Source organism: Chamaea fasciata, unplaced genomic scaffold, assembly GCF_029207755.1.
Source record: "Chamaea fasciata isolate MVZ Bird 193981 ecotype frontalis unplaced genomic scaffold, bChaFas1.0.hap1 SCAF_44, whole genome shotgun sequence".
Taxonomy (NCBI): Eukaryota; Metazoa; Chordata; class Aves; order Passeriformes; family Sylviidae; genus Chamaea; species Chamaea fasciata.
In genome coordinates, this window is record NW_027094129.1 from 335,438 (window position 1) to 620,588 (window position 285,151).

The 285,151-nt window shown below is 50.8% G+C and overlaps 1 protein-coding gene and 1 pseudogene across 1 annotated transcript; both read right to left on the reverse strand.

The window, feature by feature from the left end:
• Window positions 1-3,236: 3,236 nt before the first annotated feature.
• On the reverse strand, window positions 3,237-9,548 carry LOC136303951 (zinc finger protein 418-like). Its single transcript, XM_066207636.1, has 2 exons — window positions 9,348-9,548; window positions 3,237-5,114 (listed from the first exon to the last, which is right to left on the reverse strand). The coding sequence occupies exons 1-2, from the start codon at window positions 9,511-9,513 to the stop codon at window positions 3,526-3,528; spliced, it is 1,755 nt and encodes a 584-aa protein (XP_066063733.1). The 5' UTR covers window positions 9,514-9,548; the 3' UTR covers window positions 3,237-3,525.
• A 19,821-nt stretch (window positions 9,549-29,369) lies between these two features.
• On the reverse strand, window positions 29,370-200,496 carry LOC136303935 (zinc finger protein 345-like; annotated as a pseudogene).
• Between the last annotated feature and the right edge of the window lie 84,655 nt (window positions 200,497-285,151).

The following is a 285,151-nucleotide window of genomic DNA, read 5'->3' on the forward strand; positions in this document are numbered from 1 at the left end:
TTTTTCCCCGGTGAGTTCCCAGCCCATGCCAGTCTCCATCACACTGTTGCCTTCCTTGGTGCCCCTCAGCATGAGGAAGACTGAGTCCCAGGCTTAGGGACTGGCACTGGCTGAAGAGTAGCAATGTCTCAGAGGCCCAGAGACATTTTAGTGTCATTCAGAGCTGCTCTCCAGCCCTCAGCTCTCCTCACTGCTGAGTTCCCACTCCCTTTTTGTCGTCCTTCCAGCAGGATGACCAAGGGGCTCTTGGATGTCTCTGTATCCATGCACAGAAGGCTCTGTCTGCGCCAGGGTTTCCATAATGTCTTTGTACCCATGGGTATGGAATGAACACAGAGAGGGAAAGTGTCAGGCACGGTGCTTGTGCACTCCTTCCTTTCTATACAAGACACATCCATGCACACCCCACATACAGATGTATTAAAAGGATAGGGATGGATAGAGATTTTCCACAGAGCTCTAACTTTGGCTCACTTGTAAGCCGGAAGCCAGGGGATTTTTTCCCAGCTTTGTGTGAGTAGGTGTCTAAGAGCTGAGGAGAGCAGCATTTAGAAGCAGTTTCAGGATTTCTAGGCAGGAAATGGAGCTGACAACCATCAGTGTAACTCGCTGTATTCATCGGGATGGGCTGCTGGTTCTTTAGGAATATGGCACAATGGAGAGACAAGACTTGGAACAATCCCAGCTCTCTGTGGATTTGTGCAAAGGGAGAGCAGCAGGAAAACTTTGTGTCTGCTTTGGGGGACACAAGGTCCACGGAGCTGGGGTGGCAGAGGGAAACGCGGGCTGGTGGCAGGTGAAGTCCTGTTTCATGACATCCCAGAGTGGCACAGGACAAAGCTAAAAGCACCCACCACCCCACTGATGAAATCCTTGGGCTGCTACACATAGTATAGGAAAAACTGCTGTCACACAATCCAATGGGATTTAAAACTTTCATTTGCAACACTTTTGCTCCAAGTTTCAAACTGCCAAATTTTTACACTCAAGATGCAGTCGTACACAATCCATCTTTCAATTTCCTATTGCTTTAAGTTTAAATTTACTTCATATTAGAAAATAATTCCAAAATCTGCAAAAGAATGCAGCTGATGAATCCTTGCCACGAGCACATTTACAAAGCAACTGAGTTCTCATTTCAAAACATCACTTACACCTTTTTAATCCACACTTATGGAAGACTTTTAACTACACGGTTTTTGGGCAGTTTTTATCTTTTGTAATTTTTCCGGTTTTCTCTTTTCTTTTTTTTTTTTCTTTCTTTTTTTTTTTTTTTTTTTTTAACAGAAAACACATCCTAAAGAATGTGTTTCCTTTGTTCCCTGTTCCTGTATGGAGCAGCTCCCTTCCCGCTGGCCCTGCAGGGCTGAGGCTTTTCCCCGTTGCTGGGCACAGACTGATGGAGCAGCACTGCTGAACACGGGGACACACAGAGGGAGCAGAAGCAGCTGCCTGTGTCCACCTGCAGCTCCAACGCCCAAATTGGTTCCCCCCTGTCCCAGCTGTTGGGGGGTCACACTTTTATTGGGGTCCCTCATCTATTCAGTCCCCACCCTCCCCGGGCTGCTGGGAGTCCCAAGAACCCAAAAAGCTCCCCCCTCTTCTGTCTCCCCACTTACGGGTACTGGGACTGACTGGGCTCATACTGGGACTGACCGGTGTTATAAATGCATATTATAAACTTGGCTTTTTGCAAGATGTGTTCTATATGGTTAAGAATATTGTGTAATGATATAAGTTTTTTTAGTTCTGCTATTAGTAAAGAAAATTAGGCATAGAGGTACTAGATGATATAGTATGCTTAAACTGTCTGTTTGGTCGGGATAACATCTAGTGAACATGTAAAGGAGACTCTGCTATTGAGATACCAACTATCAGCATCTACCATCTGAAGAAAGTATGGACCAAGGCCCAAGCTGGAGGTGATAATGAAGACACAGCCAAGAAACACGCATGCCCTAAAACAGCGGACCCAAGGAGGGACCATGCAAAACAGTTCCCGGAATATGGAAACTAGTTTATGGAAAAATATGAACATTCAACAGGTTGATACAATGGAAATGGTATTTAAAGAATGACTCTGATACAGCAGAGTGTGGACTTGGCTAAATGCCAAGCCAACCGGCCAAACGTAGTTAGCTTTTTTTTTTATCTCCTAACTGACTCATTTTCTATTAAACCTGTTTCTGAAAATTTACATAGAAAGTGAACCTTGTTTTTCACAGACTGGGCTCATACTGGGACTGACCGGGCTCATACTGGGAGCAGCCACTGCCGGCACCGGGACACCCCAAAAACACCTCCCGGGGAGCCCCCGATGATCCCCCCGAGGGGCATCTGCTGCTCGGCTTTGGATCCCCGCGAGCTCCAAACATCCCCCCAACAAACCCCAAACCCAGGGACCCCCCGGGATATTTGGGGCGAGCTCCCCCTCCCCGGCCCCTGCGGGATGGGGGCGATGATCCCGGCGGTGCCGCCAGTTCAGGGAGCGCTGGAGCCGCCGCTCCCTCCGCTCGTCTTCTCCTCCCGCTCCTGCCGCCGCTGCGCCTCTTCCTCCCTCCCTCCTCCTCCTCCCCCGGGCCCGGGCCCGGCCTGGGAGGGCGGGGCCAAGGAAAGGGCGGGAACTGGGACGGGAAAGGGGCGGGGTCAAGGGAACGCGCGGTCCTAAAACCGCCCGGTTTCGCCTAAAATCGCCAATTGTGCCGAAAATCCACCGTAAATCCACCAGGTTTAGCTTCAAATCATCCAAATGGGCCAAAAATCTCCGGGAACGGGACCAAGACCGAGACAAGATCAGCACCGGAACCTGCAGCAACACCAAGGCTGAGACCGTCACCGCAACTGAGACCGGCCCCGCACAGGCACCGGCACTGGGACCGACATCGAGACCGAGACCAAAACCGGCACCAGAACTGGTACCGGGACCAAGACTGAGACCACGACCGACACTGCGACCGGCACCGGGAGCGCTTCGGAACCGGCCCCGGGAAGGCTCCAGGACCGCGGCCAGAACCGAGACCGGCAGCGCTCCGGGACAGACCGAGACCGGCACCGGAACCAGCACCGACACTGGCGCTGATCCGAGACCGAGACTGAGACCGAGCCCGAAACCGGGACGGGGATCGGACCCGGAATCGCCGCGATCGCTCCGGGGAGTTTCGGCCGCGCCTCCGGGCGGGACTGGGCGGGACCGAGCTGGGAGACTCGGAGCTTCCCAAGGCTGAAAATGACTCCTTTAGTTTTTCGAATGTGTCTCCCTTAGTATTTTACACAGACCAATCTGATTGGTGACAAAAAGACAAACCTCATCAATCACACTAGTCAGACCAGAGGGACATCAAGAAGAAGTCTCTCCTAGGAAAAGGAATGAAAAACAATGCTACAGTTTTTAGAAAAACACTCCTCTTGGTTACAGAAAATTCCCCGAGAAAAGAATTTCACAAAACCAAAAGATCTCAGGCACGAAAGCAGGGCTACAATCTCTCTTGGCTTTTGCAGTACAAAGAGAGGGAGAAGAGAAAATAATTAAGGTCTAATCAAAAGGATAATCGGCAAGGTGACTTCCCAACACGAAACACAGGGAATGTGGGTCACCGGGGCTCTGCCCAATGTGGCTCCTCCAGTGGGGGCTGGAGCTGGAGCAGAGCTCGAAGCTCTTTCTGCACCGGGGGCACTGGCAGGGCTTTCCTGATGGTGCCTTGGTTGGTATTGGGTCAAGGCTGAGCTTTGTGAGAAGCTCTTCCCACACTGGGGACACTCTTGGGGCCTCTCCCCAGTGTGGATGCGCCGGTGGATGATGAGGTTGGGGTTGTGCCTGAAGCCCTTCCCACAGTCAGGGCAGCGGAAGGGCCTCTCCTCTGTGTGTGTCTGCTGGTGTTCAAGGAGCTTGCTGCTGACCCGAAACCCCTTTCCACACTGGCAACACTTGTAGGGCCTCTCCCCAGTGTGGATTTTTAGGTGCAAGCTCAGGCTGGCTCTGTGGCTGAAGCCCTTCCCACATTCCCCACACTTGTACGGCCTTTCCCCAGTGTGGATGTTCTGGTGCTGGATCAGGTTGATTTTCTGGCTGAAGCTCTTCCCACATTCCCCACACTCGTAGGGCCGTTCCCCGGTGTGGGTCCTTTGGTGGAGGATCAGGTGGGAGCTCCGCCTGAAGCTCATCCCACATTCCCCACACTTGCAGGGCCTTTTCCCAGTGTGGATTCTATGGTGAAAGATCAGCCTGGACCTCAGACTGAAGCTCTTCCCACATTCCCCACACTCATAGGGTCTCTCTCCGGTGTGGATGCTTTGGTGGCTGATCAGACTTGAACTCTGGATGAAACTCTTCCCACATTCCCTACACTCATAGGGCCTCTCCCCAGTGTGGATCTTTTGGTGTAGCCTCAGGTTGGCTCTCTGCCTGAAGCCCTTCCCACATTCCCCACACGTGTACGGCCTTTCCCCAGTGTGGATGTTCTGATGCTCAATCAGGGTGGCTCTCTCTGTGAAGCTCTTCCCACATTCCCCACACTGGTAGGGTCGTTCCCCTGTGTGGAACATCTGGTGGCGGAGTAGGCTGGACCTCTGGCTGAAGCTCATCCCACATTCCCCACACTCGTAGGGCTTCTCCCCAGTGTGGATCCTTTGGTGGAAGTTCAGGTTGGCTCTGCCCCTGAAGCCCTTCCCACACTCCCCACACTTGTACGGCCTTTCCCCAGTGTGGATGTTCTGGTGCTGGATCAGGTTGATTCTCTGGCTGAAGCTCTTCCCACATTCCCCACGCTTGTAGGGCCGTTCACCTGTGTGAATGCTTTGGTGGCAGATCAGGCTGTTGGCCTGGCTGAAGCTCTTCCCACACTCGGAGCACTTGTGGGGCTTCTCCCCATCACGAAGCTGCTCATGGACCACCAGCTCTGAGCTCTGGCTCCATCTCCGGCCGCCTTCCCAGCCCGGCCTGGCTCTTTCCTCCTCACATCCTCGCCAGCTGCGTTTGCAGCCCCTCCTCCTCAGGGACCTCCGGCCCTTTTCCTCTCCGTTGCATTCCTGCCCCGTGGAGCCGCTCAAAACGGCCTCTGCCACGAGCTTCTGCCGCGGGGATTTGTTCTCCCTGCTCTCCATGCTCGGCTCCTTGTCTGGGGGAGGAAGGACAAGGGCAGGATGGGATTTGCCTCCGTGTCACAGGGAAGGGGAAGGAGATCCGCCGTCTGCTCGGTGCCTGCCCTCCCCGGGCTGCGGCGAGTCCCAGGAACCCTTAAAGCTCCCCCCTCTTCTGTCTCCCCACCTACGGATACTGGGAGTGACCGGGCTCATACTGGGACTGACTAGGCTCATACTGGGAGCAGACACTGCCGGCACCGGGACCCCGAACCGCTTTCCCGCCCATCCCGCCCCTCCAGCCCCAGCGGGGTCCCGGCAATTCCAGGGGCTCTGCCGACACCGGGACACCCCAAAAACCCCAAACCCAGGGACCCCCGGGATATTTGGGGCGAGGTCCCCCTCCCCGGCCCCCTGCGGGATGGGGGCGATGATCCCGGCGGTGCCGCCAGTTCAGGGAGCGCTGGAGCCGCCGCTCCCTCCGCTCGTCTTCTCCTCCCGCTCCTGCCGCCGCTGCGCCTCTTCCTCCCTCCCTCCTCCTCCTCCCCCGGGCCCGGGCCCGGCCTGGGAGGGCGGGGCCAAGGAAAGGGCGGGAACTGGGCGGGGAAAGGGGCGGGGTCAGGGACAGGGCGGGAATCGTGAGGGGAAAGAGTCGGGGCGAAGGCGACGCGCCGTCCTAAAACCGCTCGGGTTCGCTTAAAATCACCAAAATGCGCCTAAATTTCTCCAAAAGGGCCTAAAATCCACCCTCACACGGATCAGGTTTGGCCTCAAATCACCCTAAGAGGCCTGCAATCCCCACAAAGTGGCCTAAAATCACCCAAAGGGCACTAAAAGCCACCCTATAGCCACAGGGTTCGGTCTAAAATCAGCCCGTTGGGGATAAAATCATCTAAAGGGGTCTAAAACCAACCAATGTCGTCTAAAATTGCCCAGACTGGTTTAAATCCACACAAAATGGCAAAAAATCCCCTTAAAACTCCTAAAAAGGGCGTAAAATCAACCCTGAAAAGCCCTGGTTTGGCTTAAAATCAATGAAATGTACCTAAAGCCCACCCTAAAACCCACCAGATTTGGCCTAAAATCATCCAAAGGGGCCGAAAATCCACCCTAAACCTGCCCAGTTTGGCCTAAAATTACCCAAACCCGCCTAAAATCTCCGGGCCTGGGACCGAGAGCGGGACCGAGAGCGGCAGCGGAACCAGCCCCGAGACTGGCACCGCCCAGGGACGGGGACTGAGAACGAGATTGGCGCCGGGAGCGCTCCGGGACCAAGAGCGGCACCGGGACCGGCACCGGGACCGGCACCGCCCGGAGACCGGGACTGAGACCGGCAAAAAATGGCTCCAACGGCACCAAAAACGCCCCTGAAGAGACCAAAAATGCCCGAAAAGTGACAGAACATGGCCACAAAATGGCCCCCAAATGACCCCAAACTGACTAGAAACGCCACTGAAATTACAAAATACGGCTGAAAATGACCCAAAGCGTGACCAAAAATGACCCAAGAGTGACAGAAAATTGCCCAAAATGCCGCAGGATGGGGGAGCGCCCGGAGACACAGAATTCCCAAAAAATAAAAAAAATAAATCCCCCCAAAACTGCATACAAAAGGAAAACTATAGAAAAAAACAAACTGAAAAAAGCCTCAAAATAGCTCAAAAATGAAAAAAACCCAGAAAATGCCTGCAAAAATTCCAGTAATATTCCCAAAATTTCCCAGACTACCCAGAATTTCCCAAATCCCCAAAAAAGTCCAAAAATTTCCCTAAACACCAACAAAAATCACCCAGAAGATAAAAGAAAAAAACCAAAAAATCCAAATCCTAAAAATGTCCAGAAATATTTTAAAAACCCCCCAAACTCCCCAAAAATTCTCCAAAATTATCTAAAAATCCCCCAACTCCTCAGATTTCTCAAAATTCCCAACATATTCCCCAAAGCCCGCAAACAGCAACAGAAAACACTCTAAAAATGCAAAAACACCACCCCAAAAGTCCTAAAAATACCTCAAAAATCCCCTCAAAATACACAAGACGTCCCCCAAAATGAAAAAAAATCCCTCCAAAATTCCCAAAAATCCCACGACCCCCTAGAACTGCCAAAATCCTTGAAAATTCACAGAAATTCCTACACTTGCTCTCAATGAAGTTGTGCAGCAGGCAGGACTTGCCCGTGCCGTGCTGCCACTCACCGAGAACTTGAAGAGGATATCTAGGAAAAAGAATTCCCCAAATTCCCAAGTTAGGACCCAAAATTACCCAAAATTCCCACGCTTGGACAGGAAATTCCACAAGTTCCTACGTTTAGACCCAAAATTCCCCAAAATTCCTAACAGAGGCCCCAAAATTCAAAAAAAAAAATCCCAATAGAGCACCCAAAATTGCCCAGTTTGGACCCCAAATTTCCAAGAATTAGCTGTACAGAGCCAAAAATTCAAAAAATTTCCTTTATGGGCCCCAAAACTCCACTATGGAGATGCCAAGACTCCCCCAGACCCCCTTACATCCCATGCAGAGAACCCCAGATCCCCTATAGGGGCCCCCAGGCGCCCCCGGACCCTCTATCGAGCCCCTACATATCCCCTCAGACCCCCCTGGGGACCTCCAGACCCCCCCAGACCCCCCAAATCCCCCACAGGGACCCACAGACACCCCCAGACCTCTCCGGACCCGCTACAGGCTCCCGCTGACCCCTAGAGATCCCCTACAGACCCCCCAACCCACCAAAACGCCACAGAGACCCCCCAAATCCCCCACAGACACCCAGACCCCATTTAGGGACGCCCGGAGCCCCTTTACGGACCCCGCTGGACCCTCTACAGAGCCCCAGACCCCGATAGAGCCCCGAGACCCGCCCAGCCCCCTTTAGGGATCCCCAGACCGCCCCAAAGCCCCTACAGACCGCCCCAAATCTCCTGCAGATCCCCCACCAAATCCTCTAAGGAGACTTCCAGGTCCTCTCAGACCCCTATAGATCCCCTATGGATCCCTTATAGACCCCCATTCCCCCACCGCAGGTCTCGGACACGCCGGAGCCGGCTCGGGGGACCGGGAATAACGATGGCGGCGCCCGGGAGAGCCACCTCTGGGTCGTCTGCGCATGCGCTGGACGGAACGCGCCAGCAGATGGGCGGGGCCCAAGGGGAAAAGGGGCGTGGCCAATGAAGAGCGGGGAACGAATGGAACGAGGCGGGGTCAGAGACAGGGCGGGAACTGGGAGGGGAAAGGGGCGGGGTCCAGGAAACGGCGGGAATTCTGAGGGGGAATGGGCGGGGTCAAGGGAACGCGCGGTCCTAAAAGGGCCCGGTTTGGCTTAAAATCACCCAAAAGACCCTAAAATCTCCGGCACCGAGACCGAGACCAGCACCAGAAACGGCACCAGCACCAAGACCGAGACCGAATCCGGAACCGAGACCGGCACCGCTCCAGGACCGGCACTGTGGGACCGACACCGAAACCGGCACCAGAACTGGTACCGGAACCGAGACTGAGACCGACACCGACACTGGGACCGGCGCCGGGAGCGCTTCGGAACCGGCACCGGCACCAGGACTGCTCCAGGACTGCGGCCAGAACCCAGACGGGGAGCGCTCCGGGATCGAGACCGAGACCGGCACCGGAACCAGCACCGAGACTGGCACCGCTCCGGGACCAAGACTGGGATTGGCACTGGGAGCACTCCGGGACCAAAAACGGCACCGGCACCGCTCCGACACCGAGACTGAGACCAGGACTGAAAGTGGAACCGGCACTGGCACCGAGACTGGCACCGCTCCGGGGTCGAGATCGGCACCGCGACCGGAATCAGCACCGGGAGCGCTCCGGGACCGAGACTGAGACCGAGGCCGAAACAGGGACCGGGATCGGACCCGGAATCGCTCCGGGATCGGCTCCAGGATCGCTCCGGGACCGCCGCGTTCGTTCTGGGGAGTTTTGGCCGCGCCCCCGGGCGGGACTGGGAGGGACGGGGAGGTTGCCCTGGGCCGGGCGGGACCGCCTCGGTTCGCATCGTTCCGAGGCGGCCACCCCGGTCCAGATGATCCCAGTCTCTATGGTTCTGATCCAGATGGTCCAGCCTGTGAAATCCCAGTCCATGTGATCCCAGTCCATGTGATCAAGAACTCTCCAAGTTTGATTTACTATCAAACCACATCCCACCCACCCAGCCCCACACAATCCCGATCCCAACATCCGCCCACAAAAATATCCCCAAACCAACTGTTCCATTTAGAGTTGTAACCCGTTCATTCTTATCCCATCCCCACTCACGTGGACCACCATGATACCCTGAGGTTGCCAGGTTCAGGTGACGACTTCTGGGATGTGATTCTTGAGTACTGGGATATCTAACAGTGGCTTCAGACCACGGCCACTCAGCTGGCTCCTGGCCATGGGAGTGTGGCAGGATACAGAGAAGTATTAATAATGTTAACATGGTTATTTTGTTTTCATGTCACTTGAAGTGTCCCCTCGGAGTTCTCCTGCAATAGCAAAACACAGAAAAATCTGCCACCTAAGGGCAGAACATTAAAACGATGGAATTATCCAGCGGGTATTTATCCGATGTTCTTTTCCTAAGGCATCAGATGCTATCCACGCAACTTTATTCAGAGAAGTTTTCAACACAAGTGGTACTTCTCCCACCGTAGGGAGGTCTACCAAAACAGGGTGTCCCGGGTCATGAACTGGATTTTCGGGATCATTTGGTCCTCTTTGTGAGGAGATTAAGCTCAGAGGATTTGGGCAAAAAGCAGTAATTTTGGGGCACCCATTTACCCCCCATCTTTCATTTTCACTTTGCACAGCTTTATGCAACCGGCCATCCCAGCCTCCCTCTTGTGGTTTCAGAAGTCGTTTTAAAAGACCGTTAGTCCTTTCTACAATTCCGTTAGCTTGAGGGTAATAGGGAGTGTGAAAAGACCATTTTATCCCTTCACCTTTTGCCCATTCCTGTACTACTTTAGCAGTAAAGTGTGACCCATTATCAGATTGAATTTCCTGTGGTTTTGGGAAAGTCCCGAACCATATCTGCAATGCTTTAACAGTGTTTTCCCCTGTAGCCCTTTTAAATGCCTCGGCTTGAACTAATCCAGATGTAAACTCAACCCCCACTAACACAAAATGTTTACCTCCTGATTGCTTAAAGGGACCCATGTAATCTACCTGCCATTCATCCCATAAGCCTTTACCTGTCCTCAAGTGTAGTGGGTCATCCTCTAAAGGATGTCTTTCTAGCCGTTTGCGACGCTGCTCACAGGCTGAAATGCAGGTGTTACACATTTCTCTGGTAACGGGCCAAGCCCGGGCATGAGCTTCCTTGTATAAATCTTTTGTACCTGTGTGTTGTCGTTTTACATGCAGCCATTCTAATAAGTGCTCCCAATCTTCAGTGATTTCATCCTTTTTCAGAGGACTTAATTTTGCTAATTCATCAGCTCTGTTATTCCATTCTCCTGCTGGATTATCATCTGTCTGGTGAGAGGCTACCCACCCTACAGCAAAATTCCCTTGACTTGCAATTTGTAAAATTTCTTGCCACTTTTCTTTCTGCCACACTGGAATTCTGTTAACTTCCCAATCATTCTGTTGCCAGAAAGGCAGCCATTCAGTGCAGCCCTTATATACAGCATAGGAGTCAGTGTAAATACAGACAAGAGAGGTGTTTTGTGCCTCCCTCTGGAAAACACTCCAAACAGCTCTAAGTTCCCCAATTTGGGCACTGCCTTCCCCTTCTGTAATGATCCGCTCTGCAGAAGAAGTGTGCAAAGCTACAGCTCTGTATTTCCACACTTTTCCTTCACGCTTAGCTGAGGCCTCAGTAAACCATGAATGTGCTGTTTGCTCAGGGGAGAAGGGAGGGGCTATTTTAAGAACTGAGGCAGGTTTGTCTTGGCTGCTATTCAGATTCTCTGTGTCTTGTATTGGTAAATTTTTCACAGCGCCTTCAGTAATTGAAAAGATGTTATTATAATGCTCTATTTGTGCATACCATTTCCTTACTGAGGCTCGTTGTGCTACCCCTTCAGGAGGTGGAGTCCCTGTGATCACTATTTTAATGACTTTAAAGGGACCTCTCAACACAATTGGTTGTTTTCTTGTGATTTTTTTACTTCTATGAGAGCTTGGGTAACAACAAATAAGCCTTTCTCCCAAGTTGTATATCTTTTTTCAGCATCTTTAAAGCCACGGGAGTAGAAGCTAACGGGTCTGATTGGGCCTTCAGGACCCCTTTGCCATATATGTACTGACAATCCTGAGGTAGCAAATCCCCATTCTACCTGAAAAGGATCTGCTAGGTGGATAGGGCCTAGGGCCTGATGAGCTGTGGCTTCAAAAATCAACAATTGTAATGCTTCTTCCTGAGAAGGGCTCCAGTCCCATTTTACTCCCTTTCTCAACAAATCATCAAGAGGTCTGGCAATAATTGAAAAATCTGGAATGTGTTTTCTCCAAAATACCAACAGTCCTAGAGCTTGTTGGAGTTCTTTTCTAGATTCGGGCATCTTGATTTGATCTGAAGAAGTTAGGGTGTCTGGTGGGATGCATGTCATACCTCCTTTCCACCAGATGCCTCAAAATTTCACTTCTTGAGAAGGTTTTTGTATTTTTCTGAGGGGATCTGCAAACCAAGGCTTTCTAAGTGGGAAATTATTTTCTGTTGAACATCCTCCACTACTTCTTTTTCTTCCCCTCCCACTAAAATATCATCTATGGATTGGTAAACAGCTACAGTGTCAGGTTTAGATAGTTCTTCTAATTCTTGGGCTAAAGCATGGTGGGCTAAAGTGGGGGAGTGTCGCTACCCTTGGGGTAGACGTGTGAAGGTATATTGCTGTCCCTCCCATGTAAAGGCAAAACGGTCCCTATCTTCTTGTTGTATGGGTATCATGAAAAACATGTCTTTAACATCTATTGTTGCCATAATAGAGTGAGCTTTTTCCTGAATTGATATTATTAATTCAGCTGTATTTGGGACCGCTGCTGTAAGAGGGTCTGTGTTGGCATTAAGCCGTCTGTAATCAACTGTCAGTCTCCACTTTCCATTGGGTTTTTTAACTGGCCAGATTGGTGAGTTAAAAGGGCTGTGAGTGTTAACAATTACTCCTTGATCTTTCAATTCCTGAATGACTGGCTTGATGCCATCTTTAGCACCAGAGGGTAAAGGATATTGTTTCACAGAAGGGATTTTGCTGAACGGTAGGGAAGGAGCTGTTTGTAGCAGCCTGATGTTAAGGCTGGGAGCTCCGAAAGACCAGAGAAAGCCTTCTGAGTCTTCCCATTGTCTCCCAGCAAGTATATCCATCCCTAACAAACTGTCAGGAATGTTTCCGATGACCATTTGGACAGCTATTGGGTTGTCTTCTCCGGGCAGTGTGAGTTTTACTAGAGCCATACTCATAGACTCTGTAGTTCCTAGGGCATTTAAAACACAACATCGTTTTTTGCTGGGAACAAGCCCACACTTTTGGGCGTGTGTGATTTTCAATGCACTGATTTGGGCCCCTGTGTCCACAACAAAAGTTATTAATATTTGTTTGGGGCCAACTATTGCTGTAATCAATATGTCCCCTGTTCTCAGGTCCTTTGTGAGCTTCCTCAAAAACATCCAGTCTCCGTTTCTTCGGTCACTATCAAGAAACGGAGTTTCTAGTTTAAAGGAGGTTGGTGTGTTTCACTTCCCTGAAGCAGGGAGAGAGCATGCTGTGTCTCATTGCTTAAAACCTGTGTTGGGGAATGTTGTGGCTGGTTGCCCAAGGCCTGTGGAAGAGGAGGTGCACTGGGTTGTTGGTTGGATGATTCCCACACAATAGGTTTGGGACAGGGCCAATTGGAAATTATTTTAGCCAATTTATCATACGGCAATTTATCCATCACTTCTCGTGGAACTCCCCTTTTCAGCCCTAGCAACCACAGCTGCTGCCGGCTGGAAATTTGTTTTCCCTTTTCTGGTTTTTCATTAGGAGAAGCAATGTGCCTGACTCCTCTGGGTTTTTCTGGTTTGTCCTCTGAGTACTTCACTGGTCCATATTTTCTACTGTAATTTACTAACTCCTCTGCTACCTCACTCCATGTCCAAAGTTTATAACTGCTGTTAGATTGTGTGCTAGGAGTTGTGAAAGGTGAGGAGTCAGTGGAACCAGTTTGATCTCTTGTATGTCCGAGAAATCTTTCAAGTCTATCTACCGGAGCGATAGATGCTATTGTTTTTTGAAGAAGAATTGCTGTTGGTTTAAGAGACTCTGGCAGACCTCGAATTAAAGGGGTCATAATCTCAGGTTTGACAGGCTGTTGCATTGGCGACTCACAGCCAGAGATTAATTTTCTTTCCTGTATCATTTGCAAGCATGCAGCTTTGTGTATGTTTTCTAGGAGTTGGTCTGAGGTACCGACTATTGCCAGAGGTCGCCCGTCTCTAGGGGGTCAAAAAATGACCCAAAAATTCGCTCCAAAAATCAGGATTTCAGAGCCCCAAAATTCCAAAATATGACCCCAAAATTCTGATTGAAAAATGGGATTTTTGAAGCCCCAAAATTACCCAAATTCACTCCAAAATTCCCACCCAAAATCCCCTAAAATTCCCACTAAAATTGAGATTTTTGGAGGCCCCAAATCCCCAAAAATGACACCAAAATTCCCACTAAAAATTGGAATTTTTAGGAGCCCAAAAATCCCCAAAATTCACCCAAAAATTGGAATTTTTGAAGTCCCAAAACCCCCAAAATTCACCCCAAAATTCCCACTAAAAATTTGGATTTTTAAAGCCCCCAAATCCCCCAAATTCACCCAAAATTCCGACTGAAAATTAGGACTTTTGAAGCCCAAAAATCCCCAAAATTCTCCCCAAAAATCCCAAAAAAACCCCAAACCCCCTCCCAGTACAAACCAGTACAAACCAGTAAATAAAAAACCCCAAACCAGTATAAACCAGTACAAACCAGTACAAACCAGTACAAACCAGTCACCCCAAATCCCTTCCCAGTTCATCTCACTTCATCCCAGTGACCCCTAAACCCCCTCCCAGTACAAACCAGTAAGGAAAACCCCCAAACCAGTACAAACCAGTATAACCCAGTACAAACCAGTACAAACCAGTATAAACCAGTAACTCCCAGTATCCCCCAGCGATGGGCCCTGGCCCTGAGCCACTCCCTGGAGGCTGCCGAGCATCGAGAGATCCCAGTTCAAACCAGTACGGACAGGTGAGGGCACTGGGACAGGGACTGGGGGGCACTGGTTTATACTGGGATGGACTAGGATTGGGTTTGGCGTCACTGGTTTATACTGGGATGGCCTGGGAGTGGGTTTGGGGTCACTGGTTTATACTGGGATGGACTGGGAGTGAGTTTGGGGGTCAATGGTTTATACTGGGATGGACTGGGAGTGGGTTTGGGGTCACTGGTTTATACTGGGATGAACTGGGAGTGGGTTTGGGGGTCACTGGTTTATACTGGGATGGACTGGGAGTGGGTTTGGCGTCACTGGTTTATACTGGGATGGACTGGGAGTGGGTTTGGGGTCACTGGTTTATACTGGGATGGACTGGGAGTAGGTTTGGGGTCACTGGTTTATACTGGGATGAACTGGGAGTGGGTTTGGGGTTACTGGTTTATACTGGTTTAAACTGGTTTCGGGGTTTCTGGGCATGGTGTAACCTTTGCCCCTCCCCCCACAGGTGAACCGGCCACGCCCCTCGTCAGGCCACGCCCCCTTCCCTTATATGGAGCGACAAGGGCGGGACAAACTGGGCGGGGCCTGGGGGTTACTGGGTTGTACTGGGAGGGAGTGGGAGGGGCCAACACGGCTCTGACCCTGCCCACCTCGCCGATATGCAAATTTATGTAAATGAGAGCACAAATAAACGCGAATGACGTCACTGACCACGGGGACTGGGAGTTACTGGTTTGTACTGGGAGGGGCCTGGGCGTGGCTCAGACCCCGCCCACCTCACTGACGCGCCAGCCTTATGTAAATTTATGCAAATGTGAGGCGAAATAAATGCGGGTGACGTCATTTGTACGCCGAGGAGCAAAGCGGCGCCGGGGGAATGATGGGATAAACCGAGGCACAGAGCACCGCAGGGCATGACGGGATACACCGAGGCGCAAAGCGCCGCAGGGCATGACGGGATACACCGAGGCGCAAAGCGGCGCCGGGGGAATGATGGGATACACCGAGGTGTAATTCGGCGCGTGGCATGACGGGATACACCGAGGCGCAAAGCGCCTCAGGGCATGACGGGATACATCGAGGCGCAAAGCGGCGCGGGGTATGACGGGATACATCGAGGCGCAAAGCGCCGCCGCAGGGCATGACGGGATACACCGAGGCGCAAAGCGGCCCCGCGGGGCGTGACGGGATACACCGAGGCGCAAAGCGACACGCCAGGGCATGACGGGATACACCGAGGCGCAAAGCATTGCCGCAGGGCATGACGGGATACACCGAGGCGTAATTCGGCGCGGGGCATGATGGGATACACCGAGGCGCAAAGCGGCGCCGCGGGGCACGACGGGATACACCGAGGCGCAAAGTGGCATCACGGGGAATGATGGGGTACACTGAGGCGCAAAGTGCCTCAGGGCGTGACGGGATACACCGAGGCGCAACGCAGCGCGGGGCGCGATGGGATACACCGAGGCGCAGATCAGCGCCGCGGGGCACGACGGGATACACCGAGGCCCCAAATGACCCCAAAATTGTCCCGAATTTCCCCCCCAAAAAATCCGCCCCAAATTTCCCCAAAAATCCCCAAAATTCCCCTCAAATTTCCCAAAATCTAAAAAAAATCCCAAAATTTCCTCAAAAGTCCCAAAATATCCCCAAATTTTACCAAAATCCCCCCAAAAATTCCCAAAATTTCTTCAAAAATCCCCCAAATTCTTCAAAATTCCCGCAAAAAAGATCCCCCAAAATTGTCCCCAAATCCCCCCAAAATCGACCAAAATTCTCCCGAATTTCCCCCCAAAAACAGCCCACAAAAGTTCCCAAAATTTCCTCAAAAATTCCCCAAATTTTACCAAAATCAAAAAAAATTCCCAAAATTTTGTCAAAAATCCCCCCAAATTCCCCAAAATTCTCAAAATTTTTTCAAAAATTATCCAAATTCTCCCAAATTTCACCAAAATCTAAAAAAAATCCCAAAATTTCTGCAAAAATCACAAAAATCCCCCCAAATTTCCAAAATTTCCCTCCCAAATCACCCAAAATTTCCCCCGATATGACCCAAAATGGTCCAAAAATTCCCAGGATTCCACCATTCCTTCTCCAAATTCCTCCGAATCCCCCGAATTTCCCCCTAAAATTCCCAAATTTTCCCAAAATTCCCCCAAATAACCCTGAAATTTCCAGAAAAAACCCCAAATTTCCCACCAAAAAAATCCCAAATTTTTTCCCAAATTCCTCCCAAAATCCCCCAAAATTTCCCCCCAAATCCCCTGAATTTTCCCAAAATCCCCAAAATTCCCCCAATTTTTTCCAAATTACCCAAAATTTCCCCCAAATTCTCCCAAATTTCCCAAAAAATTCCCCCAAATTTACCCCAAAATGACCCCAAATCCTCAAAATTCTCCCAAAATTCCTTCAAAACTCCCCAAAATTCCCCCAAATTTTCCCAAAATCCAGCAAATTCTCTCCCCACAGAGCGCCCACTGGTGGCCCTCGAGGTTGGAAAGTTTTGGGGGAAGAAACCCGAAATTTGGGGTGAAAATTTGAGAATTTGGGGGAAATTTGGGATTTTTGGGGTCGTTTTTGGGGGAATTCGGGGGGGGAAATGCAGGATTTGGGAAATCTGGGAGAATTTTGGGGAAATTTTGGGAGATTTGGGGTGAAAATTGGGAATTTGGGGATTTTGGGGGGAATTTTTAGGGGATTTTTCCGGAAAATCGGGAAAATTTTGGGATTTTTTGATGGTTTGGGGTCGTTTTTAGGGGGATTTTTGGGGAAAATTTGGGGGAAAAGCCCCAAAATTTGGGAAAATTGGGAAAAAAATTGGGAACATTTGGGGGGATTTGAAAGATTTGGGAATTTTTGTGGAAAATTTTGGGGAATTTTGGGGGAATTTTTTGAGGATTCTGTGGGAAACTTTCGGAATATTAAAAAAAATTGGGAAAAATTGAGAAAAATTGGGAAAAAATTGGGAAAAATCGGGAAAAATTGGGAAAAAAATTGGGAAAAATGGGGAAAAATTGGGAAATTTTGGGAATTCTGGGGGAAAATTTTGGAAATTTTTTCGAGGAAAAAAATTGGAATTTTTGGGGGGGGGAAATTTGGTGTTTTTGGGAAATTTGGGGATTTTTGTGGGAATTTTGAGGGATCCCCCCTCTGCCCCATAGATCCCGAATCCCAAACCCCGCCCCACAGATCCCATCCCCGCCCCACAGATGGCTCCTGCCCCACAGATTGTCCCGCCCCCGTCTCTGTCCCACAGGAGCCGCTGGAGCCGCCCCACAGGATCCGGCGCCCCCCGAGTGACCTCCTGAGCAACCCCTGCCACGGTGAGCCCCACGGCTGAGCCCTGACCCACGGATCTGTGACCCACGGCTGAGCCCTGACCCACAGAGCCCTGACCCACAGATCTGTGACCCACGGCTGAGCCCTGACCCACAGAGCCCTGACCGACGGATCTGTGACCCACGGCTGAGCCCTGACCCACAGAGCCCTGACCCACAGAGCCCTGACCCACGGATCTGTGACCCACGGCTGAGCCCTGACCCACAGAGCCCTGACCCACGGATCCCTGACCCACGGATCTGTGACCCACGGCTGAGCCCTGACCCACGGATCTGTGACCCACGGCTGAGCCCTGACCCACAGAGCCCGGACCCACAGAGCCCTGCCCCACAGATCCCTGCCTTGCCAGGGGCCGGGGCTCAGGCCTTGGCCTTTTGGATTCATGGAACACATCCAGGTTTGCTCAGCACCAGAGACACCTTTGCCTTGTCTGTCCCCACCTGTCATCAGTGCCTGCAGTGATGGAACCTGGGGACACTTTCTCCATTGGGTCTCTCTGTGTGTCCCATTAAAACTGCAAAAAACTTCAGTGTTTTAATTTACCTTTGAGCTCTTGAGAAGTTTTTGGAACACTCTTTCAGGGACAGAGTTGAATGGAAACACCAAATCCACGGGAGGGTCATTCAAGCCCTTGTGCTGTTTCTGTGCTGCTGAGCTGGGCCGGGCTCCTGGCACAGAGGCAGCTCCTGGCAACAAAGGAAACTTTTAGAAAGACATTTCTCCTGAGGAGAAATCCTCCTTCAGATGGGTCACCTGTATTATTTGAAATGTAGACTCAGAGTGAAAGTTTACAGTGGCATAACAACCTTTTCTGTTCCTTTCTCATTAATTGTTAACCCTCTCCTTTTTGTTTGTTATGGTTAATTTTGCTTTTAACAGTAGAGAACATCATTCTTACATGGAATATTAGGTTTTGCACTTAGGCTAATTGATATCTACGCCTGTAGAACCCATACCTATGGAATATTAAGTTTTAAATACAATACGTATGTTTCATGAGCAGAAAACCACGTTGAACTAAACAAGTGCCCCCCAGCCCCTCCAGGATCCCCAACTGTTCCCTCAGCGCCCATTCGCCCGCCCCCAAAGCGTCCCCGGATCCCTTGAACGCTCCGACCCCACAGATTCCCCTTAGAGCGACTTCAGGGAATTCATCTCCAATCATCCCCCCTGGCCTCGGAGCCCCTCGGAACACGGTTCTGCGCCTAAAAACTCCTGCCCCGCCCCGCGCCCTAGAGAGCTCGGTTACAGCTCCCCAAGCTCCCCGCAAGTGCTCCCGAGCCGTACACGTTCCCCCCGAGGACCTCAAATCGCGGCTCGGACACAAAAGTGTCCCCAAAGCGCCTTCCCGGAGCCCCAGACGCCCCGTTCGAGCCACTTCCGGGACTACAGCTCCCAGCATGCTCCGCGGCGCACTCGGAGCGCTACTCCAGCCGTGACTCCATCTCCCATCATGCCCCGCGCCCCGCCGACAGCCATTGGAGCTGCGCCTCCACCTCCCGTGATGCTCCGCGGCGCCGTTCAACCCTGTTCTACCCGCGCCTACAACTCCCATCATCCCCCGCGCCCCAGAGAGTCCCCTCAGAGCCCCCCAGGTGCCCGCCCGGACCCCGAAGGGCCCCGGATTCCCCTCCCTGACCTCCAAGTGCCCCCCTGGACCCCGAATTGTCCGACAGAATCCCTAAGTGCCCCTCCAAGTGTCCACCCGCTTCCCAAATGTGTCCTCCAGACCCTCAAGTTCTCTCCAAATTCCCTGCCCCAAATGTCCCCCAGAAATGTCTCCATGAACCCCAAAGTTGCCCCTTTTACCCTGTCTGAGAAAATGCTAAAGAAGATGACAAAAGGACTAAAAATAGAGAAAATCAGCATGAAGAAGAAGAAATCAATCGCCAGTAGTGGTCAAGCAATTCATGAAGGGAAGTGTGTTACTTAGAACCAATGACCAATAACTTTCTTCGTTGCTAAAAATATATTGATTTTTTAATGTCAATATAAAAATTAGCTAATAAAATATAGAAAAATGTTATTATAAAACTGAAAAATAAATTTCTAATTTTATTATTTACATAAGTTTGTTTTTATTAAAAAATGCTGAATTTTCTTTTATGTTTTGGGAGCGCAGTCCAAGGTGGGTGATGTCACACGTGGTGAGGTTGGGTGAGAAGCAGGTTGTCCAAACAGGGTCAGCCTGCAAGGGGCTCATTCTTCGCTGTGCTCAGAACTCCTAAGGAGACATTCAGCACCAAGATCACCTAAAGAACGCTTCAGTCAACTCTTCAATGAAATGAAAAATAAAAAAAATACTCCTGCAATTAAAAAACCAAAAATCACGAGGTGCGCTTTGACATCTTCCTCCTTAAGAGAATTCCGAACTGATTCCAAGCAGCTGCACAAGCCATGGAGACTTGAAGACAACTGAAGGAAGACAAAGAGCTCCGCAGGGATTTCGGTGGTTTTTTATCCGGTGGATTTGGGGCTGAGTCCAGGAGCCCCGAGGAACAGACCCCTGAGGAACACCACTGGTGACCGGCTGCCAGCTGGATGCAGCGCCATTCCCCACCACCCTCTGCCTTTGCCTCCCCAGCAAAGAGTGCTCCTGTCCAAGCCGTGGGCCGCCAGCTTTTCCAGGAGTGTGCTGTGGGAGACAGTGTCAAAGGCCTTGCTGAAGTCCCAACAGACAACATCCAAACCCTCTCCCACATCCACCACGCAGGTCACCTGTTCATAGAAGAGGCAGGTTGGTCAAACAACACCTGCCCCTCCTAAACCCGTGCTGGCTGGCTCTGATCCCCGGGCCGTCCTGTAGGTGCTGCATGATGACACTCAATATAAACTGCTCCGTGACCTTACCGGGTACTGAGGTCAGGCTAACTGGCCTCTAATTACCAGTTCCTCCTTCCCACCCTTTGTGTGAATGGCTGTCACACTGGCCAGTTTCCGGTCCTCCGGATCCTCACCAGTGAGCCAGGACTGTTGGTAAATGATGGAGAGCGGCTTCACAAGCTCATCTGCCAGCTCCCTCATCACCCTGTGGTGGATCCCACTTGGGCCCACAGATCTGTGAACATCCATTTGGCTCAGCAGTTCTCTGGCTGCCTCCTCCTGGATAACAGGGGCACCATTCTATTCCCTGACACCATCTACCAGCCCAGGAGGGCAGCTGTCCTGAGGACAAGCCATATTCCCACTAAAGACTGAGGCAAAGAAGGCGTTAAGCACTTCTGCCATCGCCTCATCTGCACTTCCTAAGTTCCCTCCCACATCCAGCAGAGAACAAAGGTCGGTTTTCAGCCTTCCTTTTGCCGTTAATATATTTGTAAAACCATTTTTTATTTTCCTTCACAAACTTGCTGCCGTTGGTAGGACATTTAGTGACAGAAGCTGCAGCTGGTTCTCCAGGAAGGGTTCTTGGAAAGAGCAGACAGGACTGTGGAGAAGATTCTGGGACAGCTGAAACAGCTTTTAAAAAATGAAACAAAAATGGAAAGAACCAATCCAAGATGGTTTTCTCTATTTATTTCTATGCTCCCCTTTTCCATTTTGCACTACTTCTCCATCCCATTAACTACAAATGGATCTCACCTCTAAGATCCATGACTTGGCAAGTTTTGGACGCTGTGAAATACCATGAGCTACACACAATTTGCCTACCCCCGTTTCTCTTGGAAAGCAATGCTGGAGACGCAAGTGCAGTGCTTGGGCCAGGTACGAATTCTGCATTCAAGGAATGTTCTCTGACAGTGTGTGACCCTCAGCAGGGACAATGCACAGCAGCAGCCAAGGGGATTGCTCTGCCACAGTGCAGGAGTCAAGGCTCTGGGTCTTGGCTCAACGGGGCAAAGTTCCCGTGTTTGGAAGGCTCAGGGGCTGCCCCCGGGGCGTGCGGGGCTCGGCGTGGCGCTGAGCGGGCAACGGACAAACGGCCCCGGGGAAAAACGGCCCCGGGGCTTCAGTTGCAGCGGCAGCAGCGGCAGCAGCGGCAGCAGCGGCAGCAGCGGCAGCAGCGGCAGCAGCGGCAGCAGCGGCAGCAGCGGCAGCAGCAAAAAAAAAAAGCTCCTCTTGCGACTCCCTCCTGCTTCTCCTCTCCCTCTCCTGCAGTCCCACACCCGCTCCCAGTCTCCCTGTCCCGGTGTCCCCCTCCTCTCCCAGTGTCCCTCTCCCCTGCAGGGCCGGGCCATGCCCCCGGCCCGCCCCCGGCCCCGGGCGGGGCTGCCCCGTCCCCGCCCCCGGGCCTCCCACCGCGCTCTCGCCTCCGCCCGCCTCTGGCTGTCCTGGCGATGGCGGTGCTGGGCGGGGATCGGTGCCTGGGCCAGGGACAGTATCGCCGCGCTTTGCCTCCGCCTGTTCCGAGCCCGGCCCCGGCCCCTCCCGGGCCCCGCTAAGGACACACGCGGCGCGGCCGCTCCCGCCGCCTGCGCTGCGCCTTCCCCGGCCCGAGCTCCGCCGCTGGCCAGCGCGGCCGCCGGCCCCGAGCCGCCAGTGTCGCCTTCCCAGGAGCGAACGCCTGGGGATGCCCGGCCTGGGGTGGTTGAGGGGCGCTCAGGGGCCGTTCCTGGCCCCAGGCCGAGCGCTGACAGCCGCGTCTCTCCGGCAGGGAAGGCGCAGCGGGGCCTCCAGGAGCAGTACCGGCTGGGTTCGCTGCTGGGGCGCGGCGGCTTCGGAACTGTCTTCGCGGCGACGCGGCTTTCGGATGGCGCCCCGGTGAGCGGCGGGCGCAGGAGGAGGGGGTGCAGGAGGAGGAGGAGAAGGGCGGAGGAGGAGGAAGAGGATGGGGCTGGGCAGGGCGGGCGGTGAGCTCAGCCCGCTGCTCCCCTTGCCTTGCAGGTGGCCATCAAAAGGGTGCCACGGAACCGCGTCCGGCACTCGGGAGAGCTGGTGAGTGAGCGGGGGCCAGCGGGAGAAGCCGGGGCGTGCCGGGCGGGGACGAGCCGAGGCCCGGCAGGGTGGAATCCGCCAGGACGCCTCGAGGGAGAGCGGGCGTGCGGCCACTGGAGGGTGCAGAACATCCCGGGCAGGGTGAGCGCTTCCCCACCCCTGGCAGGGCCTCAGCCCCACTGACGGCATCGTGGTCCTCCCACAGCCCAACGGCACCAGCGCACCGCTGGAGATCGTGCTGCTGGACAGGGTCTCCACTGGCTTCCCTGGTGTGGTCCAGCTGCTGGAGTGGGTGGAGTTCTCCAATGACATCGTGATGGTGCTGGAGCGCCCGGAGCGGTGTCAGGACCTCCAGCATTTCATTCGGGCACGGAGGTTCCTGTCCGAGGAGGTGGCGCGGGAGCTGTTCCGCCAGGTCCTGGAAGCCGTGCGGCACTGCACCAGCTGCGGGGTCCTGCACAGGGACATCAAACCCCAGAACATCTTGGTTGACCTGGCTACCGGGCAGGCCAAATTGATTGACTTTGGCTGTGGCACCTACTTGCAAAAGACAGCATACACTCAATTTGCAGGTGAGCCCACGCAGGACTGTGCTCCCGGTCCCAACATCTCATGGACCAGCCTGGGTGTGGCAGCAGGGACTCTCCCTTTTGCTGCCAGACATGGCACTGAGTCTTCAGCCAAGTGGCTTTTGAGCAGGGGTGTGTGGGGGGCCAGCTTCCAGCCCTGCTGGCAGCCTTTGCCAGCCACTCTGCCCAGGACTGGCGCTGGGGTTGGGGCAGGCAGCTCGACAAAAACACCTGTGGGTGAGAGTAGCAGAGAAGCGGGGGCTAGAAGCAGTGCAGCAGCCAGTTTGGTGTGCAGGCAAGAATGGGCTTGGGCTGCTCTGCCTGCCTTATTTGCCCTGGCTTCATAATGTTTTTGGGGCAATGCAGGCAGGGAGGATGAGGGCATGGTTTTTCCCCGGCGCTGGGTGGGTTTTTCCTTTGGATGTCATGGCCAGGCCTTGCCACGGCTTCCGCTGCCCCCTTCCGACACTAGTAGCTTTTTTTCCAACCCTGAGTTTGTAAACAAGTCACTGGTGCTGGTGAGAGAGCAGCAGGTCACCCCACGTGCCACTGGTGCAGCCCCCGCATGCCCAGGGATGCTGGGGCCAGGCTCTGGGAGCAGCAGCATCCCCCTGATGAACTCCATCTGTATTCCATAGGAACACCATCCTACAGCCCCCCGGAATGGACCCACTGTGGCTGGTACTATGGCGAGCCAGCTACCATCTGGTCCCTGGGCATCCTGCTGCACCAGATGGTCTGTGGAAGACACCCTTTCAGGAGGGGTCAGAAGATCAGCTGGGACCATCAGCTCTCCCTGCCACGACGGCTCTCTCAAGGTGGATGCTCATCTCTGGGCACGGGGGGAATACCAGTGCTGGGAAACAGCAGTTGGCTTGTGAGCATCCTGCTTTGGCAGCTGCTGAGGAGGTGGCACATGTCCTGCTCTCCTTATCTCCTCCAAAACAGGGAATTGGTGGGAAGGTTTGGGCCCAGCTCTGAGCACATGCAGCATGGCCTGGGCATGGAAATAGTGGGACAGGAGCTTTCTCCAGCTGACTGGTGGCTTCTGGTTTCTCTCCCCAGATTGCCAAGATCTGATCAGGTGGTGTTTATCAGTGCACTCCTTGGACAGGCCCTCATTAGAAGACCTGTTCTGTGATCCTTGGATGCAGGATACTCATCTGCCATAGAAGAAGGGAGAGAGCCACAGGCACACTTTGATGCAGGGCCCTGGTAAGTTCCAGCTGCACACATGCCTTGGCGATCAGAAGCAGAGCAAGCCAGACTTTTTGTCCTGCCTGTGTCACTGCGCAGGGCTCATGGGATGGGCACAGGCAGCCCTCGTGCTGGAGCCGAGCTGCTCTGCCCAGCACTGGTGGCTGCCATCCAGGCTGGTTTTGCTTGTCCTGGTTCACTGACAGCTGGGGCCCTGGGCAGAGCCCTGAGAGCCTGGTCTCACCCCCAGGGAACGAGAAGGAGCCCCTGGAGAAGCTGGACAAGGTGGGGCTGCTGCTGCTGGAGACAGCGAGGACAGCATCAAGGATGAAAACCTCTTCTGGGACCTGGCCACCACAAAGCTGAAGATGACTGACTTCGATTCTGGCACCTTCTTCAAAGCCAGGCTCCACAGCCAATTTGCAGATGAGTCCACGCACAGGGGGATGCTCCCAGATTTGGGCATTGCACGGCCTGTCCAGGAACCACAGGTTCCTCCCTTTGCTGGGGCAGGTCCAACTGATTGTTCAGTGGGCTGCCAAGCTGCTTTTTGGCAGGGCTGGGGGCACAGGCTGGGGTGGTTACGAAATGGGAGTTGGCTCCTGGCCCTGCCAACAGCCCCCACCACCCACCGTGCCCTGGGCTGGGGCTGGGGCAGCCAGCCCGGCACAAACAAACCCCCAAGGTGGGAGCAGAGGTGGGACTCCAGAGCCTGTCCATGGGCTGCTTTGCCTTGCAGGCAAGGAAGGGCTTGGGCTGCTCCACTGCCCTTGTTTGCTTTGGGATCACCATTATTTTGGGGGGCAGTGCAGGGGGGAAGAGTGAAAGCATGGGCTTCCCTCACTGGTGGGTGGGTTTTTCCCAAGCATGTCGGAATTGGCCCTTCCTCAAGCCCCTGACAGAGATCACATCTTTTACCTTTTCCCTTGTTTCCCCTTTTTGTCTGTTAATTTGTTGTTTGTTTTTCTAAAGGAAGTGTTCTAGGTGGTGTCCAGTTTGGATTGTGAAGTGCTTGGGACCATCTGTGGCGTGGATGGGCCGCGCCCTTGGAGAAGGCTGAGGACGTGGTTTGGGAGCAGCTTTTCTTCCAGCGGCGGATGGCGTGAGGTGGGTCCCCGTCTTCTTGGCACGGGTGGGGTAAGAGCTTTTGGGAGATGGCAGCCAGCACAGGAGCATCTTGCTCTGCGCAGCTGCTGAGGGCTGGATGCGCCGTGGCTGGCTGCAGGCTGGGCACACGTCCTGCCAGCAATGATGGGCAGCTTTGGGCCCAGCCCTGAGCACGGCCAGCGTGGCCTGGGCACCGCGGGCGGCTGGGACAAGGGCACAGGAGCCTTCAGCTGACGGGCGGTTTCTGGTTTCTGTCCTTGCAGTCGGGCTCTGCGGGTGCTGAGGCTGCTCTGGGCTCTGCCAGGGCTCTGCTGGGCTCAGCACCGGGCCGGAATCAGCCAAAGAAGAAACGGTGTGCCCTGCAGCAGAGACTTGCCTTGAGCATTTTGGCAATGCGGCTCAAGTTTGCAGAGTGTACATCTCCAAGAGAAAACATGATACCGCCCAAAAAATAAACTTCTTCAATACCTTCTGAAATGAAATCAATCTGGGATGGCCCCAAATGACATTTTTAAGCTTGCTCAAGCTGTAGCTCAGCTCTTCTCTGAACAGTTCTGTCCTCCACCTGCCTTTTCCTTCACAATGCTCTCTATTTTTCCCCAATGAGTTCCCAGCCCATGCCAGTCTCCATCACACTGTTGCCTTCCTTGGTGCCCCTCAGCATGAGGAAGACTGAGTCCCAGGCTTAGGGACTGTCGCTGGCTGAAGAGTAGCAATGTCTCAGAGGCCCAGAGACATTTTAGTGTCATTCAGAGCTGCTCTCCAGCCCTCAGCTCTCCTCACTGCTGAGTTCCCACTCCCTTTTTGTCGTCCTTCCAGCAGGATGACCAAGGGGCTCTTGGATGTCTCTGTATCCATGCACAGAAGGCTCTGTCTGCGCCAGGGTTTCCATAATGTCTTTGTACCCATGGGTATGGAATGAACACAGAGAGGGAAAGTGTCAGGCACGGTGCTTGTGCACTCCTTCCTTTCTATACAAGACACATCCATGCACACCTCACATACAGATGTATTAAAAGGATAGGGATGGATAGAGATTTTCCACAGAGCTCTAACTTTGGCTCACTTGTAAGCCGGAAGCCAGGGGATTTTTTCCCAGCTTTGTGTGAGTAGGTGTCTAAGAGCTGAGGAGAGCAGCATTTAGAAGCAGTTTCAGGATTTCTAGGCAGGAAATGGAGCTGACAACCATCAGTGTAACTCGCTGTATTCATCGGGATGGGCTGCTGGTTCTTTAGGAATGTGGCACAATGGAGAGACAAAACTTGGAACAATCCCAGCTCTCTGTGGATTTGTGCAAAGGGAGAGCAGCAGGAAAACTTTGTGTCTGCTTTGGGGGACACAAGGTCCACGGAGCTGGGGTGGCAGAGGGAAACGCGGGCTGGTGGCAGGTGAAGTCCTGTTTCATGACATCCCAGAGTGGCACAGGACAAAGCTAAAAGCACCCACCACCCCACTGATGAAATCCTTGGGCTGCTACACATAGTATAGGAAAAACTGCTGTCACACAATCCATTGGGATTTAAAACTTTCATTTGCAACACTTTTGCTCCAAGTTTCAAACTGCCAAAGTTTTACACTCAAGATGCAGTCGTGCACAATCCGTCTTTCAATTTCCTATTGCTTTAAGTTTAAATTTACTTCATATTAGGAAATAATTCCAACATCTGCAAAAGAATGCAGCTGATGAATCCTTGCCACGAGCACATTTACAAAGCAACTGAGTTCTCATTTCAAAACATCACTTACATCTTTTTAATCCACAGTTATGGAAGACTTTTAACTACACGGTTTTGGGGCAGTTTTTATCTTTTGTATTTTTTCCGGTTTTCTCTTTTCTCTTTTTTTTTTCTTTTTTTTTTTTTTTAACAGAAAACACATCCTAAAGAATGTGTTTCCTTTGTTTCCTGTTCCTGTATGGAGCAGCTCCCTTCCCGCTGGCCCTGCAGGGCTGAGGCTTTTCCCCGTTGCTGGGCACAGACTGATGGAGCAGCACTGCTGAACACGGGGACACACAGAGGGAGCAGAAGCAGCTGCCTGTGTCCACGTGCAGCTCCAAGGCCCAAATTGGTTCCCCCCTGTCCCAGCTGTTGGGGGGTCACACTTTTATTGGGGTCCCTCATCTATTCAGTCCCCACCCTCCCCGGGCTGCTGGGAGTCCCAGGAACCCAAAAAGCTCCCCCCTCTTCTGTCTCCCCACTTACGGGTACTGGGACTGACTGGGCTCATACTGGGACTGACCGGTGTTATAAATGCATATTATAAACTTGGCTTTTTGCAAGATGTGTTCTATATGGTTAAGAATATTGTGTAATGATGTAAGTTTTTTTAGTTCTGCTATTAGTAAAGAAAATTAGGCATAGAGGTACTAGATGATATAGTATGCTTAAACTGTCTGTTTGGTCGGGATAACATCTAGTGAACATGTAAAGGAGACTCTGCTATTGAGATACCAACTATCAGCATCTACCATCTGAAGAAAGTATGGACCAAGGCCCAAGCTGGAGGTGATAATGAAGACACAGCCAAGAAACACGCATGCCCTAAAACGGCGGACCCAAGGAGGGACCATGCAAAACAGTTCCCGGAATATGGAAACTAGTTTATGGAAAAATATGAACATTCAACAGGTTGATACAATGGAAATGGTATTTAAAGAATGACTCTGATACAGCAGAATGTGGACTTGGCTAAATGCCAAGCCAACCGGCCAAACGTACTTAGCTTTTTTTTTATCTCCTAACTGACTCATTTTCTATTAAACCTGTTTCTGAAAATTTACATAGAAAGTGAACATTGTTTTTCACAGACTGGGCTCATACTGGGACTGACCGGGCTCATACTGGGAGCAGCCACTGCTGGCACCGGGACCCCCCAAAAACACCTCCCGGGGAGCGCCCGATGATCCCCCCGAGGGGCATCTGCTGCTCGGCTTTGGAGCCCCGCGAGCTCCAAACATCCCCCCAACAAACCCCAAACCCAGGGACCCCCCGGGATATTTGGGGCGAGCTCCCCCTCCCCGGCCCCCTGCGGGATGGGGGGCGATGATCCCGGCGGTGCCGCCAGTTCAGGGAGCGCTGGAGCCGCCGCTCCCTCCGCTCGTCTTCTCCTCCCGCTCCTGCCGCCGCTGCGCCTCTTCCTCCCTCCCTCCTCCTCCTCCCCCGGGCCCGGGCCCGGCCTGGGAGGGCGGGGCCAAGGAAAGGGCGGGAACTGGGACGGGAAAGGGGCGGGGTCAAGGGAACGCGCGGTCCTAAAACTGCCCGGTTTCGCCTAAAATCGCCAATTGTGCCGAAAATCCACCGTAAATCCACCAGGTTTAGCTTCAAATCATCCAAATGGGCCAAAAATCTCCGGGAACGGGACCAAGACCGAGACAAGATCAGCACCGGAACCCGCAGCAACACCAAGGCTGAGAACGTCACCGCAACTGAGACCGGCCCCGCACAGGCACCGGCACTGGGACCGACATCGAGACCGAGACCAAAACCGGCACCAGAACTGGTACCGGGACCAACCAAGACTGAGACCACGACCGACAGTGCGACCGGCACCGGGAGCGCTTCGGAACCGGCACCGGGAAGGCTCCAGGACCGCGGCCAGAACCGAGACCGGCAGCGCTCCGGGACAGACCGAGACCGGCACCGGAACCAGCACCGACACTGGCGCTGATCCGAGACCGAGACTGAGACCGAGCCCGAAACCGGGACGGGGATCGGACCCGGAATCGCTCCGGGACCGCCGCGCTCGCTCCGGGGAGTTTTGGCCGCGCCTCCGGGCGGGACTGGGCGGGACCGAGCTGGGAGACTCGGAGCTTCCCAAGGCTGAAAATGACTCCTTTAGTTTTTCGAATGTGTCTCCCTTAGTATTTTACACAGACCAATCTGATTGGTGACAAAAAGACAAACCTCATCAATCACACTGGTCAGACCAGAGGGACATCAAGAAGAAGTCTCTCCTAGGAAAAGGAATGAAAAACAATGCTACAGTTTTTAGAAAAACACTCCTCTTGTTTACAGAAAATTCCCTGAGAAAAGAATTTCACAAAACCAAAAGATCTCAGGCACGAAAGCAGGGCTACAATCTCTCTTGGCTTTTGCAGTACAAAGAGAGGGAGAAGAGAAAATAATTAAGGTCTAATCAAAAGGATAATCGGCAAGGTGACTTCCCAACACGGAACACAGGGAATGTGGGTCACCGGGGCTCTGCCCAATGTGGCTCCTCCAGTGGGGGCTGGAGCTGGAGCAGAGCTCGAAGCTCTTTCTGCACCGGGGGCACTGGCAGGGCTTTCCTGATGCTGCCTTGGTTGGTGTTGGGTCAAGGCTGAGCTCTGTGAGAAGCTCTTCCCACACTGGGGACACTCTTGGGGCCTCTCCCCAGTGTGGATGCGCCGGTGGATGATGAGGTTGGGGTTGTGCCTGAAGCCCTTCCCGCAGTCAGGGCAGCGGAAGGGCCTCTCCTCTGTGTGTGTCTGCTGGTGTTCAAGGAGCTTGCTGCTGACCCGAAACCCCTTTCCACACTGGCAACACTTGTAGGGCCTCTCCCCAGTGTGGATTTTTAGGTGCAAGCTCAGGCTGGCTCTGTGGCTGAAGCCCTTCCCACATTCCCCACACTTGTACGGCCTTTCCCCAGTGTGGATGTTCTGGTGCTGGATCAGGTTGATTTTCTGGCTGAAGCTCTTCCCACATTCCCCACACTCGTAGGGCCGTTCCCCGGTGTGGGTCCTTTGGTGGAGGATCAGGTGGGAGCTCCGCCTGAAGCTCATCCCACATTCCCCACACTTGTAGGGCCTTTTCCCAGTGTGGATTCTATGGTGAAAGATCAGCCTGGACCTCAGACTGAAGCTCTTCCCACATTCCCCACACTCATAGGGTCTCTCTCCGGTGTGGATGCTTTGGTGGCTGATCAGACTTGAACTCTGGATGAAACTCTTCCCACATTCCCTACACTCATAGGGCCTCTCCCCAGTGTGGATCTTTTGGTGTAGCCTCAGGTTGGCTCTCTGCCTGAAGCCCTTCCCACATTACCCACACGTGTACGGCCTTTCCCCAGTGTGGATGTTCTGATGCTCAATCAGGGTGGCTCTCTCTGTGAAGCTCTTCCCACATTCCCCACACTGGTAGGGTCGTTCCCCTGTGTGGAACATCTGGTGGCGGAGTAGGCTGGACCTCTGGCTGAAGCTCATCCCACATTCCCCACACTCGTAGGGCTTCTCCCCAGTGTGGATCCTTTGGTGGAAGTTCAGGTTGGCTCTGTACCTGAAGCCCTTCCCACACTCCCCACACTTGTAGGGCCTTTCCCCAGTGTGGATGTTCTGGTGCTGGATCAGGTTGATTCTCTGGCTGAAGCTCTTCCCACATTCCCCACACTCGTAGGGCCGTTCACCTGTGTGAATCCTTTGGTGGCAGATCAGGCTGTTGGCCTGGCTGAAGCTCTTCCCACACTCGGAGCACTTGTGGGGCTTCTCCCCATCACGAAGCTGCTCATGGACCACCAGCTCTGAGCTCTGGCTCCATCTCCGGCCGCCTTCCCAGCCCAGCCTGGCTCTTTCCTCCTCACATCCTCGCCAGCTGCGTTTGCAGCCCCTCCTCCTCAGGGACCTCCGGCCCTTTTCCTCTCCGTTGCATTCCTGCGCTGTGGAGCCGCTCAAAACGGCCTCTACCACGAGCTTCTGCCGCGGGGATTTGTTCTCCCTGCTCTCCATGCTCGGCTCCTTGTCTGGGGGAGGAAGGACAAGGACAGGATGGGATTTGCCTCCGTGTCACAGGGAAGGGGAAGGAGATCCCCCGTCTGCTCGGTGCCTGCCCTCCCTGGGCTGCGGAGAGTCCCAGGAACCCTTAAAGCTCCCCCCTCTTCTGTCTCCCACCTACGGATACTGGGAGTGACTGGGCTTACAATGGGAGCAGCCACTTCCAGCACCGCGACTCCCGAACCCCCTTCCCGGCCATCCCGCCCCTCCAGCCCCTAACGGGGTCCCGGCAATCCCAGGGGTCCCCCCCCTCTCAGGGTCCCCGCTTTGCGGTTCTGGGCTCTCCTCTCTCTGGGCTCCCGCTCAGGGAAGCGGCGGCTCTCCCGGGCTCCCCAAACCCGGTGTTCCCCCGCCACCGCCGGGGCTCTGCCGACACCGGGACACCCCAAAAACACCTCCCGGGGAGCGCCCGATGTCCCCCCGAGGGGCATCTGCTGCTCGGCTTTGGAGCCCCGCGAGCTCCAAACATCCCCCCAACAAACCCCAAACCCAGGGACCCCCCGGGATATTTGGGGCGAGCTCCCCCTCCCCGCCCCCTGCGGGATGGGGGCGATGATCCCGGCGGTGCCGCCAGTTCAGGGAGCGCTGGAGCCGCCGCTCCCTCCGCTCGTCTTCTCCTCCCGCTTCTGACGCCGCTGCGCCTCTTCCTCCCTCCCTCCTCCTCCTCCCCCGGGCCCGGGCCCCGCCTGGGAGGGCGGGGCCAAGGAAAGGGCGGGAACTGGGACGGGAAAGGGGCGGGGTCAGGGACAGGGCGGGAATCGTGAGGGGAAAGAGTCGGGGCGAAGGCGACGCGCGGTCCTAAAACCGCCCGGGTTCGCTTAAAATCACCAAAATGCACCTAAATTTCTCCAAAAGGGCCTAAAATCCACCCTAACACGGATCAGGTTTGGCCTCAAATCACCCTAAGAGGCCTGCAATCCCCACAAAGTGGCCTAAAATCACCCAAAGGGCACTAAAAGCCACCCTATAGCCACAGGGTTCGGTCTAAAATCAGCCCGTTGGGGATAAAATCATCTAAAGGGGTCTAAAACCAACCAATGTCGTCTAAAATTGCCCAGACTGGTTTAAATCCACACAAAATGGCAAAAAATCCCCTTAAAACTCCTAAAAAGGGCGTAAAATCAACCCTGAAAAGACCTGGTTTGGCTTAAAATCAATGAAATGTACCTAAAGCCCACCCGAAAACCCACCAGATTTGGCCTAAAATCATCCAAAGGGGCCGAAAATCCACCCTAAACCTGCCCAGTTTGGCCTAAAATTACCCAAACCCGCCTAAAATCTCCGGGCCTGGGACCGAGAGCGGGACCGAGAGCGGCAGCGGAACCAGCCCCGAGACTGGCAGCGCCCAGGGACGGGGACTGAGAACGAGATTGGCGCCGGGAGCGCTCCGGGACCAAGAGCGGCACCGGGACCGGCACCGGGACCGGCACCGCCCGGAGACCGGGACTGAGACCGGCAAAAAATGGCTCCAACGGCACCAAAAACGCCCCTGAAGAGACCAAAAATGCCCGAAAAGTGACAGAACATGGCCACAAAATGGCCCCCAAATGACCCCAAACTGACTAGAAATGCCACCGAAATTACAAAATACGGCTGAAAATGACCCAAAGCGTGACCAAAAATGACCCAAGAGTGACAGAAAATTGCCCAAAATGCCGCAGGATGGGGGAGCGCCCGGAGACACAGAATTCCCAAAAAATTAAAAAAAAAAATCCCCCCAAAATTGCATACAAAAGGAAAACTATAGAAAAAAAACAAACTGAAAAAAGCCTCAAAATAGCTCAAAAAAGAAAAAAAACCAGAAAATGCCTGCAAAAATTCCAGTAATATTCCCAAAATTTCCCAGACTACCCAGAATTTCCCAAATTCCAAAAAAAGTCTAAAAATTTCCCTAAACACCAACAAAAAACACCCAGAAAATAAAATAAATAAAAAAAACCCAACAAAATACCCAAACCCTTAAAATGTCCAGAAATATTTTAAAAACCCCCCAAACTCCCCCAAAATTCTCCAAAATTATCTAAAAATCCCCCAACTCCTCAGATTTCTCAAAATTCCCAACATATTCCCCAAAGCCCGCAAACAGCAACAGAAAACACTCTAAAAATGCAAAAACACCACCCCAAAAGTCCTAAAAATACCTCAAAAATCCCCTCAAAATACACAAGACGTCCCCCAAAATGAAAAAAAATCCCTCCAAAATTCCCAAAAATCCCACGACCCCCTAGAACTGCCAAAATCCTTGAAAATTCCCAGAAATTCCTACACTTGCTCTCAATGAAGTTGTGCAGCAGGCAGGACTTGCCCGTGCCGTGCTGCCACTCACCGAGAACTTGAAGAGGATATCTAGGAAAAAGAATTCCCCAAATTCCCAAGTTAGGACCCAAAATTACCCAAAATTCCCACGCTTGGACAGGAAATTCCACAAGTTCCTACGTTTGGACCCAAAATTCCTCCAAAATTCCCCAAAATTCCTAACAGAGGCCCCAAAATTCAAAAAAAAAAATCCCAATAGAGCACCCAAAATTGCCCAGTTTGGACCCCAAATTTCCAAGAATTAGCTGTACAGAGCCAAAAATTCACAAAAATTTCCTTTATGGGCCCCAAAACTCCACTACAGAGATGCCAAGACTCCCCCAGACCCCCTCACATCCCATGCAGAGAACCCCAGATCCCCTATAGGGTCCCCCAGGCGCCCCCGGACCCTCTATCGAGCCCCTACATATCCCCTCAGACCCCCCTGGGGACCTCCAGACCCCCCCAGACCCCCCAAATCCCCCACAGGGACCCACAGACACCCCCAGACCTCTCCGGACCCGCTACAGGCTCCCGCTGACCCCTAGAGATCCCCTACAGACCCCCCAACCCCCCCAAAACGCCACAGAGACCCCCCAAATCCCCCACAGACACCCAGACCCCATTTAGGGACGCCCGGAGCCCCTTTACGGACCCCGCTGGACCCTCTACAGAGCCCCAGACCCCGATAGAGCCCCGAGACCCGCCCAGCCCCCTTTAGGGATCCCCAGACCGCCCCAAAGCCCCTACAGACCGCCCCAAATCTCCTGCAGATCCCCCACCAAATCCTCTAAGGAGACTTCCAGGTCCTCTCAGACCCCTATAGATCCCCTATGGATCCCCTATAGATCCCCTATAGATCCCCTATAGATCCCCCATTCCCCCACCGCAGGTCTCGGACACGCCGGAGCCGGCTCGGGGGACCGGGAACAACGATGGCGGCGCCCGGGAGAGCCACCTCTGGGTCGTCTGCGCATGCGCTGGACGGAACGCGCCAGCAGATGGGCGGGGCCCAAGGGAAAAGAGGCGTGGCCAATGAAAGGGCGGGGAACGAATGGAACGAGGCGGGGTCAGAGACAGGGCGGGAACTGGGAGGGGAAAGGGGCGGGGTCCAGGAAACGGCGGGAATTCTGAGGGGGAATGGGCGGGGTCAAGGGAACGCGCGGTCCTAAAAGGGCCCGGTTTGGTTTAAAATCACCCAAAAGACCCTAAAATCTCCGGCACCGAGACCGAGACCAGCACCAGAAACGGCACCAGCACCAAGACCGAGACCGAATCCGGAACCGAGACCGGCACCGCTCCAGGACCGGCACTGTGGGACCGACACCGAAACCGGCACCAGAACTGGTACCGGAACCGAGACTGAGACCGACACCGACACTGGGACCGGCGCCGGGAGCGCTTCGGAACCGGCACCGGCACCAGGACTTCTCCAGGACTGCGGCCAGAACCCAGACCGGGAGTGCTCCGGGATCGAGACCGAGACCGGCACCGGAACCAGCACCGAGACTGGCACCGCTCCGGGCCCAAGACTGGGATTGGCACTGGGAGCACTCCGGGACCAAAAACGGCACCGGCACCGCTCCGACACCGAGACTGAGACCAGGACTGAAACTGGAACCGGCACTGGCACCGAGACTGGCACCGCTCCGGGATCGAGATCGGCACCGCGACCGGAATCAGCACCGGGAGCGCTCCGGGACCGAGACTGAGACCGAGGCCGAAACAGGGACCGGGATCGGACCCGGAATCGCTCCGGGATCGGCTCCAGGGTCGCTCCGGGACCGCCGCGTTCGCTGCGGGGAGTTTTGGCCGCGCCCCCGGGCGGGACTGGGAGGGACGGGGAGGTTGCCCTGGGCCGGGCGGGACCGCCTCGGTTCGCATCGTTCCGAGGCGGCCACCCCGGTCCAGATGATCCCAGTCTCTATGGTTCTGATCCAGATGGTCCAGGCTGTGAAATCCCAGTCCATGTGATCCCAGTCCATGTGATCAAGAACTCTCCAAGTCTGATTTACTATCAAACCACATCCCACCCACCCAGCCCCACACAATCCCGATCCCAACATCCGCCCACAAAAATATCCCCAAACCAACTGTTCCATTTAGAGTTGTAACCCGTTCATTCTTATCCCATCCCCACTCACGTGGACCACCATGATACCCTGAGGTTGCCAGGTTCAGGTGACGACTTCTGGGATGTGATTCTTGAGTACTGGTATATCTAACAGTGGCTTCAGACCACGGCCACTCAGCTGGCTCCTGGCCATGGGAGTGTGGCAGGATACAGAGAAGTATTAATAATGTTAACATGGTTATTTTGTTTTCATGTCACTTGAAGTGTCCCCTCGGAGTTCTCCTGCAATAGCAAAACACAGAAAAATCTGCCACCTAAGGGCAGAACATTAAAACGATGGAATTATCCAGCGGGTATTTATCCGATGTTCTTTTCCTAAGGCATCAGATGCTATCCACGAAACATTATTCAGAGAAGTTTTCAACACAAGTGGTACTTCTCCCACCATAGGGAGGTCTACCAAAACAAGGTGTCCCGGGTCATGAACTGGATTTTTGGGATCATTTGGTCCTCTTTGTGAGGAGATTAAGCTCAGAGGATTTGGGCAAAAAGCAGTAATTTTGGGGCACCCATTTACCCCCCATCTTTCATTTTCACTTTGCACAGCTTTATGCAACCGGCCATCCCAGCCTCCCTCTTGTGGTTTCAGAAGTTGTTTTAAAAGACCGTTAGTCCTTTCTACAATTCCGTTAGCTTGAGGGTAATAGGGAGTGTGAAAAGTCCATTTTATCCCTTCACCTTTTGCCCATTCCTGTACTACTTTAGCAGTAAAGTGTGACCCATTATCAGATTGAATTTCCTGTGGTTTTGGGAAAGTCCCGAACCATATCTGCAATGCTTTAACAGTGTTTCCCCCTGTAGCCCTTTTAAATGCCTCGGCTTGAACTGATCCAGATGTAATCTCAACCCCCACTAACACAAAATGTTTACCTCCTGATTACTTAAAGGGACCCATGTAATCTACCTGCCATGCATCCCATAAGCCTTTACCTGTCCTCAAGTGTAGTGGGTCATCCTCTAAAGGATGTCTTTCTAGCCGTTTGCGACACTGCTCACGGGCTGAAATGCAGGTGTTACACATTTCTCTGGTAACGGGCCAAGCCCGGGCATGAGCTTCCTTGGATAAATCTTTTGTACCTGTGTGTTGTCGTTTTACATGCAGCCATTCTAATAAGTGCTCCCAATCTTCAGTGATTTCATCCTTTTTCAGAGGACTTAATTTTGCTAATTCATCAGCTCTGTTATTCCATTCTCCTGCTGGATTATCATCTGTCTGGTGAGAGGCTACCCACCCTACAGCAAAATTCCCTTGACTTGCAATTTGTAAAATTTCTTGCCACTTTTCTTTCTGCCACACTGGAATTCTGTTAACTTCCCAATCATTCTGTTGCCAGAAAGGCAGCCATTCAGTGCAGCCCTTATATACAGCATAGGAGTCAGTGTAAATACAGACAAGAGAGGTGTTTTGTGCCTCCCTCTGGAAAACACTCCAAACAGCTCTAAGTTCCCCAATTTGGGCACTGCCTTCCCCTTCTGTAATGATCCGCTCTCCAGAAGAAGTGTGCAAAGCTACAGCTCTGTATTTCCACACTTTTCCTTCACGCTTAGCTGAGGCCTCAGTAAACCATGAATGTGCTGTTTGCTCAGGGGAGAAGGGAGGGGCTATTTTAAGAACTGAGGCAGGTTTGTCTTGGCTGCTGTTCAGATTCTCTGTGTCTTGTATTGGTAAATTTTTCACAGCGCCTTCAGTAATTGAAAAGATGTTATTATAATGCTCTATTTGTGCATACCATTTCCTTACTGAGGCTCGTTGTGCTACCCCTTCAGGAGGTGGAGTCCCTGTGATCACTATTTTAATGACTCTAAAGGGACCTCTCAACACAATTGGTTGTTTTCTTGTGATCTTTTCTACTTCTATGAGAGCTTGGGTAACAACAAATAAGCCTTTCTCCCAAGTTGTATATCTTTTTTCAGCATCTTTCAAGCCACGGGAGTAGAAGCTAACAGGTCTGATTGGGCCTTCAGGACCCCTTTGCCATATATGTACTGACAATCCTGAGGTAACAAATCCCCATTCTACCTGAAAAGGATCTGCTGGGTGGATAGGGCCTAGGGCCTGATGAGCTGTGGCTTCAAAAATCAACAATTGTAATGCTTCTTCCTGAGAAGGGCTCCAGTCCCATTTTACTCCCTTTCTCAACAAATCATCAAGAGGTCTGGCAATAATTGAAAAATCTGGAATGTGTTTTCTCCAAAATACCAATAGTCCTAGAGCTTGTTGGAGTTCTTTTCTAGGTTCAGGCATCTTGATTTGATCTAAAGAAGTTAGGGTGTCTGGTGGGATGCATGTCATACCTCCTTTCCACCAGATGCCTCAAAATTTCACTTCTTGAGAAGGTTTTTGTATTTTTCTGAGGGGATCTGCAAACCAAGGCTTTCTAAGTGGGAAATTATTTTCTGTTGAACATCCTCCACTACTTCTTTTTCTTCCCCTCCCACTAAAATATCATCTATGGATTGGTAAACAGCTACAGTGTCAGGTTTAGATAGTTCTTCTAATTCTTGGGCTAAAGCATGGTGGGCTAAAGTGGGGGAGTGTCGCTACCCTTGGGGTAGACGTGTGAAGGTATATTGCTGTCCCTCCCATGTAAAGGCAAAACGGTCCATATCTTCTTGTTGTATGGGTATCATGAAAAACATGTCTTTAACATCTATTGTTGCCGTAATAGAGTGAGCTTTTCTCCTGAATTGATATTATTAATTCAGCTGTATTTGGGACCGCTGCTGTAAGAGGGTCTCTGTTGGCATTAAGCCGTCTGTAATCAACTGTCAGTCTCCACTTTCCATTGGGTTTTTTAACTGGCCAGATTGGTGAGTTAAAAGGGCTGTGAGTGTTAACAATTACTCCTTGATCTTTCAATTCCTGAATGACTGGCTTGATGCCATCTTTAGCACCAGAGGGTAAAGGATATTGTTTCACAGAAGTGATTTTGCTGAACGGTAGGGAAGGAGCTGTTTGTAGCAGCCTGATGTTAAGGCTGGGAGCTCCGAAAGACCAGAGAAAGCCTTCTGAGTCTTCCCATTGTCTCCCAGCAAGTATATCCATCCCTAACAAACTGTCAGGAATGTTTCCGATGACCATTTGGACAGCTATTGGGTTGTCTTCTCCGGGCAGTGTGAGTTTTACTAGAGCGATACTCATAGACTCTGTAGTTCCTAGGGCATTTAAAACACAACATCGTTTTTTGCTGGGAACAAGCCCACACTTTTGGGCGTGTGTGATTTTCAATGCACTGATTTGGGCCCCTGTGTCCACAACAAAAGTTATTAATATTTGTTTGGGGCCAACTATTGCTGTAATCAATATGTCCCCTGTTCTCGGGTCCTTTGTGAGCTTCCTCAAAAACATCCAGTCTCCGTTTCTTCGCTCACTATCGAGAAACGGAGTTTCTAGTTTAAAGGAGGTTGGTGTGTTTCACTTCCCTGAAGCGGGGAGAGAGCATGCTGTGTCTCATTGCTTAAAACCTGTGTTGGGGAATGTTGTGGCTGGTTGCCCAAGGCTTGTGGAAGAGGAGGTGCACTGGGTTGTTGGTTGGATGATTCCCACACAATAGGTTTGGGACAGGGCCAATTGGAAATTATTTTAGCCAATTTATCATACGGCAATTTATCCATTACTTCTCGTGGAACTCCCCTTTTCAGCCCTAGCAACCACAGCTGCTGCCGGCTGGAAATTTGTTTTCCCTTTTCTGGTTTTTCATTAGGAGAAGCAATGTGCCTGACTCCTCTGGGTTTTTCTGGTTTGTCCTCTGAGTACTTCACTGGTCCATATTTTCTACTGTAATTTACTAACTCCTCTGCTACCTCACTCCATGTCCAAAGTTTATAACTGCTGTTAGATTGTGTGCTAGGAGTTGTAAAAGGTGAGGAGTCAGTGGAGTCAGTGGAACCAGTTTGATCTCTTGTGTGTCCGAGAAATCTTTCAAGTCTATCTACCGAGGAGATAGATGCTATTGTTTTTTGAAGAAAAATTGCTGTTGGTTTAAGAGACTCTGGCAAACCTCGAATGAGGGGGGTCATAATCTCAGGTTTGACAGGCTGTTGCATTGGTGACTCACAGCCAGAGATTAATTTTCTTTCCTGTATCATTTGCAAGCATGCAGCTTTGTGTATGTTTTCTAGGAGTTGGTCTGAGGTGCCGACTATTGCCAGAGGGTCGCCCGTCTCTAGGGGGTTTAACCCCCCTGCCCAGTGAGCTGCACACTGTGTCAGGGAGCATGGAGCATGTGTGTTTCCTGTTGTTAGGAAAACTCCATGTCCCCAGTAGCCACTTGCTTCCTGTTCACTTAATTTAATTTGGTCGCCCCCTGTGAGGGAAACTCTGAAGACATACTCTGTCTCTGATTCACTAGGGAGGCGGGAGTATTCTTTCTTTAATTTAGCTAATTCAGTGGCTGTGTATGGTATTTCTTTGGTGGTTATGTGGGGATCATGATCCTCTTCATTTATATAATTATATTCTGTTTTAATGAGAGGTCTCAAGTTGGAATAACAGTGCTCCCCACAATTTTGCATGTGTACTAATTCTTTCTGAGGGTATATTTGTTTCATTTTGTATGTCTCCTTTCCTTCTATTTCTGTGGGTAAATCTGCAGATTTTAAATTTTTGCTTCGCTCTTCTGCAAGAGAAATCTGCAGCAAATAATTCTGATTTCTTTCCTGTTCTAATTGTTTTTGCAAAGCTTCCACCAAATTCTGCAGGGATTCTATGACTGCTTTTTCTTCACTCACCCGTTCAAAACGGGTTTCTATGGCTGCCGAAAGACAGGCCCCCAAAACTGAGCAAAGAATGGTTTTATTTCTGCCCAGTTTGTATCTAGCATCATGTTGCAAAGAATATATTCTATCTACAATGTTTTCAAAGTTAAACCAATTATTCTGTGCCCACCTTTCTCCGTCTGGAGAAGGTCTAGCACCATGTTTGCCTAGCAAAGCATAAAATGCATTCTTATCTTTTTCACTCATTTTGTGCAGGGACCAAAACCACTCTCAGGGGGTACGCTTCAAGTTACACCAAAGGCACAGCTAAAACTGTGTTTCCCTTTGCTTCCCTGGAATGGGCGAGGAGACCAAAACTGCCTGGGAGGTTCACCTTAGTTCCAAAGAGTTGTCTCCTCAACGACACCAAGCAGCCCAAAACACACAAAAACTAACTACAGTCCCATCTTTTGCACAATGAGATCCTTTTGTGAAATCCTGATGACAGGGAGTGCTATACGCCTGGGTGTGTACAGTGTGCGGGAATTTTCCCTCGCCCCCCTTGCTTTCTAACAGCGCTCACCCAAGTGGCGTGCTAGGTGCGGCTGAGACGAGGGTCCTTCCCCTGTTACAAACTATACAAAACCCGCAACCCCTCTGTCCATCAAGATCCTGACCGTGACGCCCATTTCATGTCAGGGTCCACAAATATATGCAGGGAACCTGATGGTTTGTTTTAGGGATCTCAGAGCGCAAAAGACACAGCAGGGAACAACTCAGTTTACTCCATCAAAAATGCACCTTTATTTAGTGCCAACAAATGCCATAGTGGGGAGAGAAATAAAAAATAGTAAGAAAGAGAGAGAAAGAGGGGAAGGGGATTATAGCTACAAACGTGGAGGGTCGAGTCTTCGACGCCTAACGATGCCTATAGACGCGATCTTCTCCAGTGGGGTGATCACAAAAGTGAGCGGGGGTCTCCAGAGGTTCTATAGGTTGGTCAAGGCGGGAAGCAAAGCAAGGGGCACAGAGCCAAAGCAGGAACCAGCTGTGTAAAGGCTGAGTGCTCAGGAACAAGCTGCAAACCGTACCTCCAGTACAGACAGCCCAGTTTGGACAGGCAGCCCTGGCTCAGTCCGCTGTGACCAGTTCCATTGTTCTTGCACTCCGCTCTCATGGAGATGCATACCAGTCCTCCGAGACTTGGCAAGCGTTCCACCTCAGCCAGGCCAGGGGCTGCTTTCAGAGCCTGGGGTCTCAGTCCTCAATCATTGGAGACAGTCGTGAGGCATATCACATCCTTGGACAGACTCTGACAGCTTCCTGTCATGGGCAGAGTGGGAGCTTCAGGCAAAAGCTTCATTTCTTCACTGGAGAAACTCCTGCTGAGTCATGAGGTGGAGAAATGACACCCAACAGACACCATGGATCCTCAAACCCCTCCAGGATGCCTGACTTTTCAAATTCCATCTAAGAGAGGAGACTGGGAGTGGCTGGATCCAATCCTAGTCCCAGATTTTGTCAAAGGTTTACGTATAAAAGACTGGACAGGTGGAATTGAACTGCAATGCAATTTGTCCCCCAGGATTATTGATTCAATACCAGATATATTTCCATAAATGCAGCTATGACTGATTCTGATCAGGATTAGACAGAAAGATTTATTTACACAACAGAGCAAATAGAAAAAAGAGAGTTATTTACTCCACAGTATAGGAGCTGTAACAATTATATAGAATATAGTGCTCTAGGAAGCAATTTTGAAGTAAACAGGGCCTTGTTGGACTTGTTTGAGCCCATTCCAGGCAGAGCCTCCTGCTCCATGAGGAACTGCCTTTCCTGTGCCATGACCAGGGCAGGTCCCCCTGCAGGAAAGGCCCCAGGCCAAGCCAACACAACGAAGGGCTCGGGCACAAGTGCAGAGTGCCGTGCTGGGAGCTGTGCCAGGGAGAGCCTGAGGCACCAAAGGCACCTTGGCAGCAGCAGCTGCTTCCAGGCCATGGCCAGAAGCCTCCCTTGGCAGCCCGGCCTGCTGGCCCCCACTGCACAGCTGCTGCTTCAGGGCTCATTTCTGCCCGGGCTCTGCCCCAGCCCGCAGAGTGACACCTCAGCCCTGACTCTGGCACAGCCGCTGTGCCTGAGCCCTGCAAAGCCTCAAGGTCACCTGCGCCTCCCTGGCTCTGGCAGCCCCTGGGGCAGGGGGGGAAAGGCCAGAGAAGGGGCTGGCTTTGGCTGCTGGATGTGGGCTCCAGCAGAGACAAGGAGGAGTCAAGGGAGTGGATGGAGTCCAGCCAGCAGCCCCTTCTCCCCATGCAATCCTGGAATGGTTGGGATGGGAAGAGCTCTGCAGTGCTCATCTCATCCAAACGCCTGCGATGAGCAGGGACATCTTTCACCAGATCAGGTTGTTCAGAGCCCTGTCCCAGCTGGACCTGAATGTTTCCAGGAAGGGGGCATTGACCAGCTCTCTGGGAAAGCCTGTCCTGGTGGATCACCAGCCTCATGCTCAAAAATTTCTTCCTTATCTCTCCGCATCTGAACCTCCCGTCCTTCAGTTTAAAAACAGCACCCTTTGTCCTATTGGGACAGGCCCTCCTAAAACCTTTGTCCACCATTGCATTCCCAATGAGCCAGGTTTCCGTGGCAATTGCCGGGACAGGTGACCCAGGTGTGCTGTCCCAGTGAGGGCTGCCATGGAACCAGTGCCCAGCACTGCCCCTTTCTGCCTGGCTGAGCTGCCTTTGGCCCTGGCAGCGGCGTTTGCTGCTGGTTCCGCGGCGCCTGAGCAGCCGGCGCGGCACAGGGCAGGTGGCCGTGGCACAGCCCCCAGCAAGGGATCCCCTCTGGCTCTGGCCACTGACACCAGCCCTGGGCAAGGGGCCCAGGCACTGGGCTCAGGCCAGTGTCCATGGCCACAGCCCCTTGCCATGGCCCCGGGCAGCTTGGGATGATGATCCAGCCTCACTCCTGGCCCAGGCCTGGGCTGCAGCGCCCTTCCCCACAGCCTGTGTGCACAGAAGCACTTCCAGGGCTCTCTGCATTTCCCTTGCCCTCACTCTTGCCTCACTCACACACCTCCCAACAACCCACCTGGAGCTTTGACTTGCAAGGAGTTCAAAGCTTGTCTGTCCTTGAGGAGTTGGTCTAATTCTGCCTCCAGCCGACTCTAAATTTTTGTTTATCGTACATCTTCGTTGGTGTCTAAAACATTCCTTGCATGGTTCTGCCTTGGGGAAGGGGAACCTCCTTGGTGACACCTTGGGCTTGCCACAAATTGAGGAGATTGTTTGGAACTTAGGAGGTTTTGATTGCTAAGAAAGGAAGAAAACCTCTCTTTGTCTGAGTGAACCCAGTTCTCTGAGCAAAGCAGCTCCCAGGTGAGTGAGGAGAGGCAGGATGGGGTTAGGGAATGTGGAGCATGGTTGTCCAAAGTGGATCAGACCTCAAGGCACAGCTCCTCTGACCAGGCCAGACTTCCTTAGGAGAGACCCTGGATCAGTATCAGTCACTTGAATGCTGCAATGACCTCTGCTCTCAAGAGAAAAATACCCCCTTTGAAAAGAAGAGTGTTGATTCCTTCGACGCTCTTTGAACTATTTCTCCATAACTCTAGGAAAAAAAGACTTCCTAAGGAACTGCACCAGGCCAGAAGGAAATAAAGGCACAGCCGTGGTTTGTCAGGACTTGCTTTCTCCTAATAAGCCCAGTGATGCATTTAGTGCTGAGCCCTGGAACCTCAGGGCCTGAGAAGAGATTGCACAAACCTTTCCAGGAGTCAAAGTCAGAGGAAAAACCCAAAGTGTCTGGAAGCATTAAAGGGTCACCCTGAGGTCCATCCCCAACACAGGTTCCTCATGGAGTCCTTGGAGGAGAGAATTGGAGGCCAGGATTGCACCAAAACCTCTCAGAGACTCAGTGTGGGAAGGAAAAACCCAAAGTACCTTAAACACCCTGAGTATCTCAAAGCATTAATGAGCCCCACTGAGTGTCAATGCACAGCTCTCAAGGGACTCCTTAAAGCAGATAATTGGGGCCATGATTGCACAAACCTCTCAGAGACTCAGTGGCAAAAAGAAGTGCTTAAATGACCCCGATTACCTTGAAGCATGAATGAGCTCCACCGAGTGTTGTTACTGAGTAAAAATCTCAAGGGACTGATTAGAGCAAATAAATGGAGGCCACGAGTGCACAAACCTCTCAGACTCAGTGCCAAAAAAAAGTCCTTGAATAAACCTTGAGTAGCCGGAATTACTGATGAGCCCCACTGAGTGCTTTTACTGATTGAGAATCTCAAAGGACTTGTTAAAGTAGATAATTTGGGCAACAATGGCACAAACCTTTCACAAAGTCAGTTTTAAAAGGGAAGCATCAAGTACCTTTAAAAACCTGAAGTGCTTTGAAGCATTAATGAGTGCACTGAGTGTCATTACTGACAAAGCCTCTCAAGGGACTAATTAAAGCAGATAACTGGAGGCCGTGATTGCACAAACCTCTCTGAGACTCCAAGGCAAAAGCAAAGCCCTAAGTCCTTTGAAAAGCCTGCAGTCCCTGGGAGCATTAAGGAGCCCCCAGGGCCATTCCTGACCAAGGCTCCCCAGGGACTCCTTCCAGCACATCCTTGAGGCCACTGGGATGGGAGGGGGATGCCGAGGGCAGGACAAGGGGCTGACAGTGCCCAGCCTTGCCGGGGCTGTGCCAGGAGGCCCCAGGGCCTCAGGACAAGGTGACTCACGGCCCTTGGTGGCACAGAGGCTGCTGTGGCCCAGGGCACCAAGACTTGGCTTCTCTTTGTCCCCACGTGTCATCACTGCCTGCAGTTCTCTGCTCTGGCTGGGGCCTGGGGACACTTTCTCTGTCGTGTCCCTCAGCGGGACCCAGTAAAACTTCAAGAAACTTGGGAGCTGGATTCTGACTTTGAATTCTTGAGAGGTTTCTCCAGCTCCCTCTCAGGGACTGATGTTCAGGGCCTCAGCACAAGCCTGGAGAGGGTCACTCAAGCCCTTGTGCCGTGTCTGTGCGGCTGAGCTGGGCCGGGCTCCTGGCACAGAGGCAGCTCCTGGCAAGGGCAGCGCTGCAGAGAGACAGCTCTGCCCAGGAGCAGCTCCTGTGCCCAGCCCAGCAGGGCTGGGGCACTGCCTGCAGCCACCCCGGGCACAGCACACAGGCACAGAGGGCTTCAACTCAGCCTGGGCTGGCAGCACGGAGCAGAGCTCACTGAGGGCTCACTGGGGGACAAATCCTCGCAGCGTTAGGAAGAGTCACTCGCAGGCTGGGGGAAGAGAAGCTGCAGCTCCTGCAGGGATCTCCTGAAGCTGGCACATCCCACAGCTTTAAGGCCCTTCCAGGAGGACTCTCAGCGTGGCTGCAGAGCAGGCATGTGGCCCCAGGGCAGGGCTGGGTGTCCCTGCTGCAGCACCCGAGGCACAGCACAGGGCAGCTCCCTGTTGCCGGGCTCTGCTGCAGGGCTGAGCAGCCGGGGCTGCAGCCAGGGGTGCCCAGGGCTGTCGAGCAGAGCAGGGTCCTGCAGCCCAGGGCGCTGCGCTGGGCCAGGGACTCTGCTGCCTGCCAGGGACAGCTCTCAGCTGGCCCGGGGAGCTGCTGCCAGCGCTGGGGAGAAGCTGTGGGGGGAAGGAGCCACCCTGAGCAGGGCAGGTGCTGCTGCTGAGAGGGGCTGTGTGGGGCAGGGCTGCGCCCAGCTCCAGACCAGCCTGGGCACAGCTCCGGAGGACACTTGCCAAAGGAAGCTAAGCCTGGTATTGCTGCAAAGACCAGGAGCTTTCCTGAGAGTGTTTTCAATTTCCTGCTTGGAGAAGGATGGGAAAGTTGGGGTGATGACAAAAACATTTTTGCTTTTGATGCATTTTTCATTTATTCGTACCTCTGTCAACTACTATTATGTAGTTATAAAACTATTATCTTTAATCAACTCTATTCAACTACTATGACTCTATTCAACTACTTTTATATACTTGTATTACTATAATCTTTCATTAACTCTACAACATTTCCTACCCTTTATCTTAGATTTTAGAACAATAAGCTTCAAAATATATTCCTGAAATACTGCCCAGTCTTATTGTCAGGAAGTGGACCTACAAGATGAACATTTTGTTTTTAAACCAGAGTGTGAGCAGTCAGAAAAAAAAGTGGCACAAAGAAGCCCTTGGACCTACTCCAATGGGTTGACCCAGGGGTTTGTAGCTGTGGATACTGAATTTCCTATTCGATGTTTCTGTTAAATATCCTAATTAATCAACCTCTAATCAATTGTTGAAATCAGGGGCTGGGTGTTCCTCATTCCCACTGAGACACCTGGAAGTTTCCAAGAAAGGTCTGGTTTTTACTTTACTGTTGTAACGCTGTTGCAAGGGTTTTTTTTCTCTTCTGATTATAGGCAAAAGAGGATGAGTGAAGCAGCACAGGAATTGTAATCACAGAACCACAGAACATTCTGAGTTGAAAGGGACACCTAGGATCATCAGAGTCATGTTTAATCATTTACAGAGACTCCTGATTTGTAACTTTGGGTGGTCAGTCTCTCTGCTGGGAGCCTCCTAAAGGGCCTTCAGCCACTCCTCAGCCCTCAGCAGCAGCAGCAGCAGCAGCATCCCCTTTGCAGGGCCCAGCAGGGCTCTCCTGAGCTGCCCTTGCCCAGCTGCAGACAGACCCTGCCCCAGGCCGGGCCCTGCAGACAGGCAGGTTTCTGTAGGGCTGGGCCCAGGGCGCAGAGGGTGGCATGGGCTCTGTGAGCACTGGCAGGGACAAGGCTCCTCTCAGGAGGGAAATGTCCAGGCCCAGGGAGAGGCTCAGGGAAGGAGAGGGGGCTGAACAGAGCAGTGCTGGGGGCAGGAGGGCACTGTGGGTGTGTGGGAGGTGCTGTGCACAGCTGGGCACGGGAACACTGTCCTGAGTGCCTGGCTGTGTCTGCCCTGCCCTCCCAGGCACAGCCCCACAACATCTTCTCTTGGTTCTGCCCTCCCCTGATACTGTCACTGTCATCTGGTGCTCTCAGGGAGGCTCTGGCATTTGCAGCAGCTGAGCCAGGCACTGCCCTTGGGATTCTTGCCAGGCAGCTGTGTCCATGGGAATGGGGTGTCCGAGCTTCCCTGTGAGCTGTGTGGCTGTGGGCAAAGCAGTCCATGGGAAAGGGGAATGAGCTGAGCCCCCTCCCTGAGATCCCATCGTGGGCACACCCGGGGATCTCCTTGCTGCGTCCTTCCAAGCTCTGAGCTGCCCTCCTGCCTGCAGATCTGTGCCAGAGCCTCTGGCAGTTCCCTGAATGTGCCACGGGGAAGTGCAGAGATGCCACAGCTGAGGAAATGCTGTTGGGTTTGCCAAGGGAGCTGTGAGTGTCCTTGGCAGAAGGGGGTGCTGAGGACCTTGCCCAGAGACCTTTGGAGAGGGTGAGACATTCAGGGATCCCTCTGCTCTGGGCAAGGTCTGGTGCAGCAGAAATGCTGGGGATTTCTGACCTCAGTATACCAGGAATGATGTGTGGGCAGGAAAATAATGCCTATAATTCCTTCCTGTTCTCCATGCCCTTTAGAAGTGGGAGTGAAGATGGCAACAAGCCTTTCTGCATTAGGAGTGATTCCACTGACAAATCCTGAATATCCAGGCTTGTCCCTCTGCCACATGGCCAAAAACCCAGGGCAGCGGGGCAGGGACGGCTCCTGGAGAGCCCCCATGCACAGGCCTGGCTGCTCCTGGCACACTCAGACAGCACAACTGGAGCTCAGGCAGGGACCTGGGTGAAGGTTTTCCCGGAGCAGGAACAAGGGTGCGTGAATCACAGTGGGACAGTCCACAGGGAATGACCCATGTTTGGCTCAAAGCAGCCAGCCCTGACTTGTCACTGTCCTTTATCCATGAACATGTCCCCATATGCAGCCACAGCAAATGTCCAACAGCAGCTCCATCAGCCGCTTCCCTCCTGCTGGCATTGGCAGACACGCAGCAGCTGCAGCTCCTGCACTTCTGCCTCTTCCTGGGCATCTCCCTGGCTGCCCTCCTGGGCCACGGCCTTGTCATCAGTGCCATAGCTTGCGGCCACCACCTGCACAGCCCCATGTTCTTCTTCCTGCTCAACCTGGCCCTCAGCGGCCTGCACCACTGTCCCCAAAGCCATGCACAATTCCCTCTGGGACACCAGGACCATCTCCTACACGGGAGGTGCTGCACGGCTCTTTTTCTTTCTGTTCTTCATGTCAGCAGAGTATTTGCTCCTGACCATCATGTGCTATGACCGCTCTGTGTCCATCTGCAGACCCCTGCACTACGGGACCCTCCTGGGCAGCAGAGCTTGTGCCCACATGGCAGCAGCTGCCGGGGCCAGTGCCTTTCTCAATGCTCTCATGCACACGGCCAATACATTTTCCCTGCCCCTGTGCCATGGCAATGCGCTGGGCCAGTTCTTCCACGAGGTTCACCAGATCCTCAAGCTCTCCTAGTCCAACTACTGCTTCAGGGAGTTTGGGTTCATTGGTTTTCCCATCTCTTTAGGATTGCGTTGTTTTGTGTTCATTGTTTTCTCCTATGTGCAGATCATCAGGGCTGTGCTGAGGATCCCCTCTGAGCAGGGATGACGTCACAAAGCCTTTTCCACCTGCCGCCATCACCTGGCCGTGGTCTCCCTGTTCCTCAGCACTGTCATGTTTGCTCACCTGAAGCCCCCCTCCATCTCCTCCCCATCCCCGGATCTGGCCCTGTCAGTTCTGTACTCGCTGGTGCCTCCAGCCATGAACCCCCTCATCTACAGCCTGAGGAAGCAGGAGCTCGAGGCTGCAATGTGGAAGACTGATGGCTGGATGGTTTCACAAACATTAAACTGCTGGCCAGTTTCTCAAAATCACTTGTCATAAAAGTCATTTTTGATACCTCTTGTTGCTTTACTTTGGAGGTTCTTTTCCTTTGTTTTACTTTTGTAATATTGTCCACAAAGCAGTGTCACTGTTTGTGCCATTTCTCATTTTGTTTCTCTCCACCTTCCCTGTGGCCACAGACTGTGTCAATGAGGGGCTGCACTCCTGGTGGCTTTAAAGGAACCCAAGGATCTGGCAGGCAAGTTTTCTGCAGAGATCCCCCTTTGGTTCTCTTCTCTGGATGAGAGCTGGGGGCAGATCAGTGCTGGCACAGCAGCTGTGCCCAGGAGCAGCAGCCCTTGGTGTTGGCAGCGCTGCTCCCGTGGCCCTGCCCCGCTGCCCTCCTGGCCCTGGTGTTGCTGTAGGGCCGGAGTGCTCTCGGCGCCGGGCACAGGGCTGGGGCTGGCAGTGCCGGGGCTGCAGCAGGGACAGGCCATGGGCTCCGCTGGGGCAGCGCTGACGCCTCAGGGCAGGGCCTCGCTGCTCCAGGCTCCTTGCCCAGGCTCTCTCCAGAACACGCCCAGGCCCAATGCTGTGCACGGAAAAGCCCCGTGAGCAGCCCCAGGGTGGCCGTGGGCAGGCTGGGGGCAAACAGCCCGGCTGGGGCTCTGCAGGGTCCCTGGGGGAGACAGGAAGGAGCAGCAGAGCAGGGGCTGATCCATCCCCACTGTGCTGGACACCCCCGGGCAGCGTCCCAGAGCGTCCTCATGCACCTGCCAACAACATCCCCCCTCTCCAGCCCTGGCCTCTCTCCCAGCTCACACGGGGGCCGCATCCTTGCAGGCACAGACACGGCAGCTCTGGCTCAGGAGCCCCTGTTTGCAGTGCCCAGAGCAGGCCTGAGCACCCCCATGGTGTTGGTGTGGGGAGATGAACCTGAGGGAGCACAAATGCCATCAGCCCCTGGGGCCAGGAAGGGCTGGGGGACAGGAGAGAAAACCACTCAGTTCTGTCGTGGCCTCTGAAGTCAGCCAGAAAGTTTGTTCCCATCAGCTGGGAGTTTCCTGTGCCACTGCAGATGTTGTTGCTCAGAGCCAAGCGCTGCCTGGCAGCCACCCCCAAATTGCCCTGAGCATTTCCTTTGCTTCACCCTGGCTTTCTTTTCCTGGTACAAATTTCTCCCTATTGCCCATCCCTGCTCTCTCCCCAGCAAACAGCCCATCCCTGGTTGCCCTTTCCTCTCTGGGCCCACTCCCCATTTCACTTCCTGAGTTGGCATCATGGGAACATCCCTTGGGGTGCAGGATCATCCTCCAAGTGCTTCAGGAATTGTCTGCAGGCTCCTGCAGTGCCTTGTGCTGCTCCCTTGCCAGAGGCACCACAGGCCAGGGGGGCACGTGTGGGCTGGTGTGTCTGGCTGTGGGGCTCCCTGTTCTGGGCCATGAGGAGGAGCTGCAGAGGCTCTGCAGGACTGACAGGATGGGCTCTGGGGCTGTGAGGAGAAGCTGAGGGACCTGGGCTGCTGCACCTTCTGGAGAGGAGGCCCAGGCCTCATCCTGCAACTGCTGCAAGGCTGGTTTCAGAGAATCACGGAATCAGCAAGGTTGGAAAAGACCTTGGACATCATCAAGTCCAACCTGTGCCCTGACACCACCTTGTCTCCCCTGAGCCTCGTCTTCTCCAGGATGAACAGCCCCAGACCCCTCAGCTGCTCCTCACAGGACTTGTGCTCCAGACCCCTCAGCACCCTTGTTGCCCTTCTCTGGACACGCTCCAGCCCCTCCATGTCCTTCCTAAATTGGGGGGCCCAGAACTGGGCGCAGCACTCGAGGTGCTGCCCAACCAGTGCCGAGCACAGGGGAAGAATCACTGCCCTGGTCCTGCTGGCCACACCATTCCTGATCCGTAGGAGTGCCAGGGGCTGGGTGAGGGAAATGGTGGGGAGGGGGTGGGACAAAGTCGGATTGATTGTGAGCCATGAAGGGTCTTGATTTTTCATATCTATTCAGACTGCATTAGAATGTGTTGGGGGTCAATATCATTTGGCCATTGCTGATATCAGTCTACAAACAGGATCATGAAACAGGTCAAAACAGTTCTCTCTGCCTTGTTTTCTATACATTATATTCACTTTGAATACACTTCTGAAATCTCTATAATTGACCACAGAAGAATTGAAAGCTTAAAATATTTCCAGGGGCTTTTCTTGTTTGAGCGTTTTGAACAAATATTGATGAGCCTTTCTCACTGAATTCCTGAACTGAAGAGCTCAAGAAAGAAGAGGCCCCTGCAGTAGTAAAATTCATCATCAGCCTGCAAGGGGCTGAAGATCCATCCTCATCAGAGCAGGAATGAACAGAAATGGGCACAGCTTTCTGGCTGCCCCAGCTTGGGGATGGGCCCTGGGCCTGGAGCAGGAGCAGCTCTGCAGGGCCCCAAGGCTGGCGCTGTTGTGCTGGCCTGGGCAGATGGGATGGCAGCAGGGGCTGCAGAGCTCTCAGGACCTCAGGGACAGGGGAGCAGGGCACACAGGAAGCCTCTTCTGCCTTGGCCCAGCACCTTCCCCATGGCTGGGGCTGAGTCCTCTCTGAGCTGCAGCTGCTGCTGTGCCCTTGCGAGGGGCTGAGGCCGTGGGGGCCCTGCCCAGAGCCGCCTGCCCTGAGCAGAGCTGTGGGGCCAGAGGTGGCTGGGCTGTGCTGGGGAGAGACCCCTGGTGCTGCAGAGAGCTCAGGGCAGCTGGCAGAGCTTGCAGGGAGCTGGGCTGGGCTGAGAGAGCCTGACCCAGAAACCATCAGTGTCCATCTCAGCCTGTGGGAGCGTGCAGGGGCAGGACTGAGGCCAGCCCTTGTGGGGCAGGGCCAGCGCCTGTGGAAGGCATTGAAAACAGGCAAGTGCCCCACAGAGGAGGCTGCTCTGTGCCCTTGGTGGCACGGACAGAGCAGGGAGGGGGCCAGGACATTTGTCACCCATGCCAGCCTCTGTCCCCAGGCATTGCCAGCCCCGGCTGCTCAGCCCAGGTTTGCGGGGCAGTTTGGCTCTGGCCCAGCTCCATCCTCCCGTGGGGCTCAGGGCCTGTTCCTGGCCATGGCCAGCCCTGCCCGGCCTCTCTGCTGGCCCAGAGCCCGGCAGAGCCTGGGGCAGGGCTGTCTGTGCGGGCCCACAGGGGCCACGGGCTGTGCAGGAGCTGGCAGAGGCTGCCCAGCAGGGAGGCCATGGGGCACAGAGCCCCAAGGCTGCTGTGGGCACCACGGCACAGGGGCCGTTCCCCCCCGCAGTGCTCCTGTCCCGCGCGGGGGCTGTGGCACCGTGGCTGGCCCAGGGCGGCACAAAGGGGCCACGCGGCCGCTGCCGGGGCTGACAGCAAGGCCAGGCACACGCGAGGAATTGCTGGGCATCGCCTGCGCTGGGCAGGGCTGACTGTGCCAAAGGCACAGCTCAGCTGCCCTTGGTGGCTGCAGGAAAAGTCCAGAGCCCAAAGAGCCTCCATGGCTGTGCTGGAGACCAGGGCTTGGGGAGGGAAAGGCAGGGCTGCTGCGGGATGGGCAGGGGATTGAATTCCAGCACTCATCCTGTTCTCTGATGATCCTGGCACCATGCTGGTCCCTGTTTCAGCCTGGAGCAGAGCAGATGTTTATGGGACAGGAGCCCTCTGGGGCTCTCCGGGACATGCACCTTGCAAGGTGCGCTGCTCCCCCTACAGCTGTTCTCTGAGAGATGCCAATCCCAGCTCGGCACCTCAGGGCACAAGTGGCACCGCCTGTTCATGCACACACAGCTGATGTCTGCCTGGAAAGGGGCACAGGTTTTCGTACTTGTGCATTTCATAATATACAAGCATATTTTTATTATCTGGGTCGTTTGAGTAGTTGAGGAAATGGCAAAGTTTTCCCACCAGAAATTTCCTGGATCTACTATATTCTTCTACTGATGGCATAACAAGAAATACTGCTCTTCTCTAGTTGTGTCAAAAAGATTCCGTTTATTATTTTCTTCACCTATTCCTTCTGGTGTTTCTAGCTCTCCTGTTTAAATTGCCATGACTAAGGACATTTCTTTACTAGACCAGCTGGATCTATGTCCTTCCCGAGTCTCCCTGATTTCCTCCTCCAGACACTCTCTGGTCATTCAAGTGCCTCTCAACTGACTGGTTTCATGCTTTGATCTTCAGGGAGTTGCCCAATCTCTCTGAAGTTCACAGAAGTATCGTATCAGTCAACATCTTAAGTGTGTTTGTATCTATCACAGAATTTCCTTTTCGTATGTCTTTGTCGAAAACTCTTCCTGCATGGAAAGCCCTTGGGGATGGTGGACATGTCAGATGCTGCTGGGACATCACAGAGAGCTGAGGGAAGAGCTGGGATGCTTATTAAACTGTGTGGTGTTCAACTTCTGTTTGTTGGCAAGAAACCTTTCTGTGCCTCCGAGTCTCACCAGTCCCGGAGCCCCAAAGGACACAAACCTGGTGAGTTGTGGTTCCCACTCCGGTGGCACTTGCACCTTGGCTCTGCACAGGAGAGCTCTTCATCCACTTGTTCTCTTTTCCTTCCTCTAGGCATGGAGGGAGCTCCTGTCTTCAGCGTGTGCAAAAAACAAATCTGGCCAGAATCGGGGCAGGGAGGTTTTGGGGAGACCTTGGGATCTGTGCTGGGCACAGGAGGTCTTTTCCATTGGTCTGAGAGTGTCTGCTGTGGAAAGTGGATGTTAATACCCAGCAGAGAAATGACTTTTGCATTTTACGCAGCTGTGCCTTCCCCTGGGTTTGTGTGCTGACAAGAAATGAACATCCCTCTGTGTCTCAGGCAGCTCCTCCAAGGAAAGCAGGTGGGAATTGGAGCCAAGGAGCTGAAAGCTGCAGGTGCAGCCTGGGGTGGAAGGAGCTCAGATTTGCACAAGGCTGCTCTGAGTCCCAGGGCTTGGATGGGGGAAATGGTGGGGTGGGGGTAGGGACAGAGTCTGATTGATTGTCAGTCAGGAAGGGCCTTGATTTTCATAGCTATTCAAAGTGAATTAGAAGGTACTTGTGATTTATTAAAAAAATATGAATATCGAGCTAATACTGATATCCAACTGAGGGGGACAAAAACTTTCTAACAGTTTAAAGTTAGAAAGTGTATGTCTGTTGCAGCACCGGGCGGCATGCGGGGTGGCTCCCAAATACACACCGCAATTTACAGACAATCACAGAGTCCTTTTATTTACAAAGATGTTGAATACCCAAAACACAAATGCTTATTCAGAGCCTCCCCCCCCCCCCCCCCCATCCCATTCTCCGCTTAGTATGGTAACTAGCCAAAAAACAATTAAGCATGCTAGTTTGGCCTTTGAAATGGGTCGGTGCTCCTTTTCAAGGGGAGGGGGGCTTAAAATAAGAAAGTAAGATGAGTCGTCCTTGCTCTGAACTTTCTACCTTTTCAATGCAAATGTGACAAATGAGCTCTGGTAGGACTCCCATTTCTCCAGGTGCATGACTTTCAATGGGTTTCTGAATAGGGAGTTTCTGTAATCGTCTTGTGCTCCTAAATCTATTTATCAGGTTCTCTGTTCTTCATTACAAACCCAGCTAAGCAGAACATAAAGTTGACAAGCAATCAGTTATTGAGGCCTGGGAAAGTTAATTCAAATCTGGTTTCCCTTAACTAACCACAAACTTTTAATTTTTAGCAAACTTTAATTAATTCCTACAAAGCTTATCGCTAACTAAAATCTTAACCTCTCTAAAATCCTTAATTCTTTAAAGTCTATGTCTCACTTGGATTCAATGCCAATTGGAGATTGCACATATCAGTGTATTAATAGGGAATAAAACCTCTAAACAGGACCATAAAAATCTTTTCTCAGTGTCCTTTAAAATATTATACATTCACTTGGAGGACAGTTCTAAAATCTGTCCAATTAACCAGAAAAATTTGAAAACTTAAATCAAATTATTCCCAGAGGCTTGGCCTGTTAACGTGTTCTGAATGTTGATGGAGCCCTGGGCCACTGAATTCCTGAACTGAAGAGCTGAAGGCTGAACAAGCCTCTGGAGAAGTCCAACCCAGCAGCAGCCTCCAAGTGTCTGAGGGAGGGTGTCACAGCTCCCACTGAGGCCACCCCTGCCCAGAGACCGTGGGGGAATGGGCAGACAAGGAGAGCGTCCCTGGGGCTGGGCAAGCAGAACTCAGAGGCACCAGCGGGTCCAGGTGGGAAACGGAGTGTGGGATGTGGCTGTGAAAGCCCTGCCTGGGCTGTGCCAAGCAGGACAGAGAAGCCCTGAGCCCCAACCCCCAAACAACTCTCTCCGTGAGACATTGCAAAGGAATTACAATTGTTTGTGTACTCTGAGTTGGAAACAATGGAGAAGTACCAACAAGAGATTCTCAGAAGCTTAAAACAACAAAACAGCCTTTACTGGCAATTTTAGAAAATCAGAGAAACTTGAGCAAAAGCTTTACTATGACATTCAGTCAACAAAAAAACACTGCTCAAAGCGTTAACTTGGCCCATTCAACTTCACAAACTGGAAGCCTGCTCAATTTTAAGTTAAGCAAAATTTGCAAGAAGAGGGAATTAGAAGAGGAAGACACAGAAAGAGAAAGACAAAATATAGAGAGATAGAGAGAGAGATAGAGAGAAGAACACACCCTGCTACCAGCTCCTGGATTCCAGCAGTGTTCAGACAGAAATTCCAAGAGGAGCTAGGGTCAACGTGTGTGCTTGCCTTGTGGTCAGCCTAAAATACCCCTTGGTCTTCCTGGGCCCCTCCCCCAGATGGGACTTTGGGTCATCTGGTCACTCAGGAGCTGGGCTGGGGGCTGCAGAGGTGGGTGTGGAGCATTGCCTTTGGTGTGCCAGGGATTGGCAGACACTGCTGGGCTGGGATAGAGGCTCTGGGGGATTTGGGTTACAGGGTCAAGTCAATGCTTTGAGAAGTGCTGGGGTTCAGGGCAGGGTAAGGCTGCCTCTGCCCCTTCCTCCCCCTCGCACGAAATGTTTCCAGCCAACAATCTCCTCCAGTCTCTCACAAGAGGCAATGTTGGAGGTGGAATCCCAGTTCTGGCCATGGGCACCTGGACAAGAAGGACAGTTCTTTTCCGTAGGAAAGAAAGTACAGAGCCCCAGGGTTTGGAAGGCAGGTGAGAGACTCACTAGGCCAAGGTCACCCAGACTTGTCATTAATGGCAGATTTTGTCTGGGAGCAGGCTTTGGATAGAGGGAAGTTTTGGAGGTGGAATCCCAATCTCAGCCATGGGCACCTGGAGAAGCAGGACAGGGTTTTTTTCCCATTGGAAGGAAAGCACAAAGCCTTCCCTAGAGTTTTGGGGACAGATGGGAAGTGACCCTTGTGAAACCACTGCCAGCCAGACTTGTCCTGACAATATTCCCATGGGAACTATCCCTGGATATAAGGAAGTTTAGCAGTGAAATCTGAATTCTGGCCGTGGCTGGTGCATTTGCCAGCATTGCCATGGGTTAGCACAGGAGGGGGAGATTTCCCCTTCGAGAGAAGCTCGTATTTCAGTTTTTGCATTCAGGCAGCTCCAGATCCCTCAGCTTTGATTGCACGGCAGCTGGAAATGCAAGCGCAGGAGCTCTCTTTGGGCCCAGCCACAGCAGGTGACAGCAAGGACAGGGCCCTGGCAGTGTGACATGTGCAGAGAGCGCCTTCAGCAAACGCTGGGGGCTGGAACTCTGTGCAGAAAAGGCCCCGGGGGGTCTCTGCACCCAGGCTAAAGGAACAAAGTTCCATTTCTGGCCTGGCTGGGGAGCACCACAATGGTGCCTTTTCAGGGCAAGCTTCCATTGCCGGCTGTTCTCTGAGCCCCAGAGGGGATTCCGGGGGGCCAAGGGGCTGAGAGAGGGACTGTGCAGGAGCCGGGAACAGTGAGAGAGCCCAGGCTCTGGATTTGTGTTTATTTTAGAACTTCCCGTGTGTCTAAAACATTCCTTGCATGGTTCTGCCTTGGGAAAGGGGAACTTCCTTGGTGGCACCTTGGGCTTGGCACACACCTGAGGATGTTATAAATGATCAGAGCCAATTTCCAAAATCAAAGATTTATTTAACAAATTTGAAAAGCAATTTCGGGAAACGCCACGATAAATCAGGACAACATCGATCGAATGTTGGGTGGACAACCCGGGAGCAGCAAAGGGTGCTTCTCCGGAGTACTGCCCACAAATTCGGGGTCTCAGGGGAGGTGTTTTAGACCATTTTTCTACCCTGAGGCGAAAACAAGACGGTAACAAAGAACCCGAAGAACACGACATCATGTACATAACATAATCATTGAAATGTCTGGTGTCCGCAAGGGATATCTGAAAGAGTTTCCTGAGAAATTGAGAAGACGTCTGAATGAAAAGTCTCCGAATCTTCTGTCAGAAGGTTTCTGCCCAGATTGGTATCGGATCTCCTGATGAGCTGTGAAGATGTGGCCAGCCCATGCTTAATGGGCCGTTTCCCGGTTACCTCTCTGGCAGATGTCGAGGTAACACCTTTGGACTGTGAAAAGACTGTGGTATGCGAAGAGATGCCCTGGAACTCTTTCCAGGAATTCAGGGGTTTTTTACATTCCACTGCAAAGTTTTAATACACACAATTTTAATCCACGAATTTAATACTATGTATCTATTACAAGGAGATTGTCTGTTTTCCATGGGGAAGCTCAGGGGTTTTAGATTGCTAAAATAAAAGAAAGGAAATCCCTCGTTGCCTGAGTGCACCCAGTTCTCCGAGCAAAGCAGGTCCCACGTGAGCGAGGAGAGGCAGGATGGAGTTGGGGAATGTGGAGCAAGGTTGTGTCCACTGGGTCAGAGCTCAAGGCACAGCTTCTCTGAGCAGGCCAGACCTGCCTGCTTAGGAGAGTCCCTGGGTCAATATGAGTCACTGAATGCTGCAATCACCTCTGCTCTCAAGAGAAAAATACACCCTTGAAAATAGGAATGTGCGTTTATTAGAAGCCCTTTGAAATATTTCTCCGTAACTCTAGGAAAAAAGATCTCCCAGTGAATTGCAACAGACCACGGGGAAATCAAGGGAGAGCTGAGAGATGAATTTCAAAGGAGGTAAGGATTTGAGAAAAGTTAGTGTTTTAGCTAAAGATAAGCTTTGCCAGAATTAGTTAAAGTAGGTAGATAGATAAGCTGTGCTGGAAAGAATTAGAAGTTAATGGTTAGATGAAAGGATTGCGATCAAGGATAACGATCCTGGATCTAAATAACTAATTGCTTGTCATTTTTGTGTTTGTTTAGCTGTGTTTATAATGAGAAACAGAAGAAACTGATAAATAGATTTAGGAACACAGACAATTGTAAATCCTCGAGCATCCTAAAACCCATTCAACAGTCACGGAGAAAGGAAACAGGAGTTTGACCAGTTATCATTTATCTTGATATCCATTGAAAAGGTTGAAAGTTTACAATGAGGAAGACTCCACTTACTTCCTTTTTTTACGCCCCCTCCCCATATAAAGGACCACTGACCCAATTCAAAGAACAAACTACACATGCTTAATAGGTTTTTAGCTAATTATAATATGAAGCAGAGAATGGGAGGTTTTAGTGCTATAAATATGTATTAGTATTTTGGATACTAAATAAATATATATTAGTATTAGTATAATATGTATTAGTATTAGTGCTGTAAATATGTATTAGTATTTGAATTTGTAACTTGGCAGTGCATTTTAGGGAGTGATCGCACACAACTGCCTGGCGTTGCATTGAGCATACACTTTCTAACTCTAAACTGTTAGAGAGTCTTCTGTCTGTCACAGTTGGGTATCGATAGTAGATCAATATCCATATTTTAGTAAGTCAGCAGTGGCACAGGAAACTCCCAGCTGATGGGAACAAACTTTCTGGCTGACTACAGGGGCCTCAACAAAGTTGAGTGATTTCCCTCCTGTCCCCCAGCCCTTCCTGGCCCCAGGGGCTGATGGCATTTGTGCTCCCTCAGGTTCATCTCCCCACACCAACACCATGGGGGTGCTCAGGCCTGCTCTGGGCACTGCAAACAGGGGCTCCTGAGCCAGAGCTGCCGTGTCTGTGCCTGCAAGGATGCGGCCCCCGTGTGAGCTGGGAGAGAGGCCAGGGCTGCAGAGGGGGGATGTTGTTGGCAGGTGCATGAGGACGCTCTGGGACGCTGCCCGGGGGTGTCCAGCACAGTGGGGATGGATCAGCCCCTGCTCTGCTGCTCCTTCCCGTCTCCCCCAGGGACCCTGCAGAGCCCCAGCCGTGCTGTTTGCCCCCAGCCTGCCCACGGCCACCCTGGGGCTGCTCACGGGGCTTTTCCGTGCACAGCATTGGGCCTGGGCGTGTTCTGGAGAGAGCCTGGGCAAGGAGCCTGGAGCAGCGAGGCCCTGCCCTGAGGCGTCAGCGCTGCCCCAGCGGAGCCCATGGCCTGTCCCTGCTGCAGCCCCGGCACTGCCAGCCCCAGCCCTGTGCCCGGCGCCGAGAGCACTCCGGCCCTACAGCAACCCCAGGGCCAGGAGGGCAGCGGGGCAGGGCCACGGGAGCAGCGCTGCCAACACCAAGGGCTGCTGCTCCTGGGCACAGCTGCTGTGCCAGCACTGATCTGCCCCCAGCTCTCATCCAGAGAAGAGAACCAAAGGGGGATCTCTGCAGAAAACTTGCCTGCCAGATCCTTGGGTTCCTTTAAAGCCACCAGGAGTGCAGCCCCTCATTGACACAGTCTGTGGCCACAGGGAAGGTGGAGAGAAACAAAATGAGAAATGGCACAAACAGTGACACTGCTTTGTAGACAATATTACAAAAGTAAAACAAAGGAAAAGAACCTCCAAAGTAAAGCAACAAGAGGTATCAAAAATGACTTTTATGACAAGTGATTTTGAGAAACTGGCCAGCAGTTTAATGTTTGTGAAACCATCCAGCCATCAGTCTTCCACACTGCAGCCTCGAGCTCCTGCTTCCTCAGGCTGCAGATGAGGGGGTTCACGGCTGGAGGCACCAGCGAGAACAGAACTGACAGGGCCAGATCCGGGGATGGGGAGGAGATTGGGGGGGGCTTCAGGTGAGCAAACATGGCAGTGCTGAGGAACAGGGAGACCACGGCCAGGTGAGGGAGGCAGGTGGAGAAGGCTTTGTGCCGTCCCTGCTCAGAGGGGATCCTCAGCACAGCCCTGATGATCTGCACATAGGAGAAAGGACACAAACCTGGTGAGTTGTGGTTCCCACTCCGGTGGCACTTGCACCTTGGCTCTGCACAGGAGAGCTCTTCATCCACTTGTTCTCTTTTCCTTCCTCTAGGCATGGAGGGAGCTCCTGTCTTCAGCGTGTGCAAAAAACAAATCTGGCCAGAATCGGGGCAGGGAGGCTTTGGGGAGACCTTGGGATCTGTGCTGGGCACAGGAGGTCTTTTCCATTGGTCTGAGAGTGTCTGCTGTGGAAAGTGGATGTTAATACCCAGCAGAGAAATGACTTTTGCATTTTACGCAGCTGTGCCTTCCCCTGGGTTTGTGTGCTGACAAGAAATGAACATCCCTCTGTGTCTCAGGCAGCTCCTCCAAGGAAAGCAGGTGGGAATTGGAGCCAAGGAGCTGAAAGCTGCAGGTGCAGCCTGGGGTGGAAGGAGCTCAGATTTGCACAAGGCTGCTCTGAGTCCCAGGGCTTGGATGGGGGAAATGGTGGGGTGGGGGTAGGGACAGAGTCTGATTGATTGTCAGTCAGGAAGGGCCTTGATTTTCATAGCTATTCAAAGTGAATTAGAAGGTACTTGTGATTTATTAAAAAAATATGAATATCGAGCTAATACTGATATCCAACTGAGGGGGACAAAAACTTTCTAACAGTTTAAAGTTAGAGAGTGTATGTCTGTTGCAGCACCGGGCGGCATGCGGGGTGGCTCCCAAATACACACCGCAATTTACAGACAATCACAGAGTCCTTTTATTTACAAAGATGTTGAATACCCAAAACACAAATGCGTATTCAGAGCCCCCCCCCCCCCCATCCCATTCTCCGCTTAGTATGGTAACTAGCAAAAAAACAATTAAGCATGCTAGTTTGGCCTTTGAAATGGGTCGGTGCTCCTTTTCAAGGGGAGGGGGGCTTAAAATAAGAAAGTAAGATGAGTCGTCCTTGCTCTGAACTTTCTACCTTTTCAATGCAAATGTGACAAATGAGCTCTGGTAGGACTCCCATTTCTCCAGGTGCATGACTTTCAATGGGTTTCTGAATAGGGAGTTTCTGTAATCATCTTGTGCTCCTAAATCTAGTTATCAGGTTCTCTGTTCTTCATTACAAACCCAGCTAAGCAAAACATAAAGTTGACAAGCAATCAGTTATTGAGGCCTGGGAAAGTTAATTCAAATCTGGTTTCCCTTAACTAACCACAAACTTTTAATTTTTAGCAAACTTTAATTAATTCCTACAAAGCTTATCTCTAACTAAAATCTTAACCTCTCTAAAATCCTTAATTCTTTAAAGTCTATGTCTCACTGATTCAATGCCAATTGGAGATTGCACATATCAGTGTATTAATAGGGAATAAAACCTCTAAACAGGACCATAAAAATCTTTTCTCAGTGTCCTTTAAAATATTATACATTCACTTGGAGGACAGTTCTAAAATCTGTCCAATTAACCAGAAAAATTTGAAAACTTAAATCAAATTATTCCCAGAGGCTTGGCCTGTTAACGTGTTCTGAATGTTGATGGAGCCCTGGGCCACTGAATTCCTGAACTGAAGAGCTGAAGGCTGAACAAGCCTCTGGAGAAGTCCAACCCAGCAGCAGCCTCCAAGTGTCTGAGGGAGGGTGTCACAGCTCCCACTGAGGCCACCCCTGCCCAGAGACCGTGGGGGAATGGGCAGACAAGGAGAGCGTCCCTGGGGCTGGGCAAGCAGAACTCAGAGGCACCAGCGGGTCCAGGTGGGAAACGGAGTGTGGGATGTGGCTGTGAAAGCCCTGCCTGGGCTGTGCCAAGCAGGACAGAGAAGCCCTGAGCCCCAACCCCCAAACAACTCTCTCCGTGAGACATTGCAAAGGAATTACAATTGTTTGTGTACTCTGAGTTGGAAACAATGGAGAAGTACCGACAAGAGATTCTCAGAAGCTTAAAACAACAAAACAGCCTTTACTGGCAACTTTAGAAAATCAGAGAAACTTGAGCAAAAGCTTTACTATGACATTCAGTCAACAAAAAAACACTGCTCAAAGCGTTAACTTGGCCCATTCAGCTTCACAAACTGGAAGCCTGCTCAATTTTAAGTTAAGCAAAATTTGCAAGAAGAGGGAATTAGAAGAGGAAGACACAGAAAGAGAGAAAGACAAAATATAGAGAGATAGAGAGAGAGATAGAGAGAAGAACACACACTGCTACCAGCTCCTGGATTCCAGCAGTGTTCAGACAGAAATTCCAAGAGGAGCTAGGGTCAACGTGTGTGCTTGCCTTGTGGTCAGCCTAAAATACCCCTTGGTCTTCCTGGGCCCCTCCCCCAGATGGGACTTTGGGTCATCTGGTCACTCAGGAGCTGGGCTGGGGGCTGCAGAGGTGGGTGTGGAGCATTGCCTTTGGTGTGCCAGGGATTGGCAGACACTGCTGGGCTGGGATAGAGGCTCTGGGGGATTTGGGTTACAGGGTCAAGTCAATGCTTTGAGAAGTGCTGGGGTTCAGGGCAGGGTAAGGCTGCCTCTGCCCCTTCCTCCCCCTCACACGAAATGTTTCCAGCCAACAATCTCCTCCAGTCTCTCACAAGAGGCAATGTTGGAGGTGGAATCCCAATTCTGGCCGTGGGCACCTGGACAAGAAGGACAGTTCTTTTCCGTAGGAAGGAAAGTACAGAGCCCCAGGGTTTGGAAGGCAGGTGAGAGACTCACCAGGCCAAGGTCACCCAGACTTGTCATTAATGGCAGATTTTGTCTGGGAGCAGGCTTTGGATAGAGGGAATTTTTGGAGGTGGAATCCCAATCTCAGCCATGGGCACTTGGAGAAGCAGGACAGGGGTTTTTTTTCCCATTGGAAGGAAAGCACAAAGCCTTCCCTAGAGTTTTGGGGACAGATGGGAAGTGACCCTTGTGAAACCACTGCCAGCCAGACTTGTCCTGACAATATTCCCATGGGAACTATCCCTGGATATAAGGAAGTTTAGCAGTGAAATCTGAATTCTGGCCGTGGCTGGTGCATTTGCCAGCATTGCCATGGGTTAGCACAGGAGGGGGAGATTTCCCCTTCGAGAGAAGCTCGTATTTCAGATTTTGCATTCAGGCAGCTCCAGATCCCTCAGCTTTGGTTGCACGGCAGCTGGAAATGCAAGCGCAGGAGCTCTCTTTGGGCCCAGCCACAGCAGGTGACAGCAAGGACAGGGCCCTGGCAGTGTGACATGTGCAGAGAGCGCCTTCAGCAAACGCTGGGGGCTGGAACTCTGTGCAGAAAAGGCCCCGGGGGGTCTCTGCACCCAGGCTAAAGGAACAAAGTTCCATTTCTGGCCTGGCTGGGGAGCACCACAATGGTGCCTTTTCAGGGCAAGGTTCCATTGCCGGCTGTTCTCTGAGCCCCAGAGGGGATTCCGGGGCGCCAAGGGGCTGAGAGAGGGACTGTGCAGGAGCCGGGAACAGTGAGAGAGCCCAGGCTCTGGATTTGTGTTTATTTTAGAACTTCCCGTGTGTCTAAAACATTCCTTGCATGGTTCTGCCTTGGGAAAGGGGAACTTCCTTGGTGGCACCTTGGGCTTGGCACACACCTGAGGATGTTATAAATGATCAGAGCCAATTTCCAAAATCAAAGATTTATTTAACAAATTTGAAAAGCAATTTCGGGAAACGCCACGATAAATCAGGACAACATCGATCGAATGTTGGGTGGACAACCCGGGAGCAGCAAAGGGTGCTTCTCCGGAGTAGTGCCCACAAATTCGGGGTCTCAGGGGAGGTGTTTTAGACCATTTTTCTACCCTGAGGCGAAAACAAGACGGTAACAAAGAACCCGAAGAACATGACATCATGTACATAACATAATCATTGAAATGTCTGGTGTCCGCAAGGGATATCTGAAAGAGTTTCCTGAGAAATTGAGAAGACGTCTGAATGAAAAGTCTCCGAATCTTCTGTCAGAAGGTTTCTGCCCAGATTGGTATCGGATCTCCTGATGAGCTGTGAAGATGTGGCCAGCCCATGCTTAATGGGCCGTTTCCCGGTTACCTCTCTGGCAGATGTCGAGGTAACACCTTTGGACTGTGAAAAGACTGTGGTATGCGAAGAGATGCCCTGGAACTCTTTCCAGGAATTCAGGGGTTTTTTACATTCCACTGCAAAGTTTTAATACACACAATTTTAATCCACGAATTTAATACTATGTATCTATTACAAGGAGATTGTCTGTTTTCCATGGGGAAGCTCAGGGGTTTTAGATTGCTAAAATAAAAGAAAGGAAATCCCTCGTTGCCTGAGTGCACCCAGTTCTCCGAGCAAAGCAGGTCCCACGTGAGCGAGGAGAGGCAGGATGGAGTTGGGGAATGTGGAGCAAGGTTGTGTCCACTGGGTCAGAGCTCAAGGCACAGCTTCTCTGAGCAGGCCAGACCTGCCTGCTTAGGAGAGTCCCTGGGTCAATATGAGTCACTGAATGCTGCAATCACCTCTGCTCTCAAGAGAAAAATACACTCTTGAAAATAGGAATGTGCGTTTATTAGAAGCCCTTTGAAATATTTCTCCGTAACTCTAGGAAAAAAGATCTCCCAGTGAATTGCAACAGACCACGGGGAAATCAAGGGAGAGCTGAGAGATGAATTTCAAAGGAGGTAAGGATTTGAGAAAAGTTAGTGTTTTAGCTAAAGATAAGCTTTGCCAGAATTAGTTAAAGTAGGTAGATAGATAAGCTGTGCTGGAAAGAATTAGAAGTTAATGGTTAGATGAAAGGATTCCGATCAAGGATAACGATCCTGGATCTAAATAACTAATTGCTTGTCATTTTTGTGTTTGTTTAGCTGTGTTTATAATGAGAAACAGAAGAAACTGATAAATAGATTTAGGAACACAGACAATTGTAAATCCTCGAGCATCCTAAAACCCATTCAACAGTCACGGAGAAAGGAAACAGGAGTTTGACCAGTTATCATTTATCTTGATATCCATTGAAAAGGTTGAAAGTTCACAATGAGGAAGACTCCACTTACTTCCTTTTTTTACGCCCCCTCCCCATATAAAGGACCACTGACCCAATTCAAAGAACAAACTACACACGCTTAATAGCTTTTTAGCTAATTATAATATGAAGCAGAGAATGGGAGGTTTTAGTGCTATAAATATGTATTAGTATTTTGGATATTCAACACTTTTGAAAAGAAAGAGATTTTGTAACTTGGCAGTGCATTTTAGGGAGTGATCGCACACAACTGCCTGGCGTTGCATTAAACATATACTTTCTAACTCTAAACTGTTAGAGAGTCTTCTGTCTGTCACAGTTGGGTATCGATAGTAGATCAATATCCATATTTTAATAAGTCAGCAGTGGCACAGGAAACTCCCAGCTGATGGGAACAAACTTTCTGGCTGACTTCAGAGGCCTCAACAAAGTTGAGTGGTTTCCCTCCTGTCCCCCAGCCCTTCCTGGCCCCAGGGGCTGATGGCATTTGTGCTCCCTCAGGTTCATCTCCCCACACCAACACCATGGGGGTGCTCAGGCCTGCTCTGGGCACTGCAAACAGGGGCTCCTGAGCCAGAGCTGCCGTGTCTGTGCCTGCAAGGATGCGGCCCCCGTGTGAGCTGGGAGAGAGGCCAGGGCTGCAGAGGGGGGATGTTGTTGGCAGGTGCATGAGGACGCTCTGGGACGCTGCCCGGGGGTGTCCAGCACAGTGGGGATGGATCAGCCCCTGCTCTGCTGCTCCTTCCCGTCTCCCCCAGGGACCCTGCAGAGCCCCAGCCGGGCTGTTTGCCCCCAGCCTGCCCACGGCCACCCTGGGGCTGCTCACGGGGCTTTTCCGTGCACAGCATTGGGCCTGGGCGTGTTCTGGAGAGAGCCTGGGCAAGGAGCCTGGAGCAGCGAGGCCCTGCCCTGAGGCGTCAGCGCTGCCCCAGCGGAGCCCATGGCCTGTCCCTGCTGCAGCCCCGGCACTGCCAGCCCCAGCCCTGTGCCCGGCGCCGAGAGCACTCCGGCCCTACAGCAACACCAGGGCCAGGAGGGCAGCGGGGCAGGGCCACGGGAGCAGCGCTGCCAACACCAAGGGCTGCTGCTCCTGGGCACAGCTGCTGTGCCAGCACTGATCTGCCCCCAGCTCTCATCCAGAGAAGAGAACCAAAGGGGGATCTCTGCAGAAAACTTGCCTGCCAGATCCTTGGGTTCCTTTAAAGCCACCAGGAGTGCAGCCCCTCATTGACACAGTCTGTGGCCACAGGGAAGGTGGAGACAAACAAAATGAGAAATGGCACAAACAGTGACACTGCTTTGTGGACAATATTACAAAAGTAAAACAAAGGAAAAGAACCTCCAAAGTAAAGCAACAAGAGGTATCAAAAATGACTTTTATGACAAGTGATTTTGAGAAACTGGCCAGCAGTTTAATGTTTGTGAAACCATCCAGCCATCAGTCTTCCACACTGCAGCCTCGAGCTCCTGCTTCCTCAGGCTGTAGATGAGGGGGTTCACGGCTGGAGGCACCAGCGAGAACAGAACTGACAGGGCCAGATCCAGGGATGGGGAGGAGATTGGGGGGGCTTCAGATAGGCAAACATGGCAGTGCTGAGGAACAGGGAGACCACGGCCAGGTGATGGCGGCAGGTGGAGAAGGCTTTGTGCCGTCCCTGCTCAGAGGGGATCCTCAGCACAGCCCTGATGATCTGCACATAGGAGAAAGGACACAAACCTGGTGAGTTGTGGTTCCCACTCCGGTGGCACTTGCACCTTGGCTCTGCACAGGAGAGCTCTTCATCCACTTGTTCTCTTTTCCTTCCTCTAGGCATGGAGGGAGCTCCTGTCTTCAGCGTGTGCAAAAAACAAATCTGGCCAGAATCGGGGCAGGGAGGCTTTGGGGAGACCTTGGGATCTGTGCTGGACACAGGAGGTCTTTTCCATTGGTCTGAGAGTGTCTGCTGTGGAAAGTGGATGTTAATACCCAGCAGAGAAATGACTTTTGCATTTTACGCAGCTGTGCCTTCCCCTGGGTTTGTGTGCTGACAAGAAATGAACATCCCTCTGTGTCTCAGGCAGCTCCTCCAAGGAAAGCAGGTGGGAATTGGAGCCAAGGAGCTGAAAGCTGCAGGTGCAGCCTGGGGTGGAAGGAGCTCAGATTTGCACAAGGCTGCTCTGAGTCCCAGGGCTTGGATGGGGGAAATGGTGGGGTGGGGGTAGGGACAGAGTCTGATTGATTGTCAGTCAGGAAGGGCCTTGATTTTCATAGCTATTCAAAGTGAATTAGAAGGTACTTGTGATTTATTAAAAAAATATGAATATCGAGCTAATACTGATATCCAACTGAGGGGGACAAAAACTTTCTAACAGTTTAAAGTTAGAAAGTGTATGTCTGTTGCAGCACCGGGCGGCATGCGGGGTGACTCCCAAATACACACCGCAATTTACAGACAATCACAGAGTCCTTTTATTTACAAAGATGTTGAATACCCAAAACACAAATGCGTACTCAGAGCCCCCCCCCCCCCCCCCCCCATCCCATTCTCCGCTTAGTATGGTAACTAGCCAAAAAACAATTAAGCATGCTAGTTTGGCCTTGGAAATGGGTCGGTGCTCCTTTTCAAGGGGAGGGGGCCTTAAAATAAGAAAGTAAGATGAGTCGTCCTTGCTCTGAACTTTCTACCTTTTCAATGCAAATGTGACAAATGAGCTCTGGTAGGACTCCCATTTCTCCAGGTGCATGACTTTCAATGGGTTTCTGAATAGGGAGTTTCTGTAATCGTCTTGTGCTCCTAAATCTATTTATCAGGTTCTCTGTTCTTCATTACAAACCCAGCTAAGCAAAACATAAAGTTGACAAGCAACCAGTTATTGAGGCCTGGGAAAGTTAATTCAAATCTGGTTTCCCTTAACTAACCACAAACTTTTAATTTTTAGCAAACTTTAATTAATTCCTACAAAGCTTATCTCTAACTAAAATCTTAACCTCTCTAAAATCCTTAATTCTTTAAAGTCTATGTCTCACTTGGATTCAATGCCAATTGGAGATTGCACATATCAGTGTATTAATAGGGAATAAAACCTCTAAACAGGACCATAAAAATCTTTTCTCAGTGTCCTTTAAAATATTATACATTCACTTGGAGGACAGTTCTAAAATCTGTCCAATTAACCAGAAAAATTTGAAAACTTAAATCAAATTATTCCCCGAGGCTTGGCCTGTTAACGTGTTCTGAATGTTGATGGAGCCCTGGGCCACTGAATTCCTGAACTGAAGAGCTGAAGGCTGAACAAGCCTCTGGAGAAGTCCAACCCAGCAGCAGCCTCCAAGTGTCTGAGGGAGGGTGTCACAGCTCCCACTGAGGCCACCCCTGCCCAGAGACCGTGGGGGAATGGGCAGACAAGGAGAGCGTCCCTGGGGCTGGGCAAGCAGAACTCAGAGGCACCAGCGGGTCCAGGTGGGAAACGGAGTGTGGGATGTGGCTGTGAAAGCCCTGCCTGGGCTGTGCCAAGCAGGACAGAGAAGCCCTGAGCCCCAACCCCCAAACAACTCTCTCCGTGAGACATTGCAAAGGAATTACAATTGTTTGTGTACTCTGAGTTGGAAACAATGGAGAAGTACCAACAAGAGATTCTCAGAAGCTTAAAACAACAAAACAGCCTTTACTGGCAACTTTAGAAAATCAGAGAAACTTGAGCAAAAGCTTTACTATGACATTCAGTCAACAAAAAAACACTGCTCAAAGCGTTAACTTGGCCCATTCAACTTCACAAACTGGAAGCCTGCTCAATTTTAAGTTAAGCAAAATTTGCAAGAAGAGGGAATTAGAAGAGGAAGACACAGAAAGAGAGAAAGACAAATAAAATATAGAGAGAGAGATAGAGAGAAGAACACACACTGCTACCAGCTCCTGGATTCCAGCAGTGTTCAGACAGAAATTCCAAGAGGAGCTAGGGTCAACGTGTGTGCTTGCCTTGTGGTCAGCCTAAAATACCCCTTGGTCTTCCTGGGCCCCTCCCCCAGATGGGACTTTGGGTCATCTGGTCACTCAGGAGCTGGGCTGGGGGCTGCAGAGGTGGGTGTGGAGCATTGCCTTTGGTGTGCCAGGGATTGGCAGACACTGCTGGGCTGGGATAGAGGCTCTGGGGGATTTGGGTTACAGGGTCAAGTCAATGCTTTGAGAAGTGCTGGGGTTCAGGGCAGGGTAAGGCTGCCTCTGCCCCTTCCTCCCCCTCGCACGAAATGTTTCCAGCCAACAATCTCCTCCAGTCTCTCACAAGAGGCAATGTTGGAGGTGGAATCCCAATTCTGGCCGTGGGCACCTGGACAAGAAGGACAGTTCTTTTCCGTAGGAAGGAAAGTACCGAGCCCCAGGGTTTCGAAGGCAGGTGAGAGACTCACTAGGCCAAGGTCACCCAGACTTGTCATTAATGGCAGATTTTGTCTGGGAGCAGGCTTTGGATAGAGGGAAGTTTTGGAGGTGGAATCCCAATCTCAGCCATGGGCACCTGGAGAAGCAGGACAGGGTTTTTTTCCCATTGGAAGGAAAGCACAAAGCCTTCCCTAGAGTTTTGGGGACAGATGGGAAGTGACCCTTGTGAAACCACTGCCAGCCAGACTTGTCCTGACAATATTCCCATGGGAACTATCCCTGGATATAAGGAAGTTTAGCAGTGAAATCTGAATTCTGGCCGTGGCTGGTGCATTTGCCAGCATTGCCATGGGTTAGCACAGGAGGGGGAGATTTCCCCTTCGAGAGAAGCTCGTATTTCAGTTTTTGCATTCAGGCAGCTCCAGATCCCTCAGCTTTGGTTGCACGGCAGCTGGAAATGCAAGCGCAGGAGCTCTCTTTGGGCCCAGCCACAGCAGGTGACAGCAAGGACAGGGCCCTGGCAGTGTGACATGTGCAGAGAGCGCCTTCAGCAAACGCTGGGGGCTGGAACTCTGTGCAGAAAAGGCCCCGGGGGTCTCTGCACCCAGGCTAAAGGAACAAAGTTCCATTTCTGGCCTGGCTGGGGAGCACCACAATGGTGCCTTTTCAGGGCAAGCTTCCATTGCCGGCTGTTCTCTGAGCCCCAGAGGGGATTCCGGGGGGCCAAGGGGCTGAGAGAGGGACTGTGCAGGAGCCGGGAACAGTGAGAGAGTCCAGGCTCTGGATTTGTGTTTATTTTAGAACTTCCTGTGCGTCTAAAACATTCCTTGCATGGTTCTGCCTTGGGAAAGGGGAACTTCCTTGGTGGCACCTTGGGCTTGGCACACACCTGAGGATGTTATAAATGATCAGAGCCAATTTCCAAAATCAAAGATTTATTTAACAAATTTGAAAAGCAATTTCGGGAAACGCCACGATAAATCAGGACAACATCGATCGAATGTTGGGTGGACAACCCGGGAGCAGCAAAGGGTGCTTCTCCGGAGTACTGCCCACAAATTCGGGGTCTCAGGGGAGGTGTTTTATACCATTTTTCTACCGTGAGGCGAAAACAAGACGGTAACAAAGAACCCGAAGAACATGACATCATGTACATAACATAATCATTGAAATGTCTGGTGTCCGCAAGGGATATCTGAAAGAGTTTCCTGAGAAATTGAGAAGACGTCTGAATGAAAAGTCTCCGAATCTTCTGTCAGAAGGTTTCTGCCCAGATTGGTATCGGATCTCCTGATGAGCTGTGAAGATGTGGTCAGCCCATGCTTAATGGGCCGTTTCCCGGTTACCTCTCTGGCAGATGTCGAGGTAACACCTTTGGACTGTGAAAAGACTGTGGTATGCAAAGAGATGCCCTGGAACTCTTTCCAGGAATTCAGGGGTTTTTTACATTCCACTGCAAAGTTTTAATACACACAATTTTAATCCACGAATTTAATACTATGTATCTATTACAAGGAGATTGTCTGTTTTCCATGGGGAAGCTCAGGGGTTTTGGATTGCTAAAATAAAAGAAAGGAAACCCCTCGTTGCCTGAGTGCACCCAGTTCTCCGAGCAAAGCAGGTCCCAGGTGAGCGAGGAGAGGCAGGATGGAGTTGGGGAATGTGGAGCAAGGTTGTCCACTGGGTCAGAGCTCAAGGCACAGCTTCTCTGAGCAGGCCAGACCTGCCTGCTTAGGAGAGTCCCTGGGTCAATATGAGTCACTGAATGCTGCAATCACCTCTGCTCTCAAGAGAAAAATACACCCTTGAAAATAGGAATGTGCGTTTATTAGAAGCCCTTTGAAATATTTCTCCGTAACTCTAGGAAAAAAGATCTCCCAATGAATTGCAACAGACCACGGGGAAATCAAGGGAGAGCTGAGAGATGAATTTCAAAGGAGGTAAGGATTTGAGAAAAGTTCATGTTTTAGCTAAAGATAAGCTTTGCCAGAATTAGTTCAAGTAGGTAGATAGATAAGCTGTACTGGAAAGAATTAGAAGTTAATGGTTGGATGAAAGGATTCCGATCAAGGATAACGATCCGGGATCTAAATAACTAATTGCTTGTCATTTTTGTGTTTGTTTAGCTGTGTTTATAATGAGAAACAGAAGAAACTGATAAATAGATTTAGGAACACAGACAATTGTAAATCCTCGAGCATCCTAAAACCCATTCAACAGTCACGGAGAAAGGAAACAGGAGTTTGACCAGTTATCATTTATCTTGATATCCATTGAAAAGGTTGAAAGTTTCCAATGAGGAAGACTCCACTTACTTCCTTTTTTTACGCCCCCTCCCCATATAAAGGACCACTGACCCAATTCAAAGAACAAACTACACACGCTTAATAGCTTTTTAGCTAATTATAATATGAAGCAGAGAATGGGAGGTTTTAGTGCTATAAATATGTATTAGTATTTTGGATATTCAACACTTTTGAAAAGAAAGAGATTTTGTAACTTGGCAGTGCATTTTAGGGAGTGATCGCACACAACTGCCTGGCGTTGCATTAAACATATACTTTCTAACTCTAAACTGTTAGAGAGTCTTCTGTCTGTCACAGTTGGGTATCGATAGTAGATCAATATCCATATTTTAATAAGTCAGCAGTGGCACAGGAAACTCCCAGCTGATGGGAACAAACTTTCTGGCTGACTTCAGAGGCCTCAACAAAGTTGAGTGGTTTTCTCTCCTGTCCCCCAGCCCTTCCTGGCCCCAGGGGCTGATGGCATTTGTGCTCCCTCAGGTTCATCTCCCCACACCAACACCATGGGGGTGCTCAGGCCTGCTCTGGGCACTGCAAACAGGGGCTCCTGAGCCAGAGCTGCCGTGTCTGTGCCTGCAAGGATGTGGCCCCCGTGTGAGCTGGGAGAGAGGCCAGGGCTGCAGAGGGGGGATGTTGTTGGCAGGTGCATGAGGACGCTCTGGGACGCTGCCCGGGGGTGTCCAGCACAGTGGGGATGGATCAGCCCCTGCTCTGCTGCTCCTTCCCGTCTCCCCCAGGGACCCTGCAGAGCCCCAGCCGTGCTGTTTGCCCCCAGCCTGCCCACGGCCACCCTGGGGCTGCTCACGGGGCTTTTCCGTGCACAGCATTGGGCCTGGGCGTGTTCTGGAGAGAGCCTGGGCAAGGAGCCTGGAGCAGCGAGGCCCTGCCCTGAGGCGTCAGCGCTGCCCCAGCGGAGCCCATGGCCTGTCCCTGCTGCAGCCCCGGCACTGCCAGCCCCAGCCCTGTGCCCGGCGCCGAGAGCACTCCGGCCCTACAGCAACACCAGGGCCAGGAGGGCAGCGGGGCAGGGCCACGGGAGCAGCGCTGCCAACACCAAGGGCTGCTGCTCCTGGGCACAGCTGCTGTGCCAGCACTGATCTGCCCCCAGCTCTCATCCAGAGAAGAGAACCAAAGGGGGATCTCTGCAGAAAACTTGCCTGCCAGATCCTTGGGTTCCTTTAAAGCCACCAGGAGTGCAGCCCCTCATTGATACAGTCTGTGGCCACAGGGAAGGTGGAGAGAAACAAGATGAGGAATGGCACAAACAGTGACACGGCTTTGTGGACAATATTACAAAAGTAAAACAAAGGAAAAGAACCTCCAAAGTAAAGCAACAAGAGGTATCAAAAATGACTTTTATGACAAGTGATTTTGAGAAACTGGCCAGAAGTTTAATGTTTGTGAAACCATCCAGCCATCAGTCTTCCACACTGCAGCCTCGAGCTCCTGCTTCCTCAGGCTGTAGATGAGGGGGTTCACGGCTGGAGGCACCAGCGAGAACAGAACTGACAGGGCCAGATCCGGGGATGGGGAGGAGATGGAGGGGGGCTTCAGGTGAGCAAACATGACGGTGCTGAGGAACAGGGAGACCACGGCCAGGTGATGGCGGCAGGTGGAAAAGGCTTTGTGACGTCATCCCTGTTTAGACGGGATCCTCAGCACGGCCCTGAAGATCTGCACAGAGGAGAAAACAATGAAAACAAAACAACCAAATACCAAAGAGGCACTAACAGCCAAACGTTCTTTTCTTACCTGGCGGGTTGGAGGCTGGGGGCTGCTGCTCCCTGGGGAGCTGCTGGAAGCTGCAGGGCTGGATCCTGAGCGCCTCCCGGTCGATCGGGGGCAGCTGCCCATCGTAGAGCTCCAGGAAGCGGCTGGGGGCCCCCTCCTGTCCGTGCAGCCACAGCCGCTCCCCGTGGAAGCCGAGGAAGTGGCAGGGCGGGATCTGCAGCACCTCCCGCGGGGCGGGCAGTGGCCGCTGCCCATAGAGCTCCTGGAAGCGGCTCGGCCCCTCCCGCCGGGCCGGCCCCGGCCGCTCCCTGTGCAGCAGGTGGAAGCCGCAGGGCGGGCGCCAGGCGAGCGGCGGCCATTCCCTGGGCGGCTGCTGGAAGCGGCCGGGCCGGGGACAGCGCAGCTCCCGGCCGTCCGGCAGCACCCGCTCCCTGTGCAGCAGAAGGAAGCCGCGGGGCGGGCGCCCGGGCGGCAGCGGCGGCCGCTCCCTGGGCAGCGGCTTGAAGCCGCAGGGCGGGCGCCTGCGCCCCTCCCGCCCCGCTGCCGGCCACTGCCTGTTGGCCGCGCTCCGGCGCCTGATGCGGAGCAGGAGGTCGGGGCGGTCGCGGCGAAACCAGGGGTTCGTGTAGTGGAGCCAGGCGCCGGCATCGCCCGGCGCGGCTGCGCCAACCCAGCCCGGCCCCTTGCGGAAGCCGTAGCGGTTGAGCTGGCGCAGGAAGCTGCGAAACTGCGTGGCCCGGAAGGTGTGCGGGGCCGGCCCCTGGGAGCCGCCCGGGCCGAGCAGCTCCCGCTCCAAGAGGGAGCGGTCGATGAGCAGCCCCCGCGCCTGGCTGTCCCAGCGCACGGAGCGGGCGCGGGGGCTGTTTGCCAGGCGCCACAGCTTGGCGGGGAAGGTGCCGGCGCTGAGCCCGGCGGGCAGCGGCAGCTCCGGCATGGCGTCCATCGCCGACTGTGGCCACAACGACCGGAGACCAACGGCCGCGGCTCGGCTCGGCTCGGCTCGGCTCGGCTCGGCTCGGCTCGGCACGGTTCGGCTCGGCTCGGCTCGGTTCGGCTCGGCTCGGCTCGGTTCGGCTCAGTTCGGCTCGGCTCGGCTCGGCTCGGCTCGGCTCGGCTCGGCTCGATTCGGCTCGGCTCGGTTCGGCTCGGCTCGGCTCGGCTCGGTTCGGCTCGGTTCGGCTCGGCTCGGCTCGGCTCGGCTCGGCTCGGCTCGGTTCAGCTCTGTTCGGCTCAGTTCAGCTCGGCACGGGAAGCCCCTGGGCAGGGTGGGCTCTGGGAGCTGTGGTGGACTCTGTCCCCACGCTGCATCCTGTGCCTGGGTCACTGTCGGTGACGGAGGAAAAGGCCATTGCTTTGTCTTGGCTGGGGAAAGGATGAAAAGGGGACATTAGAAAGCATTCTTTTGGCCACCTTTTCAGCAGACTAACTGTTTTTTTCTCACCATCTCTGCCTGTTTTTTGCAGAGTTGGAACATTTCTTATGATTCGCTGTCAGCAACAGCAGCAGGAAGGGGCAGTGATTTTGTCAGCATTGTCATCAAAACGCTAGTGCTGCCCCATGGATGGATGTTGCTTTATGCAAGGGATGAAAGGCCTTCACTTGTAGGGAGCTCACGCCGCTGTCTTCCCAAATGACGTTGCCATTTTCTTTCCTCAGGAATCGCTTCTTCTGTTTTTCCCCCCATCTGGGGAGATTTCCAATGCAAACGCCTCCTGCAGCCAGCTCTTGCCAATGCAGACTGACCAAGGAGATCTTGCAGTGGACAGAGACTCCCTCGAGCTGGTGTGGAGAGGTGAGGGGGGAAGGTTTGTCCTTTAGTCTTGAAGTCTTGTTGGGGAGCTGATTGTGCTTGGGGGCACTGACAAAAATGATGTGTCCTGAAAAACCACAGAGACTTTGGGGTTGTCATGTTGGGGCAGAAATTTCTGTCTGAGAACTTTTTGAAAAGTTTCAATTAACCTTTTTTTTTTTTTTTTTTTTTCTTTTTCCCTGCAGAGATCCTTTTCCATACCTTTTGGGGAACTTCCCTCTGCTGGTCTCCCAGGTCAGGCCATTTTCCAAGGTTCCTTCCCAAAGTGAGGAGTAGCCCATGGCCTCCACTCTCCACTGGAACCAAAGGAAGCACAGAGCTTGCTGTTGTGGGAGAAGAGCTTCTCTTTCCTTTCCCTTTGGGGCAGGTTGGTATGTTCTCATTTGATAAAGGGAGGTTTAAACTCTGGAGGTGTTGCATTTCAAACTGCTCCAGCCTCGAGCTCTGGTGTGGGTATCCTTGGACAAAAGGCCTCCCTGTGTGAGCTCCCAGTGGGCTGGTTCAGTAAGGAAGTTGATATTTCAGGCTTGTGACTGCTGAAAGCAGTTGGTGTCTGGAGGTGTCCGGAGCTGAGAGCGACTACTTTTCTCGCCTGGCTGCAGAAAAGGTAGTTGGAAAGTGGGGATTGCACTTGCAGAGATGGCCATCAGGGGTGTTTTCCAAGAAATGGGCTGGCAGAGAGGCAGGTCTTGTGCTCAACTGGCTGTGTGTTTGTTTTGGTGGTGGGGAGGTGTTGTAATGAATCAGCCGAGACTCCATATCCTTCATGCAGATAAAGCCAATTCTTTATTCACATCGCTTCTTTTGTCCAGTTTTCAGGGGCCTCATGCACCACACCCGTTGGCAGGTAGTTTCCTTACTGCCTCATTTATTGGTCAGAAGATCATTTGTGTGTATATGCTAAGTTTCAGGTTGTTTCCATTTTTCCTTGGTGGGTTCTGATGGAACAGAGCTAATATTTATGCAGATGCACTAGTTTTTGTCCCTAAGAATAGGCTGTTGTGTGAACAAACTTCTCTTTCTCTAAACAGTTTTCAACTGGGAGCTTGCAGGCTATTGCTAGCTGCTTAGCTAAAGTAGCATGGCCTCATCCATATTCCATAAGACCTTTCTTTAATAACATTTTTTACCTGTCTGCAACAGGGAGAGTCACAGACACAGACACAGACACCAGCTGAAGCAACAGTGTCATTTACTATCATGCAGAAGTGCAAAGACAAATCAGAAAAGAAGAAGGTAAGCAATGCACCTCATCACTGGTACAAAAGGTTGCCTCTAGTGGTTAAGAAAGATACATCAGCAGACACCCTTTTTACTTTATCCTTCATCCAGATCCACTCATCAGGTGGGGAAAGCTGTCCCAGCAAAGCTCGGGAAAGTCACTGCGAGGAACTAGGAAATCCTACACTGCCTCCCCCTTTCTTGGCCACCAGGCTTCTGACTGCAATGTGAGAGTAGCCCAGCTTTGACAGTGGTGAACGAGCAATCTGACAGACCTTCTGGGGCAGGAGATCTGATTTCCTTCTCCTCTTGGTTTTCTCCCTGAGCCTGTCCAGGGCTCAAGGAGGAAGCAAGGCCAGATGTGGCCTTGTCTGGTTTCTTCATGCTGAAAGGTAAAGACGTGTTTCACCAATGAATGAATGCATAGATCCTATTGATAGTAACACTTGGTTAAGGAGCAGATCCATTGAAAGTTTGGTTGGAAGGGTCATCCAGAGGGCAGATTTAGCTCAGGGCCTGTTGTTCAGGCCTTAGTCCTTCAGTATTTTGTGGTGCAAATCAATGCCCTGGAAAGCTGGAAACAAATGAGTCCCTCTTGAGCACGTTTCAGAGCGGGAGCAGGATTAGCCCTGCAAGGCTGGGCTAGGGCCAAGAGCAGAGGGCCAGCAGGCTGCATTTGCCCAGAGGCAGCCGTCCAGACCAAGAAGGCCACTGGTGCCCAGGGCCTGAGGTGCCCGAGGCTGCCTCCCCGCTGTGCAGCTCTGCAGAGCCCGTGGAGCGCAGGGTCCCGGGCAGCCAGGGCGGCCTGGCTGCCTTGGAGCACGAGGGGTGTCCCAGAATGCTGCGGCCCTTTGCTTTTTAACTGTTGCTCAGAGTCTTGTCATTAGTCCACACTGTCTGACATGTTCTCCTTTCCTCTGGCATATTGAAGAGAGCTTTTGGAGAAAAGTGGCTGATGTAGCTTCTGCTGGTGCTGGTGCTTTTGTCTGCAGGTCAGGGCAGGTGGTTTGAACCAAGGACGGAGTCCGCAGTTAACACTGCAGTTTTGCCAAGCCAAGAAAACCATTCACAACTGGGTGACCGATGCTGAGCCGCTTTGTTAGTTTTTGGAAAGTTATCACCTTAAAAAACCCAACAAATGTTCCTACATGAGGGTACCAGCAGTGTACTAAAGATCCCAACTTTTTCCACCTCTTTTCTGTGTCTTTGGTGTTTCTAAGTTCCCCATTCCCCAGCAGGAATGAAAGCATGGATGATAATGTGAGTGATTTGAGAGCTGTGTGTTGTGCCCTGCCACATCAGCGTTGATGACAGGCTGGACATGGACAGGTGTGTCGAGTTCAATTCATCCCAGTTCTGTGCCAACAGCAGCCCCAAGATGCCGAGAAGAACAAGGACGGTGGGTGGGTGTGCACGCACAGCCCTGTGGGCTGGCTGCTGTGTGGGCAGAAGGTTCTCAACAGCAGTACATCTTCACTCCCCCAAGTGGGAAGAATATATCAGATCTATGTGAAATGAAAATATTTATGAAACTGCACTCAATGGTACATATTTATAAGTATCATAGATACAATTTATCAAATATAATGCTGCATATTCTATATTTTGATATGCCATAATCAATAGAATCTATCAAATATAGAGTTGATCTTTCCCTAAGCTATTGCCTGTGGGTCCTAGAGGCCATCTCCTAGTGTTACTACATTTGTGCCTTCTGGTACTAGTTCTTACAGCAGCAACTCCCCTGGGAGTTCCTCCAGGGAACTTCACACCAAGGGCTTCCATCACTGTCGTGGCTGTGGGAACTTGTTGCTTGCCATTTCTCCCCCAGAATCCTTGTGGATTCTGGAGCATGTCAGCACAGGTGTCCATGGCCCTTCCTTCATCCCCAGCCTGCAGCACTCACAGCCCTGCGGCCTCCCCCTTGCTGCAGCTCATTTGCAAAGTGCTGCCAAAGGCAGCGGAGCTGGCTCAGGATCCCTGTTGGCTCCTGGGCTCCAGGATGACCTTCAGAGGGACACTTGGAGCACTTCCTGAAGAGCTGCCCATGGCATGGCGGGTGGATTTGTCCTCCCTGGGTGCCTCTGGTTGGAGCTGGATGCTCCGTGGAATCCCGGAGTTTTCTCAGCGGCCTTTGGAGCGAGTTCTCAGCCAAGGTGTGGCTCTGCTGCCATCCCAAATCTGCACCTGCCTTGGCCAGCCTGAGTGCAAGTGGGGCATGTGCTGGGCATGGATGGAGATTTCCATGGCCAAAATCCTCCAGTATATAAAACTGCTCATTGCTCTGGACAGCACAAATCACAAAACACCCATCGCAGTTGACAATTGTATTTTCTTGCTGATTCCTACAGCTGTGCTGCTGATCGACAAATACACCAGAATTGATTTCACATGAAAAATGTCATTTATTGCAAAATGCTTCACCGGCGCTGACACTATACAACTATATATCTCAATTTAAGTTAAAAAAGGGATTTTTTAAATTTTTACAACAATGCTATGTAAAAATATAGAAATATCCACTTCAGTTAAGAAAACTTAATTTATTGCCAACATCTACAACAAGTCACTAGACACAAAGATCAATTAGGTGTTTAGCAACTTAATTTATTACATATTACTGCAAGCCTAAAGCCCATCTAGGAATAGAAAAATATCAGTATTTCTATCTAAACAGTCGTCTACAAAGATCTCAATCGATACAATGACACAACTATACATCTCCATACATGTTTAAATAGAAAGATACACCCAGATACACCCACCTCAAAATACAGAAGTCAATACACAGATGTAAATAGAAAACTGGATATATTTACTTCTAGGAATACCAATATACCTATTTAAAGAGCCATATAACTCCAACTGCATGAATAGAAATACCTACACAACTGTATTCATAGGAAATAAAATTAAAACACACATAGAACAGCATACTTACATATACATATACTTACATCCATATATACATATGTTATTACAAAGATGTATGCATATATACAGACACATATATATGTAGCATACATTTATAAATATACCAAGATACATACAGAAATATTCCTATACAAATAGTAACTTGCATATATAAATATCCATGTAATTATTCCTCTCTATGCTACAGTCCATATATCTTTAAACAGAAATCTAAGCAGAGGGATTCCCGCCGCCCCATCTTCAAAGCCTTTCACTCTGTTCTTGCTTCCTCCCCTGCAGAGCAGCACCCCTGGACAAGGACAGCAGATGGCACTGGCTCAGGGGACAGTGCCTGGGGCCACCGGCAGCTCCCAGCGCTCCAGGGACAGCCGGGGCTGGAACTGCTGCTCCGCCCGGCCCGGCCGCCAGCTCGGACCCAGCACAGCAACAGGGGACACAGGGGGCACAGGGGGAGAAACAAGAGCTGAAACAGGCAGCTGAGCGGGGGAAAAGGTAAAAATGCAGCCTAGACCAACACAAACATCACTCTATCCATCTCTATCAATTCACAGACCGTCACGGGGCTTTGCTTTGTGATGTCAGGGCACGGTTGCCACGTGGTCATGGTGACATCGCAAGGTTGCCTTGGTGCCCGGAAGGCCTCAGGGGTGTCAGAGCAGCTCTTGGGCTTGCTCGGTGCAGGAACTTGGTCCTGTGCTTGAGGCTTTTGTCAGTGGGCAGCTGCTGACTGACAGGAGACTCCTTTTAGCTAGCGTTAGAGCGCACTCTGCAAACTTGCACAGCAGTTGCCACAATGATTGGGCAACTCGCCGCTGCAGTTTTCACTGTTTATGGAGTTGCCTATTCCTGCTATTTCCTAACTCACCTGGCAGGTAAGTAGAGGTTTTCCCTGGGTGTCACCTAACCTGGTTTTTGTGTCTTCCTGCTCTTTCTTAGTGACTGAGTTGATTTGGAAACAGAAAGGCCATTGGGATGCCGCTTGGGTAAAGGTGCTGTCAACACGTTCAGCTCAAAAGGGGGTGTGTGTAGCCAGGGCCGTGCGGGCAGCATTTGCAAGGGAGCCTGCAGGGGTTGCGTTCCCTCCGTGGGAGAGTCTGTGGCAACAGAGTTTGCCAATTCCTCCATTGCTGGGTCAAGCAGGACAACTTTGAAAATGTAGACTGGGAGGCCTTCTTGGAAAGTCTTCTAAAAATGCTCTGGTTGTCTCCAGTTTTCTCAAAGCATCTGCTTGATTTTCCCTTGCCCACTGCAGGTCACCTGAGCCGGGTATTCAGAGGTGCTGATCCCAAGGTGAGTAAGGAAAGAACATTTGATGTTCTTGGCGTTTAAGAATTGTGCAGCAAGCTGTGAGCTTGGCCTGTGGCAGTAGAGTGTAGAGGGCCAGCTGAGTAGGCTGCAAGAAAATCCATTTCCATGTCTACAGCAGCAAGAGCAGAGGCATCACTGCCTATTTCCTAATTTTCCATTCCAGAGCTTTAAAAGAACTAAAAGAGAAGTTTTGCCAGAGAATGTGCTTCCTGATAGTAGTCAGGGGGGAATATGTAATTTGGAGCAATTTGCAGTGTCCAGTTGAGTCAGCCCATTAGAATTTCGTCAGAGTGACTTAGAATCCCCTTGCTCTCCAAGTTGATGATTTGTGCCCTGCATGTAGCTGACAGCATCTTGCTAAGGGCTTGCATTTGAAATGGGATCTGGGGCTAATCTCTGCCAGCCACTTTTCTTTCTGACACAAACTCCTTTGTTGTCTCAGATCTCCACAGGCTCTTCTGTTGAACCTGCAGGAGCAGCAGTGTCACCTGAAGGCACCTGTGCTGGCCAAGCTGTGCAGTGGAACCCGGGCAGTTCGTTCATCTCCAGCACTGACACGGCTTCTGCTCAGCAACAGGCGATGGAGGATGATGAGGGTGAGTCCCTGAAGCTCCTGAGTATGTCTTGTGTCTTTCTTCTCTGAGGGACAGTGTATGGTGTGCACGTGCCAGCACAGCTGGACCCAATGATCCTCCTCCCTTTGGTGTCCCAGGAGCATTTAGGGCTCCCCACAGGAGAGGCTGTGCTCCAAGGCAGCAAGAGAGTGCTCTGGGTGTTCCCGCTGCCTCTGAGGGCAGCTTGGACGTGCCTGGGGTTTGCCTGAGCTTCCCCAGCTGCTAAAGGCAGAAGCAGGGGTTGTCCTTGCATCAGCGGAAGGCTGTGAGCTAGCAAATGATCTGGGCAAGTCCTGTGTGCTAGTGGCCAAACTGGACAGAATAGTCAGCTTCCTAAATTCTCCTTAGACTCCTGACTTCTCATCCGCCATCCGAGCAAAAAAAACCTTCACGGAAATTGATTGGTTTTGGCATTTTGTCTTCTGGTTGTGGTTTTAGTTTAGGTTTTTTTACGGATTTTTTTTGGGTAGAGGTTTTTTCTCCATCTTGAAGGAGCTCTTCTGCCCCATGTGTCTTAGTGACGTCATTTTGATGACTGTTCTTATTTACCACTACTACATCTGCAGGGTTTTTAATGAGAATATTATATATTTGTCAGTGAGGACTCTTTGGAAAGAACATCAGGTGACAGCAGAAACAGAGAGCAAGAGCTGGTTTTTTTGTGCCCCCAATGAAAAAAAACAGATCTTTTTATTACAATCTGTATTTCATATCCTAGTTTTGTTCCTAGAAAGATACATCCAAGAGACATAGGCCTGGGACATGATCAGATAAAAGTGCACTGTAGGCATTTCTCAGGAGTGAGCCTTCAGCCTCTCTGCTGTATATTCCTCAGATCCATGACACTTTTTCCTACCTGATTCCCAGTCATTCCCATGACTGTTAGAATGCTACCCACTGGCCCAAGCCCTGCTCAGATCAGTCTCTAGGAAAACACATCAAGCCCTTTGTGATTCTACAGCACAAGTCATTGAAGCTGCTTCTTGCCCAGAGCAGCTGCCGGTCCTGTGCCCTCAGATGAGACCTGGTGGGGCTGAGAAGAGAGCCCAGCTGACTCTCTGCCTCCCATCACCTGTTGGCACAAAAGGGCACTGACGTGCACCTGGGTGTGTCTGCTCTCCAAGCCAATCCTGCCGTGTCCTCAGTGGGGGCAGCAGCTTGGAAGGGGCTGGGTGTGGCCGTGCCTTCTTGCCATTGCTTGTCAGTGCTGGTGCCTGGGCTTTGGCAGCTTTGTGGCGGTGGCTGCCCTGGCCCTGAGGGCTGGTGTGAGCGCCGAGGCTGGAGCCTTCCTTAGCTGGGAGAGTGCCGCTGCCGGCCGGCCGCTGCAGCGCGGAGCTGCCCCGAGGCAGCAGCCCCTGCTCTGGGCCGGCTCCTGCACGGCCTGGGCTGGGCTCACAGAGGGTCAGCATCTCCTCTGGGCAGCTGTCCGTGTCCCGCCGGCACCTGAGGAGCACTGCTGTCCCTGCTGCCCTTGCCCGCTGCGGGAAGGTGGGCACGTGTGCGGGGCTGAGAGGGCGAGTGCAATGGCAGGGACTGATCCCTGCTGTCAGGGGGAGGAGAAGCAGTGTGGTTCTTCACGTGGGCCACGGGCAAGGGCGTCTTCCAGCTCAGCCTGCTCATCAAGGGTGAGGGTCCTGCTGCTGAAGGCCCCTTGGGATTGGTTAGAGCATGAGCTGCTTGGGTTTACAAAGGGAAAGGCATTCCTTTGGGAAACTGCTGCAAGGTGGGGAAGAGGCCCTCCTCTCCTGGGAATGCATCTCCCTGTGCTTTGTTTGCTGTCAAGAGATCTCTTCAAAGGACTGTAGAAATCAGTGCTGGCCTGCTTGTACTGCAGAGCTGCCTGTCTTGTTGCAATTCTTGCAGTTGTTGTTGTTACGCAGCTGGCCACAAAGGACTCAGAAGGCCAGACTGTACAGCCCCAGCAGGGCTGCCTTTTGTATCTCCTGGATAGTGGGATCTCTGCTTTCAAGTGAGCATCTTGCATTTTGTTTCCCTCAGGGCAAATGGCGAGCATGGAAAATCCCCGAAGGAAATACATTGAAGAGGAAATTGTTGGCAGAGGGTGAGTCCAACCACAGTTACTTGTACACAATCATGGGGCAACGATCTGCTGCTGGAATATCTGTCAAGGGTGAAGTCAGGCAAGCTGCAAACATATTCAGACACTGGGGTTAGTCTGCCCCATCTCTCAGTACCGGCCAGAATTTGGAAGTGTGGTCAGAAGGAATTGTCAGACACTTGGATTTCATTGCCAGAAACAGCAACCACCCCTTTTCGTAGCAGGCAGATAACTGTTTGAAGGAACATTTCTTCCCAAGAGTTTGCTGAAGGAAATAGTGTGATCAGGATAAAAACTGCCCAGTTTAGAAACTGAAATCCAAGACGAAAGTATCACCTGGCCTTTTGAGCTGAGGCACTAAAGCCCAGTGCTTCAGAAACAGGCCCAGTGCCCATGCACTGGAGAGGAAAATGCATCATCTGCCTTCTGGCAGAGCCCTCCTGCATGCTGCAGGTTGGAGGCATTTCCAGCAGACATCTCCTGTCTGGGCTGGCTTTCACTCCAACGTCTAAATGGCTTCTCCTTGCTTTGCTGCTGTTTTGTTTCTAGGGCTTTTGGAGAGGTTTGCAGAGCGATCGACACTGCCACAGGAGGACAGGTAAATGTCAAGAGCCCCTGCAGATTCTGCTGCTCTCCAGGGCTTTCCTCTCTCGTGTCAGCTGTGGCTGCAGCTGTGGCTAGAGCTGTGCTGCAAAGGCACAAGAAGCACAGACTGGTGCCAGCCTGCCAGCTGCATTTGGGACAGTCTTTGTCCTGCTCAGCTGCCAGAAGGAAGGCAAGGGGGGCAGCGGTTCCTTTCAGAGAAGGACGCTCTCCCTGGCTCTCAATTGCTCCAACAAAGGGGCATCTCACTGCTCTCTGGGGCTACGGCTTCAGAGTCCTGAATTCTCATTTCTGGCTGCCAGCAAATTCATCGGAATGTTCCTGGCAGTTCCTTAGCCACCTGCAGTTCTGCACTTGGGAACTGCACGTAGGGAGAGATCTGCAAGGCATCCCTAAAAGCCCCAAGCCCTGCCTAGGTCCCGAGATGTATCCACAGAGTACCAAGGCATGCATTTCTTCCTCTGAAGTACGGACAGAGAAACAGAGAGTGTGCTCAGAGCTTTGGGGGGTGAGAGTTGACACACCATTTTTAACAAGTGGACAAGGCAAAATGTGGTCAGTGGCCACGTGTCCTGGAACTGGCCCCCAAAGGAGCAGAGAAATGAGCTGTAGGAATGTCAGTTCCTAATTACTCCTTTGTCTAATCACAAGGCACTTTGGCAGAGCTCACCTGTGTCATTGCAAAATCACTCGCTCCATGTGTGTTGTGGTCTCATTCCACCAGCTTCTAAAGTTACTGATTTTCTGTGTCATTCTAGGTGGCCATCAAGAAAATCAGTCTTCAAGGACTGAACAGGAATCAACAAGCGCTTAATGAAATCATGGTCATGAAGAAGAATAAGAGTCCCCACGTTGTGGATTATTTAGACAGGTGAGTGGTCATGGTCTCTTCCCGTGAAGGTTTGTTTCCATAGTAGAAGCATGCGAGGTTAAAACCCCACTTTGGACACTGGCAGAAAATAGAGCTGTTAATAATCAGTTAATTATTATTTCTCTACTCATCTCCAATGGATGGGAAGAGAGTGTATTTTGCCTGCATGTGTCTTCCCTGGCTTTCAAACACTGAGTTGGAACACTGGCCAAAAACCTGAATCAACCCTCCCATACTAAGTCAATACCTTGTAAGCTCACTGCCTCCATGTTGTCTCAGGATTGATTTTTTCAAGTTTCTTCAATGCTGATGAAGCATGCTAGAGAGGATTTCCCTTGGATTGTTGCCCCTCTTTTCCAGGGCTGGCCATGCCAGGAACACTAGGTGCTCCTTTCCAGAAATACCATGCAGGACAGGTTTTTCATCTTGGCTGATACTAAACTGTACTTTTTGCTTGCTGGCCATCTAAAATATCTCCTTTCTCACAGATGTGCTGTTCTCCTTGAGACTGCACAGACTGCAAACAATGCACAGCCTGGAGGGCATGTCTATTCCTTGAATTCTGTCCTTGTCACAAAGGGACCCGGAAACAAGAATCAAGCAAAGAAACCAATGTATGCATGTTCATCTGCATGGCCTTGTTCCCTTCTTTCAGCTACCTTGTGCTCGACGAACTCTGGCTGGTGATGGAGTACATGGATGGAGGCTCTCTGGATGATGTCATCGCTGAGGTTCGCATATGTGAACACCACGTTGCAACCATCAGTCGAGAGGTGAGGAATCCCATCTGTGCGTCCCAGGGCTTGGGCAGGATTGTCTGGGAAAGGGGCTCAGGACAGGAGCGATTCCGTGAGCCAGGCTTTGTTTCTGTGTGGCTGATATGCTCTGGGCAAGCAAGAGCATCTCAAGTGAACTGCCTGCCAGTGCCCCTGCACTCACTGGACTCTGTTCTTGTCCTCTTCTCTCCTGCTGTTGCACTTTCACTCTGGCTCTTGTATTTGCTCTTCTCCATCTTGCCTCTCTAAACTTTGGCCTGTCTGCGCTGCATTCCTTGCCTGTAAAAGCAAAGGTGGGGGTGGCACTGTTTGAAAGGAGCAGCAAAGAAGAGAGACTCATTTCTCTGAGTCCTCAGCTGGAAAGGTTAGCAGTGCAGCCAGAATGCTCTGTACTTCTGAGCACATCCAGTGCAGCAGCAGTCATCCTGGCTGGTTTGCAGGGCAGAGTCTACACCAGCAGTTGCTGTTGCTCTTTGGCAAGCTGATATGCCTTTCTTTAGAAAGGTGCTGCCCTGCCTGTGTTGTAGCAGCGAGCTCTTGCCCTCAATGGCACTGTCTTCTGCCATTACTCCCCATTCCCCTGCAGAGGGAATCTTGGAGAGCTCTTTCCTTTCTTGTGTGATGAAATCACATCACTGATTTTTGCCCTCCTGTTTCTGGTTTCTCTCTCAGTGCCTGCAAGGACTGCATTTTCTCCATTCCAACCACGTGATACACCGAGATGTGAAGAGCCTCAACATCCTCCTCAAAACGGATGGCTCTGTCAAGCTGGGTCAGTATTTTCTTGGTCAGGTGCAGCATTCCAGGGATATGTGGGCTGTGGGGCTGCTTTTGAGTGAGTGCCAGCCCCCCCAAAACGGTGCTGGTGGCAGTGCAGGGAGCCTGTTGTGAGCTGACCACGCGGTGGCAACGTGCACAGACCTATGGCAAGGATCGAGCCGTCCACAGTGGCATTGCTCTGTGTGTGTCCCTTCCAGAGGGAGGGGGCTACAAGTCTAAAGCTTCAGGGGAACAAAAGACACTGCTGGAGGCCGTGTAAAAAATGTGGGGATTTTTGAAGCAGCCAATGCCATATTTCCTTGGCTAAAGTCCTGAGGAAACAGAGCAGGGAGAGTTGTCCAGGAGATTCAGCAGCACATTCTCCAACTTCAACTGGGCAATTCTTTTCCTTGCTTTCCTAATTGCACAGGATTCAAATCAAAACCTTCTTTTGCTCTCTCCCCAGCTGATTTTGGCCTCTCTGCTCAACTCACCCCTGAGCAGAGTAGACGGAGATCGGTGACCGGGACTGCTTGGTGGATGGCGCCTGAAATTGCAAAAGCTGAGTCCTATGGCCCCAAAGCAGACATCTGGTCTTTTGGAATTGTGGGCATTGAAATGGTGGAAGGAGAACCTCCTTACGGGAATAAAGGTCCTCTCTCGGTAAGGTGTAAATACTCTCTGATCCCGCTGTCTTTCTCCCCCATCCCACGTTCTGTGTGCCATTGGACAAAATGCCATTGCCATCTGCTGGAACTACTTCCACCACGGTCCCTTTCTGAAAATGTCCCTGCAGCACATCAGCATCTGCTGGGGTTTTGGTTGCATCCATGGGGGAACTCAAGCCTTAGCCCAGGCAGACAATCTCCCTTCTCAGGCAACACTGGGCTTTGGCTTAGAAGTCATTCCAGCTCTTTTGGCCGTGTAGATGGCCCTACTAACAGGAAACAAGCATCTTAGAGCTGCTGTTATCTTTCCTGAAATGAAGGAAAGTAACCCAAACCCAACAAAGTTTCTAAAGCAGTGGTTTGGAGAGAAGTGTACCCCCATTCTTCTCACAGGGAAACTTGCCTTAACTGAGGGATTTCCTTTCTTTACTTTTAATTACCATTGTTTTCAAGAACCAAGGAAAAAGCTTGATGACTTTTATAGCAGCTGTGCTTAAGGGACCAACAAGTGCTGCAGAGATGCTTTTCATGTCATACTCCTTGGAAATACTAGAGTGAGTTAGTAGAGCAAAGTCCCTCTTCCAACTAGCCTGTCAAGCTGGTCAGGTGAATCCTCAGAGAAGCAAAGGTGCTTTTGCTGATGTAGTTTCCACTAAGGAGGTCAGTCAATGAAATCAGCTGCCAGGGCAAGATCTGCTGGATGCTGGAAAAGCTGTGACTGCATCAGGCTTTGGGTTTTTTGTTGGTCCAGGAAAGTCATCTCTGCCTCTGTGCCACGGCAGAAACTGCCACTGCAGAGTGCAGCTGAAACAATGGGATCTGGGAGAGCAGTTCCAGATGTGAAAGAAGCAGCTGAGAGACTCGTCTTTCCTTTTTCTCCAGGCTCGATTCCTGATAGCCACCAAAGGGATCCCAAAGCTGCAGCAGCCCAAGCTTCTCTCCCCTTTGCTGCGTGACTTCCTGAGCTGCTGCCTGCAGAGAGACGAGGAGCGGCGCTGGTCTGCCAAGGAGCTGCTGCAGGTAAAATGCCAAGGGGCTGCGGGGGAAACAGTGTCCCAGGGACGGGCTCCTCCTGCACTGAAGTGCCAGGCATCAGATGAGCCTCGTCCTCCTCGCCTCCACTCTTGGTGCTGTTCAAATGAGAACAGCCAGGAATCCTAGACTGGGCTGGGCTGGCAGGGACCTGTAAGGGTCATCTGGTCCAAGTGCCCTGCAATGAGCAGGGGCGTCTTTCAAGAGATCAGGATGCTCAGACCTGAAATATTTCCAGGCCTGGGGCATTTAGCAGCTCTTGCAGTAAGCTGTGCCACTGTTGTCCCACTGTTGCTCCTTAGACCTACTCTGACTCAATCCCCTTTTCACTGAAAAAAAGATTACCCTGCCTTTGGGGCTCTTAGCTTGGAAAGTAATGGTTCATTCTTGGCTTTTTTGTTTTCCTTTGTGCAGCATCCATTTGTAACATCGGCCAAGCCTACATCCAGCCTGGTGCCACTCATCCTTACCTTTAAGAGGTGGAAGGAGTTGACAGGAATGGACCAGTCACTTAAAAACTTTTTCTTCCATCACCAGCATTGTAGTAGATTGTAGAGTAGGATTTTAGCCTAGGATTGTAGGGTAGTATTTTGGCCTAGGATTGTAAATAAAGTTTCTGAAACCTCAAGTCATTTTGAAGATTCTCCTCCTTCTGAGCCTGTGAGAATGCTCAACATTTCCTTCTGAACTGTCCATTTTTGCTTAGAGGTGGAAAGTGACATTGATGCCTTCTTTGGTACGGTTTGAAGGGGAAGTAGGCTCTTCTTTCGTCATGCTCTCCGGACCGCAGTGCCTTTGGAATATGGCCCAGGGGCTGGGTTTTACCCAGCTGTGGCACTTGTGTTTGAGGCAGAAAGGGCAGTGGCATTTGCAGGCAGAACCAAAGGACGAGTGGGGCAGCCCAAATACCCTGTGCAGATGCAGGCCTTGAGCTCTGACTCGAGAGCATTTGGGTTGCTGCCACTTGCATTTGTATCCCTAAGTGCAATCTCTTTGTCTGGGGGAGAGTTTTGCCCAAGTGAGACAGCAGAAAGATCAGGGAGGCTCCTGGGAAAGGTGCAGAGCTGGTGCAGAGCTGTCAGCGGCTGCAGGGTGAGCCCAGGCCCCGCCTTGCCCAGGCTGGAGCCCCAGCAGAGCCCTGGCAGAGCCCGGAGCAGCCTGAGCCTGGGCAGAGGCAGCTGCAAGGAGGCCCTTGGAGCTGCAAGAGGCAGCAGCCCAGCCCTGGGTGCCTCTTGGGGGCCCCGGGCGAATCCTGCGCTCTCAGAGCCCAGCTGGCAGCCGGCTGCTCCCGAGGGGAAGCGTGGCCGTGCTGGGCACAGCACAGACCGGTGGCATCGGCCGTCCGGAGTGTGCACAGGAGCAGAGAAAGGCAAACCACAGCCGAGGGCTGCAGGCCTGGCTGAGGATTGCCACCCTTGTGCCGGCTGCCCTCTAACTCCTGGCCAAGGTGAGCAGTGTGTGCAGCGCTCTGGGCACAGGGGAGGGAGCCGGGCTGCTCCGCAGGCTCCGGCACAGGGCAGCCTCCTTCAGGCACGGCGCTTCTGCCGGGGGAAGCGAGGCCAGCGGCAGGCAGGGACAGCTTGTCAGGTCACATCTGCAGGAGCCGGGGCCTCACACGGCTCTGGGAGGAAGCGCCTGCAGTGCTGGAGTTGTGCACTGAGCCAGAGCAAAGGGGTGAAATGCGGAGTGTTCTGCAGAAATATTCCGGGGCGCCAGGCCAGCCTGCTTTGAGCTCTCTGGCACACAGCAAGCACTGTGCAATGCAGCCCTGAGCTGCTGGGAGAGGGGTGTTAGAAAGGAGCCAACTCTTAGATGAAATTAAATGGGGAAAAAGTCCTCAAAGCCAAAGAGAACTGTTTCTGAGGAAGGATTCACCTGAGCTGGGTGTGTATCTCCCTCTCCCAAGAGCCAAACACACACACAACACACACACAGAAAATGCTGCTTTTTATTGCCTTTCCCAGCCCAGGGCGAACCGTGTCCCCTTTCCCTTTGGCGGGGAAATAGGAAACTCTTATTCTGTCCCCACCGCCTCCTTTTCTGTCCCCTCCCCTCTTACCCTACTTCCCTTTTGGTCTGGTCTTCACGCTGGCCCCTCTCCCAGCTCACAGCAACACCCAACAAATCAACTAGAACAAATCCAAACCCTAAATAACAACACCTAGAACCAACAACTTTCCTTCTTTCTTCTAATAACCCTTCAGCTGAAGCAAAATATTACCTCCTATCTCACTGAGGGAATCGGGTATGAGCCTGAGGCTTGTGCTTGAGCAGTGAACAGATTTGGGAGTAGAAAGGTTTCAGTCAGCAATTTGTGTTTTTCTTTCTGAATTGCTGAAGGAAAGATACAATGTGGCTTCAGTCAGCAAAAACTATTTCAAGGTGCATTGAGGACATGCTTGTGAGCAATTCCCAGAGAAAGAAAGTGTTGAGAAAATGTTGAACTGCAACAAATCGTGGATTCCCTTCCCATTAACAGTGTTGAACCCTCTATTCCCCCAGTGCAGTGATTGATGTGTGGAAGTGGCTACCTTAGCCTTGAGAATAGAGTAGTCTTCCTAAGAATGTAGCTGGAATGAATTCAAGGGGAAAAGAGTGGTTGTAGGAGGCTCTTGGGCATCAGAGGAGAATTGCAGGAATGGGATGTTCCCCAAATGACCACCAGAGACTCTCAAGAGAGCCCTACTCTCCTGTCAGTAACTTCTGAGAAGCGATTTAAATATGTCAACTAATTTGAGGGAATGTTTAACCTGTGAGTTTCAGCAAAGTAATGAGTAGGTCTTATTTCCATGCTTACAAATGAGTAGGTGGGATTTCTGGCTGAGCACGTGTTAGGAAAGTGATTCCCCACGCACCCAGCACTGAAATAAAGTCATGCCTCCTTTCTCACACCGAGCTGGCACCAGGGATCGGAGCCCTTCTTGGTAACTTTGATTTTAGTCGCCTCTATTGAAAGGTGAAAATGAAACCTTTTCCAGCTGTTCCCCTCGGGTTTACATTTCTGGGGGCCAAAGCTCTGTGCTGCAGGTGGCCCGGGTGTGTGCAGAGCAAGGCAGCCTCCACAAAGCCCTTGGTTTCCCCACAAGTCGTCATGATTTGTTGCCAGGTGTGCCCAGCTGTGGCAGGAGAAAGAGCCCGCAGTGCAGTGGGCGCCGTGCCCTGCCCAGCCAGGGCTCTCTGGCACAGAGGAGCAGCAGCAGCACCTTTCAACCCACTCCTGCCCTGGCCTCACCTGGGACACAGAAGCCTCTGGAAATCAGCACCACCTGGCCCCTTCCCAGCCTGGAGCAGCTCCTGCTGGTGGGCACATCCTGCACTTCTGCTGCTTCCGAACAGGAATCAAGGCACAGGGGGAGACGGACATACAGAGAAGCCCTGGGCTAGTGCAATAAATGGGCAAATGCATGGGGGAATGTGTTAGGAATCATTTCAGCTGTCATGCCAATACTGCCTTCGCTCCTTTTCTCCCTTCACGTTTCCTGTTCTTTTCCCTCTCACATTTCCACTCCTTCCCCCTCTCGAGTCTCACAGTTTTCCTGTCATGTTTGCCGCCCAAGTTTTACTTCTTTTCCCCACCCATTTCAGCTCCCTTTCCTCACACTTTGCCTCTCGCACTTCCCCAGCTTCCCGCTTTTTCCTGCTTTTTTGTTCTCTCACGATTCTCACAATTTCCCCCTCACTTATCCTGCCCTTTTCTCCCCTCATGCTTTTCTCCTTTCCTCAGTCATTTTTCTCCAAGTTGTCTCCTCATGTTTCTCACTTTTGCCCTCGTGTTTCCCAGGCTTTCCCTCTCCCATTTCTCCCACTTTTCCCCTCATGTTTATCATTCTTTCCCCCTCATGTTCCTAATACTTTTCCTCTAGCATTTTGTGCCCTTTTTTCACTCCTGTTTTCTGTCACTTTTCCCATCCAACTTTCCACGCTTTTTTTCCCCCTAATGTTTTCTGCCTTTTTCTGCCCTCTGGTTTCTCCCTCTTTTCCCCTCAGGATTCTCACAATGTTCCCCTCACATTTGCTGCCTGTTTCTCTCTCTCTGCCAGTAATTTTCTCACTCTTTTCCCCTCACATTTCCCTCCATTTTTTCCTCTATGTTTTTCAGCCTTCCTTGATCATGTTTCTTAGAATTTTCCCGTCATATGTCCTGCCTTTTCCTCCTCTCACCTTCCTCTCCTATTTTCACTCACGTCTTCACCATTTTCCCCTCAGTTTTCTCAGCCTTTCCCACTCAGGTTTCCTTCCCTTTTCCTCCCTCACACTTCCCTCCTTTTTCCACTCCCATTTCTCACACTTGTCACCTCATGTTTTCTGCCTTTTTTCCCCTCACATTTCTTAACCCACTGCTTCCTGTCAGTGACTCTTCCTCTTCAGTAGTGGATGAGCTTCTTTTCTTCTTTCCTGCAATCCCCTCCTCCAAAGAATGGGTGCCAGAGCAGCGCTCCAAGAAGCCCCTGCCCGTGTGTCTGCTGAACAGAATGGCTGTGCTCGACTTGAACAATCTCGTGAAGAACAACCTAAACTGCAGTGGACTTTCAATTCCCTCTATTCTTCATAGTGTTCTAAAGAAATGGGTACCCTGAGGGATACACGTCGCAGGTGAGCAGCCGCTGCACCATCCGCCTCAAGCAGATCCCATCTCCGTTTTCATCATCTCACAGTGACTGTGACTCCTGCCTGGACGAAACCACTTGTGATGCTGCTTGATGCTAATTGAAGTCCACGTGGACATTCCCAGCACTTTTTCCTGCACTTTCTGCCCACCAAGCAGAAATGGAGCTTTTTAGAAGCTTCTTACAGTGACACCTGAAAGAGCAGTGCTGCCGTCAGCACGTTCCCAGCCTTTCTTCCCTGGGAATATTTCTTTCCCAGAGCCAGCCTCACACCCTGTGTGCCCCGTAGGAAAAGTGCTTTCCCTACAAAGCTGAAGGGATTTTCAGGGAGTCCCACCCAGCAGAAAATGCCTGAGAGGGGCTGTGGATGGTGTCCAGCAGCTCCTCGTGGCCCAGCAACCTTCCCGAAACACCGAGCGCTTCCAGGAAACGGGAAAGAAACACACATCCCATGGGCCTGGGAAGAGGGCCTGGCTGAATCTCTGCTCCTCACACACATCTTCAGGGGAAGGAGAAAAATAAACGGGCTCCAAACAGGATAAATGGCTCCCTGCGGGGCTTGGCTGGGGGTTTATCCTACAGCCACAGCATCCCAGTCCCAATGGATGCAGGGCCTGGCTCAATCCCAGTTTGGGGCTGGAAGAAAAGCACCAACAATCAGCTTTGCTGAGGCAGCAGCCTGTGGTGGAGCTGTGAGAAAACCTTGGTGCTGTTGCAATGTTTTCCTCGTTGCTTTTGTGCGCTCTGCAAACAGATTTGGCAAGCAGGCATTGTTACCCTGGGATCCTTCTCCAGGATTTATTGGGGGTGTTTAATACCTGCCACAACCACCCTGCATTTCCCTGAGCTGGCACTAAATGCTGGCCCTGAAGTGACAATTTATGGTTGGGTCTGTTGTCTCAGGATAAACCACAAAGCCAATAATGGTTGTAAAAGTGCCGCTCCCAAAGCGTCCCACTCCCAAAGAGTCCCGTTCCCAAACTGTCCCAAAATGTCCTATTCCCAGTGTCCCATTCCCAGTGTCCCATTCCCACAGTATCCCATTCCTAGTGTCCCATTCCCAAAGAGTCCCATTCCCAGTGTCCCATTCTCAAAGAGTCCCATTCCCAAAGAGTCTCATTCCCACAGTGTCCCCACTCCCAAAATGTCCCAATGTGTCCCATTCCCAGTGTTCCACTCCCAAAGTGTCCCACTCCCAGTGTCCCACTCCCAGTGTCCCATTCCCAGTGTTCCACTCCCAGTGTCCCACTCCCAAAGTATCCCATTCCCAAAGTGTCCCACTCCCAGTGTCCCATTCCCAGTGTCCCCTTCCCAGTGTCCCACTCCCAGGGCCTGGGGAAGCTCCTGCTGGTTGTTCCCATCACCTCCCAGCTGAGGGACAAGGAAGAAAACCCAGGGATAAAATGTCTGCAACTCCTGTTCTGATAACAGCTGGGAAGGTGCTTTAGCCCCCAGGCACTGCTGCCTCCAATCCAGGTTATCTTTGGGTTGGAATCATGGAATTTGGGATGGAAGGACCTTCAAGCCCCACCCTGCCACGGGCAGGGACACCTCCCACTGTCCCAGGGGCTCCAACCTGGCCTTGGACACTCCCAGGGATCCAGGGGCAGCCACAGCTGCTCTGGGAATTCCAGCCCAGCCCTCCCCACCCTCCCAGGGAGGAATTCCTTCCCAAGATCCCATCTAAATCGCTCCTCCCGTAGTTTAAAGCCATTCCCCCTTGTCCTGGTGCTCCAGGTCCTTGTCCAAGGTCCCTCTGCAGCTCTTTCAGGCTCCCTTGTGGTCTTGGAAGGCCCCAATGAAATCTCCCCAGGTCTTTCTCTTCTCCAGGCTGGACAGCCCCAACCCCCGGTCTGAGCAAAGTCTCCTGCCGCCAGCTGCAGAAAAATGCAAAAATATCCAACAACTTCTCCAATTCTGCATTTTTAGTTAATGAAACAGATTGATGAGGGAAAACCCAAATTGCTTTATCAGCAAGGCTGAGCTGAACCAGCCCCTCCTAAACTCCTGCCCCTTCCTTGCTTTGGAAACACAGCAAATGGAAAAATGGAAACAGATGGAAACACAGCAAAAACAAAAGAAGGAAGGATTAATTTGGTTTGATTTTTGGTATTGACCTTCTACCCCCTCACATTTCTTTTAGCACACATCCCATTTCTGTTGCCTTCTCCAGCTCACTGAAACCTTCTGTGACTGCAGTGATGGCCCCTCCTGAGCCAGGCTTCTCCTGCCCTGGGGCAGAATTGTTTTCTGTTCTGTCCATGATGAGCAATGAGATCATTGCTGCCAAAAAAACCTGGGTGAGTTCAGCCCAGGTGCTGTGACTCTTCCCCTGGCACTGCCAGGCGTTTCCTCTCCCAGCCACATGAAATATTAACATCCCTCCCCTCCCTTTTCAGAGTCTTGTGAAGAAATGGCAATTTATCCCTAAATCCAATTTACTCTGCTGCCCCTCAAACCCTGCAACCACCACAACAAACATGGAAAGCTGATCATTAGACTTCAGAAGGCTGGGAAAAGGAATTGATTACAAAGAAATCTCTGACCTTTGGAGCTGTTCAGATCAGTGTAACTCCCCCAGCAGCACCTTCTGAATGCACCAGGAAGGTGGATCTCGGATGTCTCCTTGTGCCACTGGAATACAGGAGTTTTCCAGGTTGATAACAATTCCCTCAAGGAAGAGGCTCGTGGATCCCGAGGCTGGAGCAGAGCCAGAGGATTTGCCAGGGGAAGGAAAAGGGCTCAGTGGTGATGGGAGCGTTTCCCATGATTGTGCTGTAAATACCCTCAGCACTCACTCCCCTCCCATTGTTCTCCTCTGGAATCAAGGGCAGGCAGGATCAGGGGAAGAAAGGAAAGTAAAATGTCAACACAGGTTGGAGCTTTCTGCAGGGAAACTCTGCAATGGCTAACACACACAAAAAGGGGAAAGTTCTCCCTTAAATACTCAAATTAAAAATCCTTCCAGAGGGAAAGGTGGGTGATATCAGGGATTCAGGCAGAACATCACTTCAATCATGGGTTACACTATATATATATAGATGTATTTATTTATAATTTATGTAGATGTGGCACTGTGGTGTTGGTAAACACATCACCAATCTAAAGAGATCTATGCTTAATAAATAATTATAGCAGCAGGCTCTTAAGTGGCAACAAATTATTTCATCTGGGATAATTTCATTCATTTCATCCATACAAATAATTCAGCATATTCTAGAACCTGGAAGAATAAAATTCCACAATTCTGAAGGGATTTTTTTTTGGAAAAAAACCCAAATTACCTAACCCATCCTGGACATGCTTTTATATCCTAAGCCAAACCCAAATATTATAACCCAAATCCCTCCCTGGGAGGTTGGTGAGGGCTAGGATGGAATTCCCAGAGCAGCTGTGGCTGCCCCTGAATTCCTGGAAGTGTCCCAGGCCAGGCTGGAGCAGCCTGGGACAGTGGGAGGTGTCCCTGCCCATGGCAGGGCTTGGGAATGAGAGATTTAAGGTCCCTTCCAACCCATCCAGTGTGGAATTCCATGGTTCTGTGAACATTTGAAGGTACCGAATCCTCATTTGCCTCCACCCACCATGCCACCGACGCCACATAGAGCAAATAGACTGCCCTCATCACACAGCGCGCCCGTATTAAAAACCCAGATCGCCCACACATTTTAAAAATAATTACAAACGGACCAGAAAAGAAAAAAAACCAACTTTAGTCTCACAAACAAAGAAAAGCAAGAACAAGTGACACAAGCTAAAAAAGCTCCTCTGTACAACCAACTGCCGGCAAAAAAACCACGGTATGCCCTTTTAACTGACGGTTCCCGTTGCATTGTAAAAATGAACCGCAAGTAGAAAGCAGCCGTATAAAACCCCACACAACAAGTTGCAAAAGCCACTGAAAGGAAAAAAAAAATCAAGTCAGCATGCTAAACTCAAAGCTGTCCAATTAACCCTTGACATTGCTAAAAACAAAGAGTAGCCAAAGCTCTACCTCTACACTAATTCGTAAATAGTAGCCAATGCTCCGTAGAGTTGGCTAAAAAAGTAGAAAAAGGCCAACTAGCAACGTAAAAAAAAACAATCTAGGCTGCTGATGAAAAAAAAACCATTGCCACTCGTGTAAAAAAATTACCTGTAAAAATCTGCCACGTAAATCCCCATGTTCCCAAGAATCGAGCTAATAAAAAACACCAAAATAATAAGCAAGTCAATCAAGCTGCCAAAATAAAAGTATCAAAAATAAATTTAAATTAGCAAGACAGAAAAAAGTTGTTCCTAGCTCAATAAGCCCATAATGCCTCAAATCATCCAAGCAAAAATGCCACCTCCAAGTGAGCCCAAAACCAAGAAGTAAATTTAACCATAGACAGCATTTCTCAAGTTATCCATAACTATAAAACACGTGCTGCAATCAAGCAAGCCAAGCAAGTAAAGCCCTTAGAGTATAGAAAGCAGTAGTCCAAATATAAATATAAAAAAACCTAACTAATTAACTACATCACCCTTCCCCAAACCCACCAGGGCAGGCGCTATGTACTAACCATAGTAAAAGCCATCACTAAATAGTTAAAAACCTACCCTGTGCCTCATGCTACTGTCCAAAACACCATCCTGAGCCTAAAAAAACAAGTCCTGTGAAAACACCGCACCCCTGAAAAAATCAAATCAAACAATAAAACCCATTTCAAAAATTGTCTTATAAGCACCTAAGCTAAAAAACACAGCATTAAGTAAGCATGCCATATTCCTTATCATGCACCAGCAGTCGAAAAAATTAAACAGTGCAATAACCTGCTTAAAGCTACCTTAAAAGCACTAAGTAAAAAAAACTTTCAAAACCTAAAGTATTAATTTAGCAAAAGCCACATAGCTAGTAAACACTCAAAGTTCCACCAACCGAGCAAATCCTGCCCAATCTAAGCCCGTGCAAACAACAACAAAAAATAAAGTTCCAATAGTACACATGAAAAGTATACTGAAAAAACCTGTTTAAATTAATCCTGCCTCCAGCAAAAACAATCCCATCCGTGAAATTGTCTTCACTCAGAAACCAAGTTGCACCTGGTAAATAATGCAAAAAAATAAAAAAAAACCCAATGCATATCTTAAAAAAACCTTGTCTTAAAGTAAACTACCCATGACAATGTGACTGTATCCATATTTGCATGTATATATATATAAATATATATATATATTCTAACAGTTTAAACTCAATATAATATGTTAGTATAAAAAAAAAATTCAAAGTAGATAATGTTGGGAGTTAGGTTTGTTCCTTCTTTCTCTAAAGAATTTTTTCCCCATAAGTTACCAAAGAGACCAAATGTTAAACACTTCAAAATACTTAGCTGAAACAAAAACAGAAACAAAGTAACAAAAAACCCCCACGCAAGTAAAAAACAAAGCTTAAAGCAGCTAGAAGCTGTCCTTTTTTTTTTTTTTCCCCCCCTCCGGACCTTCAAAAAAAAAAAAAGAAAAAAACCGGCTAAACTGTTGCTAACTGGAAAAGTTTCACTGTAGCCAAAAAAAATCCAGTCCTCAAAAATCTACTCTGGCCAGTTCAGCCGGAATCCGGAGCCTTCTCTGCCACCCGCAGGAGTTAAGCCAGCCCTGCCCCGCCTTCGGCTTCTTCAGCGCTGCTCCTCTTGCTGCAGAGTGACCCTGCAGCCCCGCGCTGCCGGGACACCCTGCCATCCCAGCTACCAGCCCGAAACTTTCCCCTCTTTCAGCTTGCTGCTCTAAAAATCCTGCAAGAACACCAAAACCAAACTGCCCTAAGTTTTGTAAAACAAAGCCCTCAAAGTTCTTAATACTGTTTTTCTTTTGTTATTAATACTGTAGTTATTTGAAGGGGGTTTGTTTGTTTACTTTGTAATACATACTAATAAAAAACTGCTATTCCTATTTCCCAAATCTTTGCCTAAAAACCTCTAATTGTAAATTTATAATTTAGCAAAAAAAAAGTTTACACTCTCCATTCCAAAAAACCCTCCAACTTTTACCTAGCAAATACCTGTCTTCCCAAACCAAAACAAGTTGCCATGCTCATCCATAAGGATAAAGTGGCTAATCCAGCCTTTGCCAACTCAGCTGAGTGGAAGGGGGAAGAGGAGGAGAGGATCAGCAGTGACCCAAAAAGAGAAGTCAAAGAAGAATTGGTCATTTTGGATTGAGCAGCCTTTTGGAGATCTTAGCTGCCCAAGGGTTTGCCTGCACTGAGCTGGCTTTGAAGTGAAAGTCTGACTTTGGTTGAAGACAATTATCAGCTGAGAGAAGGGAGGCCGTGCCAGCTTCTGCGGCAGGCCCCGTGCCCTTCCCGCTGCGGCTGCGTCGGCAGCCCTGGGGGCTCCTTCTGCCGCCCTGAGCCCGCAGAGCAGGGCAGCGGTTGCCGATGGCTCGAGCCATCAAATCATTCAAGGTCCTGTTGGGCTCTCTTAGACACTTGGGCCGAGGGATTCCTTCCGACCTGGGCCACTTTGGGTGGAGCGGGGGCAGGGCCGGGGCAGGTGGCAGGGTGTGCATGGGCCCTTTGTGACACGGTGCAGCAGCGTGGTCACCGTGGCAGGGAACAGCACAGGGTGTCCGAGGAGCCTTTGTGACACGCGGTGACATAGGTGCTGGCAACAACGCAGCCACGCCACAGTGCTCGGAGCACGCCACGGGACAGGACGCGCCGGAGAGGTGCTGTGAGGAGTTCCCACACAGCCCGCTCGTTTGTGCCCGACCCGGAGCCTTTCCGAAGCGCTGCTCCTGCAGCTGACCTCGCGGCCAGACTGCGGGACTTGGTGACTCGGAGCTTTCCCGAGGCATCTCCCAACCCTGCGGTCGGTGCCCTCGCGGCCAGACCACAGGATCTGGTGACCTGAAGCACCACAAGGAGTCTCCTGTCATTGTGGCAGGAGCCCTCAAGACCAGTGTGCAGGACTTGCTGTCCTGCAGCCTTCCTGAGGCTTCTTTGTCGCAGGTGCCTTCAAGGCACAACTGCACGACTTGTTGCCTCAGGGTTTTCCCTGGTTTCCTCAGCGACATCTGTCTGAAGGTGCCCTCGAGGCCAGACGCTGACATGGCGGGCAGATTTCGTGACCTCTTCACAGTTTGCTGGAGGAGAAGAAATACGAGCCCTGGAGATGCTCCAGCACAACCCCCTCAAGAGCTGGAGCAGTTCCAGCCACAGCAGGATGGTGAGTGGCAGAGCCGGGCCACAAGGCCGATGACTGCGGACAGCTTGGCCCCATCCCATCCCCGTTCCCATTCCGCCCACTGACAGGATGGAAGAGGGGCCGAGGCTGCCCCTGCAGCAGCTGTGCTCCATCCCCTGGGGCATCCCGGGGCTGTCCCTGCCTGGGGAGAGCAGGGCTGGCTTCTCTGGCCTCTCCTGCAAGCCCTCAGCTCTGGCTGCGCTCGCTCTTTGCCAGATGCAACCATGGAGCAGACACAGGAGAAGAAGCCCACCCGTGGCCGCTTCCGCAGATCACTGAAGGTACGTGCAGCCATCCCCGCCTGGGCTGGGCCTGCTGTCACTGCTCGGCCGAGCTCCGCGCTTGGAGCACTCCATGGAACGCGTCTCTCTTCCCTGTCCTTTGCTCTCCTGCAGATGTTCCGGAGGCTCGTGCCCGTTCGCCTTAGGATGACCAGAACCCGTGCAACAGCTGAGCCTGACCGCAGGCTGACTGAGCTCCAGGCAGAGCCCAGTGTCAGCCCAGATTTGGCTCAGCGCTTGGATGCTGCAATCAGTGACGCAGCAAATACGGACATGGCAGTGACTGAGTCCGTGGCCTTCAGAAACACCAACACAAAAGAGACCCTGAGTCTTGGAGGCCAGGAGAGTGTGGCGGGAGGGGAAGCACTTCTTGGGGAAAGCTGCTCCCTTGGACAGAGCTCCAGGTCTTCCCCATGTCTCCTCCAGGTGCCAGCCATGGTGAAGGACCTTCACCAGAGACTGGCAACCTGTGTCACTTTGGATGCCAGGATGCGCTTGGACTTTCTGAGGCTGGCTGAAGAGCAACCTGCTGACGTTGTGCTGACCCTCCTGCGCTGTGCCCCAACGTGTGACAGGTATGGGGCCCACCTGCCTTGAGAGCTCAGGGCTCAGCAGCCTTTAGGGCCCATTGCCCTGCAGAGCCTGTCCAATGGGCTCTGCCAGACAGGCGGAGCGGTCCAGGACCCTTGGGCCCCTCTGTTCCACCAGCCTGCTGCCATGCTCCCTCCCTGCCCCTCAGGGCACCAGGGCTCTGTCACCTGGGCCTCCACAGCTGCACAGGGCATGCTACTGTGACTGAGACGGCCCTGACACAGAGCTCCAATCCCACAGAGCTGCTGCAAGCATGTGGAGAGCCATAGGCTCGTCGGCTGTGACAGCGGAGAAGGTGCTGCCAGCACTCATCCGCGTGATGGAGGATTGGCCTCTGCATACAACGACCACCTCCGATGGCGATGACGAGGACGTTTTTGCCCTGGCGGTGAGCTTCTGGAACCGGCCTCTGCTCGCTCCCCGGTCACCTCTCCATCAGCTCTCCGTCCTCTCCCTGCCTCAGGCACTGGCTTAGGGCAGGCTCAGGGGGCTCCAGGCCCGTCGCTCCCCCTGCGTCTCCCCTCGGGCCCTGCCACACGGACATCTTAGCACTGAGCTCTGTCTCGGGCTGCTTCTTTTGCAGGCAACTCTGGGGCTGTGGCTGACTGTCCAGGTGCCCAAATGCCACAGGGCAGTGCTCCTTCATTCAGCCCGTCTGTTTGTTGCTCTCCTCTTCCACATTGTCATCACCACACAAGAGATGCCAGTGGAAGTTGCTAACTTCTGGAGAGCGTGCCAGGAGGAACACGGCCTTCCCAGCAACCCCAACAGGTGCCAGTCCTCCTGTCTTTTCAATGTCCTTGTGGCCGGCGCCAGCGCTCGCCGTGTGACCTGGGTTTTGCTCTGCACACAGGTTTGCAGTGCAGGCCATGAAGGCTCTGTTCAGCCAAATGTGGTGGAACACAGAGATGATGGCTATGGAGCGCAAGCGTGGCTGGGACACGCTGCTCTGTGCTGACACCCAGCACTATGCCGTGGGTCTGCTGGCCAGGTGAGAACCCCTTCTCTCCCACATTTGTCCCCTGTGCCCCACACAGTCCTTGTGCTCATGGCCTCGAGGGCCTCGTCACCGAGGGACGGCCAAGCCAACTGGAAAAGGCTGGCAGAGGAGGGTGCCCAGAAGGGGCCGCCTCCCAAAGCGCCCACATCCCCCTCCAGGGATACTGGGGAAAGACCGGACCTGTGAGTTAGACCTCCTGGGAGAAGACTGTCCCCCCCACCTCAGGCTCTTGCTGCCTTTTTCCCCCTGACAGGGAGATGCGCCGTCACTTGGGCCACACCTGTTCCCGCATTGGCTTCTACCTACTCCAGCCACTAAGCAGGGAGGAGCCACGCTGGGATCTGCCCTCCCTGGCATTCCTGGTGGAGGTGAGCCAGCGCTGCCTCGCTCAGCTGCCTCTCAGCCCTCTGCCCTCTCGTAGCTGCAGCTGCCTGGGCCGGTGCCCGAGCCCTGTGCTGCTGCTGCTGCTGCTGCCTGGGCCCAGCCCTGTGCGCTTCTGGGCTCCTGCTGTTCGGGTCACCTGTCACTGCCCTGTGCCTTTCAGGTCATCGAGTACCTGGACCTGAGGGAATGCGCAGGCCGTGTCCTGGAGGAGATGTCAAGGCACCTGCGGGGCACGTGCAGGCAGAGACGTCACCTGGCGCTCAAAGGCCTTGTGCTGCTCAGCGAGGAGCCCTCGATGGTGAGAAGGGGGCAGCGGCTGAAGCTGCGCTGGGGAAAGCAGCCCCTTGGGCTGGCTGGGCTTCAGGAGCTGAGGCAGCTGCTCCCAGCTCTCCTGCCTCCTGCTCCAGCTGCTCGAGTGCTTCGGGACAGGCCTTTGGCCTCTGGGCCCAGCAGCGGCAGGGTGGGCTAGCAGAGCCAGGGCGGTGTTGGCGCTGCAGCTGTTGGTGGCTTCCCAGCACAGCCTTGTGTTCCATACAGGCCGGAGGTGTACGCAGCCTGCTTCCAAGCCTCCTGGAGCGGCTTGGTGATGCCGACGGAGAGGTGGTCGCCATGTCCCTCTCTGCGCTCACCAATGTGTGCCAGCGGAAAGACTCCGTGATCGGCAGGACCACTGCCCTGAAGCTAGCCGACCTCCTCCTGTGGCTCTTTGGAAATGTAAGGCTCTGCGTGCCACGGGCATTAGCTGCTGCCCAGAAACTTTGTGCCCTGGGGATTTTTAGGCTTTTGCCCGGCTGGGCTGGGGAAATTGGTGCTGAGGCCTCTTCTCCTTCCTTTCCTTCAGGACAACAGCCAGGTGCAGCTGCTCTCCATTCAGCTTTTCCAAAAGGTGATGGGTTTGGTAGCGGATGAGGGCAAAGAGCCACTGAACACAGTTGTGAGCCAGAGCCTGCTCCCACTCTACTTGCACTGCCACGAGGTGAACGAGCGCGTGGCCAAGGTGAGGTGTTGTGTGATGCCGGTGCATCCCTGACAGGGGGCTCGGCTGCCTCCTGCCCAGGCACCTCTCCCGGCTCGCAGCCTCCTGCTGGCCCTGGCGCAGGGACGCAGGGCCCGTGCCCTGGGCTGGGCTGCGCTGCCAGCTCCCGTCTCTGCTGCTCCCCAGGCCTCTCGGGAAACGCTGCATTGTGCGGCCGGCTTCCTGAAGAGGAGCGACCTCGAGCACGTGCTGAAGACGGAGAAGCTGTTCAAGTTCGCCGAGTGCGTGGTAAGGACGGCCTCTGGAGAAGCCCCCTGACGGCGGGGCTCGGTGTGCGGGGCTGGCAGCCGTGGCCCCTGCCCAGCGCCGCACGCAGGGGCTCCGGCCTGCGCCCCACACGCCGCTCCCTTCCGTGGGGCCGCGCGGGCTCTTCTCCAGGCTCCTGTGCCCCGAGTCGGGCGCCGACGGAGCGCCGGCCCAGCGGGGCCGCGGGGCAGGGCGGCACCGCGGCTCCCCGGGCAGCACCCGGCCCTCCGCCCCCTCCGGAGCCCGGCGCCCGCTGGCCGGGCCTCGGGGCTGTGCGGGCAGCGCAGGCCGGGGCTGGGCGCCGGGAGCGCCCGGCCGAGGGGCTGAGCCCGCGCCAACCCTTCCCTCCCTCCTGCCGTTCTCTCCAGCTGGCAGACGACAGGAGCCGAGCGGCCGAACACCTGCGCCTGGCCCTGCCCTACCTGGAGCACCCACAGGAGCCCCTGCGAGAGGCGGCCATCAAGCTCATCGGTGAGCCACGAGCCCGGGCTCCCTCCCAGCCCCAGCCCCAGCCCCAGCCCCCGTCCCGGCAGCGGCATCCGCGCCCGGCGCCGTGGAGCCGCGCCTGCCCTCGGGGCTGCTGCCGCCCTCTGCGGCCGTGCCCTGGGGCGGCAGGATGCGGCAAGGGCCCGGGCCGAGCCCTGCCGGGGCAGGAGGCCGTGTGGCCACAGGGCTGGCAGCGCCGCTGGCAGGGCGCCGTGCCGCTGGGGCCCTGACAGGCTCTGTGTTCCCAGGGATCGCCGGGGTGCGCCTGAGGAGGCAGAAGGAAGAGCTCCAGGCCCTCAGCGAGGGTGAGTGAGGGCAGCGGGCTCTCAGCGGGGCTGCCGGGGGGAGCCGCAATGCTCGCGCAGGGGGCTGCAATCGCTGTCCTGCCTGCGGAGGGCCTGGCTCCCTGTGCGGACAAGGGCTGGCGTGCGCAGAACACGGAGAGATTTCGGGGACGCGGGCGGGGCGATTCGTGTTTAGCACCTTGCGGCGAATCCCGTTGGCCTCTCTCTCCTCTCTTGTGGCGGCCACGGCAGGAGCTGGCTCGGATGGCCCTTGGCAGGAGGGTCTCCTTGGACTCCCGCACATCCGGGCTCTGACCGGGGCTCTGTGCCTGTCTCTTCCAGCTCTTCAGGCCCTGAGAGACGACAGCCCCTCTCGGATAAGCCTCTTTGTCCAGCTGATGTTCGAGGAGCGAGTTGCAGAATTGCAGTCATCTGCTAGCTCAGAAGAACCGGTGGCCTTAGAAGACCTTCAGGGGCCACAGAAGATGAGACCGCCTGGAGACGGGGGAGCCGGAGCTCCAGGCACAGCTGATGATTGACGCAGCTGATGCCTGTGGGAAGCTCCCGTGCCTTCAACCCTCTCCCTGCCTTGCTACACCGTCCGTCCCTTTTCCCTCCACCCTTCCTCCCTTTTGACAGCTCCATGTCTTCACCCCTCAGACCATGCCCCTCCCCTTTTTTCCCTCCCAGCTCATCCCTTTGCTTTGCCTTCCATTAATAAACATTCAAAGAGAAGCTGATTGAAGGCACTGAGGTGCTTTTCCCAAAGACTGGACTCGGTTCCATGGGATCACAGACTGGTTTGGGCTGGAAGGACCTTCAAAATCACCTTCCACCACACCAGGGTGCTCCAAACCCCAATGTCCAGCCCGGCCTTGGACACTGCCAGGGATGGACACCCCAGGATGGACACCTCGTGCCAGGACCAAGGCTGGTGCACATCAGGCACCCAAACAAGCCCCAGCAGTTGCAGCCTCGGTGGTTTTAATCCCAACCATCCAACATTCCCGAGCCGGCAGCGTGGCAGTGCTGACCTCTAGTGAGAGGTCCCTGGAAAAGGGAGGATTTCTTGGGATAAAGTTCCCTTCCCAAAGCCTCCGAAGGCAACACCAGAACCCTCAACAACCAAAAAGCACGGGTGACAGTGTCCAACGAAAGGTTTTCTTTAAAAAACACCCCAAATTCACAAGGAAAGCGTCCAATCAAAGCCTCAGAGCTGGTCCCGAGGAGCCCAGAAAGGACCAGGACAGCTCAGGGGGACAGGGAGCTCCCAAACTGCTCCTTTGGGTCCCCTCATTGTCCTCCAGAATCCAGAACTTTCACCCAAAATGTCCCTCGGGAAGATGAGAATTTTCCAGGCACGTCAAAGAAATCTCCACTGCACAAAAATCTCTTTTAAAACCAAGCTTTAAGACTGGGAGTTCTGCTTAGATTGAAACGATGAAATTCAGGATATTCTACATCAAATGCAGCTTTTTGATTCTAACGGACTCCTCTCCCTGCAGCCAAACAAACGTCAAAGGCTCCTGAGCTTTTTGTGGCACACCAGGATTCCCTGGAGCCATCCCAGGAACATTTCCTGGAGTATCCCAGGAATGTTCCCCATTCCTGGGGCTCCACAAACCTCCTGCCCCTTTACAGCAAGCTCAGCTCGGGTCAGAGATAATTGATCCAATTACCTCCAGGAGGAATGAAAGCAAAGCAAAGCGCACTCTGCAGGAGCCCTGGGAAGTCCCTGTTCAGCAAGGAGCTTCCCACTGAAATGATGGGAAAATGATGAGTTCCAGCATAGAATTCAAGGCTTTTCCCTCTGGAAGCAAAATCCAGTCCTTGCATTAACTCTTTTTATTGGTTTTAGTCACTAAGTCTTAAGAAATAAATCGGTTTTCACATTGTTCAGGCTTGGAGAGGTTAGTGCTTTTCCTGAGCTGGGATAAATTCCTGAGGCTGGGCACTTTTTGTACTTCTGGAACTGGAGATTCCTCTGCAATATTCCCTGGGGAGCTTCTCCTCACCTTTTCCTCCCTCAGAAAAACGAAGCAGAGCAAGGAAGGTGTCCAAGAAGGAGAGGCTGGAGAAGCCCCACCTCCCTCCAGGCTCATCCCAGCACTTTCCTGATGGAATTTTCCCATTTCACAGCCAGAGAGCAACCCCTGGCCCCTGACTCAGCTACTCACGGAGTAATTCGAGCCAAGAGGCTGGAGCAGGTACTCAGAGGTTCCACCAGAGCCACAATCCCCCATCAGGATCCTCTGGATTGTCCAGGAAGGAGGAGTTTTTAGGCAATATTGGAAATCTAGGATCTAGGCTTGCAGCAAAGCACGGAGCATCTGCTGGCGCTGGGCTCTGCGTCCCAGGAAATTCAGTGGATTCCTGCTTCTCCACAGGGCCAAGCTGCTATTTCAACACACTTCTGTGGGCCAGGATTGAGAAACAGGAGGAGTAATGAGCTGGGAGCTGCAAAAAAATAAAGTTCAAGACATTCCTCAGCTTCTGAAATGGGCTAACCTTCGAATCCTTTCTCTTCATTAGATTTTTCATTACTGGGAGGTTTCTTCCTGAGAACAAATCCCAGGGATTTCACTCAGAGGTGGAGTTGCTGGCTGGTAAAAACCGCCAAATCCTTTAAATAAACCCCTCAGCATTCTGGTTTTTAATCAGTGATACCTGAGTTCCAAGTTTGGACAGGTATTTATTCCTTAAACTAAAGGCATCAGCTTTTGGCAGCAATTTGGCCAAATCATCGTCCTTCTGTCTCCTGAGCCTCTCCTGCTCTTCTGCGCTGCAAAAGAAAAGCGGCAAAAGATGGTTTGCCCTGAGGGAAAAGCCTGCCAAAGCAGGGATCTGCTGTTATTTGAGTGTTAGTTCCTATTTTAATGTTGTTGTTGTTGTTTGAACACCTAGGAAACGCTTTGGGGCAGCAGGTGAACGACCCTGAGAGGTGCAGGGCTCAGTAACTCAGTGTAAAGAAAGAGAGAGGCTGATTTCTGCAGGTTCCTTTTATTTCACTCCAAGATTTCAGTAGAAAGAGAAACCTTTTGGTTTTTCCCCAGATTACAAGGTGCTCCTTTTAGGATTTTTTCAGATGTATCTCAGGAGGAAAGAGCATTTACCTCTCTCACCTGTGGAAGCAGCCTGGGTTTGTGCACACTGCCAGAAAGAGTCAAACATGCCCACAGGCTTTAGTGCGTGTTGCTTAAACACATGCTCTGGACATTTTCCTACTGGCAGCAGAAAGGATGATGGAGACAGTTACATCAATTGAACTGAACTCTAGAATTCCATATCTAGTTTTTTAGTTCCTTTTTTTATGCATTTGCAAACCATCATCTTACCTTCTGCCCCTTCTCTTACTGTTATTGGATATTGTCTTGTTGGATGTAATGTTTTAGGGTAGCTCAAAATAGATTTTAACAGCTTGAGATTTCCTGACACCTTAATTATAGAGGTTGTAAGTCAGTCCGTATTTTTTTCTGACAGATGCCTCATTTTTATACCTCAAGCTTAGTGTATTAAAGTCTCTACTGTTTCAGAACCCACAGTTATCATGGATACAAAGAACAGTTTAAAATGCATCATTTAGTAATAGATACAAAGCTGAGGGGCAAATGGGCATCATGTACCCTTTGTGAGAAGCCAACTCTAAAAGCTGTACAGACACATTGCCACTCACATCTCAGGGAAGGGATAGATTTTTTCATTTAGGTCAGCAGGAAATGGAAATTTTCTGGCAGTTTGAAACTTATCACCAACTCCTGAAGTTTTGTGCAAAATCCCAGTGTGTAACATCTGGGTATTTTGCAAAGTCACCTGGCTGCAAACCTCAGCCTCCAACAAATGAAGTGCAGCTCAGCTGTGAGGATTTTTCTGTAACATCTTTAGAACATAAGAGGTAATTAAAAACCAGTTCTGTTGCCTAGTGTTACAAAATTGATTACAACTACATGCAGTAACTGCTTTAGACTTGGGAGTTATTTTTAAAAGAAAAAAAGTCCACCACATAAAACATTGCCCAAAAAATCCCCTTGCAAGGTAGTTTTAATGAATCTTTCATGGTTCAATGAGCTATTGTATTAGGTCATTCTCCTGATGAAGCAATGCTCCAATCTCATTACATTTAGTCAGAAAGAAATAAGCTGCTAGTGTTATTGGATTTCTTATAATTAGTTAAAAAGCAATTTTTTAGAATTTCCTTTCATAGGGTTGGGGGAGGAGGGAAGTTGAGACAAGTAATATTGTGCTGCATATAAGTAAAATATAGTGCTCCACACACAATAACCATTCCCAGCTGAGATGTGCTTTAAGGTTTGGGTAAGTCAGCCTCTTTCTCCTGTATCCTTCCTTCCCGCTCCTGTCATCTCTGCTTTTCCAAACAGCAAACCTGAGAACGAGCTCAAAAGGCTGAAAGTCCAAAGGAAAAACACCAGGCAGTCCCCATAGCTGGTGGTAATTAATAGAAAGTGAATCAGTTGCTTTGTATAGCAGATAAAGGAAAAGCCCAGCCAGAATAACCTGCCTCATCACCACATTGTGTTCCCAAAAGAAATTAATTCTGTGAGCTGTGGGAGTTTGAAACAAACATGTGAGGGCTAAAAAGACCCAATGCCATCATCCCAGCGTGGAGAGGAAGATTGAAAGGTGCTTTCAGGAGAACGGCTGCAGTCTCTGGGTAGCGACAATGTTTTCCCCCCTGTGGCCTTTATGAAAAAAGAGTAGAATAAATAGTGCCACATGTCTGCACAGCTGGAACATCTGTGACTGGTTGGCACAAATTTACAATCCTACCTGACCGCCTGAATCTGACTGTAATTGACAGACACGGCCGTAATGGCAACATCCTATCGATCTTCCCTGGGACCAGAGCACCTCAGGCTTGAACGACTAAATTGTGGAAAAAGAGCACGAGATCCCTCAAACATTCACAGAGAAAAAAAGCATTCTCACATTTTAGAACGTACGTCTGATTTTTCATACGAGCCCAAAGGCAGCCTGCACAAGTTGATGTAAAGGCATCTGATGAAGGTTGCTAAATACACAGAAGCTCATTAAGTGCCTGCTTCAAAAGAGCTGGAGCCTGGAAAAACTTTTCAAAATACCAAGTATGCTTATCCGGCATCTGGGTAGAAATCTGCTGTCAACACAGCTAGAAATGGGCTCATTGAACTCCATGGAGTTCTCCTAAATCCTTGTTTAACATGAGATACAACGGATGTGATTGCGAGTCCTTGTATGTAGGTGATAAAGCAGCCCATCCACAACAAAATAAATGCTATTTTATAAAACTACAGCTTCTTATTCAACATGCTGAAGGCACCTAAAAGTTTTGCAGTGCAGCATGAACTATATTACCCCAAGTAAACAGCATGAAAACACAACTGGTGCGAGCAAAAACCCTCTCAGGTTTTCAATACCTCCACTCTCCTCCCCACATTCAAGTTTCCTCTAGATTCAAGATTATTCTAGTATAAATTCCTAAAGACATGATTCCATCTTTATACTAGTTGGCATTTTTATTTATTCCCACTAAAATGTGTGTTGCAGAAAAATATTTTCCAATACAAAACTCCAAAACATTTCACAGACATACTTCAGAAAAGAAGAAAATCATAGGTTTGCTAAGGAATTCACAGGCCTGCCGTGCATAACTACCAACCTCTTTCAGCTGTGATCAAGACACCTTCTGTAGTTATAAATCTTAAAACTTAAGTCTTATTTACTGGATAGAAGCTTGGGGTTTTTTGTTTTAGTTTTTTGGGGGCTTGGTGGGGGTTTTTTTGCTTGGTTAGTTTTTGAGGTTTTTTGTTGGTTTTGGTTTTGGTTTGGTTGGTTTTTGTTTTGATTATGTTGGTTTTATAAGAAAGAAAAAGCATGCTGTGATAAGACTGTGAGATTTTTTTTTTCCTGGGTTTATTTCTTGCTTTGGGAAGCACTGGCTTTTTAACAATATTTGCAAAAGAGGTTGAGGGATACACTGAAACACACTCTAAAATACTACAGAGATAAACAGGGATCCACCATCCCTGTGCCCTGGATTCCTATCCCTCATTCCCACTCCTGGAAATGCTTTTGATAACAATAAAACATGTTGAACTCTTTTTTGTACTCGCTGACACCACTGCTAAATCCCAATAAGATATAAAAGATTTGCAGCTTGCTTGGATTTACATCCAAAAGAAACAAAAGGCACAAGACTGGGAAAGGGTGAAAAGTCCTCCACAAAAGCAGTCATGCTTTGCAATGTCCAAATGAAGGAAGACACACAAATATTTTCAGGAAGACCGAATGTAGAATGGAAACACTTGGAGACGGGCAAAAATAAAAGAAAAGTGAGCAACCTGAAACTCCTGGCATGCCCAGAGACCTCCTGACACCACGCCAGCCTTAAAACAGAGCTACTGCTGCTCACAGAATAACCATTCTAGGGAAGCTATTTTGAATTATTTCACACAATTTCAGTTCCCAAAGGGGCTATATAGCACTATTGGTAGTCATCTGTACTACAGTCATTGATCTTAACTTTAATTATTATTAATGCAAAAATATTTATGAACCAAAGCTATTCCCTTCCATTTCTCTGTCCCTTTCAAACTGCTAAGAGCTGGATAACTAAGCGAAGGAGTGCCCTCTGGGAAGTCAGCGGTGATTGCCTCATCCTCAAATGGGAAATTGGAAATTCAGAGTAGGGCAAGAAGCTTAACTCCAGCTATTGAACAGCTGCCATAAAAGAAAGAGTTAAGTAGACAAGGGCACTTGTGTGGAGAAGAGGCAGCTGAAGAAAAGGTAAAAACCAGACAGCTGTGAATGCAGGCACTGGACAGAAAGCAATTATTCTTTTTTAGAAGAATATGGAAACATCAAACTAAACCAGCAGAATGAAGACCAGGATTCCTCGCAATGTGCAATGGGGACACTTTTGGACAATCCTATGTCCCAAGTGCTCAGTTAGGGACTCTTCCAGAGCCAAAAGACTAGACTGGAAATCTCCTTAACTGGATTTAGCACACACCTGCAGCTTCATTGTGTTCAGAGGAACACTCACCGTAAAGGTAAAATCCCCAGGAAGCCACACACAGCACACTGTGGAACAAGCAATTTCCTCTTAACCCATTTTAGTTCCTTTGCCAAGACCCAAAACCAGAAGAATGCCAGCAAAGTGGATTTTTCCCCTGATATACCTAATCTTTCTATCAATTAAATGTATTCCCAAATGCTTTAATGGACGGGTTTTAATTATTACTTCTACCACTTAAGAAACAGTCTCAATAATTTCCTTAAAAATCGCTGAAGCAAGGCACCGTTCAAATGAAGGATACAATTAAATGGGGCTATTGATAAAAATTTTCTCCATATTCAGAATTTTCTCTGTGGTTTACATGCATTAGCAAAAGCAGTATCAACTGTTCCCTGCCAGAGTAGTTGAGCATCTTCCTGCTACTAATTCAGCACACATATTTCAGTCATTACCCAGGAAATGCAGTGATTAGGCAGCTTTCCAGTAAACAGTCCTTAAAACAGTTCATAAAAATGCCATTTAGAAAAAGGCTGGTTTCCTGCTCGACAATTTGATAAGATGTTGCAATTACTGCTTAGGGATATGTTTCAAGTCCACCAAGTGAGGTAAATTCCATTTCCACACACGCTATCATAGCGTTTGCAGGTTAAAATGCCATAAAGTAGTTCTTATGTACTCAGAAGATGGAATTAATTTGGGTGCTGCTCTTTTAGAAACACACGCTTAGAAAATCCTAAAAACTTGCAATGAAAAAAGTGAAAATACCCATAAAACAGGCCACAAAAGGCAGATTCTCAAGTAGAAATCTAGTGGCATTGTCTGAATCCAAACTTGCCCAGATCAAAAACTGTTCCTAGTAATGGAGAGAAAACAGCATCACAATCTATATATTCTTTTGACATCCCACCTGAGGTAAGACCCCTAGTTCAAAGGTCCCAGAATAACCAGAAACAGTCAGTTTTACAGGTTACAAGGAAATCAAAGAAATACTCAAATTTTGGCACAGTAATTCCTAAACTTAGAGCATCAGTTTGTTATCCATAAATGGAAAGCATTTAGCTTGTTTTAACAACTTCCTGAAAAAAACAAGATTCAATTGCAACATTTATTATCTAAAAGCGTTCTGGTCAAAATAAAAATGAAACTCAAAATTATGAACCCTTTTTATGAAAATAGCTGATACTTATTAAGCAATAAACTCTTGCTCTCTCCTGTTCTTATTTCCTCAAAAAAGCAACATAAACTAAAAGAATGTAATCTCATGTGTTCAGGCTCCATATATGTTGTTTTGAGAAAAGGCTTTATAACAGCTTCATTGAAGGCTCTTTAAGAAACTAAATCTTTCTAGTTCAATAGAGTGACAAGGTGTATATGAGGGCATCAAATGAAAAGGAAAATGAGCTGTCACAATAAAGTACTACTGAAAGCCTCAGCACAAACTGCATGACAAGCTAAAAGAAAAAGAATTATTTTGTTCCTTTTGCTTTAACCAAAGTCCTAACACTTTGGACCTGCAAACAGCTGCCATTTTAGAGCCAATCTGTATTTTAAGTGGATGCAACTAGCCCTAGCAAACGTAGCAAAAAGTGAAATGTTCTCAAATTGGTCTTAGCATGTGCACTAATCCATCCACACCACATCAGACGTATCTTGTAGTTGATAATATTTTACATGCTTACAATAATTACTGTAATTCAGAACCTTGACACCCATTTTCCTAAGATAAATCAACGTAAGAAAAATTATTCAACCTCCCTTTTCTTCTAAGGGTAAATGCAAAGCAGTTTGAAGCTCACTGTAGGTTGAAATTTTAATCCAAGGGCTGATGGTCTGCAATATGATTACAGTCCTTCCAATGTCAAAAGTTAACAGAGGAGTGGAGTCTATTTCAAATGACTGGCTCTAAACATCTCATAATTACATTAGATAAATTACACTTCACGCATATTTACAACAAGGTTTTGCATTATTAGGCACCGGTCTGAAATACTTGGCAGCTTCGCAGTGAAACACTATTCCTGTTGATGCATTTGGATGAGGTCCTTACCCTTCTACCATCACAGTCAGGGATCTGCCACTGGCATAAAATTCCAGATGGATAATGCCAGCAATCCTAACTACTTCACAAAACAAACAGGTAAGGAGGGAAATAGATTAATATGCTGTTCTTATCCCCTTTCAACTGACAGAAGTTTTGCATGCCTAAAAAAAACAATCCGGTTTTTCCATGACATCATTCGGCTTGAATACTAATGCTTTTCCTTAATGCAACTACATGTACATGGATGTACAACTTCTCTTCACACAGAAGCAATGCCCAACTTTACATGTTTTTCTTTACTCTGTTTCCCCTGATTATAATTCTAAGATCGTTTCTGATTTTTACGCCATTTCCCTGTCTTAATTCTTCAGTGTTGTTAAATGAAGTGCCCCTCTCCATTCTGTGAAGATAGAGTGATTTACAGCAGCTGAGAATCAGGGGATTGTCCAGTAATTACAGCTTTTCTCAGTAAAGTAGTAGTATTGGATTCATTAACAGTGTTTGGATTCATTAACAATTAAAGTTTATTTCACTCAACAACAAGTACAAAGCTGGGTCAAGCTCCCTTGTTAGGCTTTGACACTTCCTTCAGGAAGACTACAATTCAACCCAGGGTTTCATTTTCTGTTTGGCTGCTTGTAAAATAGAAGGCATCTTGAAAATGATACTTCCATTTAGGGCTCTTACTGTGGACCTTACAGGCACTGTAAATGTGGAGTGGCTTTGTCTTAAACAGCCTAATCCTGCCCATTCCACAGAACAGACATTTGGAGTACAACGACGATGGGAGCATGAAAACGCAGCATTAACAACTTCTTCATTGCAAAGACTAAGCACAATCCAAGTCTGGCTATTTCCTTGGTAAGACCATAAGAAATGAGGCAGGGAAAGTGAATGTTTTGGGCTTGCAAGCCATTTTCCTTGAGCTGGGACATCTGCTGATTGCAAGGGTGTTGGGGGTTGGGTTTGTTCTTTTTTTCTCTAAAGAATTTTTTCCTCACAAGTTACCAAGGAGACCAAGTGTTGGATACTTGAGAGTACTTAACCGAAACAAAGAGGTGGACAAAAAGTGGAAGGGGGAGATAACGCAGGTAAAAGACAAAGCTTGAGGCAGCTGCGTGCTTTTCTTTCTCCGGCGTTCGGGAGACGCGTGTCTGCCGCTCCTCGAGGAGCTCAGCCGCCGCAAAGCACGTCGAGCGGAGAACGGCTGTTGCTGGCTGGAGGAGTTTCACTGTGGCCAAAGGGATCCAGTCCTGGGAAATCTACTATCACCGGTTCGACCTGAATCCTGAGTTTTTCTCTGCCACTCGTGGAAGCTGGGCCGATTTCTGCCTCGCCTTCGGCTCCTTCGGCGCTGCTCCTCTTGCTGCAGCGTGACCCTGCACCCCCTGCGCTGCCGGGACATCCTGCCCCTGCCTGCCGGGACGCCCTGCCATCCCAGCTACCAGCCCGGGACTTTTCCACTGTTTCAGCTTGGTGCTCTGAGGATCCTGCAGAGACACCGAAACCAAACTGCCCTGGGTTTTGTGAAACAAAGCCCTCAAGGTTCTTGGTACTGTTGTCATTTGTCATTAATGCTGTAGTTGTTTGGTGGGGGGGGGAGTTTTTGTTTTTTTGTGTTTGTTTGCTTTGTATTACATACTAGTAAAGAACTGCTATTCCTATTTCCCAAATCTTTGCCAAAGAGCCTCTGATTGTAATTTTACCTAGCAGATACCTGTCTTCCTAAACCAAGACAGATTTTGGCGCCCAAGTGTGGGGCTTGAGGGCACTGAGAAAAGAAAAGGGAAGAGAAATAGCAGTTCTTAACTAACCTAGTACTTTCTTTTGTGTGCGTTGGATATAAAAACCTCATTAGGCTGCATCATGTGGTCTAACTTAGCCTGGTTTGGGTGGCATGTGGTTGTGGCTGTATTCCTTCCATTTGCAGGCCCTTATCTAAACATGGGCCCTATAACTAAGGCTACTGTGACTGTCATCCAGTTTATTTTATGGCTTAATAAGGTGAAGAACTCATGGATTTTTAATTTCCTCTGGAAGGCAGGCACATGGATTCAGGGCTATTGTACACTAACTGTGTGTTTTTGGAGTTACTTTAACAATAGTACCTACTGTGAGGAAATGACACCGGGGGAAGTTTCTTTTTCCCAACCCTTTACCCATCTCTTTGGGTCTGCCCCACCAGTTTTTGAAGGGTTTAAATCCTCTCTGAATGCTAATGATATTATACAATGGCTGGTGCTGCTAATATGCGTATTCTATTTAGCATTCAGAGATAAGGGAAGACTGACCTGGATAACCACCCTGATACCTACCCCACAGAACAGGGATGATACTCCAGAGCCTGACTCTGCCCCACAGCCTGCCTCAGAAAGGACCCACCCGGATTTGGTTGAGGTTCTGGTAAAAGAGATAGGCCAAATGCTGAAGGAGTACATTTCCCCAGCTCATGAAAAACCCTCCCCCTGCCCCGAGAAGGCAGAGACTGACGGTGCAGCAGTGGAACCCACAGACGTTACAACTGTCCAGGTTCCAGCTGAACCACAAGGGCAGCCACAGCCAGCAGCAGTCGCCCCTGTGGAAACAAGGAAGTGTAAAGTGAAATCGTCAGATCCTGATATTAAGGGTAAGAAAGGAGGGTCCTCACAGTCCACAGAAGAGCCACAGGTTGAAATCATCACTGAGTCCCTGACATATGAAAGTCTACGTAATCTGCAAAAAGATACTGTACGACGAGGACGTGAGGCTTATACAGCCTGGCTACTTCGAGTCTGGGACCTTATGGGTACAGGTGTGCAACTGGATAGTGCTGAAGCAAGGAATTTGGGACCCTTGACCCAGGATTCAGGTATAAATCAGGTATTTGTAAGAGAGCAAAGGCCCCTTCCCCTTTGGGAACGACTTCTAATGAGTGTGAGAGAGAGATTTGTCCACAGAGACAGAATGCAAGAGCACAACAATAGAATGCGATGGAAGACCCTTGAGGAAGGAATCCAACAGTTGAGAGAAGTGGCAGTATTGGAAGTACTTTTTGGGAGGACCGGACAGCATGATAATGACCCCAACAAGGTTAAATGCACAGGGCACATGTTGTGGAATCTGGCAACTCATGGACCATCCCAATACGCCACATTCATCGCAACAATTAATGCCGAGGATAACCGAGAGACAGTGGGTTCTGTTGCCAACAAGCTCAGAAATTATGAAAGTATGATCAGTGGTCCAATGCAGGCTCATGTCTCTGCGGTGGTGAAGGAACTCAAAGAGGAGATGAGGGAAATGAGAGAGGAGATGAGAAGGAACAGTTCCCATGTAGCACCGGTGCGAGTCACAGGCCCCAGAATCAGAGCCCAACATTCCCCAGCGAGAGAGAGAGGGCACACCCCTCGAGCTGACCTGTGGTTTTATCTGCGGGACCATGGGGAGGACATGGGAGTGTGGCATGGGAAACCTACTTCTGTCCTGGCGGCACGGGTACGTGAGCTCAAGGAGAGAAACGCTAACAGAGGGAGTTCCACTAGAATGAAGGTAGCCTCAGCCTCCCATGAGCAAGCTGCCAGGTATTACGGAGGTGGGAATGCTGTGTCAGATTCCCTCGAAGGAACCTCTACCATGTATGTCCAGGAAGGGAATAATAACCAGTGCTAGAGGGGCCCTGCCTCTAGCCAGGAAGAGGCACGGGAAAATCGGGTTTTTTGGACTGTGTGGATTCGATGGCCTGGCACATCAGAGCCACAAAAATATGAAACTTTAGTAAATACTAGGTCGCAGTGTACTCTAATGCCATCAGGACATGTGGGGGCAGAACCGATTTCCATTGCCAGGGTGACGGGGGGATCACAGGAATTGACTCTGGTTGAAGCCGAGGTGAGCCTGACCGGGAAGGAGTGGCAGAAACTTCCGATTGTGACCGGCTCAGAGGCTCCATGTATTCTGGGCATAGACTTCCTCAGGAATGGATATTATAAAGACCCTAAAGGACTCAGATGGGCTTTTGGAATAGCTGCTGTGGAGACAGAGAACATTAAGCAGTTGAACACCTTGCCGGGACTATCAGAGAACCCATCTGCAGTGGGACTCCTGAAGGCAGAAGAACAACAAGTACCTGTTGCCACCTCGACAGTGCACCGTCGGCAGTATCGGACAAATCGGGACGCCGTGATCCCCATCCACAAGATGATCCGTGAGCTGGAGAGCCAAGGGGTGGTCAGCAAAACCCACTCACCCCTCAACAGCCCCATCTGGCCTGTGCGCAAGTCTGATGGAGAATGGAGACTGACTGTGGACTATCGTGCATTGAATGAAGTGACTCCACCGCTGAGCGCTGCTGTGCCGGACATGCTGGAACTTCAGTACGAGCTGGAGTCCAAGGCAGCGAGGTGGTATGCCACTATTGACATTGCCAATGCATTTTTCTCCATTCCTCTGGCTGCAGAATGCAGGCCTCAGTTTGCTTTCACCTGGAGGGGCGTGCAGTACACCTGGAACCGGCTGCCCCAGGGGTGGAAACACAGCCCCACCATCTGCCATGGGCTGATCCAGGCTGCACTGGAGAGGGGTGAGGCTCCAGAACATCTACAGTACATTGATGACATCATTGTGTGGGGAAAGACTGCAGCTGAAGTGTTCGAGAAAGGAGAGAGGATCATCCAGATTTTGCTGAAAGCCAGGTTTGCCATCAAGAAGAGCAAAGTCAAGGGACCTGCCAGAGAGATCCAGTTCCTGGGAGTAAAGTGGCAAGATGGACCGCAGCAGATCCCCACTGAGGTCATTGATAAGATCACAGCAATGTCTTCACCGACCAGCAAAAAGGAAACACAAGCTTTCCTAGGAGCCATAGGTTTTTGGAGGATGCACATTCCTGAGTACAGTCAGATCGTGAGCCCTCTCTACCTGGTTACCCGCAAGAAGAACAATTTCCACTGGGGCCCTGAACAGCAACACGCCTTTGCCCAGATCAAGCAGGAGATTGCTCATGCAGTAGCCCTTGGCCCAGTCAGGACGGGACCAGATGTGAAGAATGTGCTTTATTCTGCAGCTGGGAACAACAGTTTGTCCTGGAGCCTTTGGCAGAAGGTGCCAGGGGAGACCCGAGGCCGACCACTGGGATTCTGGAGTCGAAGTTACAGTGGATCTGAAGCTAACTACACTCCCACAGAGAAGGAGATCTTGGCCACCTATGAAGGAGTTCAAGCCGCCTCAGAAGTGATTGGCACAGAAGCACAACTCCTCTTGGCACCCCGACTACCAGTGCTGGGGTGGATGTTTAAAGGAAAGGCTCCCTCCACCCACCATGCCACCGATGCCACATGGAGCAAATGGACTGCCCTCATCACACAGCGTGCCCGTATTGGAAACCCAAATCGCCCTGGGATTCTGGAGATAATTACAAACTGGCCGGAAGGAGAAAACTTCGGTTTCACGGACGAAGAGGAGCAGGTACAAGTGACACGGGCTGAAGAAGCTCCTCCATACAACCAACTGCCAGCAGAAGAAACACACTACGCTCTCTTCACTGACGGTTCCTGTCGCATCGTGGGAATGAACCGTAAGTGGAAAGCAGCCGTATGGAGCCCCACACGACAGGTTGCAGAAGCCACTGAAGGAGAAGGGGGATCAAGTCAGCTTGCTGAACTCAAAGCTGTTCAATTAGCCCTTGACATTGCTGAAAGAGAGAAGTAGCCAAAGCTCTACCTCTACACTGATTCGTGGATGGTAGCCAATGCTCTGTGGGGCTGGCTGGAAAGGTGGAAAAAGGCCAACTGGCAGCGTAGAGGAAAACCAATCTGAGCTGCTGATGAATGGAAGGACGTTGCCACTCGTGTAGAGAAGCTGCCTGTGAAAGTCCGCCATGTAGATGCCCATGTTCCCAAGAGTCGGGCTAATGAGGAACACCAAAACAACAAGCAGGTAGATCAGGCTGCCAAGATAGAAGTGTCAAAGATAGATTTAGATTGGCAACACAAGGGAGAGTTGTTCCTAGCCCGATGGGCCCATGATGCCTCTGGTCATCAGGGCAGAGATGCCACTTATAAGTAGGCCCGAGACCGAGGAGTGGATTTAACCATGGACAGTATTTCTCAGGTTATCCATGACTGTGAGACATGTGCTGCAATCAAGCAAGCCAAGCGGGTGAAGCCCTTATGGTATGGTGGGCGGTGGTCCAAATATAAATATGGGGAAGCCTGGCAGATTGACTACATCACCCTTCCCCAAACCCGCCAGGGCAAGCGCTATGTGCTAACCATAGTGGAAGCCACCACTGGATGGTTGGAGACCTACCCTGTGCCTCATGCTACTGCCCGGAACACCATCCTGGGCCTGGAAAAACAAGTCCTGTGGAGACATGGCACCCCTGAGAGAATCGAGTCGGACAATGGGACTCATTTCAAGAATAGTCTTATAAGCACCTGGGCTAGAGAACATGGCATTGAGTGGGTGTACCATATTCCTTATCATGCACCAGCGGCCGGGAAAGTTGAACGGTGCAATGGCCTGCTTAAAACTACCTTGAAGGCACTGGGTGGGGGAACCTTTAAGAATTGGGATACTAATTTAGCAAAGGCCACCTGGTTGGTGAACACTCGAGGTTCCACCAACCGAGCAGGTCCTGCCCAATCTGAGCCCTTGCAAAAGACAGACGGAGATAAGGTTCCAGTGGTACACATGAGAGGTATGCTGGGAAAAACTGTTTGGATTAATCCTGCCTCCAGCAAAGACAATCCCATCCGTGGGGTTGTCTTCGCTCAGGGACCAGGTTGCACCTGGTGGGTGATGCAAAAGGATGGAGAGACCCGATGCATACCTCAAGGGGACCTTGTTTTGGGGTGAACTACCCATGACAATGTGGCTGTATCCATATTTGCATATATATATGTATTTTTAACAGTTAAAACTCAATGTAATATGTTGGTATGGGAAAAAAATTCGGGGTGGATAATGTTGGGGGATAGGTTTGTTCTTTTTTGTTCTCTAAAGAATTTTTTCCCCACAAGTTACCAAGGAGACCAAGTGTTGGATAGTGGAGAGTACTTAACCGAAACAAAGAGGTGGAGAAAAGGTGGAAGGGGGAGATAACGCAGGTAAAAGACAAAGCTTGAGGCAGCTGCGTGCTTTTCTTTCTCCGGCGTTCGGGGAGACGCGTGTCTGCCGCTCCTCGAGGATCTCAGCCGCCGCAGAGCACGCCGAGCAGAGAACGGCTGTTGCTGGCTGGAGGAGTTTCACTGTGGCCAAAGGGATCCAGTCCTGGGAAATCTACTATCACCAGTTCGACCTGAATCCTGAGTTTTCCCTGCCACCTGCGGGAGCTGGTCCAGGCCCTGCCTCGCCTTCGGCTCCTTCGGCGCTGCTCCTCTTGCTGCAGCGTGACCCTGCACCCCCTGCGCTGCCAGGACATCCTGCCCCTGCCTGCCGGGACACCCTGCCATCCCAGCTACCAGCCCGGGACTTTTCCACTGTTTCAGCTTGGTGCTCTGAGGATCCTGCAGGGACAGCGAAACCAAACTGCCCTGGGTTTTGTGAAACAAAGCCCTCAAGGTTCTCGGTACTGTTGTCGTTTGTCATTAATGCTGTAGTTGTTTGGTGGGGGGGGGAGTTTTTTGTGTTTGTTTGCTTTGTATTACATAGTAGTAAAGAACTGCTATTCCTATTTCCCAAATCTTTGCCAAAGAGCCTCTGATTGTAATTTTACCTAGCAGATACCTGTCTTCCTAAACCAAGACATGGGGACATGGAGTTTTCTTAACAACAGGAAACACACATGCTCCATGGTCCCTGACACAGCGTGCAGCTCACTGGGCAGGGGGGTTAAACCCCCTAGAGACGGGCGACCCTCTGGCAATAGTCGACACCTCAGAGCAACTCCTAGAAAACGTACACAAAGCTGCATGCTTGCAAATGATACAGGAAAGAAAATTAATCTCTGGCTGTGAGTCGCCAATGCAACAGCCTGTCAAACCTGAGATTATGACCCCCCTCATTCGAGGTTTGCCAGAGTCTCTTAAACCAACAGCAATTTTTCTTCCAAAAACAATAGCATCTATCACTCCGGTAGATTGACTTGAAAGATTTCTTGGCCATACAAGAGATCAAACTGGTTCCACTGACTCCTCACCTTTCACAACTCCTAGCACACAATCTAACAGCAGTCATAAACTTTGGACATGGAGTGAGGTAGCAGAGGAGTTAATAAGTTACAGTAGAAAATATGGACCAGTGAAATACTCAGAGGACAAACCAGAAAAACCCAGAGGAGTCAGGCACATTGCCTCTCCTAATGAAATACCAGAAAAGGGAAAACAAATTTCAAACCGGCAGCAACTGTGGTTGCTAGGACTGAAAAGGGGAGTTCCATGAGAAGTAATGGATAAATTGCTGTATGATAAATTGGCTAAAATAATTTCCAATTGACCCTGTCCCAAACCTATTGTGTTGGAATCATCCAACCGACAGCCCAGCGCACCTCCTCTTCCACAAGCCTTGGGCAACAAGCCACAGCACTCCCTAGCACAAGTTTTAAACAATGGGACACAGCAAGAGAGAGATGTTCAACAGAAAATAATTTCTCCCTTAGCAAGCCTTGGTTTGCAAATCTCCTCAGAGAAAATACAAAAACCTTTTCAAGAAGTGAAATTTTTAGGAATCTGGTGGAAAGGAGGTATGGCATGTATCCCACCAGACACTCTAACCTTAGATCAAATTAAAGTGCCTGAGTCCAGGAAAGATCTACAGCATGCCTTGGGATTATTAGTGTTTTGGGGAAAACACATTCCAGATTTTTCAATTTTTGCCAGGCCTCTTGATGATTTGTTGAGAAAGGGAGTAAAATGGGACTGGAGCCCTTCTCAGGAAGAAGCATTACAATTGTTGATTTTTGAAGCCACAGCTCATCAGGCCCTAGGCCCGATCCACCCAACAGATCCTTTTCAGGTAGAATGGGGATTTGCTTCCTCAGGGTTGTCAGTACACATATGGCAGTGGGGTCCTGAGGGTCCGACATGGCCTGTTGGTTTTTATTCCCGTGGTTTCAGAGATGCTGAAAAGAGGTATATTATCTGGGAAAAAGGCTTGTTTGTGGTTAGCCTAGTTCTCATAGAAGTAGAGAAGATTGTACCACAACAACCAGTTGTTTGGAGAGGGCCTTTCCAAGTTTTTAAGTCAGTCACTACTGGGACTCCCCCAGCTGACGGGGTGGCCCAGACAGCCTCAGTAAGAAAGTGGTGTGCTCAGATTGAACATCATTGTAACATCTTCTCAATAACTGAAAGAGCTGTGAAAAAAAACTGGCAGTACAAGAAGCAGAAAACTTGGATAGCATCCAAGACAAACCTGCCTCAGTCATTACCCCTCCCTTTTCTCCCAAACAGTCAGCAATTCCTTGGTTTACTGATGCTTTTCCTTTTGGCCCAACAGCTCTAAGCATATTCCCCTCACTACAGGGACCAAGCGATTCCAAGAATCCAGCACATTACCCTGGACAACGTGTTTTGGTGGACTTCCCCACAGTGGGAGAGGTACCACTAGTGCTAAAACTCCCTCTGAACGAATACCCATGGGTAACCTTTGATGCTCTAGGGAAAGAGTATCGAATAAATGCACACTGGAGAATTTCCATCATTCTAACTTTCTGCCTTCTGGTGGCAGATTCTGTTGTGCTTACTTTTCACAGGAGAACTCCGAGGGACATGAAGGCCATATAAACCATGATAAATATTTTAAATTGGGAATTTTTAGAAGTATTAATGAAAAAATTGGCTGCCAAAACTAGGGATTTGACCAAATTACAGAAACCATTGCAGTTATCCTTATTGGCTTTGGGGACACATCAGTGGTTGCTATCAAACATATTACCAAATTGGGAAAAGGTGAATGTGAATGATCACAAAATGATAATTGATGCTCTTGGTGCTACACAAAACAGTGGTTTTTTGGCTCTTAGCTGCATCCAGACACAGCTTTGGATGCAGACAGTTGTTGCCTCAATCATAAGGGAAGAAGAAGGCACTTTTCCTACTGAAATTCGGAAAATAATTTGGGACAATGCAAATGATTTTGAAAAGGAATTCCAATCCTGGTAGAAATTGGTCAACTTTACCTATAACCCCAATACCAACACAGTTACAGCTTTTGTAATAACCATATGTAATGTTTTGGTACACTTGATATTGTTAATGCAATCATAGCTCAAAACATTTGTTTGAACACAGAACAAAATATCTGCCACTTTGAAATTCACCCTAACCAGACTTCTGAAACAGTGCTAATATATATAGGCAATGGGTGTGCATGCTTTAAAACTGCTTGTGATGTAGTGTTTGTAGAAGAAATAGTGGTGAATCTTAAGAATCACTCAAATTATTGTGTTTGTAACTTTACTACAATTACAGGATGTGATTTTTTGTACATAGGCCCAGTTACCTCTTATCACCTTTTACAATCTGATTATACAGTGATGCACAAATTATTGCCTCCCCTTATTGGGATGAATTTTACTTTAGTGAAGCAATTGTTGCTTCATCAGGACTTAAATGAGATTTTGGAAAAGATCAAGAAAAACAGAGAGAAAACCCTGGTAACTATTCATCACAATGTGAGAGAAATACATCATGTCATGGAAAGGGTAAGAAAAGATGCTGAACACAGGTGGTGGGATACCCTTTTTGGGTGGTTACCTACTGCCACAGGTATCCTGAACAAAGTGTGTCATCCCATTGTTGTTCTTTTGATTTAGGTTTTGATTGGTTTTGTCTTATCAGTCATTTTATACATCCTAAATTGGAAAATGATGAAGAAGTTGACACACTTGGCATCTATAATGGAAGCACACAGTTTAGTCAAGACCCCTTTTGCAAGAGACACTCCCAAAGTTATTGACATGAGATGTACTACCCAAACAGCGAAAATTAGACCTCCAATAGCAGATTAATTTGAAATTGTTGGTTGCTTGTTTTGATTATTGTTGTTTGTTTTAATTATGTTATATTTTAATCAAAATTAAGCTTTTGTTTGAAAATTGTTATAACTTTAAGGAATTTTATGATTTGTTTTGTTTATTTTGAAGAAATTGTTATAATCAATATTGATTCATTTTGTTTTGCTTCTATTTCCTTTTTCTATTTTTTCCTCTTTCTCCCTCTTTCTTTCACACACACTCTCTACTGTCTCTTTTTTTTTCCGGGATATGCTACTAACATGGACGAGTCCTGAAGACTTCGCAAGACTACGGAACCCTGCAGAAGGAGCTCTCTTGACGACAATCATGAGTCACGGGGTGGTGCAAGAGACGGTCTGAAGATCCCTCATCTGCCTCACGACCATCGTCAAGGACAGAGACTGAAACCCCTAAAAGGGACTTTAAAATCTCAACACAGGAGTTCTGGCCTGGCTGAGGTGGGATGTTGGCCAAGTGCTGCCTGCAGGTGTGTTTGATGGAAAACACCCAGCACCCATATGGGAACATCAGAACCTGAGCAGAAACAATGGGCAAGTCACGGTGAAGTGACCGCGCCTGCTGACACTGCACCTGCTGACTTGGACTGGTTGACACTGTACCTGCTGACGACCGACTTGTTCTGAGTTCTCTAAATGAACACACTGCAATGATTTCCCCCACCTTTTTGGCCAACTGCCTGTCGCTTCGGAGAGGACTATAAAAACCCTGGAGACTCCCGCTCACTTTTGAGATCTCCCCACTGGAGAAGATCGCGTCTATAGGCATCTTCAAAAGCCTCGAGGACTCGACCCTCCATGTTGGTAGCTATAATCCCCTTCCCCTCTTTTTCTGTCTTTCTTACTATTCTCTTTTCTCTCCCCACTATTGCATTTGTTGGCACTAAATAAAGGTGCATTTGTGATTGAGTAAACTGAGTTTGTCCCCCACTGTGTCTTTTGCGCTCTGAGGTCCCTAAAACGAACCATCACGAACCCCGCTTGTGTGAGCGGATCGTGACAGTGTGCTAAAAGAAATGTGAGGGGGTAGAAGGTCAATACCAAAAATCAAACCAAATTAATCCTTCCTTTTTTTGTTTTTGCTGTGTTTCCATCTGTTTCCGTCTTTCCATTTGCTGTGTTTCCAAAGCAAGGAAGGGGCAGGAGTTTAGGAGGGGCTGGTTCAGCTCAGCCTTGCTGATAAAGCAATTTGGGTTTTCCCTCGTCAATCTGTTTCATTAACTAAAAATGCAGAATTGGAGAAGTTGTTGGATATTTTTGCGTTTTTCTGCAGCTGGCTGCAGGAGACTTTGCTCAGACCGGGGGTTGGGGCTGTCCAGCCTGGAGAAGAGAAAGACCTGGGGAGATTTCATTGGGGCCTTCCAAGACCACAAGGGAGCCTGAAAGAGCTGCAGAGGGACCTTGGACAAGGACCTGGAGCACCAGGACAAGGGGGAATGGCTTTAAACTACAGGAGGAGAGATTTAGATGGGATCTTGGGAAGGAATTCCTCCCTGGGAGAGTGGGGAGGGCTGGGTTGGAATTCCCAGAGCAGCTGTGGCTGCCCCTGGATCCCTGGGAGTGTCCAAGGCCAGGCTGGAGCCCCTGGGACAGTGGGAGGTGTCCCTGCCCGTGGCAGGGTGGGGCTTGAAGGTCCTTCCATCCCAAATTCCATGATTCCACCCCAAAGATAACCTGGATTGGAGGCAGCAGTGCCTGGGGGCTAAAGCACCTTCCCAGCTGTTATCAGAACAGGAGTTGCAGACATTTTATCCCTGGGTTTTCTTCCTTGTCCCTCAGCTGGGAGGTGATGGGAATGACCAGCAGGAGCTTCCCCAGGCCCTGGGAGTGGAACACTGGGAAGGGGACACTGGGAGTGGGACACTTTGGGAACGGGATACTTTGGGAGTGAGACACTGGGAATGGGACACTGGGAGTGGGACACATTGGGACATTTTGGGAGTGGAGACACTTTGGGAATTGGACACTGTGGGAATGGGACTCTTTGGGAATGGGACACTTTGGGAATGGGACACTGGGAATGGGACATTTTGGGACAGTTTGGGAACGGGACTCTTTGGGAGTGGGACGCTTTGGGAGCGGCACTTTTACAACCATTATTGGCTTTGTGGTTTATCCTGAGACAACAGACCCAACCATAAATTGTCACTTCAGGGCCAGCATTTAGTGCCAGCTCAGGGAAATGCAGGGTGGTTGTGGCAGGTATTAAACACCCCCAATAAATCCTGGAGGAGGATCCCAGGGTAACAATGCCTGCTTGCCAAATCTGTTTGCAGAGCGCACAAAAGCAACGAGGAAAACACTGCAACAGCACCAAGGTTTTCTCACAGCTCCACCACAGGCTGCTGCCTCAGCAAAGCTGATTGTTGGTGCTTTTCTTCCAGCCCCAAACTGGGATTGAGCCAGGCCCTGCATCCATTGGGACTGGGATGCTGTGGCTGTAGGATAAACCCCCAGCCAAGCCCCGCAGGGAGCCATTTATCCTGTTTGGAGCCCGTTTATTTTTCTCCTTCCCCTGAAGATGTGTGTGAGGAGCAGAGATTCAGCCAGACCCTCTTCCCAGGCCCATGGGATGTGTGTTTCTTTCCCGTTTCCTGGAAGCGCTCGGTGTTTGGGGAAGGTTGCTGGGCCACGAGGAGCTGCTGGACACCATCTACAGCCCCTCTCAGGCATTTTCTGCTGGGTGGGACTCCCTGAAAATCCCTTCAGCTTTGTAGGGAAAGCACTTTTCCTACGGGGCACACAGGGTGTGAGGCTGGCTCTGGGAAAGAAATATTCCCAGGGAAGAAAGGCTGGGAACGTCCTGACGGCAGCACTGCTCTTTCAGGTGTCACTGTAAGAAGCTTCTAAAAAGCTCCATTTCTGCTTGGTGGGCAGAAAGTGCAGGAAAAAGTGCTGGGAATCTCCACGTGGACTCCAATTAGCATCAAGCAGCATCACAAGTGGTTTCGTCCAGGCAGGAGCCACAGTCACTGTGAGGTGATGAAAACGGAGATGGGATCTGCTTGAGGCGGATGGTGCAGCGGCTGCTCACCTGCGACGTGTATCCCTCAGGGTACCCATTTCTTTAGAACACTACGAAGAATAGAGGGAATTGAAAGTCCACTGCAGTTTAGGTTGTTCTTCACGAGATTGTTCAAGTCGAGCACAGCCATTCTGTTCAGCAGACACACGGGCAGGGGCTTCTTGGAGCGCTGCTCTGGCACCCATTCTTTGGAGGAGGGGATTGCAGGAAAGAAGAAAAGAAGCTCATCAACTACTGAAGAGGAAGAGTCACTGACAGGAAGCAGTGGGTTAAGAAATGTGAGGGGAAAAAAGGCAGAAAACATGAGGTGACAAGTGTGAGAAATGGGAGTGGAAAAAGGAGGGAAGTGTGAGGGAAGAAAAGGGAAGGAAACCTGAGTGGGAAAGGGTGAGAAAACTGAGGGGAAAATGGTGAAGATGTGAGTGAAAGTAGGAGAGGAAGGTGAGAGGAGGAAAAGGCAGGACATATGACGGGAAAATTCTAAGAAACATGATCAGGGAAGGCTGAAAAACATAGAGGAAAAAATGGAGGGAAATGTGAGGGGAAGAGAGGGAGAAAATTACTGGCAGAGAGAGAGAAACAGGCAGCAAATGTGAGGGGAACATTGTGAGAATCCTGAGGGGAAAAGAGGGAGAAACCAGAGGGCAGAAAAAGGCAGAAAACATTAGGGGGAAAAAAAGGGTGGGAAGTTGGATGGGAAAAGTGGCAGAAAACAGGAGTGAAAAAAGGGCAGAAAATGCTAGAGGAAAAGTAGAAGCAACATGAGGGGGAAAGAATGATAAACGTGAGGGGAAAAGTGGGAGAAATGTAAGAGGGAAAGCCTGGGAAACACGAGGGCAAAAGTGAGAAACATGAGGAGACAACTTGGAGAAAAATGACTGAGGAAAGGAGAAAAGCATGAGGGGAGAAAAGGGCAGGATAAGTGAGGGGAAAATTGTGAGAATCGTGAGAGAACAAAAAAGCAGGAAAAAGTGGGAAGCTGGGGAAGTGTGAGAGGCAAAGTGTGAGGAAAGGGAGCTGAAAAGGGTGGGGAAAATGAGTAAAACTTGGGAGGCAAACATGAGAGGAAAACTGTGAGACTCGAGAGGGGGAAGGGGTGGAAATGTGAGAGGGAAAAGAACAGGAAATGTGAAGGGAGAAAAGGAGAGAAGGCAGTATTGGCATGACAGCTGAAATGATTCCTAACACATTCCCCCATGCATTTGCCCATTTATTGCACTAGCCCAGGGCTTCTCTGTATGTCCGTCTCCCCCTGTGCCTTGATTCCTGTTTGGAAGCAGCAGAAGTGCAGGATGTGCCCACCAGCAGGAGCTGCTCCAGGCTGGGAAGGCGCCAGGTGGTGCTGATTTCCAGAGGCTTCTGTGTCCCAGGTGAGGCCAGGGCAGGAGTGGGTTGAAAGGTGCTGCTGCTGCTCCTCTGTGCCAGAGAGCCCTGGCTGGGCAGGGCACGGCGCCCACTGCACTGCGGGCTCTTTCTCCTGCCACAGCTGGGCACACCTGGCAACAAATCATGACGACTTGTGGGGAAACCAAGGGCTTTGTGGAGGCTGCATTGCTCTGCACACACCCGGGCCACCTGCAGCACAGAGCTTTGGCCCCCAGAAATGTAAACCCGAGGGGAACAGCTGGAAAAGGTTTCATTTTCACCTTTCAATAGAAGCGACTAAAATCAAAGTTACCAAGAAGGGCTCCGATCCCTGGTGCCAGCTTGGTGTGAGAAAGGAGGCATGACTTTATTTCAGTGCTGGGTGCGTGGGGAATCACTTTCCTAACACGTGCTCAGCCAGAAATCCCACCTACTCATTTGTAACCATGGAAATAAGACCTACTCATTACTTTGCTGAAACTCACAGGCTAAACATTCCCTCAAATTAGTTGACATATTTAAACCACTTCTCAGAAGTTACTGACAGGAGAGTAGGGCTCTCTTGCGAGTCTCAGGTGGTCATTTGGGGAACATCCCATTCCTGCAATTCTCCTCTGATGCCCAAGAGCCTCCTACAACCACTCTTTTCCCCTTGAATTCATTCCAGCTACATTCTTAGGAAGACTACTCTATTCTCAAGGCTAAGGTAGCCACTTGCACACATCAATCACTGCTCCGGAGGAATAGAGGGCTCAACACTCTGTTAATGCAAAGGGAATTCACAATTTGTTACAGTTCAACATTTTCTCAAAACCTGCCTTCTCTGGGAATTGCTCACAAGCATGTCCTCAATGCACCTTGAAAATGTTTTTGCTGACTGAAGCCAGAGTGTGTCTTTCCTTCAGCAATTCAGAAGAAAAACACAAACTGCCTACTGAAACCCTTCTGCTCCCTTCCAAATCAGTTCACTGCTCAAGCACGAGCCACAGGCTCATGCCCGATTCCCTCAGTGAGATAGGAGGTAATATTTTGCTGCAGCTGCAGGGTTATTAGAAGAAAGAACGAAAACTGTTGGTTCTTGGGGTTGTTATTTAGGGTTTGGATTGGTTCTAGTTGATTTGTTGGGTGTTGCTGTGAGCTGGGAGAAAGGCCAGCATGAAGACCAAACCAAAAGGGAAGTAGGAGAAGAGGGGAGGGGACAGAAAAGGAGGCGGTGGGGACAGAATACAAGTTTCCTTTTACCCAGCCAAAGGGAAAGGGGACACGGTTCACCCTGGACTGGGAAAGGCAGTAAAAAGCAGCATTTTCTGTGTGTGTGTTGTGTGTGTTGTGTGTGTGTTTGGCTCTTGGGAGAGGGAGATACACACCCAGCTCAGGGGAATCCTTCCTAAGAAACAGTTCTCTTTGGCTTTGAGGACTTTTTCCCCATTTAATTTCATCTAAGAGTTGGCTCCTTTCTAACACCCTTCTCCCAGCAGCTCAGGGCTGCATTGCACAGTGCTTGCTGTGTGCCAGAGAGCTCAAAGCAGGCTGGCCTGGCGCCCTGGAATATTTCTGCAGAACACTCTGCATTTCACCCCTTTGCTCTGGCTCAGTGCACAACTCCAGCACTGCAGGCGCTTCCTCCCAGAGCCGTGTGAGGCCCCGGCTCCTGCAGATGTGACCTGACAAGCTGTCCCTGCCTGCCGCTGGCCTCGCTTCCCCCGGCAGAAGCGCCGTGCCTGAAGGAGGCTGCCCTGTGCCGGAGCCTGCGGAGCAGCCCGGCTCCCTCCCCTGTGCCCAGAGCGCTGCACACACTGCTCGCCTTGGCCAGGAGTTAGAGGGCAGCCGGCACAAGGGTGGCAATCCTCAGCCAGGCCTGCAGCCCTCGGCTGTGGTTTGCCTTTCTCTGCTCCTGTGCACGCTCCGGACGGCCGATGCCACCGGTCTGTGCTGTGCCCAGCACGGCCACGCTTCCCCTCGGGAGCAGCCGGCTGCCAGCTGGGCTCTGAGAGCGCAGGATTCGCCCGGGGCCCCCAAGAGGCACCCAGGGCCGGGCTGCTGCCTCTTGCAGCTCCAAGGGCCTCCTTGCAGCTGCCTCTGCCCAGGCTCAGGCTGCTCCGGGCTCTGCCAGGGCTCTGCTGGGGCTCCAGCCTGGGCAAGGCAGGGCCTGGGCTCACCCTGCAGCCGCTGACAGCTCTGCACCAGCTCTGCGCCTTTCCCAGCAGCCTCCCTGATCTTTCTGCTGTCTCACTTGGGCAAAACTCTCCCCCAGACAAAGAGATTGCACTTAGGGATACAAATGCAAGTGGCAGCAACCCAAATGCTCTCGAGTCAGAGCTCAAGGCCTGCATCTGCACAGGGTATTTGGGCTGCCCCACTCGTCCTTTGGTTCTGCCTGCAAATGCCACTGCCCTTTCTGCCTCAAACACAAGTGCCACAGCTGGGTAAAACCCAGCCCCTGGGCCATATTCCAAAGGCACTGCGGTCCGGAGAGCATGACGAAAGTAGAGCCTACTCCCCCTTCAAACCGTACCAAAGAAGGCATCAATGTCACTTTCCACCTCTAAGCAAAAATGGACAGTTCAGAAGGAAATGTTGAGCATTCTCACAGGCTCAGAAGGAGGAGAATCTTCAAAATGACTTGAGGTTTCAGAAACTTTATTTACAATCCTAGGCCAAAATACTACCCTACAATCCCAGGCTAAAATCCTACTCTACAATCTACTACAATGCTGGTGATGGAAGAAAAAGTTTTTAAGTGACTGGTCCATTCCTGTCAACTCCTTCCACCTCTTAAAGGTAAGGATGAGTGGCACCAGGCTGGATGTAGGCTTGGCCGATGTTACAAATGGATGCTGCACAAAGGAAAACAAAAAAGCCAAGAATGAACCATTACTTTCCAAGCTAAGAGCCCCAAAGGCAGGGTAATCTTTTTTTCAATGAAAAGGGGATTGAGTCAGAGTAGGTCTAAGGAGCAACAGTGGGACAACAGTGGCACAGCTTACTGCAAGAGCTGCTAAATGCCCCAGGCCTGGAAATATTTCAGGTCTGAGCATCCTGATCTCTTGAAAGACGCCCCTGCTCATTGCAGGGCACTTGGACCAGATGACCCTTACAGGCCCCTGCCAGCCCAGCCCAGTCTAGGATTCCTGGCTGTTCTCATTTGAACAGCACCAAGAGTGGAGGCGAGGAGGACGAGGCTCATCTGATGCCTGGCACTTCAGTGCAGGAGGAGCCCGTCCCTGGGACACTGTTTCCCCTGCAGCCCCTTGGCATTTTACCTGCAGCAGCTCCTTGGCAGACCAGCGCCGCTCCTCGTCTCTCTGCAGGCAGCAGCTCAGGAAGTCACACAGCAAAGGGGAGAGGAGCTTGGGCTGCTGCAGCTCTGGGATCCCTTTGGTGGCTATCAGGAATCGAGCCTGGAGAAAAAGGAAAGACGAGTCTCTCAGCTGCTTCTTTCACATCTGGAACTGCTCTCCCAGATCCCATTGTTTCAGCTGCACTCTGCAGTGGCAGTTTCTGCCGTGGCACAGAGGAAGAGATGACTTTCCTGGACCAACAAAAAACCCAAAGCCTGATGCAGTCACAGCTTTTCCAGCATCCAGCAGATCTTGCCCTGGCAGCTGATTTCATTGACTGACCTCCTTAGTGGAAACTACATCAGCAAAAGCACCTTTGCTTCTCTGAGGATTCACCTGACCAGCTTGACAGGCTAGTTGGAAGAGGGACTTTGCTCTACTAACTCACTCTAGTATTTCCAAGGAGTATTACATGAAAAGCATCTCTGCAGCACTTGTTGGTCCCTTAAGCACAGCTGCTATAAAAGTCATCAAGCTTTTTCCTTGGTTCTTGAAAACAATGGTAATTAAAAGTAAAGAAAGGAAATCCCTCAGTTAAGGCAAGTTTCCCTGTGAGAAGAATGGGGGTACACTTCTCTCCAAACCACTGCTTTAGAAACTTTGTTGGGTTTGGGTTTCTTTCCTTCATTTCAGGAAAGATAACAGCAGCTCTAAGATGCTTGTTTCCTGTTAGTAGGGCCATCTACACGGCCAAAAGAGCTGGAAGGACTTCTAAGCCAAAGCCAAATGTTGCCTGAGAAGGGAGATTGTCTGCCTGGGCTAAGGCTTGAGTTCCCCCATGGATGCAACCAAAACCCCAGCAGATGCTGATGTGCTGCAGGGACATTTTCAGAAAGGGACCGTGGTGGAAGTAGTTCCAGCAGATGGCAATGGCATTTTGTCCAATGGCACACAGAACGTGGGATGGGGGAGAAAGACAGCGGGATCAGAGAGTATTTACACCTTACCGAGAGAGGACCTTTATTCCCGTAAGGAGGTTCTCCTTCCACCATTTCAATGCCCACAATTCCAAAAGACCAGATGTCTGCTTTGGGGCCATAGGACTCAGCTTTTGCAATTTCAGGCGCCATCCACCAAGCAGTCCCAGTCACCGATCTCCGTCTACTCTGCTTATAGGTGAGTTGAGCAGAGAGGCCAAAATCAGCTGGGGAGAGAGCAAAAGAAGGTTTTGATTTGAATCCTGTGCAATTAGGAAAGCAAGGAAAAGAATTGCCCAGTTGAAGTTGGAGAATGTGCTGCTGAATCTCCTGGACAACTGTCCCTGCTCTGTTTCCTCAGGACTTTAGCCAAGGAAATATGGCATTGGCTGCTTCAAAAATCCCCACATTTTTTACACGGCCTCCAGCAGTGTCTTTTCTTCCCCTGAAGCTTTAGACTTGTAGCCCCCTCCCTCTGGAAGGGACACACACAGAGCAATGCCACTGTGCACTGCTCGATCCTTGCCATAGGTCTGTGCACGTTGCCACCGCGTGGTCAGCTCACAACAGGCTCCCTGCGCTGCCACCAGCACCATTTTGGGGGGGCTGGCTCTCACTCAAAAGCAGCCCCACAGCCCACATATCCCTGGAACGCTGCACCTGCCCAAGAATATACTGACCCAGCTTGACAGAGCCATCCGTTTTGAGGAGAATGTTGAGGCTCTTCACATCTCGGTGTATCACGTGGTTGGAATGGAGAAAATCCAGTCCTTGCAGGCACTGAGAGAGAAACCAGAAACGGGAGGGCAAAAATCAGTGATGTGATTTTATCACACAACAAAGGAAAGAGCTCTCCAAGATTCCCTCTGCAGGGGAATGAGGAGTAATGGCAGAAGACAGTGCCATTGAGGGCAAGAGCTCGCTGCTCCAACACAGGCAGGGCAGCACCTTTCTAAAGAAAGGCATGTCAGCTTGCCAAAGAGCAACAGCAACTGCTGGTGTAGACTCTGCCCTGCAAACCAGCCAGGATGACTGCTGCTGCAGTGCATGTGCTCAGAAGTACAGAGCATTCTGGCTGCACTGCTAACCTTTCCAGCTGAGGACTCAGAGAAATGAGTCTTTCTTCTTTGCTGCTCCTTTCAAACAGTGCCACCCCCACCTTTGCTTTTACAGGCAAGGAATGCAGCGCAGACAGGCCAAAGTTTAGAGAGGCAAGATGGAGAAGAGCAAATACAAGAGCCAGAGTGAAAGTGCAACAGCAGGAGAGAAGAGGACAAGAACAGAGTCCAGTGAGTGCAGGGGCACTGGCAGGCAGTTCGCTTGAGATGCTCTTGCTTGCCCAGAGCATATCAGCCACACAGAAACAAAGCCTGGCTCACGGAATCGCTCCTGTCCTGAGCCCCTTTCCCAGACAATCCTGCCCAAGCCCTGGGACACACAGATGGGATCCCTCACCTCTCGACTGATGGTTGCAACGTGGTGTTCACATATGCGAACCTCAGCGATGACATCATCCAGAGAGCCTCCATCCATGTACTCCATCACCAGCCAGAGTTCGTCGAGCACAAGGTAGCTGAAAGAAGGGAACAAGGCCATGCAGATGAACATGCATACATTGGTTTCTTTGCTTGATTCTTGTTTCCGGGTCCCTTTGTGACAAGGACAGAATTCAAGGAATAGACATGCCCTCCAGGCTGTGCATTGTTTGCAGTCTGTGCAGTCTCAAGGAGAACAGCACATCTGTGAGAAAGGAGATATTTTAGATGGCCAGCAAGCCAAAAGTACAGTTTAGTATCAGCCAAGATGAAAAACCTGTCCCGCATGGTATTTCTGGAAAGGAGCACCTAGTGTTCCTGGCATGGCCAGCCCTGGAAAAGAGGGGCAACAATCCAAGGGAAATCCTCTCTAGCATGCTTCATCAGCATTGAAGAAACTTGAAAAAATCAATCCTGAGACAACATGGAGGCAGTGAGCTTACAAGGTATTGACTTAGTATGGGAGGGTTGATTCAGGTTTTTGGCCAGTGTTCCAACTCAGTGTTTGAAAGCCAGGGAAGACACATGCAGGCAAAATACACTCTCTTCCCATCCATTGGAGATGAGTAGAGAAATAATAATTAACTGATTATTAACAGTTCTATTTTCTGCCAGTGTCCAAAGTGGGGTTTTAACCTCGCATGCTTTTACTATGTAAACAAACCTTCATGGGAAGAGACCATGACCACTCACCTGTCTAAATAATCCACAACGTGGGGACTCTTATTCTTCTTCATGACCATGATTTCATTAAGCGCTTGTTGATTCCTGTTCGGTCCTTGAAGATTGATTTTCTTGATGGCCACCTAGAATGACACAGAAAATCAGTAACTTTAGAAGCTGGTGGAATGAGACCACAACACACATGGAGCGAGTGATTTTGCAATGACACAGGTGAGCTCTGCCAAAGTGCCTTGTGATTAGACAAAGGAGTAATTAGGAACTGACATTCCTACAGCTCATTTCTCTGCTCCTTTGGGGGCCAGTTCCAGGACACGTGGCCACTGACCACATTTTGCCTTGTCCACTTGTTAAAAATGGTGTGTCAACTCTCACCCCCCAAAGCTCTGAGCACACTCTCTGTTTCTCTGTCCGTACTTCAGAGGAAGAAATGCGTGCCTTGGTACTCTGTGGATACATCTCGGGACCTAGGCAGGGCTTGGGGCTTTTAGGGATGCCTTGCAGATCTCTCCCCTACATGCAGTTCCCAAGTGCAGCACTGCAGGTGGCTAAGGAACTGCCAGGAACATTCCGATGAATTTGCTGGCAGCCAGAAATGAGAATTCAGGACTCTGAAGCCGTAGCCCCAGAGAGCAGTGAGATGCCCCTTTGTTGGAGCAATTGAGAGCCAGGGAGAGCGTCCTTCTCTGAAAGGAACCGCTGCCCTCCTTGCCTTCCTTCTGGCAGCTGAGCAGGACAAAGACTGTCCCAAGTGCAGCTGGCTGGCTGGCACCAGTCTGTGCTTCTTGTGCCTTTGCAGCACAGCTCTAGCCACAGCTGCAGCCACAGCTGACACGAGAGAGGAAAGCCCTGGAGAGCAGCAGAATCTGCAGGGGCTCTTGACATTTACCTGTCCTCCTGTGGCAGTGTCGATGGCTCTGCAAACCTCTCCAAAAGCCCTAGAAACAAAACAGCAGCAAAGCAAGGAGAAGCCATTTAGACGTTGGAGTGAAAGCCAGTCCAGACAGGAGATGTCTGCTGGAAATGCCTCCAACCTGCAGCATGCAGGAGGGCTCTGCCAGAAGGCAGATGATGCATTTTCCTCTCCAGTGCATGGGCACTGGGCCTGTTTCTGAAGCACTGGGCTTTAGTGCCTCAGCTCAAAAGGCCAGGTGATTCTTTCGTCTTGGATTTCAGTTTCTAAACTGGGCAGTTTTTATCCTGATCACACTATTTCCTTCAGCAAACTCTTGGGAAGAAATGTTCCTTCAAACAGTTATCTGCCTGCTACGAAAAGGGGTGGTTGCTGTTTCTGGCAATGAAATCCAAGTGTCTGACAATTCCTTCTGACCACACTTCCAAATTCTGGCCGGTACTGAGAGATGGGGCAGACTAACCCCAGTGTCTGAATATGTTTGCAGCTTGCCTGACTTCACCCTTGACAGATATTCCAGCAGCAGATCGTTGCCCCATGATTGTGTACAAGTAACTGTGGTTGGACTCACCCTCTGCCAACAATTTCCTCTTCAATGTATTTCCTTCGGGGATTTTCCATGCTCACCATTTGCCCTGAGGGAAACAAAATGCAAGATGCTCACTTGAAAGCAGAGATCCCACTATCCAGGAGATACAAAAGGCAGCCCTGCTGGGGCTGTACAGTCTGGCCTTCTGAGTCCTTTGTGGCCAGCTGCGTAACAACAAAAACTGCAAGAATTGCAACAAGACAGGCAGCTCTGCAGTACAAGCAGGCCAGCACTGATTTCTACAGTCCTTTGAAGAGATCTCTTGACAGCAAACAAAGCACAGGGAGATGCATTCCCAGGAGAGGAGGGCATCTTCCCCACCTTGCAGCAGTTTCCCAAAGGAATGCCTTTCCCTTTGTAAACCCAAGCAGCTCATGCTCTAACCAATCCCAAGGGGCCTTCAGCAGCAGGACCCTCACCCTTGATGAGCAGGCTGAGCTGGAAGACGCCCTTGCCCGTGGCCCACGTGAAGAACCACACTGCTTCTCCTCCCCCTGACAGCAGGGATCAGTCCCTGCCATTGCACTCGCCCTCTCAGCCCCGCACACGTGCCCACCTTCCCGCAGCGGGCAAGGGCAGCAGGGACAGCAGTGCTCCTCAGGTGCCGGCGGGACACGGACAGCTGCCCAGAGGAGATGCTGACCCTCTGTGAGCCCAGCCCAGGCCGTGCAGGAGCCGGCCCAGAGCAGGGGCTGCTGCCTCGGGGCAGCTCCGCGCTGCAGCGGCCGGCCGGCACCGGGACTCTCCCAGCTAAGGAAGGCTCCAGCCTCGGCACTCACACCAGCCCTCAGGGCCAGGGCAGCCACCGCCACAAAGCTGCCAAAGCCCAGGCACCAGCACTGACAAGCAATGGCAAGAAGGCACGGCCACACCCAGCCCCTTCCAAGCTGCTGCCCCCACTGAGGACACGGCAGGATTGGCTTGGAGAGCAGACACACCCAGGTGCACGTCAGTGCCCTTTTGTGCCAACAGGTGACGGGAGACAGAGAGTCAGCTGGGCTCTCTTCTCAGCCCCACCAGGTCTCATCTGAGGGCACAGGACCGGCAGCTGCTCTGGGCAAGAAGCAGCTTCAATGACTTGTGCTGTAGAATCACAAAGGGCTTGATTTGTTTTCCTAGAGACTGATCTGAGCAGGGCTTGGGCCAGTGGGTAGCATTCTAACAGTCATGGGAATGACTGGGAATCAGGTAGGAAAAAGTGCCATGGATCTGAGGAATATACAGCAGAGGGGCTGAAGGCTCACTCCTGAGAAATGCCTACAGTGCACTTTTATCTGATCATGCCCCAGGCCTGTGTCTCTTGGACTTATCTTTCTAGGAACAAAACTAGGATATTAAATACAGATTGTAATAAAAGGATCTGTTTTTTTCATTGGGGGCACAAAAAAACCAGCTCTTGCTGTCTGTTTCTGCTGTCACCTGATGTTCTTTCCAAAGAGTCCTCACTGACAAATATATAATCTTCTCATTAAAAAACCTGCAGATGTAGTAGTGGTAAATAGGAACAGTCATCAAAATTACGCCACTGAGACTCATGGGGCAGAAGAGCTCCTTCAAGATGGAGAAAAAACCTCTACCCAAAAAAATCTGGGAAAAAACCCAAACTAAAACCACAACCAAAAGACAAAATGCCAAAACCAATCAATTTCCGTGAAGGTTTTTTTTGCTCGGATGGCGGATGAGAAGTCAGGAGTCTAAGGAGAATTTAGGAAGCTGACTATTCTATCCAGTTTGGCCACTAGCACACAGGACTTGCCCAGATCATTTGCTAGCTCACAGCCTTCTGCTGATGCAAGGACAACCCCTGCTTCTGCCTTTAGCAGCTGGGGAAGCTCAGGCAAACCCCAGGCACGTCCAAGCTGCCCTCAGAGGCAGCGGGAACACCCAGAACACTCTCTTGCTGCCTTGGAGCACAGCCTCTCCTGTGGGGAGCCCTAAATGCTCCTGGGACACCAAAGGGAGGAGAATCATTGGGTCCAGCTGTGCTGGCACGTGCACACAGTACACTGTCCCTCAGAGAAGAAAGACACAAGACATACTCAGGAGCTCCAGGGACTCATCCTCATCATCCTCCATCGCCTGTTGCTGAGCAGAAGCCGTGTCAGTGCTGGAGATGAACGAACTGCCCGGGTTCCACTGCACAACTTGGTCAGCACTAGTGCCTTCAGGTGACACTGCTGCTCCTGCAGGTTCAACAGAAGAGCCTGTGGAGATCTGAGACAACAAAGGAGTTGGTGTCAGAAAGAAAAGTGGCTGGCAGAGATTAGCCCCAGATCCCATTTCAAATGCAAGCCCTTAGCAAGATGCTGTCAGCCACATGCAGGGCTCTGCCATGGGTTTGTTCTGATGTCCACTCCTCAAACTGGATGGCTCAAAGCCAAAGGCTGGTTTGACTGGAGTGCAAGGCCAGATTCATTGTCCATTTTCTCCAAAATGCATTTGCGTGGGTTTTCTGAAGGGTGACTGCCAAAATGACCATTCTACCTTCTCCCAAGGACGCTTTTCCCCCTCCAAGGGCTGCAGACACACTTGCAGCTCTTTGTTCAAATGTTCTACCTTCTCCCATGGAGTCCTCTTTTCCTCCGGCATCTTCTGAACGTGCCCAACTGACAGCGCTGCTGCTTGGGACAGTTTCTGTGCCTCACAGGAATCTTGGGGCTCCTTGCTGCCAGTCACTTGATGGAAATCTTTGCAGGCTGCCAGGCGAGATGTCAACACTTCCACCTCAAGTCAAAGAGAACAAAGCAGTCAGAGAGTCCAGCTTGTCCCTGTCAGCCAAGAGTCATCGACTGTGAGGAAAGGGAGAGGACCAGATTCACAAGGGATACAGACAGCTTCTTCCCAGATCCATCTGGGTCACCGTGTTCACCTGCAAGAACACCTCAAGAAACAAGGAGAGCAGGAAGAGGCCAGCAGGAATGCATTCAGACGACTGCTGGCCAAAAGGCCAAAGCACTAGTGCCACTGTGCAGGGCAGCAGCTGAGATTCAGCAGAGCAGGGAGTGTCCTTCAGAGTGCCTGTGACACACACTGGAGCAGGACGGCACTCAGAGGCATCACCCCACCCCCCTGCTGCTCTGCAGGGGAAAGGCACGAAGGGCAGAAAGCACCAGGTTGGTGACTGCAGTGGCTATTGCTCATTCACTCACTTGTTTCTGTAGAGCTTCTCGCTTCTCAAGGAGGAGACAAATTTTCGCTCGGGCTTCTGCTAGAATCTCCATTTCTTTCTCCAGCCTCTTCTCCCATGCCTTGATCCTAGCCCGAGTTTTCTGCAGCTCTGCCTGCAGCTTGTCTCCAAAGTTCCGTAAAGAACAAGAGACAGAACCTTCCATCAGGGAAGTGGCTACTACTCCTCCGCTTACATGGTTTTGTTGATTGCCCCTCTCCTGATGGAGTTTCCATTGATCCTCAGTTCTTCTGATGTCTTCCCTGCTCTTCCTCCTCGCTGCCATGGTGTCACTCGGAGGTTTGGGCGGCTCTGCTTGTGCCTCTGCCTCCACGTTCTGTACACACAAATGCAGAGCAAGTGACTGGGAGATGCCATCAGGCTCAGCTTTTTCCTTTTTCAGCGTACAAATCATATTCATTCAGCCACTTCTTTCTGCTTCCCTGCCCACCTCTGCTTCCATTGTAACCCTCCTGTCCCAGTGCTGATCTCTGCAGATGACAAGGCTCTGTGCTTTCAGTGCCTGGGGGACTCCTGGCCTCCTCAGTCCCAAGAGCTCCATTGAATTCCCCTCTCCCTGCCCTTCACTCTGTCCCACTGTGACACTAGCAGTACAATCAGCCTCCATCTGGGGCTGAAGCTCCAACAGCCTCTTCGGAAGCTGACAGGGAACGTGTCTTTTGCCACACAAGAGAAGAGTGGCCCCCCAAAGATTCATGGACAACACATCATCTCTTAGCAGCTCTTTAAAAGCCAAAAGACAGGTGGACTCCGAGTGCCTGTCAGCTCTGCTACTGCCTGCTCTGCCTGAAGAGGCAAAAGAACAACCTGGCAACAAAGGCACCAAAATCCCTGTCTTCAAACAGCAACTCCACGTCCCCAGTGTGTCTCTGAAATGCTCCCGGGTAAGCACAGCCAAGAAGCTCCCGGGGACAAAGCACCCCAAAGAGCTTGTGTTCTCAGATCAAGACTTTTGGTGCCTGTGGGTACTTGGCACGTCTGTGGAGAGGGACAGGTGTCCCCAGGCCACAGCGTCCCCTACGTATCCACCAAGGCTGAGCACAGTGCCTTTGACATGCTCCCTCCTCTGCAGACAGGGAACCTTCCTGCTCCAGGCTGGCCCCTATCAGAATCCCAGCAAGCTGGGGCCTAAACACGGCAGCTCAAAGCCCATTTTCCAGCTGTCACTGGCTGAGGGGAATGGCTAGGTCTGGCAGGACTGCAGCACTTATCATCCTCAGCCACCAACAGCAAGAGCTGGCTGCTCAGAAACTTGCAGCTCTGCCTCGCACTAAAGACAGCACCCTCCAGAAGTGGCACTTACTGGCTGGGAAAGTTCCGGCTGTGGGGTGACAACAGCTGGAGCCTTGTGGTCATTTGGCTCCTCTTCGGCTTCTTGTCCAGGAGCAGAGGAAGCCGGAGGGGAGTCTGTTCTTCCTTCAGTGATCTGTGGACAGACAGGAGCGTGAGACACAGGCTCATTTAGAACCTTCTTTCTCTTCAGCTCTAGAACCAGCTCTACTAAGCACAAATCATCAACTTGGAGAGCAAGGGGATTCTAAGTCACTCTGACGAAATTCTAATGAGCTGATTCAACTGGACACTGCAAATTGCTCCAAATTACATATTCCCCCTGACTACTATCAGGAAGCACCATTCTCTCTGCAAAACTTCTCTTTTAGTTCTTTTAAAGCTCTGGAATGGAAAATTAGGAAATAGGCAGTGATGCCTCTACTCTTGCTACTGTAGACATGGAAATGGATTTTCTTGCAGCCTACTCAGCTGGCCCTCTACACTCTACTGCCACAGGCCAAGCTCACAGCTTGCTGCACGATTCTTAAACACCAGGAACATCAAATGTTCTTTCCTTACTCACCTTGGGATCAGCACCTCTGAATACCCGGCTCAGGTGACCTGCAGTAGGCAAGGGAAAATGAAGCAGATGCTTTGAGAAAACTGGAGACAACCACAGCATTTTCAGAAGACCTTCCAAGAAGGCCTCCCAGTCTACATTTTCAAAGTTGTCCTGCTTGACCCAGCAATGGAGGAATTGGCAAACTCTGCTGCCACAGACTCTCCCACGGAGGGAACGCAACCCCTGCAGGTTCCCTTGCAAATGCTGCCCACACGGCCGTGGCTACACACGCCCCCTTTTGAGCTGAACATGTTGACAGGAGCTTTACCCAAGCGGCATCCCAATGGCCTTTCTGTTTCCAAATCAACCCAGTCACTAAGAAAGAGCAGGAAGACACAAAAACCAGGTTAGGTGACACTCAGGGAAAACCTCTACTTACCTGCCAGGTGAGTCAGGAAATAGCAGGAATAAGTAACTCCGTAAACAGTGAAAACTGCAGCGGCGAGTTGCCCAATCATTGTGGCAACTGCTGTGCAAGTTTGCAGAGTGCGCTCTAACGCTAGCTAAAAGGAGTCTCCTGTCAGTCAGCAGCTGCCCACTGACAAAAGCCTCAAGCACAGGACCAAGTTCCTGCACCGAGCAAGCCCAAGAGCTGCTCTGACACCCCTGAGGCCTTCCGGGCACCAAGGCAACCTTGCGATGTCACCATGACCACGTGGCAACCGTGCCCTGACATCACAAAGCAAACGCTCTGCCTTGATCTGGATGGATGGAGGAGGGCACGTGGACGCGGTTACTGAGGACACATTGCAGACGCTAGAATTAAGGGCTGTCCTTTGGATCATTATGAATTGGCCTGGTCAGGGTGTAAATATTGTCACAGACTCATGATGCGTAGTAGGGGTGGTGCTGTGGATTGAGGATGCATTGATAAAGGATATAAAGAATGACAGGTTATGGGAACTTTTGAGACAGCTGAGGCAAGCTGTTTGGCTGCGCTCAGCTCCTTTTGCAATTTTGCATATTCGAAGCCACAAATGGTCAGAAGGTTTGGGTCAGGGTAATGCCATAACTGATCAGTTGGTTTCTGTTGCAGTACCACAAGACAGATTTCAGCAGGCACGTATTGCTCATGAGACTTTTCACCAGAATGCGCGTGGCCTAAAGAAACAGTTTCGCATATCTCTGAATGATGCCCGTGGTATTGTCAGATCCTGTCCTCTCTGTAGTCAGCATGGGCCTGGACTAGGGATGGGAGTAAACCCACAGGGCCTTGGAGCCAATCAGATCTGGCAAATGGATGTAACTCACGTATCCTCCTTTGGTAGATTGAAATATGTGCATGTTACAATTGATCCTTTCAGTAAATTTATTTGGGCTTCAGCGCAGCCAAGAGAGAAAGCTCTCCACGTGGTACGACACCTAACTACTTGCTTTGCGGTGATGGGGGTGCCAGAACAGATTAAGACAGACAATGGCCCTGCATATGTGAGCAGCAGGATCTAAAGGTTCTTACAGAAGTGGGGTGTGACACACATCACAGGTATCCCACATTCACCAACAGGTCAGGCGATTGTGGAGCGAGCCCACCAAACACTCAAGGATTATCTGTTAAAATAGAAGGAGGAGGTGGATGTGCAGACCATGCTATCAAAAACACTATTTGTATTAAACTATCTGTGTGTAATGGGGGACCACTCGGAGCCCCCTGCGGTCATCCACTCAGGGGGAGTAAAGGAGGAAGCAACTAAGCCATTGTTTAAAGTCATGTACCGAGATCCCAAAACTGGAGTATGGGAAGGTCCCGCAGAGGTTCAGTACATGGGTAGAGGTTATGTTTGTGTTCTTACCCCCACAGGGCCCCAATGGATACCTAGTAAATGGATCCGTCCTGCTAATGACCCTGCAAGAGTGACATCGATACTGGACAGCCAGGGTTAGAGGCGGTACACTTAATCGAAGACTTAAAGGCCAAGAGAAAACCTACAACTGCTCTGGCAGTTTGACAAGGCAGTACAGAGAGATCACTCCATGTCAATTCATACCCAAATAGCTAAGTTGTAAGAACTCACTAGTCATTTGCAGCAAGACACAGGCTTTGCTTTAACAGATTGGCTAAGATCTTTCGGGCGAGGGCCTTGGATAACCTCCCTACTGCAACATGTAATCAATATTGTGATTGTTATTTTACTGCTTGTCCTTTTTGTACCTTGTTTTTTTTGCTGCTTGCAACAGATGATGTATCGCGTAGCAGAAACAGTAACTACTCAACACGCTGCGTTTGTTGCACAAAATAAAAAAGGGGGAATTGTTGAAGAACGGTTAGCAGAGCAAGGCCACGGATCATTAGAGGCCTCATGGCCCGATACCAAGTGCTAGCAGCCTACGCGCTGCTGAGACAAGCTGTCCTTGGGACAGCAGTAAGCACGGACACAGGCCAAAGATAAAAGAACTTGTGGTTAATAGAGCATAGCAGTAAGCACGTATACAAAGTTTTCAGCATGCCAAGAGGAGGAACATTCTCACGCTTGATATAGCCAATCAAGTATAGATGAGTAGTGTATGCTAACCAACTATAATTTGACAAGTATGCTGAACGCTTGGGGCAAAAGTATAAGAACGGATGTTATGAGCAATAAAGTTGAACAATGCTTTACCAATCATATTGATTGATTGCATTCTTCCCTCGCCGAAATCCTCCGCAGTGCAGCACATCCTGCGCAGGAGACGGTCCTGGTGTCCCAGAGGGAATTGTGCATGGCTTTGCGGACAGTGGTGCAGATGGAGCCCAGGTCGCTGAGGGCCAGGTTGAGCAGGAGGAAGAACATGGGGCTGTGCAGGTGGTGGCCGCAGGCTACGGCGCTGGTGACCAGGCCGTGGCCCAGGAGGGCAGCCAGGGAGATGCCCAGGAAGAGGCAGAAGTGCAGGAGCTGCAGCTGCCGCGTGTCTGCCAGCGCCAGCGGGAGGAAGTGGCTGATGGAGCTGCTGTTGGACATTTGCTGTGGCTGCATATGGGGACGTGTTCATGGATAAAGGACAGTGACAAGTCAGGACTGGCTGCTTTGAGCCAAACCCGTGCCATTCCCTGTAGCCTGTCCTGCTGGTGTTGGTGTCTTTGGGGCGGACCCTGACTGCCGACACAACAGCAACACATTCGCTTAAGAGCTGGACTAGGTCAGTGCAAAAGATGGCGGCCAGGGCTGAGGGAGCCACACACAAGATGGCGGCCAGGGCTGGAGAGCCACACACAAGATGGCGGCTGGGGCCGGGCTGCCAGGGCGGCTGATCTCACTAGGAGGCGCAGCCTCAGCCCTCTGGCTGCCATCCTGCGTGGGGCAGGCTGAGCCCCCCTGCAGTGTCTGTTGGAATGGACATTAACGGACACCCGGGAAAAGGACACGGTCTGGCACCTTTGCTCTGTGCACACAAACACAGACCAGCCAGTTTGGAACGCCAACTGGCAGTACTTTGATGTCAAGGCAATTCAAATAGGGGAAAATAGAACGAAGCTCCAGGCATTGAACGTTTTAAAATAAAAACTTCTTCTTCTTTTTTTTTTTTTTTTTTTTTTTGAAAGAGGGCTAAAAGCACTTCTTGTGCACATGGACTCCAGTTAGCATCAAGCAGCATCACAAGTGGTTTCGTCCAGGCAGGAGTCACAGTGAGTGTGAGGTGATGAAAACGGAGATGGGATCTGCTTGAGGCGGATGGTGCAGCGGCTGCTCACCTGCGACGTGTATCCCTCAGGGTACCCATTTCTTTAGAACACTATGAAGACTAGAGGGAATTGAAAGTCCACTGCAGTTTAGGTTGTTCTTCACGAGATTGTTCAAGTCGAGCACAGCCATTCTGTTCAGCAGACACACGGGCAGGGGCTTCTTGGAGCGCTGCTCTGGCACCCATTCTTTGGAGGAGGGGATTGCAGGAAAGAAGAAAAGAAGCTCATCAACTACTGAAGAGGAAGAGTCACTGACAGGAAGCAGTGGGTTAAGAAATGTGAGGGGAAAAAAGGCAGAAAACATGAGGTGACAAGTGTGAGAAATGGGAGTGGAAAAAGGAGGGAAGTGTGAGGGAGGAAAAGGGAAGGAAACCTGAGTGGGAAAGGCTGAGAAAACTGAGGGGAAAATGGTGAAGACGTGAGTGAAAATAGGAGAGGAAGGTGAGAGGAGGAAAAGACAGGACATATGACGGGAAAATTCTAAGAAACATGATCAGGGAAGGCTGAAAAACATAGAGGAAAAAATGGAGGGAAATGTGAGGGGAAGAGAGGGAGAAAATTACTGGCAGAGAGAGAGAAACAGGCAGCAAATGTGAGGGGAACATTGTGAGAATCCTGAGGGGAAAAGAGGGAGAAACCAGAGGGCAGAAAAAGGCAGAAAACATTAGGGGGAAAAAAAGCGTGGGAAGTTGGATGGGAAAAGTGACAGAAAACAGGAGTGAAAAAAGGGCAGAAAATGCTAGAGGAAAAGTATAAGCAACATGAGGGGGAAAGAATGATAAACATGAGGGGAAAAGTGGGAGAAATGGGAGTAGGAAAGCCTGGGAAACACGAGGGCAAAAGTGAGAAACATGAGGAGACAACTTGGAGAAAAATGACTGAGGAAAGGAGAAAAGCATGAGGGGAGAAAAGGGCAGGATAAGTGAGGGGAAAATTGTGAGAATCGTGAGAGAACAAAAAAGCAGGAAAAAGCGGGAAGTTTGGGAAGTGTGAGAGGCAAAGTGTGAGGAAAGGGAGCTGAAAAGGGTGGGGAAAAGAAGTAAAACTTGGGAGGCAAACATGACAGGAAAACTGTGAGACTCGAGAGGGGGAAGGGGTGGAAATGTGAGAGGGAAAAGAACAGGAAACGTGAAGGGAGAAGAGGAGAGAAGGCAGTATTGGCATGACAGCTGAAATGATTCCTAACACATTCCCCCATGCATTTGCCCATTTATTGCACTAGCCCAGGGCTTCTCTGTATGTCCGTCTCCCCCTGTGCCTTGATTCCTGTTTGGAAGCAGCAGAAGTGCAGGATGTGCCCACCAGCAGGAGCTGCTCCAGGCTGGGAAGGGGCCAGGTGGTGCTGATTTCCAGAGGCTTCTGTGTCCCAGGTGAGGCCAGGGCAGGAGTGGGTTGAAAGGTGCTGCTGCTGCTCCTCTGTGCCAGAGAGCCCTGGCTGGGCAGGGCACGGCGCCCACTGCACTGCGGGCTCTTTCTCCTGCCACAGCTGGGCACACCTGGCAACAAATCATGACGACTTGTGGGGAAACCAAGGGCTTTGTGGAGGCTGCATTGCTCTGCACACACCCGGGCCACCTGCAGCACAGAGCTTTGGCCCCCAGAAATGTAAACCCGAGGGGAACAGCTGGAAAAGGTTTCATTTTCACCTTTCAATAGAAGCGACTAAAATCAAAGTTACCAAGAAGGGCTCCGATCCCTGGTGCCAGCTCGGTGTGAGAAAGGAGACATGACTTTATTTCAGTGCTGGGTGCGTGGGGAATCACTTTCCTAACACGTGCTCAGCCAGAAATCCCACCTACTCATTTGTAACCATGGAAATAAGACCTACTCATTACTGTGCTGAAACTCACAGGTTAAACATTCCCTCAAATTAGTTGACATATTTAAATCGCTTCTCAGAAGTTACTGACAGGAGAGTAGGGCTCTCTTGAGAGTCTCTGGTGGTCATTTGGGGAACATCCCATTCCTGCAATTCTCCTCTGATGCCCAAGAGCCTCCTGCAACCACTTTTTTCCCCTTGAATTCATTCCAGCTACATTCTTAGGAAGACTACTCTATTCTCAAGGCTAAGGTAGCCACTTCCACACATCAATCACTGCACTGGGGGAATAGAGGGTTCAACACTGTTAATGGGAAGGGAATCCACGATTTGTTGCAGTTCAACATTTTCTCAACACTTTCTTTCTCTGGGAATTGCTCACAAGCATTTCCTCAATGCACCTTGAAATAGTTTTTGCTGACTGAAGCCACATTGTATCTTTCCTTCAGCAATTCAGAAAGAAAAACACAAATTGCTGACTGAAACCTTTCTACTCCCAAATCTGTTCACTGCTCAAGCACAAGCCTCAGGCTCATACCCGATTCCCTCAGTGAGATAGGAGGTAATATTTTGCTTCAGCTGAAGGGTTATTAGAAGAAAGAAGGAAAGTTGTTGGTTCTAGGTGTTGTTATTTAGGGTTTGGATTTGTTCTAGTTGATTTGTTGGGTGTTGCTGTGAGCTGGGAGAGGGGCCAGCGTGAAGACCAAACCAAAAGGGAAGTAGGGTAAGAGGGGAGGGGACAGAAAAGGAGGCGGTGGGGACAGAATAAAATTTTCCTATTTCCCGGCCAAAGGGAAAGGGGACACGGTTCGCCCTGGGCTGGGAAAGGCAATAAAAAGCAGCATTTTCTGTGTGTGTGTTGTGTGTGTGTTTGGCTCTTGGGAGAGGGAGATACACACCCAGCTCAGGTGAATCCTTCCTCAGAAACAGTTCTCTTTGGCTTTGAGGACTTTTTCCCCATTTAATTTCATCTAAGAGTTGGCTCCTTTCTAACACCCCTCTCCCAGCAGCTCAGGGCTGCATTGCACAGTGCTTGCTGTGTGCCAGAGAGCTCAAAGCAGGCTGGCCTGGTGCCCCGGAATATTTCTGCAGAACACTCCGCTTTTCACCCCTTTGCTCTGGCTCAGTGCACAACTCCAGCACTGCAGGCGCTTCCTCCCAGAGCCGTGTGAGGCCCCGGCTCCTGCAGATGTGACCTGACAAGCTGTCCCTGCCTGCCGCTGGCCTCACTTCCCCCGGCAGAAGCGCCGTGCCTGAAGGAGGCTGCCCTGTGCCGGAGCCTGCGGAGCAGCCCGGCTCCCTCCCCTGTGCCCAGAGTGCTGCACACACTGCTCGCCTTGGCCAGGAGTTAGAGGGCAGCCGGCACAAGGGTGGCAATCCTCAGCCAGGCCTGCAGCCCTCGGCTGTGGTTTGCCTTTCTCTGCTCCTGTGCACGCTCCGGACGGCCGATGCCACCGGTCTGTGCTGTGCCCAGCACGGCCACGCTTCCCCTCGGGAGCAGCCGGCTGCCAGCTGGGCTCTGAGAGCGCAGGATTCGCCCGGGGCCCCCAAGAGGCACCCAGGGCCGGGCTGCTGCCTCTTGCAGCTCCAAGGGCCTCCTTGCAGCTGCCTCTGCCCCGGCTCAGGCTGCTCCGGGCTCTGCCAGGGCTCTGCTGGGGCTCCAGCCTGGGCAAGGCGGGGCCTGGGCTCACCCTGCAGCCGCTGACAGCTCTGCACCAGCTCTGCGCCTTTCCCAGCAGCCTCCCTGATCTTTCTGCTGTCTCACTTGGGCAAAACTCTCCCCCAGACAAAGAGATTGCACTTAGGGATACAAATGCAAGTGGCAGCAACCCAAATGCTCTCGAGTCAGAGCTCAAGGCCTGCATCTGCACAGGGTATTTGGGCTGCCCCACTCGTCCTTTGGTTCTGCCTACAAATGCCACTGCCCTTTCTGCCTCAAACACAAGTGCCACAGCTGGGTAAAACCCAGCCCCTGGGCCATATTCCAAAGGCACTGCGGTCCGGAGAGCATGACGAAAGAAGAGCCTACTCCCCCTTCAAACCGTACCAAAGAAGGCATCAATGTCACTTTCCACCTCTAAGCAAAAATGGACAGTTCAGAAGGAAATGTTGAGCATTCTCACAGGCTCAGAAGGAGGAGAATCTTCAAAATGACTTGAGGTTTCAGAAACTTTATTTACAATCCTAGGCCAAAATACTACCCTACAATCCTAGGCTAAAATCCTACTCTACAATCTACTACAATGCTGGTGATGGAAGAAAAAGTTTTTAAGTGACTGGTCCATTCCTGTCAACTCCTTCCACCTCTTAAAGGTAAGGATGAGTGGCACCAGGCTGGATATAGGCTTGGCCGATGTTACAAATGGATGCTGCACAAAGGAAAACAAAAAAGCCAAGAATGAACCATTACTTTCCAAGCTAAGAGCCCCAAAGGCAGGGTAATCTTTTTTTCAATGAAAAGGGGATTGAGTCAGAGTAGGTCTAAGGAGCAACAGTGGGACAACAGTGGCACAGCTTACTGCAAGAGCTGCTAAATGCCCCAGGCCTGGAAATATTTCAGGTCTGAGCATCCTGATCTCTTGAAAGACGCCCCTGCTCATTGCAGGGCACTTGGACCAGATGACCCTTACAGGTCCCTGCCAGCCCAGCCCAGTCTAGGATTCCTGGCTGTTCTCATTTGAACAGCACCAAGAGTGGAGGCGAGGAGGACGAGGCTCATCTGATGCCTGGCACTTCAGTGCAGGAGGAGCCCGTCCCTGGGACACTGTTTCCCCTGCAGCCCCTTGGCATTTTACCTGCAGCAGCTCCTTGGCAGACCAGCGCCGCTCCTCGTCTCTCTGCAGGCAGCAGCTCAGGAAGTCACGCAGCAAAGGGGAGAGAAGCTTGGGCTGCTGCAGCTTTGGGATCCCTTTGGTGGCTATCAGGAATCGAGCCTGGAGAAAAAGGAAAGACGAGTCTCTCAGCTGCTTCTTTCACATCTGGAACTGCTCTCCCAGATCCCATTGTTTCAGCTGCACTCTGCAGTGGCTGTTTCTGCCGTGGCACAGAGGAAGAGATGACTTTCCTGGACCAACAAAAAACCCAAAGCCTGATGCAGTCACAGCTTTTCCAGCATCCAGCAGATCTTGCCCTGGCAGCTGATTTCATTGACTGACCTCCTTAGTGGAAACTACATCAGCAAAAGCACCTTTGCTTCTCTGAGGATTCACCTGACCAGCTTGACAGGCTAGTTGGAAGAGGGACTTTGCTCTACTAACTCACTCTAGTATTTCCAAGGAGTATTACATGAAAAGCATCTCTGCAGCACTTGTTGGTCCCTTAAGCACAGCTGCTATAAAAGTCATCAAGCTTTTTCCTTGGTTCTTGAAAACAATGGTAATTAAAAGTAAAGAAAGGAAATCCCTCAGTTAAGGCAAGTTTCCCTGTGAGAAGAATGGGGGTACACTTCTCTCCAAACCACTGCTTTAGAAACTTTGTTGGGTTTGGGTTACTTTCCTTCATTTCAGGAAAGATAACAGCAGCTCTAAGATGCTTGTTTCCTGTTAGTAGGGCCATCTACACGGCCAAAAGAGCTGGAAGGACTTCTAAGCCAAAGCCCAGTGTTGCCTGAGAAGGGAGATTGTCTGCCTGGGCTAAGGCTTGAGTTCCCCCATGGATGCAACCAAAACCCCAGCAGATGCTGATGTGCTGCAGGGACATTTTCAGAAAGGGACCGTGGTGGAAGTAGTTCCAGCAGATGGCAATGGCATTTTGTCCAATGGCACACAGAACGTGGGATGGGGGAGAAAGACAGCGGGATCAGAGAGTATTTACACCTTACCGAGAGAGGACCTTTATTCCCGTAAGGAGGTTCTCCTTCCACCATTTCAATGCCCACAATTCCAAAAGACCAGATGTCTGCTTTGGGGCCATAGGACTCAGCTTTTGCAATTTCAGGCGCCATCCACCAAGCAGTCCCGGTCACCGAGCTCCGTCTACTCTGCTCAGGGGTGAGTTGAGCAGAGAGGCCAGATCAGCTGGGGAGAGAGCAAAAGAAGGTTTTGATTTGAATCCTGTGCAATTAGGAAAGCAAGGAAAAGAATTGCCCAGTTGAAGTTGGAGAATGTGCTGCTGAATCTCCTGGACAACTCTCCCTGCTCTGTTTCCTCAGGACTTTAGCCAAGGAAATATGGCATTGGCTGCTTCAAAAATCCCCACATTTTTTACACGGCCTCCAGCAGTGTCTTTTGTTCCCCTGAAGCTTTAGACTTGTAGCCCCCTCCCTCTGGAAGGGACACACACAGAGCAATGCCACTGTGGACGGCTCGATCCTTGCCATAGGTCTGTGCACGTTGCCACTGCGTGGTCAGCTCACAACAGGCTCCCTGCACTGCCACCAGCACCGTTTTGGGGGGGCTGGCTCTCACTCAAAAGCAGCCCCACAGCCCACATATCCCTGGAACGCTGCACCTGACCAAGAAAATACTGACCCAGCTTGACAGAGCCATCCGTTTTGAGGAGGATGTTGAGGCTCTTCACATCTCGGTGTATCACGTGGTTGGAATGGAGAAAATGCAGTCCTTGCAGGCACTGAGAGAGAAACCAGAAACGGGAGGGCAAAAATCAGTGATGTGATTTTATCACACAACAAAGGAAAGAGCTCTCCAAGATTCCCTCTGCAGGGGAATGAGGAGTAATGGCAGAAAACAGTGCCATTGAGGGCAAGAGCACGCTGCTCCAACACAGGCAGGGCAGCACCTTTCTAAAGAAAGGCATATCAGCTTGCCAAAGAGCAACAGCAACTGCTGGTGTAGACTCTGCCCTGCAAACCAGCCAGGATGACTGCTGCTGCACTGGATGTGCTCAGAAGTACAGAGCATTCTGGCTGCACTGCTAACCTTTCCAGCTGAGGACTCAGAGAAATGAGTCTCTCTTCTTTGCTGCTCCTTTCAAACAGTGCCACCCCCACCTTTGCTTTTACAGGCAAGGAATGCAGCGCAGACAGGCCAAAGTTTAGAGAGGCAAGATGGAGAAGAGCAAATACAAGAGCCAGAGTGAAAGTGCAACAGCAGGAGAGAAGAGGACAAGAACAGAGTCCAGTGAGTGCAGGGGCACTGGCAGGCAGTTCGCTTGAGATGCTCTTGCTTGCCCAGAGCATATCAGCCACACAGAAACAAAGCCTGGCTCACGGAATCGCTCCTGTCCTGAGCCCCTTTCCCAGACAATCCTGCCCAAGCCCTGGGACACACAGATGGGATCCCTCACCTCTCGACTGATGGTTGCAACGTGGTGTTCACATATGCGAACCTCAGCGATGACATCATCCAGAGAGCCTCCATCCATGTACTCCATCACCAGCCAGAGTTCGTCGAGCACAAGGTAGCTGAAAGAAGGGAACAAGGCCATGCAGATGAACATGCATACATTGGTTTCTTTGCTTGATTCTTGTTTCCGGGTCCCTTTGTGACAAGGACAGAATTCAAGGAATAGACATGCCCTCCAGGCTGTGCATTGTTTGCAGTCTGTGCAGTCTCAAGGAGAACAGCACATCTGTGAGAAAGGAGATATTTTAGATGGCCAGCAAGCCAAAAGTACAGTTTAGTATCAGCCAAGATGAAAAACCTGTCCCGCATGGTATTTCTGGAAAGGAGCACCTAGTGTTCCTGGCATGGCCAGCCCTGGAAAAGAGGGGCAACAATCCAAGGGAAATCCTCTCTAGCATGCTTCATCAGCATTGAAGAAACTTGAAAAAATCAATCCTGAGACAACATGGAGGCAGTGAGCTTACAAGGTATTGACTTAGTATGGGAGGGTTGATTCAGGTTTTTGGCCAGTGTTCCAACTCAGTGTTTGAAAGCCAGGGAAGACACATGCAGGCAAAATACACTCTCTTCCCATCCATTGGAGATGAGTAGAGAAATAATAATTAACTGATTATTAACAGCTCTATTTTCTGCCAGTGTCCAAAGTGGGGTTTTAACCTCGCATGCTTTTACTATGGAAACAAACCTTCATGGGAAGAGACCATGACCACTCACCTGTCTAAATAATCCACAACGTGGGGACTCTTATTCTTCTTCATGACCATGATTTCATTAAGCGCTTGTTGATTCCTGTTCAGTCCTTGAAGATTGATTTTCTTGATGGCCACCTAGAATGACACAGAAAATCAGTAACTTTAGAAGCTGGTGGAATGAGACCACAACACACATGGAGCGAGTGATTTTGCAATGACACAGGTGAGCTCTGCCAAAGTGCCTTGTGATTAGACAAAGGAGTAATTAGGAACTGACATTCCTACAGCTCATTTCTCTGCTCCTTTGGGGGCCAGTTCCAGGACACGTGGCCACTGACCACAATTTGCCTTGTCCACTTGTTAAAAATGGTGTGTCAACTCTCACCCCCCAAAGCTCTGAGCACACTCTCTGTTTCTCTGTCCGTACTTCAGAGGAAGAAATGCATGCCTTGGTACTCTGTGGATACATCTCGGGACCTAGGCAGGGCTTGGGGCTTTTAGGGATGCCTTGCAGATCTCTCCCCTACATGCAGTTCCCAAGTGCAGCACTGCAGGTGGCTAAGGAACTGCCAGGAACATTCCGATGAATTTGCTGGCAGCCAGAAATGAGAATTCAGGACTCTGAAGCCGTAGCCCCAGAGAGCAGTGAGATGCCCCTTTGTTGGAGCAATTGAGAGCCAGGGAGAGCGTCCTTCTCTGAAAGGAACCGCTGTCCTCCTTGCCTTCCTTCTGGCAGCTGAGCAGGACAAAGACTGTCCCAAATGCAGCTGGCAGGCTGGCACCAGTCTGTGCTTCTTGTGCCTTTGCAGCACAGCTCTAGCCACAGCTGCAGCCACAGCTGACACGAGAGAGGAAAGCCCTGGAGAGCAGCAGAATCTGCAGGGGCTCTTGACATTTACCTGTCCTCCTGTGGCAGTGTCGATGGCTCTGCAAACCTCTCCAAAAGCCCTAGAAACAAAACAGCAGCAAAGCAAGGAGAAGCCATTTAGACCTTGGAGTGAAAGCCAGCCCAGACAGGAGATGTCTGCTGGAAATGCCTCCAACCTGCAGCATGCAGGAGGGCTCTGCCAGAAGGCAGATGATGCATTTTCCTCTCCAGTGCATGGGCACTGGGCCTGTTTCTGAAGCACTGGGCTTTAGTGCCTCAGCTCAAAAGGCCAGGTGATTCTTTCGTCTTGGATTTCAGTTTCTAAACTGGGCAGTTTTTATCCTGATCACACTATTTCCTTCAGCAAACTCTTGGGAAGAAATGTTCCTTCAAACAGTTATCTGCCTGCTACGAAAAGGGGTGGTTGCTGTTTCTGGCAATGAAATCCAAGTGTCTGACAATTCCTTCTGACCACACTTCCAAATTCTGGCTGGTACTGAGAGATGGGGCAGACTAACCCCAGTGTCTGAATATGTTTGCAGCTTGCCTGACTTCACCCTTGACAGATATTCCAGCAGCAGATCGTTGCCCCATGATTGTGTACAAGTAACTGTGGTTGGACTCACCCTCTGCCAACAATTTCCTCTTCAATGTATTTCCTTCGGGGATTTTCCATGCTCGCCATTTGCCCTGAGGGAAACAAAATGCAAGATGCTCACTTGAAAGCAGAGATCCCACTATCCAGGAGATACAAAAGGCAGCCCTGCTGGGGCTGTACAGTCTGGCCTTCTGAGTCCTTTGTGGCCAGCTGCGTAACAACAAAAACTGCAAGAATTGCAACAAGACAGGCAGCTCTGCAGTACAAGCAGGCCAGCACTGATTTCTGCAGTCCTTTGAAGAGATGCCTTGGCAGAAAAGAAAGCACAGGGAGATGCATTCCCAGGAGAGGAGGGCATCTTCCCCACCTTGCAGCAGTTTGCCAAAGGAATGCCTTTCCCTTTGTAAACCCAAGCAGCTCATGCTCTAACCAATCCCAAGGGGCCTTCAGCAGCAGGACCCTCACCCTTGATGAGCAGGCTGAGCTGGAAGACGCCCTTGCCCGTGGCCCACGTGAAGAACCACACTGCTTCTCCTCCCCCTGACAGCAGGGATCAGTCCCTGCCATTGCACTCGCCCTCTCAGCCCCGCACACGTGCCCACCTTCCCGCAGCGGGCAAGGGCAGCAGGGACAGCAGTGCTCCTCAGGTGCCGGCGGGACACGGACAGCTGCCCAGAGGAGATGCTGACCCTCTGTGAGCCCAGCCCAGGCCGTGCAGGAGCCGGCCCAGAGCAGGGGCTGCTGCCTCGGGGCAGCTCCGCGCTGCAGCGGCCGGCCGGCAGCGGGACTCTCCCAGCTAAGGAAGGCTCCAGCCTCGGCGCTCACACCAGCCCTCAGGGCCAGGGCAGCCACCGCCACAAAGCTGCCAAAGCCCAGGCACCAGCACTGACAAGCAATGGCAAGAAGGCACGGCCACACCCAGCCCCTTCCAAGCTGGTGCCCCCACTGAGGACACGGCAGGATTGGCTTGGAGAGCAGACACACCCAGGTGCACGTCAGTGCCCTTTTGTGCCAACAGGTGACGGGAGACAGAGAGTCAGCTGGGCTCTCTTCTCAGCCCCACCAGCTCTTATCTGAGGGCACAGGACCGGCAGCTGCTCTGGGCAAGAAGCAGCTTCAATGACTTGTGCTGTAGAATCACAAAGGGCTTGATGTGTTTTCCTAGAGACTGATCTGAGCAGGGCTTGGGCCAGTGGGTAGCATTCTAACAGTCATGGGAATGACTGGGAATCAGGTAGGAAAAAGTGCCATGGATCTGAGGAATATACAGCAGAGGGGCTGAAGGCTCACTCCTGAGAAATGCCTACAGTGCACTTTTATCTGATCATGCCCCAGGCCTATGTCTCTTGGATGTATCTTTCTAGGAACAAAACTAGGTTATTAAATACAGATTGTAATAAAAAGATCTGTTTTTTTTCATTGGGGGCCCAAAAGCACCAGCTCTTGCTCTCTGTTTCTGCTGTCACCTGATGTTCTTTCCAAAGAGTCCTCACTGACAAATATATAATCTTCTCATTAAAAACCCTGCAGATGTAGTAGTGGTAAATAAGAACAGTCATCAAAATGACACCACTAAGACACATGGGGCAGAAGAGCTCCTTCAAGATGGAGAAAAAACCTCTACCCCAAAAAAATCCGGAAAAAACCCCAAACTAAAACCACACCCAAAAGACAAAATGCCAAAAGCAATCAATTTCCGTGAAGGTTTTTTTTGCTCGGATGGCAGATGAGAAGTCAGGAGTCTAAGGAGAATTTAGGAAGCTGACTATTCTGTCCAGTTTGGCCACTAGCACACAGGACTTGCCCAGATCATTTGCTAGCTCACAGCCTTCTGCTGATGCAAGGACAACCCCTGCTTCTGCCTTTAGCAGATGGGGAAGCTCAGGCAAATCCCAGGCACGTCCAAGCTGCCCTCAGAGGCAGCAGGAACACCCAGAGCACTCTCTTGCTGCCTAGGAGCACAGCCTCTCCTGTGGGGAGCCCTAAATGCTCCTGGGACACCAAAGTGAGGAGGATCATTGGGTCCAGCTGTGCTGACACGTGCACACCATACACTGTCCCTCAGAGAAGAAAGACACAAGACATACTCAGGAGCTCCAGGGACTCATCCTCATCATCCTCCATCTCCTGTTGCTGAGCAGAAGCCGTGTCAGTGCTGGAGATGAACGAACTGCCCGGGTTCCACTGCACAGCTTGGCCAGCACTAGTGCCTTCAGGTGACACTGCTGCTGCTGCCGGTTCAACAGAAGAGCCTGTGGAGATCTGAGACAACAAAGGAGTTTGTGTCAGAAAGAAAAGTGGCTGGCAGAGATTAGCCCCAGATCCCATTTCAAGTGCAAGCCCTTAGCAAGATGCTGTCAGCCACATGCAGGGCTCTGCCATGGGTTTGTTCTGATGTCCACTCCTCAAACTGGATGGCTCAAAGCCAAAGGCTGGTTTGACTGGAGTGCAAGGCCAGATTCACTGTCCATTTTCTCCAAAATGCATTTGCGTGGGTTTTCTGAAGGGTGACTGCCAAAATGACCATTCCACTTTCTCCCAAGGATGCTTTTCCCCCTCCAAGGGCTGCAGACACACTTGCAGCTCTTTGTTCAAATGTTCTACCTTCTGCCATGAAGTCCTCTTTTCCTCCGGCATCTTCTGAACATGTCCAACCGGCAGCGCTGCTGCTTGGGACAGTTTCTGTGCCTCACAGGAATCTTGGGGCTCCTTGCTGCCAGTCACTTGATGGAAATCTTTGCAGGCTGCCAGGCGAGATGTCAACACTTCCACCTCAAGTCAAAGAGAACAAAGCAGTCAGAGAGTCCAGCTTGTCCTTGTAAGCCAAGAGTCATCGACTGTGAGGAAAGGGAGAGGACCAGATTCACAAGGGATACAGACAGCTTCTTTCCAGATCCATCTGGGTCACCGTGTTCACCTGCAAGAACACCTCAAGAAACAAGGAGAGCAGGAAGAGGCCAGCAGGAATGCATTCAGATGACTGCTGGCCAAAAGGCCAAAGCACTAGTGCCACTGTGCAGGGCAGCAGCTGAGATTCAGCAGAGCAGGGAGTGTCCTTCAGAGTGCCTGTGGCACACACTGGAGCAGGATGGCACTCAGAGGCATCACCCCACCCCCCTGCTGCTCTGCAGGGGAAAGGCAAGAAGGGCAGAAAGCACCAGGTTGGTGACTGCAGTGGCTATTGCTCATTCACTCACTTGTTTCTGTAGAGCCTCTCGCTTCTCAAGGAGGAGACAAATTTTCGCTCGGTCTTCTGCTAGAATCTCCATTTCTTCCTCCAGCCTCTTCTCCCATGCCTTGATCCTAGCCCGAGTTTTCTGCAGCTCTGCCTGCAGCTTGTCTCCAAAGTTCCGTAAAGAACAGGAGACAGAACCTTCCATCAGGGGAGTGGCTACTACTCCTCCGCTTACATGGTTTTGTTGATTGCCCCTCTCCTGATGGAGTTTCCATTGATCCTCAGTTCTTCTGATGTCTTCCCTGCTCTTCCTCCTTGCTGCCATGGTGTCACTCGGAGGTTTGGGCGGCTCTGCTTGTGCCTCTGCCTCCACGTTCTGTACACACAAATGCAGAGCAAGTGACTGGGAGATGCCATCAGGCTCAGCTTTTTCCTTTTTCAGCGTACAAATCATATTCATTCAGCCACTTCTTTCTGCTTCCCTGCCCACCTCTGCTTCCATTGTAACCCTCCTGTCCCAGTGCTGATCTCTGCAGATGACAAGGCTCTGTGCTTTCAGTGCCTGGGGGACTCCTGGCCTCCTCAGTCCCAAGAGCTCCATTGAATTCCCCTCTCCCTGCCCTTCACTCTGTCCCACTGTGACACTAGCAGTACAATCAGCCTCCATCTGGGGCTGAAGCTCCAACAGCCTCTTTGGAAGCTGACAGGGAACGTGTCTTTTGCCACACAAGAGAAGAGTGGCCCCCCAAAGATTCAACACATCATCTCTTAGCAGCTTATTAAAAGCCAAAAGACAGGTGGACTCTGAGTGCCTGCCAGCTCTGCTACTGACTGCTCTGCCTGAAGAGGCAAAAGAACAACCTGGCAACAAAGGCACCAATATCCCTGTCTTCAAACAGCAACTCCACATCCCCAGTGTTTCTCTGAAATGCTCCCGGGTAAGCACAGCCAAGAAGCTCCTGGGGACAAACCACCCCAAAGAGCTTGTGTTCTCAGATCAAGACTTTTGGTGCCTGTGGGTACTTGGCACGTCTGTGGAGAGGGACAGGTGTCCCCAGACCACAGCGTCCCCTACGTATCCACCAAGGCTGAGCACAGTGCCTTTGACATGCTCCCTCCTCTGCAGACAGGGAACCTTCCTGCTCCAGGCTGGCCCCTATCAAAATCCCAGCAAGCTGGGGCCTAAACATGGCAGCTCAAAGCCCATTTTCCAGCTGTCACTGGCTGAGGGGAATGGCTAGGTCTGGCAGGACTGCAGCACTCAGCATCCTCAGCCACCAACAGCAAGAGCTGGCTGCTCAGAAACTTGCAGCTCTGCCTCGCACTAAAGACAGCACCCTCCAGAAGTGGCACTTACTGTCTGGGAAAGTTCCGGCTGTGGTGTGACCACAGCTGGAGCCTTGTGGTCATTTGGCTCCTTTTTGGCTTCTTGTCCAGGAGCAGAGGAAGCCAGAGGAGAGTCTGCTCTTGGTTCTGGGATCTGTGGACAGACAGGAGCGTGAGACACCGGCCATGACCTATCATTTAGAACCTTCTTTCTCTTCAACTCTAGAACCAGCTGTACTAAGCACAAATCATCAACTTGGAGAGCAAGGGGATTCTAAGTCACTCTGCCTAAATTCTAATGAGCTGATTCAACTGGACACTGCAAATGGCTCCAAATTACATATTCCCCCTGACTACTATCAGGAAGCACATTCTCTCTGCAAAACTTCTCTTTTAGTTCTTTTAAAGCTCTGGAATGGAAAATTAGGAAATAGGCAGTGATGCCTTTGCTCTTGCTGCAGCAGACATGGAAATGGATTTCCTTGCAGTCTACTCAGCTGGCCCTCTACACTCTACTGCCACAGGCCAAGCTCACAGCTTGCTGCACAATTTTAAACACCAGGAACATCAAATGTTCTTTCCTTACTCACCTCGGGATCAGCACCTCTGAATACCCGGCTCAGGTGACCTGCAGTAGGCAAGGGAAAATGAAGCAGATGCTTTGAGAAAACTGGAGACAACCAGAGCATTTTTAGAAGACCTTCCAAGAAGGCCTCCCAGTCTACATTTTCAAAGTTGTCCTGCTTGACCCAGCAATGGAGGAATTGGCAAACTCTGCTGCCACAGACTCTCCCACGGAGGGAACGCAACCCCTGCAGGTTCCCTTGCAAATGCTGCCCACACGGCCGTGGCTACACACGCCCCCTTTTGAGCTGAACGTGTTGACAGGAGCTTTACCCAAGCGGCATCCCAATGGCCTTTCTGTTTCCAAATCAACTCAGTCACTAAGAAAGAGCAGGAAGACCAAAAACCAGGTTAGGTGACACTCAGGGAAAACCTCTACTTACCTGCCAGGTGAGTCAGGAAATAGCAGGAATAAGTAACTCCATAAACAGTGAAAACTGCAGCGGCGAGTTGCCCAATCATTGTGGCAACTGCTGTGCAAGTTTGCAGAGTGCGCTCTAACGCTAGCTAAAAGGAGTCTCCTGTCAGTCAGCAGCTGCCCACTGACAAAAGCCTCAAGCACAGGACCAAGTTCCTGCACCGAGCAAGCCCAAGAGCTGCTCTGACACCCCTGAGGCCTTCCGGGCACCAAGGCAACCTTGCGATGTCACCACGACCACGTGGCAACCGTGCCCTGACATCACAAAGCAAAGCCCCGTGACGGTCTGTGAATTAATAGAGATGGATAGAGTGATGTTTGTGTTGGTCTAGGCTGCATTTTTACCTTTTCCCCCCCTCAGCTGCCTGTTTCAGCTCTTGTTTCTCCCCCTGTGCCCCCTGTGTCCCCTGTTGCTGTGCTGGGTCCGAGCTGGCGGCCGGGCCGGGCGGAGCAGCAGTTCCAGCCCCGGCTGTCCCTGGAGCGCTGGGAGCTGCCGGTGGCCCCAGGCACTGTCCCCTGAGCCAGTGACATCTGCTGTCCTTGTCCAGGGGTGCTGCTCTGCAGGGGAGGAAGCAAGAACAGAGTGAAAGGCTTTGAAGATGGGGCGGCGGGAATCCCTCTGCTTAGATTTCTGTTTAAAGATATATGGACTGTAGCATAGAGAGGAATAATTACATGGATATTTATATATGCAAGTTACTATTTGTATAGGAATATTTCTGTATGTATCTTGGTATATTTATAAATGTATGCTACATATATATGTGTCTGTATATATGCATACATCTTTGTAATAACATGTATATATGGATGTAAGTATATGTATATGTAAGTATGCTGTTCTATGTGTGTTTTAATTCTATTTCCTATGAATACAGTTGTGTAGGTATTTCTGTTTATGCAGTTGGAGTTATATGGCTCTTTAATTAGGTATATTGGTATTCCTAGAAGTAAATATATCCAGTTTTCTATTTACATCTGTGTATTGACTTCTGTATTTTGAGGTGGGTGTATCTGGGTGTATCTTTCTATTTAAACATGTATGGAGATGTATAGTTGTGTCATTGTATCGATTGAGATCTTTGTAGACGACTGTTTAGATAGAAATACTGATATTTTTGTATTCCTAGATGGGCTTTAGGCTTGCAGTAATATGTAATAAATTAAGTTGCTAAATACCTAATTGATCTTTGTGTCTAGTGAGTTGATGTAGATGTTGGCAATAAATTAAGGTTTTCTTAACTGAAGTGGATATTTCTATATTTTTACATAGCATTGTTGTAAAAATTTAAAAAATCCCTTTTTTTAACTTAAATTGAGATATATAGTTAAATTAAATACATAGTTGTATAGTGTCAGCGCCGGTGAAGCAATTTGTAATAAATGACATTTTTCATGTGAAATCACTTCTGGTGTATTTGTCGATCAGCAGTGCAGCTGTAGGAATCTGCAAGAAAATACAATTGTCAACTGCAATGGGTGTTTTGTGATTTGTGCTGTCCAGAGCAATGAGCAGTTGTAAATACTGGAGGATTTTGGCCATGGAAATCTCCATCCGTGCCCAGCACATGCCCCACTTGCACTCAGGCTGCGCAAGGAAAGCACAGATTTGGGATGGCAGCAGAGCCACACCTTGGCTGAGAACTCACTGCAAGGGCGGCTGAGAAAACTCCGGGACTCCACGGAGCCTTCAACTCCAACCAGAGCCACCCAGGGAGGACAAATCCACCCACCATGCCACGGGCAGCTCTTCAGGAAGCGCTCCAAGTGTCCCTCTGAAGGTCATCCTGGAGCCCAGGAGCCAACAGGGATCCTGAGCCAGCTCCGCTGCCTTTGGCAGCACTTTGCAAACGAGCTGCAGCAAGGGGGAGGCCGCAGGGCTGTGAGTGCTGCAGGCTGGGGATGAAGGAAGGGCCATGGACACTTGGGCTGAAATTCTCAGAAATCCACAAGGATGGTGAAGAACTGGGAAGCAACAAGTTCTCACAGCCACAACAGTGACAGAAGCCCTTGGTGTGAAGTTCCCTGGGGGAACTCCAAGGGGAGTTGCTGCTAGGATCAGCAGCAGCAGAAGCCAGCAGGATCTGCTCCTTTTCCTGGCTCTGTGTGCAGGGCACAGGCTGTGATGGCCCCTGCCCCACAAAACCCTTGCCCATGGAGGCTGCAGGTTCAAAGCAATCCCATTGCAGAGAGAGGCTTTGCAGTTGAAGTCCACTGCCCTTGTGTTTCGGGCTGGAATGGCTCTCATGCCAAAGCACAGCAGGTAACCAGGGCTTTGGGAGGCACAGACTTTAGAGGGAAAGACAGATCAGGCACTCACATGCCTGAAACTCCTTCAGCTCTCTTCTTCTGTAGAATGAGAAAGAAGCAAGCTGGGGAGAGGCACATGCAGTCCTTTGAAAAAACACAGTGTCTAACAAGTCCTGTGGCAGAAGAAAAATGGGTAACAACCTTGCCTTGTTTTCATAGCCTGCATCTTCTGCAGAGGAGACAATGGGATGGGCAGGAGGAAGGGGAGGGGTGGAATGACTGTGTTAACCCAGTCTGCCTTGCTGTGTCCTGCTATACTTTGCAGCAGTGAACATTAGAGGTAATGCCAAATTCCTATTTAGCACCATGACACGCTGCTGCTTCATTGCAAAACTGCCTCAGCATTGTTATAAATACATATTAAGTGTTTGTCTTTTTACAAATATGAAAATGAATCTTAGATGTGTTATGGTAGAAAGTTATGCTACAGTAATATACCCTCTTGTAGTAGTGGGATAAATACAGTTTTTAGGCTATAGCAGATGCTTTTTGTAACTAGTTAAAAAAATTACAAAAAAATTGGAGAAGCAATGAAGAAATTCCTCACATAATCTCATGTGGATAGACACAATAGCAAGGACACCGACGACTCCAATGGGAAGAATTTATTGCCTTCGTTATCAAGAGATTTAAGACTTTGTGGAGGCATGAAAAATTTATGTGCAAGAAAGAATGGTGGGAGAGAAAAGTTGCAATTAAGCAGGAACACCTAAAGTCAAAAGGAATGTGTAAATCACATACGAAATTTATGAATACGCAATAACCTATGGTATTTAAAGGAAAGATCCTTTGTTAGCAAGCTGTGCTTTGGGTGGAAACACCAGGCACCCAGACGTCTGTAGTTTTGCTTTTCTTATGTCTCTTCTTATTGTTTATTATTAAACTTTTAAAATTTTAACAAAAACTGAACTGTGTTTTTCTCAGAGAAAATCAGCTGAATTTCTTGTCAGTTTAAGCAGATGTGGTGAGAAACAGTGACAGTGATTCAAACAGGTTTTCTAACCTTGTCATCCAGAGGGAATTTTGGCTTGCTTTTTCTTCACTGTATGCAAAACATTTTGGAGTTGTTCTGGATCCTTCGAGGAGGTATCCACAACCGACCAAAATAGAAAAGGGGGATTATGGCATTCATTCTCTTTTAACACCTATTTGCACTAAGCTCTAGCTTCAGCTTAGTAAGGAAAAGGAGAGATTTTCTTTAGTCATGCAGTGCGGAATCATTGGTGTAGGAACAGCCACAATTCCAGGTGTAAGAACAGTGTGTTCTTGCTCTTAACAGGACATTGTGGACAAAAAAAAGCCCCCAAATCCTCACGATTCACCTCTTAGGTAAAACCAGAATGGTTCATGGTGTCAAACTAGCAGGTGATGGAAATAACAAATGTCCCTGGGCTGGGGCAGAAGCCTGGGAGTCAAAGGCTTGGGAAAAGAGAGCTGACAAAGCCAGCCCAAGCTGCAGGCTGGCATTGGGCTCAAGGCAAGAAGGAGCTTGTGCTGCCAGCACGGGAAGGGACTCCAGGCACAGGAGCTGGCCGGTGGCAGGAGCAGCTGCTGCTGTCACCACCAGGGAAGGGCTGGCAGCGCGCAGGAGCAGCGGGCACATTGCTGGTGGGGACAGCTGGCAAGTTGGAGCGGGCCAAGCGAGGATCAAGAGAGGCTGCTGCTTGTTGTAGAAGTAGTTTTTGACATGGTTACACAAGTCTCACCAAGGTCAGAGCGTTACAGTCTGTGCCATTCTGCAAAATGGCTTCTAGCACAGAGTCCCCATGTGCCAAGCAGAAGCGGCAGCAGCAGCACCCCCAATCGAATGCATTCTATTCCTAAATCATCCAATCTGCTACAAACACGATGCTCTTCCTGTCTTTTTGCACCTGTCCTGGTCTAACACAGTTGTGGGACAATGGTGGTCGTTTCTTACACAAGGGCCTACGCCTACAGCCTTTTGATTCAGTCTAGCAATGTCAGCAATGCTCTGTTATGTTTATGATATGTCTAGGACTTAGTGAACTTTGCGCGAGGTAATGCTACTGAAGTTTAAACTGGACTTCAGGGCTTTTCTATCCACTAATACAGTGTCCGATGTGCTCAAGGCACTTAAGGCAGCTTTTTACTCACCTAAAACTAAAACTTCCATTCCCACTTCTTGCCCGTGTGACTTTATGGATCTCAGTTTTTCTGAGAGTTTCAAAGCAAGCCCTGCATTCTTTTCTGCCTCTTAGCCTGTGTGCACGGGGTCCTGGGAGATTTCTATCTGGTTTCCAACAGGGCTGGGACACAGCTCCATGGGTCCCTTCTCTTCTTGTTCCCAGGTCTCCACACGGTGCAGGTGGTTTCCAGCTGTGACCTCCTTTCCAATGAAGAATCCATGGATCCCCCCAGTACAGCTGCAAGGGGTAGGATTTGATCTCCTTCCAGCTGGGATCCAGGAGCCTTGCAGTGTCCCATGGTTCCAACTAGATGACCCCAAGGTGCTGGGAATGCAAAGGGATGATGGTGGAGCAGATGAAGCATTAGTTGCAACACACGTGTGTGGAAGAGCCCCTAAAAGGCATCAGATATGGTCAGGAAGCTGTGGAGCAGAGAGGTGGGTTTGGGAGAGGAAGGGCAATTCCTCTGGGAATGTGGGCTTGAGAAATGAGGCACTTGGGAATGGCGGAATTGCCGTGGAATTTCCATGGCTGTATCTCACTGTCATCTCTCCCGGCGCAGGGGATCAGGTGTAGCCAGGGTTGCGGCGGTCTGGTCCGGGGGCAGGACGAGGACGACTCGTGCAGGCGGGGTTTTGGGGCCAGGGCTGGCGCAAGGGAATGGGTCTTCCCGGGCTTCACCAACCAGGTCCGAAGGCCGACCCGGGAGAGCAGGTGTACCCAGGATTCACCAGCCAAGTCCTGGGTCAGAACGGCAGCGGACAACAGGTCTACCCAGGGTCCTGGAGGTCCAGGGACGGGACGAGCGGTCTAGCCAGGATTTTGGAGCCAGGTTTGGCGGGCGGCGCGGGGGAATAGGTCTACCCCGGCATTCGGCAGCCAGGGACCAAGTCCGGCGGCGGACAACAGGTCTACCCATGCATTCGCCGGCAAGGGACTGTCTGGCCGAAGAGAACAGGTCTACCCAGGCCTTGGGCAGCCAGTTAGAGTGGCGGCAGAAACAGGTCTGCCCCGGCATTCACCAGCCAGGAACAAAGTCCGGCCGCGGACAACAGGTCTACCCAAGTGTTGGGCAGCCCGGCACCAAGTCCTGCCGCAGGCAACAGGTCTAAGCAGGGGTTGTGCAGCAAGGGACTAAGTCCGGTGGCGGATACCAGGTCTACCTAGGGGTTGGAGAGCCATGGACCAAGTCCGGCCGCGGAAAACAGGTCTACACGGGACTTGGGCAGCCAAGAAACAAGTGAAGCGGTAGACAACAGGTCTACCCCGAAGCTGGGCAGCCAGGGACCAAGTCCTGCCGCGGACAGCAGGTCTACCCCGGGGCATTCGGCAGCCAGGGACCAAGTCCGGCGACGGATAACAGGTTTACCCAGGGACCAAGTCCTGCCGCGGAAAACGGGTCTACCCCGGGGCATTCGGCAGCCAGGGACCAAGTCCTACCGCAGACAGCAGGTCTCCCCAGGCACTGTCTGGCGGCGGATAAAAAGTCTACCCAGGGACAAACGCCTGCCGTGGACAGGAGGTCTACCCCAAGAAACGAGCCCTGCCGTGGATAACAGGTCTACCCAGGAAACAAGTCCGGCGGCGGAAAGCAGGTCTACCCAGGAAACGAGTCCTGCTGCGGACAGCAGGTCTACCCAGGGGCATTCGGCAGCCAGTAACCAAGTCCGACCGCAGACAGCAGGTCTCCCCAGGGACAAAGTCCTGCCGCGGACAACAGGACAGCTGCCGGTCCCTGTGCAGCAGAAGGAAGCCGCAGGGCGGGCGCCCGGGCGGCAGCGACAGCCGCTCCCTGGGCAGCGGCTTGAAGCCAGCGCGCCCGTCCCGCCCGTCCGGCAGCAGCCGCGCCCTGGGCAGCGGCTTGAAGCCGCAGGGCGGGCGCCTGCGCCCCTCCCGCCCCGCCGCCGGCCGCTGCCTGTTGGCCGCGCTCCGGCGCCTGATGCGGAGCAGGAGGTCGGGGCAGTCGCGGCGAAACCAGGGGTTCCTGTAGTGGAGCCAGGCGCCGGCATCGCCAAGCCAACCCGGCACCTTGCGGAAGCCGTAGCGGTTCAGCTGGTGCAGGAAGCTGCGAAACTGCGTGGCCCGGAAGGTGTGCGGGGCCGGCCCCTGGGAGCCGCCCGGGCCGAGCAGCTCCCGCTCCAAGAGGGAGCGGTCGATGAGCAGCCCCCGCGCCTGGCTGTCCCAGTGCACGGAGCGGACGCGGGGGCTGTTTGCCAGGTGCCACAGCTTGGCGGGGAAGGTGCCGGCACTGAGCCCGGCGGGCAGCGGCAGCTCCGGCATGGCGTCCATCGCCAGCAGTGGCCACAACGGCCAGAGGGCAACGGCCGCAGCACAGCACGGCTCGGCACTTTGCGGTTCGGCTCGGCTCGGCACGGCACGGCCAAGCACAGCACAGCTCGGCACAGATCAGCACAACTCGGCTTGGCACGGTTCGGCACGGGAAGCCCCTGGGCAGGGTGGGCTCTGGGAGCTGTGGTGGACTCTGTCCCCATGCTGCATCCTGTGCCTGGGTCACCGTCGGTGACGGGGGAAAAGGACATTGCTTTGTCTTGGCTGGGGAAAGGATGAAAAGGGGACATGAGAAAGCATTCTTTTGGCCACCTTTTCAGCAGACTAACTGTTTTTTTCTCGCCATCTCTGCCTGTTTTTTGCAGAGTTGGAACATCTTTCATGATTTGGAGTCAGCAGCAGAAGCAGGAAGGGGCAGTGATTTTGTCAGCATTGTCATCAAAACGCTAGTGCTGCCCCATGGATGGATGTTGCTTTATGCAAGGGATGAAAGGCCTTCACTTGTAGGGCGCTCACGCCGGTGTCTTCCCAAATGACGTTGCCATTTTCTTTCCTCAGGAATCGCTTCTTCTGTTTTTCCCCCCATCTGGGGAGATTTCCAATGCAAATGCCTCCTGCAGCCAGCTCTTGCCAATGCAGACTGACAAAGGAGATCTTGCAATGGACAGAGACTCCCTAGAGCTGGTGTGGAGAGGTGAGGGGGCAAGGTTTGTCCTTTAGTCTTGAAGTCTTGTTGGGGAGCTGATTGTGCTTGGGGGCACTGACAAAAATGATGTGTCCTGTAAAACCACAGAGACTTTGGGGTTGTCATGTTGGGGCAGAAATTTCTGTCTGAGAACTTTTTGAAAAGTTTCAATTAACCTTTTTTTTTTTTTTTTTTTTTCTTTTTCCCTGCAGAGATCCTTTTCCATACCTTTTGGGGAGCTTCCCTCTGCTGGTCTCCCAGGTCAGGCCATTTCCCAAGGTTCCTTCCCAAAGTGAGGAGTAGCCCATGGCCTCCACTCTCCACTGGAACCAAAGGAAGCACAGAGCTTGCTGTTGTGGGAGAAGAGCTTCTCTTTCCTTTCCCTTTGGGGCAGGTTGGTATGTTCTCATTTGATAAAGGGAGGTTTAAACTCTGGAGGTGTTGCATTTCAAACTGCTCCAGCCTCGAGCTCTGGTGTGGGTATCCTTGGACAAAAGGCCTCCCTGTGTGAGCTCCCAGTGGGCTGGTTCAGTAAGGAAGTTGATATTTCAGGCTTGTGACTGCTGAAAGCAGTTGGTGTCTGGAGGTGTCCGGAGCTGAGAGCGACTACTTTTCTCGCCTGGCTGCAGAAAAGGTAGTTGGAAAGTGGGGATTGCACTTGCAGAAATGGCAATCGGGTGTTTTCCAAGAAATGGGCTGGCAGAGAGGCAGGTCTTGTGCTCAACTGGCTGTGTGTTTGTTTTGGTGGTGGGGAGATGTTGTAATGAATCAGCCGAGACTCCATAGCCTTCATGCAGGAAAAGCCAATTCTTTATTCACATCGCTTCTTTTGTCCAGTTTTCAGGGACCTCATGCACCACACCTGTTGGCGGGTAGTTTCCTTACTGCCTCATTTATTGGTCAGAAGGTCATTTGTGTGTATGTGCTAAGTTTCAGGTTGTTTCCATTTTTCCTTGGTGGGTTCTGATGGAACAGAGCTAATATTTATGCAGATGCACTTGTTTTTCTCCCTAAGAATAGGCTGTTGTGTGAACAAACTTCTCTTTCTCTAAACAGTTTTCAACTGGGAGCTTGCAGGCTATTGCTAGCTGCTTAGCTAAAGTAGCATGGTGTTTTGGTTTAGGAAGATAGGTATTTGCTAGGTAAAATTACAATCAGAGGCTTTTTGGCAAAGATTTGGGAAATAGGAATAGCAGTTCTTTACTAGTATGTAATACAAAGCAAACAAACACAAAAAAAAACTCTCCCTTCACCAAACAACTACAGCATTAATGACAAACGACAACAGTACCAAGAACTTTGAGGGCTTTGTTTCACAAAACCCAGGGCAGTTTGGTTTTGGTGTCTCTGCAGGATCCTCAGAGCACTAAGCTGGAACAGTGGAAAAGTTTCGGGCTGGTAGCTGGGATGGCAGGGTGTCCCGGCAGGCAGGGGCAGGATGTCCCGGCAGCGCAGGGAGTGCAGGGTCACGCTGCAGCAAGAGGAGCAGCGCCGAAGCAGTTCGAAGGCGAGGCAGAAAAGCGGCGCAGCTTTTGCTCGGCGGGCTTTGCAGCGGCTGAGATCTTCGAGGAGCGGCCGACACGCGTCTCCCGAACGCCGGAAGCAGAAAAGCACGCAGCTGCTTCAAGCTGTGTCTTTTACTTGCGTTATCTTCTTCTTCTACTTTTTGTTCATTTCTTTGTTTCAGCCAAGCACTCTCAAGTATCTAACACTCGGTCTCCTTGGCAACCCGTGGGGAAAAAAATTCCTCAGAGAAAGAAGGAACAAACTTAACCTCTAACATTATTCACCTTGAATTTTTTTCCCATACAAACATATTACATTGAGTTTTAACTATTAAAAATACATATATATATATGCAAATATGGATGCAGCCACATTGTCATGGATAGTTTACCTCAAAACAAGGTCTCTTTGAGGTATGCATTGGGTCTCTTTATCTTTTTGCATCACTTACCAGGTGCAACCTGGTCCCTGAGCGAAGACAACCCCACGGATGGGATTGTCTTTGCTGGAGGCAGGATTAATCTAAACAGTTTTTCTTAGCATACTTTTTATGTGTACTACTGGAACTTTATCTTCGTCTGTCTTTTGCAAGGGCTCAGATTGGGCAGGACTTGCTTGGTTGGTGGAACCTCGAGTGTTCACCAACCAGGTGGCCTTTGCTAAATTAGTATCTCAATTTTTAAAGGTTTTCTCACTCAGTGCTTTCAAGGTAGTTTTAAGCAGGCTATTGCACTGTTCAACTTTTTCGGCCGCTGGTGCATGATAAGGAATATGGTACACTTACTTAATGCTATGTTCTTTAGCCTAGGTGCTTATAAGACTATTCTTGAAATGAGTTTCATTGTCCGACTTGATTCTCTCAGGGGTGCTATGTCTCTACAGGACTTGTTTTTCTAGGCCCAGGATGGTGTTCCGGGCAGTAGCATGAGGCACAGGGTAGGTTTCTAACTATCTAGTGGTGGCTTCTACTATGGTTAGCACATAACGCTTGCTCTGGCGGGTTTGGGGAAGGGTGATGTAGTTAATTTGCTAGGCTTTTCTATATTTATATTTGGACTACTGCTCACTATACTATAAGGGTTTTACTCGCTTGGCTTGCTTGATTGCAGCACATGTCTCACAGTCATGGATAACCTGAGAAATACTGTTTATGGTTAAATTTATTTTTCGGTCTCGGGCCCACTTATAGGTGGCATCTCTGCCCTGATGACTCGAGGCATCATGGGCCTATCGGGCTAGGAACAACTCTTCTTTGTGTTGCCAATCTAAATTTATTTTTGACACTTCTATCTTGGCAGCTTGATTTACTTGCTTGTTGTTTTGGTGTTCTTCATTAGCTTGACTCTTGGGAACATGGGCATTTACATGGCGGACTTTCACAGGCAGCTTCTTTACACGAGTGGCAACGTCCTTTTATTCATCAGCAGCTCAGATTGGTTTTTTTCTACGCTGCTAGTTGGCCTTTTTTTACTTTTCTAGCCAGCCTCACAGAGCATTGGCTACTATCTAGGAATCAGTGTAGAGGTAGAGCTTTGGCCACTTCTTTTTTTTAGCAATGTCAAGGGCTAATTGAACAGCTTTGAGTTTAGCAAGCTGACTTGATTTCTCGTCTCTTTCAGTGGCTTTTGCAACCTGTCGTGTGGGGCTTTATACGGCTGCTTTTCACTTACGGTTCATTCTCACGATGCGACAGGAACTATCAGTGAAAAGGGCGTAGTGTGTTTCTTCTGCTGGCAGTTGGTTGTATGAAGGAGCTTCTTTAGCTCGTGTTACTTGCTCTTTTTCGTTCGTGAAATTGAAGTTTTCTTTTTCTGGCCAGTTTGTAATTATTTCTAAAATCTCAGGGCGATTTGGGTTTTCAATACGGGCACGCTGTGTGATGAGGGCAGTCTATTTGCTCTATGTGGCATCGGTGGCATGGTGCGTGGAGGGAGCTTTTTTTTTAAACATCTACTCTAGCACTGGTAGTCGGGGTGCCAAGAGGAGTTGTGCTTCTGTGCCAATTACTTCTGAGGCGGCTTGAACTCCTTCATAGGCGGCCAAGATCTCTTTCTCTGTGGGAGTGTAGTTGGCTTCAGATCTTCTGTAACTTTGACTCTAGAATTTTAGTGGTCGGCCTCGGGTCTCCCCTGGCACTTTCTGCTAAAGGCTTTAGGACAAACCGTTGTTCTCGGCTGCAGAATAAAGTACATTCTTCACATCTGGTCCCGTCCTGACTGGGCCAAGGGCTACTGCATGAGCAATTTCTTGCTTGATCTGGGCAAAGGCTTGTTGCTGTTCAGGGCCCCAGTGGAAATTGTTTTTCTTGCGGGTAACTAGGTAGAGAGGGCTCACGATCTGACTGTACTCAGGAATGTGCATTTTCTAAAAACCTATGGCTTTTAGGAAAGCTTGTGGTTTTTTTTTGCTGGTCGGTGGAGACATTGCTGTGATTTTATCAATGACCTCAGTGGGGATTTGCTGCCGTCCATTTTGCTACTTTACTCTCAGGAACTGGATCTCTCTGGCAGGTCTTTTGACTTTGCTCTTTTTGATGGCAAACCTGGCTTTCAGTAAAATCTGGATGATCTTCTTTCTTTTCTCGAACACTTCAGCTGCAGTCTTTTCTCACACAATGATGTCATTGATGTACTGTAGATGTTCTGGAGCCTCACTCTTCTCCAGTGCAGCCTGGATCAGCCCATGGCAGATGGTGGGGCTGTGTTTCTACTCCTGGGGCAGCTGGTTCCAGGTGTACTGCACGCCTTTCTAGGTGAAAGCAAACTGAGGCTTGCATTCTGCAGCCAGAGGAATGGAGAAAAATGCATTGGCAATGTCAATAGTGGTATACTACCTCGCTGCCTTGGACTCTAGCTCGTACTGAAGTTCTAGCATGTCTGGCACAGCAGCGCTTAGCGGTGGAGTCACTTCATTTAATGCACGATAGTCTACAGTCAGTTTTCATTCTCCATCAGACTTGCGCACAGGCTAGATGGGGCTGTTGAAGGGTGAGTGGGTTTTGCTGACCACTTTTTGGCTCTCCAGCTCACGGATCATCTTGTGGATGGGGATCACGGCGTCTCGATTTGTCCGATACTGCCGACGGTGCACTGTCGAGGTGGCAACAGGTACTTGTTGTTTTTCTACTTTTAGGAGTCTCACTGCAGATGGGTTCTCTGATAGTCTTGGCAAGGTGTTCAACTGCTTAATGTTCTCTGTCTCTACAGCAGCTATTCTAAAAGCTCATCTGAGTCTTTTAGGGTTTTTATAATATTTATTCTTGAGGAAGTCTATGCTCAGAATACATGGAGCCTTTGGGCCGGTCACAATTGGAATTTTCTGCCACTTTTTTTTGGTCAGGCTCACCTCGGCTTCAACTAGAGTCAGTTCTTGTGATCTCTTTGTCACCTTGGCAATGGAAATTGGTTCTGCTCTCACATGTTCTGATGGCATTAGAGTACACTGCGACTCAGTATCTACTAAAGCTTTATATTTTTGTGGTTCTGATGTGCCAGGCCATCGAATCCACACAGTCCAAAAAACTCGATTTTTTCGTGCTTCTTCTTGGCTAGAGGCAGGGCCCCTCTAGCACTGGTTATTATTCTTTTCTTGGACATACATGGTAGAGGTTCTTTTGAGGGAATCTGACACAGCATTTCTACTTCCGTAGAAGTAGGTTTCTTATGCCACGCTCCCATGTCCTCCCCATGGTTTCGCAGATAAAACTACAGGTCAGCTTGAGGGGTGTACTTTCTCTCTCTCGCTGGGGGATGTTGGGCTCTGATTCTGGGGCCTGTGACTTGCACCGGTGCTACATGGGAATTGTTTTTTTTTCATCTTCTCTTTTACTTTCTTTATCTCTTCTTTGAGTTCTTTCACTACTGCAGAGACATGAGCTTGCATTGGGCCACTGATTATACTTTTATAATTTCTGAGTTTGTTGGCAACAGAACCTACTGTCTCTCGGTTATTCTCGGCATTAATTGTTGCGATGAATGTGGCGTATTGGGATGGTCTATGAGTTGCCAGATTTCACAACATGTGCTCTGTGCATTTAACCTTGTCGGGGTCATTATCATGCTGTCTGGTCTTCTTAAAAAGTACTTTTAATACTGCTACTTCTTTCAACTGTTGGATTCTTTCTTCAAGGGTCTTCTATCGCATTCTATTGTTGTGCTCTTGCATTTTGTTTCTGTGGACAAATCTTTCTCTCACACTCATTAGAAGTTGTTTTCAAAGGGGAAGGGGCCTTTGCTCTCTTACAAATACTTGATTTATACCTGAGTCCTGGGTCAAGGGTTCTAAATTCTTTGCTTCAGCACTATTTAGTTGCACACTTGTACTCATAAAGTCTCAGACTTGAAGTAGCCAGGCTGTATAAGCCTCACGTCTTCGTCGTGCAATATCTTTTTGCAGATTACGTAGACTTTCATATGTCAGGGACTCAGTGATGATCTTAACCTGTGGCTCTTTTGTGGATTGTGAGGACTTTCTTTTCTTACCCTTAATATCAGGATCTGACGATTTCACTTTACACTTCTTTGTTTCCACAGGGGCGACTGCTGCTGGCTGTGGCTGCCCTTGTGGTTCAGCTGGAACCTGGACAGTTGTAACATCTGTGGGTTCCACTGCTGCACCATCAGTCTCTGCCTTCTCGGGGCAGGGGGAGGGTTTTTCATGAGCTGGGGAAATGTACTCTTTCAGCATTTGGCTTATCTCATGTATCTTTTTTACTAGAGCCTCAACTTAATTCGGGTGGGTCTTTTCTGAGGCAGGCTGTGGGGCAGAGTCAGGCTCTGGGGTATTATCCTTATTCTGTGGGGTAGGTATTAGGGTGGTTATCTAGGTCAATCTTCTCTTATCTCTGAATGCTAAACAGAATACGCATATTAGCAGCACCAGCCATTGTATGATATCATTAGCATTCAGAGAGGATTTAAACTCTTCAAAAACTGGTGGGGCAGACTCAAAGAGATGGGTAAAGGGTTGGGAAAAAGAAACTTCTCTCGGTGTCATTTCTTTACAGTAGGTACTATTGTTAAAGTAACTCCAAAAACACACAGTTAGTGTACGATAGCCCTGAATCTATGTGCTTGCCTTTCAGAGGAAATTAAAAATCCATGAGTTCTTCACCTTATTAAGCCATAAAATAAACTGGATGACAGTCACAGTAGCCTTAGTTATAGGGCTCATGTTTAGATAAGGGCTTGCAAATGGAAGGAATACAGCCACAACTACATGCCACCTAAACCAGGCTAAGTTAGACTACATGATGCAGCTTAATGAGGTTTTTATATCTAACGCACACAAAAGAAAGTACTAGGTTAGTTAAGAATTGCTATTTTTCTTTTCTTTTCTTTTCTCAGTGCCCTCAAGCCCCACGTTGGGCGCCAAAATTTGTTTTGGTTTAGGAAGATAGGTATTTGCTAGGTAAAATTACAATCAGAGGCTTTTTGGCAAAGATTTGGGAAATAGGAATAGCAGTTCTTTACTAGTATGTAATACAAAGCGAACAAACACAAAAAAAAACTCTCCCTTCACCAAACAACTACAGCATTAATGACAAACGACAACAGTACCAAGAACTTTGAGGGCTTTGTTTCACAAAACCCAGGGCAGTTTGGTTTTGGTGTCTCTGCAGGATCCTCAGAGCACCAAGCTGGAACAGTGGAAAAGTTTCGGGCTGGTAGCTGGGATGGCAGGGTGTCCCGGCAGGCAGGGGCAGGATGTCCTGGCAGCGCAGGGAGTGCAGGGTCACGCTGCAGCAAGAGGAGCAGCGCCGAAGCAGCTCGAAGGCGAGGCAGAAAAGCGGTGCAGCTTTTGCTCGGCGGGCTTTGCGGCGGCTGAGATCTTCGAGGAGCGGCCGACACGCGTCTCCCGAACGCCGGAAGCAGAAAAGCACGCAGCTGCCTCAAGCTGTGTCTTTTACCTGCGTTATCTCCTTCTTCTACTTTTTGTCCATTTCTTTGTTTCAGCCAAGCACTCTCAAGTATCCAACACTCGGTCCCCTTGGCAACCCGTGGGGAAAAAAATTCCCCAGAGAAAGAAGGAACAAACCCAACCCCCAACACATGGCCTCATCCGTATTCCATAAGACCTTTCTTTAATAACATTTTTTACCTGTCTGCAACAGGGAGAGTCACAGACACAGACACAGACACCAGCTGAAGCAACAGTGTCATTTACTATCATGCAGGAGTGCAAAGACAAATCAGAAAAGAAGAAGGTAAGCAATGCACCTTATCACTGGTACAAAAGGTTGCCTCTAGTGGTTAAGAAAGATACATCAGCAGACACCCTTTTTACTTTATCCTTCATCCAGATCCACTCATCAGGTGGGGAAAGCTGTCCCAGCAAAGCTCGGGAAAGTCACTGCGAGGAACTAGGAAATCCTACACTGCCTCCCCCTTTCTTGGCCACCAGGCTTCTGACTGCACTGTGAGAGTAGCCCAGCTTTGACAGTGGTGAACGAGCAATCTGACAGACCTTCTGGGGCAGGAGATCTGATTTCCTTCTCCTCCTGGTTTTCTCCCTGAGCCTGTCCAGGGCTCAAAGAGGAACCAAGGCCAGATGTGGCCTTGTCTGATTTCTTCATGCTGAAAGAAAAAGACGTGTTTCACCAATGAATGAATGCATAGATCCTAATGATAGTAACACTTGGTTAAGGAGCAGATCCATTGAACGTTTGGTTGGAAGGGTCATCCAGAGGGCAGATTTAGCTCAGGACCTGTTGTTCAGGCCTTAGTCCTTCAGTATTTTGTGGTGCAAATCAATGCCCTGGAAAGCTGGAAACAAATGAGTCCCTCTTGAGCACGTTTCAGAGCGGGAGCAGGATTAGCCCTGCAAGGCCGGGCTAGGGCCAAGAGCAGAGGGCCAGCAGGCTGCATTTGCCCAGAGGCAGCCGTCCAGACCAAGAAGGCCACTGGTGCCCAGGGCCTGAGGTGCCCGAGGCTGCCTCCCCGCTGTGCAGCTCTGCAGAGCCCGTGGAGCGCAGGGTCCCGGGCAGCCAGGGCGGCCTGGCTGCCTTGGAGCACGAGGGGTGTCCCAGAATGCTGTGGCCCTTTGCTTTTTAACTGTTGCTCAGAGTCTTGTCATTAGTCCACACTGTCTGACATGTTTTCCTTTCCTCTGGCATATTGAAGAGAGCTTTTTGAGAAAAGTGGCTGATGTAGCTTCTGCTGGTGCTGGTGCTTTTGTCTGCAGGTCAGGGCAGGTGGTTTGAACCAAGGACGGAGTCCGCAGTTAACACTGCAGTTTTGCCAAGCCAAGAAAACCGTTCACAACTGGGTGACCGATCCTGAGCAGCTTTGCTAGTTTTTGGAAAGTTATCACCTTAAAAAACCCAACAGATGTTCCTACATGAGGGTACCAGCAGTGTACCAAAGATCCCAACTTTTTCCACCTCTTTTCTGTGTCTTTGGTGTTCCTAAGTTCCCCATTCCCCAGCAGGAATGAAAGCATGTATGATAATGTGAGTGATTTGAGAGCTGTGTGTTGTGCCCTGCCACATCAGCGTTGATGACAGGCTGGACATGGACAGGTGTGTCGAGTTCAATTCATCCCAGTTCTGTGCCAACAGCAGCCCCAAGATGCCGAGAAGAACAAGGACGGTGGGTGGGTGTGCACGCACAGCCCTGTGGCCTGACTGCTGTGTGGGCAGAAGGTTCTCAACAGCAGTACATCTTCACTCCCCCAAGTGGGAAGAATATATCAAATCTATATGAAATGAAAATATTTATGAAAATGCACTCAATGGTACATATTTATATGTATCATAGATGCAATTTATCAAATATAATGCTGCATATTCTATATTTTGATATGCCATAATCAATAGAATCTATCAAATATAGAGTTGATCTTTCCCTAAGCTATTGCCTGTGGGTCCTAGAGGCCATCTCCTAGTGTTCCTACATTTGTGCCTTCTGGTACTAGTTCTTATAGCAGCAACTCCCCTGGGAGTTCCTCCAGGGAACTTCACAGCAAGGGCTTCCATCACTGTCGTGGCTGTGGGAACTTGTTGCTTGCCAGTTCTCCCCCAGAATCCTTGTGGATTCTGGAGCATGTCAGCACAAGTGTCCATGTGCTGGATTCTTGGAATCACTTGGTCCCTGTAGTGAGGGGACTATGCTTGGAGCTGTTGGGCCATAAGGAAAAGCATCAGTAAAGCAAGGACTTGCTGACTGTTTGGGGGAAAAGGGAGGGGTAATGACTGAGGCAGGTTTGTCTTGGATGCTACCCAAGTTTTCTGCTTCTTGTACTGCCGGTTTTTTCACAGCTCCTTCAGTTATTGAGAAGATGTTACAATAATGTTCAATCTGAGCATGCCACTTTCTTACTGAGGCCATCTGGGCCACTCCGTCAGGTGGGGGAGTCCCAGTAGTGACTGACTTAAAAACTTGGAAATGCTCTCTCCAAACAACTGGTTGTTGTTGTACAATCTTCTCTACTTGTATGAGAGATAGGCTAACCACAAACAAGCCTTTTTCCCAGGCAATATACCTCTTTTCAGCATTTCTGAAACCATGGGAATAAAAACCAACAGGCCATGTTGGACCACCAGGACCCCACTGCCATATGTGTACTGACAACCCTGAGGAAGCAAATCCCCATTCCCCCTGGAAAGGATCTATAGGATGAATAGGGCCAAGGGCTTGGTGAGCAGTTGCTTCAAAAATCAGTAATTGCATTGCTTCTTCTTGAGGAGCAGTCCGTTCCCATTTTACCCCTTTTCTCAGGAAGTTATTAAGAGGTCTGGCAATTATAGAAAAATCTGGAATGGGTTTTCTCCAAAACACTAATAATCCCAAGGCATGCTGTAAATCTTTCCTGGACTCAGGCACTTTAATTTGATCTAAGGAGGTTAGGGTGCCAGGTGGGCTGCATGTCATACCTCCTTTCCACCAGATACCCAAACATTTTACTTCTTGAGAAGGATTTTGTCTTTTCTCTGAGGGGATCTGCAAACCAAGGCTTTCTAAGTGGGAAATTATTTTCTGTTGAACGCCCCCCACTTGCTGTGTCTTATTGTTTAAAACTTGTGCTAGGGAGTGCTGTGGCTTGTTGCGCAAGGTTTGTGGAAGAGGAGGTGCGCTGGGTTGTTGGTTGGATGATTCCAACACAATGGGTTTGGGACAGGGCCAATTAGAAATTATTTTAGCCAATTTATCATAAGGCAAGTTATCCATTGCTTCTGGTGGCACTCCCCTTTTCAGCCCTAGCGACCACAGTTGCTGCTGGCTGGAAATTTGTTTTCCCTTTTCTGATTTTTCATTAGGAGAGGCAATGTGCCTGACTCCTCTGGGTTTTTCTGGTTTGTCCTCTGGGTACTTCACTGGTCCATATTTTCTACTGTAATTTACTAACTCCTCTGCTACCTCACTCCATGTCCAAAGTTTATAACTGTTGTTAGATTGTGTCCTAGGAGTTGTAAAAGGTGAGGAGTCAGTGGAGTCAGTGGAACCAGTTTGATCTCTTGTGTGTCCGAGAAATCTTTCAAGTCTATCTACTGAAGCGATAGATGCTATTGTTTTTGGAAGAAAAATTGCTGTTGGTTTAAGAGACTCTGGCAAACCTCGAATGAGGGGGATCATAATCTCAGGTTTGACAGGCTGTTGCATTGGTGACTCACAGCCAGAGATTAATTTTCTTTCATGTATCATTTGCAAGCATGCAGCTTTGTATATGTTTTCTAGGAGTTGGTCTGAGGTGCCGACTATTGCCAGAGGGTCGCCCGTCTCTAGGGGATTTAACCCCCCTGCCCAGTGAGCTGCACGCTGTGTCAGGGAGCATGGAGCATGTGTGTTTCCTGTTGTTAAGAAAACTCCATGTCCCCAATAGCCACTTGCTTCTTGTTCACTTAATTTAATTTGGTCGCCCCCTGTGAGGGAAACTCTGAAAACATACTCTGTCTCTGATTCACTAGGGAGGCGGGAGTATTCTTTCTTTAATTTAGCTAATTCAGTGGCTGTGTATGGTATTTCTTTGGTGGTTATGTGGGGATCACCATCTTCTTCATTTATATAATTATATTCTGTTTTGATGAGAGGTCTCAAGTTGGAGCAACAGTGTTCCCCACAATTTTGCATGTGTACTAATTCTTTCTGAGGGTATATTTGTTTCATGTTGTATGTCTCCTTTCCTTCTATTTTTCCTTCTGTGGGTGAATCTGCAGATTTTAAGTTTTTACTTCGCCCTTCTGCAAGAGAAATCTGCAGCAAATAATTCTGATTTCTTTCCTGTTCTAATTGTTTTTGCAAAGCTTCTACCAAATTCTGCAGGGATTCTATGACTGCTTTTTCTTCACTCACCCGTTCAAAATGGGTTTCTATGGCTGCCGAAAGACAGGCCCCCAAAACTGAGCAAAGAATGGTTTTATTTCTGCCCAGTTTGTATCTAGCATCATGTTGCAAAGAATATATTCTATCTACAATGTTTTCAAAGTTACAACCAATTATTCTGTGCCCACCTTTCTCCGTCTGGAGAAGGTCTAGCACCATGTTTGGCTAGCAAAGCATAAAATGCATTCTTATATTTTTCACTCATTTTGTGCAGGGACCAAAACCACTCTCAGGGAGGTACGCTTCAAGTTACACCAAAGGCACAGCTAAAACTGTGTTTCCCTTCGCTTCCCTGGAACGGGCGAGGAGACCAAAACTGCCTGGGAGGTTCACCTTAGTTACAAATGGTTGTCTCCTCAACTACACCAAGCAGCCCAAAACACAAAAAAAAAAAAAAACCTACCCCAAAAAAACCAACCCAAAAAAAACTAACTACAGTCCCATCTTTTGCACAATGAGATCCTTTTGTGAAATCCTGATGACAGGGAGTGCTATACGCCTGGGTGTATACAGTGTGCGGGAATTTTCCCTGGCCCCCCTTGCTTTCTAACCGCGCTCACCGAAGTGGCGTGCTAGGTGCGGCTGAGACGAGGGTCCTTCCCCTGTTACAAACTATACAGAACCCGCAACCCCTCTGTCCATCAAGATCCTGTCCGTGACGCCCATTTCATGTCAGGGTCCGCAAATATATGCAGGGAACCTGATGGTTTGTTTTAGGGATCTCAGAGCGCAAAAGACACAGCAGGGAACAACTCAGTTTACTCCATCAAAAATGCACCTTTATTTAGTGCCAACAAATGCCATAGTGGGGAGAGAAATAAAAAATAGTAGGAAAGAGAGAGAAAGAGGGGACGGGGATTATAGCTACAAACGTGGAGGGTCGAGTCTTCGACGCCTAACGATGCCTATAGACGCGATCTTCTCCAGTGGGGTGATCACAAAAGTGAGCGGGCGTCTCCAGAGGTTTTATAGGTTGGTCAAGGCGGGAAGCAAAGCAAGGGGCACAGAGCCAAAGCGGGAACCAGCTGTGTAAAGGCTGAGTGCTCAGGAACAAGCTGCAAACCGTACCTCCAGTACGGACAGCCCAGTTTGGACAGGCAGCCTTGGCTCAGTCCACTGTGACCAGTTCCATTGTTCTTGCACTCCGCTCTCATGGAGATGCATACCAGTCCTCCGAGACTTGGCAAGCGTTCCACCTCAGCCAGGCCAGGGGCTGCTTTCAGAGCCTGGGGTCTCAGTCCTCAATCATTGGAGACAGTCGTGAGGCATATCACATCCTTGGACAGACTCTGACAGCTTCCTGTCATGGGCAGAGTGGGAGCTCCAGGCAAAAGCTTCATTTCTTCACTGGAGAAACTCCTGCTGAGTCATGAGGTGGAGAAATGACACCCAACAGACACCATGGATCCTCAAACCCCTCCAGGATGCCTGACTTTTCAAATTCCACCTAAGAGAGGAGACTGGGAGTGGCTGGATCCAATCCTAGTCCCAGACTTTGTCAAAGGTTTACGTGTAAAAGACTGGACAGGTGGAATTGAACTGCAATGCAATTTGTCCCCCAGGATTACCGATTCAATACCAGATATATTTCCATAAATACAGATATGATTGATTCTGATCAGGATTAGACAGAAAGATTTATTTACACAACAGAGCAAATAGAGAAAAGAGAGTTATTTACTCCACAGTATAGGAGCTGTAACAATTATATAGAATATAGTGCTCTAGGAAGCAATTTTGAAGTAAACAGGGCCTTGTTGGACTTGTTTGAGCCCATTCCAGGCAGAGCCTCCTGCTCCATGAGGAACTGCCTTTCCTGTGCCATGACCAGGGCAGGTCCCGCTGCAGGAAAAGCCCCAGGCCAAGCCAACACAACGAAGGGTTCGGGCACAAGTGCAGAGTGCCGTGCTGGGAGCTGTGCCAGGGAGAGCCCGAGGCACCAAAGGCACCTTGGCAGCAGCAGCTGCTTCCAGGCCATGGCCAGAAGCCTCCCTTGGCAGCCCGGCCTGCTGGCCCCCACTGCACAGCTGCTGCTTCAGGGCTCATTTCTGCCCGGGCTCTGCCCCAGCCCGCAGAGTGACACCTCAGCCCTGACTCTGGCACAGCCGCTGTGCCTGAGCCCTGCAAAGCCTCAAGGTCACCTGTGCCTCCCTGGCTCTGGCAGCCCCTGGGGCAGGGGGGGAAAGGCCAGAGAAGGGGCTGGCTTTGGCTGCTGGATGTGGGCTCCAGCAGAGACAAGGAGGAGTCAAGGGAGTGGATGGAGTCCAGCCAGCAGCCCCTTCTCCCCATGCAATCCTGGAATGGTTGGGATGGGAAGAGCTCTGCAGTGCTCATCTCATCCAAACGCCTGCGATGAGCAGGGACATCTTTCACCAGATCAGGATGTTCAGAGCCCTGTCCCAGCTGGACCTGAATGTTTCCAGGAAGGGGGCATTGACCAGCTCTCTGGGAAAGCCTGTCCTGGTGGATCACCAGCCTCATGCTCAAAAATTTCTTCCTTATCTCTCCGCATCTGAACCTCCCTTCCTTCAGTTTAAAACCAGCACCCTTTGTCCTATTGGGACAGGCCCTCCTAAAACCTTTGTCCACCATTGCATTCCCAATGAGCCAGGTTTCCGTGGCAGTTGCCGGGACAGGTGACCCAGGTGTGCTGTCCCAGTGAGGGTTGCCATGGAACCAGTGCCCAGCACTGCCCCTTTCTGCCTGGCTGAGCTGCCTTTGGCCCTGGCAGCGGCGTTTGCTGCTGGTTCCGCGGCGCCTGAGCAGCCGGCGCGGCACAGGGCAGGTGGCCGTGGCACAGCCCCCAGCAAGGGATCCCCTCTGGCTCTGGCCACTGACACCAGCCCTGGGCAAGGGGCCCAGGCACTGGGCTCAGGCCAGTGTCCATGGCCACAGCCCCTTGCCATGGCCCCGGGCAGCTTGGGATGATGATCCAGCCTCCCTCCTGGCCCAGGCCTGGGCTGCAGCGCCCTTCCCCACAGCCTGTGTGCACAGAAGCACTTCCAGGGCTCTCTGCATTTCCCTTGCCCTCACTCTTGCCTCACTCACACACCTCCCAACAACCCACCTGGAGCTTTGACTTGCAAGGAGTTCAAAGCTTGTCTGTCCTTGAGGAGTTGGTCTAATTCTGCCTCCAGCCGACTCTAAATTTTTGTTTATCGTACATCTTCGTTGGTGTCTAAAACATTCCTTGCATGGTTCTGCCTTGGGGAAGGGGAACCTCCTTGGTGACACCTTGGGCTTGCCACAAATTGAGGAGATTGTTTGGAACTTAGGAGGTTTTGATTGCTAAGAAAGGAAGAAAACCTCTCTTTGTCTGAGTGAACCCAGTTCTCTGAGCAAAGCAGGTCCCAGGTGAGTGAGGAGAGGCAGGATGGGGTTAGGGAATGTGGAGCATGGTTGTCCAAAGTGGATCAGACCTCAAGGCACAGCTCCTCTGACCAGGCCAGACTTCCTTAGGAGAGACCCTGGATCAGTATCAGTCACTTGAATGCTGCAATGACCTCTGCTCTCAAGAGAAAAATACCCCCTTTGAAAAGAAGAGTGTTGATTCCTTCAACGCTCTTTGAACTATTTCTCCATAACTCTAGGAAAAAAAGACTTCCTAAGGAACTGCACCAGGCCAGAAGGAAATAAAGGCACAGCCGTGGTTTGTCAGGACTTGCTTTCTCCTAATGAGCCCAGTGATGCATTTGGTGCTGAGCCCTGGAACCTCAGGGCCTGAGAAGAGATTGCACAAACCTTTCCAGGAGTCAAAGTCAGAGGAAAAACCCAAAGTGTCTGGAAGCATTAAAGGGTCACCCTGAGGTCCATCCCCAACACAGGTTCCTCATGGAGTCCTTGGAGGAGAGAATTGGAGGCCAGGATTGCACCAAAACCTCTCAGAGACTCAGTGTGGGAAGGAAAAACCCAAAGTACCTTAAACACCCTGAGTATCTCAAAGCATTAATGAGCCCCACTGAGTGTCAATGCACAGCTCTCAGGGGACTCCTTAAAGCAGATAATTGGGGCCATGATTGCACAAACCTCTCAGAGACTCAGTGGCAAAAAGAAGTGCTTAAATGACCCCGATTACCTTGAAGCATGAATGAACTCCACCGAGTGTTGTTACTGAGTAAAAATCTCAAGGGACTGATTAGAGCAAATAATTGGAGGCCACGAGTGCACAAACCTCTCAGACTCAGTGTCAAAAAAAAGTCCTTGAATAAACCTTGAGTAGCCGGAATTACTGATGAGCCCCACTGAGTGCTTTTACTGATTGAGAATCTCAAAGGACTTGTTAAAGTAGATAATTTGGGCAACGATCGCACAAACCTTTCACAAAGTCAGTTTTAAAAGGGAAGCATCAAGTACCTTTAAAAACCTGAAGTGCTTTGAAGCATTAATGAGTGCACTGAGTGTCATTACTGACAAAGCCTCTCAAGGGACTAATTAAAGCAGATAACTGGAGGCCGTGATTGCACAAACCTCTCTGAGACTCCAAGGCAAAAGCAAAGCCCTAAGTCCTTTGAAAAGCCTGCAGTCCCTGGGAGCATTAAGGAGCCCCCAGGGCCATTCCTGACCAAGGCTCCCCAGGGACTCCTTCCAGCACATCCTTGAGGCCACTGGGATGGGAGGGGGATGCCGAGGGCAGGACAAGGGGCTGACAGTGCCCAGCCTTGCCGGGGCTGTGCCAGGAGGCCCCAGGGCCTCAGGACAAGGTGACTCCTCACGGCCCTTGGTGGCACAGAGGCTGCTGTGGCCCAGGGCACCAAGACTTGGCTTCTCTTTGTCCCCACGTGTCATCACTGCCTGCAGTTCTCTGCTCTGGCTGGGGCCTGGGGACACTTTCTCTGTCGTGTCCCTCAGCGGGACCCAGTAAAACTTCAAGAAACTTTGGAGCTGGATTCTGACTTTGAATTCTTGAGAGGTTTCTCCAGCTCCCTCTCAGGGACTGATGTTCAGGGCCTCAGCACAAGCCTGGAGAGGGTCACTCAAGCCCTTGTGCCGTGTCTGTGCTGCTGAGCTGGGCCGGGCTCCTGGCACAGAGGCAGCTCCTGGCAAGGGCAGCGCTGCAGAGAGACAGCTCTGCCCAGGAGCAGCTCCTGTGCCCAGCCCAGCAGGGCTGGGGCACTGCCTGCAGCCACCCCGGGCACAGCACACAGGCACAGAGGGCTTCAACTCAGCCTGGGCTGGCAGCACAGAGCAGAGCTCACTGAGGGCTCACTGGGGGACAAATCCTCGCAGCGTTAGGAAGAGTCACTCCCAGGCTGGGGGAAGAGAAGCTGCAGCTCCTGCAGGGATCTCCTGAAGCTGGCACATCCCACAGCTTTAAGGCCCTTCCAGGAGGACTCTGAGCGTGGCTGCAGAGCAGGCATGTGGCCCCAGGGCAGGGCTGGGTGTCCCTGCTGCAGCACCCGAGGCACAGCACAGGGCAGCTCCCTGTTGCCGGGCTCTGCTGCAGGGCTGAGCAGCCGGGGCTGCAGCCAGGGGTGCCCAGGGCTGTCGTGCAGAGCAGGGTCCTGCAGCCCAGGGCGCTGCGCTGGGCCAGGGACTCTGCTGCCTGCCAGGGACAGCTCTCAGCTGGCCCGGGGAGCTGCTGCCAGCGCTGGGGAGAAGCTGTGGGGGTAAGGAGCCACCCTGAGCAGGGCAGGTGCTGCTGCTGAGAGGGGCTGTGTGGGGCAGGGCTGCTCCCAGCTCCAGACCAGCCTGGGCACAGCTCCGGAGGACACTTGCCAAAGGAAGCTAAGCCTGGTATTGCTGCAAAGACCAGGAGCTTTCCTGAGAGTGTTTTCAATTTCCTGCTTGGAGAAGGATGGGAAAGTTGGGGTGATGACAAAAACATTTTTGCTTTTGATGCATTTTTCATTTATTCGTAGCTCTGTCAACTACTATTATGTAGTTATAAAACTATTATCTTTAATCAACTCTATTCAACTACTATGACTCTATTCAACTACTTTTATATACTTGTATTACTATAATCTTTCATTAACTCTACAACATTTCCTACCCTTTATCTTAGATTTTAGAACAATAAGCTTCAAAATATATTCCTGAAATACTGCCCAGTCTTATTGTCAGGAAGTGGACCTACAAGATGAACATTTTGTTTTTAAACCAGAGTGTGAGCAGTCAGAAAAAAAAGTGGCACAAAGAAGCCCTTGGACCTACTCCAATGGGTTGACCCAGGGGTTTGTAGCTGTGGATACTGAATTTCCTATTCGATGTTTCTGTTAAATATCCTAATTAATCAACCTCTAATAAATTGTTGAAATCAGGGGCTGGGTGTTCCTCATTCCCACTGAGACACCTGGAAGTTTCCAAGAAAGGTCTGGTTTTTACTTTACTGTTGTAACGCTGTTGCAAGGGGTTTTTTTCTCTTCTGATTATAGGCAAAAGAGGATGAGTGAAGCAGAACAGGAATTGTAATCACAGAACCACAGAACATTCTGAGTTGAAAGGGACACTTAGGATCATCAGAGTCATGTTTAATCATGTACAGAGACTCCTGATTTGTAACTTTGGGTGGTCAGTCTCTCTGCTGGGAGCCTCCTAAAGGGCCTTCAGCCACTCCTCAGCCCTCAGCAGCAGCAGCAGCATCCCCTTTGCAGGGCCCAGCAGGGCTCTCCTGAGCTGCCCTTGCCCAGCTGCAGACAGACCCTGCCCCAGGCCGGGCCCTGCAGACAGGCAGGTTTCTGTAGGGCTGGGCCCAGGGCGCAGAGGGTGGCATGGGCTCTGTGAGCACTGGCAGGGACAAGGCTCCTCTCAGGAGGGAAATGTCCAGGCCCAGGGAGAGGCTCAGGGAAGGAGAGGGGGCTGAACAGAGCAGTGCTGGGGGCAGGAGGGCACTGTGGGTGTGTGGGAGGTGCTGTGCACAGCTGGGCACGGGAACACTGTCCTGAGTGCCTGGCTGTGTCTGCCCTGCCCTCCCAGGCACAGCCCCACAACATCTTCTCTTGGTTCTGCCCTCCCCTGGTACTGTCACTGTCATCTGGTGCTCTCAGGGAGGCTCTGGCATTTGCAGCAGCTGAGCCAGGCACTGCCCTTGGGATTCTTGCCAGGCAGCTGTGTCCATGGGAATGGGGTGTCCGAGCTTCCCTGTGAGCTGTGTGGCTGCGGGCAAAGCAGTCCATGGGAAAGGGGAATGAGCTGAGCCCCCTCCCTGAGATCCCATCGTGGGCACACCCGGGGATCTCCTTGCTGCGTCCTTCCAAGCTCTGAGCTGCCCTCCTGCCTGCAGATCTGTGCCAGAGCCTCTGGCAGTTCCCTGAATGTGCCACGGGGAAGTGCAGAGATGCCACAGCTGAGGAAATGCTGTTGGGTTTGCCAAGGGAGCTGTGAGTGTCCTTGGCAGAAGGGGGTGCTGAGGACCTTGCCCAGAGACCTTTGGAGAGGGTGAGACATTCAGGGATCCCTCTGCTCTGGGCAAGGTCTGGTGCAGCAGAAATGCTGGGGATTTCTGACCTCAGAGAACCAGGAATGATGTGTGGGCAGGAAAATAATGCCTATAATTCCTTCCTGTTCTCCATGCCCTTTAGAAGTGGGAGTGAAGATGGCAACAAGCCTTTCTGCATTAGGAGTGATTCCACTGACAAATCCTGAATATCCAGGCTTGTCCCTCTGCCACATGGCCAAAAACCCAGGGCAGCGGGGCAGGGACGGCTCCTGGAGAGCCCCCATGCACAGGCCTGGCTGCTCCTGGCACACTCAGCACAACTGGAGCTCAGGCAGGGACCTGGGTGAAGGTTTTCCCAGAGCAGGAACAAGGGTGGGTGAATCACAGTGGGACAGTCCACAGGGAATGACCCATGTTTGGCTCAAAGCAGCCAGCCCTGACTTGTCACTGTCCTTTATCCGTGAACATGTCCCCATGTGCAGCCACAGCAAATGTCCAACAGCAGCTCCATCAGCTGCTTCCCTCCTGCTGGCATTGGCAGACACGCGGCAGCTGCAGCTCCTGCACTTCTGCCTCTTCCTGGGCATCTCCCTGGCTGCCCTCCTGGGCAATGGCCTCGTCATCAGTGCCATAGCTTGCGGCCACCACCTGCACAGCCCCATGTTCTTCTTCCTGCTCAACCTGGCCCTCAGCGGCCTGCACCACTGTCCCCAAAGCCATGCACAATTCCCTCTGGGACACCAGGACCATCTCCTACACGGGAGGTGCTGCACGGCTCTTTTTCTTTCTGTTCTTCATGTCAGCAGAGTATTTGCTCCTGACCATCATGTGCTATGACCGCTCTGTGTCCATCTGCAGACCCCTGCACTACAGGACCCTCCTGGGCAGCAGAGCTTGTGCCCACATGGCAGCAGCTGCCGGGGCCAGTGCCTTTCTCAATGCTCTCATGCACACGGCCAATACATTTTCCCTGCCCCTGTGCCATGGCAATGCGCTGGGCCAGTTCTTCCACGAGGTTCACCAGATCCTCAAGCTCTCCTAGTCCAACTACTGCTTCAGGGAGTTTGGGTTCATTGGTTTTCCCATCTCTTTAGGATTGCGTTGTTTTGTGTTCATTGTTTTCTCCTCTGTGCAGATCATCAGGGCTGTGCTGAGGATCCCCTCTGAGCAGGGACGGCACAAAGCCTTCTCCACCTGCCGCCATCACCTGGCTGTGCTCTCCCTGTTCCTCAGCACCGTCACGTTTGCTCACCTGAAGCCCCCTCCATCTCCTCCCCATCCCCGGATCTGGCCCTGTCAGTTCTGTTCTCGCTGGTGCCTCCAGCCATGAACCCCCTCATCTGCAGCCTGAGGAAGCAGGAGCTCGGGGCTGCAGTGTGGAAGACTGATGGCTGGATGGTTTCACAAACATTAAACTGCTGGCCAGTGTCTCAAAATCACTTGTCATAAAAGTCAGTTTTGATACCTCTTGTTGCTTTACTTTGGAGGTTCTTTTCCTTTGTTTTACTTTTATAATATTGTCCACAAAGCCGTGTCACTGTTTGTGCCATTTCTCATTTTGTTTGTCTCCACCTTCCCTGTGGCCACAGACTGTGTCAATGAGGGGCTGCACTCCTGGTGGCTTTAAAGGAACCCAAGGATCTGGCAGGCAAGTTTTCTGCAGAGATCCCCCTTTGGTTCTCTTCTCTGGATGAGAGCTGGGGGCAGATCAGTGCTGGCACAGCAGCTGTGCCCAGGAGCAGCAGCCCTTGGTGTTGGCAGCGCTGCTCCCGTGGCCCTGCCCCGCTGCCCTCCTGGCCCTGGTGTTGCTGTAGGGCCGGAGTGCTCTCGGCGCCGGGCACAGGGCTGGGGCTGGCAGTGCCGGGGCTGCAGCAGGGACAGGCCATGGGCTCCGCTGGGGCAGCGCTGACGCCTCAGGGCAGGGCCTCGCTGCTCCAGGCTCCTTGCCCAGGCTCTCTCCAGAACACGCCCAGGCCCAATGCTGTGCACGGAAAAGCCCCGTGAGCAGCCCCAGGGTGGCCGTGGGCAGGCTGGGGGCAAACAGCCCGGCTGGGGCTCTGCAGGGTCCCTGGGGGAGACGGGAAGGAGCAGCAGAGCAGGGGCTGATCCATCCCCACTGTGCTGGACACCCCCGGGCAGCGTCCCAGAGCGTCCTCATGCACCTGCCAACAACATCCCCCCTCTGCAGCCCTGGCCTCTCTCCCAGCTCACACGGGGGCCGCATCCTTGCAGGCACAGACACGGCAGCTCTGGCTCAGGAGCCCCTGTTTGCAGTGCCCAGAGCAGGCCTGAGCACCCCCATGGTGTTGGTGTGGGGAGATGAACCTGAGGGAGCACAAATGCCATCAGCCCCTGTGGCCAGGAAGGGCTGGGGGACAGGAGAGAAAACCACTCAACTTTGTTGAGGCCTCTGAAGTCAGCCAGAAGGTTCGTTCCCATCAGCTGGGAGTTTCCTGTGCCACTGCTGACCTATTAAAATATGGATATTGATCTACTATCGATACCCAACTGTGACAGACAGAAGACTCTCTAACAGTTTAGAGTTAGAAAGTGTATGTTTAATGCAACGCCAGGCAGTTGTGTGCGATCACTCCCTAAAATGCACTGCCAAGTTACAAAATCTCTTTCTTTTCAAAAGTGTTGAATATCCAAAATACTAATACATATTTATAGCACTAAAACCTCCCATTCTCTGCTTCATATTATAATTAGCTAAAAAGGTATTAAGCGTGTGTAGTTTGTTCTTTGAATTGGGTCAGTGGTCCTTTATATGGGGAGGGGGCGTAAAAAAAGGAAGTAAGTGGAGTCTTCCTCATTGTAAACTTTCAACCTTTACAATGGATATCAAGATAAATGATAACTGGTCAAACTCCTGTTTCCTTTCTCCGTGACTGTTGAATGGGTTTTAGGATGCTCGAGGATTTACAATTGTCTGTGTTCCTAAATCTATTTATCAGTTTCTTCTGTTTCTCATTATAAACACAGCTAAACAAACACAAAAATGACAAGCAATTAGTTATTTAGATCCCGGATCGTTATCCTTGATCGGAATCCTTTCATCCAACCATTAACTTCTAATTCTTTCCAGTACAGCTTATCTATCTACCTACTTGAACTAATTCTGGCAAAGCTTATCTTTAGCTAAAACATTAACTTTTCTCAAATCCTTACCTCCTTTGAAATTCATCTCTCAGCTCTCCCTTGATTTCCCCGTGGTCTGTTGCAATTCATTGGGAGATCTTTTTTCCTAGAGTTACGGAGAAATATTTCAAAGGGCTTCTAATAAACGCACATTCCTATTTTCAAGGGTGTATTTTTCTCTTGAGAGCAGAGGTGATTGCAGCATTCAGTGACTCATATTGACCCAGGGACTCTCCTAAGCAGGCAGGTCTGGCCTGCTCAGAGAAGCTGTGCCTTGAGCTCTGACCCAGTGGACAACCTTGCTCCACATTCCCCAACTCCATCCTGCCTCTCCTCGCTCACGTGGGACCTGCTTTGCTCGGAGAACTGGGTGCACTCAGGCAACGAGGGATTTCCTTTCTTTTATTTTAGCAATCCAAAACCCCTGAGCTTCCCCATGGAAAACAGACAATCTCCTTGTAATAGATACATAGTATTAAATTCGTGGATTAAAATTGTGTGTATTAAAACTTTGCAGTGGAATGTAAAAAACCCCTGAATTCCTGGAAAGAGTTCCAGGGCATCTCTTCGCATACCACAGTCTTTTCACAGTCCAAAGGTGTTACCTCGACATCTGCCAGAGAGGTAACCGGGAAACGGCCCATTAAGCATGGGCTGGCCACATCTTCAGAGCTCATCAGGAGATCCGATACCAATCTGGGCAGAAACCTTCTGACAGAAGATTCGGAGACTTTTCATTCAGACGTCTTCTCAATTTCTCAGGAAACTCTTTCAGATATCCCTTGCGGACACCAGACATTTCAATGATTATGTTATGTACATGATGTCATGTTCTTCGGGTTCTTTGTTACCGTCTTGTTTTCGCCTCAGGGTAGAAAAATGGTATAAAACACCTCCCCTGAGACCCCGAATTTGTGGGCAGTACTCCGGAGAAGCACCCTTTGCTGCTCCCGGGTTGTCCACCCAACATTCGATCGATGTTGTCCTGATTTATCGTGGCGTTTCCCGAAATTGCTTTTCAAATTTGTTAAATAAATCTTTGATTTTGGAAATTGGCTCTGATCATTTATAACATCCTCAGGTGTGTGCCAAGCCCAGGGTGCCACCAAGGAAGTTCCCCTTTCCCAAGGCAGAACCATGCAAGGAATGTTTTAGACGCACAGGAAGTTCTAAAATAAACACAAATCCAGAGCCTGGACTCTCTCACTGTTCCCGGCTCCTGCACAGTCCCTCTCTCAGTCCCTTGGCCCCCCGGAATCCCCTCTGGGGCTCAGAGAACAGCCGGCAATGGAAGCTTGCCCTGAAAAGGCACCATTGTGGTGCTCCCCAGCCAGGCCAGAAATGGAACTTTGTTCCTTTAGCCTGGGTGCAGAGACCCCCCGGGGCCTTTTCTGCACAGAGTTCCAGCCCCCAGCGTTTGCTGAAGGCGCTCTCTGCACATGTCACACTGCCAGGGCCCTGTCCTTGCTGTCACCTGCTGTGGCTGGGCCCAAAGAGAGCTCCTGCGCTTGCATTTCCAGCTGCCGTGCAACCAAAGCTGAGGGATCTGGAGCTGCCTGAATGCAAAAACTGAAATACGAGCTTCTCTCGAAGGGGAAATCTCCCCCTCCTGTGCTAACCCATGGCAATGCTGGCAAATGCACCAGCCACGGCCAGAATTCAGATTTCACTGCTAAACTTCCTTATATCCAGGGATAGTTCCCATGGGAATATTGTCAGGACAAGTCTGGCTGGCAGTGGTTTCACAAGGGTCACTTCCCATCTGTCCCCAAAACTCTAGGGAAGGCTTTGTGCTTTCCTTCCAATGGGAAAAAAACCCTGTCCTGCTTCTCCAGGTGCCCATGGCTGAGATTGGGATTCCACCTCCAAAAATTCCCTCTATCCAAAGCCTGCTCCCAGACAAAATCTGCCATTAATGACAAGTCTGGGTGACCTTGGCCTAGTGAGTCTCTCACCTGCCTTCCAAACCCTGGGGCTCTGTACTTTCCTTCCTACGGAAAAGAACTGTCCTTCTTGTCCAGGTGCCCATGGCCAGAACTGGGATTCCACCTCCAACATTGCCTCTTGTGAGAGACTGGAGGAGATTGTTGGCTGGAAACATTTCGTGCGAGGGGGAGGAAGGGGCAGAGGCAGCCTTACCCTGCCCTGAACCCCAGCACTTCTCAAAGCATTGACTTGACCCTGTAACCCAAATCCCCCAGAGCCTCTATCCCAGCCCAGCAGTGTCTGCCAATCCCTGGCACACCAAAGGCAATGCTCCACACCCACCTCTGCAGCCCCCAGCCCAGCTCCTGAGTGACCAGATGACCCAAAGTCCCATCTGGGGGAGGGGCCCAGGAAGACCAAGGGGTATTTTAGGCTGACCACAAGGCAAGCACACACGTTGACCCTAGCTCCTCTTGGAATTTCTGTCTGAACACTGCTGGAATCCAGGAGCTGGTAGCAGTGTGTGTTCTTCTCTCTCTCTCTCTATATTTTATTTGTCTTTCTCTCTTTCTGTGTCTTCCTCTTCTAATTCCCTCTTCTTGCAAATTTTGCTTAACTTAAAATTGAGCAGGCTTCCAGTTTGTGAAGTTGAATGGGCCAAGTTAACCCTTTGAGCAGTGTTTTTTTGTTGACTGAATGTCATAGTAAAGCTTTTGCTCAAGTTTCTCTGATTTTCTAAAGTTGCCAGTAAAGGCTGTTTTGTTGTTTTAAGCTTCTGAGAATCTCTTGTTGGTACTTCTCCATTGTTTCCAACTCAGAGTACACAAACAATTGTAATTCCTTTGCAATGTCTCACGGAGAGAGTTGTTTGGGGGTTGGGGCTCAGGGCTTCTCTGTCCTGCTTGGCACAGCCCAGGCAGGGCTTTCACAGCCACATCCCACACTCCGTTTCCCACCTGGACCCGCTGGTGCCTCTGAGTTCTGCTTGCCCAGCCCCAGGGACGCTCTCCTTGTCTGCCCATTCCCCCACGGTCTCTGGGCAGGGGTGGCCTCAGTGGGAGCTGTGACACCCTCCCTCAGACACTTGGAGGCTGCTGCTGGGTTGGACTTCTCCAGAGGCTTGCTCAGCCTTCAGCTCTTCAGTTCAGGAATTCAGTGGCCCAGGGCTCCATCAACATTCAGAACACGTTAACAGGCCAAGCCTCTGGGAATAATTTGATTTAAGTTTTCAAATTTTTCTGGTTAATTGGACAGATTTTAGAACTGTCCTCCAAGTGAATGTATAATATTTTAAAGGACACTGAGAAAAGATTTTTATGGTCCTGTTTAGAGGTTTTATTCCCTATTAATACACTGATATGTGCAATCTCCAATTGGCATTGAATCCAAGTGAGACATAGACTTTAAAGAATTAAGGATTTTAGAGAGGTTAAGATTTTAGTTAGAGATAAGCTTTGTAGGAATTAATTAAAGTTTGCTAAAAATTAAAAGTTTGTGGTTAGTTAAGGGAAACCAGATTTGAATTAACTTTCCCAGGCCTCAATAACTGATTGCTTGTCAACTTTATGTTTTGCTTAGCTGGGTTTGTAATGAAGAACAGAGAACCTGATAAATAGATTTAGGAGCACAAGACGATTACAGAAACTCCCTATTCAGAAACCCATTGAAAGTCATGCACCTGGAGAAATGGGAGTCCTACCAGAGCTCATTTGTCACATTTGCATTGAAAAGGTAGAAAGTTCAGAGCAAGGACGACTCATCTTACTTTCTTATTTTAAGCCCCCCTCCCCTTGAAAAGGAGCACCGACCCATTTCCAAGGCCAAACTAGCATGCTTAATTGTTTTTTTGCTAGTTACCATACTAAGCGGAGAATGGGATGGGGGGTGGGGGGGGGGCTCTGAATACGCATTTGTGTTTTGGGTATTCAACATCTTTGTAAATAAAAGGACTCTGTGATTGTCTGTAAATTGCGGTGTGTGTTTGGGAGCCACCCCGCATGCCGCCCGGTGCTGCAACAGACATACACTTTCTAACTTTAAACTGTTAGAAAGTTTTTGTCCCCCTCAGTTGGATATCAGTATTAGCTCGATATTCATATTTTTTTAATAAATCACAAGTACCTTCTAATTCACTTTGAATAGCTATGAAAATCAAGGCCCTTCCTGACTGACAATCAATCAGACTCTGTCCCTACCCCCACCCCACCATTTCCCCCATCCAAGCCCTGGGACTCAGAGCAGCCTTGTGCAAATCTGAGCTCCTTCCACCCCAGGCTGCACCTGCAGCTTTCAGCTCCTTGGCTCCCATTCCCACCTGCTTTCCTTGGAGGAGCTGCCTGAGACACAGAGGGATGTTCATTTCTTGTCAGCACACAAACCCAGGGGAAGGCACAGCTGCGTAAAATGCAAAAGTCATTTCTCTGCTGGGTATTAACATCCACTTTCCACAGCAGACACTCTCAGACCAATGGAAAAGACCTCCTGTGCCCAGCACAGATCCCAAGGTCTCCCCAAAGCCTCCCTGCCCCGATTCTGGCCAGATTTGTTTTTTGCACACGCTGAAGACAGGAGCTCCCTCCATGCCTAGAGGAAGGAAAAGAGAACAAGTGGATGAAGAGCTCTCCTGTGCAGAGCCAAGGTGCAAGTGCCACCGGAGTGGGAACCACAACTCACCAGGTTTGTGTCCTTTGGGGCTCCGGGCCTGGTGAGACTCAGAGGCACAGAAAGGTTTCTTGCCAACAAACAGAAGTTGAACACCATACAGTTTAATAAGCATCCCAGCTCTTCCCTCAGCTCTCTGTGATGTCCCAGCAGCATCTGACATGTCCACCATCCCCAAGGGCTTTCCATGCAGGAAGAGTTTTCGACAAAGACATACGAAAAGGAAATTCTGTGATAGATACAAACACACTTAAGATGTTGACTGATACGATACTTCTGTGAACTTCAGAGAGATTGGGCAACTGCCTGAAGATCAAAGCATGAAACCAGTCAGTTGAGAGGCACTTGAATGACCAGAGAGTGTCTGGAGGAGGAAATCAGGGAGACTCGGGAAGGACATAGATCCAGCTGGTCTAGTAAAGAAATGTCCGTAGTCATGGCAATTGAAACAGGAGAGCTAGAAACACCAGAAGGAATAGGTGAAGAAAATAATAAACGGAATCTTTTTGACACAACTAGAGAAGAGCAGTATTTCTTGTTATGCCATCAGTAGAAGAATATAGTAGATCCAGGAAATTTCTGGTGGGAAAACTTTGCCATTTCCTCAACTACTCAAACGACCCAGATAATAAAAATATGCTTGTATATTATGAAATGCACAAGTACGAAAACCTGTGCCCCTTTCCAGGCAGACATCAGCTGTGTGTGCATAAACAGGCGGTGCCACTTGTGCCCCGAGGTGCCGAGCTGGGATTGGCATCTCTCAGAGAACAGCTGTAGGGGGAGCAGCGCACCTTGCAAGGTGCATGTCCCGGAGAGCCCCAGAGGGCTCCTGTCCCATAAACATCTGCTCTGCTCCAGGCTGAAACAGGGACCAGCATGGTGCCAGGATCATCAGAGAACAGGATGAGTGCTGGAATTCAATCCCCTGCCCATCCCGCAGCAGCCCTGCCTTTCCCTCCCCAAGCCCTGGTCTCCAGCACAGCCATGGAGGCTCTTTGGGCTCTGGACTTTTCCTGCAGCCACCGAGGGCAGCTGAGCTGTGCCTTTGGCACAGTCAGCCCTGCCCAGGGCAGGCGATGCCCAGCAATTCCTCGCGTGTGCCTGGCCTTGCTGTCAGCCCCGGCAGCGGCCGCGTGGCCCCTTTGTGCCGCCCTGGGCCAGCCACGGTGCCACAGCCCCCGCGCGGGACAGGAGCACTGCGGGGGGGAACGGCCCCTGTGCCGTGGTGCCCACAGCAGCCTTGGGGCTCTGTGCCCCATGGCCTCCCTGCTGGGCAGCCTCTGCCAGCTCCTGCACAGCCCGTGGCCCCTGTGGGCCCGCACAGACAGCCCTGCCCCAGGCTCTGCCGGGCTCTGGGCCAGCAGAGAGGCCGGGCAGGGCTGGCCATGGCCAGGAACAGGCCCTGAGCCCCACGGGAGGATGGAGCTGGGCCAGAGCCAAACTGCCCCGCAAACCTGGGCTGAGCAGCCGGGGCTGGCAATGCCTGGGGACAGAGGCTGGCATGGGTGACAAATGTCCTGGCCCCCTCCCTGCTCTGTCCGTGCCACCAAGGGCACAGAGCAGCCTCCTCTGTGGGGCACTTGCCTGTTTTCAATGCCTTCCACAGGCGCTGGCCCTGCCCCACAAGGGCTGGCCTGAGTCCTGCCCCTGCACGCTCACACAGGCTGAGATGGACACTGATGGTTTCTGGGTCAGGCTCTCCCAGCCCAGCCCAGCTCCCTGCAAGCTCTGCCAGCTGCCCTGAGCTCTCTGCAGCACCAGGGGTCTCTCCCCAGCACAGCCCAGCCACCTCTGGCCCCACAGCTCTGCTCAGGGCAGGCGGCTCTGGGCAGGGGCCCCACGGCCTCAGCCCCTCGCAAGGGCACAGCAGCAGCTGCAGCTCAGAGAGGACTCAGCCCCAGCCATGGGGAAGGTGCTGGCCAAGGCAGAAGAGGCTTCCTGTGTGCCCTGCTCCCCTGTCCCTGAGGTCCTGAGAGCTCTGCAGCCCCTGCTGCCATCCCATCTGCCCAGGCCAGCACAACAGCGCCAGCCTTGGGGCCCTGCAGAGCTGCTCCTGCTCCAGGCCCAGGGCCCATCCCCAAGCTGGGGCAGCCAGAAAGCTGTGCCCATTTCTGTTCATTCCTGCTCTGATGAGGATGGATCTTCAGCCCCTTGCAGGCTGATGATGAATTTTACTACTGCAGGGGCCTCTTCTTTCTTGAGCTCTTCAGTTCAGGAATTCAGTGAGAAAGGCTCATCAATATTTGTTCAAAACGCTCAAACAAGAAAAGCCCCTGGAAATATTTTAAGCTTTCAATTCTTCTGTGGTCAATTATAGAGATTTCAGAAGTGTATTCAAAGTGAATATAATGTATAGAAAACAAGGCAGAGAGAACTGTTTTGACCTGTTTCATGATCCTGTTTGTAGACTGATATCAGCAATGGCCAAATGATATTGACCCCCAACACATTCTAATGCAGTCTGAATAGATATGAAAAATCAAGACCCTTCATGGCTCACAATCAATCCGACTTTGTCCCACCCCCTCCCCACCATTTCCCTCACCCAGCCCCTGGCACTCCTACGGATCAGGAATGGTGTGGCCAGCAGGAGCAGGGCAGTGATTCTTCCCCTGTGCTCGGCACTGGTTGGGCAGCACCTCGAGTGCTGCGCCCAGTTCTGGGCCCCCCAGTTTAGGAAGGACATGGAGGGGCTGGAGCGTGTCCAGAGAAGGGCAACAAGGGTGCTGAGGGGTCTGGAGCACAAGTCCTGTGAGGAGCAGCTGAGGGGTCTGGGGCTGTTCATCCTGGAGAAGACGAGGCTCAGGGGAGACAAGGTGGTGTCAGGGCACAGGTTGGACTTGATGATGTCCAAGGTCTTTTCCAACCTTGCTGATTCCGTGATTCTCTGAAACCAGCCTTGCAGCAGTTGCAGGATGAGGCCTGGGCCTCCTCTCCAGGTGCAGCAGCCCAGGTCCCTCAGCTTCTCCTCACAGCCCCAGAGCCCATCCTGTCAGTCCTGCAGAGCCTCTGCAGCTCCTCCTCATGGCCCAGAACAGGGAGCCCCACAGCCAGACACACCAGCCCACACGTGCCCCCCTGGCCTGTGGTGCCTCTGGCAAGGGAGCAGCACAAGGCACTGCAGGAGCCTGCAGACAATTCCTGAAGCACTTGGAGCATGATCCTGCACCCCAAGGGATGTTCCCATGATGCCAACTCAGGAAGTGAAATGGGGAGTGGGCCCAGAGAGGAAAGGGCAACCAGGGATGGGCTGTTTGCTGGGGAGAGAGCAGGGATGGGCAATAGGGAGAAATTTGTACCAGGAAAAGAAAGCCAGGGTGAAGCAAAGGAAATGCTCAGGGCAATTTGGGGATGGCTGCCAGGCAGCACTTGGCTCTGAGCAACAACATCTGCAGTGGCACAGGAAACTCCCAGCTGATGGGAACAAACTTTCTGGCTGACTTCAGAGGCCACGACAGAACTGAGTGGTTTTCTCTCCTGTCGCCCAGCCCTTCCTGGCCCCAGGGGCTGATGGCATTTGTGCTCCCTCAGGTTCATCTCCCCACACCAACACCATGGGGGTGCTCAGGCCTGCTCTGGGCACTGCAAACAGGGGCTCCTGAGCCAGAGCTGCCGTGTCTGTGCCTGCAAGGATGCGGCCCCCGTGTGAGCTGGGAGAGAGGCCAGGGCTGCAGAGGGGGGATGTTGTTGGCAGGTGCATGAGGACGCTCTGGGACGCTGCCCGGGGGTGTCCGGCACAGTGGGGATGGATCAGCCCCTGCTCTGCTGCTCCTTCCCGCCTCCCCCAGGGACCCTGCAGAGCCCCAGCCGGGCTGTTTGCCCCCAGCCTGCCCACGGCCACCCTGGGGCTGCTCACGGGGCTTTTCCGTGCACAGCATTGGGCCTGGGCGTGTTCTGGAGAGAGCCTGGGCAAGGAGCCTGGAGCAGCGAGGCCCTGCCCTGAGGCGTCAGCGCTGCCCCAGCGGAGCCCATGGCCTGTCCCTGCTGCAGCCCCGGCACTGCCAGCCCCAGCCCTGTGCCCGGCGCCGAGAGCACTCCGGCCCTACAGCAACACCAGGGCCAGGAGGGCAGCGGGGCAGGGCCACGGGAGCAGCGCTGCCAACACCAAGGGCTGCTGCTCCTGGGCACAGCTGCTGTGCCAGCACTGATCTGCCCCCAGCTCTCATCCAGAGAAGAGAACCAAAGGGGGATCTCTGCAGAAAACTTGCCTGCCAGATCCTTGGGTTCCTTTAAAGCCACCAGGAGTGCAGCCCCTCATTGACACAGTCTGTGGCCACAGGGAAGGTGGAGAGAAACAAAATGAGAAATGGCACAAACGGTGACACTGCTTTGTGGACAATATTATAAAAGTAAAACAAAGGAAAAGAACCTCCAAAATAAAGCAACAAGAGGTATCAAAAATGACTTTTATGACAAGTGATTTTGAGAAACTGGCCAGCAGTTTAATGTTTGTGAAACCATCCAGCCATCAGTCTTCCACACTGCAGCCTCGAGCTCCTGCTTCCTCAGGCTGTAGATGAGGGGGTTCACGGCTGGAGGCACCAGCGAGAACAGAACTGACAGGGCCAGATCCAGGGATGGGGAGGAGATGGAGGGGGGCTTCAGGTGAGCAAACATGACGGTGCTGAGGAACAGGGAGACCACGGCCAGGTGATGGCGGCAGGTGGAAAAGGCTTTGTGACGTCATCCCTGTTTAGACGGGATCCTCAGCACGGCCCTGAAGATCTGCACAGAGGAGAAAACAATGAAAACAAAACAACCAAATACCAAAGAGTCACTAACAGCCAAAAGTTCTTTTCTTACCTGGCGGGTTGGAGGCTGGGGGCTGCTGCTCCCTGGGGAGCTGCTGGAAGCTGCAGGGCTGGATCCTGAGCACCTCCCGGTCGATCGGGGGCAGCTGCCCCCCGTAGAGCTCCAGGAAGCGGCTGGGGGCCCCCTCCTGTCCGAGCAGCCACAGCCGCTCCCCGTGGAAGCCGAGGAAGTGGCAGGGCGGGATCCGCAGCACCTCCCGCGGGGCGGGCAGTGGCCGCTGCCCATAGAGCTCCTGGAAGCGGCTCGGCCCCTCCCGCCGGGCCGGCCCCGGCCGCTCCCTGGGCAGCAGGTGGAAGCCGCAGGGCGGGCGCCAGGCGAGCGGCGGCCGTTCCCTGGGCAGCTGCTGGAAGCGGCCGGGCCGGGGACAGCGCAGCTCCCGGCCGTCCGGCAGCACCCGCTCCCTGTGCAGCAGAAGGAAGCCGCGGGGCGGGCGCCCGGGCGGCAGCGGCGGCCGCTCCCTGGGCAGCGGCTTGAAGCCGCAGGGCGGGCGCCTGCGCCCCTCCCGCCCCGCCGCCGGCCGCTGCCTGTTGGCCGCGCTCCGGCGCCTGATGCGGAGCAGGATGTCGGGGCGGTCGTGGCGAAACCAGGGGTTCCTGTAGTGGAGCCAGGCGCCGGCATCGCCCGGCGCGGCTGCGCCAACCCAGCCCGGCCCCTTGCGGAAGCCGTAGCGGTTCAGCTGGCGCAGGAAGCTGCGAAACTGCGTGGCCCGGAAGGTGTGCGGGGCCGGCCCCTGGGAGCCGCCCGGGCCGAGCAGCTCCCGCTCCAAGAGGGAGCGGTCGATGAGCAGCCCCCGCGCCTGGCTGTCCCAGCGCACGGAGCGGGCGCGGGGGCTGTTTGCCAGGCGCCACAGCTTGGCGGGGAAGGTGCCGGCGCTGAGCCCGGCGGGCAGCGGCAGCTCCGGCATGGCGTCCATCGCTGACTGTGGCCACAACGACCGGAGACCAACGGCCGCGGCTCGGCTCGGCTCGGCTCGGTTCGGCTCGGCTTGGCTCGGCTCGGCTCGGTTCGGCTCGGTTCGGCTCGGTTCGGCTCGGTTCGGCTCGGCACGGGAAGCCCCTGGGCAGGGTGGGCTCTGGGAGCTGTGGTGGACTCTGTCCCCACGCTGCATCCTGTGCCTGGGTCACCGTCAGTGATGGAGGAAAAGGACATTGCTTTGTCTTGGCTGGGGAAAGGATGAAAAGGGGACATTAGAAAGCATTCTTTTGGCCACCTTTTCAGCAGACTAACTGTTTTTTTCTCGCCATCTCTGCCTGTTTTTTGCAGAGTTGGAACATTTCTCATGATTCGCTGTCAGCAACAGCAGCAGGAAGGGGCAGTGATTTTGTCAGCATTGTCATCAAAACGCTAGTGCTGCCCCATGGATGGATGTTGCTTGATGCCAGGGATGAAAGGCCTTCACTTGTAGGGCGCTCATGCCGGTGTCTTCCCAAAGGACATTGCCATTTTCTTTCCTCAGGAATCGCTTCTTCTGTTTTTCCCCCCATCTGGGGAGATTTCCAATGCAAACGCCTCCTGCAGCCAGCTCTTGCCAATGCAGACTGACCAAGGAGATCTTGCAATGGACAGAGACTCCCTAGAGCTGGTGTGGAGAGGTGAGGGGCCAAGGTTTGTCCTTTAGTCTTGAAGTCTTGTTGGGGAGCTGATTGTGCTTGGGGGGACTGACAAAAATGATGTGTCCTGAAAAACCACAGAGACTTTGGGATTGTCATGTTGGGGCAGAAATTTCTGTCTGAGAACTTTTTGAAAAGTTTCAATTAACCTTTTTTTTTTTTTTTTTTTTTTTCTTTTTCCCTGCAGAGATCCTTTTCCATACCTTTTGGGGAACTTCCCTCTGCTGGTCTCCCAGGTCAGGCCATTTCCCAAGGTTCCTTCCCAAAGTGAGGAGTAGCCCATGGCCTCCACTCTCCACTGGAACCAAAGGAAGCACAGAGCTTGCTGTTGCGGGAGAAGAGCTTCTCTTTCCTGCCGGCTTTCCCTTTGGAGCAGGTTGGTATGTGCTCATTTGATAAAGGGAGGTTTAAACTCTGGAGGTGTTGCATTTCAAACTGCTCCAGCCTCGAGCTCTGGTGTGGGTATCCTTGGACAAAAGGCCTCCCTGTGTGAGCTCCCAGTGGGCTGGTTCAGTAAGGAAGTTGATATTTCAGGCTTGTGACTGCTGAAAGCAGTTGGTGTCTGGAGGTGTCCGGAGCTGGGAGCGACTACTTTTCTCGCCTGGCTGCAGAAAAGGTAGTTGGAAAGTGGGGATTGCACTTGCAGAGATGGCCATCAGGGGTGTTTTCCGAGAAATGGGCTGGCAGAGAGGCAGGTCTTGTGCTCAACTGGCTGTGTGTTTGTTTTGGTGGTGGGGAGATGTTGTAATGAATCAGCCGAGACTCCATATCCTTCATGCAGATAAAGCCAATTCTTTATTCACATTGCTTCTTTTGTCCAGTTTTCAGGGACCTCATGCACCACACCCGTTGGCGGGTAGTTTCCTTACTGCCTCATTTATTGGTCAGAAGGTCATTTGTGTGTATGTGCTAAGTTTCAGGTTGTTTCCATTTTTCCTTGGTGGGTTCTGATGGAACAGAGCTAATATTTATGCAGATGCACTTGTTTTTCTCCCTAAGAATAGGCTGTTGTGTGAACAAACTTCTCTTTCTCTAAACAGTTTTCAACTGGGAGCTTGCAGGCTATTGCTAGCTGCTTAGCTAAAGTAGCATGGCCTCATCCATATTCCATAAGACCTTTCTTTAATAACATTTTTTACCTGTCTGCAACAGGGAGAGTCACAGACACAGACACAGACACCAGCTGAAGCAACAGTGTCATTTACTATCATGCAGGAGTGCAAAGACAAATCAGAAAAGAAGAAGGTAAGCAATGCACCTTATCACTGGTACAAAAGGTTGCCTCTAGTGGTTAAGAAAGATACATCAGCAGACACCCTTTTTACTTTATCCTTCATCCAGATCCACTCATCAGGTGGGGAAAGCTGTCCCAGCAAAGCTCGGGAAAGTCACTGCGAGGAACTAGGAAATCCTACACTGCCTCCCCCTTTCTTGGCCACCAGGCTTCTGACTGCAATGTGAGAGTAGCCCAGCTTTGACAGTGCTGAACGAGCAATCTGACAGACCTTCTGGGGCAGGAGATCTGATTTCCTTCTCCTCTTGGTTTTCTCCCTGAGCCTGTCCAGGGCTCAAGGAGGAAGCAAGGCCAGATGTGGCCTTGTCTGGTTTCTTCATGCTGAAAGGTAAAGACGTGTTTCACCAATGAATGAATGCATAGATCCTAATGATAGTAACACTTGGTTAAGGAGCAGATCCATCGAACGTTTGGTTGGAAGGGTCATCCAGAGGGCAGATTTAGCTCAGGGCCTGTTGTTCAGGCCTTAGTCCTTCAGTATTTTGTGGTGCAAATCAATGCCCTGGAAAGCTGGAAACAAATGAGTCCCTCTTGAGCACGTTTCAGAGCGGGAGCAGGATTAGCCCTGCAAGGTCGGGCTAGGGCCAAGAGCAGAGGGCCAGCAGGCTGCATTTGCCCAGAGGCAGCCGGCCAGACCAAGAAGGCCACTGGTGCCCAGGGCCTGAGGTGCCCGAGGCTGCCTCCCCGCTGTGCAGCTCTGCAGAGCCCGTGGAGCGCAGGGTCCCGGGCAGCCAGGGCGGCCTGGCTGCCTTGGAGCATGAGGGGTGTCCCAGAATGCTGCGGCCCTTGGCTTTTTAACTGTTGCTCAGAGTCTTGTCATTAGTCCACACTGTCTGACATGTTTTCCTTTCCTCTGGCATATTGAAGAGAGCTTTTTGAGAAAAGTGGCTGATGTAGCTTCTGCTGGTGCTGGTACTTTTGTCTGCAGGTCAGGGCAGGTGGTTTGAACCAAGGACGGAGTCCGCAGTTAACACTGCAGTTTTGCCAAGCCAAGAAAACCATTCACAACTGGGTGACCGATGCTGAGTCGCTTTGCTAGTTTTTGGAAAGTTATCACCTTAAAAAACCCAACAAATGTTCCTACATGAGGGTACCAGCAGTGTACTAAAGATCCCAACTTTTTCCACCTCTTTTCTGTGTCTTTGGTGTTTCTAAGTTCCCCATTCCCCAGCAGGAATGGAAGCATGTATGATAATGTGAGTGATTTGAGAGCTGTGTGTTGTGCCCTGCCACATCAGCATTGATGACAGGCTGGACATGGACAGGTGTGTCGAGTTCAATTCATCCCAGTTCTGTGCCAACAGCAGCCCCAAGATGCCGAGAAGAACAAGGACGGTGGGTGGGTGTGCACGCACAGCCCTGTGGGCTGACTGCTGTGTGGGCAGAAGGTTCTCAACAGCAGTACATCTTCACTCCCCCAAGTGGGAAGAATATATCAGATCTATGTGAAATGAAAATATTTATGAAACTGCACTCAACGGTACATATTTATAAGTATCGTAGATACAATTTATCAAATATAATGCTGCATATTCTATATTTTGATATGCCATAATCAATAGAATCTATCAAATATAGAGTTGATCTTTCCCTAAGCTATTGCCTGTGGGTCCTAGAGGCCATCTCCTAGTGTTACTACATTTGTGCCTTCTGGTACTAGTTCTTACAGCAGCAACTCCCCTGGGAGTTCCTCCAGGGAACTTCACAGCAAGGGCTTCCATCACTGTCGTGGCTGTGGGAACTTGTTGCTTGCCATTTCTCCCCCAGAATCCTTGTGGATTCTGGAGCATGTCAGCACAGGTGTCCATGGCCCTTCCTTCATCCCCAGCCTGCAGCACTCACAGCCCTGCGGCCTCCCCCTTGCTGCAGCTCGTTTGCAAAGTGCTGCCAAAGGCAGCGGAGCTGGCTCAGGATCCCTGTTGGCTCCTGGGCTCCAGGATGACCTTCAGAGGGACACTTGGAGCGCTTCCTGAAGAGCTGCCCGTGGCATGGCGGGTGGATTTGTCCTCCCTGGGTGGCTCTGGTTGGAGCTGGATGCTCCGTGGAATCCCGGAGTTTTCTCAGCGGCCTTTGGAGCGAGTTCTCAGCCAAGGGGTGGCTCTGCTGCCATCCCAAATCTGCACCTGCCTTGCCCAGCCTGAGTGCAAGTGGGGCATGTGCTGGGCATGGATGGAGATTTCCATGGCCAAAATCCTCCAGTATATAAAACTGCTCATTGCTCTGGAAAGCACAAATCACAAAACACCCATCGCAGTTGACAATTGTAATTTCTTGCTGATTCCTACAGCTGCACTGCTGATCGACAAATACACCAGAATTGATTTCACATGGAAAATGTCATTTATTACAAATTGCTACACCTGCGCTGACACTATACAACTATATATCTCAATTTAAGTTAAAAAAGGGATTTTTTAAATTTTTACACCAATGCTATGTAAAAATATAGAAATATCCACTTCAGTTAAGAAAACTTAATTTATTGCCAACATCTACAACAAGTCACTAGACACAAAGATCAATTAGGTGTTTAGCAACTTAATTTATTACATATTACTGCAAGCCTAAAGCCCATCTAGGAATAGAAAAATATCAGTATTTCTATCTAAACAGTCGTCTACAAAGATCTCAATCGATACAATGACACAACTATACATCTCCATACATGTTTAAATAGAAAGATACACCCAGATACACCCACCTCAAAATACAGAAGTCAATACACAGATGTAAATAGAAAACTGGATATATTTACTTCTAGGAATACCAATATACCTATTTAAAGAGCCATATAACTCCAACTGCATGAATAGAAATACCTACACAACTGTATTCATAGGAAATAAAATTAAAACACACATAGAACAGCATACTTACATATACATATACTTACATCCATATATACATATGTTATTACAAAGATGTATGCATATATACAGACACATATATATGTAGCATACATTTATAAATATACCAAGATACATACAGAAATATTCCTATACAAATAGTAACTTGCATATATAAATATCCATGTAATTATTCCTCTCTATGCTACAGTCCATATATCTTTAAACAGAAATCTAAGCAGAGGGATTGCCGCCGCCCCATCTTCAAAGCCTTTCACTCTGTTCTTGCTTCCTCCCCTGCAGAGCAGCACCCCTGGACAAGGACAGCAGATGGCACTGGCTCAGGGGACAGTGCCTGGGGCCACCGGCAGCTCCCAGCGCTCCAGGGACACCCGGGGCTGGAACTGCTGCTCCGCCCGGCCCGGCCGCCAGCTCAGACCCAGCACAGCAACAGGGGACACAGGGGGCACAGGGGGAGAAACAAGAGCTGAAACAGGCAGCTGAGCGGGGGAAAAGGTAAAAATGCAGCCTAGGCCTACACAAACATCACTCTATCCATCTCTATCGATTCACAGACCGTCACGGGGCTTTGCTTTGTGATGTCAGGGCACGGTTGCCACGTGGTCATGGTGACATCGCAAGGTTGCCTTGGTGCCCGGAAGGCCTCAGGGGTGTCAGAGCAGCTCTTGGGCTTGCTCGGTGCAGGAACTTGGTCCTGTGCTTGAGGCTTTTGTCAGTGGGCACCTGCTGACTGACAGGAGACTCCTTTTAGCTAGCGTTAGAGCGCATTCTGCAAACTTGCACAGCAGTTGCCACAATGATTGGGCAACTCGCCGCTGCAGTTTTCACTGTTTATGGAGTTGCCTATTCCTGCTATTTCCTGACTCACCTGGCAGGTAAGTAGAGGTTTTCCCTGGGTGTCACCTAACCTGGTTTTTGTGTCTTCCTGCTCTTTCTTAGTGACTGAGTTGATTTGGAAACAGAAAGGCCATTGGGATGCCGCTTGGGTAAAGGTGCTGTCAACACGTTCAGCTCAAAAGGGGCTGTGTGTAGCCACGGCCGTGTGGGCAGCATTTGCAAGGGAACCTGCAGGGGTTGCGTTCCCTCCGTGGGAGAGTCTGTGGCAACAGAGTTTGCCAATTCCTCCATTGCTGGGTCGAGCAGGACAACTTTGAAAATGTAGACTGGGAGGCCTTCTTGGAAGGTCTTCTAAAAATGCTGTGGTTGTCTCCAGTTTTCTCAAAGCATCTGCTTGATTTTCCCTTGCCCACTGCAGGACACCTGAGCCGGGTATTCAGAGGTGCTGATCCCAAGGTGAGTAAGGAAAGAACATTTGATGTTCTTGGCGTTTAAGAATTGTGCAGCAAGCTGTGAGCTTGGCCTGTGGCAGTAGAGTGTAGAGGGCCAGCTGAGTAGGCTGCAAGAAAATCCATTTCCATGTCTACAGCAGCAAGAGCAGAGGCATCACTGCCTATTTCCTAATTTTCCATTCCAGAGCTTTAAAAGAACTAAAAGAGAAGTTTTGCCAGAGAATGTGCTTCCTGATAGTAGTCAGGGGGGAATATGCAATTTGGAGCAATTTGCAGTGTCCAGTTGAGTCAGCCCATTAGAATTTCGTCAGAGTGACTTAGAATCCCCTTGCTCTCCAAGTTGATGATTTGTGCTTAGTAGAGCTGGTTCTAGAGCTGAAGAGAAAGAAGGTTCTAAATGAGCCTGTGTCTCACGCTCCTGTCTGTCCACAGATCACTGAAGGAAGAACAGACTCCCCTCCGGCTTCCTCTGCTCCTGGACAAGAAGCCGAAGAGGAGCCAAATGACCACAAGGCTCCAGCTGTTGTCACCCCACAGCCGGAACTTTCCCAGCCAGTAAGTGCCACTTCTGGAGGGTGCTGTCTTTAGTGCGAGGCAGAGCTGCAAGTTTCTGAGCAGCCAGCTCTTGCTGTTGGTGGCTGAGGATGATAAGTGCTGCAGTCCTGCCAGACCTAGCCATTCCCCTCAGCCAGTGACAGCTGGAAAATGGGCTTTGAGCTGCCGTGTTTAGGCCCCAGCTTGCTGGGATTCTGATAGGGGCCAGCCTGGAGCAGGAAGGTTCCCTGTCTGCAGAGGAGGGAGCATGTCAAAGGCACTGTGCTCAGCCTTGGTGGATACGTAGGGGACGCTGTGGTCTGGGGACACCTGTCCCCCTCCACAGACGTGCCAAGTACCACAGGCACCAAAAGTCTTGATCTGAGAACACAAGCTCTTTGGGGTGCTTTGTCCCCGGGAGCTTCTTGGCTGTGCTTACCCGGGAGCATTTCAGAGACACACTGGGGACGTGGAGTAGCTGTTTGAAGAGAGGGATTTTGGTGCCTTTGTTGCCAGGTTGTTCTTTTGCCTCTTCACGCAGAGCAGTCAGTAGCAGAGCTGGCAGGCACTCGGAGTCCACCTGTCTTTTGGCTTTTAATAAGCTGCTAAGAGATGATGTGTTGTCCGTGAATCTTTGGGGGGCCACTCTTCTCTTGTGTGGCAAAAGACACGTTCCCTGTCAGCTTCCGAAGAGGCTGTTGGAGCTTCAGCCCCAGATGGAGGCTGATTGTACTGCTAGTGTCACAGTGGGACAGAGTGAAGGGCAGGGAGAGGGGAATTCAATGGAGCTCTTGGGACTGAGGAGGCCAGGAGTCCCCCAGGCACTGAAAGCACAGAGCCTTGTCATCTGCAGAGATCAGCACTGGGACAGGAGGGTTACAATGGAAGCAGAGGTGGGCAGGGAAGCAGAAAGAAGTGGCTGAATGAATATGATTTGTACGCTGAAAAAGGAAAAAGCTGAGCCTGCTGGCATCTCCCAGTCACTTGCTCTGCATTTGTGTGTACAGAACGTGGAGGCAGAGGCACAAGCAGAACCGCCCAAACCTCCGAGTGACACGATGGCAGCGAGGAGGAAGAGCAGGGAAGACATCAGAAGAACTGAGGATCAATGGAAACTCCATCAGGAGAGGGGCAATCAACAAAACCATGTAAGCGGAGGAGTAGTAGCCACTCCCCTGCTGGAAGGTTCTGTCTCCTGTTCTTTACGGAACTTTGGAGACAAGCTGGAGGCAGAGCTGCAGAAAACTCGGGCTAGGATCAAGGCATGGGAGAAGAGGCTGGAGGAAGAAATGGAGATTCAAACACAATGCCGAGCGAAAATTTGTCTCCTCCTTGAGAAGCGAGAGGCTCTACAGAAACAAGTGAGTGAATGAGCAATAGCCACTGCAGTCACCAACCTGGCGCTTTCTGCCCTTCTTGCCTTTCCCCTGCAGAGCAGCAGGGGGGTGGGGTGATGCCTCTGAGTGCCATCCTGCTCCAGTGTGTGTCACAGGCACTCTGAAGGACACTCCCTGCTCTGCTGAATCTCAGCTGCTGCCTTGCACAGTGGCACTAGTGCTTTGGCCTTTTGGCCAGCAGTCATCTGAATGCATTCCTGCTGGCCTCTTCCTGCTCTCCTTGTTTCTTGAGGTGTTCTTGCAGGGGAACACGGTGACCCAGATGGATCTGGAAAGAAGCTGTCTGTATCCCTTGTGAATCTGGTCCTCTCCCTTTCCTCACAGTCGATGACTCTTGGCTTACAAGGACAAGCTGGACTCTCTGACTGCTTTGTTCTCTTTGACTTGAGGTGGAAGTGTTGACATCTCGCCTGGCAGCCTGCAAAGATTTCCATCAAGTGACTGGCAGCAAGGAGCCCCAAGATTCCTGTGAGGCACAGAAACTGTCCCAGGCAGCAGCGCTGCCAGTTGGGCACGTTCAGAAGATGCCGGAGGAAAAGAGGACTCCATGGGAGAAGGTAGAACATTTGAACAAAGAGCTGCAAGTGTGTCTGCAGCCCTTGGAGGGGGAAAAGCGTCCTTGGGAGAAAGTAGAATGGTCATTTTGGCAGTCACCCTTCAGAAAACCCACGCAAATGCATTTTGGAGAAAATGGACAATGAATCTGGCCTTGCACTCCAGTCAAACCAGCCTTTGGCTTTGAGCCATCCAGTTTGAGGAGTGGACATCAGAACAAACCCATGGCAGAGCCCTGCATGTGGCTGACAGCATCTTGCTAAGGGCTTGCACTTGAAATGGGATCTGGGGCTAATCTCTGCCAGCCACTTTTCTTTCTGACACAAACTCCTTTGTTGTCTCAGATCTCCACAGGCTCTTCTGTTGAACCTGCAGCAGCAGCAGTGTCACCTGAAGGCACTAGTGCTGGCCAAGCTGTGCAGTGGAAGCCGGGCAGTTCGTTCATCTCCAGCACGGACACGGCTTCTGCTCAGCAACAGGCGATGGAGGATGATGAGGATGAGTCCCTGAAGCTCCTGAGTATGTCTTGTGTCTTTCTTCTCTGAGGGACAGTGTATGGTGTGCACGTGCCAGCACAGCTGGACCCAATGATCCTCCTCACTTTGGTGTCCCAGGAGCATTTAGGGCTCCCCACAGGAGAGGCTGTGCTCCAAGGCAGCAAGAGAGTGCTCTGGGTGTTCCCGCTGCCTCTGAGGGCAGCTTGGACGTGCCTGGGGTTTGCCTGAGCTTCCCCAGCTGCTAAAGGCAGAAGCAGGGGTTGTCCTTGCATCAGCAGAAGGCTGTGAGCTAGCAAATGATCTGGGCAAGTCCTGTGTGCTAGTGGCCAAACTGGACAGAATAGTCAGCTTCCTAAATTCTCCTTAGACTCCTGACTTCTCATCTGCCATCCGAGCAAAAAAAACCTTCACGGAAATTGATTGGTTTTGGCATTTTGTCTTTTGGTTGTGGTTTTAGTTTGGGTTTTTTCCCAGATTTTTTTGGGTAGAGGTTTTTTCTCCATCTTGAAGGAGCTCTTCTGCCCCATGAGTCTCAGTGGCGTAATTTTGATGACTGTTCCTATTTACCACTACTACATCTGCAGGGTTTTTAATGAGAAGATTATATATTTGTCAGTGAGGACTCTTTGGAAAGAACATCAGGTGACAGCAGAAACAGAGAGCAAGAGCTGGTTTTTTTGTGCCCCCAATGAAAAAAACAGATCCTTTTATTACAATCTGTATTTCATATCCTAGTTTTGTTCCTAGAAAGATAAGTCCAAGAGACACAGGCCTGGGGCATGATCAGATAAAAGTGCACTGTAGGCATTTCTCAGGAGTGAGCCTCCAGCCCCTCTGCTGTATATTCCTCAGATCCATGGCACTTTTTCCTACCTGATTCCCAGTCATTCCCATGACTGTTAGAATGCTACCCACTGGCCCAAGCCCTGCTCAGATCAGTCTCTAGGAAAACAAATCAAGCCCTTTGTGATTCTACAGCACAAGTCATTGAAGCTGCTTCTTGCCCAGAGCAGCTGCCGGTCCTGTGCCCTCAGATGAGACCTGGTGGGGCTGAGAAGAGAGCCCAGCTGACTCTCTGTCTCCCGTCACCTGTTGGCACAAAAGGGCACTGATGTGCACCTGGGTGTGTCTGCTCTCCAAGCCAATCCTGCCGTGTCCTCAGTGGGGGCAGCAGCTTGGAAGGGGCTGGGTGTGGCCGTGCCTTCTTGCCATTGCTTGTCAGTGCTGGTGCCTGGGCTTTGGCAGCTTTGTGGCGGTGGCTGCCCTGGCCCTGAGGGCTGGTGTGAGCGCCGAGGCTGGAGCCTTCCTTAGCTGGGAGAGTGCCGCTGCCGGCCGGCCGCTGCAGCGCGGAGCTGCCCCGAGGCAGCAGCCCCTGCTCTGGGCCGGCTCCTGCACGGCCTGGGCTGGGCTCACAGAGGGTCAGCATCTCCTCTGGGCAGCTGTCCGTGTCCCGCCGGCACCTGAGGAGCACTGCTGTCCCTGCTGCCCTTGCCCGCTGCGGGAAGGTGGGCACGTGTGCGGGGCTGAGAGGGCGAGTGCAATGGCAGGGACTGATCCCTGCTGTCAGGGGGAGGAGAAGCAGTGTGGTTCTTCACGTGGGCCACGGGCAAGGGCGTCTTCCAGCTCAGCCTGCTCATCAAGGGTGAGGGTCCTGCTGCTGAAGGCCCCTTGGGATTGGTTAGAGCATGAGCTGCTTGGGTTTACAAAGGGAAAGGCATTCCTTTGGGAAACTGCTGCAAGGTGGGGAAGATGCCCTCCTCTCCTGGGAATGCATCTCCCTGTGCTTTCTTTTCTTTCAAGAGATCTCTTCAAAGGACTGTAGAAAATCATTCTTTGTGCTGGCCTGCTTGTACTGCAGAGCTGCCTGTCTTGTTGCAATTGTTGTTGTTGTTGTTGTTGTTACCCAGCTGACCACAAAGGACTCAGAAGGCCAGACTGTACAGCCCCAGCAGGGCTGCCTTTTGTATCTCCTGGATAGTGGGATCTCTGCTTTCAAGTGAGCATCTTGCATTTTGTTTCCCTCAGGGCAAATGGCGAGCATGGAAAATCCCCGAAGGAAATACATTGAAGAGGAAATTGTTGGCAGAGGGTGAGTCCAACCACAGTTACTTGTACGCAATCATGGGGCAACGATTTGCTGCTGGAATATCTGTCAAGGGTGAAGTCAGGCAAGTTGCAAACATATTCAGACACTGGGGTTAGTCTGCCCCACCTCTCAGTACCAGCCAGAATTTGGAAGTGTGGTCAGAAGGAATTGTCAAAGACACTTGGATTTCATTGCCAGAAACAGCAACCACCGCTTTTTGTAGCAGGCAGATAACTGTTTGAAGGAACATTTCTTCCCAAGAGCTTGCTGAAGGAAATAGTGTGATCAGGATAAAAACTGCCCAGTTTAGAAACTGAAATCCAAGATGAAAGAATCACCTGGCCTTTTGAGCTGAGCCACTAAAGCCCAATGCTTCAGAAACAGGCTCAGTGCCCATGCACTGGAGAGGAAAATGCATCATCTGCCTTCTGGCAGAGCCCTCCTGCATGCTGCAGGTTGGACGCATTTCCAGCAGACATCTCCTGTCTGGGCTGGCTTTCACTCCAAGGTCTAAATGGCTTCTCCTTGCTTTGCTGCTGTTTTGTTTCTAGGGCTTTTGGAGAGGTTTGCAGAGCCATCGACACTGCCACAGGAGGACAGGTAAATGTCAAGAGCCCCTGCAGATTCTGCTGCTCTCCAGGGCTTTCCTCTCTCGTGTCAGCTGTGGCTGCAGCTGTGGCTAGAGCTGTGGTGCAAAGGCACAAGAAGCACAGACGGGCGCCAGCCAGCCAGCTGCATTTGGGACAGTCTTTGTCCTGCTCAGCTGCCAGAAGGAAGGCAAGGAGGGCAGCGGTTCCTTTCAGAGAAGGACGCTCTCCCTGGCTCTCAATTGCTCCAACAAAGGTGGTGCCTTGGAGCATCTCACTGCTCTCTGGGGCTACGGCTTCAGAGTCCTGAATTCCCATTTCTGGCTGCCAGCAAATACATCTGAATGTTCCTGGCAGTTCCTTAGCCACCTGCAGTGCTGCACTTGGGAACTGCACGTAGGGAGAGATCTGCAAGGTGTCCCTAAAAGCCCCAAGCCCTGCCTATAGCCCGAGATGTATCCACAGAGTACCAAGGCACGCATTTCTTCCTCTGAAGTATGGACAGAGAAACAGAGAGTGTGCTCAGAGCTTTGGGGGGTGAGAGTTGACACACCATTTTTTACAAGTGGACAAGGCAAATTGTGGTCAGTGGCAACGTGTCCTGGAACTGGCCCCCAAAGGAGCAGAGAAATGAGCTGTAGGAATGTCAGTTCCTAATTACTCCTTTGTCTAATCGCAAGGCACTTTGGCAGAGCTCACCTGTGTCATTGCAAAATCACTCGCTCCTTGTGTGTTGTGGTCTCATTCCACCAGCTTCTAAAGTTACTGATTTTCTGTGTCATTCTAGGTGGCCATTAAGAAAATCAATCTTCAAGGACTGAATAGGAATCAACAAGCGCTTAATGAAATCATGGTCATGAAGAAGAATAAGAGTCCCCACGTTGTGGATTATTTAGACAGGTGAGTGGTCATGGTCTCTTCCCATGAAGGTTTGTTTACATAGTAAAAGCATGCGAGGTTAAAACCCCACTTTGGACACTGGCAGAAAATAGAGCTGTTAATAATCAGTTAATTATTATTTCTCTACTCATCTCCAATGGATGGGAAGAGAGTGTATTTTGCCTGCATGTGTCTTCCCTGGCTTTCAAACACTGAGTTGGAACATTGGCCAAAAACCTGAATCAACCCTCCCATACTAAGTCAATACCTTGTAAGCTCACTGCCTCCATGTTGTCTCAGGATTGATTTTTTCAAGTTTCTTCAATGCTGATGAAGCATGCTAGGGAGGATTTCCCTTGGATTGTTGCCCCTCTTTTACAGGGCTGGCCATGCCAGGAACGCTAGGTGCTCCTTTCCAGAAATACCATGCGGGACAGGTTTTTCATCTTGGCTGATACTAAACTGTACTTTTTGCTTGCTGGCCATCTAAAATATCTCCTTTCTCACAGATGTGCTGTTCTCCTTGAGACTGCACAGACTGCAAACAATGCACAGCCTGAAGGGAGTGTCTATTCCTTGAATTCTGTCCTTGTCACAAAGGGACCCGGAAACAAGAATCAAGCAAAGAAACCAATGTATGCATGTTCATCTGCATGGCCTTGTTCCCTTCTTTCAGCTACCTTGTGCTCGACGAACTCTGGCTGGTGATGGAGTACATGGATGGAGGCTCTCTGGATGATGTAATCGCTGAGGTTCGCATATGTGAACACCACGTTGCAACCATCAGTCGAGAGGTGAGGGATCCCATCTGTGCGTCCCAGAGCTTGGGCAGGATTGTCTGGGAAAGGGGCTCAGGACAGGAGTGATTCCGTGAGCCAGGCTTTGTTTCTGTGTGGCTGATATGCTCTGGGCAAGCAAGAGCATCTCAAGCGAACTGCCTGCCAGTGCCCCTGCACTCACTGGACTCTGTTCTTGTCCTCTTCTCTCCCGCTGTTGCATTCTCACTCTGGCTCTTGTATTTGCTCTTCTCCATCTTGCCTCTCTAAACTTTGGCCTGTCTGCACTGCATTCCTTGCCTGTAAAAGCAAAGGTGGGGGTGGCACTGTTTGAAAGCAGCAGCAAAGAAGAAAGAGAGACTCATTTCTCTGAGTCCTCAGCTGGAAAGGTTAGCAGTGCAGCCAGAATGCTCTGTACTTCTGAGCACATCCACTGCAGCAGCAGTCGTCCTGGCTGGTTTCCCGGGCAGAGTCTACACCAGCAGTTGCTGTTGCTCTTTGACAAGCTGACATGCCTTTCTTTAGAAAGGTGCTGCCCTGCCTGTGTTGGAGCAGCGAGCTCTTGCCCTCAATGGCACTGTCTTCTGCCATTACTCCTCATTCCCCTGCAGAGGGAATCTTGGAGAGCTCTTTCCTTTGTTGTGTGATAAAATCACATCACTGATTTTTGCCCTCCCGTTTCTGGTTTCTCTCTCAGTGCCTGCAAGGACTGGATTTTCTCCATTCCAACCACGTGATACACCGAGATGTGAAGAGCCTCAACATTCTCCTCAAAACGGATGGCTCTGTCAAGCTGGGTCAGTATATTCTCGGTCAGGTGCAGCGTTCCAGGGATATGTGGGCTGTGGGGCTGCTTTTGAGTGAGTGCCAGCCCCCCCAAAATGGTGCTGGTGGCAGTGCAGGGAGCCTGTTGTGAGCAGACCACGCGGTTGCAACGTGCACAGACCTATGGCAAGGATCGAGCAGTGCACAGTGGCATTGCTCTCTGTGTGTCCCTTCCAGAGGGAGGGGGCTACAAGTCTAAAGCTTCAGGGGAACAAAAGACACTGCTGGAGGCCGTGTAAAAAATGTGGGGATTTTTGAAGCAGCCAATGCCATATTTCCTTGGCTAAAGTCCTGAGGAAACAGAGCAGGGACAGTTGTCCAGGAGATTCAGCAGCACATTCTCCAACTTCAACTGGGCAATTCTTTTCCTTGCTTTCCTAATTGCACAGGATTCAAATAAAAACGGTCTTTTGCTCTCTCCCCAGCTGATTTTGGCCTCTCTGCTCAACTCACCTATGAGCAGAGTAGACGGAGATCGGTGACCGGGACTGCTTGGTGGATGGCGCCTGAAATTGCAAAAGCTGAGTCCTATGGCCCCAAAGCAGACATCTGGTCTTTTGGAATTGTGGGCATTGAAATGGTGGAAGGAGAACCTCCTTACGGGAATAAAGGTCCTCTCTCGGTAAGGTGTAAATACTCTCTGATCCCGCTGTCTTTCTCCCCCATCCCACGTTCTATGTGCCATTGGACAAAATGCCATTGCCATCTGCTGGAACTACTTCCACCACGGTCCCTTTCTGAAAATGTCCCTGCAGCACATCAGCATCTGCTGGGGTTTTGGTTGCATCCATGGGGGAACTCAAGCCTTAGCCCAGGCAGACAATCTCCCTTCTCAGGCAACATTTGGCTTTGGCTTAGAAGTCCTTCCAGCTCTTTTGGCCGTGTAGATGGCCCTACTAACAGGAAACAAGCATCTTAGAGCTGCTGTTATCTTTCCTGAAATGAAGGAAAGTAACCCAAACCCAACAAAGTTTCTAAAGCAGTGGTTTGGAGAGAAGTGTACCCCCATTCTTCTCACAGGGAAACTTGCCTTAACTGAGGGATTTCCTTTCTTTACTTTTAATTACCATTGTTTTCAAGAACCAAGGAAAAAGCTTGATGACTTTTATAGCAGCTGTGCTTAAGGGACCAACAAGTGCTGCAGAGATGCTTTTCATGTCATACTCCTTGGAAATACTAGAGTGAGTTAGTAGAGCAAAGTCCCTCTTCCAACTAGCCTGTCAAGCTGGTCAGGTGAATCCTCAGAGAAGCAAAGGTGCTTTTGCTGATGTAGTTTCCACTAAGGAGGTCAGTCAATGAAATCAGCTGCCAGGGCAAGATCTGCTGGATGCTGGAAAAGCTGTGACTGCATCAGGCTTTGGGTTTTTTGTTGGTCCAGGAAAGTCATCTCTGCCTCTGTGCCACGGCAGAAACAGCCACTGCAGAGTGCAGCTGAAACAATGGGATCTGGGAGAGCAGTTCCAGATGTGAAAGAAGCAGCTGAGAGACTCGTCTTTCCTTTTTCTCCAGGCTCGATTCCTGATAGCCACCAAAGGGATCCCAGAGCTGCGGCGGCCCCAGCTCCTCTCCCCTTTGCTGCGTGACTTCCTGAGCTGCTGCCTGCAGAGAGACGAGGAGCGGCGCTGGTCTGCCAAGGAGCTGCTGCAGGTAAAATGCCAAGGGGCTACAGGGGAAACAGTGTCCCAGGGACGGGCTCCTCCTGCACTGACATGCCAGGCATCAGATGAGCCTCGTCCTCCTCGCCTCCACTCTTGGTGCTGTTCAAATGAGAACAGCCAGGAATCCTAGACTGGGCTGGGCTGGCAGGGACCTGTAAGGGTCATCTGGTCCAAGTGCCCTGCAATGAGCAGGGGCGTCTTTCAAGAGATCAGGATGCTCAGACCTGAAATATTTCCAGGCCTGGGACATTTAGCAGCTCTTGCAGTAAGCTGTGCCACTGTTGTCCCACTGTTGCTCCTTAGACCTACTCTGACTCAATCCCCTTTTCATTGAAAAAAAGATTACCCTGCCTTTGGGGCTCTTAGCTTGGAAAGTAATGGTTCATTCTTGGCTTTTTTGTTTTCCTTTGTGCAGCATCCATTTGTAACATCGGCCAAGCCTACATCCAGCCTGGTGCCACTCATCCTTTCCTTTAAGAAGTGGAAGGAGTTGACAGGAATGGACCAGTCACTTAAAAACTTTTTCTTCCATCACCAGCATCGTAGTGGATTGTAGAGTAGGATTGTAGCTAGGATTGTAGAGTAGGATTTTAGCCTAGGATTGTAGGGTAGTATTTTGGCCTAGGATTGTAAATAAAGTTTCTGAAACCTCAAGTCATTTTGAAGATTCTCCTCCTTCTGAGCCTGTGAGAATGCTCAACATTTCCTTCTGAACTGTCCATTTTTGCTTAGAGGTGGAAAGTGACATTGATGCCTTCTTTGGTACGGTTTGAAGGGGGAGTAGGCTCTTCTTTCGTCATGCTCTCCGGACCGCAGTGCCTTTGGAATATGGCCCAGGGGCTGGGTTTTACCCAGCTGTGGCACTTGTGTTTGAGGCAGAAAGGGCAGTGGCATTTGCAGGCAGAACCAAAGGACGAGGCCAGCTGCAGGCAGGGACATCTTGTCAGGTCACATCTGCAGGAGCCGGGGCCTCACGCAGCTCTGGAAGTAAGCGCCTGCAGTCCTGGAGTTGTGCACTTTGCCAGAGCAAAGGGGTGAAATGCAGAGTGTTCTGCAGAAATATTCCGGGGCACCAGGCCAGCCTGCTTTGAGCTCTCTGGCACACAGCAAGCACTGTGCAATGCAGCCCTGAGCTGCTGGGAGAGGGGTGTTAGAAAGGAGCCAACTCTTAGATGAAATTAAATGGGGAAAAAGTCCTCAAAGCCAAAGAGAACTGTTTCTTAGGAAGGATTCACCTGAGCTGGTGTTGGGGGTTAGGTTTGTTCCTTTTCTCTCTTAAGATTTTTTTCCCCACAAGTTGCCAAGGAGACCAAGTGTTGGATACTTGAGAGTACTTAACCGAAACAGTGGTGGGCAAAGGTGGAAGGGGGAGATAACGCAAATAAAAAACCAAGCTTGAGGCAGCTGCGGGCTTTTCTTTTTTCCGGCCTTCGGGGAGAGAGAGAACGGCTGTTGCTGGCTGGAGGAGTTTCACTGTGTGGCCAAAGGGATCCAGTCCTGGGAAATCTACTATCACCGGTTTGGCCTGAATCCTGAGTTTTCCCTGCCACCCGCGGGAGCTGGTCCAGGCACGGCCTCGCCTTTGGCTTCTTTGGCGCTGCTCCTCTTGCTGCAGCGTGACCCTGCACCCCCTGCGCTGCCGGGACATCCTGCCCCTGCCTGCCGGGACACCCTGCCGTCCCAGCGACCAGCCCGGGACTTTTCCACTGTTTCAGCTTGGTGCTCTGAGGATCCTGCAGGGACACCGAAACCAAACTGCCCTGGGTTTTGTGAAACAAAGCCCTCAAAGTTCTTGGTACTGTTGTCGTTCGTCATTAATGCTGTAGTTGTTTGGTGGGGGGGAGGGGGGGTTGTGTTTGTTTGCTTTGTATTGCATACTAGTGAAGAACTGCTATTCCTATTTCCCAAATCTTTGCCAAAGAGCCTCTGATTGTAATTTTACCTGGAAAATACCTGTCTTCCCAAACCAAGACAGATTTTGGCGCCCAAGTGTGGGGCTTGAGGGCACTGAGAAAAGAAAAGGGAAGAGAAATAGTGGTTCTTAACTAACCTAGTACTTTCTTTTGTGTGCGTTGGATATAAAAACCTTATTAGGCTGCATCATGTAGTCTAACTTAGCCTGGTTTGGATGACATGTGGTTGTGGCTGTATTCCTTCCATTTGCAGGCCCTTATCTAAACATGGGCCTAATAACTAAAGCTACTGTGACTGTCATTTAGTTTATTTTATAGCTTAATAAGGTGAAGAACTCATAGATTTTTAATTTCCTCTGGAAGGCAGGTGTTGAAGAACGGTTAGCAGAGCAAGGCCACGGATAATTAGAGGCCTTATGGCCCGATACCAAGTGCTAGCAGCCTACGCGCTGCTGAGACAAGCCGTCCTTGGGACAGCAGTAAGCACGGACACAGGCCAAAGATAAAAGAACTTGTGGTTAATAGAGCATAGCAGTAAGCACGTATACAAAGTTTTCAGCATGCCAAGAGGAGGAACCTTCTCACGCTTGATATAGCCAATCAAGTATAGATGAGTAGTGTATGCTAACCAACTATAATTTGACAAGTATGCTGAACGCTTCGGGCAAAAGTATAAGAACGGATGTTATGAGCAATAAAGTTGAACAATGCTTTACCAATCCTATTGATTGATTGCATTCTTCCCTCGCCGAAATCCTCCGCAGTGCAGCACATCCTGTGTAGGAGACGGTCCTGGTGTCCCAGAGGGAATTGTGCGTGGCTTTGCGGACAGTGGTGCAGATGGAGCCCAGGTCGCTGAGGGCCAGGTTGAGCAGGAGGAAGAACATGGGGCTGTGCAGGTGGTGGCCGCAGGCTACGGCGCTGGTGACCAGGCCGTGGCCCAGGAGGGCAGCCAGGGAGATGCCCAGGAAGAGGCAGAAGTGCAGGAGCTGCAGCTGCCGCGTGTCTGCCAGCGCCAGCGGGAGGAAGTGGCTGATGGAGCTGCTGTTGGACATTTGCTGTGGCTGCATATGGGGACGTGTTCATGGATAAAGGACAGTGACAAGTCAGGGCTGGCTGCTTTGAGCCAAACCCGTGCCATTCCCTGTAGCCTGTCCTGCTGGTGTTGGTGTCTTTGGGGCGGACCCTGACTGCCGACACAACAGCAACACATTCGCTTAAGAGCTGGACTAGGTCAGTTCAAAAGATGGCGGCCAGGGCTGAGGGAGCCACACACAAGATGGCGGCCAGGGCTGGAGAACCACACACAAGATGGCGGCTGGGGCCGGGCTGCCAGGGCGGCTGATCTCACTAGGAGGCGCAGCCTCAGCCCTCTGGCTGCCATCCTGCGTGGGGCAGGCTGAGCCCCCCTGCAGTGTCTGTTGGAATGGACATTAACGGACACCCGGGAAAAGGACACGGTCTGGCACCTTTGCTCTGTGCACACAAACACAGACCAGCCAGTTTGGAACGCCAACTGGCAGTACTTTGATGTCAAGGCAATTCAAATAGGTGAAAATAGAACAAAACTCCAGGCATTGAACGTTTTAAAATAAAAACTTCTTTTTTTTTTTTTTTTTTTTGAAAGAGGGCTAAAAGCACTTCTTGTGCACATGGACTCCAATTAGCATCAAGCAGCATCACAAGTGGTTTCGTCCAGGCAGGAGTCACAGTGAGTGTGAGGTGATGAAAACGGAGATGGGATCTGCTTGAGGCGGATGGTGCAGCGGCTGCTCACCTGCGACGTGTATCCCTCAGGGTACCCATTTCTTTAGAACACTATGAAGACTAGAGGGAATTGAAAGTCCACTGCAGTTTAGGTTGTTCTTCACGAGATTGTTCAAGTCGAGCACAGCCATTCTGTTCAGCAGACACACGGGCAGGGGCTTCTTGGAGCGCTGCTCTGGCACCCATTCTTTGGAGGAGGGGATTGCAGGAAAGAAGAAAAGAAGCTCATCAACTACTGAAGAGGAAGAGTCACTGACAGGAAGCAGTGGGTTAAGAAATGTGAGGGGGAAAAAGGCAGAAAACATGAGGTGACAAGTGTGAGAAATGGGAGTGGAAAAAGGAGGGAAGTGTGAGGGAGGAAAAGGGAAGGAAACCTGAGTGGGAAAGGCTGAGAAAACTGAGGGGAAAATGGTGAAGACGTGAGTGAAAATAGGAGAGGAAGGTGAGAGGAGGAAAAGACAGGACATATGACGGGAAAATTCTAAGAAACATGATCAAGGAAGGCTGAAAAACATGAAGGAAAAAATGGAGGGAAATGTGAGGGGAAGAGAGTGAGAAAATTACTGGCAGAGAAAGAGAAACAGGCAGCAAATGTGAGGGGAACATTGTGAGAATCCTGAGGGGAAAAGAGGGAGAAACCAGAGGGCAGAAAAAGGCAGAAAACATTAGGGGGGAAAAAAAGCATGGGAAGTTGGATGGGAAAAGTGGCAGAAAACAGGAGTGAAAAAAGGGCACAAAATGCTAGAGGAAAAGTATTAGGAACATGAGGGGGAAAGAATGATAAACATGAGGGGAAAAGTGGGAGAAATGGGAGTAGGAAAGCCTGGGAAACACGAGGGCAAAAGTGAGAAACATGAGGAGACAACTTGGAGAAAAATGACTGAGGAAAGGAGAAAAGCATGAGGGGAGAAAAGGGCAGGGTAAGTGAGGGGGAAATTGTGAGAATCGTGAGAGAACAAAAAAGCAGGAAAAAGCGGGAAGCTGGGGAAGTGCGAGAGGCAAAGTGTGAGGAAAGGGAGCTGAAATGGGTGGGGAAAAGAAGTAAAACTTGGGCGGCAAACATGACAGGAAAACTGTGAGACTCGAGAGGGGGAAGGAGTGGAAATGTGAGAGGGAAAAGAACAGGAAAGGTGAAGGGAGAAAAGGAGCGAAGGCAGTATTGGCATGACAGCTGAAATGATTCCTAACACATTCCCCCATGCATTTGCCCATTTATTGCACTAGCCCAGGGCTTCTCTGTATGTCCGTCTCCCCCTGTGCCTTGATTCCTGTTCGGAAGCAGTAGAAGTGCAGGATGTGCCCACCAGCAGGAGCTGCTCCAGGCTGGGAAGGGGCCAGGTGGTGCTGATTTCCAGAGGCTTCTGTGTCCCAGGTGAGGCCAGGGCAGGAGTGGGTTGAAAGGTGCTGCTGCTGCTCCTCTGTGCCAGAGAGCCCTGGCTGGGCAGGGCACGGCGCCCACTGCACTGCGGGCTCTTTCTCCTGCCACAGCTGGGCACACCTGGCAACAAATCCTGATGACTTGTGGGGAAACCAAGGGCTTTGTGGAGGCTGCATTGCTCTGCACACACCCGGGCCACCTGCAGCACAGAGCTTTGGCCCCCAGAAATGTAAACCCGAGGGGAACAGCTGGAAAAGGTTTCATTTTCACCTTTCAATAGAAGCGACTAAAATCAAAGTTACCAAGAAGGGCTCTGATCCCTGGTGCCAGCTCGGTGTGAGAAAGGAGACATGACTTTATTTCAGTGCTGGCTGCGTGGGGAATCACTTTCCTAACACGTGCTCAGCCAGAAATCTCACCTACTCATTTGTAACCATGGAAACAAGACCTACTCATTACTGTGCTGAAACTCACAGGTTAAACATTCCCTCAAATCACTTGACATATTTAAATCGCTTCTCAGAAGTTACTGACAGGAGAGTAGGGCTCTCTTGAGAGTCTCTGGTGGTCATTTGGGGAACATCCCATTCCTGCAATTCTCCTCTGATGCCCAAGAGCCTCCTACAACCACTCTTTTCCCCTTGAATTCATTCCAGCTACATTCTTAGGAAGACTACTCTATTCTCAAGGCTAAGGTAGCCACTTGCACACATCAATCACTGCACTGGGGGAATAGAGGGTTCAACACTGTTAATGGGAAGGGAATCCACGATTTGTTGCAGTTCAACATTTTCTCAACACTTTCTTTCTCTGGGAATTGCTCACAAGCATTTCCTCAATGCACCTTGAAATAGTTTTTGCTGACTGAAGCCACATTGTATCTTTCCTTCAGCAATTCAGAAAGAAAAACACAAATTGCTGACTGAAACCTTTCTACTCCCAAATCTGTTCACTGCTCAAGCACAAGCCTCAGGCTCATACCCGATTCCCTCAGTGAGATAGGAGGTAATATTTTGCTTCAGCTGAAGGGTTATTAGAAGAAAGAAGGAAAGTTGTTGGTTCTAGGTGTTGTTATTTAGGGTTTGGATTTGTTCTAGTTGATTTGTTGGGTGTTGCTGTGAGCTGGGAGAGGGGCCAGCGTGAAGACCAGACCAAAAGGGAAGTAGGTTAAGAGGGGAGGGGACAGAAAAGGAGGCGGTGGGGACAGAATAAAAGTTTCCTATTTCCCGGCCAAAGGGAAAGGGGACACGGTTCGCCCTGGGCTGGGAAAGGCAATAAAAAGCAGCATTTTCTGTGTGTGTGTTGTGTGTGTGTTTGGCTCTTGGGAGAGGGAGATACACACCCAGCTCAGGTGAATCCTTCCTAAGAAACAGTTCTCTTTGGCTTTGATGACTTTGTCTCCCCATTTAATTTCATCTAAGAGTTGGCTCCTTTCTAACACCCCTCTCCCAGCAGCTCAGGGCTGCATTGCACAGTGCTTGCTGTGTGCCAGAGAGCTCAAAGCAGGCTGGCCTGGCGCCCCGGAATATTTCTGCAGAACACTCCGCATTTCACCCCTTTGCTCTGGCTCAGTGCACAACTCCAGCACTGCAGGCGCTTCCTCCCAGAGCCGTGTGAGGCCCCGGCTCCTGCAGATGTGACCTGACAAGCTGTCCCTGCCTGCCGCTGGCCTCGGTTCCCCCGGCAGAAGCGCCGTGCCTGAAGGAGGCTGCCCTGTGCCGGAGGCTGCGGAGCAGCCCGGCTCCCTCCCCTGTGCCCAGAGCGCTGCACACACTGCTCGCCTTGGCCAGGAGTTAGAGGGCAGCCGGCACAAGGGTGGCAATCCTCAGCCAGGCCTGCAGCCCTCGGCTGTGGTTTGCCTTTCTCTGCTCCTGTGCACGCTCCGGACGGCCGATGCCACCGGTCTGTGCTGTGCCCAGCACGGCCACGCTTCCCCTCGGGAGCAGCCGGCTGCCAGCTGGGCTCTGAGAGCGCAGGATTCGCCCGGGGCCCCCAAGAGGCACCCAGGGCCGGGCTGCTGCCTCTTGCAGCTCCAAGGGCCTCCTTGCAGCTGCCTCTGCCCAGGCTCAGGCTGCTCCGGGCTCTGCCAGGGCTCTGCTGGGGCTCCAGCCTGGGCAAGGCGGGGCCTGGGCTCACCCTGCAGCCGCTGACAGCTCTGCACCAGCTCCGCGCCTTTCCCAGCAGCCTCCCTGATCTTTCTGCTGTCTCACTTGGGCAAAACTCTCCCCCAGACAAAGAGATTGCACTTAGGGATACAAATGCAAGTGGCAGCAACCCAAATGCTCTCGAGTCAGAGCTCAAGGCCTGCATCTGCACAGGGTATTTGGGCTGCCCCACTTGTCCTTTGGTTCTGCCTGCAAATGCCACTGCCCTTTCTGCCTCAAACACAAGTGCCACAGCTGGGTAAAACCCAGCCCCTGGGCCATATTCCAAAGGCACTGCGGTCCGGAGAGCATGACGAAAGAAGAGCCTACTCCCCCTTCAAACCGTACCAAAGAAGGCATCAATGTCACTTTCCACCTCTAAGCAAAAATGGACAGTTCAGAAGGAAATGTTGAGCATTCTCACAGGCTCAGAAGGAGGACAATCTTCAAAATGACTTGAGGTTTCAGAAACTTTATTTACAATCCTAGGCCAAAATACTACCCTACAATCCTAGGCTAAAATCCTACTCTACAATCCTAGCTACAATCCTACTCTACAATCCACTACGATGCTGGTGATGGAAGAAAAAGTTTTTAAGTGACTGGTCCATTCCTGTCAACTCCTTCCACCTCTTAAAGGTAAGGATGAGTGGCACCAGGCTGGATGTAGGCTTGGCCGATGTTACAAATGGATGCTGCACAAAGGAAAACAAAAAAGCCAAGAATGAACCATTACTTTCCAAGCTAAGAGCCCCAAAGGCAGGGTAATCTTTTTTTCAATGAAAAGGGGATTGAGTCAGAGTAGGTCTAAGGAGCAACAGTGGGACAACAGTGGCACAGCTTACTGCAAGAGCTGCTAAATGTCCCAGGCCTGGAAACATTTCAGGTTTGAGCACCCTGATCTCTTTAAAGACGCCCCTGCTCATTGCAGGGCACTTGGACCAGATGACCCTTACAGGTCCCTGCCAGCCCAGCCCAGTCTAGGATTCCTGGCTGTTCTCATTTGAACAGCACCAAGAGTGGAGGCGAGGAGGACGAGGCTCATCTGATGCCTGGCACTTCAGTGCAGGAGGAGCCCGTCCCTGGGACACTGTTTCCCCTGCAGCCCCTTGGCATTTTACCTGCAGCAGCTCCTTGGCAGACCAGCGCCGCTCCTCGTCTCTCTGCAGGCAGCAGCTCAGGAAGTCACGCAGCAAAGGGGAGAGGAGCTGGGGCTGCTGCAGCTCTGGGATCCCTTTGGTGGCTATCAGGAATCGAGCCTGGAGAAAAAGGAAAGACGAGTCTCTCAGCTGCTTCTTTCACATCTGGAACTGCTCTCCCAGATCCCATTGTTTCAGCTGCACTCTGCAGTGGCAGTTTCTGCCGTGGCACAGAGGAAGAGATGACTTTCCTGGACCAACAAAAAACCCAAAGCCTGATGCAGTCACAGCTTTTCCAGCATCCAGCAGATCTTGCCCTGGCAGCTGATTTCATTGACTGACCTCCTTAGTGGAAACTACATCAGCAAAAGCACCTTTGCTTCTCTGAGGATTCACCTGACCAGCTTGACAGGCTAGTTGGAAGAGGGACTTTGCTCTACTAACTCACTCTAGTATTTCCAAGGAGTATGACATGAAAAGCATCTCTGCAGCACTTGTTGGTCCCTTAAGCACAGCTGCTATAAAAGTCATCAAGCTTTTTCCTTGGTTCTTGAAAACAATGGTAATTAAAAGTAAAGACAGGAAATCCCTCAGTTAAGGCAAGTTTCCCTGTGAGAAGAATGGGGGTACACTTCTCTCCAAACCACTGCTTTAGAAACTTTGTTGGGTTTGGGTTACTTTCCTTCATTTCAGGAAAGATAACAGCAGCTCTAAGATGCTTGTTTCCTGTTAGTAGGGCCCTCTACACGGCCAAAAGAGCTGGAAGGACTTCTAAGCCAAAGCCCAATGTTGCCTGAGAAGGGAGATTGTCTGCCTGGGCTAAGGCTTGAGTTCCCCCATGGATGCAACCAAAACCCCAGCAGATGCTGATGTGCTGCAGGGACATTTTCAGAAAGGGACCGTGGTGGAAGTAGTTCCAGCAGATGGCAATGGCATTTTGTCCAATGGCACACAGAACGTGGGATGGGGGAGAAAGACAGCGGGATCAGAGAGTATTTACACCTTACCGAGAGAGGACCTTTATTCCCGTAAGGAGGTTCTCCTTCCACCATTTCAATGCCCACAATTCCAAAAGACCAGATGTCTGCTTTGGGGCCATAGGACTCAGCTTTTGCAATTTCAGGCGCCATCCACCAAGCAGTCCCGGTCACCGAGCTCCGTCTACTCTGCTCAGGGGTGAGTTGAGCAGAGAGGCCAAAATCAGCTGGGGAGAGAGCAAAAGACCGTTTTGATTTGAATCCTGTGCAATTAGGAAAGCAAGGAAAAGAATTGCCCAGTTGAAGTTGGAGAATGTGCTGCTGAATCTCCTGGACAACTGTCCCTGCTCTGTTTCCTCAGGACTTTAGCCAAGGAAATATGGCATTGGCTGCTTCAAAAATCCCCACATTTTTTACACGGCCTCCAGCAGTGTCTTTTGTTCCCCTGAAGCTTTAGACTTGTAGCCCCCTCCCTCTGGAAGGGACACACACAGAGCAATGCCACTGTGGACGGCTCGATCCTTGCCATAGGTCTGTGCACGTTGCCACCGCGTGCTCAGCTCACAACAGGCTCCCTGCACTGCCACCAGCACCGTTTTGGGGGGGCTGGCTCTCACTCAAAAGCAGCCCCACAGCCCACATATCCCTGGAACGCTGCACCTGCCCAAGAATATACTGACCCAGCTTGACAGAGCCATCCGTTTTGAGGAGAATGTTGAGGCTCTTCACATCTCGGTGTATCACGTGGTTGGAATGGAGAAAATGCAGTCCTTGCAGGCACTGAGAGAGAAACCAGAAACAGGAGGGCAAAAATCAGTGATGTGATTTCATCACACAAGAAAGGAAAGAGCTCTCCAAGATTCCCTCTGCAGGGGAATGGGGAGTAATGGCAGAAGACAGTGCCATTGAGGGCAAGAGCTCGCTGCTCCAACACAGGCAGGGCAGCACCTTTCTAAAGAAAGGCATGTCAGCTTGTCAAAGAGCAACAGCAACTGCTGGTGTAGACTCTGCCCTGGAAACCAGCCAGGACGACTGCTGCTGCACTGGATGTGCTCAGAAGTACAGAGCATTCTGGCTGCACTGCTAACCTTTCCAGCTGAGGACTCAGAGAAATGAGTCTTTCTTCTTTGCTGCTCCTTTCAAACAGTGCCACCCCCACCTTTGCTTTTACAGGCAAGGAATGCAGTGCAGACAGGCCAAAGTTTAGAGAGGCAAGATGGAGAAGAGCAAATACAAGAGCCAGAGTGAGAATGCAACAGCAGGAGAGAAGAGGACAAGAACAGAGTCCAGTGAGTGCAGGGGCACTGGCAGGCAGTTCACTTGAGATGCTCTTGCTTGCCCAGAGCATATCAGCCACACAGAAACAAAGCCTGGCTCACGGAATCGCTCCTCTCCTGAGCCCCTTTCCCAGACAATCCTGCCCAAGCCCTGGGACGCACAGATGGGATCCCTCACCTCTCGACTGATGGTTGCAACGTGGTGTTCACATATGCGAACCTCAGCGATGACATCATCCAGAGAGCCTCCATCCATGTACTCCATCACCAGCCAGAGTTCGTCGAGCACAAGGTAGCTGAAAGAAGGGAACAAGGCCATGCAGATGAACATGCATACATTGGTTTCTTTGCTTGATTCTTGTTTCTGGGTCCCTTTGTGACATAGACAGAATTCAAGGAATAGACACTCCCTTCAGGCTGTGCATTGTTTGCAGTCTGTGCAGTCTCAAGGAGAACAGCACATCTGTGAAAAAGGAGATATTTTAGATGGCCAGCAAGCAAAAAGTACAGTTTAGTATCAGCCAAGATGAAAAACCTGTCCCGCATGGTATTTCTGGAAAGGAGCACCTAGTGTTCCTGGCATGGCCAGCCCTGGAAAAGAGGGGCAACAATCCAAGGGAAATCCTCTCTAGCATGCTTCATCAGCATTGAAGAAACTTGAAAAAATCAATCCTGAGACAACATGGAGGCAGTGAGCTTACAAGGTATTGACTTAGTATGGGAGGGTTGATTCAGGTTTTTGGCCACTGTTCCAACTCAGTGTTTGAAAGCCAGGGAAGACACATGCAGGCAAAATACACTCTCTTCCCATCCACTGGAGATGAGTAGAGAAATAATAATTAACTGATTATTAACAGCTCTATTTTCTGCCAGTGTCCAAAGTGGGGTTTTAACCTCACATACTTTTACTATGTAAACAAACCTTCATGGGAAGAGACCATGACCACTCACCTGTCTAAATAATCCACAACGTGGGGACTCTTATTCTTCTTCATGACCATGATTTCATTAAGCGCTTGTTGATTCCTATTCGGTCCTTGAAGATTGATTTTCTTAATGGCCACCTAGAATGACACAGAAAATCAGTAACTTTAGAAGCTGGTGGAATGAGACCACAACACACATGGAGCGAGTGATTTTGCAATGACACAGGTGAGCTCTGCCAAAGTGCCTTGCGATTAGACAAAGGAGTAATTAGGAACTGACATTCCTACAGCTCATTTCTCTGCTCCTTTGGGGGCCAGTTCCAGGACACGTGGCCACTGACCACAATTTGCCTTGTCCACTTGTTAAAAATGGTGTGTCAACTCTCACCCCCCAAAGCTCTGAGCACACTCTCTGTTTCTCTGTCCGTACTTCAGAGGAAGAAATGCATGCCTTGGTACTCTGTGGATACATCTCGGGCTATAGGCAGGGCTTGGGGCTTTTAGGGACGCCTTGCAGATCTCTCCCTACGTGCAGTTCCCAAGTGCAGCACTGCAGGTGGCTAAGGAACTGCCAGGAACATTCCGATGAATTTGCTGGCAGCCAGAAATGGGAATTCAGGACTCTGAAGCCGTAGCCCCAGAGAGCAGTGAGATGCTCCAAGGCACCACCTTTGTTGGAGCAATTGAGAGCCAGGGAGAGCGTCCTTCTCTGAAAGGAACCGCTGCCCTCCTTGCCTTCCTTCTGGCAGCTGAGCAGGACAAAGACTGTCCCAAATGCAGCTGGCTGGCTGGCACCAGTCTGTGCTTCTTGTGCCTTTGCAGCACAGCTCTAGCCACAGCTGCAGCCACAGCTGACACGAGAGAGGAAAGCCCTGGAGAGCAGCAGAATCTGCAGGGGCTCTTGACATTTACCTGTCCTCCTGTGGCAGTGTCGATGGCTCTGCAAACCTCTCCAAAAGCCCTAGAAACAAAACAGCAGCAAAGAAATGAGAAGCCATTTAGACGTTGGAGTGAAAGCCAGCCCAGACAGGAGATGTCTGCTGGAAATGCCTCCAACCTGCAGCATGCAGGAGGGCTCTGCCAGAAGGCAGATGATGCATTTTCCTCTCCAGTGCATGGGCAGTGAGCCTGTTTCTGAAGCATTGGGCTTTAGTGCCTCAGCTCAAAAGGCCAGGTGATTCTTTCATCTTGGATTTCAGTTTCTAAACTGGGCAGTTTTTATCCTGATCACACTATTTCCTTTAGCAAACTCTTGGGAAGAAATGTTCCTTCAAACAGTTATCTGCCTGCTACAAAAAGCGGTGGTTGCTGTTTCTGGCAATGAAATCCAAGTGTCTTTGACAATTCCTTCTGACCACACTTCCAAATTCTGGCTGGTACTGAGAGATGGGGCAGACTAACCCCAGTGTCTGAATATGTTTGCAACTTGCCTGACTTCACCCTTGACAGATATTCCAGCAGCAAATCGTTGCCCCATGATTGTGTACAAGTAACTGTGGTTGGACTCACCCTCTGCCAACAATTTCCTCTTCAATGTATTTCCTTCGGGGATTTTCCATGCTCGCCATTTGCCCTGAGGGAAACAAAATGCAAGATGCTCACTTGAAAGCAGAGATCCCACTATCCAGGAGATATAAAAGGCAGCCCTGCTGGGGCTGTACAGTCTGGCCTTCTGAGTCCTTTGTGGCCAGCTGGGTAACAACAACAACAACAACAACAATTGCAAAAAGACAGGCAGCTCTGCAGTACAAGCAGGCCAGCACTGATTTCTACAGTCCTTTGGAGAGATCTCTTGACAGCAAACAAAGCACAGGGAGATGCATTCCCAGGAGAGGAGGGCATCTTCCCCACCTTGCAGCACTTTACCAAAAGAATGCCTTTCCCTTTGTAAACCCAAGCAGCTCATGCTCTAACCAATCCCAAGGGGCCTTCAGCAGCAGGACCCTCACCCCTGATGAGCAGGCTGAGCTGGAAGACGCCCTTGCCCGTGGCCCACGTGAAGAACCACACTGCTTCTCCTCCCCCTGACAGCAGGGATCAGTCCCTGCCATTGCACTCGCCCTCTCAGCCCCGCACACGTGCCCACCTTCCCGCAGCGGGCAAGGGCAGCAGGGACAGCAGTGCTCCTCAGGTGCCGGCGGGACACGGACAGCTGCCCAGAGGAGATGCTGACCCTCTGTGAGCCCAGCCCAGGCCGTGCAGGAGCCGGCCCAGAGCAGGGGCTGCTGCCTCGGGGCAGCTCCGCGCTGCAGCGGCCGGCCGGCAGCGGCACTCTCCCAGCTAAGGAAGGCTCCAGCCTCGGCGCTCACACCAGCCCTCAGGGCCAGGGCAGCCGCCGCCACAAAGCTGCCAAAGCCCAGGCACCAGCACTGACAAGCAATGGCAAGAAGGCACGGCCACACCCAGCCCCTTCCAAGCTGGTGCCCCCACTGAGGACATGGCAGGATTGGCTTGGAGAGCAGACACACCCAGGTGCACGTCAGTGCCCTTTTGTGCCAACAGGTGACGGGAGACAGAGAGTCAGCTGGGCTCTCTTCTCAGCCCCACCAGGTCTTATCTGAGGGCACAGGACCGGCAGCTGCTCTGGGCAAGAAGCAGCTTCAATGACTTGTGCTGTAGAATCACAAAGGGCTTGATGTGTTTTCCTAGAGACTGATCTGAGCAGGGCTTGGGCCAGTGGGTAGCATTCTAACAGTCATGGGAATGACTGGGAATCAGGTAGGAAAAAGTGTCATGGATCTGAGGAATATACAGCAGAGAGGCTGGAGGCTCACTCCTGAGAAATGCCTACAGTGCACTTTTATCTGATCATGTCCCAGGCCTATGTCTCTTGGATGTATCTTTCTAGGAACAAAACTAGGATATGAAATACAGATTGTAATAAAAAGATCTGTTTTTTTTCATTGGGGGCACAAAAAAACCAGCTCTTGCTCTCTGTTTCTGCTGTCACCTGATGTTCTTTCCAAAGAGTCCTCACTGACAAATATATAATATTCTCATTAAAAACCCTGCAGATGTAGTAGTGGTAAATAAGAACAGTCATCAAAATGACGTCACTAAGACACATGGGGCAGAAGAGCTCCTTCAAGATGGAGAAAAAACCTCTACCCAAAAAAAATCCGTAAAAAAACCTAAACTAAAACCACAACCAGAAGACAAAATGCCAAAACCAATCAATTTCCGTGAAGGTTTTTTTTGCTCGGATGGCAGATGAGAAGTCAGGAGTCTAAGGAGAATTTAGGAAGCTGACTATTCTATCCAGTTTGACCACTAGCACACAGGACTTGCCCAGATCATTTGCTAGCTCACAGCCTTCTGCTGATGCAAGGACAACCCCTGCTTCTGCCTTTAGCAGCTGGGGAAGCTCAGGCAAACCCCAGGCACGTCCAAGCTGCCCTCAGAGGCAGCGGGAACACCCAGAGCACTCTCTTGCTGCCTTGGAGCACAGCCTTTCCTGTGGGGAGCCCTAAATGCTCCTGGGACACCAAAGTGAGGAGGATCATTGGGTCCAGCTGTGCTGACACGTGCACACCATACACTGTCCCTCAGAGAAGAAAGACACAAGACATACTCAGGAGCTTCAGGGACTCATCCTCATCATCCTCCATCGCCTGTTGCTGAGCAGAAGCCCTGTCAGTGCTGGAGATGAACGAACTGCCCGGGTTCCACTGCACAGCTTGGCCAGCACTAGTGCCTTCAGGTGACACTGCTGCTCCTGCAGGTTCAACAGAAGAGCCTGTGGAGATCTGAGACAACAAAGGAGTTGGTGTCAGAAAGAAAAGTGGCTGGCAGAGATTAGCCCCAGATCCCACTTCAAATGCAAGCCCTTAGCAAGATGCTGTCAGCCACATGCAGGGCACAAATCATCAACTTGGAGAGCAAGGGGATTCTAAGTCACTCTGGCGAAATTCTAATGGGCTGACTCAACTGGACACTGCAAATTGCTCCAAATTACATATTCCCCCTGACTACTATCAGGAAGCACATTCTCTGGCAAAACTTCTCTTTTAGTTCTTTTAAAGCTCTGGAATGGAAAATTAGGAAATAGGCAGTGATGCCTCTGCTCTTGCTGCTGTAGACATGGAAATGGATTTTCTTGCAGCCTACTCAGCTGGCCCTCTACACTCTACTGCCACAGGCCAAGCTCACAGCTTGCTGCACAATTCTTAAACACCAGGAACATCAAATGTTCTTTCCTTACTCACCTTGGGATCAGCACCTCTGAATACCCGGCTCAGGTGACCTGCAGTGGGCAAGGGAAAATGAAGCAGATGCTTTGAGAAAACTGGAGACAACCAGAGCATTTTCAGAAGACCTTCCAAGAAGGCCTCCCAGTCTACATTTTCAAAGTTGTCCTGCTTGACCCAGCAATGGAGGAATTGGCAAACTCTGCTGCCACAGACTCTCCCACGGAGGGAACGCAACCCCTGCAGGTTCCCTTGCAAATGCTGCCCGCACGGCCGTGGCTACACACACCCCCTTTTGAGCTGAACATGTTGACAGGAGCTTTACCCAAGCGACATCTGGATGGCCTTTCTGTTTCCCAATCAACTCAGTCACTAAGAAAGAGCAGGAAGACACAAAAACCAGGTTAGGTGACACTCAGGGAAAACCTCTACTTACCTGCCAGGTGAGTCAGGAAATAGCAAGAATAGGCAACTCCATAAACAGTGAAAGCTGCAGCGGCGAGTTGCCCAATCATTGTGGCAACTGCTGTGCGAGTTTGCAGAGTGCGCTCTAACGCTAGCTAAAAGGAGTCTCCTGTCAGTCAGCAGCTGCCCACTGACAAAAGCCTCAAGCACAGGACCAAGTTCCTGCACCGAGCAAGCCCAAGAGCTGCTCTGACACCCCTGAGGACTTCCGGGCACCAAGGCAACCTTGCGATGTCACCATGACCACGTGGCAACCGTGCCCTGACATCACAAAGCAAACGCTCTGCCTTGATCTGGATGGATGGAGGAGGGCACGTGGACGCGGCTACTGAGGACACATTGCAGACGCTAGAATTAAGGGCTGTCCTTTGGATCATTATGAATTGGCCTGGTCAGGGTGTAAATATTGTCACAGACTCATGATGCGTAGTAGGGGTGGTGCTGCGGATTGAGGATGCATTGATAAAGGATATAAAGAATGACAGGTTATGGGAACTTTTGAGACAGCTGAGGCAAGCTGTTTGGCTGCGCTCAGCTCCTTTTGCAATTTTGCATATTCGAAGCCACAAATGGTCAGAAGGTTTGGGTCAGGGTAATGCCATAACTGATCAGTTGGTTTCTGTTGCAGTACCACAAGACAGATTTAGCAGGCACGTATTGCTCATGAGACTTTTCACCAGAATGCGCGTGGCCTAAAGAAACAGTTTCGCATATCTCTGAATGATGCCCGTGGTATTGTCAGATCCTGTCCTCTCTGTAGTCAGCATGGGCCTGGACTAGGGATGGGAGTAAACCCACGGGGCCTTGGAGCCAATCAGATCTGGCAAATGGATGTAACTCACGTATCCTCCTTTGGTAGATTGAAATATGTGCATGTTACAATTGATCCTTTCAGTAAATTTATTTGGGCTTCAGCGCAGCCAAGAGAGAAAGCTCTCCACGTGGTACGACACCTAACTACTTGCTTTGCGGTGATGGGGGTGCCAGAACAGATTAAGACAGACAATGGCCCTGCATATGTGAGCAGCAGGATCCAAAGGTTCTTACAGAAGTGGGGTGTGACACACATCACAGGTATCCCACATTCACCAACAGGTCAGGCGATTGTGGAGCGAGCCCACCAAACACTCAAGGATTATCTGTTAAAATAGAAGGAGGAGGTGGATGTGCAGACCATGCTATCAAAAACACTATTTGTATTAAACTATCTGTGTGTAATGGGGGACCACTCGGAGCCCCCTGCGGTCATCCACTCAGGGGGAGTAAAGGAGGAAGCAACTAAGCCATTGTTTAAAGTCATGTACCGAGATCCCAAAACTGGAGTATGGGAAGGTCCCGCAGAGGTTCAGTACATGGGTAGAGGTTATGTTTGTGTTCTTACCCCCACAGGGCCCCAATGGATACCTAGTAAATGGATCCGTCCTGCTAATGACCCTGCAAGAGTGACATCGATACTGGACAGCCAGGGTTAGAGGCGGTACACTTAATTGAAGACTTAAGGGCAAGAGAAAACCTACAGCTGCTCTGGCAGTTTGACAAGGCAGTACAGAGATATCACTCCATGTCAATTCATACCCAAATAGCTAAGTTGCAAGAACTCACTAGTGATTTGCAGCAAGACACAGGCTTGGCTTTAACAGATTGGCTAAGATCTTTCGGGCGAGGGCCTTGGATAACCTCCCTACTGCAACATGTAATCAATATTGTGATTGTTATTTTACTGCTTGTCCTTTTTGTATCTTGCTTTTTTCGCTGCTGGCAACAGATGATGTATCGCGTAGCAGAAACAGTAACTACTCAACCCGCTGCATTTGTGGCACAAAATAAAAAAGAGGGAATTGTTGAAGAACGGTTAGCAGAGCAAGGCCACGGATCATTAGAGGCCTTATGGCCCGATACCAAGTGCTAGCAGCCTACGCGCTGCTGAGACAAGCTGTCCTTGGGACAGCAGTAAGCACGGACACAGGCCAAAGATAAAAGAACTTGTGGTGAATAGAGCATAGCAGTAAGCACGTATACAAAGTTTTCAGCATGCCAAGAGGAGGAACCTTCTCACGCTTGATATAGCCAATCAAGTATAGATGAGTAGTGTATGCTAACCAACTATAATTTGACAAGTATGCTGAACGCTTGGGGCAAAAGTATAAGAACGGATGTTATGAGCAATAAAGTTGAACAATGCTTTACCAATCCTATTGATTGATTGCATTCTTCCCTCGCCGAAATCCTCCGCAGTGCAGCACATCCTGCGTAGGAGACGGTCCTGGTGTCCCAGAGGGAATTGTGCATGGCTTTGCGGACAGTGGTGCAGATGGAGCCCAGGTCGCTGAGGGCCAGGTTGAGCAGGAGGAAGAACATGGGGCTGTGCAGGTGGTGGCCGCAGGCTACGGCGCTGGTGATGAGGCCGTGGCCCAGGAGGGCAGCCAGGGAGATGCTCAGGAAGAGGCAGAAGTGCAGGAGCTGCAGCTGCCGCGTGTCTGCCAGCGCCAGCGGGAGGAAGTGGCTGATGGAGCTGCTGTTGGACATTTGCTGTGGCTGCATATGGGGACGTGTTCATGGATAAAGGACAGTGACAAGTCAGGACTGGCTGCTTTGAGCCAAACCCGTGCCATTCCCTGTAGCCTGTCCTGCTGGTGTTGGTGTCTTTGGGGCGGACCCTGACTGCCGACACAACAGCAACACATTCGCTTAAGAGCTGGACTAGGTCAGTGCAAAAGATGGCGGCCAGGGCTGAGGGAGCCACACACAAGATGGCGGCCAGGGCTGGAGAACCACACACAAGATGGCGGCTGGGGCCGGGCTGCCAGGGCGGCTGATCTCACTAGGAGGCGCAGCCTCAGCCCTCTGGCTGCCATCCTGCGTGGGGCAGGCTGAGCCCCCCTGCAGTGTCTGTTGGAATGGACATTAACGGACACCCGGGAAAAGGACACGGTCTGGCACCTTTGCTCTGTGCACACAAACACAGACCAGCCAGTTTGGAACGCCAACTGGCAGTACTTTGATGTCAAGGCAATTCAAATAGGGGAAAATAGAACGAAACTCCAGGCATTGAACGTTTTAAAATAAAAACTTCTTCTTCTTTTTTTTTTTTTTTTTTTTTTTGAAAGAGGGCTAAAAGCACTTCTTGTGCACATGGACTCCAATTAGCATCAAGCAGCATCACAAGTGGTTTCGTCCAGGCAGGAGTCACAGTGAGTGTGAGGTGATGAAAACGGAGATGGGATCTGCTTGAGGCGGATGGTGCAGCGGCTGCTCACCTGCGACGTGTATCCCTCAGGGTACCCATTTCTTTAGAACACTATGAAGACTAGAGGGAATTGAAAGTCCACTGCAGTTTAGGTTGTTCTTCACGAGATTGTTCAAGTCGAGCACAGCCATTCTGTTCAGCAGACACACGGGCAGGGGCTTCTTGGAGCGCTGCTCTGGCACCCATTCTTTGGAGGAGGGGATTGCAGGAAAGAAGAAAAGAAGCTCATCAACTACTGAAGAGGAAGAGTCACTGACAGGACTCAGTGGGTTAAGAAATGTGAGGGGAAAAAAGGCAGAAAACATGAGGTGACAAGTGTGAGAAATGGGAGTGGAAAAAGGAGGGAAGTGTGAGGGAGGAAAAGGGAAGGAAACCTGAGTGGGAAAGGCTGAGAAAACTGAGGGGAAAATGGTGAAGACGTGAGTGAAAATAGGAGAGGAAGGTGAGAGGAGGAAAAGGCAGGACATATGACGGGAAAATTCTAAGAAACATGATCAAGGAAGGCTGAAAAACATAGAGGAAAAAATGGAGGGAAATGTGAGGGGAAGAGAGTGAGAAAATTACTGGCAGAGAGAGAGAAACAGGCAGCAAATGTGAGAGGAACATTGTGAGAATCCTGAGGGGAAAAGAGGGAGAAACCAGAGGGCAGAAAAAGGCAGAAAACATGAGGGGGAAAAAAAGCGTGGGAAGTTGGATGGGAAAAGTGGCAGAAAACAGGAGTGAAAAAAGGGCACAAAATGCTAGAGGAAAAGTATTAGGAACATGAGGGGGAAAGAATGATAAACATGAGGGGAAAAGTGGGAGAAATGGGAGAGGGAAAGCCTGGGAAACACGAGGGCAAAAGTGAGAAACATGAAGAGACAACTTGGAGAAAAATGACTGAGGAAAGGAGAAAAGCATGAGGGGAGAAAAGGGCAGGATAAGTGAGGGGAAAATTGTGAGAATCGTGAGAGAACAAAAAAGCAGGAAAAAGCGGGAAGCTGGGGAAGTGTGAGAGGCAAAGTGTGAGGAAAGGGAGCTGAAAAGGGTGGGGAAAAGAAGTAAAACTTGGGCGGCAAACATGACAGGAAAACTGTGAGACTCGAGAGGGGGAAGGAGTGGAAATGTGAGAGGGAAAAGAACAGGAAAGGTGAAGGGAGAAAAGGAGCGAAGGCAGTATTGGCATGACAGCTGAAATGATTCCTAACACATTCCCCCATGCATTTGCCCATTTATTGCACTAGCCCAGGGCTTCTCTGTATGTCCGTCTCCCCCTGTGCCTTGATTCCTGTTCGGAAGCAGCAGAAGTGCAGGATGTGCCCACCAGCAGGAGCTGCTCCAGGCTGGGAAGGGGCCAGCTGGTGCTGATTTCCAGAGGCTTCTGTGTCCCAGGTGAGGCCAGGGCAGGAGTGGGTTGAAAGGTGCTGCTGCTGCTCCTCTGTGCCAGAGAGCCCTGGCTGGGCAGGGCACGGCGCCCACTGCACTGCGGGCTCTTTCTCCTGCCACAGCTGGGCACACCTGGCAACAAATCATGACGACTTGTGGGGAAACCAAGGGCTTTGTGGAGGCTGCATTGCTCTGCACACACCCGGGCCACCTGCAGCACAGAGCTTTGGCCCCCAGAAATGTAAACCCGAGGGGAACAGCTGGAAAAGGTTTCATTTTCACCTTTCAATAGAAGTGACTAAAATCAAAGTTACCAAGAAGGGCTCCGATCCCTGGTGCCAGCTCGGTGTGAGAAAGGAGGCATGACTTTATTTCAGTGCTGGGTGCGTGGGGAATCACTTTCCTAACACGTGCTCAGCCAGAAATCCCACCTACTCATTTGTAACCATGGAAATAAGACCTACTCATTACTGTGCTGAAACTCACAGGCTAAACATTCCCTCAAATTAGTTGACATATTTAAATCGCTTCTCAGAAGTTACTGACAGGAGAGTAGGGCTCTCTTGAGAGTCTCGGGTGGTCATTTGGGGAACATCCCATTCCTGCAATTCTCCTCTGATGCCCAAGAGCCTCCTACAACCACTCTTTTCCCCTTGAATGCATTCCAGCTACCTTCTTAGGAAGACTACTCTATTCTCAAGGCTAAGGTAGCCACTTGCACACATCAATCACTGCTCCGGAGGAATAGAGGGCTCAACACTCTGTTAATGCAAAGGGAATTCACAATTTGTTACAGTTCAACATTTTCTCAAAACCTGCCTTCTCTGGGAATTGCTCACAAGCATGTCCTCAATGCACCTTGAAAATGTTTTTGCTGACTGAAGCCAGAGTGTGTCTTTCCTTCAGCAATTCAGAAGAAAAACACAAACTGCCTACTGAAACCCTTCTGCTCCCTTCCAAATCAGTTCACTGCTCAAGCACGAGCCACAGGCTCATGCCCGATTCCCTCAGTGAGATAGGAGGTAATATTTTGCTGCAGCTGCAGGGTTATTGGAAGAAAGAACGAAAGCTGTTGGTTCTTGGGGTTGTTATTTAGAGTTTGGATTGGTTCTAGTTGATTTGTTGGGTGTTGCTGTGAGCTGGGAGAGGGGCCAGCATGAAGACCAAACCAAAAGGGAAGTAGGAGAAGAGGGGAGGGGACAGAAAAGGAGACGGTGGGGACAGAATACAAGTTTCCTATTTCCCGGCCAAAGGGAAAGGGGACACGGTTCGCCCTGGGCTGGGAAAGGCAGTAAAAAGCAGCATTTTCTGTGTGTGTGTTGTGTGTGTGTTTGGCTTTTGGGAGAGGGAGATACACACCCAGCTCAGGTGAATCCTTCCTAAGAAACAGTTCTCTTTGGCTTTGATGACTTTGTCTCCCCATTTAATTTCATCTAAGAGTTGGCTCCTTTCTAACACCCCTCTCCCAGCAGCTCAGGGCTGCATTGCACAGTGCTTGCTGTGTGCCAGAGAGCTCAAAGCAGGCTGGCCTGGCGCCCCGGAATATTTCTGCAGAACACTCCGCATTTCACCCCTTTGCTCTGGCTCAGTGCACAACTCCAGCACTGCAGGCGCTTCCTCCCAGAGCCGTGTGAGGCCCCGGCTCCTGCAGATGTGACCTGACAAGCTGTCCCTGCCTGCCGCTGGCCTCGGTTCCCCCGGCAGAAGCGCCGTGCCTGAAGGAGGCTGCCCTGTGCCGGAGCCTGCGGAGCAGCCCGGCTCCCTCCCCTGTGCCCAGAGCGCTGCACACACTGCTCGCCTTGGCCAGGAGTTAGAGGGCAGCCGGCACAAGGGTGGCAATCCTCAGCCAGGCCTGCAGCCCTCGGCTGTGGTTTGCCTTTCTCTGCTCCTGTGCACGCTCCGGACGGCCGATGCCACCGGTCTGTGCTGTGCCCAGCACGGCCACGCTTCCCCTCGGGAGCAGCCGGCTGCCAGCTGGGCTCTGAGAGCGCAGGATTCGCCCGGGGCCCCCAAGAGGCACCCAGGGCCGGGCTGCTGCCTCTTGCAGCTCCAAGGGCCTCCTTGCAGCTGCCTCTGCCCAGGCTCAGGCTGCTCCGGGCTCTGCCAGGGCTCTGCTGGGGCTCCAGCCTGGGCAAGGCGGGGCCTGGGCTCACCCTGCAGCCGCTGACAGCTCTGCACCAGCTCTGCGCCTTTCCCAGCAGCCTCCCTGATCTTTCTGCTGTCTCACTTGGGCAAAACTCTCCCCCAGACAAAGAGATTGCACTTAGGGATACAAATGCAAGTGGCAGCAACCCAAATGCTCTCGAGTCAGAGCTCAAGGCCTGCATCTGCACAGGGTATTTGGGCTGCCCCACTCGTCCTTTGGTTCTGCCTGCAAATGCCACTGCCCTTTCTGCCTCAAACACAAGTGCCACAGCTGGGTAAAACCCAGCCCCTGGGCCATATTCCAAAGGCACTGCGGTCCGGAGAGCATGACGAAAGAAGAGCCTACTCCCCCTTCAAACCGTACCAAAGAAGGCATCAATGTCACTTTCCACCTCTAAGCAAAAATGGACAGTTCAGAAGGAAATGTTGAGCATTCTCACAGGCTCAGAAGGAGGAGAATCTTCAAAATGACTTGAGGTTTCAGAAACTTTATTTACAATCCTAGGCCAAAATACTACCCTACAATCCTAGGCTAAAATCCTACTCTACAATCTACTACAATGCTGGTGATGGAAGAAAAAGTTTTTAAGTGACTGGTCCATTCCTGTCAACTCCTTCCACCTCTTAAAGGTAAGGATGAGTGGCACCAGGCTGGATGTAGGCTTGGCCGATGTTACAAATGGATGCTGCACAAAGGAAAACAAAAAAGCCAAGAATGAACCATTACTTTCCAAGCTAAGAGCCCCAAAGGCAGGGTAATCTTTTTTTCAATGAAAAAGGGATTGAGTCAGAGTAGGTCTAAGGAGCAACAGTGGGACAACAGTGGCACAGCTTACTGCAAGAGCTGCTAAATGCCCCAGGCCTGGAAATATTTCAGGTCTGAGCATCCTGATCTCTTGAAAGACGCCCCTGCTCATTGCAGGGCACTTGGACCAGATGACCCTTACAGGTCCCTGCCAGCCCAGCCCAGTCTAGGATTCCTGGCTGTTCTCATTTGAACAGCACCAAGAGTGGAGGCGAGGAGGACGAGGCTCATCTGATGCCTGGCAGTTCAGTGCAGGAGGAGCCCGTCCCTGGGACACTGTTTCCCCCGCAGCCCCTTGGCATTTTACCTGCAGCAGCTCCTTGGCAGACCAGCGCCGCTCCTCGTCTCTCTGCAGGCAGCAGCTCAGGAAGTCACGCAGCAAAGGGGAGAGAAGCTTGGGCTGCTGCAGCTTTGGGATCCCTTTGGTGGCTATCAGGAATCGAGCCTGGAGAAAAAGGAAAGACGAGTCTCTCAGCTGCTTCTTTCACATCTGGAACTGCTCTCCCAGATCCCATTGTTTCAGCTGCACTCTGCAGTGGCAGTTTCTGCCGTGGCACAGAGGAAGAGATGACTTTCCTGGACCAACAAAAAACCCAAAGCCTGATGCAGTCACAGCTTTTCCAGCATCCAGCAGATCTTGCCCTGGCAGCTGATTTCATTGACTGACCTCCTTAGTGGAAACTACATCAGCAAAAGCACCTTTGCTTCTCTGAGGATTCACCTGACCAGCTTGACAGGCTAGTTGGAAGAGGGACTTTGCTCTACTAACTCACTCTAGTATTTCCAAGGAGTATGACATGAAAAGCATCTCTGCAGCACTTGTTGGTCCCTTAAGCACAGCTGCTATAAAAGTCATCAAGCTTTTTCCTTGGTTCTTGAAAACAATGGTAATTAAAAGTAAAGAAAGGAAATCCCTCAGTTAAGGCAAGTTTCCCTGTGAGAAGAATGGGGGTACACTTCTCTCCAAACCACTGCTTTAGAAACTTTGTTGGGTTTGGGTTACTTTCCTTCATTTCAGGAAAGATAACAGCAGCTCTAAGATGCTTGTTTCCTGTTAGTAGGGCCATCTACACGGCCAAAAGAGCTGGAACGACTTCTAAGCCAAAGCCCAGTGTTGCCTGAGAAGGGAGATTGTCTGCCTGGGCTAAGGCTTGAGTTCCCCCATGGATGCAACCAAAACCCCAGCAGATGCTGATGTGCTGCAGGGACATTTTCAGAAAGGGACCGTGGTGGAAGTAGTTCCAGCAGATGGCAATGGCATTTTGTCCAATGGCACACAGAACGTGGGATGGGGGAGAAAGACAGCGGGATCAGAGAGTATTTACACCTTACCGAGAGAGGACCTTTATTCCCGTAAGGAGGTTCTCCTTCCACCATTTCAATGCCCACAATTCCAAAAGACCAGATGTCTGCTTTGGGGCCATAGGACTCAGCTTTTGCAATTTCAGGCGCCATCCACCAAGCAGTCCCGGTCACCGAGCTCCGTCTACTCTGCTCAGGGGTGAGTTGAGCAGAGAGGCCAAAATCAGCTGGGGAGAAAGCAAAAGACCGTTTTTATTTGAATCCTGTGCAATTAGGAAAGCAAGGAAAAGAATTGCCCAGTTGAAGTTGGAGAATGTGCTGCTGAATCTCCTGGACAACTGTCCCTGCTCTGTTTCCTCAGGACTTTAGCCAAGGAAATATGGCATTGGCTGCTTCAAAAATCCCCACATTTTTTACACGGCCTCCAGCAGTGTCTTTTGTTCCCCTGAAGCTTTAGACTTGTAGCCCCCTCCCTCTGGAAGGGACACACACAGAGCAATGCCACTGTGGACGGCTCGATCCTTGCCATAGGTCTGTGCACGTTGCCACCGCGTGGTCAGCTCACAACAGGCTCCCTGCACTGCCACCAGCACCGTTTTGGGGGGGCTGGCTCTCACTCAAAAGCAGCCCCACAGCCCACATATCCCTGGAATGCTGCACCTGACCAAGAAAATACTGACCCAGCTTGACAGAGCCATCCGTTTTGAGGAGGATGTTGAGGCTCTTCACATCTCGGTGTATCACGTGGTTGGAATGGAGAAAATGCAGTCCTTGCAGGCACTGAGAGAGAAACCAGAAACAGGAGGGCAAAAATCAGTGATGTGATTTCATCACACAAGAAAGGAAAGAGCTCTCCAAGATTCCCTCTGCAGGGGAATGGGGAGTAATGGCAGAAGACAGTGCCATTGAGGGCAAGAGCACGCTGCTCCAACACAGGCAGGGCAGCACCTTTCTAAAGAAAGGCATGTCAGCTTGCCAAAGAGCAACAGCAACTGCTGGTGTAGACTCTGCCCTGCAAACCAGCCAGGATGACTGCTGCTGCACTGGATGTGCTCAGAAGTACAGAGCACTCTGGCTGCACTGCTAACCTTTCCAGCTGAGGACTCAGAGAAATGAGTCTCTCTTCTTTGCTGCTCCTTTCAAACAGTGCCACCCCCACCTTTGCTTTTACAGGCAAGGAATGCAGTGCAGACAGGCCAAAGTTTAGAGAGGCAAGATGGAGAAGAGCAAATACAAGAGCCAGAGTGAAAGTGCAACAGCAGGAGAGAAGAGGACAAGAACAGAGTCCAGTGAGTGCAGGGGCACTGGCAGGCAGTTCACTTGAGATGCTCTTGCTTGCCCAGAGCATATCAGCCACACAGAAACAAAGCCTGGCTCACGGAATCGCTCCTGTCCTGAGCCCCTTTCCCAGACAATCCTGCCCAAGCCCTGGGACGCACAGATGGGATCCCTCACCTCTCGACTGATGGTTGCAACGTGGTGTTCACATATGCGAACCTCAGCGATGACATCATCCAGAGAGCCTCCATCCATGTACTCCATCACCAGCCAGAGTTCGTTGAGCACAAGGTAGCTGAAAGAAGGGAACAAGGCCATGCAGATGAACATGCATACATTGGTTTCTTTGCTTGATTCTTGTTTCCGGGTCCCTTTGTGACAGGGACAGAATTCAAGGAATAGACATGCCCTCCAGGCTGTGCATTGTTTGCAGTCTGTGCAGTCTCAAGGAGAACAGCACATCTGTGAGAAAGGAGATATTTTAGATGGCCAGCAAGCCAAAAGTACAGTTTAGTATCAGCCAAGATGAAAAACCTGTCCCGCATGGTATTTCTGGAAAGGAGCACCTAGTGTTCCTGGCATGGCCAGCCCTGGAAAAGAGGGGCAACAATCCAAGGGAAATCCTTTCTAGCATGCTTCATCAGCATTGAAGAAACTTGAAAAAATCAATCCTGAGACAACATGGAGGCAGTGAGCTTACAAGGTATTGACTTAGTATGGGAGGGTTGATTCAGGTTTTTGGCCAGTGTTCCAACTCAGTGTTTGAAAGCCAGGGAAGACACATGCAGGCAAAATACACTCTCTTCCCATCCATTGGAGATGAGTAGAGAAATAATAATTAACTGATTATTAACAGCTCTATTTTCTGCCAGTGTCCAAAGTGGGGTTTTAACCTCGCATGCTTTTACTATGTAAACAAACCTTCATGGGAAGAGACCATGACCACTCACCTGTCTAAATAATCCACAACGTGGGGACTCTTATTCTTCTTCATGACCATGATTTCATTAAGAGCTTGTTGATTCCTATTCGGTCCTTGAAGATTGATTTTCTTGATGGCCACCTAGAATGACACAGAAAATCAGTAACTTTAGAAGCTGGTGGAATGAGACCACAACACACATGGAGCGAGTGATTTTGCAATGACACAGGTGAGCTCTGCCAAAGTGCCTTGCGATTAGACAAAGGAGTAATTAGGAACTGACATTCCTACAGCTCATTTCTCTGCTCCTTTGGGGGCCAGTTCCAGGACACGTGGCCACTGACCACATTTTGCCTTGTCCACTTGTTAAAAATGGTGTGTCAACTCTCACCCCCCAAAGCTCTGAGCACACTCTCTGTTTCTCTGTCCGTACTTCAGAGGAAGAAATGCATGCCTTGGTACTCTGTGGATACATCTCGGGACCTAGGCAGGGCTTGGGGCTTTTAGGGATGCCTTGCAGATCTCTCCCCTACATGCAGTTCCCAAGTGCAGCACTGCAGGTGGCTAAGGAACTGCCAGGAACATTCCGATGAATTTGCTGGCAGCCAGAAATGAGAATTCAGGACTCTGAAGCCGTAGCCCCAGAGAGCAGTGAGATGCCCCTTTGTTGGAGCAATTGAGAGCCAGGGAGAGCGTCCTTCTCTGAAAGGAACCGCTGCCCCCCTTGCCTTCCTTCTGGCAGCTGAGCAGGACAAAGACTGTCCCAAATGCAGCTGGCAGGCTGGCACCAGTCTGTGCTTCTTGTGCCTTTGCAGCACAGCTCTAGCCACAGCTGCAGCCACAGCTGACACGAGAGAGGAAAGCCCTGGAGAGCAGCAGAATCTGCAGGGGCTCTTGACATTTACCTGTCCTCCTGTGGCAGTGTCGATCGCTCTGCAAACCTCTCCAAAAGCCCTAGAAACAAAACAGCAGCAAAGCAAGGAGAAGCCATTTAGACGTTGGAGTGAAAGCCAGCCCAGACAGGAGATGTCTGCTGGAAATGCCTCCAACCTGCAGCATGCAGGAGGGCTCTGCCAGAAGGCAGATGATGCATTTTCCTCTCCAGTGCATGGGCACTGGGCCTGTTTCTGAAGCATTGGGGTTTAGTGCCTCAGCTCAAAAGGCCAGGTGATTCTTTCATCTTGGATTTCAGTTTCTAAACTGGGCAGTTTTTATCCTGATCACACTATTTCCTTCAGCAAACTCTTGGGAAGAAATGTTCCTTCAAACAGTTATCTGCCTGCTACGAAAAGGGGTGGTTGCTGTTTCTGGCAATGAAATCCAAGTGTCTGACAATTCCTTCTGACCACACTTCCAAATTCTGGCTGGTACTGAGAGATGGGGCAGACTAACCCCAGTGTCTGAATATGTTTGCAGCTTGCCTGACTTCACCCTTGACAGATATTCCAGCAGCAGATCGTTGCCCCATGATTGTGTACAAGTAACTGTGGTTGGACTCACCCTCTGCCAACAATTTCCTCTTCAATGTATTTCCTTCGGGGATTTTCCATGCTCGCCATTTGCCCTGAGGGAAACAAAATGCAAGATGCTCACTTGAAAGCAGAGATCCCACTATCCAGGAGATACAAAAGGCAGCCCTGCTGGGGCTGTACAGTCTGGGCTTCTGAGTCCTTTGTGGCCAGCTGCGTAACAACAACAACTGCAAGAATTGCAACAAGACAGGCAGCTCTGCAGTACAAGCAGGCCAGCACTGATTTCTACAGTCCTTTGAAGAGATCTCTTGACAGCAAACAAAGCACAGGGAGATGCATTCCCAGGAGAGGAGGGCATCTTCCCCACCTTGCAGCAGTTTGCCAAAAGAATGCCTTTCCCTTTGTAAACCCAAGCAGCTCATGCTCTAACCAATCCCAAGGGGCCTTCAGCAGCAGGACCCTCACCCTTGATGAGCAGGCTGAGCTGGAAGACGCCCTTGCCCGTGGCCCACGTGAAGAACCACACTGCTTCTCCTCCCCCTGACAGCAGGGATCAGTCCCTGCCATTGCACTCGCTCTCTCAGCCCCGCACACGTGCCCACCTTCCCGCAGCGGGCAAGGGCAGCAGGGACAGCAGTGCTCCTCAGGTGCCGGCGGGACACGGACAGCTGCCCAGAGGAGATGCTGACCCTCGGTGAGCCCAGCCCAGGCCGTGCAGGAGCCGGCCCAGAGCAGGGGCTGCTGCCTCGGGGCAGCTCCGCGCTGCAGCGGCCGGCTGGCAGCGGGACTCTCCCAGCTAAGGAAGGCTCCAGCCTCGGCACTCACACCAGCCCTCAGGGCCAGGGCAGCCACCGCCACAAAGCTGCCAAAGCCCAGGCACCAGCACTGACAAGCAATGGCAAGAAGGCACGGCCACACCCAGCCCCTTCCAAGCTGCTGCCCCCACTGAGGACACGGCAGGATTGGCTTGGAGAGCAGACACACCCAGGTGCACATCAGTGCCCTTTTGTGCCAACAGGTGACGGGAGGCAGAGAGTCAGCTGGGCTCTCTTCTCAGCCCCACCAGGTCTCATCTGAGGGCACAGGACCGGCAGCTGCTCTGGGCAAGAAGCAGCTTCAATGACTTGTGCTGTAGAATCACAAAGGGCTTGATTTGTTTTCCTAGAGACTGATCTGAGCAGGGCTTGGGCCAGTGGGTAGCATTCTAACAGTCATGGGAATGACTGGGAATCAGGTAGGAAAAAGTGCCATGGATCTGAGGAATATACAGCAGAGGGGCTGGAGGCTCACTCCTGAGAAATGCCTACAGTGCACTTTTATCTGATCATGCCCCAGGCCTGTGTCTCTTGGACTTATCTTTCTAGGAACAAAACTAGGATATGAAATACAGATTGTAATAAAAGGATCTGTTTTTTTCATTGGGGGCCCAAAAAAACCAGCTCTTGCTGTCTGTTTCTGCTGTCACCTGATGTTCTTTCCAAAGAGTCCTCACTGACAAATATATAATCTTCTCATTAAAAAACCTGCAGATGTAGTAGTGGTAAATAGGAACAGTCATCAAAATTACGCCACTGAGACTCATGGGGCAGAAGAGCTCCTTCAAGATGGAGAAAAAACCTCTACCCAAAAAAATCTGGGAAAAAACCCAAACTAAAACCACAACCAAAAGACAAAATGCCAAAACCAATCAATTTCCGTGAAGGTTTTTTTTGCTCGGATGGCGGATGAGAAGTCAGGAGTCTAAGGAGAATTTAGGAAGCTGACTATTCTATCCAGTTTGGCCACTAGCACACAGGACTTGCCCAGATCATTTGCTAGCTCACAGCCTTCTGCTGATGCAAGGACAACCCCTGCTTCTGCCTTTAGCAGCTGGGGAAGCTCAGGCAAACCCCAGGCACGTCCAAGCTGCCCTCAGAGGCAGCGGGAACACCCAGAGCACTCTCTTGCTGCCTTGGAGCACAGCCTCTCCTGTGGGGAGCCCTAAATGCTCCTGGGACACCAAAGGGAGGAGAATCATTGGGTCCAGCTGTGCTGACACGTGCACACAATACACTGTCCCTCAGAGAAGAAAGACACAAGACATACTCAGGAGCTCCAGGGACTCATCCTCATCATCCTCCATCTCCTGTTGCTGAGCAGAAGCCGTGTCAGTGCTGGAGATGAACGAACTGCCCTGCTTCCACTGCACAGCTTGGCCAGCACAGGTGCCTTCAGGTAACACTGCTGCTGCTGCAGGTTCAACAGAAGAGCCTGTGGAGATCTGAGACAACAAAGGAGTTGGTGTCAGAAAGAAAAGTGGCTGGCAGAGATTAGCCCCAGATCCCATTTCAAGTGCAAGCCCTTAGCAAGATGCTGTCAGCCACATGCAGGGCTCTGCCATGGGTTTGTTCTGATGTCCACTCCTCAAACTGGATGGCTCAAAGCCAAAGGCTGGTTTGACTGGCGTGCAAGGCCACATTCATTGTCCATTTTCTCCAAAATGCATTTGCGTGGGTTTTCTGAAGGGTGACTGCCAAAATGACCATTCCGCTTTCTCCCAAGGACGCTTTTCCCCTTCCAAGGGCTGCAGACACACTTGCAGCTCTTTGTTCAAATGTTCTACCTTCTCCCATGGAGTCCTCTTTTCCTCCGGCATCTTCTGAACGTGTCCAACCGGCAGCGCTGCTGCTTGGGACAGTTTCTGTGCCTCACAGGAATCTTGGGGCTCCTTGCTGCCAGTCACTTGATGGAAATCTTTGCAGGCTGCCAGGCGAGATGTCAACACTTCCACCTTAAGTCAAAGAGAACAAAGCAGTCAGAGAGTCCAGCTTGTCCCTGTCAGCCAAGAGTCATCGACTGTGAGGAAAGGGAGAGGACCAGATTCACAAGGGATACAGACAGCTTCTTTCCAGATCCATCTGGGTCACCGTGTTCCCCTGCAAGAACACCTCAAGAAACAAGGAGAGCAGGAAGAGGCCAGCAGGAATGCATTCAGATGACTGCTGGCCAAAAGGCCAAAGCACTAGTGCCACTGTGCAGGGCAGCAGCTGAGATTCAGCAGAGCAGGGAGTGTCCTTCAGAGTGCCTGTGGCACACACTGGAGCAGGATGGCACTCAGAGGCATCACCCCACCCCCCTGCTGCTCTGCAGGGGAAAGGCAAGAAGGGCAGAAAGCACCAGGTTGGTGACTGCAGTGGCTATTGCTCATTCACTCACTTGTTTCTGTAGAGCCTCTCGCTTCTCAAGGAGGAGACAAATTTTCGCTCGGCATTCTGTTTGAATCTCCATTTCTTCCTCCAGCCTCTTCTCCCATGCCTTGATCCTAGCCCGAGTTTTCTGCAGCTCTGCCTGCAGCTTGTCTCCAAAGTTCTGTAAAGAACAGGAGACAGAACCTTCCATCAGGGGAGTGGCTACTACTCCTCCGCTTACATGGTTTTGTTGATTGCCCCTCTCCTGATGGAGTTTCCATTGATCCTCAGTTCTTCTGATGTCTTCCCTGCTCTTCCTCCTTGCTGCCATGGTGTCACTCGGAGGTTTGGGCGGCTCTGCTTGTGCCTCTGCCTCCACGTTCTGTACACACAAATGCAGAGCAAGTGACTGGGAGATGCCATCAGGCTCAGCTTTTTCCTTTTTCAGCGTACAAATCATATTCATTCAGCCACTTCTTTCTGCTTCCCTGCCCACCTCTGCTTCCATTGTAACCCTCCTGTCCCAGTGCTGATCTCTGCAGATGACAAGGCTCTGTGCTTTCAGTGCCTGGGGGACTCCTGGCCTCCTCAGTCCCAAGAGCTCCATTGAATTCCCCTCTCCCTGCCCTTCACTCTGTCCCACTGTGACACTAGCAGTACAATCAGCCTCCATCTGGGGCTGAAGCTCCAACAGCCTCTTCGGAAGCTGACAGGGAACGTGTCTTTTGCCACACAAGAGAAGAGTGGCCCCCCAAAGATTCACGGACAACACATCATCTCTTAGCAGCTCTTTAAAAGCCAAAAGACAGGTGGACTCCGAGTGCCTGTCAGCTCTGCTACTGCCTGCTCTGCCTGAAGAGGCAAAAGAACAACCTGGCAACAAAGGCACCAAAATCCCTGTCTTCAAACAGCAACTCCACATCCCCAGTGTGTCTCTGAAATGCTCCCGGGTAAGCACAGCCAAGAAGCTCCCGGGGACAAACCACCCCAAAGAGCTTGTGTTCTCAGATCAAGACTTTTGGTGCCTGTGGGTACTTGGCACGTCTGTGGAGAGGGACAGGTGTCCCCAGGCCACAGCGTCCCCTACGTATCCACCAAGGCTGAGCACAGTGCCTTTGACATGCTCCCTCCTCTGCAGACAGGGAACCTTCCTGCTCCAGGCTGGCCCCTATCAGAATCCCAGCAAGCTGGGGCCTAAACACGGCAGCTCAAAGCCCATTTTCCAGCTGTCACTGGCTGAGGGGAATGGCTAGGTCTGGCAGGACTGCAGCACTCAGCATCCTCAGCCACCAACAGCAAGAGCTGGCTGCTCAGAAACTTGCAGCTCTGCCTCGCACTAAAGACAGCACCCTCCAGAAGTGGCACTTACTGTCTGGGAAAGTTCCGGCTGTGGTGTGACCACAGCTGGAGCCTTGTGGTCATTTGGCTCCTCTTCGGCTTCTTGTCCAGGAGCAGAGGAAGCCGGAGGAGAGTCTGCTCTTGGTTCTGGGATCTGTGGACAGACAGGAGCGTGAGACACAGGCTCATTTAGAACCTTCTTTCTCTTCAGCTCTAGAACCAGCTCTACTAAGCACAAATCATCAACTTGGAGAGCAAGGGGATTCTAAGTCACTCTGACTAAATTCTAATGAGCTGATTCAACTGGACACTGCAAATTGCTCCAAATTACATATTCCCCCCTGACTACTATCAGGAAGCACATTCTCTCTGCAAAACTGATCTTTTAGTTCTTTTAAAGCTCTGGAATGGAAAATTAGGAAATAGGCAGTGATGCCTTTGCTCTTGCTGCAGCAGACATGGAAATGGATTTTCTTGCAGCCTACTCAGCTGGCCCTCTACACTCTACTGCCACAGGCCAAGCTCACAGCTTGCTGCACAATTCTTAAACGCCAAGAACATCAAATGTTCTTTCCTTACTCACCTCGGGATCAGCACCTCTGAATACCCGGCTCAGGTGACCTGCAGTGGGCAAGGGAAAATGAAGCAGATGCTTTGAGAAAACTGGAGACAACCAGAGCATTTTTAGAAGACCTTCCAAGAAGGCCTCCCAGTCTACATTTTCAAAGTTGTCCTGCTTGACCCAGCAAGGGAGGAATTGGCAAACTCTGCTGCCACAGACTCTCCCACGGAGGGAACGCAACCCCTGCAGGCTCCCTTGCAAATGCTGCCCACATGGCCCTGGCTACACACAGCCCCTTTTGAGCTGAACATGTTGACAGCACCTTTACCCAAGTGGCATCCCAATGGCCTTTCTGTTTCCAAATCAACTCAGTCACTAAGAAAGAGCAGGAAGACACAAAAACCAGGTTAGGTGACACCCAGGGAAAACCTCTACTTACCTGCCAGGTGAGTCAGGAAATAGCAGGAATAGGCAACTCCATAAACAGTGAAAACTGCAGCGGCGAGTTGCCCAATCATTGTGGCAACTGCTGTGCAAGTTTGCAGACTGCGCTCTAACGCTAGCTAAAAGGAGTCTCCTGTCAGTCAGCAGCTGCCCACTGACAAAAGCCTCAAGCACAGGACCAAGTTCCTGCACCGAGCAAGCCCAAGAGCTGCTCTGACACCCCTGAGGCCTTCCGTGCACCAAGGCAACCTTGCGATGTCACCATGACCACGTGGCAACCGTGCCCTGACATCACAAAGCAAAGCCCTGTGACGGTCTGTGAATCGATAGAGATGGATAGAGTGATGTTTGTGTTGGTCTAGGCTGCATTTTTACCTTTTCCCCCCCTCAGCTGCCTGTTTCAGCTCTTGTTTCTCCCCCTGTGCCCCCTGTGTCCCCTGTTGCTGTGCTGGGTCCGAGCTGGCGGCCGGGCCGGGCGGAGCAGCAGTTCCAGCCCCGGCTGTCCCTGGAGCGCTGGGAGCTGCCGGTGGCCCCAGGCACTGTCCCCTGAGCCAGTGCCATCTGCTGTCCTTGTCCAGGGGTGCTGCTCTGCAGGGGAGGAAGCAAGAACAGAGTGAAAGGCTTTGAAGATGGGGCGGCGGGAATCCCTCTGCTTAGATTTCTGTTTAAAGATAAATGGACTGTAGCATAGAGAGGAATAATTTCATGGATATTTATATATGCAAGTTACTATTTGTATAGGAATATTTCTGTATGTATCTTGGTATATTTATAAATGTATGCTACATATATATGTGTCTGTATATATGCATACATCTTTGTAATAACATATGTATATATGGATGTAAGTATATGTATATGTAAGTATGCTGTTCTATGTGTTTTAATTCTATTTCCTATGAATAGAGTTGTGTAGGTATTTCTATTCATGCAGTTGGAGTTATATGGCTCTTTAAATAGGTATATTGGTATTCCTAGAAGTAAATATATCTAGTTTTCTATTTCCATATGTGTATTGACTTCTGTATTTTGAGGTGGGTGTATCTGGGTGTATCTTTCTATTTAAACGTGTATGGAGATGTATAGTTGTGTCATTGTATCGATTGAGATCTTTGTAGACGATGGTTTAGATAGAAATACTGATATTTTTGTATTCCTAGATGGGCTTTAGGCTTGCAGTAATACGTAATAAATTAAGTTGCTAAACACCTAATTGATCTTTGTGTCTAGTGACTTGTTGTAGATGTTGGCAATAAATTAAGTTTTCTTAACTGAAGTGGATATTTCTATATTTTTACATAGCATTGTAAAAATCTAATAAATTCCTTTTTTTAAGACTCAAATTGACATCGGCATAGTTCTGTATTGTCAGCGCAGGTGTAGCAATTTGTAATAAATGACATTTTTCATGTGAAATCAATTCTTGTGTATTTGTCGATCAGCAGTGCAGCTGTAGGAATCTGCAAGAAATTACAATTGTCAACTGCGATGGGTGTTTTGTGATTTGTGCTGTCCAGAGCAATGAGCAGTTGTAAATACTGGAGGATTTTGGCCATGGAAATCTCCATCCATGCCCAGCACATGCCCCACTTGCACTCAGGCTGGCCAAGGCAGGTGCAGATTTGGGATGGCAGCAGAGCCACACCTTGGCTGAGAACTCGCTCCAAAGGCCGCTGAGAAAACTCCGGGATTCCACGGAGCATCCAGCTCCAACCAGAGGCACCCAGGGAGGACAAATCCACCCGCCATGCCACGGGCAGCTCTTCAGGAAGCGCTCCAAGTGTCCCTCTGAAGGTCATCCTGGAGCCCAGGAGCCAACAGGGATCCTGAGCCAGCTCCGCTGCCTTTGGCAGCACTTTGCAAACGAGCTGCAGCAAGGGGGAGGCCGCAGGGCTGTGAGTGCTGCAGGCTGGGGATGAAGGAAGGGCCATGGACACCTGTGCTGACATGCTCCAGAATCCACAAGGATTCTGGGGGAGAACTGGCAAGCAACAAGTTCCCACAGCCACGACAGTGATGGAAGCCCTTGCTGTGAAGTTCCCTGGAGGAACTCCCAGGGGAGTTGCTGCTATAAGAACTAGTACCAGAAGGCACAAATGTAGGAACACTAGGAGATGGCCTCTAGGACCCACAGGCAATAGCTTAGGGAAAGATCAACTCTATATTTGATATATTCTATTGATTATGGCATATCAAAATATAGAATATGCAGCATTATATTTGATAAATTGCATCTATGATACATATAAATATGTACCATTGAGTGCAGTTTCATAAATATTTTCATTTCATATAGATCTGATACATTCTTCCCACTTGGGGGAGTGAAGATGTACTGCTGTTGAGAACCTTCTGCCCACACAGCAGTCAGGCCACAGGGCTGTGCGTGCACACCCACCCACCGTCCTTGTTCTTCTCGGCATCTTGGGGCTGCTGTTGGCACAGAACTGGGATGAATTGAACTCGACACACCTGTCCATGTCCAGCCTGTCATCAACGCTGATGTGGCAGGGCACAACACACAGCTCTCAAATCACTCACATTATCATACATGCTTTCATTCCTGCTGGGGAATGGGGAACTTAGAAACACCAAAGACACAGAAAAGAGGTGGAAAAAGTTGGGATCTTTGGTACACTGCTGGTACCCTCATGGAGGAACATTTGTTGGGTTTTTTAAGGTCATAACTTTCCAAAAACTAGCAAAGCTGCTCAGCATCGGTCACCCAGTTGTGAACGGTTTTCTTGACTCGGCAAAACTGCAGTGTTAACTGCGGACTCCGTCCTTGGTTCAAACCACCTGCCCTGACCTGCAGACAAAAGCACCAGCACCAGCAGAAGCTACATCAGCCACTTTTCTCCAAAAGCTCTCTTCAATATGCCAGAGGAAAGGAAAACATGTCAGACAGTGTGGACTAATGACAAGACTCTGAGCAACAGTTAAAAAGCCAAGGGCCGCAGCTTTTCTGGGACACCCCTCGTGCTCCAAGGCAGCCGGGCCGCCCTGGCTGCCCGGGACCCTGCGCTCCACGGGCTCTGCAGAGCTGCACAGCGGGGAGGCAGCCTCGGGCACCTCAGGCCCTGGGCACCAGTGGCCTTCTTGGTCTGGACGGCTGCCTCTGGGCAAATGCAGCCTGCTGGCCCTCTGCTCTTGGCCCTAGCCCGGCCTTGCAGGGCTAATCCTGCTCCCGCTCTGAAACGTGCTCAAGAGGGACTCATTTGTTTCCAGCTTTCCAGGGCATTGATTTGCACCACAAAATACTGAAGGACTAAGGCCTGAACAACAGGTCCTGAGCTAAATCTGCCCTCTGGATGACCCTTCCAACCAAACGTTCAATGGATCTGCTCCTTAACCAAGTGTTACTATCATTAGGATCTATGCATTCATTCATTGGTGAAACACGTCTTTTTCTTTCAGCATGAAGAAATCAGACAAGGCCACATCTGGCCTTGGTTCCTCTTTGAGCCCTGGACAGGCTCAGGGAGAAAACCAGGAGGAGAAGGAAATCAGATCTCCTGCCCCAGAAGGTCTGTCAGATTGCTCGTTCAGCACTGTCAAAGCTGGGCTACTCTCACAGTGCAGTCAGAAGCCTGGTGGCCAAGAAAGGGGGAGGCAGTGTAGGATTTCCTAGTTCCTCGCAGTGACTTTCCCGAGCTTTGCTGGGACAGCTTTCCCCACCTGATGAGTGGATCTGGATGAAGGATAAAGTAAAAAGGGTGTCTGCTGATGTATCTTTCTTAACCACTAGAGGCAACCTTTTGTACCAGTGATAAGGTGCATTGCTTACCTTCTTCTTTTCTGATTTGTCTTTGCACTCCTGCATGATAGTAAATGACACTGTTGCTTCAGCTGGTGTCTGTGTCTGTGTCTGTGACTCTCCCTGTTGCAGACAGGTAAAAAATGTTATTAAAGAAAGGTCTTATGGAATACGGATGAGGCCATGCTACTTTAGCTAAGCAGCGAGCAATAGCCTGCAAGCTCCCAGTTGAAAACTGTTTAGAGAAAGAGAAGTTTGTTCACACAACAGCCTATTCTTAGGGAGAAAAACAAGTGCATCCGCATAAATATTAGCTCTGTTCCATCAGAACCCACCAAGGAAAAATGGAAACAACCTGAAACTTAGCATATACACACAAATGACCTTCTGACCAATAAATGAGGCAGTAAGGAAACTACCCGCCAACGGGTGTGGTGCATGAGGTCCCTGAAAACTGGACAAAAGAAGCGATGTGAATAAAGAATTGGCTTTTCCTGCATGAAGGCTATGGAGTCTTGGCTGATTCATTATAACATCTCCCCACCACCAAAACAAACACACAGCCAGTTGAGCACAAGACCTGCCTCTCTGCCAGCCCATTTCTTGGAAAACACCCGATTGCCATTTCTGCAAGTGCAATCCCCACTTTCCAACTACCTTTTCTGCAGCCAGGCGAGAAAAGTAGTCGCTCTCAGCTCCAGACACCTCCAGACACCAACTGCTTTCAGCAGTCACAAGCCTGAAATATCAACTTCCTTACTGAACCAGCCCACTGGGAGCTCACACAGGGAGGTCTTTTGTCCAAGGATACCCACACAAGAGCTCGAGGCTGGAGCAGTTTGAAATGCAACACCTCCAGAGTTTAAACCTCCCTTTATCAAATGAGAACATACCAACCTGCCCCAAAGGGAAAGGAAAGAGAAGCTCTTCTCCCGCAACAGCAAGCTCTGTGCTTCCTTTGGTTCCAGTGGAGAGTGGAGGCCATGGGCTACTCCTCACTTTGGGAAGGAACCCTGGGAAATGGCCTGACCTGGGAGACCAGCAGAGGGAAGTTCCCCAAAAGGTATGGAAAAGGATCTCTGCAGGGAAAAAGAAAAAAAAAAAAAAATAAAAAAAAAAAATAAAAAAAAAAAAAGGTTAATTGAAACTTTTCAAAAAGTTCTCAGACAGAAATTTCTGCCCCAACATGACAACCCCAAAGTCTCTGTGGTTTTACAAGACACATCATTTTTGTCAGTGCCCCCAAGCACAATCAGCTCCCCAACAAGACTTCAAGACTAAAGGACAAACCTTCCCCCTCACCTCTCCACACCAGCTCTAGGGAGTCTCTGTCCATTGCAAGATCTCCTTGGTCAGTCTGCATTGGCAAGAGCTGGCTGCAGGAGGCATTTGCATTGGAAATCTCCCCAGATGGGGGGAAAAACAGAAGAAGCGATTCCTGAGGAAAGAAAATGGCAACGTCATTTGGGAAGACACCGGCGTGAGCGCCCTACAAGTGAAGGCCTTTCATCCCTGGCATAAAGCAACATCCATCCATGGGGCAGCACTAGCGTTTTGATGACAATGCTGACAAAATCACTGCCCCTTCCTGCTTCTGCTGCTGACTCCAAATCATGAAAGATGTTCCAACTCTGCAAAAAAACAGGCAGAGATGGCGAGAAAAAAAACAGTTAGTCTGCTGAAAAGGTGGCCAAAAGAATGCTTTCTCATGTCCCCTTTTCATCCTTTCCCCAGCCAAGACAAAGCAATGTCCTTTTCCCCCGTCACCGACGGTGACCCAGGCACAGGATGCAGCGTGGGGACAGAGTCCACCACTGCTCCCAGAGCCCACCCTGGCCACGGGCTTCCCGTGCCCTACCTTGCCGAGCCGAGTTGTGCTGATCTGTGCCGAGCCGTGCTGTGCTTGGCCGTGCCGTGCCGAGCCGAGCCGAACCGCAAAGTGCCGAGCCGTGCTGTGCTGCGGCCGTTGCCCTCCGGCCGTTGTGGCCACTGCTGGCGATGGACGCCATGCCGGAGCTGCCGCTGCCCGTTGGGCTCAGCGCCGGCACCTTCCCCGCCAAGCTGTGGCGCCTGGCAAACAGCCCCCGCGTCCGCTCCGTGCGCTGGGATAGCCAGGCCCGGGGGCTGCTCATCGACCGCTCCCTCTTGGAGCGGGAGCTGCTCGGCCCGGGCGGCTCCCAGGGGCCGGCCCCGCACACCTTCCGGGCCACGCAGTTATGCAACTTCCTGCACCAGCTGAACCGCTACGGCTTCCGCAAGGGGCCGGGTTGGCTTGGCGATGCCGGCGCCTGGCTCCACTACAGGAACCCCTGGTTTCGCCGCGACTGCCCCGACCTCCTGCTCCGCATCAGGCGCCGGAGCGCGGCCAACAGGCAGCAGCCGGCGGCGGGGCGGGAGGGGCGCAGGCGCCCGCCCTGCGGCTCCCAGCAGCTCCCCAGGGCGCGGCTGCTGCCGGACGGGCGGGACGGGCGCGCTGGCTTCAAGCCGCTGCCCAGGGAGCGGCTGTCGCTGCCGCCCGGGCGCCCGCCCTGCGGCTTCCTTCTGCTGCACAGGGACCGGCAGCTGTCCTGTTGTCCGCGGCAGGACTTTGTCCCTGGGGAGACCTGCTGTCTGCGGTCGGACTTGGTCACTGGCTGCCGAATGCCCCGGGGTAGACCTGCTGTCCGCAGCAGGACTCGTTTCCTGGGTAGACCTGCTTTCCGCCGCCGGACTTGTTTCCTGGGTAGACCTGTTATCCACGGCAGGGCTCGTTTCTTGGGGTAGACTTCCTGTCCACGGCAGGCGTTTGTCCCTGGGTAGACTTTTTATCCGCCGCCAGACAGTGCCTGGGGAGACCTGCTGTCTGCGGTAGGACTTGGTCCCTGGCTGTCGAATGCCCCGGGGTAGACCTGTTTTCCGCGGCAGGACTTGGTCCCTGGGTAAACCTGTTATCCATCGCCGGACTTGGTCCCTGGCTGCCGAATGCCCCGGGGTAGACCTGCTGTCCGCGGCAGGACTTGGTCCCTGGCTGCCCAGCCTCGGGGAAGACCTGTTGTCTACCGCTTCACTTGTTTCTTGGCTGCCCAAGTTCCGTGTAGACCTGTTTTCCGCGGCCGGACTTGGTCCATGGCTCTCCAACCCCTAGGTAGACCTGGTATCCGCCGCCGGACTTAGTCCCTTGCTGCACAACCCCTGCTTAGACCTGTTGCCTGCGGCAGGACTTGGTGCCGGGCTGCCCAACACTTGGGTAGACCTGTTGTCCGCCGCCGGACTTGGTCCCTGGCTGCCGAATGCCGGGGTAGACCTGTTCCCCCGCGCCGCCCGCCAAACCTGGCTCCAAAATCCTGGCTAGACCGCTCGTCCCGTCCCTGGACCTCCAGGACCCTGGGTAGACCTGTTGTCCGCTGCCGTTCTGACCCAGGACTTGGCTGGTGAATCCTGGGTACACCTGCTCTCCCGGGTCAGCCTTCGGACCTGGTTGGCGAAGCCCGGGAAGACCCATTCCCTTGCGCCAGCCCCAGCCCCAAAACCCCGCCTGCACGAGTCGTCCTCGTCCTGCCCCCGGACCAGACCGCCGCAACCCTGGCTACACCTGATCCCCTGCGCCGGGAGAGATGACAGTGAGATACAGCCATGGAAATTCCACGGCAATTCCGCCATTCCCAAGTGCCTCATTTCTCAAGCCCACATTCCCAGAGGAATTGCCCTTCCTCTCCCAAACCCACCTCTCTGCTCCACAGCTTCCTGACCATATCTGATGCCTTTTAGGGGCTCTTCCACACACGTGTGTTGCAACTAATGCTTCATCTGCTCCACCATCATCCCTTTGCATTCCCAGCACCTTGGGGTCATCCAGTTGGAACCATGGGACACTGCAAGGCTCCTGGATCCCAGCTGGAAGGAGATCAAATCCTACCCCTTGCAGCTGTACTGGGGGGATCCATGGATTCTTCATTGGAAAGGAGGTCACAGCTGGAAACCACCTGCACCGTGTGGAGACCTGGGAACAAGAAGAGAAGGGACCCATGGAGCTGTGTCCCAGCCCTGTTGGAAACCAGATAGAAATCTCCCAGGACCCCGTGCACACAGGCTAAGAGGCAGAAAAGAATGCAGGGCTTGCTTTGAAACTCTCAGAAAAACTGAGATCCATAAAGTCACACGGGCAAGAAGTGGGAATGGAAGTTTTAGTTTTAGGTGAGTAAAAAGCTGCCTTAAGTGCCTTAAGCACATCGGACACTGTATTAGTGGATAGAAAAGCCCTGAAGTCCAGTTTAAACTTCAGTAGCATTACCTCGCGCAAAGTTCACTAAGTCCTAGACATATCATAAACATAACAGAGCATTGCTGACATTGCTAGACTGAATCGAAAGGCTGTAGGCGTAGGCCCTTGTGTAAGAAACGACCACCATTGTCCCACAACTGTGTTAGACCAGGACAGGTGCAAAAAGACAGGAAGAGCATCGTGTTTGTAGCAGATTGGATGATTTAGGAATAGAATGCATTGGATTGGGGGTGCTGCTGCTGCCGCTTCTGCTTGGCACATGGGGACTCTGTGCTAGAAGCCATTTTGCAGAATGGCACAGACTGTAACGCTCTGACCTTGGTGAGACTTGTGTAACCATGTCAAAAACTACTTCTACAACAAGCAGCAGCCTCTCTTGATCCTCGCTTGGCCCGCTCCAACTTGCCAGCTGTCCCCACCAGCAATGTGCCCGCTGCTCCTGCGCGCTGCCAGCCCTTCCCTGGTGGTGACAGCAGCAGCTGCTCCTGCCACCGGCCAGCTCCTGTGCCTGGAGTCCCTTCCCGTGCTGGCAGCACAAGCTCCTTCTTGCCTTGAGCCCAATGCCAGCCTGCAGCTTGGGCTGGCTTTGCCAGCTCTCTTTTCCCAAGCCTTTGACTCCCAGGCTTCTGCCCCAGCCCAGGACATTTGTTATTTCCATCACCTGCTAGTTTGACACCATGAACCATTCTGGTTTTACCTAAGAGGTGAATCGTGAGGATTTGGGGGCTTTTTTTTGTCCACAATGTCCTGTTAAGAGCAAGAACACACTGTTCTTACACCTGGAATTGTGGCTGTTCCTACACCAATGATTCCGCACTGCATGACTAAAGAAAATCTCTCCTTTTCCTTACTAAGCTGAAGCTACAGCTTAGTGCAAATAGGTGTTAAAAGAGAATGAATGCCATAATCCCCCTTTTCTATTTTGGTCGGTTGTGGATACCTCCTCGAAGGATCCAGAACAACTCCAAAATGTTTTGCATACAGTGAAGAAAAAGCAAGCCAAAATTCCCTCTGGATGACAAGGTAAGAAAACCTGTTTGAATCACTGTCACTGTTTCTCACCACATCTGCTTAAACTGACAAGAAATTCAGCTGATTTTCTCTGAGAAAAACACAGTTCAGTTTTTGTTAAAATTTTAAAAGTTTAATAATAAACAATAAGAAGAGACATAAGAAAAGCAAAACTACAGCCGTCTGGGTGCCTGGTGTTTCCACCCAAAGCACAGCTTGCTAACAAAGGATCTTTCCTTTAAATACCATAGGTTATTGCGTATTCATAAATTTCGTATGTGATTTACACATTCCTTTTGACTTTAGGTGTTCCTGCTTAATTGCAACTTTTCTCTCCCACCATTCTTTCTTGCACATAAATTTTTCATGCCTCCACAAAGTCGTAAATCTCTTGATAACGAAGGCAATAAATTCTTCCCATTGGAGTCGTCGGTGTCCTTGCTATTGTGTCTATCCACATGAGATTATGTGAGGAATTTCTTCATTGCTTCTCCAATTTTTTTGTAATTTTTTTAACTAGTTACAAAAAGCATCTGCTATAGCCTAAAAACTGTATTTATCCCACTACTACAAGAGGGTATATTACTGTAGCATAACTTTCTACCATAACACATCTAAGATTAATTTTCATATTTGTAAAAAGACAAACACTTAATATGTATTTATAACAATGCTGAGGCAGTTTTGCAATGAAGCAGCAGCGTGTCATGGTGCTAAATAGGAATTTGGCATTACCTCTAATGTTCACTGCTGCAAAGTATAGTAGTACACAGCAAGGCAGACTGGGTTAGCACAGTCATTCCTCCCCTCCCCTTCCTCCTGTCCATCCCATTGTCTCCTCTGCAGAAGATGCAGGCTATGAAAACAAGGCAAGGTTGTTACCCATTTTTCTTCTGCCACAGGACTTGTTAGACACTGTGTTTTTTCAAAGGACTGCATGTGCCTCTCCCCAGTTTGCTTCTTTCTCATTCTACAGAAGAAGAGAGCTGAAGGAGTTTCAGGCATGTGAGTGCCTGATCTGTCTTTCCCTCTAAAGTCTGTGCCTCCCAAAGCCCTGGTTACCTGCTGTGCTTTGGCATGAGAGCCGTTCCAGCCCGAAACACAAGGGCAGTGGACTTCAACTGCAAAGCCTCTCTCTGCAATGGGATTGCTTTGAGCCTGCAGCCTCCATGGGCAAGGGCTTTGTGGGGCAGGGGCCATCACAGCCTGTGCCCTGCACACAGAGCAGGGAAAAGGAGCAGATCCTGCTGGCTTCTGCTGCTGCTGGTCCGAGCAGCAACTCCCTTGGGAGTTCCCCCAGGGAACTTCACACCAAGGGCTTCCGTCACTGTTGTGGCTGTGAGAACTTGTTGCTTCCCAGTTCTTCACCATCCTTGTGGATTTCTGAGCAGGTCAGCCCAAGTGTCCATGGCCCTTCCTTCATCCCCAGCCTGCAGCACTCACAGCCCTGCGGCCTCCCCCTTGCTGCAGCTCGTTTGCAAAGTGCTGCCAAAGGCAGCGGAGCTGGCTCAGGATCCCTGTTGGCTCCTGGGCTCCAGGATGACCTTCAGAGGGACACTTGGAGCGCTTCCTGAAGAGCTGCCCATGGCATGGTGGGTGGATTTGTCCTCCCTGGGTGCCTCTGGTTGGAGTTGAAGGCTCCGTGCAGTCCCGGAGTTTTCTCAGCCACCCTTGCAGTGAGTTCTCAGCCAAGGTGTGGCTCTGCTGCCATCCCAAATCTGTGCTTTTCTTGGCCAGCCTGAGTGCAAGTGAGGCATGTGCTGGGCACGGATGGAGATTTCCATGGCCAAAATCCTCCAGTATATAAAACTGCTCATTGCTCTGGACAGCACAAATCACAAAACACCCATCGCAGTTGACAACTGTATTTACTTGCAGATTCCTACAGCTGCACTGCTGATCGACAAATACACCAGAATTGATTTCACATGAAAAATGTCATTTATTACAAATTGCTTCACCGGCGCTAACACTATACAACTATGTATTTAATTTAACTATATATCTCAATTTAAGTTAAAAAAGGGATTTTTTAAATTTTTACAGCAATGCTATGTAAAAATATACAAATATCCACTTCAGTTAAGAAAACCTTAATTTATTGCCAACATCTACAACAACTCACTAGACACAAAGATCAATTAGGTGTTTAGCAACTTAATTTATTACATATTACTGCAAGCCTAAAGCCCATCTAGGAATACAAAAATATCAGTATTTCTATCTAAACCGTCGTCTACAAAGATCTCAATCGATACAATGACACAACTATACATCTCCAGACATGTTTAAATAGAAAGATACACCCAGATACACCCACCTCAAAATACAGAAGTCAATACACAGATGTAAATAGAAAACTAGATATATTTACTTCTAGGAATACCAATATACCTATTTAAAGAGCCATATAACTCCAACTGCATAAACAGAAATACTTACACAACTGTATTCATAGGAAATAGAATTAAAACACACATAGAACAGCATACTTACATATACATATACTTACATCCATATATACATATGTTATTACAAAGATGTATGCATATATACAGACACATATATATGTAGCATACATTTATAAATATACCAAGATACATACAGAAATATTCCTATACAAATAGTAACTTGCATATATAAATATCCATGAAATTATTCCTCTCTATGCTACAGTCCATATATCTTTAAACAGAAATCTAAGCAGAGGGATTCCCGCCGCCCCATCTTCAAAGCCTTTCACTCTGTTCTTGCTTCCTCCCCTGCAGAGCAGCACCCCTGGACAAGGACAGCAGATGGCACTGGCTCAGGGGACAGTGCCTGGGGCCACCGGCAGCTCCCAGCGCTCCAGGGACAGCCGGGGCTGGAACTGCTGCTCCGCCCGGCCCGGCCGCCAGCTCGGACCCAGCACAGCAACAGGGGACACAGGGGGCACAGGGGGAGAAACAAGAGCTGAAACAGGCAGCTGAGGGGGGGAAAAGGTAAAAATGCAGCCTAGACCAACACAAACATCACTCTATCCGTCTCTATCGATTCACAGACCATCACGGGGCTTTGTTTTGTGATGTCAGGGCACGGTTGCCACGTGGTCATGGTGACATCGCAAGGTTGCCTTGGTGCACGGAAGGCCTCAGGGGTGTCAGAGCAGCTCTTGGGCTTGCTTGGTGCAGGAACTTGGTCCTGTGCTTGAGGCTTTTGTCAGTGGGCAGCTGCTGACTGACAGGAGACTCCTTTTAGCTAGCGTTAGAGCGCACTCTGCAAACTTGCACAGCAGTTGCCACAATGATTGGGCAACTCGCCGCTGCAGTTTTCACTGTTTATGGAGTTACTTATTCCTGCTATTTCCTGACTAACCTGGCAGGTAAGTAGAGGTTTTCCCTGAGTGTCACCTAACCTGGTTTTTGTGTCTTCCTGCTCTTTCTTAGTGACTGAGTTGATTTGGAAACAGAAAGGCCATTGGGATGCCGCTTGGGTAAAGCTCCTGTCAACATGTTCAGCTCAAAAGGGGGCGTGTGTAGCCACGGCCGTGCGGGCAGCATTTGCAAGGGAACCTGCAGGGGTTGCGTTCCCTCCGTGGGAGAGTCTGTGGCAGCAGAGTTTGCCAATTCCTCCATTGCTGGGTCAAGCAGGACAACTTTGAAAATGTAGACTGGGAGGCCTTCTTGGAAGGTCTTCTAAAAATGCCGCGGTTGTCTCCAGTTTTCTCAAAGCATCTGCTTCATTTTCCCTTGTCCACTGCAGGTCACCTGAGCCGGGTATTCAGAGGTGCTGATCCCGAGGTGAGTAAGGAAAGAACATTTGATGTTCTTGGCGTTTAAGAATTGTGCAGCAAGCTGTGAGCTTGGCCTGTGGCAGTAGAGTGTAGAGGGCCAGCTGAGTAGGCTGCAAGAAAATCCATTTCCATGTCTACAGCAGCAAGAGCAGAGGCATCACTGCCTATTTCCTAATTTTCCATTCCAGAGCTTTAAAAGAACTAAAAGATCAGCTTTGCAGAGAGAATGTGCTTCCTGATAGTAGTCAGGGGGGAATATGTAATTTGGAGCAATTTGCAGTGTCCAGTTGAATCAGCCCATTAGAATTTAGTCTGAGGGACTTAGAATCCCCTTGCTCTCCAAGTTGATGATTTGTGCTTAGTAGAGCTGGTTCTAGAGCTGAAGAGAAAGAAGGTTCTAAATGATAGGTCATAGCCTGTGTCTCACGCTCCTGTCTGTCCACAGATCACTGAAGGAAGAACAGACTCTCCTCTGGCTTCCTCTGCTCCTGGACAAGAAGCCAAAAAGGAGCCAAATGACCACAAGGCTCCAGCTGTGGTCACACCACAGCCGGAACTTTCCCAGCCAGTAAGTGCCACTTCTGGAGGGTGCTGTCTTTAGTGCGAGGCAGAGCTGCAAGTTTCTGAGCAGCCAGCTCTTGCTGTTGGTGGCTGAGGATGCTGAGTGCTGCAGTCCTGCCAGACCTAGCCATTCCCCTCAGCCAGTGACAGCTGGAAAATGGGCTTTGAGCTGCCATGTTTAGGCCCCAGCTTGCTGGGATTCTGATAGGGGCCAGCCTGGAGCAGGAAGGTTCCCTGTCTGCAGAGGAGGGAGCATGTCAAAGGCACTGTGCTCAGCCTTGGTGGATACGTAGGGGACGCTGTGGCCTGGGGACACCTGTCCCCCTCCACAGACGTGCCAAGTACCCACAGGCACCAAAAGTCTTGATCTGACAACACAAGCTCTTTTGGGTGGTTTGTGCCCATGAGCTTCTTGGCTGTGCTTACCCGGGAGCATTTCAGAGACACACTGGGGACGTGGAGTTGCTGTTTGAAGACAGGGATCTTGGTGCCTTTGTTGCCAGTTTGTTCTTTTGCCTCTTCAGGCAGAGCAGGCAGTAGCAGAGCTGGCAGGCACTCGGAGTCCACCTGTCTTTTGGCTTTTAATAAGCTGCTAAGAGATGATGTGTTGTCCGTGAATCTTTGGGGGGCCACTCTTCTCCTGTGTGGCAAAAGACACGTTCCCTGTCAGCTTCCGAAGAGGCTGTTGGAGCTTCAGCCCCAGATGGAGGCTGATTGTACTGCTAGTGTCACAGTGGGACAGAGTGAAGGGCAGGGAGAGGGGAATTCAATGGAGCTCCTGGGACTGAGGAGGCCAGGAATCCCCCAGGCACTGAAAGCACAGAGCCTTGTCATCTGCAGAGATCAGCACTGGGACAGGAGGGTTACAATGGAAGCAGAGGTGGGCAGGGAAGCAGAAAGAAGTGGCTGAATGAATATGATTTGTACGCTGAAAAAGGAAAAAGCTGAGCCTGATGGCATCTCCCAGTCACTTGCTCTGCATTTGTGTGTACAGAACATGGAGGCAGAGGCACAAGCAGAGCCGCCCAAACCTCCGAGTGACACGATGGCAGCGAGGAGGAAGAGCAGGGAAGACATCAGAAGAACTGAGGATCAATGGAAACTCCATCAGGAGAGGGGCAATCAACAAAACCATGTAAGCGGAGGAGTAGTAGCCACTCCCCTGATGGAAGGTTCTGTCTCCTGTTCTTTACGGAACTTTGGAGACAAGCTGCAGGCAGAGCTGCAGAAAACTCGGGCTAGGATCAAGGCATGGGAGAAGAGGCTGGAGGAAGAAATGGAGATTCAAACAGAATGCCGAGCGAAAATTTGTCTCCTCCTTGAGAAGCGAGAGGCTCTACAGAAACAAGTGAGTGAATGAGCAATAGCCACTGCAGTCACCAACCTGGTGCTTTCTGCCCTTCTTGCCTTTCCCCTGCAGAGCAGCAGGGGGGTGGGGTGATGCCTCTGAGTGCCATCCTGCTCCAGTGTGTGTCACAGGCACTCTGAAGGACACTCCCTGCTCTGCTGAATCTCAGCTGCTGCCCTGCACAGTGGCACTAGTGCTTTGGCCTTTTGGCCAGCAGTCATCTGAATGCATTCCTGCTGGCCTCTTCCTGCTCTCCTTGTTTCTTGAGGTGTTCTTGCAGGTGAACACGGTGACCCAGATGGATCTGGAAAGAAGCTGTCTGTATCCCTTGTGAATCTGGTCCTCTCCCTTTCCTCACAGTCGATGACTCTTGGCTTACAAGGACAAGCTGGACTCTCTGACTGCTTTGTTCTCTTTGACTTGAGGTGGAAGTGTTGACATCTCGCCTGGCAGCCTGCAAAGATTTCCATCAAGTGACTGGCAGCAAGGAGCCCCAAGATTCCTGTGAGGCACAGAAACTGTCCCAGGCAGCAGCGCTGCCGGTTGGGCACGTTCAGAAGATGCCGGAGGAAAAGAGGACTCCATGGGAGAAGGTAGAACATTTGAACAAAGAGCTGCAAGTGTGTCTGCAGCCCTTGGAGGAGGAAAAGCGTCCTTGGGAGAAAGTGGAATGGTCATTTTGGCAGTCACCCTTCAGAAAACCCACACAAATGCATTTTGGAGAAAATGGACAATGAATCTGGCCTTGCACTCCAGTCAAACCAGCCTTTGGCTTTGAGCCATCCAGTTTGAGGAGTGGACATCAGAACAAACCCATGGCAGAGCCCTGCATGTGGCTGACAGCATCTTGCTAAGGGCTTGCACTTGAAATGGGATCTGGGGCTAATCTCTGCCAGCCACTTTTCTTTCTGACACAAACTCCTTTGTTGTCTCAGATCTCCACAGGCTCTTCTGTTGAACCTGCAGCAGCAGCAGTGTCACCTGAAGGCACTAGTGCTGGCCAAGCTGTGCAGTGGAAGCAGGGCAGTTCGTTCATCTCCAGCACTGACACGGCTTCTGCTCAGCAACAGGCGATGGAGGATGATGAGGATGAGTCCCTGGAGCTCCTGAGTATGTCTTGTGTCTTTCTTCTCTGAGGGACAGTGTATTGTGTGCACGTGTCAGCACAGCTGGACCCAATGATCCTCCTCACTTTGGTGTCCCAGGAGCATTTAGGGCTCCCCACAGGAGAGGCTGTGCTCCAAGGCAGCAAGAGAGTGCTCTGGGTGTTCCCGCTGCCTCTGAGGGCAGCTTGGACGTGCCTGGGGTTTGCCTGAGCTTCCCCAGCTGCTAAAGGCAGAAGCAGGGGTTGTCCTTGCATCAGCAGAAGGCTGTGAGCTAGCAAATGATCTGGGCAAGTCCTGTGTGCTAGTGGCCAAACTGGATAGAATAGTCAGCTTCCTAAATTCTCCTTAGACTCCTGACTTCTCATCCGCCATCCGAGCAAAAAAAACCTTCACGGAAATTGATTGGTTTTGGCATTTTGTCTTTTGGTTGTGGTTTTAGTTTGGGGTTTTTTTCCGGATTTTTTTTGGGTAGAGGTTTTTCTCCATCTTGAAGGAGCTCTTCTGCCCCATGTGTCTTAGTGGCGTCATTTTGATGACTGTTCTTATTTACCACTACTACATCTGCAGGGTTTTTAATGAGAATATTTTATATTTGTCAGTGAGGACTCTTTGGAAAGAACATTAGGTGACAGCAGAAACAGAGAGCAAGAGCTGGTGTTTCTGGGCCCCCAATGAAAAAAAACAGATCCTTTTATTACAATCTGTATTTAATATCCTAGTTTTGTTCCTAGAAAGATACATCCAAGAGACATAGGCCTGGGACATGATCAGATAAAAGTGCACTGTAGGCATTTCTCAGGAGTGAGCCTCCAGCCCCTCTGCTGTATATTCCTCAGATCCATGACACTTTTTCCTACCTGATTCCCAGTCATTCCCATGACTGTTAGAATGCTACCCACTGGCCCAAGCCCTGCTCAGATCAGTCTCTAGGAAAACACATCAAGCCCTTTGTGATTCTACAGCACAAGTCATTGAAGCTGCTTCTTGCCCAGAGCAGCTGCCGGTCCTGTGCCCTCAGATAAGACCTGGTGGGGCTGAGAAGAGAGCCCAGCTGACTCTCTGTCTCCCGTCACCTGTTGGCACAAAAGGGCACTGACGTGCACCTGGGTGTGTCTGCTCTCCAAGCCAATCCTGCCGTGTCCTCAGTGGGGGCAGCAGCTTGGAAGGGGCTGGGTGTGGCCGTGCCTTCTTGCCATTGCTTGTCAGTGCTGGTGCCTGGGCTTTGGCAGCTTTGTGGCGGTGGCTGCCCTGGCCCTGAGGGCTGGTGTGAGTGCCGAGGCTGGAGCCTTCCTTAGCTGGGAGAGTCCCGCTGCCGGCCGGCCGCTGCAGCGCGGAGCTGCCCCGAGGCAGCAGCCCCTGCTCTGGGCCGGCTCCTGCACGGCCTGGGCTGGGCTCACAGAGGGTCAGCATCTCCTCTGGGCAGCTGTCCGTGTCCCGCCGGCACCTGAGGAGCACTGCTGTCCCTGCTGCCCTTGCCCGCTGCGGGAAGGTGGGCACGTGTGCGGGGCTGAGAGGGCGAGTGCAATGGCAGGGACTGATCCCTGCTGTCAGGGGGAGGAGAAGCAGTGTGGTTCTTCACGTGGGCCACGGGCAAGGGCGTCTTCCAGCTCAGCCTGCTCATCAAGGGTGAGGGTCCTGCTGCTGAAGGCCCCTTGGGATTGGTTAGAGCATGAGCTGCTTGGGTTTACAAAGGGAAAGGCATTCTTTTGGCAAACTGCTGCAAGGTGGGGAAGATGCCCTCCTCTCCTGGGAATGCATCTCCCTGTGCTTTGTTTTCTGCCAAGGCATCTCTTCAAAGGACTGTAGAAATCAGTGCTGGCCTGCTTGTACTGCAGAGCTGCCTGTCTTGTTGCAATTGTTGTTGTTGTTGTTGTTACCCAGCTGGCCACAAAGGACTCAGAAGCCCAGACTCTAGAGCCCCAGCAGGGCTGCCTTTTATATCTCCTGGATAGTGGGATCTCTGCTTTCAAGTGAGCATCTTGCATTTTGTTTCCCTCAGGGCAAATGGGGAGCATGGAAAATCCCCGAAGGAAATACATTGAAGAGGAAATTGTTGGCAGAGGGTGAGTCCAACCACAGTTACTTGTACGCAATCATGGGGCAACGATTTGCTGCTGGAATATCTGTCAAGGGTGAAGTCAGGCAAGATGCAAACATATTCAGACACTGGGGTTAGTCTGCCCCATCTCTCAGTACCGGCCAGAATTTGGAAGTGTGGTCAGAAGGAATTGTCAGACACTTGGATTTCATTGCCAGAAACAGCAAGCACCCCTTTTTGTAGCAGGCAGATAACTGTTGCAAGGAACATTTCTTCCCAAGAGTTTGCTGAAGGAAATAGTGTGATCAGGATAAAAACTGCCCAGTTTAGAAACTGAAATCCAAGATGAAAGAATCACCTGGCCTTTTGAGCTGAGGCACTAAACCCCAATGCTTCAGAAACAGGCTCAGTGTCCATGCACTGGAGAGGAAAATGCATCATCTGCCTTCTGGCAGAGCCCTCCTGCATGCTGCAGGTTCGAGGCATTTCCAGCAGACATCTCCTGTCTGGGCTGGCTTTCACTCCAAGGTCTAAATGGCTTCTCCTTTCTTTGCTGCTGTTTTGTTTCTAGGGCTTTTGGAGAGGTTTGCAGAGCCATCGACACTGCCACAGGAAGACAGGTAAATGTCAAGAGCCCCTGCAGATTCTGCTGCTCTCCAGGGCTTTCCTCTCTCGTGTCAGCTGTGGCTGCAGCTGTGGCTAGAGCTGTGCTGCAAAGGCAAAAGAAGCACAGACTGGTGCCAGCCAGCCAGCTGCATTTGGGACAGTCTTTGTCCTGCTCAGCTGCCAGAAGGAAGGCAAGGAGGGCAGCGGTTCCTTTCAGAGAAGGACGCTCTCCCTGGCTCTCAGTTGCTCCAACAAAGGTGGTGCCTTGGAGCATCTCACTGCTCTCTGGGGCTACGGCTTCAGAGTCCTGAATTCCCATTTCTGGCTGCCAGCAAATACATCTGAATGTTCCTGGCAGTTCCTTAGCCACCTGCAGTGCTGCACTTGGGAACTGCACGTAGGGAGAGATCTGCAAGGCGTCCCTAAAAGCCCCAAGCCCTGCCTATAGCCCGAGATGTATCCACAGAGTACCAAGGCACGCATTTCTTCCTCTGAAGTACAGACAGAGAAACAGAGAGTGTGCTCAGAGCTTTGGGGGGTGAGAGTTGACACACCATTTTTTACAAGTGGACAAGGCAAATTGTGGTCAGTGGCCACGTGTCCTGGAACTGGCCCCCAAAGGAGCAGAGAAATGAGCTGTAGGAATGTCAGTTCCTAATTACTCCTTTGTCTAATCGCAAGGCACTTTGGCAGAGCTCACCTGTGTCATTGCAAAATCACTCGCTCCATGTGTGTTGCGGTCTCATTCCACCAGCTTCTAAAGTTACTGATTTTCTGTGTCATTCTAGGTGGCCATTAAGAAAATCAATCTTCAAGGACCGAATAGGAATCAACAAGCGCTTAATGAAATCATGGTCATGAAGAAGAATAAGAGTCCCCACGTTGTGGATTATTTAGACAGGTGAGTGGTCATGGTCTCCTCCCATGAAGGTCTGTTTACATAGTAAAAGCATGCGAGGTTAAAACCCCACTTTGGACACTGGCAGAAAATAGAGCTGTTAATAATCAGTTAATTATTATTTCTCTACTCATCTCCAATGGATGGGAAGAGAGTGTATTTTGCCTGCATGTGTCTTCCCTGGCTTTCAAACACTGAGTTGGAACATTGGCCAAAAACCTGAATCAACCCTCCCATACTAAGTCAATACCTTGTAAGCTCACTGCCTCCATGTTGTCTCAGGATTGATTTTTTCAAGTTTCTTCAATGCTGATGAAGCATGCTAGAGAGGATTTCCCTTGGATTGTTGCCTCTTTTCCAGGGCTGGCTATGCCAGGAACACTAGGTGCTCCTTTCCAGAAATACCATGCGGGACAGGTTTTTCATCTTGGCTGATACTAAACTGTACTTTTTGCTTGCTGGCCATCTAAAATATCTCCTTTTTCACAAATGTGCTGTTCTCCTTGAGACTGCACAGACTGCAAACAATGCACAGCCTGAAGGGAGTGTCTATTCCTTGAATTCTGTCCTTGTCACAAAGGGACCCGGAAACAAGAATCAAGCAAAGAAACCAATGTATGCATGTTCATCTGCATGGCCTTGTTCCCTTCTTTCAGCTACCTTGTGCTCGACGAACTCTGGCTGGTGATGGAGTACATGGATGGAGGCTCTCTGGATGATGTCATCGCTGAGGTTCGCATATGTGAACACCACGTTGCAACCATCAGTCGAGAGGTGAGGGATCCCATCTGTGCGTCCCAGGGCTTGGGCAGGATTGTCTGGGAAAGGGGCTCAGGACAGGAGCGATTCCGTGAGCCAGGCTTTGTTTCTGTGAGGCTGATATGCTCTGGGCAAGCAAGAGCATCTCAAGCGAACTGCCTGCCAGTGCCCCTGCACTCACTGGACTCTGTTCTTGTCCTCTTCTCTCCTGCTGTTGCACTTTCACTCTGGCTCTTGTATTTGCTCTTCTCCATCTTGCCTCTCTAAACTTTGGCCTGTCTGCGCTGCATTCCTTGCCTGTAAAAGCAAAGGTGGGGGTGGCACTGTTTGAAAGGAGCAGCAAAGAAGAAAGACTCATTTCTCTGAGTCCTCAGCTGGAAAGGTTAGCAGTGCAGCCAGAGTGCTCTGTACTTCTGAGCACATGCACTGCAGCAGCAGTCGTCCTGGCTGGTTTGCAGGGCAGAGTCTACACCAGCAGTTGCTGTTGCTCTTTGGCAAGCTGACATGCCTTTCTTTAGAAAGGTGCTGCTCTGCCTGTGTTGGAGCAGCGAGCTCTTGCCCTCAATGGCACTGTCTTCTGCCATTACTCCCCATTCCCCTGCAGAGGGAATCTTGGAGAGCTCTTTCCTTTGTTGTGTGATAAAATCACATCACTGATTTTTGCCCTCCCGTTTCTGGTTTCTCTCTCAGTGCCTGCAAGGACTGGATTTTCTCCATTCCAACCACGTGATACACCGAGATGTGAAGAGCCTCAACATCCTCCTCAAAACGGATGGCTCTGTCAAGCTGGGTCAGTATATTCTCGGTCAGGTGCAGCGTTCCAGGGATATGTGGGCTGTGGGGCTGCTTTTGAGTGAGTGCCAGCCCCCCCAGAATGGTGCTGGTGGCAGTGCAGGGAGCCTGTTGTGAGCTGACCACGCGGTGGCAACGTGCACAGACCTATGGCAAGGATCGAGCAGTGCACAATGGCATTGCTCTGTGAGTGTCCCTTCCAGAGGGAGGGGGCTACAAGTCTAAAGCTTCAGGGGAAGAAAAGACACTGCTGGAGGCCGTGTAAAAAATGTGGGGATTTTTGAAGCAGCCAATGCCATATTTCCTTGGCTAAAGTCCTGAGGAAACAGAGCAGGGACAGTTGTCCAGGAGATTCAGCAGCACATTCTCCAACTTCAACTGGGCAATTCTTTTCCTTGCTTTCCTAATTGCACAGGATTCAAATCAAAACGGTCTTTTGCTCTCTCCCCAGCTGATTTTGGCCTCTCTGCTCAACTCACCTATGAGCAGAGTAGACGGAGATCGGTGACCGGGACTGCTTGGTGGATGGCGCCTGAAATTGCAAAAGCTGAGTCCTATGGCCCCAAAGCAGACATCTGGTCTTTTGGAATTGTGGGCATTGAAATGGTGGAAGGAGAACCTCCTTACGGGAATAAAGGTCCTCTCTCGGTAAGGTGTAAATACTCTCTGTTCCCGCTGTCTTTCTCCCCCATCCCACGTTCTGTGTGCCATTGGACAAAATGCCATTGCCATCTGCTGGAACTACTTCCACCACGGTCCCTTTCTGAAAATGTCCCTGCAGCACATCAGCATCTGCTGGGGTTTTGGTTGCATCCATGGGGGAACTCAAGCCTTAGCCCAGGCAGACAATCTCCCTTCTCAGGCAACACTGGGCTTTGGCTTAGAAGTCGTTCCAGCTCTTTTGGCCGTGTAGATGGCCCTACTAACAGGAAACAAGCATCTTAGAGCTGCTGTTATCTTTCCTGAAATGAAGGAAAGTAACCCAAACCCAACAAAGTTTCTAAAGCAGTGGTTTGGAGAGAAGTGTACCCCCATTCTTCTCACAGGGAAACTTGCCTTAACTGAGGGATTTCCTTTCTTTACTTTTAATTACCATTGTTTTCAAAAACCAAGGAAAAAGCTTGATGACTTTTATAGCAGCTGTGCTTAAGGGACCAACAAGTGCTGCAGAGATGCTTTTCATGTCATACTCCTTGGAAATACTAGAGTGAGTTAGTAGAGCAAAGTCCCTCTTCCAACTAGCCTGTCAAGCTGCTCAGGTGAATCCTCAGAGAAGCAAAGGTGCTTTTGCTGATGTAGTTTCCACTAAGGAGGTCAGTCAATGAAATCAGCTGCCAGGGCAAGATCTGCTGGATGCTGGAAAAGCTGTGACTGCATCAGGCTTTGGGTTTTTTGTTGGTCCAGGAAAGTCATCTCTTCCTCTGTGCCACGGCAGAAACTGCCACTGCAGAGTGCAGCTGAAACAATGGGATCTGGGAGAGCAGTTCCAGATGTGAAAGAAGCAGCTGAGAGACTCGTCTTTCCTTTTTCTCCAGGCTCGATTCCTGATAGCCACCAAAGGGATCCCAAAGCTGCAGCAGCCCAAGCTTCTCTCCCCTTTGCTGCGTGACTTCCTGAGCTGCTGCCTGCAGAGAGACGAGGAGCGGCGCTGGTCTGCCAAGGAGCTGCTGCAGGTAAAATGCCAAGGGGCTGCGGGGGAAACAGTGTCCCAGGGACGGGCTCCTCCTGCACTGAACTGCCAGGCATCAGATGAGCCTCGTCCTCCTCGCCTCCACTCTTGGTGCTGTTCAAATGAGAACAGCCAGGAATCCTAGACTGGGCTGGGCTGGCAGGGACCTGTAAGGGTCATCTGGTCCAAGTGCCCTGCAATGAGCAGGGGCGTCTTTCAAGAGATCAGGATGCTCAGACCTGAGATATTTCCAGGCCTGGGACATTTAGCAGCTCTTGCAGTAAGCTGTGCCACTGTTGTCCCACTGTTGCTCCTTAGACCTACTCTGACTCAATCCCCTTTTCACTGAAAAAAAGATTACCCTGCCTTTGGGGCTCTTAGCTTGGAAAGTAATGGTTCATTCTTGGCTTTTTTGTTTTCCTTTGTGCAGCATCCATTTGTAACATCGGCCAAGTCTACATCCAGCCTGGTGCCACTCATCCTTACCTTTAAGAGGTGGAAGGAGTTGACAGGAATGGACCAGTCACTTAAAAACTTTTTCTTCCATCACCAGCATTGTAGTAGATTGTAGAGTAGGATTTTAGCCTAGGATTGTAGGGTAGTATTTTGGCCTAGGATTGTAAATAAAGTTTCTGAAACCTCAAGTCATTTTGAAGATTGTCCTCCTTCTGAGCCTGTGAGAATGCTCAACATTTCCTTCTGAACTGTCCATTTTTGCTTAGAGGTGGAAAGTGACATTGATGCCTTCTTTGGTACGGTTTGAAGGGGGAGTAGGCTCTTCTTTCGTCATGCTCTCCGGACCGCAGTGCCTTTGGAATATGGCCCAGGGGCTGGGTTTTACCCAGCTGTGGCACTTGTGTTTGAGGCAGAAAGGGCAGTGGCATTTGCAGGCAGAACCAAAGGACGAGTGGGGCAGCCCAAATACCCTGTGCAGATGCAGGCCTTGAGCTCTGACTCGAGAGCATTTGGGTTGCTGCCACTTGCATTTGTATCCCTAAGTGCAATCTCTTTGTCTGGGGGAGAGTTTTGCCCAAGTGAGACAGCAGAAAGATCAGGGAGGCTGCTGGGAAAGGCGCAGAGCTGGTGCAGAGCTGTCAGCGGCTGCAGGGTGAGCCCAGGCCCCGCCTTGCCCAGGCTGGAGCCCCAGCAGAGCCCTGGCAGAGCCCGGAGCAGCCTGAGCCTGGGCAGAGGCAGCTGCAAGGAGGCCCTTGGAGCTGCAAGAGGCAGCAGCCCGGCCCTGGGTGCCTCTTGGGGGCCCCGGGCGAATCCTGCGCTCTCAGAGCCCAGCTGGCAGCCGGCTGCTCCCGAGGGGAAGCGTGGCCGTGCTGGGCACAGCACAGACCGGTGGCATCGGCCGTCCGGAGCGTGCACAGGAGCAGAGAAAGGCAAACCACAGCCGAGGGCTGCAGGCCTGGCTGAGGATTGCCACCCTTGTGCCGGCTGCCCTCTAACTCCTGGCCAAGGCGAGCAGTGTGTGCAGCGCTCTGGGCACAGGGGAGGGAGCCGGGCTGCTCCGCAGGCTCCGGCACAGGGCAGCCTCCTTCAGGCACGGCGCTTCTGCCGGGGGAACCGAGGCCAGCGGCAGGCAGGGACAGCTTGTCAGCTCACATCTGCAGGAGCCGGGGCCTCACACGGCTCTGGGAGGAAGCGCCTGCAGTGCTGGAGTTGTGCACTGAGCCAGAGCAAAGGGGTGAAATGCAGAGTGTTCTGCAGAAATATTCCGGGGCGCCAGGCCAGCCTGCTTTGAGCTCTCTGGCACACAGCAAGCACTGTGCAATGCAGCCCTGAGCTGCTGGGAGAGGGGTGTTAGAAAGGAGCCAACTCTTAGATGAAATTAAATGGGGAGACAAAGTCATCAAAGCCAAAGAGAACTGTTTCTTAGGAAGGATTCACCTGAGCTGGGTGTGTATCTCCCTCTCCCAAGAGCCAAACACACACACAACACACACACAGAAAATGCTGCTTTTTACTGCCTTTCCCAGCCCAGGGCGAACCGTGTCCCCTTTCCCTTTGGCCGGGAAATAGGAAACTTGTATTCTGTCCCCACCGTCTCCTTTTCTGTCCCCTCCCCTCTTCTCCTACTTCCCTTTTGTTTTGGTCTTCACGCTGGCCCCTCTCCCAGCTCACAGCAACACCCAACAAATCAACTAGAACCAATCCAAACCCTAAATAACAACCCCAAGAACCAACAGCTTTCGTTCTTTCTTCCAATAACCCTGCAGCTGCAGCAAAATATTACCTCCTATCTCACTGAGGGAATCGGGCATGAGCCTGTGGCTCGTGCTTGAGCAGTGAACTGATTTGGAAGGGAGCAGAAGGGTTTCAGTAGGCAGTTTGTGTTTTTCTTCTGAATTGCTGAAGGAAAGACACAATGTGGCTTCAGTCAGCAAAAACATTTTCAAGGTGCATTGAGGACATGCTTGTGAGCAATTCCCAGAGAAGGCAGGTTTTGAGAAAATGTTGAACTGTAACAAATTGTGAATTCCCTTTGCATTAACAGACTGTTGAGCCCTCTATTCCTCCGGAGCAGTGATTGATGTGTGCAAGTGGCTACCTTAGCCTTGAGAATAGAGTAGTCTTCCTAAGAATGTAGCTGGAATGAATTCAAGGGGAAAAGAGTGGTTGTAGGAGGCTCTTGGGCATCAGAGGAGAATTGCAGGAATGGGATGTTCCCCAAATGACCACCTGAGACTCGCAAGAGAGCCCTACTCTCCTGTCAGTAACTTCTGAGAAGTGGTTTAAATATGTCAACTAATTTGAGGGAATGTTTAGCCTGTGAGTTTCAGCAAAGTAATGAGTAGGTCTTATTTCCATGGTTACAAATGAGTAGGTGGGATTTCTGGCTGAGCACGTGTTAGGAAAGTGATTCCCCACGCACCCAGCACTGAAATAAAGTCATGCCTCCTTTCTCACACCGAGCTGGCACCAGGGATCGGAGCCCTTCTTGGTAACTTTGATTTTAGTCGCTTCTATTGAAAGGTGAAAATGAAACCGTTTCCAGCTGTTCCCCTCGGGTTTACATTTCTGGGGGCCAAAGCTCTGTGCTGCAGGTGGCCCGCGTGTGTGCAGAGCAATGCAGCCTCCACAAAGCCCTTGGTTTCCCCACAAGTCATCATGATTTGTTGCCAGGTGTGCCCAGCTGTGGCAGGAGAAGGAGCCCGCAGTGCAGTGGGCGCCGTGCCCTGCCCAGCCAGGGCTCTCTGGCACAGAGGAGCAGCAGCAGCACCTTTCAACCCACTCCTGCCCTGGCCTCACCTGGGACACAGAAGCCTCTGGAAATCAGCACCACCTGGCCCCTTCCCAGCCTGGAGCAGCTCCTGCTGGTGGGCACATCCTGCACTTCTGCTGCTTCCAAACAGGAATCAAGGCACAGGGGGAGACGGACATACAGAGAAGCCCTGGGCTAGTGCAATAAATGGGCAAATGCATGGGGGAATGTGTTAGGAATCATTTCAGCTGTCATGCCAATCCTGCCTTCTCTCCTTTTCTCCCTTCACATTTCCTGTTCTTTTCCCTCTCACATTTCCACCCCTTCCCCCTCTCGAGTCTCACAGTTTTCCTCTCATGTTTGCCTCCCAAGTTTTACTCATTTTCCCCACCCTTTTCAGCTCCCTTTCCTCACACTTTGCCTCTCACACTTCCCCAGCTTCCCACTTTTTCCTGCTTTTTTGTTCTCTCACGATTCTCACAATTTTCCCCTCACTTATCCTGCCCTTTTCTCCCCTCATGCTTTTCTCCTTTCCTCAGTCATTTTTCTCCAAGTTGTCTCCTCATGTTTCTCACTTTTGCCCTCGTGTTTCCCAGGCTTTCCCTCTTACATTTCTCCCACTTTTCCCCTCACGTTTATCATTCTTTCCCCCTCATGTTGCTTCTACTTTTCCTCTAGCATTTTGTGCCCTTTTTTCACTCCTGTTTTCTGCCACTTTTCCCATCCAACTTCCCACCCTTTTTTTCCCCCTAATGTTTTCTGCCTTTTTCTGCCCTCTGGTTTCTCCCTCTTTTCCCCTCAGGATTCTCACAATGTTCCCCTCACATTTGCTGCCTGTTTCTCTCTCTCTGCCAGTAATTTTCTCCCTCTCTTCCCCTCACATTTCCCTCCATTTTTTCCTCTATGTTTTTCAGCCTTCCCTGATCATGTTTCTTAGAATTTTCCCGTCATATGTCCTGCCTTTTCCTCCTCTCACCTTCCTCTCCTACTTTCACTCACATCTTCACCATTTTCCCCTCAGTTTTCTCACCCTTTCCCACTCAGGTTTCCTTCCCTTTTCTTCCCTCACACTTCCCTCCTTTTTCCACTCCCATTTCTCACACTTGTCACCTCATGTTTTCTGCCTTTTTTCCCCTCACATTTCTTAACCCACTGAGTCCTGTCAGTGACTCTTCCTCTTCAGTAGTTGATGAGCTTCTTTTCTTCTTTCCTGCAATCCCCTCCTCCAAAGAATGGGTGCCAGAGCAGCGCTCCAAGAAGCCCCTGCCCGTGTGTCTGCTGAACAGAATGGCTGTGCTCGACTTGAACAATCTCGTGAAGAACAACCTAAACTGCAGTGGACTTTCAATTCCCTCTAGTCTTCATAGTGTTCTAAAGAAATAGGTACCCTGTGGGATACACGTCGCAGGTGAGCAGCCGCTGCACCATCCGCCTCAAGCAGATCCCATCTCCGTTTTCATCATCTCACAGTGACTGTGGCTCCTGCCTGGACGAAACCACTTGTGATGCTGCTTGATGCTAATTGAAGTCCACGTGGACATTCCCAGCACTTTTTCCTGCACTTTCTGCCCACCAAGCAGAAATGGAGCTTTTTAGAAGCTTCTTACAGTGACACCTGAAAGAGCAGTGCTGCCGTCAGCACGTTCCCAGCCTTTCTTCCCTGGGAATATTTCTTTCCCAGAGCCAGCCTCACACCCTGTGTGCCCCGTAGGAAAAGTGCTTTCCCTACAAAGCTGAAGGGATTTTCAGGGAGTCCCACCCAGCAGAAAATGCCTGAGAGGGGCTGTGGATGGTGTCCAGCAGCTCCTCGTGGCCCAGCAACCTTCCCCAAACACCGAGCGCTTCCAGGAAACGGGAAAGAAACACACATCCCATGGGCCTGGGAAGAGGGTCTGGCTGAATCTCTGCTCCTCACACACATCTTCAGGGGAAGGAGAAAAATAAACGGGCTCCAAACAGGATAAATGGCTCCCTGCGGGGCTTGGCTGGCGGTTTATCCTACAGCCACAGCATCCCAGTCCCAATGGATGCAGGGCCTGGCTCAATCCCAGTTTGGGGCTGGAAGAAAAGCACCAACAATCAGCTTTGCTGAGGCAGCAGCCTGTGGTGGAGCTGTGAGAAAACCTTGGTGCTGTTGCAATGTTTTCCTCGTTGCTTTTGTGCGCTCTGCAAACAGATTTGGCAAGCAGGCATTGTTACCCTGGGATCCTCCTCCAGGATTTATTGGGGGTGTTTAATACCTGCCCCAACCACCCTGCATTTCCCTGAGCTGGCACTAAATGCTGGCCCTGAAGTGACAATTTATGGTTGGGTCTGTTGTCTCAGGATAAACCACAAAGCCAATAATGGTTGTAAAAGTGCCGCTCCCAAAGCGTCCCACTCCCAAAGAGTCCCGTTCCCAAACTGTCCCAAAATGTCCCATTCCCAGTGTCCTATTCCCAGTGTCCCATTCCCACAGTATCCCATTCCTAGTGTCCCATTCCCAAAGAGTCCCATTCCCAGTGTCCCATTCTCAAAGAGTCCCATTCCCAAAGAGTCTCATTCCCACAGTGTCCCCACTCCCAAAATGTCCCAATGTGTCCCATTCCCAGTGTTCCACTCCCAAAGTGTCCCACTCCCAGTGTCCCACTCCCAGTGTCCCATTCCCAGTGTTCCACTCCCAGTGTCCCACTCCCAAAGTATCCCATTCCCAAAGTGTCCCACTCCCAGTGTCCCATTCCCAGTGTCCCCTTCCCAGTGTCCCACTCCCAGGGCCTGGGGAAGCTCCTGCTGGTTGTTCCCATCACCTCCCAGCTGAGGGACAAGGAAGAAAACCCAGGGATAAAATGTCTGCAGCTCCTGTTCTGATAACAGCTGGGAAGGTGCTTTAGCCCCCAGGCACTGCTGCCTCCAATCCAGGTTATCTTTGGGTTGGAATCATGGAATTTGGGATGGAAGGACCTTCAAGCCCCACCCTGCCACGGGCAGGGACACCTCCCACTGTCCCAGGGGCTCCAACCTGGCCTTGGACACTCCCAGGGATCCAGGGGCAGCCACAGCTGCTCTGGGAATTCCAGCCCAGCCCTCCCCACCCTCCCAGGGAGGAATTCCTTCCCAAGATCCCATCTAAATCGCTCCTCCCGTAGTTTAAAGCCATTCCCCCTTGTCCTGGTGCTCCAGGTCCTTGTCCAAGGTCCCTCTGCAGCTCTTTCAGGCTCCCTTGTGGTCTTGGAAGGCCCCAATGAAATCTCCCCAGGTCTTTCTCTTCTCCAGGCTGGACAGCCCCAACCCCCGGTCTGAGCAAAGTCTCCTGCCGCCAGCTGCAGAAAAATGCAAAAATATCCAACAACTTCTCCAATTCTGCATTTTTAGTTAATGAAACAGATTGATGAGGGAAAACCCAAATTGCTTTATCAGCAAGGCTGAGCTGAACCAGCCCCTCCTAAACTCCTGCCCCTTCCTTGCTTTGGAAACACAGCAAATGGAAAGATGGAAACAGATGGAAACACAGCAAAAACAAAAGAAGGAAGGATTAATTTGGTTTGATTTTTGGTATTGACCTTCTACCCCCTCACATTTCTTTTAGCACACATCCCATTTCTGTTGCCTTCTCCAGCTCACTGAAACCTTCTGTGACTGCAGTGATGGCCCCTCCTGAGCCAGGCTTCTCCTGCCCTGGGGCAGAATTGTTTTCTGTTCTGTCCATGATGAGCAATGAGATCATTGCTGCCAAAAAAACCTGGGTGAGTTCAGCCCAGGTGCTGTGACTCTTCCCCTGGCACTGCCAGGCGTTTCCTCTCCCAGCCACATGAAATATTAACATCCCTCCCCTCCCTTTTCAGAGTCTTGTGAAGAAATGGCAATTTATCCCTAAATCAAATTTACTCTGCTGCCCCTCAAACCCTGCAACCACCACAACAAAAATGGAAAGCTGATCATTAGACTTCAGAAGGCTGGGAAAAGGAATTGATTACAAAGAAATCTCTGACCTTTGGAGCTGTTCAGATCAGTGTAACTCCCCCAGCAGCACCTTCTGAATGCACCAGGAAGGTGGATCTCGGATGTCTCCTTGTGCCACTGGAATACAGGAGTTTTCCAGGTTGATAACAATTCCCTCAAGGAAGAGGCTCATGGATCCCGAGGCTGGAGCAGAGCCAGAGGATTTGCCAGGGGAAGGAAAAGGGCTCAGTGGTGATGGGAGCGTTTCCCATGATTGTGCTGTAAATACCCTCAGCACTCACTCCCCTCCCATTGTTCTCCTCTGGAATCAAGGGCAGGCAGGATCAGGGGAAGAAAGGAAAGTAAAATGTCAACACAGGTTGGAGCTTTCTGCAGGGAAACTCTGCAATGGCTAACACACACAAAAAGGGGAAAGTTCTCCCTTAAATACTCAAATTAAAAATCCTTCCAGAGGGAAAGGTGGGTGATATCAGGGATTCAGGCAGAACATCACTTCAATCATGGGTTACACTATATATATATATAGATGTATTTATTTATAATTTATGTAGATGTGGCACTGTGGTGTTGGTAAACACATCACCAATCTAAAGAGATCTATGCTTAATAAATAATTATAGCAGCAGGCTCTTAAGTGGCAGCAAATTATTTCATCTGGGATAATTTCATTCATTTCATCCATACAAATAATTCAGCATATTCTAGAACCTGGAAGAATAAAATTCCACAATTCTGAAGGGATTTTTTTTTGGAAAAAAACCCAAATTACCTAACCCATCCTGGACATGCTTTTATATCCTAAGCTAAACCCAAATATTATAACCCAAATCCCTCCCTGGGAGGTTGGTGAGGGCTAGGATGGAATTCCCAGAGCAGCTGTGGCTGCCCCTGGATTCCTGGAAGTGTCCCAGGCCAGGCTGGAGCAGCCTGGGACAGTGGGAGGTGTCCCTGCCCATGGCAGGGCTTGGGAATGAGAGATTTAAGGTCCCTTCCAACCCATCCAGTGTGGAATTCCATGGTTCTGTGAACATTTGAAGGTACCGAATCCTCATTTGCCTCCACCCACCATGCCACCGACGCCACATAGAGCAAATAGACTGCCCTCATCACACAGCGCGCCCGTATTAAAAACCCAGATCGCCCACACATTTTAAAAATAATTACAAACTGACCAGAAAAGAAAAAAAACCAACTTTAGTCTCACAGACAAAGAAAAGCAAGAACAAATGACACAAGCTAAAAAAGCTCCTCCGTGCAACCAACTGCCGGCAAAAAAACCACGGTATGCCCTTTTAACTGACGGTTCCCGTTGCATTGTAAAAATGAACCGCAAGTAGAAAGCAGCCGTATAAAACCCCACACAACAAGTTGCAAAAGCCACTGAAAGGAAAAAAAAAATCAAGTCAGCATGCTAAACTCAAAGCTGTCCAATTAACCCTTGACATTGCTAAAAACAAAGAGTAGCCAAAGCTCTACCTCTACACTAATTCGTAAATAGTAGCCAATGCTCCGTAGAGTTGGCTAAAAAAGTAGAAAAAGGCCAACTAGCAACGTAAAAAAAAACAATCTAGGCTGCTGATGAAAAAAAAACCATTGCCACTCGTGTAAAAAAATTACCTGTAAAAATCTGCCACGTAAATCCCCATGTTCCCAAGAATCGAGCTAATAAAAAACACCAAAATAATAAGCAAGTCAATCAAGCTGCCAAAATAAAAGTATCAAAAATAAATTTAAATTAGCAAGACAGAAAAAAGTTGTTCCTAGCTCAATAAGCCCATAATGCCTCAAATCATCCAAGCAAAAATGCCACCTCCAAGTGAGCCCAAAACCAAGAAGTAAATTTAACCATAGACAGCATTTCTCAAGTTATCCATAACTATAAAACACGTGCTGCAATCAAGCAAGCCAAGCAAGTAAAGCCCTTAGAGTATAGAAAGCAGTAGTCCAAATATAAATATAAAAAAACCTAACTAATTAACTACATCACCCTTCCCCAAACCCACCAGGGCAGGCGCTATGTACTAACCATAGTAAAAGCCATCACTAAATAGTTAAAAACCTACCCTGTGCCTCATGCTACTGTCCAAAACACCATCCTGAGCCTAAAAAAACAAGTCCTGTGAAAACACCGCACCCCTGAAAAAATCAAATCAAACAATAAAACCCATTTCAAAAATTGTCTTATAAGCACCTAAGCTAAAAAACACAGCATTAAGTAAGTATGCCATATTCCTTATCATGCACCAGCGGTCGAAAAAATTAAACAGTGCAATAACCTGCTTAAAGCTACCTTAAAAGCACTAAGTAAAAAAAACTTTCAAAACCTAAAGTATTAATTTAGCAAAAGCCACATAGCTAGTAAACACTCAAAGTTCCACCAACCGAGCAAATCCTGCCCAATCTAAGCCCGTGCAAACAACAACAAAAAATAAAGTTCCAATAGTACACATGAAAAGTATACTGAAAAAACCTGTTTAAATTAATCCTGCCTCCAGCAAAAACAATCCCATCCGTGAAATTGTCTTCACTCAGAAACCAAGTTGCACCTGGTAAATAATGCAAAAAAATAAAAAAAAAAACAATGCATATCTTAAAAAAACCTTGTATTAAAGTAAACTACCCATGACAATGTGACTGTATCCATATTTGCATGTATATATATATAAATATATATATATTTATTAACAGTTTAAACTCAATATAATATGTTAGTATAAAAAAAAAATTCAAAGTAGATAATGTTGGGAGTTAGGTTTGTTCCTTCTTTCTCTAAAGAATTTTTTCCCCATAAATTACCAAAGAGACCAAATGTTAAACACTTCAAAATACTTAGCTGAAACAAAAACAGAAACAAAGTAACAAAAAACCCCCACGCAAGTAAAAAACAAAGCTTAAAGCAGCTAGAAGCTGTCCTTTTTTTTTTTTCCCCCCCTCCGGACCTTCAAAAAAAAAAAAAGAAAAAAACCGGCTAAACTGTTGCTAACTGGAAAAGTTTCACTGTAGCCAAAAAAAATCCAGTCCTCAAAAATCTACTCTGGCCAGTTCAGCCGGAATCCGGAGCCTTCTCTGCCACCCGCAGGAGTTAAGCCAGCCCTGCCCCGCCTTTGGCTTCTTCAGCGCTGCTCCTCTTGCTGCAGAGTGACCCTGCAGCCCCGCGCTGCCGGGACACCCTGCCATCCCAGCTACCAGCCCGAAACTTTCCACTCTTTCAGCTTGCTGCTCTAAAAATCCTGCAAGAACACCAAAACCAAACTGCCCTAAGTTTGGTAAAACAAAGCCCTCAAAGTTCTTAATACTGTTTTTCTTTTGTTATTAATACTGTAGTTATTTGAAGGGGGTTTGTTTGTTTACTTTGTAATACATACTAATAAAAAACTGCTATTCCTATTTCCCAAATCTTTGCCTAAAAACCTCTAATTGTAAATTTATAATTTAGCAAAAAAAAAGTTTACACTCTCCATTCCAAAAAACCCTCCAACTTTTACCTAGCAAATACCTGTCTTCCCAAACCAAAACAAGTTGCCATGCTCATCCATAAGGATAAAGTGGCTAATCCAGCCTTTGCCAACTCAGCTGAGTGGAAGGGGGAAGAGGAGGAGAGGATCAGCAGTGACCCAAAAAGAGAAATTAAAGAGGAATTGGTCATTTTGGATTGAGCAGCCTTTTGGAGATCTTAGCTGCCCAAGGGTTTGCCTGCACTGAGCTGGCTTTGAAGTGAAAGTCTGACTTTGGTTGAAGACAATTATCAGCTGAGAGAAGGGAGGCCGTGCCAGCTTCTGCGGCAGGCCCCGTGCCCTTCCCGCTGCGGCTGCGTCGGCAGCCCTGGGGGCTCCTTCTGCCGCCCTGAGCCCGCAGAGCAGGGCAGCGGTTGCCGATGGCTCGAGCCATCAAATCATTCAAGGTCCTGTTGGGCTCTCTTAGACACTTGGGCCGAGGGATTCCTTCCGACCTGGGCCACTTTGGGTGGAGCGGGGGCAGGGCCGGGGCAGGTGGCAGGGTGTGCATGGGCCCTTTGTGACACGGTGCAGCAGCGTGGTCACCGTGGCAGGGAAAGGCACAGGGTGTCCGAGGAGCCTTTGTGACACGCGGTGACATAGGTGCTGGCAACAATGCAGCCACGCCACAGTGCTCGGAGCACACCACGGGACAGGACGCGCCGGAGAGGTGCTGTGAGGAGTTCCCACACAGCCCGCTCGTTTGTGCCCGACCCGGAGCCTTTCCGAAGCGCTGCTCCTGCAGCTGACCTCGCGGCCAGACTGCGGGACTTGGTGACTCGGAGCTTTCCCGAGGCATCTCCCAACCCTGCGGTCGGTGCCCTCGCGGCCAGACCACAGGATCTGGTGACCTGAAGCACCACAAGGAGTCTCCTGTCATTGTGGCAGGAGCCCTCAAGACCAGTGTGCAGGACTTGCTGTCCTGCAGCCTTCCTGAGGCTTCTTTGTCGCAGGTGCCTTCAAGGCACAACTGCACGACTTGTTGCCTCAGGGTTTTCCCTGGTTTCCTCAGAGGCATCTGTCTGAAGGTGCCCTCGAGGCCAGACGCTGACATGGCGGGCAGATTTCGCGACCTCTTCACAGTTTGCTGGAGGAGAAGAAATACGAGCCCTGGAGATGCTCCAGCACAACCCCCTCAAGAGCTGGAGCAGTTCCAGCCACAGCAGGATGGTGAGTGGCAGAGCCGGGCCACAAGGCCGATGACTGCGGACAGCTTGGCCCCATCCCATCCCCGTTCCCATTCCGCCCACTGACAGGATGGAAGAGGGGCCGAGGCTGCCCCTGCAGCAGCTGTGCTCCATCCCCTGGGGCATCCCGGGGCTGTCCCTGCCTGGGGAGAGCAGGGCTGGCTTCTCTGGCCTCTCCTGCAAGCCCTCAGCTCTGGCTGCGCTCGCTCTTTGCCAGATGCAACCATGGAGCAGACACAGGAGAAGAAGCCCACCCGTGGCCGCTTCCGCAGATCACTGAAGGTACGTGCAGCCATCCCCGCCTGGGCTGGGCCTGCTGTCACT

Bases quoted from the DNA above. Each gene is read 5' to 3' on its own strand.
- LOC136303951 (XM_066207636.1), bottom strand. From the start codon at position 9,513: ATGTTAACATTATTAATACTTCTCTGTATCCTGCCACACTCCCATGGC. The intron at 5,115-9,347 runs GTGAGTGGGGAT...TTCCTCCCCCAG, and splicing joins AGGGTATCATGGTGGTCCAC to ACAAGGAGCCGAGCATGGAG.